Genomic DNA, 288,358 nt, shown 5'->3' with positions numbered 1-288,358 from the left:
TGAGAAAAAAAACAGTTTAATAGTACAGAGAAGGAAGGGCAAGTACTAAAAATAATTATAAAATAAATGGAGTATACAAAACAAGTGATGCACAATGCAATTCCTCACCATCTGCTGACTGCTGCCCAACCAGTTCCTGAGCAGGGCCTTGGGTCAGATTTATTCCAGTCTCTGTGCTGAGCATGAGGCAGAGCTGGATGAAGCACTCCAGCTGGGGTCTCACCAGCGCACAGGAGAGGGGCAGAATCATCTCCCTCAACCTGCTGGCCACACTGCCTTTGATGCAGCCCAGGTAGAAGAAAGGGCACATTTCTGGCTCATGTCCAGCTCTCCATCCACAAGAATATAGGAGAAAGCAAATTGTAACAGGATAAATTGGTGAAGGTTCATTTCTGGTTCAATCATTATAGCAAAGCATGTGTTTTGGAGCACAAGAAAACTGTTCAACAGCACTTAAAGCCAAATTAGAACAAGTACCTGCTCAGTCATGAAGTAAGAATGGATGAACAGAGGGGCATTGTACAGAGCTGAGGAAGAAACCTTCGTCCTGCCTATGGACTGGCCATGTCAGAGCTTTGGGGTAGTGCTGGTCTTGCTGAAGCCAGTGACAGCACTGGATTTCAGATATAACTTTTTGTTGGATCAATTACATGAAGAGAGGTGCTCATTCTAAGCAGGTCTGCATTAAGAGCTGGGAAGAAGACAACATTGAAAAGCTGCAGCAACTTGCAAGTATTTGTGCTAAACCTGTGTCAAGAAAGATAACATGCAATGTCCAAAGTGGGACTGTTATGAAATCTTTTCCAACCCAGTTAGCCTCTGGTTTAAATTCTTTTTGTTATAGCACAATTATATTTCATCCATGGTGCTTTCCTTTTATGCTTTTCAGTCTTCATGAAAAATTAGAAACCAAGTTCAGACATAAACTTTCTGATGAAGCAAAGCACTTTTCTCTCAAATTGCTCACAATAAAATAACAATACAAATGTCACAGCATATAATGAGATGGGAAACAGGATGATACATGTCCCTCATGTCTGGTCTAAGTCCTTTTTAATAACTCTTGGCTGGGCTGCATGGTTTATGGTAGGAAGCACCATCCTGCCAGCTGGTGCTTTGAGCTCCATTCACAGGCCCAGGGTCTCCTGTTAAACTAATAATGTTCCCTCATCTTGTCTTCCCTGTCTCTCCACATTTACCCCTACTCTAAATCTTTAGACAGTGCAATGCCCAGCGTGCTTTGGCAGAGCTGTCCTGAGGCAAAGAGAGAGGGGTTTTGTAACGTATGCAGGCAGTCCTGTGAGAAGTGTGACACAGCTCGTGTGTCCCCTGCTGACAGACATTGTCCGTCATTCAGCTGCAAAAAGCACCAGCAGTAGCTGGAAGGGGGAGAGCTGATGGACTGCACATGTTAGAAAGAGCAATCACCTGATGGCTCCTGCATTGACCTCTTTCTCAACTTGGAAAACTCCATGGACCCTCGAAAGAGTGGACTGGCAGTTTTTGAAGTCTTTTGTGCATACTGTTTCTTTTCTGATATGCCAGCATTCTTTCAAACCCTTTCAAACACACTTGAAACTTTAAATCAAAAGTGCTGTTGTGTTGGAAACCCCCAATGTGAGAAAGTTCATCAGACCCTCTCCCCTCCCTGCCTTAGTTATGCTCCTGGCTGTAAATGATGGCAGAGGAACGCAAGATTTAAAAAGCAAAAAGTTTCAAATACAATTCTGCTGCTTTTCTTATCATGCAACTCTTCAAAAATATCAGATGGGAAGCAAGCCAGTAAATTGCTTTCCTGCTGTAGATACAAGGAAGAAAGGAGAGCAGATTGACAGCAACCATCACTATTTGTGTCACCAAACAACCTCTGCATGAGATGCAGCCTTTCCTACCTTGACAGTTCAGAATTTCTCCTGACTAGGAGGTTCACAATTATTCTGTGATACAAAAACAGATCAGTCCATTGATACAGACTGATCATAATTAATGACTTCAGTATGTGCTGCTTTTGGCTGAGATAGAGTTAATTTTCTTACTGATAACTGGTATGGGGTTGTGTTTTGAATTTGTGAGCATCAGAGAGCTGATAGCACAGGTGTATGTTTTTTACTACTCACAGCTGAGCAGTGCTGACACGGGGTCAGGGCCCTTTCTGCCTCTCAGCCCGTCCCAACAGTGAGAGGGCTGAGGGTGCAGAGGATGCTGGGAGGGGACACAGCTGGAACAGCTGACCCCAACTGGACAACAGGATATCATCATAATCAGCATATCAAGCTGGGGTAAGAAGGAGAAAGGGGGAGGATGTTTGGATAGATGGCATTTTATTTCCCCAAATCACTATCACCCATGATGGAGCTCTGCTTTCCTAGAAATGGCAGGACACCTTCCTGGCCATGGGAAGTGGTGAATAAATTCCCTGTTTTGCTTTGCTTTCTTTTTTGGATTTTGCTTCACCTGTTAAACTGTCTCTATTTCAACCCACAGGTTTCCAGGCTTTTACTCTTCTGGTTCTCTCCCCCAGTCCACCGGGGGAGGTGTGAGCGAGTGGCAGCATCGTGCTCAGCTGCCAGCCAGGGTGAAATCATGACAGGAGAACCAAAACCTTTCCCTCCTTTTTCAGGGAGTCATCTCCGGCAGCACCCACAGGCTCTGCACTTCTGCAGTGCTAGGATGTAAAGGTTGTCCAAAGACAGGGAGCTCTTGTTGTACCCTTGGAGATGCCAAAGGGTATCACCGTCATATTTTCTGGAAAAATCCCTTCACCCAGGATTTTGCTCCTGGGAAGCTGAGAAGCCTCAGAGAAAAAGGAAAACAATATTATCTCATTGCTTCTCCTCTGTTTTGCTCATGTAGAATGTGTTTGGACATGGTTTCATTGGTTTCATGTGAGTTGTTTTGACTTAAAGACCAATCACAGTCAAACTGTGTCAAGGCTCTGGAAAGATTCACAAGTTTTCATTAGTATCTTTTTAGCCTTCTGTAAGTATCCTTTCTGTATTCTTTAGTATAGTTTAGTATAGTTTAGTATAGTGTTCGTTAATATGATATAGTATCATAAAATAATAAATTAGCCTTCTAAGAACACAGAGATTCATCATTCCTCCCTTTGTCCGGGAACCTCACAAATACACTAAAAGTGCTATGAGAGGTTTTAAAGTATAACATATATTTATATTCTGTTTACTCAAAACCAAATTATCCTCTCCTGTAACAACATAGACTCTTGAAAAAAAAACCAAACAAAAACTACCTTTTCTAGTCTAAAAACTTTTCACATATTTACATGTTTATAGAAAAATTCAACTGTTCACACCATAAAATTAATTATAAACTTCGGATGAAAACAAAATGTACAGTTGTGTTAAATTCCTTCACTCCTCTACTCCTCCTGGAGGAAGTTTGTGGACTATTCTACATGGTTTTAGTAAGGTGTATACAATGCCACGGTGTTTCTGCTTTCCCCTTTCAAGTCCCCAGGAAATAACCTACAGTTTTAGTACATCCAAAAAGCTTGGGAGAAGGAAAAACAGATGGGATGGGATTAGGATTGTTTATGAAATGAAGTGCTCAAAGATAAACCCTTGGCAGGGCAGAGCAATTTATGCTATTTATTGGGTGAGTAAACTTAAAATAAAATGCTATTCAGGTCCAGTCCACAGAATGGTCTTTCACAGAAATGCCAGCAAATATATTCATGCAAGGTTTTTAGCAGTCGATTTAAACTACACCACAGAGCAAGGGACATTTTAAGAGTTACTCTGAGTAATGTCATGCCTTGTACCTGCATACTTTCACCTAAGCTATTTCATTGGTGAGTTGATGGCATGAGATAATAGAAAACATGTAATATAGATCTTGCAATGTGTGCACTTGATGCTTTCTGAATGTGAATGCCACTGAAATTTGCAAAGTAGACAAATGCTTTAAATAAAAGTGTGAAGGTCAAAAAAGGCCAGAGAAGCAGAGCAATAACTTCAGTTGCTTCCCAAACCCTGAGGCAGAAATGGCTAAGGTTGTAAAAATGCATTTGCAGTTACTGCTGATTATACAGTAGGACAAACAACCCTGTAGACACTGCTTGTGCCAATAAAAAAGTGTCACTTCAGGGGAGGTCAGATCCTTGTGCTATTTCTAACACTGCACATTGCTGAGTCATCTTTGCAGTCCTGTCCTTCTCATTTGCCCCTTACCAGCTCTTAAAAGCTTTGCAGAATGCATTTCTTTCATCCAGTCAAAGGCTCTACTATGTCTACCTGTGCATCAGTACTTGTTTCTCACTTTTGATGAATTTACCAGCCCTCTCATTTGCACTTTCCTGCTGCCTTGCTCCAGCCTATGATGGCATGGGGTGAGGCTGAGCAATGGTCTAACGTGCTTCATTAGGGAGTCAGCCCTCCTACTTTGCTCCGTGTTCAGCAGCTATCTGCCTGTATCACTTTAGAGCTTGCATCCTAGATTTTAGTCACTTCTGTGATGTCTAGATAACGATACTTTAAATTTATTCGCAATAGCACTTGAGTCAAAACCACTTCGTCTCAAGTACAGCTGTCATTAGTTGCCTATGTTATGCAACAGCTTCAAACTATCTCATTGAGCAGGGAGAAATAAATGGAGCTATCTAATCAATATAGCAGGCTGAGCTTGAAGTACCCATCCTTTATTTAAGCTTCTTTGCTGAGAGTCAGTGTTTTATTAATCTTAATCCTGAGAGCTGTGGTAAGTTGAAAGAAAGTAATTATTGACATTCACTACACTTAGCCAGGAAAGTACTTCCCTGTTGGGAGTTCTGCAGGAATACAGACACAATCTGAGGAACAAAGGGTCACCATCAAAAGGTGTTTTTCATTTGAAAAAAACTAAAATATCAGCGATGAAAACCAACATCAGGCTGTAAATAACCATGGAGAACAAACCCCATGCTTGATGACTGTGTACAGCCACATCGCTGCTTCCATCCATACACATTTCCCTATTTGGGAAATATTTTCAGGATCACATAGTGCATGTGAAGAGAAAAATGCCAGGAGCTCAGATGTGTGACTTTTAGCCAGGTTTTATGGCAGTGCAAGTTTCTCTGGAAAGGTGTGAAACCACCACCCCCAGAGGGATGGGCAATCCTAGGAATAAGTATTTGTGCAGCAGTAATTGCAAAGCTTATGTTTGAAATTAAGAAGGCTTTGTATCACTTTTCTCCTTCTTCTCAACAGTGCAAAAACAGAATAAGATCCTTATCCTGACATTTCAGCCCATAGAAATACAGCCCACTCTGTTGTGGCTCAGCCTTGAACACGGTGTCTCTCATAACAACGTGGAGGGATTGCTGTGTGTGGGTACAAAACATAATAATTCTGCTAAGTATCTGTTTGCAGATCAAATCACACTATGATTTTTTTCATCCAGAATAATAGCCTAGAGTGGTGTAGCAGAAATGCTTCCAAAATAACCAGTTCCCTGCCATAGTAATTTCCACACCCAGAGTCTAGCTCAGACCCAGGGTTAGGAAAAAGCTGAAGCCTGCCTGACCAGTGGTATCTTTGCCATAAACAAATAAGATTAGGCTTTCTCTGAAATAGTGTCACAAACAGATGGCCACTGCTGTCACAGCACCCCACCTCTGGTGCTGTCTGTTTGGGATAGTTGGCTTTTTTCCTTAGTGTTTCAGGACACTGGTGCCAGACAATACCTTTCCCATCTGAGTGAAGGCTGAGCTTGCACTGGTTATGAATGTGTGGGGGTGGAATATAAACCAAATACCTTAAAAACTGCTTGAACCACCTTCAGTTGTGTTTGTCTCATGACTTTACAAATGACCTTTTTTACTTTCAGATACTGATTTTCCAGAGAAGCTGGAAGTCGGGTGAAAGAGGAAGAAATGGCCCATCTTTGCACATCCATAAGCACAAAGAAGCACTAGTGCCCGTTCCTCTTCATAGCAAAGACTGTGGTACACATTAAACTGTGGCTGATGACAGCCTGGACAGAAAAGGCGCCGGATGACTCACATTCCAAAAGAGTCTGGAAAGCTTCCTTTTTGTGTGGATGTGTAACAACAAGCTGTTATCCAAGTGCTTGTTTCTCAGATAGTACCAAAGGCCACAGCTTGGTGATCACCTAGATACCTGGGACTGGGGACCAGTTGATTTTGAGGAATTCAGTCCGAGCACCATGGCTGTCTCTGCAACACAGACAAGGATGGAAAACAGGGAACAAGATCAAAACTTAGACAAGCTCACCTTTATTTCATTTCACTAGGGAATTCCTGTTTATGCATTTGAATCTAATGGACCACTTGTGATCAGGCAGCACCTTGAATGACTAAGACTTTGGAAAGATTTCCACCACACTGCAGCCAGCAAGATTCATGGAATCATAACATAATTTGGGTTGGAAAAGACCTTTATGAACATCAAGTTAACCTAACACTGCCAAGACCACTAAACCATGTCCCCACATCTTTATCCATGTAGAAAGTAGTTCAGTCTACACCATTCATCTACATTTATCTAGACAGCAGGTTCTCATCTCATATCCCAAGACAGGTGGGATGTCTTCTCTCTGAAACTGCTCATCCCTGCCTTGGATTATGGAGGAGACTGAGAAAATTGGTAAAATGCAGTTCCCTGACCCTTATGTAGATCTGGCCAGCCAACTCAGGTCTTTACTTGTCGTTAAGTAGCTGAATGTTTCCCCAGCTGAATGTTCTGCTCTTCTTGGCCATGCTGTTTATTGCCAGCAGTATACAGGAGCACAGCTCGAGCTGCTGCAAACTGAGAAATACATGTTCATGCTGTGGGGTAGGACAGGGAGAGAGGAGGCTTGTTGCCATGTTGGAAATACAGTTATGAATGTTGATAAAAGCAGTTTGAATATTATCTTTGGCAATTATTATCAGTGTCCTGTTCCTCCTGCCAAAGGCTGACGAATAAACCTGAGGGCTGTGTTGAAGGCAGACTCACAAAGCCATACCCGCAAGGAGCGCATCCCACATGTGCCGTACAGCTCTGTTTGCAGAAAGCCAAATTCCTACCTTGTCTGTCTGCATGCAGGGCTAGGAAAATCCCTCCTGCATGGGATGCTGAAGGCACAATTTTCTTCCTCTCCCTGCTCCAGCTCTCCACATGCTCTCACTCACAAGTCACACGTTGTCTCTCTATCTCTTCTCATCTCACTGCCGCTGGCTCTCTCAGACCATTTCTAGTTTGCTGCCTGGTCACACCTGTAGGAAGAAGGAGTTAGGCTCTGTGCTAGCACTTCCTGAGGCCAGATCTATGTGTCATCATGGCTGTGAAGTGCCTCTTAGTTAGGATAACACATCTGTGATCCTGGAAGGATGAGAACAGCAGCAAAGACAGTTGTCAGGCCTGCAACCCCGTCCTTATGTCTGTAGCCTTCTGGACGCCAGAAATCCAACTCCAGAGCTGATCAGTATTTCCTTCACCCATTGCCTAGTCCCACAAGCTTCAAAGAGTAACAAGGCTCTCTCTCACTTTTGCTATGTTAATAATTCTGTTTCTCCATATGCTGAATGTTTCACACCCATTCTGGGATCCAGGAACTAAGAAATGTTACACATGTATAAAATTTCACCCAAAAAAGTTGGCATGCCACAGAAGCCAGAGCAAAAAAGTGCCCTGCTTTGGCTGTTGTGGGAGCCAGGAAGGAAATATGAAATCAATATTAAACTTTCCAAAGTCCCACATGGCACAAAGTGAGCCAGTTGCCACAGTTACAGTTACAGGGCAGCAAAGCTAAATTTAATGGCAAATTACATGACTTTCTGGAGGAGAATGCAATGATACTTCACGGTATCCACTGAATAAACTGCCTTGAAGCACCCAGCCTGATGCTTCATTCCAGCATCAAATGTTGCAGTTGAACTGGTTCCATGTTGCCAAACATCCTATATCCTAAGTCACAGGATTTACCAACTTCAATCTTATTTTCCTTATTTTAATGAGAATGCAAGGTGCAAATTCATTCCAGCAAGCCTAAGTCTTCTCAATTAGGTGGCTCATGGAAAGGCATGAGGTTCTTTAGAGAGCAATTCAGACCTCCACTGAAGTGAACTGCAGTCCTTAGAGGAGCAGAAATAGAACAAGTTTTCATAAAAACTCCTGCAACAGATTAAGGAGCTACTGTCTGCAAACGATCTAACAAATTCCCCACCAAGAATTGTTGTCAGCATGAGATAGAAATGTGATGATAAGAAAAGCTACAATAGCATGTGTATGTTTATTTTTTACATCCCCACTTTCTGATTTTGTTTTGCATTCTAAGTTACTCTTCTTTCCCTCACCCTCTTCCCCCCTTCCTGATACTCCTTTATTTCTGTCAGCAGATGCCTCTCCAATTTCTTGTGTTCTCAGACATGCCTCTCTCCTCCCCTCCTTTTTCCTTTTGCTGTGAAAGCTGAGGGTCTCAGCCTGGTCTGGTGTGCCTCTTCCTTAGCAGTGGTTTTTGGAGCAATTTGTGGAAATGTGCACTAGAGGATACACAGTCCCCTTTCATAAAGCCTTCCATGGAGGACTAGGAATGACAGGTAGAGTAGCAGGATGAGAGGGGAGAAAAATTTCTGCACAGCCATGACCCCTAATGTGCGGAAATTACAGATCCAATCTCCACAACAGTTCTTTTCACACACAAAAAGAATGAGTAACTGCATGGAGAGTATCAAAAGAAATCCAGAGAAATTCAATTTTTCTGTCATCCCATGAGGTCCAGAGCAGGGGACAAGGCTCTTAGGATTTTTTCCCACATTCCTGCCATCATGTTGATGCCCTCCTCATGGACAGCAGCAGGGGCCATTGTCCTATCCACTCACTGCCATTCACTCCCAAGCATGAGCCCTCCACAGAGCAGGATGAGTCAGCTTCTACATCTTTCTCTCATTCATGTACCACTTTTCTCATCTTCCTACTCAGACCATCACACTCCAAGACTTCCTGCCATGGCATTTACAGGCATGCATTTATGCAGGATCCATACAGAGTGCCACCATACACTGAATCCAGCTCTACTGTTCATCACCAGCACCTGGCCACTCTGTGGGGGTAGCATCATTGTGGCAGGCCTTGGACTTGTGTCAATACCATCAACTCCTGTTTCTGTGTGACCTATAAAACTAAATCAGATGGGAAAGGTCTTCAGCCTGAGGAATTTACAAGCCACTTCAAGAAGTTGAAAATGAAACAATGCATCTGAGCAACAGTGCAGCAGTGCTGTGGAAAGCAACATTTCTCATTTCAATTAGTGGTTTTTGATACACACAGGCATCCTGGCAGCAGATAGATCACACCAAAGGAGCTGAGACTGGAAAGTGCTCTCACCATTGTAAAGAAATGAGACCATGCCCCAGATAAATAAGAGAAGCAAGGCAAAAAGGCTGGTCATGTCAATGGTAAAAATGGACAGGAGTTAGGAGGACTAGGAAGAGGACAGAGAAGACAGAGACAGGCATATTGGTGGTGAAGCTCTCAGAATTGTGGCTCCCAACAAGATTTGGAAGGAAGAGGAACTCTAGACTAGGTCTATCCCACAGGAAAAAGGGTCCATCCACAACACCACTGTGTGTTTGTGTTAGTAGTTACTGCATCACCTCTCACAGAGTGGTGTGCCCTTCTGTCACCTTAATTACTACCCAGGTGCTACTGCTTCCAGTGCAACAGAGAGAAGAGACAGGGCTGGTGCCTGGTGGGGGATAGATGACTATTATCACTTGCCTCACAGCAAGAGAGCCACTGTGTTTGCCAGATGGACCAACACTTCTCTCTGCCCTCTCAGCTCGTAACAAGCCCATCCTGGGAAGAGGGCACAAAACCTCTCCTGGAAATGTCCATGAACTCACCAAGAGACCCGGCAGCAGCTTTGTGCCCTACATTCCTCAGGAAACTCCCTAATCCAAGCAGAAAGCAGAGGATAGGAGGCAGTACATCCCACACAGATGCAGCATACCCATGGATGTGCCTTCAGCAAGGAAAAGTTAGTCTGAGGAAGCATTGGCTGAGCTGGGTCCTTGCTGCCTCCACTGCAAAGCCTTACCATAGCATTTGCTGAGGCTAAAAGTCATCATGGAAATGATCAAAACAGAAAAGTTGGTGGAGCTAGCAGGGAATCATCTATCAGTACACATTAAGAATGAATGATCAGGAAAAAAGCTTCTCTCTTCCAATGAGAAAATAATGATGGATGGTCAAATGAAAGACAAGTAAGAAGACAAAAAAAAATTTTCAGTCCCTCCTGCAACTCAGCAGTCATAAGTCTTCCATTAATTTTAGTTACAGAGAAATGATGTATTAATTAGGTTTTGCCCAAGGCATGTCACTTTAATTAAATATCTATTCAAACTAGGAAAACAGGAAAATGGTTTATTTTCTTTCCTAATTCTTTATCAAGAGCTTAATATTTTTTTACATAATTTCAAAGAATAACAAACAAATTTTATTAGAAGTGAAGTCTGAAATCCTTAATGAGACACAGAAATTAAATCAAAGCACAGAGTTGTAGAATACATGGTTTACAAAGATTGGTCACATATTTAATTGAGAAACTATCAGCTTGTTTAAATAGTTGTATATTTTATATTTGACGTGAGCTGAAATCCCCCACAAATTCACAAATTCTGTGACCCTTCAATTCTGCAATTGAAGAATTCAATTGCAGAATTGCATAATGACTGTTGCCATATAAATGCTTCCAGGAGGATCTGACCTCCGTCAAAATAACAAGATAGCCTGTCAGGTAGAAACAGGGTTCAAATTGCCAGGATATGACTCAGCAGCTTCATTCCTACTGCCCTTGGCTATAAAATACAGAAATACAAAAGCAATGGGATGAGCCATTTCACATCTGGGTTGTAGGTGCTTGAGCCAGCCCCCCAGATCAGACGCCAGAGTTCCCTGCCCAGAGCACAGAGAAGGAGTGTGCCAGAGACAGGTGTCCTCAAGGGCCTTCGGAGGAAGAGGATGCTGCCTGTATACGTCTGTTTTATCACTGACATCAGAGAGAGGTAATATCCCTGTGGAGATCCTCAAATTAAAATACTATTTGACCTTTTGGGCTTCCCCAATCACTTTACAAGAGTACTTTGCTATTATCTCTGTTCAGCAGAGAGCAGAGTATCTCTGCCCAAAAAGGCTGTTCCTGCCTCCCTTGCCCAATATATCGTGAGATACTCTTAATCATCCAGAAATTATCCATAGGAAGAGGAGAGGAAGGCTCCTATTTAGAGGAATTTTATTGCTACTAAGGCAATATGTGTACAAGGTGCCCCAAAGCCAGACTGCATTATGAGCTGTTCATTGTGGGGGTGAGGGGGCTGTAAACTAATAAAACTATTTTATACAGAACCTTGTGTAATGGAGCCAGGAATCCTACAAAGACATCTACTTCAAAGTGATGAAGTCCTGAACCTGAACTTTTACAGAAACCTTCAGTTCACTTTTAACAGATTCCCACCAGCAGGAACATGAAAAAACTTTAAATAGAAAATAAATGTGATTTCTGGCTGTTCTGTTCTTAGAGAGGGAAAAAAAGGAGGGACAAAAAAAGAAAAACATATATTAAATGTAGAAAAATTACTGCCACAGGTTAGAATAAAACTTTTCAGAATGAAAGCTGAAGTGGGCCTATCCAAGGAGTCTGGTTACAATGCCTGTGATAAATTGCATCTAGTCATGCATTTATTTTTGCAGTCCAACGTCATTCATGCCTTTCAAAAAGCAGTTTGATTATTTGTGTTTATTCCTTAGTAGAGGGACTTCAGTAAAGTTCATGGAAAAGAAACTAATATAGTGATTTGATCTTTTTGGGTAACTTAATCAAATCTGTTCTTGAAAGTGGTGTGTGAAAAAAACTGACATCTCAAGGCTTATGAAGAAGATGAATACATTTTCCACAACACATCAACCACTGACACTTTTCCCATGCATTTATCAGAAGGGAAGTTGCATAAAATCTTGTTGTGTGTCAGTCTTATTAAACCAGCCATCAAAGAAGGTCACTTGCCAGCAAAGTTGAGCTCTGAAACACTCAGTGTCTTTCTCCAGCCATTGCAGTATTGTGAATTTGCGTGGGAAGCTTCCTCCTGAGGAATTTTGCATATATATATATGCTTGTTCTCAACAGGGCCAGCCATATGCTGTTGAGAAAAGAGAAGAGAAAATCAAGCAATGCATTTTCTCTCATGATTTTATTTTATAAAGACATGATTTTATATGTGTGTATGATACACCCAGCCAGCAAGTTATCCAGGGCTGCCCCTATTCCTTCTTGCTTTTGGTTTTCTCCTCTTTCCCTGAACTTCTGGCTTTTCAGATTGATAAGCAAGAAATCCACCTCATCTCCTCAATACTGCTCTTGTCTCCCTGACTGCAGGACTAACTGGCCTGACAGCAAGACCCTTCAGCTCTTCTTCACCCTTATTCTCTCAACTACACTGCAAAGCATCAGTGATGAAAAATAACATAAGACCTCAATAGCATTGCAATAGCTTCAAAGGAAGGAGGACAGCTGAGGCCAATGCCCATGTAGGATATGTTGTGCAGTCCTGACTAGGCAGGGACAGCCTTCAGTTTTCTCAGAGAAGGTTTGGAACCTGCTGGAGGGGCTTCTTAGAGAGCACCTAAGAGAAGAGGGGTTGTGGTCTGTCCTACAGGCAGCAAGCCAGGGAGGATGCACACACATGTACTCAGTGACACCAGGGATATTCCAAAGCAGATAAGGTTAGGTACCAATAAAAGCACCTGCAGAGTTCCTCACAGAAAACTGGGCTTTTGTGGGAAGGGGTGAGGTGGTTGTGTGACAGGTAGAAAATAAAGAGAGTTCTCAAATGGCCAAAGGTGGCAGAAAAAGGGATATTTGCTGTATGGTGCCCAGGTAAAAAGACTGGCAGCAAAACATGGCCATCTACTAGCATAAAACCAGCCACAAAGCACAAATCTAGAAAAGGATGATTAATATTTATGTATGCATCCCAAAGTGTCACTTTCTAAAATCTCTTGGTAGCATACATGCATGCAGATGCAATAAGTCACTGGAGTCAGAAGAGATTGTGCCTACCTGGGATCACAGTGGGAACTCACCTGTGTGGCTCTGCCCAAAGCACCTCAGTTTAAAAAACCTTCTGTACAACCACCATGGCTTTCCTGCTAGAGTGCAAACATCTTTTCAGAACTAGAAAGGACCTGGCCATCACAACAGGATGTCAGCTAAATGCAAATCCAGGAGATCTGTCCTGCACAGCAGGTCAATCCAGGGGCTGAAAATCAGCACCAGCAGCTGCACTCAGCTTCAGAGAGGATTTACTGACCTACTCACAAAAATCATTGTGTTTGTCCTCAGGTATAACTGTGTAGGTGATCATTGCCACTGAAAACCTGACAAGATACCATGAGCACTTGAAATGGACCCATCTCTGAGTGAAAAAAAAAGAGATTAGGCATCTTCATTTTAATTGCTTTAATCTTTGAACCTCAGCAGGTATGGTGAGAAAAGGGTAAACTGAGTGTTGGAAGGTTTTCTTTTTCAAAGCTGATTGATCAAAAGGTGTGGAATTGTCTTACATGGAGTTTCTTGCATTCTTTTTTGTTCTAAAGGGAACATCCTTAGGAAACAACTCTCTTGGCAATTATTTGGTGCAAGGAATTGCATAGTTAGGGATGTAATTGTGCTCTCTGAAAAAGTTACAGGAAAGGGGGAGAGAGAAAACTCTTTTCTTTTGCTTACAATATCTATTTTTAAAATTATCTACTACCTATAATGAAAAATCCCTAATACAGACTAGCACAGGAGTCCCAGATATAACAGTGCTTGCCTCTTAAGTTAATCAAGCCAGGAATGTTTCCTACTAAATGGAATATAGAATTGTGCAAAGGATTTTGTCAGATATTTGCAGAATTGTTAAGGTCATGTATTTGGACATGACCTCATTACAAAGATGTCTAAGAGTTAAGATAAGATAGATTCCTTGCTATAAACCACATAATGCTTCAAAACTGCTTTTTTTACTGGGCACTGCTGATAACCATATATAATCAAAGCTGCTTCTCCTCACTAGATGTACAAGAATCCTCCACTTCAGATGTATTATTTGTAAATAAATAGGGATCCAGAATTAGATCAGCTATTCTTGAAACAGGTACCATCTATACCTTTACTGGTAAGACACAGTTTTCCCTCCACTTACCTTCCACCTGTGAACACTCTGAACAAACAAAAGACCTGACAGAACCTGTAGGATTTTTCCTCTAGTAACTCAGAGGACAGGAGTTTTACTGTGGAGAGGTGCAAAAACTTTCAAGAGCATGCAATTATCGTGGCTCAGTTCTTTGTGGCCAAGTTCAGATATTTCTTACAACTCTGATGCAAATATTTTGCCTTAGAAGTCAGCCATCCAGAGGGTCACAGATAGAAAGCCTAACTCACACTATGGAAATAGCTGCTGAATGGCAATTGCTGCTGGCCCACTTGCTTGTCCACACTTATGCAGGGGAGATGACCAGGCTTGACCTGAACAAAAAATTCCTTTTGAAAAATAATCAGTGAGGGAAGAAAATCAAGAAAAAGCTAAATTGTATCTAACATGAAAGTGCTGACCATTCTGTGAGGAGTAAGTTGCACTAAATAACTCCAGAAGTCCCTTCCAGCCTGCATCATTCATGATCCTGTGCATAGTAGAGTGATACCTCTGCTCGACTCTCATGGTTACAAAATCAAGAAAATTCACCTCAAATCAGCTCAGAACAATAAGAATTGCTAGGCACAGTGTTTGCCAATGCAACTGAAGAACTGTAGGGAAATGTATGAGCCTAGTGAAGCCAAGTTGTGGGAAAGGACCTGGAGCTTCCATTACTCGGAACACATTCCCAAGGGTTAGGTCAGCTTGCAGCATGCGTGCCCTCACTGGCAAAAGGTCAGGGGAGGGACAGAAGAAAGACTGCTCTAGTGCTTCAAACTCTAACACTGGTTAGTGTTAAACACCCACCTCTAGATTTCCGAGTGAAGGCAGGTGCTGTGTCTTAATTTGGCACTGCTTAGTGATCTGCAGCGCTGACCTCGCCGAAGAGGGAGCTGCATTTCAGCTACAACTAGCTTATAAGAGAGAAAATAATGAAGCTGCTTTTTTTTGAGCACAAAATATCTTCCTGAACAACAAAAAAAGATGATTCCACAAAATTGGCATGGCTTTACTTTCACGCTGCTTTTCTACTTCAAGCTCTGTTGTACTTGTTAAAGTTTGATCCACTGGAGAGCAAATATGTGTTTTAAGTGAGGTGGAAATTAAAGTAATGATTCTTAAACAACAAAGTAGCTTCTGATTTGGTTCCAGGCAACCTGGAGAAAGATGAACACCTCTGTGAATACTGTTGTTGAGAAAGCTTTCAAAAGGTAATAACTGAAAACAATTGTTGTGATTTAATCCCACCTGGCAATTAAGTACCAAGCAGTACTTGGAGAGGAGAATCTGGTGGAGAGGAGAATCTGAAAGAAAAGGAAAACCCTGTGGATTGTGATGAGAACAATTTAATAACTGAAACAAAATATAATAATTATAGTAATAATTGTAATGATGAGGAGAAAGAGAGTAACAGAAGCAAAACAAGTAAAGCACAATACAATTGCTGACCACCCACTGACCAATGCCCCAAACTGAGCCTGGCCCCAAAACCCTTCAGGTGACTCTCCCAGTTTGTGTACTGGACATGATGTTCTGTGGTGTGGAATAGCCCTTCTGTCAGTTCAGGTCACCTGTCCTGGCCATATTCCCTCCCAGTTTCTTTTGCAGTTCCTCACTGGCAGAGCATGAGACGCTGGAAAGTCCTTGACTTGGGATAAGCACTACTTAGCAACAGCCAAAACATCAATATGTTATTGACATGATTCTCATACTGAATCAAAATCATAGTACTGCAGCAAGTCCTCAGAAGAAAATGAACTCTGGCCGGTCCCAAATCAGGGTAACAATCTAGCTAGTCTTGCTCACATATGCCACAGGTGGGCTGAGAAAAGCTTTGGATTCTTTTCTTGGAAATACTTCTATTGGAACGAGAATAGATTTTTTTTTAAATCAAAATTTTAATTACTTCTCTTATTTTAGTAAATCCACCTTTGTGTTGGTGCCTGTAAGAGACAGATGCTTTATGCTTTGCTATGCCAGGGAATGCAGAAGGAAATGTGAGCAGGTTCCAGGAGGAATGAAAACAAGCACACAAGGCTGGTGCCCACCAAGCAATGCAGGTGTCATGGGTCTGCAAAATGAAGAACTGATTTGCAATTCTGTAAGCCTTCCCAAAAATATGTTAAAAGAGCAGCACAGAAGATTAGAAAAATTTTAAGAAAAACTGAGATATCATAAAAATATATGCATGTTGGATTTCTCTTCTTTTTTCCTAATTTTCTTCCCAATCCCACCTCGCTTGAGGAACTGAGCAGCTGCCAACAACAAAAAGTTAAAGGTGTAAACTAAAGGGTTATCACAGGAACACAGCTGCAGTGGAAAGCCTGTTACACTTGCAAAACGTTTGCTGAATACCAGTTTAGACCATCAAACTCATTTGGATGCACACTGAGAAGCAGTGATGAATGCATCAACCCGTATGTTTTGTCACCACAGGCAACAGCAAGAAAGTTGGAAAAAGGTTTAGGTCTTGTATTTTCTTAGCTGCCTTGATTACTGTTCTTCTGAGTTATTATTAGAGTTATGTTAGGAAAGTCCAATTTAAGTGTGGGCTGCCTGGACAGTTCAATCTTCCCTTGCTCTGGTCTGGCAGCAATCAGTTTTCCTGTTTCTAGTGAAGTGGACACCCCACGAAGAGACTCTTCTGATATCTTTCTCCAGCATCTTCCTGAAAAGATGTTGATTTCAGAATGGTACCTGGGGTTCCAGTGTGTGCCTGAGGGGTCAGGCGCTGGTAGTGACATGTCCTGATCTGCTGGTGATGTCAAGGATGACTCAAATTCTCATCCCTCTGCTTACCCATAGATCGTGATTGCTTAGAGCCAGCTTGTTTCTGTCCTAGAACAAATTGAAACATATTCTTAAAGTGTTCCTTTGTTATTAGTAGTAGTATTCAAAATTCGGAATACTCCAGTAACATTTGAAAACAGCACTAAAAGTAGAAAGAATACTTGCAATTTTTTAACTAATCAAACTATGTCAGCATGTACTGTAGAGCATTGTTTTAAAATGACAGCAGCCTGTAAGGCCAGGGCAGAGGGTCTTGTGGACTCTTCCACTCCATCCCTATTCAGGGACAAATTATAACTGCAACAACGTCCTTTTTTTTCAACTTCGGCTAAAGACACTCTGTAAAAGTTTATTTCCTTCTCCTCTCTTCAGCAGTGTTTCAGAGTAAATTGTAGCATAGTGCAGCTATAGGACAGCAATTTCAGTGAGAAGCTTACAACAGATGGAAACCATGAGCTCTTTCCCCTTTTAATATCTTTATTAGGAGAATCAAGAGTCTTGCTTAAAATACAAAGAAAACAATAATCCAGAAGAAAGTAGTCTTGTGCCATCAGGGTGACTGGGAAAATGAAAGAGTAGCAAAATTGACCAAGGTAAAGAAATATAAAGTGGTTTTATTAAAAATAAAGAAAGAAACAAACAAACAAAACCCACCAAACAAACCTTTCTGAACAGTTTTAGGGGGAAAAGACTTCAGATGTAGATAGTCCAAAAAAACCCACAAGACAAATATACAGCCATGTGCCAGTCTGCTTGTAGTCATAAGAACCCAGATGAAGTGAACTCACAGTAAATAAACCCATAAACTAACTTCAGGACACACTTCAGTTCCTCAAGCACCTGTTGCTGCCCTAAGGGAGAGCAGCTAGGGAGCACACAGCAGCATCCTGGGAAAGATGCAGCAGATAACATAGGAAAGTTCATTTTACCCCTCCTGTTTGCCTTTGTCGTGTTAGTACTTAATCACGAAATTTTATGAGTTTGGTTCACCTTAGGACGCTCACCTCCCTCACCACAGACCCTGGAAGGTGCTCAGCTTATGAGCAGCAAGTCAACATGTTGGTCTCTTCCTGTTGCTCAGAGCTCAGCCCCTGACACACCATGCAGGGGCTTAAGCCCTGCCCTGGCCACCAAGATACTTGTATGGATCCATCATTATCACATTCATTTGTTCACACAAAGCCCCTTTGTGTCAAGGGAGCATTTTCCCATTTCAAAGGTGGAAGGAAAAGCCACAAGGGACATTTGCAGATTTCAAGTCCTTGCAGAGACCCAAAGTCAGACCTTTGAACGGTTGGTATTAAACAGCAATTTTCATGCAAGGTCTGAAAAAAATATCTCCCCCTGACCAAAGTTTCTGCTCTTAGCATGCTGGCTCTGACCCACAGTTCAGCTATCTAGAAAATAATGAGCAGGGAGCTTGACTGAAAAACATTCACATGTTGCATCTATGGCAGAGGCAGGGCCAGGATTCAGCTCTCCAAGGAAGCACTGGGGCTGTTGCTGGATGCTCCCTGTTTTGCCAAATGCACACCAGCCAACGTTTCCCACAAAATGCAGTTTATAATCCCAACTTTATGGGCTTTTCAGAAAGTATTGCAGAGATTTTGTCTTCAAGGATTTATATGAGAAATCCTAGAAAGTATGTATAAATCATTCCCTGCTGACTTTCAGTGAATGTAAACGTAGAGTTCCCTGGTAGAATTAAACTCTTAATGCACAGATAAAATGAAAATGGGGAAACACCTCTCATAATATTTGGAGAATGTGGGAATAACTTGGAATAATTCTACCTGGGTCACTCACAGTGCATTGGTCTCTACCACAGTTACACACAGGTGGTTTTTGCATCCCATCTGTATTGTTTTTCTGTGTTGGAGAAATATAAACATCTTCTTTCTTTCAGTGGTTGCTGCTCAGTTCTTACTGTGACATAATGTTCCCTTTTATAGAGATGGAATGGATCCTAATGTCCATCCTGAAGACACTTCAAAGGCCTCTCAGCAAACAGACATTTGGCACCTCTGTACCCAGCATCTATCAGTGCTTGAGTTAAAGAATCATGGCAAGTGACCACACTTCTGCAATAACCCAAAATTTTACTCTTGCCTTTGCAACTGCAGAGGAGTGGAGGCTTTGCCTGGACCTCAGTGTATTTTTAAGTTGTGCAGATATCCTGGGATTTGTGTGCTGTAGTAGATGGCTTCTTTGTTCATCCATTTGAGTGAATAATACATGAACGGAGGACACTTGAGGCTCCTTGTGCCATAATGAAAATATGTCCATTATAGCTTGCTGATTGATTCTTGAACTTCAGCCTGACAACCCAAACAGACAGGATAAACAGTGCAAAAACAAAACCAAAGCTGATCACTTGGCACTCCTCCACTGCCAGCCTCCCCAAAAGAGTACTGACATGTATTATTGCTGCAAGTCTCTCTCCAAGCCCAAATCCAAAGTTATTATGTAGACTTTGGAATGCTTTCAGTGATGCCCTATTATTCACAGAATTAACTACTGAATAGCATCCTCAAATGCCATTGTATGAGCTTTGCATCCAAAAGCATCTCATTATTCAGCCCAACAGCCCACTCAAGCACATAGCAACTCCTCTCTTCCAATGTTTGCAACAAGAGAGACACAGGAGAGTTACTTTGAACTGTCAGCCCTGGATTTCCACAGCTGCTTTAAAGTCCTAATGTGAAAGCAGGGAACTGTATATAATGCATGGCCATGAGCTGGCTCCATTTGGAATTTTCTCTCCGAGGACATTACTCAGACAACAATGAAAAAAGCAAAGCAGTTGCTGTTGCAAAAACTCATCTCCAGGCTGATTGAAGAAAGTGCTGATGTCTCTTCCACAAAGGAATGAACACAAAGAAGCTGGGAGTGCTCAGTTCCTTTGAGGAGCCACCCGCACCTTTGTCAAAAAAAAAAAGGAGACCCACTTCCTAGTCATGTGATTTTTGTAACTACTCCACACTGATTGTGGTTTTTGGCATGGTTGGTATCCAAAGCTGGATGCTGTAAATCAAGTCATGCTACGTGTCCAGTAAAAATGTCACTGATTAATGGGTCAGTGAGCCCACACAGCATGCTGTAAATTAGACTTAGGTTTATAATCCTTTTCAATTGCAATTGTGTCTCATGTCTCTGTTGTGAAGGTATGGTCATGCAAACCTTGATATTCATGCAAACTTTGAAGGTCAAGCAGAGGATGCTGATAAGCCATCCTCACTAGAGAAGTGAGTCATTAACTACACTCACTTTCCAATGGTAAATTTTCTGCCAGTGAAAATCAGACCAGGATATGACTGTATGATGTAGCACTTATTCCCTGTATTGCCCACAGCCAGGTTGCTGCTTTTCAGTCCAATATTCTTGCCACAGAATGTTCCTGGTGTTCTTTGCTTAGAGGGAGCTCAGTACCTTAGGAGGACAGGACTTGCCCTGTACACAGGAGCCTTGAGCAACCAGCAAAGGCCACAGGAGCTGCAAATGTGGGAGAACCTCCCAGCTCGTCCTTCTTCCTGACCCCACCAGGCAGAATCAATGCTTCCAAGCAGCTGTCAGCAGCATCTTCCTTCTGTGGAAGTGTCCAGCTTACAGTCAAAGCAACAGCTCCTGCTCAGGCCCACAACAGCTCCTGAGCCAAACCCTCCTTCCAGCAGTGCATCCTGTATCATATTTTGTGGCTTAATCATCCTGTTCTACCCCTCTAGAACTGAGAGCCACCAGGTTTCGGGTCAAATATCCTAATGGATGTAGATGTTGAAGAAGGTCTGCTCTTGGCTGATAATACAGTAGATCCCCTGAAGGCAGCTTCTGTCTCCTGCTGTCACAAGTTTCCATCTCTTGAAATCTCTTTATAGTTGCAACAGTATCAAAGTGCAGCCTTTGGAGACAGCTTTTCCGTGGGGTAAATGGATAGCTGTGAGTGGATGCTTTCTTCAGTCATTGTTGTCTGAAAGTTTTAGCAAAAATGAGAAAGGGGCAGTATAGGTTCAAGCCTTTACAGGTTGAAGAGGATGTAGAAAACCTGTCTCTTATTTCCTGACCAAGAGCTCAAAGAAACTTTACTAATATAATATTTTCTCACACCCTCTCTTCTGAAGAGCAGAAGAGAAGGCCCCGGTTTATGCAATCAAAGAGCAGGTATAAATACCACAGTAGCAGGTAGAGAGTTAATTCAGGAATAGTTCAGTTCTTTCTTATTTTCCCCACTCAGACCGATGAAGGATGCTAATCCCACTTTGAGGCACCCAGCTCTCCCTCCCTCACTGGTTAGGTGCCATTCAGCCTCATAAGTTCCCCTCCTGGAGACATCAGTTCTGTTCTGGGCACTGCAGCACTTGAATCTCACACCATGAAAGTCCTCTTTTCACACCTTTCTTCAGGCAGCCACAGGAAGAGAGTTTTATTTTTGATGCTAAAGATGCTCTAAAGTCTTCTGGCTTGAAGCATGTTGGCAAGGTCTACCAACCTTCATGCTAGAGAGACACCAGAATAGAATATAAAAATTCATGAAGTGGCTGAGAAATATAAAAGACTGCTTTACAAGGAAATAAAGAAGTTGGTCTAGAAGAATAACCCAAGCTCTTCTGAGTAAGTAGGTTCTTGCAGCATTTTTTTGAAAAGTGCACATTTTAAACATTATTTCCAGCTATCAGGAAAATAATATTGTAAATGCTAAGACTTCACCAAACAAAAAGGGGGCAGGTGGCCAAAGGATGTAGAAGAGGGAGGAATAAACAATAATCTTTGCATCAACAATACATTTTGTATTAAGAATAACCTCTAATAAACACAGCAATTAAGCAAGAGAGCTTCTAATATGCTTATATGAGCTGCCTTTCTCCCTTGTGCAGTGTCACAGCAATAGCTGCACATTTCCTGATGATTCCTTCCTTATGCCTTCTTTCTTGATAATGCTGTCTCTGTGCCATGGTTTCAGCTTTCATTAATTTCCTTCCTTTCTCCAAGGGAAGTTACATTCCCACTGCCTCTTTTCAAAGCATGCATTAGGTTATTGTGCCCATAATTTCATTTTGCAGTAGTTCTTTCAGACTGTGATCCACAGTCCCCTTGGAATGGAAGAGCTCTTTGAACCATGTTATTTAGCTCTTGCTTGGCTGGACTTAAATGAAAAAAAACCTGAAGGAGCACAGAGTCTCTCAGTCCTAACCTCATATTTCATGTAGTGCTTCACTGCATTATTCATAAATAAGGACCTCCTGCAGTGTGGTCAGGAGCAGAGCTGTGCAGATAATGCTGGGATGTGCCACGGTGGAGCAATGAGGCTTCAGCACCAAAACCTTTAGAAAAACCTTTATGAGGTGAACTAGAACTTTGCTCATGGACAGCAAAACTGATGGAGGGGAGAATAGTTGGGGTGCGAGAAAACAAGAGGAAAGGTAATGAATTAAAATTAATTCTTTAAATATATAGGAATGTAATCCTCCATGTTTGACTATTTCCTTCCATGAAACCAGGGACGTGGGACTTCTCATTTCTTTTACTGATTGGGGATCTTTTATCACTTGAGTGAAAATTACATTGACTTTATATACAGAACCTGAGAAACCCTGTGTGCCATGTAACTCTAGCAGAGCAGAGTAGAAATCCTCCACTAATACTAAAAGCATTAAAAATTGAATTTTTACTGAATAAAACATGACCATGAATAATGTAGTCTGCACAGTATTTCTTGTGTTATTAATTTGATGGTAAGTTTAATTAACTTAATGCTGGCCTAAATTTTAATTTTCCTTCTGCTGCAGAATCTCAAGCTGGAAATGCCAAAGGGCTTTACAGAAGTTTTAGAGAAAACACTGAGTATTGGTGAGAGTGAAAAGAGGACAGCTGGAATTGCTGGGGATGTAAGGCATGGGCAACTGTGCAGGGAAGTGGAGCACAAACTTTGGTACCTGGGTCTTCCAAAATCACCAGCAATTAAATAAAATGCAAGGCTAATGTTGGGAAGGCAGGAGGATGCACACCACAGAATTTATTTCTTACAGCAGCTGCAGCAAGCTGAGGTAGACTAGGAGGATGTGGAGTGCCTCATGAGCTGATGCTTAAGGAAGGTTGCCAACTGAGATGCAGTTTTGGAGTCACATGATGATTAATGTTCCAAGGAAAATTTACATTTTTGAGCCCAATTCAGTGGCAAATTCATCATGAACCCCACAGAGATGAGAGGTGTCAGCAGGCAGCATCGAGGGCCTTTCTTATGAGGAGAATCTCCAAAGGGAGGCAGGCTCTAGCAGCAGGGACTATCATTAATAAAATGGTCTCTTCTCAGTTGCTTGGATGTGAGTGTCCTGCTGAGGCAGCCCCGAGCTCTTGGCAATGCTGTGATCTGACAGGTTTTATTCCCCACGGGATTCACTCACAGGGCTGAAATCGTCCTCCTGTAACTCACACTAGTGTCTTTGGGTATGTACACCCACGCACTAAGGGTCTGCAGTGGAGAAGGTTTTTTCACTTGTTCTCTAGGCACTGAGATGTATCCCAGGAAGGAGCATTCAGAAAATTACTTTTTATCTATATGTTTGTTTGGTAGGGCTCCAGCTATGTCAGGCTAGAGCCAGTCTACCCTTACACAAAGGGCAAGAGTCTGACTGCTTTAAATCCAACGAGGCCCAAGGTGGTCCAAGAGCTGGCATTCAGAAGGGAAGGGTAAACACAGAGTTACTCTGTGTACTCTATTCTAACCATTAAATTTTATACTGTTCAGTAAATCTGAGTACACAAAATATATTTATGTGATCCTTCAAATCTTTCTTGGATTTTCTGTTGCAAGGAGAAACACAGCCTGCTGTATTGCAGACCTGCTTTCTAGTGAACTTCCCCCATTTCTTCAAAATTTTCATTGGTAAATTAAGTAGCTGTGCTGCTGGCTGGCTGCCCAAGCAGCTCTTTACATTCACAGTTACACAACAGAATCCTCCTAAAAAGGAGCTGCCACTGACAACCAAGAAATTACTTTTGTCTAGAAAACAGTACATTTGGCTTTTTGAAGAACCAACCCTTTTGCCCTGGTTTTCCAGGCCAGTGGAGCACAATTCCAGCATTCTCACACACATCTGTGTTGCTAGGTTTTGATTCCCAGCCTTCATCCTTCCAGCACCACATCAAAAATTCTTGGTCCCCATCTTCAGCCAGTTGGTGGGTCTCTCTCTTCCAGGTCCTCCCAGGACTGGAGTTTTACTGTGAGGGAGAAAAGCCACCACAGTTTTCTCCCTGTTCCCCTCTGTCATGGTACATATTCCTCTGACAGACATGGTCTGGTTGCTACTTCCATGAGCAAGGGGACGATCCACATGCCTGCTCTCAGCCAGAAAATAGTGAAAAACCTCTCATATGAATTCCTCATACCACATATGACTTACAGCTTGTACGGTAATAGGAAATATAAGGTTAAGAGCTTAAAAATGTTTCATTTTGCTATTTCCACTTTGCCTTTTCAGGGACAGAAGAGCCTTTCAGCTCTCAGTGGATTAATGATTTGTTTGTGATCTCACAGAGAACTTCAGAGATCGAAGCAGTGTGAGCTATTCCCATATGGACAAGGCATGCCCTTCCCCATGCTCAGAGATCCTTCGGGAGTGGGGGTGATAGAGGGACCTGGGGAAGATTAAAATCCAAAAGTGATCCCACAAAGACCTTAAAGAAGGATTTGAACACTAGCCTATTTAATCTGTCTTGGAATGTGAAGTGTGAGCTAGACAAGCAAGCACAGCCAAGTGCAGAGCAAGAAGGAAACACGATTTTGGAATAAATCAGCAAAATTTAGATTTCTCCTGTTTAAAATGTATTTTTATAAACCCATATGACAGATTTTTCGAGGTTAGGTCCACTAAATAGCTACTTTTATTTGCTTTAATTATAACCTGGCTTCACATTTAGGGAATTACATTTTCCACCAGCAGAGAGATTGACATTTTGAGGGTGCTCCTGCAAAGCTCCTGAGGTCTCTCCCAGACATGCAACCCCACTAAATCTCACCTGGACAGATGATCTGCAGGGTTTATCCCTGCTCCAGGTATTTGGTTTTCCCTACTCCCAGTAAGTACCATAGATGTCTCCAGTAAATGGATGGAGTTCACAATAAAACCAAAAAAAAGCAGAGGGCCTCCCTGTTAAAGACACTCATCTGCCCAAATAAGCTGCCAGGGACTGGTGGTTGCTGAAATCAAAGAGAAGCACTAAGTCTAATGCTGACAGTCTCTCATATCATCAATAGAGACAGACTTCTCTTAAGCACAGATTGAGAACAGGAGCCTTTTAGAAAACCCCAAAATGGGGCTGCTGCTCCCCTTGATCAAACTCAAATTTCCCTGCTGATTATCAGAACAGAACCAGGCACTGGCCTCCTGCTGCTGGCATCAGCTTTTAGCCTCTTGCTCGCCCCAGTATGGCATCTTGCAGGTACAGAGCTATGTGTCCACAGCTGCTCTGTGCAAACAGCCCTCACATCTTGAAAGCAGACTTTCAAAATCTGTAATGAATATGTTTTAACTCAATAACTTAAATTGGCCTTCATCCTTTAGCATCACTCCAGTGTGAGCAGGTTCCTTCCAGAGGAGATCTATCACTGCTTTGCTTTATGTATTTCAAGCCGTTCTGTTTACAGAGTTATAATAGCACTGGCTTTCCCTAAAGCTAATGACTGCTACTTCTTTTAAAATTTGTAATTTTCATTTAGTTCTTTTTTCATGAAGCTGGTGGATATTCCTTCTCCTCACCAGTTCCATGGGAAGGTGAATAGCTCCCTCAAGTGCCCCATTCAGTCCCTCATCTGATGGAAAACTAGAGCTGACACTTCCTTGGGAATCCTTCTCTCTGTTCTCCAATTCAAACTGCTTCTTATACTGCATCAGACAGAATATGAATCAAAACCATAGCCCATTTACCATTGCAATTACCATCCAAGCTGCAGCCTTTCCTTCTCTCCTGTTTACATGCTATAAAAATAGGGAAAATGCTCATCCAAAAACCTGGAATTTTGAAGAAGGAGAGTTGGAAGCAGGCAAAAAAGCCCAAAGCAAACCACTAAGGTAATATTTTAAATACTTTTTTCACTGTAAGTAATTTTTCTGTATCTCATTTTGCAAGCTTTCATCTTGTGAAAGCGACATTACAGGCATCAGTGGTGTGCAAATCCCACAGTTTAGGCTGAACATTCTTGGTTCAGTAGGAAATAGTGGTAAAATAGATATGACAAAAAATACCAGAAAAAAAATTTTTAAAAACTGTTTGGTTCATTGGGAAAGTATTTTTCATTTCAAGATGAATTTACCGGGATGTCAATAACTTTTTTACACAAAGATTCCTTTCACCCAACAATGTTATCACTCCCAGATTTACTCCATTTGCTCAGCATGTGCATGTGAACCTCTCTATGGATCAGATTTGGTATAATACCAAGTAAAGGCTGTTGCTGACAAAAATCTGACTCTGGAATGTGATCAGCAGCTCAGTCTTGAATTCAGTCAGGATTTCAGTTGTTTGAACAAGACAAAAAATGCAAAGGAGGCAAGTGTCAAAATTTCCTTCTGGCCTTAGTCAGTTTGAACACTCATATTTGCAAACATATTAAAAATTCATCTGAGCAGCATTGTCTTTTGAGTCACTCAGCATCATGTCATCTCAGCTCCTGCCTTGGGGTCAGAATCTCTCTCTTCACAGCTGTCATGGTTTCACCTCAAGGAAGCACCACACAGCTGCTCACTCACTCCCCCCATGTCAGGATGGGGAAGAGCTGGAAGAGTAAAAGTGCGAAAGCTCATGGGTTGAGATCAAGGCAGTTTAATCACTAAAGCAAGGGCCATGCATGCAAGCAAACCCAAACAAGGAATCCATTCACCACTTCCCAAGGGCTGGCAGGTGTTCAGCCATCTTTAGGAAAGCAGGGCTCCACCCTGTGCAATGGTGACTTTGGAAGGCAAACACCATGATTCTGAATGTCCCCCCTTCCATCTTCTTTCCCCAGCTTTATGTGCTGAGTATGATGGGATCCCTGTGCTCAGGTGGGATCCACTGTCCAGACTGTGTCCCCTCCCAGATCCTCGTGCAGCCCCAGCTCTGCTGCCAGGCATGCCACTGGAACAAGGGAAACCTGAGCCCAGCACCTGCTCTGTCCAGAGGGCTACAGGGACAGAGAGAACTGGGGGCAGAGCCCTCTGGAAGAGCCAGCTACCCTCAGACAGGGTCACAGCTTCCCACAATGAAGGACAAGGTGGGCTGGGAAAGCAGGAAAAAGATTCAGTAAAACATTTGGATAATGCAAGCTAAATATGATGCAGTTAAATCCAAGGGTCATGCAGCTGTAGTTCCAGCCCTCTCACCTCAATTTTTTCTGCATTATTTTCTTTCTATATCACAGTGGTTCTCTCTCCCTCTAAATCCTCTGTGATTGAGGAGTGCAGATTGGGTTTTTAAGAGCAGCAGTCTCAAGGGACTTGAAGGAATTTAATTTCTGCTGTCAAAGATGCTGAAAATTTGAGGGAGAAAATGAGCTTTCCTGCCTGCTAGAAATAAAGGAAGCAGAAGCATTTTTGAAGAAAGGGGAAGTGTGTCAAGGGAGAAGCAAGATCTAATGTATATCTGTTGTGCTAAACCAAGTCAAGTTGAGGACCTCTCATTGCCCACGCTGATTACTTTTTAGATCACTGCCTTTCTATTTTTGGCTGCTCTGACCAGCTTTCTCCAAGATGTATCTGCCGTGGAGGAAAGTAGCCCTAAGAAGGGTCAGTGCAAAACTATCCCTGACTTTAATAATGAGCACAGACACAAATATTTCAGCAATGCCCACTCTGAAAAACAAAGATAGTCTAGGATGAAATAAATGCAGTTTCATGAGGAGGTTGCTCAGAATCTCTCAGCCCTGAGCTACAGGCTTCATCTGGAGATGGATACAAATCCACCCCCACAGCTAAGAACATTCCATACATCCCATTAAAAAAGGAGGTAAGAGATGGTTGTCTTGTCAGCAAGGAAACAGTTCCTCACTGCAGTTAAACATAGAAAAACAGGATTAAAGGAAATTTGGCAAGATCTAACTCACCTCCCCTCTAATTGTTTCTATCGGTCTCTGCAAGAAAGACCCAGCAGTATCCCAGTCAAGCTGTCCTTACCAGGAAAAGCTCTTTCCAGTATCTACTCACAATCTGAGAGGTTAAGCTGTAAGCTTGGTGCTCCTCATCCCATCTACCACAAACATGGAGAACAGATTATTCCTTAACCCTCTTTCTAACAGCCTTCATAAACTGTGTTTGCTCTCAGACACTTCTTCTCTAGCCTCAACAATTTCAGCATTCTCTCCTCCCAGGTCAGGTTTGCCGGACCTTAGATCACTCATGTTGGTCTCCTCTTCACTCTCACTGAGCTACATCTTTCCATGTAAGTTAGAAATTGCCTATGTTACTTCACTGAAGATACTGAGAAGAGCAATACTTCTCTTTATTCATCCCTTTGAAATGTATTCCTTTTCCAAAATAATACACCTCAGCTGTCTAGCTCTCCTCCTTTTCTGCAGCTCTCATCTGGCCACTGGTTCCCTGGTGTTTGTTACCACTGTTCAGTTGAAACAGCTCATTTTGCCTGTCAAATTTCAGCCTTTAAAATAATTTTGAATTTTGCTCTCATCTTCAAATGCACATGTAGCCCCTCCCAGCTTTATGCCATGTATACATTTAATGTGAACATCCTCTCTTCACAAATGCAGCTAAAGCTAGACCCAGGCCAGACCACAGAATGACCATGCTCCCTCTTCAGCAGGGATACACAGGATACACACCACAACTACTTGGAGCAGTTACCCACCAGCAAGGGAGGCCAGGTGGGATTTTGGGTGAGACAGCACTTTAGAACCAAAGGGGAGTGACCTGGCTTTAGCTTTACCTTTATGAAAGGACAAGGAAGTGGTTGATAAACAAACAGAGGGTGGCTGGGAGATGCCTTGACTTGTGAAGATGAATTAAAAATTGAAGAAAAGCCATCTGCAATGAAATGTGAAGAGAGCAGGAACAGTTAAAAGAAGGTGGGTGGGAAGAAGGCACATGGTTCCTATTATTGTCCCCCATCACTCCATGGCATATGTATCTTTTGTTCCCCCTTTATTCTAGTTGAATTGGAAATAAATGAGCAGGAACGGTGCATTCCCATGTGTGTGCTATGGTTAAGTAATACAGAGCCCTGATTCCAAATAGGACACCCAAGCAACTTCATCACAAAGATATGAAAGAAATGAATACGTGATGGTGAGGCCAAGCATACGAGAAAGATGAGGGAAAACACTCCTGACACCACAGCATCTAGCACAAAACTCAAGCACACACTGAGAAGGACAGGTCATGTTCAAGTGTGGGTCAATTGCTATAGAAATAAGCAATTCAGATGTCAATGGCCCAGTCTGTACCAAGTCTTAGGTCAAGGGAGTTAAGTAATCATTTTCCCTTGAAACACAGCCTGTGACTTCAAAATGAATGGACAGCACTAGTGTCTAGCAGCTTAACCACTTACAAAAAGCTAGGTGGGAACCAGGCATCTTTCTTTTGACCTGAGGATCACACCAGCAGCTGCTGTGTAATCTAACAGTTAAAAAAAAAACCAAACAAAAAAAAAAAAAAAACAAAAAAACAAAAAAAAAACCAAAAAAACCAACCTAGGAACCTTTACCTTAAGGCACAACTGTACATATTTAGGAGAAAGCCTTTTTTAACTTAAATGGGTCTTCACAACCAACCTGTTCAAAGTGAGTTTTGAATAAACAGTCTTTCTGATGGGTAGAGCAACACACTTCAAGCAGGATCTTCCCACAGCGACACAAGCATCCAGACAGCTGCTCAGGCCCCTTCCCCAGTGGGAGGGGAGAAAGAGCAGGGTGAAGAAAAGCAAAAGATTCCATGAGTCAACATAGAGACAGTTTGATGAGTGCTGCAAAGGCAGCTACTCACCACCTCCCACAAGCAAACTGATGGCTAGTCATGGAACAACAGCCAGCTTGGAAGACAAAACCTTGACAGACAGATGTGGGGGGAAAGCCATCGATCAACAAAACAACACAGAGAATGCATAGGGGCAAGCTGCCAGAAAGCAGCAGGGAAGGCAAAGGAAAAGGACAAGTAAAGGAGAGTAGTGTGCTTTAAACACACAGAACATGCAGTGGAGCTTCTAAAAATGCCTTCTACAAATTCCTTCTATAAAGGAACTAACACCAGAAAATAATAATATGGGAGGGGTTGGGGTTAGAGAGGTTTTTCCTGGTTTTCTTTTTTAAAGTAGAATAGTATCAAGCTGTCACAGTGTCTGACAGAGAGCTGTGCTGTAGTGGCATTAGTTTCTTTACAAGAACCCCAAGAATGAGAGCTGCTTCAAATCCATTTTCTTGGATTTGCTCCAAGTGATTTTGTTTCAAGGACCCAGTCTGATTGGAGGTCATGACTGCAATTCTCTTGGAGGAAAGGAAATGTCAGGTGTCAGAGGTAATCATGTGTGGTGTGCAGACACTGCTCATGGGGCTGCTCCAAACTGCAATAGACCTGTCATGACAATGATAGGCTGAGGTCCTGCCTGGGAGACCAGGAGGGCAAAGGGCACATCAGTCTTGTGGCAGTAATGAGGGCACCATTCAGTATCCCACAGATAAATGTTTTACTAGATTTTGGTCCTTTCATTTTTTTTTTCCGTATTTTTCTTGCTTCTATTGCAAGGACACCACTGCACCACTTACCTTTGGGATCACAGTAAATTAAAGGGAATATAAGGAAAACGTTAAAAGCACACATGCTATTTTCCTGAACAAGTTACATTATTAGTTCAGAGAAAAGGGATAAGCAGCTAGTAAATACTGAAAATTGCTGCTGAAGTTTGGCAGCCAGGACACAGCTTTAGGCTTCTACCATCAGCCAGCTTTGCAAGGACCAGGAGTGCTGCCCACCTGCCCAGCCATAGTGGGTAGACCCAGCCAAGCAATCAGGTCACACCCCACACCTGGTGTGACTCCTTTTAGTGGAAAGATTTGATGTTGTCTTGTTCAGGAAAGGTCAACAGTGTAGAAAAAGAAGAGGAGAGCTCTCTTACTCATGGCACTGAGGACCCCCAAATCTATCTTTGTCTTTCACCTATGATGTTATTTTCCAGTGACCTCCATTCTCACTACAGCCTGAACTTCCCAAGTGCTGAGCACACTCAAAGCTACCAACACCTCTGCCAACCCACACCTGCTGCAAGCAGCACTTAATGGGGTAACAAAGTCAGCAGGAGCAGAGAGATACAGCATGCAAACGCATAAACTGTTCACAAATTCATGTGTATTAATCTCAGCACGTTTATACATACACATGCATAGATACATATGCACATATATGCACACACAGAGTTATGAAACTGTTGGTATGTTCTCACTCTCAGAATCTGGGTGAAGTATAAAATACAAATACAAACAGTAGTTACACATTATTTGTCGTGAAGTCTTTTATTCAGGCTGTACCCACTCAGATCCCTTCTCATTTCCCTCAAATGTCACAGAAACTGGCTACCACTGCAAAGAAAAGAACAGACTGGTGAAGACTTCAATCAGCAGCAGCAGAAGCTACAGCAGGAGAGAAACAGCAGGCAAAAAGGAACACAAATAAGGCCCCACAGTGGTTTTGAACTTGGGTGCAGATGGAGACCAAACAAGAACATTTAAGTGCAGAGCATGATACAAGTCCAGAAGAAAGTGAGAGTAAGGGGGAAAAAAAGGCCTGAACACAAAAAAAAAAAAAGAAAGAAAAACACAAAACAAAAAAATTCAATGCTGCGAATTTATTTCCCTTAAGGAAACTGAATTATCAGAAACTTTGGAAAGTCCAGCACACAGTGCCTTAGGCTCTCTTCCTGCACTCTGAATTTCTATTTTCCTAGAGCAAGGAGCCAATTACTGCCTGTGAAACCAAAGACACTGTCCTGAAATAACCTGCCCTGCAGACACATAAGACCACAAATCTTTATCAGGGTAAAACTATCCCCATTGCTGTGTATCTACTGCTTGCACACTTGCTCTGTCTCTTAGACAGCTGTAAAGTTTCTTCTTTTTTACACATGAAATTTGAAGTCAGGTAGAAACAAATAAACCAAAAACCCTTTGTCAGAAATTAATTCTCAGTAAGTTCTGTCCTTTAGATTTTATTCTTCTGAGTAAAATTTTCTACTGGCCTCATATCAGCCATCACATTTGAGCAACTTTACTCTTCTGTGCCCTATTCCTTATGGTAAAAACCACAATTACCTCAGGATTTCCTGCTCATGAAAGTAAGTTGCTCAGTTGTAAATGGAAGAGGGGAAAAATGTCACAAACCAAGCAAAAGAACTATGTGCATGGGCCCTTCACCAGGTACTTGCACTTTAATATATACTTGAAGAAAATCTTTCACTACATTTTAAGAATTGCTTCATTATGACATACCATATCTTGCAAAATTAATGATCCCAACTGACTTTTAAAAATGTAATTTGGTTTGAATAGCTGAAACACTATTCACCTGAAATGAAAATAAATGCACCTGATGTGCTAAATCTCACCTTCAGAATAGAAACTTCAGGGTGCAGCCACTGCCAGTTTTGAGTGATTTTTGCCTCATTTGTGTCTACCTCTCACAACACTCCAAACCCCAAATCACTGCTAACTAGGAGAGTGCATTTATGAGGTATCACTGTTACATATCTAGATCAAACACCTTTCTGAGGTATCCCCTTCTATGCCAGCATTTCATCTGACCCTTGAAGACAAGCCCTGTGATGCAGAACAGCAGTAACTGAATTGCAGTGATATTTATAGTTCACATTAAGTTTTGCAGTCAGTATGCACCAAGGCTGCCAGTGTCTATCCAGACTGGCTGAGCAGCCAGGCTTCAAATTAAATCTAGTGATGAACTCTTCCTTTCTCAGGTGTTTGGTACTCCAACTGCTAGGCAGCTTGCTGGGAAGAAGAGAACAGTTGATGTCTCCTCCTCCTCCCCCTTGGCCCCAAGCTTCTCTTCACTAGGGAGATCAAGCTGCACCTTTTTCTCTTCTCTACGTGCCCTCACAAGATGAAAACTGTATGACATATCTTTCTCCAGCCAGTACAGATGTTTTGTTATGCTGCAACTTCCCTCAGCTGGGGTACAGCAGGTGAAGACACCACCTGCAGTGATAGGCTCTGTTAGGCAAAGAGGTTCATCAGGCAGACTGAAATCAGGATTTAGCAGCAAGCCTTAGTACACTGAGGCAGAAGTTCCTCACTACAAAATAGCAGTAATTCACTGCCTTCTGCCTGCAGCCCCACACAGCTCAAACTTGAGCTGCTCCTTCATGCCACATCCTACATTGACCTTCTCCTTTGTTTCTATCAGCTTGACATTTGAATTTAGGTATTTACTTTCCAATAGTGTAGTCCTAGTTTGCAATTATGCCTCCATTAAATCCAGGGCTGCTCTTTACTCTGCAAATGGTAAGAAGCCAGCTAGCTACTTGAAGTTTAGCAGTTTCACTTCCATGAAATCAGATTTTTCCTCCTTGCTGCAGGGAGGCTTTTTCAAGGTGTTAATATAAAGGCCTTCCCCCACATCGGATGCATTAGACCCATTAGTAGTTTGAAACACAGCTTTATTCCCAACTCCTCCTGAGCTTCATTTTTTATACCTTTCTTCCCAGCTGTTCCACACTGGAATCTAGCATAATTGTTTCAACCAAATTTGACTACATCCCCCAACAGTATCTATATTACCACTACTTAAAATCCTACTGTTTTTCCATGAAAGTCAACTATTTCACCAAAGTATCTCAGGAGAAAGTGCATTAATACATTAAATAGAAATTGGTAGAGTAGACAGTATATTAAAAAAAATTCTACTTAATATTTTAGGGGGTAATTTAATACTTAATGTTTCGGAAGTAAGTTTGACCCTTAACTTTCACCAGAGCTGTCATCAAGCACATTGGCCACAAAAGTGCCCTGTGTCCATCACCTGGGGTTGAACTTGAGACAGGTAATTTCAGAATTTCAAGACTGTAGTGCTACATTATTCTTACAAAAACACATTTGCTTTCATAGTATTTCAAAAACAGTTACAAAAGTCAGCACTGGTAACAACTGTATCAAAAGACAGCAAATAATCTAATATAAACTACTGTCATTAAAATTCCTGCTCCTCTGAAGCTCTCATCTCTAAGTTGTTTACACATTTTTCATGTTTTGATTACATTGTTAGGAATTTTGCTTCTGGCTGTACAGACTAATTTCAGCAAATCTCCATTCCTACACACCTTTTGATTATCAACATTGCAATACAGTGTGGGTAAGGAGGTTGTCTGTAAGGCTTTAAATAGATTCTGATACATCAGCTTTGGGCCTTTAAATTATCAACTATGCACCAAATGAACTAACATTCCTTGGTTGCAACACGTTTGATTTAGGCAAAACAGTCTGCAGAATGTTTAAAACATACACATAATTAAAAGGTCCCATAGCACTCTTATACCTTAATTAAAGCAATCTCCATACACTTCAAGATACTTACTACAAATCAGTCAATCCCTAATTCTGTTTATTCACCATGTGGAATAAAAAAGAATGATTCCAGACCCATCACTGGAAAGAGCCATGCCTGACAACTACACATATACACCATCTATGCTGTCCTGGTCACAGTCCTTCCATATTACTGGTCACACACTTCCATGTCTACCATCCTGTAACACCATCTGCTGCCCCTCACCACCAATTCCAAAGGGAAATTCCACTTTTTCCACTTAGGGAGTATTTGGACTACAAATATCCCACACCTATTCCACATCCACTGTTACAGGAATACTACGGGCTTTAGAACCCTAATTGCAAAATACTACTTTGACAAGTCTGCTACTTGTAAATACATTACTGAGAATGTCAGTATTTCACATTCCTCTCAAAGATGGATATGACTTGGCCTTTCCTCCCTCTCCCCTACTCAACTACACTTAACAATTCAAACAGTGTACAAGCAAATCCTGGAACAACAGCAGGATGTAGTTTTGCCTCCATTCCACTACAGATTTGTGTGAAAAGATCATTTCCATTTAAAATCAGCAGCTCACAAAGATTTCAAAGTAAACAGAAAAAAGCTAGAAGCAAACACACATGCTAAAATTAATTATATTCTCTAAACTATTCAATGTTTAACAGATGTATTCAAACTACAATTTGAATTGCAGTCATCTCTGCAATTCAATTCAAGGCTACTGAATAAAAGCAACTCCAAGTATATCCACAAGCCAAATTCAGCATGCTGGATCAATAACACACAGTATTCAGTGAGAGAACAGCTAGGATCAAAAATAATGCAGTTTAAATTTGGAGAGAGTTTAACTTCTGCTGATTTTCTTTACTACTGCAAAAAAGACTACCGAAATACACCATGCTAGCAGAAAGTTTTTTCATTTAATATCCTACGTCTTCATAACAAAACATGATTTATTTTCCCACATTTCATATAATCCTTTTAAGTCCTTAGCTCGTAACTGTATGATTTCCCATTCTGAATTCCCACCACAGAGGTAGTGGCTTCATTATTTCCAGATAAAACTACACTATCATTAGCCAAGAAAAGAGTATTTCAAACAAAGAAGCCCACAAAATACAAACAAAAAATGAGTGCTCATTTGGAAACTAAACAGTAAATGGACCATCATCCAAGTTCAGTGTAATGTGAAAGTACAGTGACAAAAATTAACAGTTATTCATTAGTAGAAGCAGTATTTCCCCAAGAAGCAACAACTTCCTGCATATTTATTTGTGCAGAGACAAGTTATATTTTAGCAAGATATTACATGCATGATATCTGTCCAAGCTTTTCAACATGAGTTCGTGTGGTTTTAATCACACAGTGCACTTCAAGGAGGAAAACAATTAACAAATGTGGCACTACAACTTTCTTCCTAAAAATGTTTTAGTTTCTCTTAAATGATGGCTTAATCCCTGGCTATATGCAATTAATCAAAATGGCAACATAGAAAAAAGAAAGACAGTAAAAGTTTTGGGAGATATTTTATTAATGTACAATTTTATTAGCGATGTACAATAGACATTTTAATTCTCTATTTATCCTGTCTCCTTGAAGCTTGGTAAATGCTTGTTTGTATATAAAACTACACAATGCTTTTTCGTGAGGACCAGAAACTCTGAAAATATAAGTGCTACAGTATATTTTGTAGTGATTTAACACGTTGTCCAGAAGAGTTACCAGCCACTTCAATGAAGGACTTCTAAAAATATTTCTGATCAAGTTCAAATGCATCTGTTCATAAATAATGATTGGTTTGCTCATGTCCATTATACTGCTAAGTACAAATGTCTCCAACATAAAATACCGTTTCAATACATTTTTCCACGTGGACAGCTAGATAATCCAGTCATATTTACTTTTAAACAAGGCTAATAGAAATTTACAAGTAAAGTAACTTCAAAATTTATTCAGAATAATTATTTTTTCAACCAGAAGCTTTACTTTGGACAACGCAGAAGTATATTGCAAGTGACATTCTGCAGCAGAAGCTGGAGGCTTGAGAATAACAGCTAAGAAAGACTAAATATCAGCAATACACACTTTTACAAGAATTCTGACCATTCTGAATGTTAACATTAAAGATCAGATGCTTCAGTTTGTGCGCCTGTCAATCATAACCTCCACACAAAAGAAAAATTAAAAATTTCCCACAGAACACAGTATTTCAGAGAACATGTTAGACTCTGGCATGACATTTCCCAGATCAAATTGGCAACTGAAATTTAACATCCACATGAGCTTGTTTTGCTAAGCTTACTATTTCAGACAGCTTCACCACCTGAAAAATAGAAAATAAAAACTCAATTTCAGAACAATCCTAAGTTGACTGAGCTGGATCAATGTTTTTAAACAAAATAAAACCAGAGAATCATTAGTAAGATATCAGAGGGGGTTAGGGATGGGATTACTATTTAACTCAGTACTTCTTAATCACTTTTAATTTAAAGATAATCAAGTCTTCTAGAAAACATCTCATGGAGTTAAAAAAGTCTGCTTCTCATTTATAATGAAGTATTTTGATAAAATGCTAAGTTTTAAATTTTATGTGTCACCTTGTTATTTTGCAAGGTGTTGAGGTGGAAACTCACAAGAAATTCCATATACCTAGAAGCTATTTCTCCTCTGAGTTTTTGTTGCAAGCACTTCTAGATCTTATTTTGATACCTTAAGGAACCTCATCTTCTCCTGAATAATGACTCTAAATTTCTCTGAATTATTTCCTGCTTAGAATGACATGTTATAACAGAGCAAGTGGTTCTTTGGGAAAAAAAAATCTGTAAGTTTTCCCATGACACAAAATCCACCAGGTATCTTCTAATTTTTTTGCTATACATTTCTAGTACAACTTTCTTTTCCACAAACAAAGCAAAGCAACACACACATAAATCATTACATCTGAACATCTGAATATCTAATTATCTTATGAGGCCACATCATGATCAACTATAGTTTTAATCATGCACACTGAAATACAGTGGTCGATAAAAGGAAGTGTTACATTGCATTTTTCAGCCACCTCAATTCAAGTATTTTCTCCCAATTAATAAAGCTAAGCTCTCAGCCATTCCCCCACCAAGGGGAGTGGCTGACCTGATCATTCATCTGGTTTTGGTTTGTGGGGTTAAATAGCTTCTGACTGCATCTTTGCTCCCTGACAAATTATGCACTTAGTAACTTGTAAAATATTTGCTTCAGGCGCTGGGAGCAACTGGCACTGGGATTTATCCTAAGCTACCTGAAGTTGATTGAATGGAGTTTTGACTATTCAGTACTCTGCAACAGATGATATGTTCTGAAAAGAATATTCATAACCAGCTATCTTACCATTTTTGCAGCTTCATCCAAGTCATCACACGCAAGGATTTTGAGGCCACTAGCTGTTATCAAAGCTTTGGCATCATCAACTCGTGTACCTTCAGAAACAGATAAAATGCCACTCTTACTGAACAGGAGATTACTACTACCTACTAGTATCACATTTCTAGGAAGCCTGTTCCAGAAGTTAGTGAATAAATTTAGAAAACATTAGTAGTTAAAGAGCAGGAAGTCTCTTTTCATTAACTTTCCAATCCTCACCATCTAAATTCAAGGTTTGCTTTATTTCTCCATTGACTTCAACTCACAGGCAGCTTGCTACACAGTATATAAGCTCAATGACACCTGCCAATTAGAGAAAAATATATTTAAATATCTATGAAGCACACTCACCTTGCAACCGTACCACAATAGGAACTTTCAGCTCCAAATCCTTTACTGCCGTAACGATGCCTTGTGCTATGACATCACATCTCATAATGCCACCAAAAATATTTACCAGAATAGCCAGTACCTACAGAATCAATGACAATATTCACATTAAAAATGGCCAGAGACACATCAGATGAAAGCAGCACACAGCCTTCAGTCTAAGGATAATTCAAGGTCTTTAATTGTATTAAGGGACTCTGCAAGAGACAGAACATTTCTGTTCTACAGAACATCAGCAACCAAAGTACAGCTCTTTAGAGTCACATGTAACAGAACAGTTACTTCAGAAAACTGTATTTGTCAACTATTTATCTTTCCATTGCTAACAGTACTTCATCAGAGGTACCCCCCACCAGTAACTCCACATACTGAAAACAGGAATTTTTAAAAACTCATACAGAAGACCCTGTTTACACAGTTTACCTAAAAGCCAGTGTGCTTGGAGATAAGCTATTTGAAATACATTTTATTCAGGAGAATTATGCCAACAATTAAGGGAACTCAAGTGGTAGAAAGGAAGGGAAAAAAGAACCATGGTCAGAGATGAAAGATGAAACAAAGCAGGAATCAAAATGGGTAGACAGCCTTACATGACAAAAGAAAGTCAACAAGACAAAACATTCCTGTGCAACTGGTTCACGAGCAGTAACTTGGCTCCCATGATCTTGCACTTAGACTAGCTCATCTGTGTAGTGCTGTTCTTCCTCCTACCAATGGGCAACTCAGACTGGCACCTCAGAAGGCTGTTCCAAACAAGCCCTGAACTGAACCCTGAGCGCCGTCTGTGACACCAGTGGGCTGTACTGCTCTATGAGTTTCAGCAACAGGAATCCCAGCTGTAGTCAATGTTTTTTCATAAAATAGTGAGGAACTCAAGGAAAGCAGAAAGGAAAAGCTGTCTTAAAAAGTCTCTTTGGACACCCTCTGTCCACACATCAGCAGAGAATTTGCATTGCAAAAACTCTTCCCAAACCAGCAACCCTCAGATTCTTCCTTGTTTCTTCACTTCTCTCCTCCCTGTAATTCAGGTGCTCTGTGACTGTGTCCCTCATTGTTTCCTCAATTTGCTGGAAAAATCTGAAGAAAGGCTTATGAGGATGGGCTGATGGAGCTGGGGTGTCTAGCCTGGAGAAAAGGAGGCTCAGAGGGGACCTTATCATTCTTTACAACTGCCTGAAAGGATGTAGCAATGTGAGGTTCTCCCTCCTCCAAAGTAACAAGTAGTAAGATAAGAGGAAATGGCTTCAAGTTGCACCAGGGGAGTTTTATATTGAATATTGGGAAAAATTTCTTTCCCACAAAGGTTGTTAATCATTGGCACAGGCTGCCAAGGAAGTGGCTGAGTCACCAATCCTGAAGGTATTTAAGACTTGTAGATGTGGTGCTTGGAGATATGGTTTAAGTGCAGGACTGGGCAGTGTTAGATTTATGGTTGGACTCAATTTTAAATGTCTTTTCCAATCTAAATGATTAAATGATTCTGTAGCACTCTTGGAGCGTGTTACAGACCCTTTCTGTAAGTCTTTCCAATAAGAAAGAGAGTAAGCTCCTCTGAAATATCGCTCACTATTTGTTTCTAGCCCTTTCCAAAGATGAGCAAGTGGTACATAAAATTGTGGTGCAAAAGTAGCATATCATTAGCAGGTCTTGCAAGTCATTCCCACCTTTTATAGTTACCCCTTTTAAAATAGTTTTCTTTATTTTGAAAAAGCCTCAAACTGCCAAGCTCCCCCTGGAATAAGCATCTCTATGTAGACCATCAATCCAGCCTTCATATTATTTTTGTGGAAAAGCTCTTCCTCCAGTTTCAACCAATGTATTATTTTAATAATATTCAAGCACTTCTGATAAATTTCTAATAGGATAAACATTAACGCCCTTCCAAGCCCCTTAAAATTATTTTATCTTACATTATAACAAAATTATTTTATCTTACATTACATATAATCAGCACCTTAGAAACTAGTTTATGCACAGTACAGCAAATATTCAGCTCTACAACTCTACACAAAACACAGATGTAGCTGCAAAACTAGTCCAAAATAAAAATAAAACTGGAAAACCAACTGAATACCGCTTTCTGTTTAAACAGCAGACAGTGGGAGTTTCTGACTCCAAGATTTCTGGAAATATTCAAATACAGCTGTAACTTCAACCAGAAGACACAAAAATGTCTACTCAGTACGCAGCCAAAACCCCTATTATTTAAAAAGGTAAAAAAAATCCATAATTATTGGGCCTCCTTCATCTGCACCAAGATGAAGCTAAGATTTCCATCTTCTCTCTTTCTAGTGCTATAAAAACACGTTTTCTGGAGAATATGCACTAAGCATTGTCTTCCAAATCATAGCCTGTTTTACCACTGTGTAGGACCTTGATATGCCAACTCTTCCCTCACCTTTTTATCAGAGGTAATAAGCTTAAAGGCTTCTGTCACTTGCTGCACTGTAGCACCACCACCAACATCAAGGAAGTTTGCTGGAGTTCCGCCGTGAAGTTTAATTATATCCATTGTGGCCATAGCTAAACCAGCACCATTGACTACATGAGAATAAAGATAACATTTAGGAATTCAGTTTATAAATCCATTAGGTCATTTAAAATTCATTAAATAGTACATACCTAAGCAGCCTATGTTTCCATCCAACCCTATATAGTTGAGATCTGCTTTTGCAGCATCCTTGTCTCTTTGGTCTTCCTGCGTCCAATCCTGCATATCAAAGATCTTCTTCTGACGATAGGCTGAATTGCTGTCAAAGTTTATCTTTGCATCCATACACATCACTGAAAGGGAAAAAAATACACCATTACTTACCATCATTTAATATTATAGTAACAATTCAAATGCTACATGAATGTGTTAAAGTATATTAAGTCAAACCTGGCAGCTAGGTCATGCAGTCCAAACACAAAGTTTTGCTGCAAAGACACATGTACCACTGTCAGTAAATATAAGATTCTCTCCAGTTTCCCCATATAATCAGTTATGCACAAAAAGGGAAGATAACTATTTCTTCAGATGCTCTAAACCAAAAAAAGCTTACAACAAGCTGTTTGATAAATCTGAGTAAATTATGTTTTCTCTGATCACACTGCAGCCCAGAAAATAATGGGGGGAGTGCACCACAAGTAATTAGCATTAAATTAATCCTTACAGAAGGTCTCCGATTTGAAGGTTTTTTTCATCCATCTTAGTTTTAGCTTTTAGAATAAACATATATAATGTGTGCCTAACAGTAAGCACACAGAAACACGATGAGACAGTGCCTGAATTAGAAGAGAAAATGTTAGGAAAAAACACACAGAAGTAAATTTACTTAAGATTTAGCAAGCAGAAAACCGACAGTATTCTTTACATCAGAACTAACATTGTATGACTTCATTTCTATCCCTCAGTGAAAATGATATAAAAATAACAAGGCACAAGAAACAGATGGAAAAGACTGCTCTATATCAATCACTTAAGCATTATTTAAAAAAAACACACAAAAAACCACCCCAGTGACAGCAATAACACACTTTGATAAAAGAGCTACATTCACGTTTAAATTTCAAACTGTTGTATCTGAGTTCAAGCACAAATACTCTCTACAGGCTTATTTTTTATAGAGTGGAATTGGCTGTGATTGTACATTAAATAACTATTCTGCAACTAGATATGCTAAAAACGTCATAAGCATCAAGATATTACTTAAACCCCTACAGTCTTTCCATACATCACACTCCATCAGTTATTCTAATGCCTGAGTCATAAAGGCAGATTTCTCGTAGTTACTACTATTCTGGTTAACATCACAGTACCAATTTTGGATGCATGCAGTGGCTCAAGTTTCAATTTATGAATTTTGAAAAGACCTGATTTCCAGAAATGCCTTATCCTGGATAGATATGCTCTTTATTTAAAAATTTAAGAAGGAAGTTACTTACACTTAAGCTCATACTTAGCAATTAAGAGCAGATTCCTACTATATTTAGAGTCTCAAATTTATCTGCTTGATTAATTTTTTTTCAACATAGCATGTTAATACTAACTCCTCTTGCTGTATACAGCTGAAGTTTCATCAGTGTGAAGCAACCTAGATTTACAAAAATGCCAAGGTGTTACATGAAGAGTATCAATAAGAAACATTACCGACTCCTGATGCATCTTCCACCATAGGATTTATTTCTATCATGGTAGCATCATATTTCAGAAAGAGATTATATAATTTGATCATATTTTCAGCTGCTTCATCCACCAAATTAGGAGGAAATCCCATTTTCTGGGCAAGCTGAAAGTAAAAGAATGGTTATTGTTAACTCATGTTAGGGTGTCTCAGTTTAGCTAGTATTTCAGTGTCACTGGAATTTGTAGATGTAGAACCCGCCCTGTCCACTGGGGGGGGAAAAACAAACTCACTCTTTGGTTTGAACAGATTGTTTTCCATATAGAACACTGCACTTATCCTAAAAAAGAGGTAATAAATTTTTATCATGCTATGCCTTTGCACAGCTGTATAAAAGCTGTATAAATACTGCCATGCAGTTGGATTTACACTGATTCGCCTGAAAATACTTAAGTATCTAGTTCAAACCTGTTTCAAACAAGGATTTAAGACAACTCAGCAGGTTGAATGCACACACCCTTTATAAAAATTAGAAGCAACTTTCCCATCCTCACTAACGTGTACTTTCCCACATTAACAATTACCCTAACAGCTTGTTCCTTTTTTATGCCTTCTACTATATCAATGGGTTCCTTAATTATCGCCTCAGGATTCTCTGCAGCAACATCTTCAATATTAACACCACCCTGAGAACTGCCTATCAGCACAGGACCCTAGAACAAAAAGGAGAAAAAAAAAAGCATAAGTAATTTGATACCACACAATCAAAACTTAGTTCTTCCTATAAGATACTTAACAGCAATAAAACCTTTTTTGTGGAAAAAATTAATGTGCATCTACTCAATACCTCTATATAAACCTTTTAATAATACTTTTCAAATGTTAAAGTGCGTGTCAGGTCCACTTTCTTTTAATAAGGAAAAATTTCCTCTGTAAAGTAGCAGCAAAACAATTAACACCGACATACTATTTTTGAATTTTCATAGAAAGATTCAACTTCATAATCACATACATTTTATCTTTTAGGCATCACCAGAGAAGTGTAACTACCTTCTCACCTCCACCTTCTCCACTCATTCCTACACAAATACAGATCAAATGCCAGGCACTCATTTTTTCATTCTGCCATGCTGCAACTCCAAGGACAAATGGAGGTCTGCAGAACCTAGTGATAAATTACTGCAAACCATACCTGTTCACTAGGAACACAGTGTTCAGTAACTAAAGCCTTCACTGAAAGTAAGCCATAGCAAAACAAAACAGCACTCAATTATTCATTAATAAAAGAAATTAAGAAACCAGAACTGACAGCATTTGCAGCTGAGTTTGTTTTTAAAAAAGCCAAATCTCAACAAAAACATGAGGGACTCAGTACATGGAACCTAAAAATCTCTCCTCCAGTTCACAGTAAAGACATACCTTGATCCCTTCAACCAACCTTCTCTTATCACCACCCATGTATGGATTATGGCCATGGGTGTACTAAGGCAACATCTCCTATCAGCAGAACTCAAAGATTAAACAGCCTTATAACTGTTGACAATTAATTATAGAAAATGTGACCCTGGTTTAGAGAACACGTTTAATAACCACACCACTCCTCTCCCATTACCATCCTTCCAAATGGAAATACATGGCTTGCAAATGATTCTGCATCTAACAGCAAGATTCAACTCAATGAACATTTTTGGATATTCTTATCTTGAACTGTCAGTAAGCTACAAACTGATCATAAAATAACTCATCGTTCCATAGAATTGACCAAAGTGAACAGTTTTGCTTAAAACACAAACCCCTGCTGGCAAATAATATCCAAGTCATAAAGTTCCAGTTTCAGCTGGCTATTTTAATCATTTTTCCCCTCCTTAAAGGAAGAGGTTTACAACAACATCAAGAATAAACACTGTGTGCTATTCAACCTTCACACTTCCTTCTTTTGAAAGGCATTTCCTCATCCTAAGTATCCTATACAAGTTACAGTAATAATAAACACGTCTAAAAACATGACTTATAAAGTCAGCAGTAAAAACCAAGCACATCCCTATCAAAAGGCAACAACCCACACAGTATGATCAATATATACTAGTAAGACTTATCTTTTATACAAGACCAAGAACATGCCATGAAAATATGCTTCCCTTCTTTATCTAATTTGCTACAATCAGTTCCAGTAGATTTTATTTCCATAAGCATCATTGCTTATTGCTTACACGATTTTAGGAGTCTGAAATCTGTTCATTTACAGCATTTTAATGCCACCTTGTGGTGCATATGGTAACACTTGAATCTCCCTTGCTCTATTCCAGCACACATCTCAATGGAGGTGCCCAAGTCACATAATTCAACACAACTGATACTTTCCCATCAAAAAGAACACTATGAAGGAAGAAAAAGGAACAAATACTTAATTCCTAATATGGCTATGAAAAAAAAAATTAGAGTAAGACTAGTTTTCTCATTCCTCCACAGAAAATTATTTCATTCATACACAAATATCCCCTAATTATCAAAACCAGTGCCTCTGCAAAGCACCTGAACAGACAAAACTCAGTTTTTCTAAGCTTCAGCAAATAAAGTTCCAAGATCTGTTCCAAATTCTGGCTTCAATAAAGTTACTTACCAATTCATGTTCTATGCTCCAAATAGAACACTTGTCTGTCAGAAAACACTGACATACTTCAGCAACCACACTTGAATTGTAGTCTAAAAAACTACATACCCATATATACAGCCCATACACACAGAAAAAAATGGCTTTCATTTTCCTGAAAGATATGAAGACAGACCTCAAGGCCCAAAACTTCTTACCCATTTCCTGGAAAGCATTAGTATAAGAAAACTACTAGCACTCTCAAAATCAAGGGACACACCAGTGCACCTCTGGGAACCTTCACACACCGGAGAAAAAGGATGTTGGATTTATGCAGGACCATTTGCTCTTCCACAACACTGTCACTTATCTTGTTTCTGACACTTAAGGTGTAAATGCACATGCACACATATAGCTGTGTTTTTAAACTAAATTGCATAATCCAGTAGGCAAATGCAAATTAAAACCAAAATGGAAATTACCCCCTTATTCTACCCATCTCCCCTTTGACCATGTAACTCCGAACTTCAGTTGGGGCTACCAACACTCATTTATTATTCTGTAAATTCAAATTGTAGCATTACATCTTTACAGCATTTAAAAACAAAGTCAATCATATGTTTTTGTTTTCCAGATACACTGGAAAACAAAATTTAGCTTGTATACTTCTGATTTTCAAAAGCAAGTGAACAGTAAACAGTTCTGTTGAATTATTTTTTTTTATTCAGTTGTAACAAGTTAATTAGCTTACTTCTATTTCTAATATTACTCACTTGAAAAGACCTTTCCATTGTTATTGCAAAATAGTATTCTCTCCTGGGATATCTGCGTTCACAGATAAATACTTGATTGCATATCCTGCCCTTCTCTCCTGTCTGCTTGGTAAACAACTTCTTTCCGATCATTTGGGAGGAGACAGCTTTTGCTTCTTCTGGACTAGAATAAAAGAAGCTCAGAATGTGACAAAGAAACTGCTGTAAAAACAAAAGTAGCATTAAAAAAGTCTTATCTAATTTTCGTTATTTTAAGGTTAATAATTAAAACCCTGGTTTTAAAGAAAGCAATAGGTTCAATCCATAATGTGAAACCTTGAAATTTTTCCACTTGGTTGGATAATTTAGAAAGAACTTACGAAAAAACTATTTTCACTCCTCCTTTGAGGCCACCTTCAAATGTTCCTTTTCCTCTACCACCAGCTAAGACCTGTGCTTTTACCACAATATCCTTTGAACCTAGAACAAAAGAAAACACAAAAAATGTCATCTATGACTATAAAACAAATTGCTTCAGGTAAAATAACAAAGGCTGCTTTAATTTTATCCCCCTTTCTCCATGCCCACCATTCAAAACAACCATGTGAATCCAAAACTATATTGCAATTCACACAGATAGTTCCAAAAATCTCAAATAATCCACAATTTGCAGATTTAGGCTGTTCTGTGAGCAAACTTTGGTGAGTTAGTACCCAGAAATGCTGGTGTTCTGATCATCTTTAATACATGCTAGAGTCACATATGATTACGCACCCAGTAAGAAATAGTTAGCACCTCACAGATTATTAACAAGATGGAACTGAATCTCTGACACACTATATGCAAGGTTTTCTTCAAACAATTACAAATACCCTATACCTGTAAACCATTCCCTTCCCAGCAATGATATGTAACTATAGCACTTACCCAAGTCAGCTTACCAGGTACACTCTGGCTTCCACCCAGCACAGCACTAAGGCATAAGTTTGAGTGCTTTGCAGAAATCAGAGGCCTAAACAAACCCATTATTCTTCCAAGAGTAGGCAAAGTAAGCCCTTTAGTTGGCTTTAACTGTTTAAAAATCCTTTACAAAATATTCTTCTAGGAGGGGAAACTCGGTATTTGAGTTTAAAAAGTAAAGCGTGAGAATATAACAAAAATTAACTGGGATACTCTGAACTGTCATTGAGAGACAAAAAAGCAAAGAAAAATAGTTCAAAAAAATATGAATGCTGAGAGGACATGAGGAGTAATGGACTGTAGAAAATAGGGAGGCTAAGAATTGCCCTAAATAGGGCAATGTTCTTTTGTTCTTAGGCAGAGTCGTGGGCTATATGCACCACTACCCTGATCCCAGAAGATATTTTCTTAAAAATGTTGTTACCGTGATGCATTATAATATTTCGTCAACATATAGATATCCAAAAGAATGTGAGAAAAACAACTTTTAATTTTTCACAATCAGTTTTGGCTGTAACATCACTGGACTGATCCTTATGCAACAACTGAGTCATTAAATAAGCAGATTACTAATGATCTGTAAATTGTTTTCCTCTAGCACTGCAAACTAGCTGCTTGATTGCATAAACAAGTTCAAGGTTTATTTGAGCAGCTCTGTCTACAAGCAATTAAGCTGCACAGATGTACCTGAAACAAACTTAAGTCAGTACATCCCAAGAAAACCATAACCCATCATGCAGAAAGTTCACTGTTCAATAAACATTTTTTCCCACAGCTCCTATTGAAAATTACTCTAAAAAAAGAGGAAGCGCTTGGTCACACACCTCATCTGCAGGGTTCCAGCAGCAGCGCTGTCACACAATCTGACACAGCAAAGAACTGCTGATACACAGTAACCCAAGAAAAAAATCTGGAAACCAGCAGCTACCATAGTTTTCTACTCGGTATCAACAGTTGTGCCCTTGTTTTTTGCTTACGTGGCTTTGAAATACTGCTAGGCTTGTGTTTCAATGAAAAATAGCAGTTTCTGCCCTGGAGCAGATAAGCCAGCAGACACACCACCACAGAAGTTCCATGCTGCCTCCAGCCCTCAGCTTTTCACTCCAGCCTCGTTTCTCATGCCAGTAGAAGCACTTGTGCTATCATGCCTTCAAGCACATCAGAACAGTGATTCCCTGAAGGCAAAAGCTCATCCAGCAGACAGACAGTGCTTCTGCAGACTTGTGCACCATGTGACAGGCACACACACAGGAACTTCAGAGAGCAGGACTCCAGCTTTCAGCAGCAGTAACAAATTGTAAAGCCCTAATACAGGGCACTGGAACACCAGTACAACTCATGTGGACAAGCAAGCTAAAGGCCAATGCACAAATCTCTGCACAAGTATTTGGTAAGCATCACATTTCCATGTTAATGGCAGTCAGCCCTAAAAGCACAGATAAGTACAATAGCCTGAAAAACATAGGAAATGCTTAGAAAACTAAGAGTAGATACCAGTGAGAACAGGTGTCTGAAATCAGAACACTGATTTAGCATTCATCAGTTCAGGACAAGAAAAATCTATACATTTACTAACACTACAGTTATCACCTTCAACAATCAGTTATTAACGAGACAGTGAAAGAGTTACACAGTCAGCAAACAAAACCATCTTCACTTCTATCAATACTAATACCTGTTTTTTGGAAGGAATAATTTCTGATTCTATAATTTAAGCTTTCAAACTGGGAGAAAGATCAATGCATGCAGGGAAGCAGAAAGATATCCATGTAAAATGCAATCTTCTAATAAGCTTATTAAGAGGCAAGAAGGGTCATTGTTCACTGTATCTCTGCAGTTTCCTGTGCAAATGGAAAGTCCAATGATTACAGCACACAGGCCTGATTAAAATGTTCTGCTTTACAAGTTTTCATTCTGACTTTTGTCAAATCACATTAATTGCCACTTCTCTGCCCAATACTATCTGTAGCAGAGGTACTGCTTTCCACATATTACAGACACCTTCAGAACAACCATGCAAGCCTAATCTATTCTGACAAGACAGACAACAGTAAAGGGCAGTGACAGGTTAGTAACTCAACTGTCAATCAAGTTCTCAAGTACCATTCAACTGCAAACTTATCCTGGGAGAAACAGAGACCTGTAACTTTTGCTTCAGTCTGTATTTCAAAGTTCTTGCACCAGAAAAAGTAACCCTCCATTTATAACACAAGCTATTTTTTTCTTGTTGCACAGATACAAAAAACCTAAATTTAAACAATACAGGTGCATTTACTAGCATTAGGAAAAGAGGGGTTTGTAACTAACAACAGGAGTGTCAATATAATATTCTGACCATAATTCTGTCAACAGAGCAGAGAATCTCTTCAGAGTACACTGCATTTCATTAGTAAGTATAGTAACTGTGAATTTTAACTTCAAAATCACATTTTTTCAGCTTTTGAAACTTTTGGGTATTAGAATACTCATTGCATGCAAATCAAAAGTATAACTATTGAAATAATTATGTGCCAGGAATCATCATCCTTTCACTGAAAGGACCATACCAATCAGGAGACTGAACAAGATGTTTTGCTGTAATAAAATATTTTCTACACAAATACTTCCTGACTTTAATCAACTGCATCAAATTCATTATCAGCTCACAAGACAGGTTTGGTTTTGTCAACAGCTTAAGTCAAGCAATTAAAATACAGAGGTCAAAATTTGAATGTGCTGGTTATACAAGTCTATTTTAATTAGTGAATTATCATCAACAATATGTTTTGATATTTTAACTTCAAAGGAGTGAAGTGCTACAGAAGAAATGAAAGGCTGAAATAAAATTTAAGATTCAGATGCCAAAAAAAATAACATTTGTCAGAATGTAAGTAAATGTTTGGTTTCTCAACTACTACTGCTGTTTATCTAGAAATTTTGACCAGGTAAGTAGGAACATAATTGCATGATTTTTTTAACACCTGGGGGATTTCTGCTTAAGTTTGCCACCTTAGATCATCATCTATATCCTAGAGCAACTGAATAAACACTCTGGAATTTCAGACAGTCTAAAAGACATCAGGAACATAGACAGATAATTGACCAACAAGGAAAACTGATAATGGCAACCAAAAAATACCATATATAAAAGTATGACAGAGATGAGTTTTCACTATGACATAGACTAGAAAACTCCAAATACTTAAATCAGACAGCCAAGGTGGGTGTGGCGTACACTAAGGAGAAAACCATCCCAGCTTTTTGCCACAACGCCTGGAACATGTTTTTTGAAGAGCTAATAAAGAAAAAGCTAGCACTTTACCTAGAAAATAATTGCACGCATTGTACTAAGCTTTGATTTCTGACTAAATCAAGCCTAGGATCAAAAACCCTGTTTTTTAATCTAGCCAGGTTCACACATTACTTTTTAAAGTTTTTTTAACAGATACAAGTTGTATGTTTAGGCAACAGATGGAAAAATAAATAATACTGAAAAGTATTTAAAAGATGTTAGTAACATTGAAAAAAATCTAGAAGGTCTGAAAAAAATCATCTATTAATCACGTAACTGTCAGCAGGAATACAGCCAAAGCAATTACTGGAGCTATTCTGTAGAAAGCATACCAAAACAGAACATTCTTTATAAACCACATGGACATGGAGTTGCACTGGACCTCTTAAACTGCAACAGCAAAAGTAGCACACTCAATTCCAGGACCCTCAGTCTCCTTTTAAGATAGGTGAAATGTTTTGCACTCTCTCTCTCAACACCTCCTATTTTATACAGCTTTATATTTTACTAAAATTTCTCAGTCTGTCATGCACATAAAGCTGTGGGATTCATTACCTGAAAACCCAACAAAATCACCAGCACACAAAAGTGGCTTCAAGATATTAATGTCTTACAAAGTCTTACTTCTCAAGTCATCATGAATCGAAATATATGCTATTAAAAAACCCCAGACAAGGACACAATATGTCACTGCCTTTCACTCCACTGTTACCAGAGGAAAGGGATCAGGAAGCATCAAAACTTGAGTTACAACAATACATTGCACCTATGGAAGTGTCTCTTAACAAACAGCAATGTTCATTTCAAATAGTGTGTTCTCCTGAGCTACCTGCTGTCACACTGATCAAGCATCTGTTCACTAAACAGTCTTTAGGTTCATTAGTCATGTTCTTGATAACACACACATATCAGCTTCTCAATCAGAACTGGTCACAGTGCTAGCTGGAATGCACACATGGCTAAGAGCAAGCCATAAACTTCAAGGCAACCAAGTCATGCTGCAGTCTTATCAAAGCTGTGGAACAGAACTTACTCAGCTCATTTGTTTTCCAAAATTTAAGTGAGATGATTATGTAACACTGATTTAGCTACAGCCACAGCTAACCTATGATAATCTCTGTTAACAAGAAGTTCACATTTGCTATACATTGGGATAAAAATTTACCCATTTCTAAGTGAAGTATTTGCAAAAGGGAAGAAATCCAATGCCAAACTCAACCTTTAGTCAGAAATCTGCTCTGTGTAAATTTACCAGGAATATGTGGATAAGCACTAGGGAAACAGAGCAAGGAGTATTACCGACTGTCTTTGTAATGATCTAGACAAACATTTGATTAAACAGTTTAGCATATAAAAAGAAAAAAAAAATCCTATCTACTGGCAATTACTTCCACACAACAAAAATCAACAATGCGTGGGTGGACCAAAAATAGTGAATGTTTTCATTCTGATACAGTTTGGTTTGTGTTTTGTTGATTTTTTTTTAAGTACTAAATGAAAGCTAGCAGCTAAATGCCTACAAAAACAAATAAATCCAAAACACTGGAGCAAAGAATAATGTCACCACTCAGAATGAGTTCTGGACTTGTTTGAGCAATGCCTCAAAACTCCTTCAAGCTCCTTCAGTGTGTCTTCTCCTTTCAAGAAGATTTTCCCTTCCTCATCTCAAGTACAAAGAAAGTCACAGCATCGACTACACACCAACTCCAACAAATATTTGGCTGACAACCAGAAGTCCTGAATTCCATCCACTAAAGGATGCCAACTCACACACTTCACAACTTCATTCTTCTAATCCCCAAGAAATTGCCCAGAGTCCCACACTCCAGATAACAGGCATGCCTATGATGTCACAGGGATGACACAGAGCTATAAACCAGCAGCCAGATCCATACCCACACTGCTGGAGGAGCCCTCTCTGAGCAGGAACAAAACAAAGGAATCCTGACCTACGAGTTTCTGGGCTGTTGATTAAAGAGCCACAGACAAAGGTGCTCTCCTTTTCCTCCAGCAATATCTGTGCAAACATTAAAGTAGAGAAAAGGGGTATGCCTGATTTGGGAAGTTTTGATCCTGCTATAAACTCACCCTTAACAGAAGGTAAGGTTTTGAAGCTTAAATCATTCTCAGAAGTATATCAGCAACTTCCTTTCATATTAATGAAATTATTATAATTTTGTATCACTCACTCTCTAACAACAGGAACAAGATAAAGAAGGTATCTGACAATACCTGAATTTCTGGGATATCATGCCTGAAGGAAAAGCAGCCTTTCAATTCTTTTCTACATTACAAAGCAGCATAACTCACTCTAGAAGAAAAATTATCGGTTTTTTCAGATCTCATTTCTCACACTAAATCTCCATATGAAACTGAAATGAATCCAGCAAAATCTATAACCTCAGGAATCACTATGAATGTATCCCTTTGGAGGTGAATAGAGATTTGAGCATTTGCATAGGAGAAAGGAATATGACAACCAATGTCCTTCACTAAAACTTTGTGACAAGCCTAACATGTTTTTCCAGTGAGGAAAAAAAAATCCCAGACTTTAAACTTAGAAAACCCCCCCAACAAACAAATCAATCAACCAAAAAAATCCCTATCTTCTAATGTCTGACACAATAGAAGCTGACAATAGAAGCTGACAAATTAAATCCAAATTACACAAGATTTTATGAGGACAGATTGTAATTAAAGTGGTAAATTAATAGGCAAAGTCAAGTCCAAAATTAAAGCTCAATTCTAAATTAAGTATTTAAGTACACAGCAAATGAGACTGGATACTTTTTCATCAACAAGACAGGAATTTAGCATAGGAGCTACCAAAGTCCTCCCCTCCTGTGTGAAGTAGCTGCATTCTGCCAGAAAAGCACACCCACAAAGGAACAAGATTTTACTCTTCTTTTGTAGCCTAAAGAGAAGTATAGTTTGCATCTTCTGTTCTACATGAGATCTCATCACCACCACTGAAACTCTTCAAACAAGACTTCCTCTAACCTTGCTGAAAGTAGAAAGAAATCCAGGACTTGCACAAAGTAGAGTCTATTACTCATCTCAAACAGGTTTAAGTAGTTGTATTAGTCTAAGCTAATAAAATTTATACCTGACCTACTCCTTCTTAACAAGAAGGCTGCTTCACAGGGAAGGCTCTCCTAAAGGGAAGGTATATTCAGAACTCCAAGCAACATCTTACCAAGAAAGACAGAAAAAGTAGGTACACCTTGTATCAATCCCATGCCTATTAGTATATGTTCTCTTTAATATTATACCTATTTCTTTTGCTATTTTGTAAGCTTCATCTGGCGTATTGGCAACCACTCCATGTGGAACAGAAATGCCAGCCTCCTTCAACAGTCCCATGCTCAGGTACTCATGCAGTGATAGCCTCCTCTGTTGCTGTTGTTGCACTTGAAACCCATGATTGCTGAGTATTCCTGGACCTCCAGCAAGCACCTGAAGGAAAAGAATAAAAAGAAAAAAAAAAAGAAAACAAAAAGAAGAATGTGACTGTTGTGAATGACTACCCTCTTTGTTTAGGTTTAAAAACCAGTCTACATATTAAAGAAGTATACTTTAGTGTTCCAGTGCAAACACCTGAACATTTCATCCTACCCTTCCACATTAGTCATTCATATCAGGTCTGGTATTTGATTTTGGGAAGTTTTATTGGCCAGGGGGAAAGAGCTGGTGAAACTACTAGCACTGACAAGGACCGTAACACAAAGATCAACAACAACAACAAATGCAAAAAACATTTTTTGTATTTCACTACATGCAAATAAGACCTTAATTTTATACAAAAACAAAGCAAGAAACCTACTGAATTCAGCTAATCCATGAACACGGATGATCATCAAAAGACTCAAAGTAAAAATTTTACAAACAAAACTCACATACAAAACAAACCTTTGCTTTTATTTTTATTTTTTTAGTATGCACCACTGGCACAAGCACCATAAAAATCAGCCTGAACTAGGAAGTTTCTAACAAGCTAGATTTTTAAGGCTTCATTTCACTTCAAATAAAAGAAACAAGCAGACGACACATGAGCTTTACTACAGCATTCCAAGCTAGCGAACCGACAGGGCCTACGTAGCCTCCAGAGCGTTCCTTCTCCAAGCAGGACGTTCCCTCCTTGGCACGACCCCAGGGGAGAGGCGGCCCGGGAGGCTGCGTGTAACTCGAGAGGGGCACTCAGGGCGACCTTCCCCAGACGCGGCAGGAGGAAAAAGCGGCAGCGAGCGTCACACACCGTGTCACACACCGTGTCACACACCGTGTCACACACCGCAGCCTGCCGAGCTCCTCCGTGTCATCGCTTCCCACGGGTGCTGCAGCCAAAAACAAGCCCGCGCCCCCGAATGGCATCCAGAGGAGCCAAGAACAGAGGCTAGGAGGGGGGAGCTGCAAGAAGAGTTAAACTGGCACAGCCCGACACCTCCTAGCAGCAAGGTGACGGCGGACATGGAAACACGGGGATTTCCACCAAGATAGAGGACGGGAGCGCTGAAAAGGAAGGGAAAAGGAGCCACGCAGGGAAGACTTGCCACAAGCAAGACCAGCGGCTGCGGGGGCCCGTACACCAAACGTGAGCGCCGGGCTGCCAGCCCCGCCGCAGGGCAGGGCAGGGCAGGGCAGGAGGGCGGCGGGAGCGCGCCGAGACAGACGCTCCTCTCGCCGGCGCTCCGCACGGAGCGACCTCGACCGCGACCCCAGCCGACCCGACCCCGCTTCAGCCCCCCCAGCCCACCCCCGCTCCCGAGCGGCCGCTACCTTCCCCGCGGTGGAACCCAGCGAGGCGCGGAGGCCGCTACCCCTCAGCCCGGCCGCCACCCGGCTGCAGATCATGGAGGCCGCCATGGCCGAGCCCCTTCGCCCTCGGGTGCTCCCGGCAGCGCGCACGCGCCCCTCGCGGGCCGGGGCGGGGCCAGGAAGCGCCTCGCGCGGCCCCGCCCCCGCAGTGACGCCCGCCCGGCGCCGGGGAGGAGCGGCCTTGAGGGGCGCTTCCCGGCATCTCGTTCTTTCCGCCGTTCTGGTTTTAATAACGGTTATTTTTGCTTCGCAAGGATCCTAAATGGGTTGAAATCCATCCACAACCTTCCGACCGCGTCGGCCCCGGTTGGCACCGCCTGTGTTAAAAGGGAGGAAGGAAGCACAGCTCCCTTATGCCACGCCCACGCTCCCTCCCGCTTCAGCTTCCCAATAGCAGAACTTGCAGTGTTTTCACTGCAGAGAATTACTTGTTTCGGTTCCGTATTTCAGGGCGTTTCCGTGCAGCAACGTAAACACAACCATTCTTTCTTAAGACAACCATTCTTGCTTAAGACAAGGAGGAATGGTTTTAAAGTGAAAGAGGGCAGGTTTAGATTAGATGTCAGGAAGGAATTCTCTGTTGTGAGGGTGGAAGGCAGTGGAACAGGTATCTCAGAGAAGCTGTACATGCCCCATCCCTGAAAGTGTTCCAGGCCAGGCTGGATGGGGCTTTGAGCAACCTGGTCTAGTGGAAGGTGTCCCTGTCCATGTCAAGTGGGTTGGAATTAAATAATCCATAAGGTCCCTTCCAACCCAGACCATTCCGTGTTTCTAGTATTTCTAGATATTTTGCAGCCCCTTCCCCATGCCACAACCCCCATTTCTGCCTCACACAGCTCCACTCTGTGCCTCCCCCTCTGCAATTCAGTGTCTGTGCTTTTACTTGGGTGGCCTCGACTCAGGTCACTAAGGAACTGAAGCAGGGAACAGGTGTCCCTGCAGAAACTAGTGACCAGACCTTGTGACTCACCAGCAGGCAAAGCTTTTTCCTTTAAAACAAAATGGTAATTAGGAAAATAGCATTAGCCTGGGAAATTGGAACAAGAATGTCCTTTACCCATAATAAGGAAAAATGCAGTTACTTCCATACATTATGAACATCAAAGGAAGATCTGATGTGAAAGAAAACCGTGTCAGAGCTGTGATTCTTCTTGAGTTTTTTAACTTGAATTATCCAATAAATAACTGGATGAGTTGCTTATTTTTGTTCTGAAACTGAAAATGCATTTTCATAACTTCTCCTTGGGTGAGTATTGCAAAAGATGGAGTCATTCTGGTTCAGTTCTTTTGCTCCTGGTCCTCTGCTCACCTGGTGTTATTGTCACCTGTTAGCACTGCAGTGAGCTCTGCAGAGTGCTTAGCTCTGCACCTCTGTGTGCAGACACACAAGGTAGGAACACGTGTCATTGAACCTGTAAGCAGCTGCAAAATTTTGATAGACCATCCAAGATTCCCACCACAGCTGATAAAATATTTCTTCCAGTCAAGGGGAAGGGGAAAAAAAAGCACTTGAACTCTGTGCTTTTTCTGCCCTCTGTACACACAGTGGCTCTTCACTAGTCACAGGACCTGCTGCAGTTCCGTACTGCACAGGACAGTACATGGATGCCATTTCCACATACAAAGAAATCTCCTAACTCCAGGAGACTCCCAAAATTACCTCTGGAAAGGATTTGCAACAACGTTTACAAGAGGATGTAATGGATATTGGCAAAACTTTAACCTCAAAAGCCCAAAGCTACTGTTCAGAGATAAGTACTGTCTGCAGGTCAGGAAACAAGGCTTAAATCCTGATTCAGTTTCTTGCTACTGGAAGGAAATTGGACGACTGTCTCTGGGCTTATAATTAATTCTTGCCTTAGCAAATGGCTGTAAGACAGTCAGTTACAACTACTACTGTATCTTCTTCTCACTAGGAGTGACTTAGCCTTCCAGTTTCAAAATTAAGATGGTTTTACCTTATACATCAAAAGAAGAAATGTCACAGAAGCCACTTCTGACAATATTGAAGGGCTTGTAGAAAGGCTGACTGAGGCAGCTGCTGCTGTTATCTGGAGTCTGATACACAGCTGTATGGAGAACTTTAATTATCTGAATGTTTTATTTTCTGATCTCTTGGCTGTGAAAACGCGGTCTAACTGGGGTGGACTGTAAACATGCCTGGATTTCTGTCTGATCACCAGTGCCACCACCTGGCTCTGACTGTCAGCACAAAGTGGTTGTAAGCCCAACTCAAAATCTTAAAAACAATAGTTCTTGGAAATGACACATGCACCTTTTCTTTATTTTGTTAGACACACAAAAAAAGATAACATTCTTGGCTACAACCAAACAAATTCCTAGTGAGCCCAATATAAGCTCAGGTTTGTATAGACTCAGCCTCATTCAATATCTGACTTACAATTAAAGAGACTGCACAAGGAATGCACTGTAGGATTCCACCAGATATCCAGAGGTTTTGCTAAATCTCCAGAAGTAGATTCCATCCTATTCAAAGTTTAAAATTATGAGATTTCTTGCTAAAATCAGAATAAAATTTTTAACATAGGATCAAGGCCCTCTCTGAAAAGCTGTATTTAAAACTCTAAAGAAGCAGGGAAAAGGTACATTACAAATGAGATAGAAGGAGCCAGGAAGTTTTAATGGACAAACAGGACAAATAAAGCATCCTGTTTGAGGCCAAATATAGGATTCTGGAAGGCTCAGGCATTATGAATAGATATGAATTTGCTTTATTATAAATTTATCATATTCATGTAGTTAGAATGGTACAATCTGAATTATTTCCCAGACCTTGTAAGCTCCACTGGTTGATACTTTGTAGTTGAAAAACATCAGGAGAGAGGATCTTGCCAAGAACATCAGAGTCAGAAAGTGAAAGCCTCTGCCAAGGCCGTAAGTTCAGAGGGTAGGAAATTTCCAAGACGGAATTTATCAGGGATTTAAAAAGCATCCCAGTACCTGTGGAGAAAATCACCCTGAGCTTTCCAGAACACTTTCAGTTGAAGAGAGGAAGGAAGAGCCCACTTTTTTGGTATGGCAGGTGAGTAAAAAGGTTTAGCGGATGGTCAGAGCAAAAAAACTGACTTTGAAGCAGAGTGAGAATAATCCTTCAGTGGTGTCTACACTGCCTACATTGCATGTCTTACAGATGGTGAATTCTCTCTGCACCGCTTGTCTGCAGGAGTACCATCCTGGCTGTCTCTTGACAAACTGCAGGCTGCTAAGGGGACCCTCAGGCTTATCTAACATTAAACTGTTCACTGCACCCATTTGCAATATTAACAGGTTATTCCATCTCTTCTCCCAGTCATACAGAAAAGACAATCCAGGGTCCTTCCCTGAAGGTCCTCCGGTGTATTTCCTGCAAGGATTCTGACATCTGTCCTAGCAAATAGGCTTTTGATGTGTGCACTCTAAGGTCTGGATAGGTGTAAGTTTTCTACAGAATACAGTATGAACATTAATCACTAATGCACCATCTCTTCCCAACCAGTGAAGGCTGGTAGATGAAAGGCTCAATGAAAGCAAAAGGATTTGGTTTGCAAAAAATGATCTTTCACATAGCTAAGCTGTGGAGCACCTTGCCACAGATGCTGCAAATAATGAAAATTTATATGGGCTCAAAAGGAGTTTTGGTAGGTTAAAGAAGAGAAACAAGAAGAAGGTTAGTTAGTAAATACACAGAAGCCACCTCTGCCTTGAGAAGTCACTGAGCTACAGATGGCTGTAGAATAGTAGTCAAAATCCCTATCATGATTTATTTCCTACTGTATTCAAGACATCCATTCTGGACCTCCAGGTACTATCCTAGATGGATAAGGAACAGACACTTTTATATTCTTCTGATTCAGGGTCCCCTGGGATTGAGCACACACAGAAGTTTCATCAAAGCACAATCCATCTTCACCTGCCTATGAGTTGCCCAAGGTCACTTAAAGTGTTGATGACAAAGCTACAAATAAAGCAGAATTGTCTCAGCACCTTCACTCATTCCAATGACTCAGTCCTGTCTGGACACAGAAAAGAAATAATTAACAAGCAATGAAGACAGCACACCTGTAGAACAGCTCTAATTTGTCCTATTGCTCTTGCACACACCATTATTCTCTCCATATGTAAATGTGATCAGAAGTTATTAACATTTCAACATAAAAACTACATATCACACTTTGCCTAATTTCTACTAATAATGTTTATGAAGCCATAATATTACAGCAAGCAGTAATTTATGGTGAAATACAGCCATTTAATGGAAACATGTGGTGTCATGGAAATAATTCTGATAAAAATAAAAGTGAGGAAACAGCTAACAATGTTACATTTTCAATATCAGGGTTCCAAATAACAACCAGCTGCTTAAATGCAAGAGAAGAAAAATCTTTCAAGTTCAAGTTTCAGCCAGGTTGCTGGCAGAACTTTGGTGTCATGCACTGCTGTCACATTCCACCCAGCTTCTGAATGCCAGCTTTGCAATGTAAAATATTTAAATATAAATCTTATATCTCCTAGTTCATACTTCTGCTAAGAAAATGCAAATATATAGTAAATTCCACAGCCAGGGAGCCATGTGTATGAAATTCTCAGAAAGATGGATGTTTTCTGCTTGTGTAGCTGCTTTTCAATAAGCTGTTGTACACTGTGTGCTTTTCTAACCTGCTTTCCCTATGTGTGGTCTTCTTAGGGAACAGCTGTGTAATCATTTTAATCTGACATAAATCTGGCCTGTTTCTAATATGGTTAGTCCCACCATTCTTGTTCCCAGCTGCTCTGACTCGCTGCCTCCCTCACTTATGTACCTGAGCTGTAAATTGCATCAGGGATCACATCCTACTAAAAATGTAATCTCTCTCCCAGTTTGCTGAGTCAGGTTTAGCTTTGTGCTGTGTTTAATCTGATTGAACTCTGTCCTGTCCCCTCCTTGTGCCACCCACAGCATGCTAGAAAACAGATTAATTGTTTAAAAAATAGGGTTTTTTGATCCAGATCACCTCAGACATACAGTTCATTCAATAACACTTCAATCAATAAAAGTGCTAGCATAAAGAACAAGGAATTGGGCCTGAAAAATATCTGCCTCTTTTCCAGTAGCTGCTGGACACATGCTGGTTCAAATACACTGTTTTGGCTCACAGAAGTACTTTCTCAGATGAAATATTAATAAACAAATTTACAAGTATATATAAATCATAATATTTCAAGCTTTTCAAATTGTGGCGGAGGATTTTGCTACTTTCTCATTCTGTGAGATATTCCCATATCTTTCTTCAGTGGATGTCTGTTCACCATCAGACTCAGAAAACCAGCCTGTATTTACTTCATGATCTGCAATACCTGGCTGCATAGTTATGTCCTAAATAAATCCTAGAATGAAACCAATTAGAACAGATTCAGTCAACAAAATGCTTCTTTTCATACAGTATTCTTTATATTAATGATCACAAGTGTAAGGTGAAAAAATTGAAACAAGTCTGAACATCTGTATGCAATGAGATTTCAAAACCTTAACAAAAACTTAGCCATTTTAAAATTTTGTAAAAGGGTAATACTTCACATCTTTGTTGTGATCAAGAAGATGGTAGAGAGGAAGGGAAAATCTTAGCATACTGACAAATAAAAATATATTCCTTGTAAAAACATACTTTTTACATAATCATATAACATTTCTACATAATCATCTTCATATAACATTTTCATTTAATTGTATCCTGCTAATATAGTAAATAAGCATAATGACCGTATGGACTTTTTGTTTTTTTTAATTTAAAAATAAATCAATGGGTCACCCTCAAGACTTGTCACTAAATGCTGTTTGGTAAAAGGTACAGGAAAATGGTGTACATAGAAAGTAGAATGTTTTCACTGTTCAGGTAAAAAACTTTGTGGTGTTTTAATGTATTGGACCAAAATGAGCTTTGTGGGTGAGGAGGAATCTTTGATATGGCTTTTGTAAAATTGTTGTCTTAAAATGTAAATACAGACGTGATATAACTGATATGTCTGGTGTTTCATCTGGAGATTAGGATACTCCTAATGGATATCCTCATGGATTAGGATACTTAGGATACTCAGCTGTACTGGGGTGACAGATACAAATGAATGAGCTTGGTTTACAAAAAGTCTTGTTAGCTTGGCAATTTGCTCAAGATTATTTATTGTTATTGCTGTTATTTACCAATGTCAGTAATTCAGGGTATTATCACTGAAGGGGTATCAGGGAGAGCCAAATGTGATACAGACACTCCATCATCAGAAGGCATGAAAAGGCACTTTATTATTATAAATCCACAGTTCTTATCGAAACAATGGGGGACCTGATTGGCCTTTAGGAATCTTCTCTCACCTATTGGTCAAGAAGGGACAAATCCTTGTAAACATCTTTGACAAACAGAGATTGCCTGCCAGGTGCAGAGGTTGAGATAATAATTTTTATTCTTTCTCTGAGCTTTCTCACAGCTTCCCAGGAAAATCCTGGGAGAGCTGTGTCTCTCTCTGTTCAGAGGATATGTGATTGCCACAGGATATGGGCTGACATCACAGTTAAGCAGCGGGGCCAAATACTGCCAAAGGGCAGCCTTGCTTCTAGCACACCCAGACATTTGCTCCTGACATGCCCTTTATGCCAACAGTGGGACACATCTGATGCTGCATTGAGCCACTTCAGGCAGTTAAACCCCAGAAAACTAATCGCAGAAAATGTGATTAAGCTTCAGCCAGTTTGGCCCTGTGACTTTCATATGTAAATAAAAACATCTGTACATAAATATTTTAGAACCTTACCAAAAAAAATCCCCAAAACCAAACAAACAAAAACCCAAAACCACTTTGAAAGGTCCGCAAATAAAAAACCTCTTTCTCTGTTGTGATCAATAGGCTGAAGAAGGGGAAACTCTGACAAACTTTGCAGTTGTTTATAAAGAAAACGAAAGCTTGTATCTTGTATTCTACATATCTCTGTAATTTATAAAAATGTGAGAATGAAGGTAAGTATTTGCCAGCAGAAACTTTTATTTCTTATCAGTCAGGAACTTTTATTCTGCCTGTGGAGCTCTGCTCAGCTAAGTTTGTAGCTTCCTTTTTAAATAATTCCAATGTGACTCTTGAGAGTCAGACTCTTCACATACCAGAAACAGTGGGCTAACCAAAGAAGGGCCACTTTTTAAATCCTGAACAAATCAAAAACAATCCTGACTGGCTCCTTGACCTTCAAAAACCGAGTCGCATCTTGCTTGTTTTCAGCTGCCCCTCGTTTGCACAAACGCCTTTTCTATTCCCGGTGAGCTCACAAGTCCCTGCGGGTTGAGAGGCAAGGATCCCAGGCAAATAGCAGGACAGGGCACCTCTCCCTTCCACCCTGCCTTGGAACCTCGCCCCCTTTCTCACCAGCGACGTCACCACCGGGCGTAATCGCGCTCTCCAGACACACCCCCGGCCAAGGGCCTGCCAAAACCCGTGATCCCGAGCCGCGATTGGCGGATCCGCCCCCGCCTGCCCCGACGGGACCGAGCCTCGCCGAGCGCCCGGGGCAGCCATGGGCGAGCAGGCGGCTCAGCCGCGGCGGCCCGGGGTCGGCGTGGGGGTGGTGGTCACCAGCGCCGCGCACCCCGGCTGCGTCCTCCTGGGCAAGCGGAAAGGCGCGCTGGGCGCCGGCACCTACCAGCTCCCCGGAGGCCACCTGGAGTTCGGGTAGGAGCCCCGCGCCCTCCCTCCCCGCCCTGCCCTTCCCTTGCCCGCCGTGCCCTGAGGCGGCCGTGCGGTGCCGTGCCGTGCTTTCCCTTGCCTGCCCGCCCGCAGGGAGAGCCTGGCGGAGTGCGCGGCGCGGGAGACGCTGGAGGAGGCGGCGCTGCCGCTGCGCCACGTGCGGTTCGCGTCGGCCGTGAACGCGGCGTGCCTGTCCCAGCGCTACCACTATGTCACCGTGCTCATGAAGGGCGAGGCCGAGCCGGGCGCCGAGCCGCGCAACCTGGAGCCCGACAAGAACGAGGGTGAGTAAGCATCTTGTTCCAAGCGCCGTGCCGCGGGCAGGGATACCTCCCACTAGGTCAGGTGGCTCCCAGATTCATCCAGCCTGGCCTTGAACGCTCCCAGGGATGCGGCATCCACAGCTTCTCTGGGAAATGAAAAAGCTGCTCAGGCAAAATGACTCTGTCACTTGTCTTTGTATTGGTAGTTTCTATATGATCCATCTATACTTGAAAAGGAAGAATTGTTATATCACAGAAACAAAGAATATCCTGAGTTGGAAGGGACCCCCAAGCATCATTAAATCCCATTCCTGGCCCTGCACGGGGCAACCTCAGCAATCCGCCGCTTTGTGCCTGAGTTGTCCAAACACTCCTTGAGCTCTGTCAGGCTGCACTATGGAGCCTATTCCAGTGCCCCACCACCTTTTCCTAACATCCAGCCTAAACCTCTCCTGCCACAGCTTCATGCTGTTTTCTTGGGTCCCGTCTTAACTCTTTACTCAGATTTTTCTTCCTTTTTTTTTTTTCTTTTTTTTTTTTTTTCCCTACAGGCTGGGAATGGGTCAAATGGGATGAATTTCCTCCAGCAGATCAACTGTTCTGGGCCTTACGCTGTTTAAGAGAGCAAGGTTACAATCCTTTTACAGAAGAGCTCGATCATCTAAAGGGATACACGGGAAGTCACCAATTAGAGTAAAAACAAATTGTTTGTTATGTAACAAACTAAAGGACAGACCTGCTTTTTTGGTGTAAAAGAAAAAAATACAAAGTGCTCACCCTGCCCATGTGAAAATATCTTTCCCAAAGAACATGCCAACTGTTTCAGTGCTTTTCCCATATTTCACATGACAGTTGTCTCTCATTCCAGACCCACTTCTAGGTTTAGTAGCTAATAATTAACTTTTTCTTCTACTGAAAACTCAGTGTTTAATCTAGTTAGTCTTTACATGGATGACCAGCCATTTGGAAATCAGCACTAGCCAGGGAAGCTTACTCACTTAAAAGCAGTTGCAGCAAAACTTACTCATTTAAATCTGCTTTCCTGTAATTATTGGACCAATTTTAAAACTTGGCCTTATCTCTTAGCTTCACTTTTGAAGCTACTGTCATGAGCAAAAGTTACATTTAATAGACAAAGCCTTTTTTCCCCTGCAGACAGCAGTATACACTTGAAAATCAGAAGAGTATTATAAATGTGAAAAGATTGTCATGACTTATTGCAGGGAATGAAAATTCCCTGACCCTTCTTGCCAGTTGTTATCATAACAGAGTTCTGTTTAGATCCTCAATTGCATTGAATTTATCTGCAGAAATCAGATCTCTGCAACTGGTCTGAATTTGCTACTGAACTCTTGGAATGGAGAGGTGCCTACTCTACTAGGCTGACACAAATCTCATTTATAAGTGTAGCTCCATGGCAAAAATCATACTTAGTGGCTAAAAAGAGTTGTCAGTATTAAACTGCACACATGGGTGTAGTTCTGTATGGCTGGCTATTGAGATTTGGTAAAATTGTGAATTTTCAGTTTGACTGATTAAATGACTAAGTTGTTAGTGAATGAAATTACAGTACCAACAGTACATACAAAACCAAGAAGTTAATATTTTAAATTTTTCTAGAATCTGTAACTAATTTTGATTCTTTTCCAGCTGTTGGAAAGACATCAGCAATTAATTTTAAGATGTAACTTTCAAATCACTAGTTGGCTCATTTTTTTTTCTTGTCAGGGTTCTTTTATACCATAACTCTTGTCTATTCCCTTTAGATATACTCATTGTACAAAAATGTTGTAAGGTATTTTTAATTTCTTTTGAATGAAGTACAGGCACAATACTGAGAGATTAAAATTGCCTGAATTATGAATTGACTTCTCAGTTCTTAAAAGAAATCAGCTTGAGGGATTTAAGGCTCTTCCTTACTTTGAACATACATTTTTTTAAATGGAGATGGCTCTTCTTGCTGAGAAACAGAGTGATGAGGCATAAGGATGCTACTGCCCCTGGCAATCCTCCTAATTAGAGTCTGAAGTATTAATTACGTGCAACTTCCCTTAGGACAGACACCCGTTCTCTGAAGTGAAGAAAGAAGTAACATTACACAGCAGTCTTGAAATGGGAAATTTCACCAAAAATTCCTTTGCTACTGTAACTTTGTAAAAATCTTATTTTTCTATTCAAAAGTGGAGATTTGCTTCCTGCAAGCAACCTTATGTACACTGAAAATTATTCCATTCAGCTGTCAACAAAGAAGCTGTAGGAAGAGTTGACAGATGTCCTGTCCATCTGTCACAAAGAATAACGAAGAAAAAAAAATTAAATTATTTAGTACAATTTTTTATTTTAGAAAACATCTAGGTCCTGATGAGAGAACAGGGACCACTGTAAAATGGTCTGTTCATGCAATAAATACTTTCTTGGCATATTTTGTTAATGGTTATATACATTCTATTTCTTGTAAATACACAAGTAGACACTGAAATGAGGACACAACAGTATCTCCATATGTCAGCATTTCTGTATCTCTTCAAAACGGACAGATTACTGCAACCAGCTGTCAGCATTCCCCAACTTAAATAAGTTTGTATGTATCACACATTTATATTTCCCACCCCTCCAGAAAATGTGGTTCTCAGTCGATTTTAGCTGCCAAGACTCAGTCCTTTCAACTAAGTCTTTACTTTGATTTTTGGTACTTTTGCTAAATAGGAAAATGTATTATGTACATATATAAGCCACTGAATAACAGAACACTCAGTTATGATATCATGGTTCACTAAACTGCTTGTAACTGACAGAATTCACCTAAAATGACATTATACTTAGGCAGCACTGAGAAGCATACTCCTGAACTGCACATAGTTTGCAGCACTGATGCAAAGGAACTGATTAGAATGCATCTAATACCCAGAGTTTGAATTTATGCTAAGTGAACAGTGGGCAGTGCTGTTGCCCTACCTATTTATTAGATGTAATATATTGGTTCCATTTAATCCCATAACAGAGTAACTAACAAGCCAGAAAAAGAAGTGGTCATTGCTTCAGTTCCCTCTTATGTCTGAAAACAATCACCCACCTCCACAATATTTCAGTTGGTGAATTACATAGATACAGCCATAGAAGAGTTTTGAGTAGACTGTAATACTACACTTCCCATGAGTTTTAATTACATGCGTTTGTATTTTGTTTCAACAATGTCCTTGTAAGTTAGAATACAAAAGAGGCTGGTGAACTGTGTCTGTGTGCTGTGTTAAGAGATGAAAGAAAATACCAATCCCATTATACAAAGCATTAAGAAACTCCATTTTGTAATATTGTGTACGATTCTGATCACTAATGTGAGCTAGAAAAGGGGTAGGCAAGGTTAACTAGAATGACTGAGACAGGGCACATGTATTTGGATTAATGTGAATGAAACAGGAAAGACATTGGAGACAAGCACCCAAGAGGAGAACATGATACTGAATAAAGGTTACAGTATGTACGTATATTAATAACTTCAAGCTGTGAAAGAGGTGACAGTTTAATAACTCTGAAAATACTTCTAAAAGGAACAGCTGAAACAAAACCAAATTCCCCATTTCTCTGAAAACAAAACCCACTTCCCCATATAATGTGATTGAATGTGACTGAAGTCCTTCTTTCTACAGCCTGATGGGATTTGTACAGATTGGTCACAGGTGGCAGCATTACTGGCAGCAGTGTTTGAAAGATTACTTGAGCAGAGGCGGAATTACCTGATTCATCAGATACTTCCTTTGAGGAATCTACAAAATGGAAAAGGGAAGAGAATTGTGATCTGTGCTGCAGGACAGAAACCTTTAACTGCCAGGAGCAACAGTTCACATGAGTTTTGAAATTCTATCAGAGGGTTACATAAGAGAAAAGCAGCTGTCATAAAATGACTCCTTAAGCAAAACAGAACAAGGAAAGGAAAGCCAAGGGAAGTGCCTTTGGAAAAACAAAATATCATTGCAGCTGATGCAGGAAATGTAGTTGTGAAAGTAAACAAATTAGCAGGTTCAAAGAACTGAAAAAATTATAGATGACAAGGACAAAAAAATCCTTGAGCGCTTTGATCTGAAAGGAGCTAAACCTGCAGCATGCCCCACAGTGTGTCACCTCCAGGGTCCCAGGACACTTAACCAAGTATTTGGGGCAGCCTTGTGGGTGGGCACTCACTGCTTCAGGGTCTGCCCAGCTTTGTGTGCACCTGGCAGGGCTCACCTGAAAAGGAAGGACAGGCTTTCCACTTCTGACTCCTCCTCAGCTGCTTCTAATGCTGACTGGGCATTTTGCATAGGGAAAAATGGAGTACAAACTTCTGAAACTCAGTCAGAATTCAACCACATACTAGGATAAAATGTGCTGAGTATTGAAGTTACATGGCAACTCATGTAAGATTCAAGTTTGGAAAATTGAAGTTAGATCAAAGCTGAGTTTATTTATGACAAATCATTCATTATATATTACAGTAATTACAAACTCTTTTATTACACCTTATTGCCATATTTTTGTCCTTGATACACAGATGATCAAGAACACAGATCTAGGCAGTAACAAAAAAAAGATACATTACAAACTTCATGTTTCATTTCTGTGGCATAGAAAAGGCTATCATCAAAAAAGTAAAGTTACTAACAAACATACAAGGGGATTCCCCTTACACATTTTTTCCCAGGAACTTATGTCATCTAATGTATAGTAAATACATATATATAAATATATATTTACACATCTCTTGCAAACATACATTTACACAATCACTGAAAATCTGACATCTCTCCCCCAGCAGACAGCTCCCAGACATTTCTCCCAGCTCCCAGAACATCTAACAGGAAAAAAACAAGTTTGTAGTCCATGGTTTTAAATTAGTCACCCTATTTCTGAGCCAGCTGTTATCTTCTCCCTGCACAGGGCTGCTGGTGTAACAAAAAAAAGGATATTGCAGTTTGTGACAAACAGCATCTAACCTACCTTCACCACAGGAAAGGTCTACTAGGGGTACTGTCCCCCTTGTACCTAGTCTGAGTCACTGCTGCTGCTTGAGGAGTCTGTTGACATAACTTCTACATCATCTTCATTCTCTTTATTGTGTCCTGGAGGCTCCAGCATGAAGTCATTACTATGATTAGGAGGTAGCATGTTCATTGACATATCACTTGACTGCCAAGGATACTGAGGAGCAAGCACATCTGGAAAAACAGAGGCATCATCAAGAAAACTTTCAGTTTTGTATATTGACAAATTCAACATGACAGCTCAACCAGAACTTCAATATAAAATCAAAACAAATCTTGAAATCCTTTCTAAATTTTGGACAGATTAAACCCTCCAGAAACAGCTGGAAAACATCTCATGATGGAGCAATTCTATAATTGTAAAAGTCTGCTCTGCCAGAGAGGCCCATTTATGTAGTGGCTCTTGATAACTCATACTCAATACAGAGCTTTTCATCTTCAAAGCACAGTTTGAACTGATTCAGCATTCACAACTACTGGGAGTAATGAAAATTATCACAGTCTGTCAGTATGCAAAAATAGATTAAAATATTACATTAAAAAAAATCAGGCAGAACATAAAAATTCAGAGAAAAAGGCTTTATCCAAATATGCCTAAAAAGCAGCTCAGAATGGAAGCTAGTGTTTTACATTGTGTGGCCATGCTTCAATGCTAGAAGCAGTCTGCTATTAAACCAGGCTGAATGGGTGTGCTAAGCAGCCTCAAAGTTTGGAGGCTACTGAGCAGTCCAGAAACTGGTCTGCACATTCACTAAGGACTCAGTAACTGGATATCTCTGCAGGAGTCTCCAAAAGGACTAGATCCCATAATTAGCATTCTCAGGACATGCCTCCACACACCAACAGATTCAGCATCCCTACACAAAATGCCCAGGCAGCTTCAACTTTCTTGTAAATCAATGTTTCCCTCTTACCTTGACAGTCTCTGTGAGTGTTTAACCTGACAGAGGAGCCCAAGACTCAATTAAGAATTTTACTGGAGGAGTTTAAATCACACATTTTCCAGTTTCTCAAGGAAAATTCCTAAAATTCCTGGAAATTCCTTTCAGTTCTTATAGAGACAGCACTCAAAGTAAATGGATCAAGTCTGCATCCTCTAAGGCAAAGGAGCCAGCCAGAATGGGCTCTACTAAAACATACATCAAAAATATGCAACTTCTAATTACCTTTCTTTACTAGGTGTTCACTGCTAGGGAACAACATTAACCACAATTTTCATTGCTTTACCTCTGATTTGCCTTTGCTAAGGGAAATGTATAACTGCTATGAATCTATAAGCAATAAAGAAAAAACAAAACTGAGTTTCACTTACCTGGCAGTCTGCCTGCTGCAAGTGCATCCCCTGGTAAGTGTCCATTGACTCCATTGGTGGGTGGGTTGTTCATCTGACCCAAGAGACCACTTCTCATTTCCAGATCTGTAGGATATGGCCTACGTGGGTCCCCTTTAAGAAAAAAAGGGAAAAGAATGCCTTGAAATATTTAACAATTGTCTTGCAGCATTAGCGTTAGCTTCAGAGCCTAGCTGAATGACCAAAAAACCCCATACTCTGGTTGCTTGGACGAGTAATGAGCATCACACCTCTTCTATTAAAATCCAAGTCTGTCTTTCACTCAGACTTTGTTTGTTCACTCAAACTTGGCAGAAAAAGCATATTAAAAAACCCCCAAACAACCCAAAGCAACTCAAACAACAAAAAAAACCCAAACAAATCCATCATGTTTAAAAGATATCTTTGCTCACCCTGCTACTTCACAGCTAAACAGCAAGGACAGGAATTGGATGAAACACATTTTCATTTTGGGCAAGGAGGGTACTACCCAAAATTGAAACATGTCATAGTAAAAGTTCTGCTTCTGGCTCCACTGTTTACTAACACTGTCTGAAAGGATATTGTAAGGGGCAAGAGGGAACACAACCAAACACATAGAAAAGCCTTTAGCATACTTGGCTTTGACTTATTATCAGGGTAAATATTCAGGGGAAAAAGGCAAACAAGGAAGAACAGAGGCCAGTCTGTTAATGAAAGCAGACAGTTTCATAACCTTTTGGAGGTGTATGTGAAGTCCACAGGATTTTGGATATTCATTTTAGATAAAACTAAATATTTTGAATTAAATATTAGATATAACAGCTGAAAACAATTCTAGTCTAATAGACCCTGGTGTTTATCGCTGTATAAAAACATTTTAAGAGCAGATATTAACCATGATTTATTATTAAGAAAAAAAATCTAGTGTCATAAACACAACAGTTACCTGGTACCCACGTCAGAGGGGCACAAACAGCATTGCTAGCACTGATCCTATGGGCATATTTAATTATTTCTTCAGAGGAAATGGCACCTGGAAGAATGGAAAAAAAAAATGTTGCTGCATTCTCAAGAGATTGTGTCATTTAATTATTTCAGAATATTGACCACCAATATCTAAAAGGCTGGGAATATGATTTTGACAAACATTAAGAGCCTGGTTCAAAAGCAATGACTGTTTAGAAGATTCTCAATCTATGCAAAGATGAGCTTTGCAGTGAACTGATTTTACACACAGAAGTACAAAAAACCTTCAATATCAATGGTTCTTCAACCTCATGAAAACCACAAACAATCTCTTAAACAAGTGTACTTGACAAGCACAAAAAAAGTCTAAAACTGCAGCTCCTGCTTACTATAGAACTTTCTGTAGCAAAGTTTTATTTATTTGTTTAGTAACTATAGACTGTAGCCAGAAGAGTCCTTCCAAATATGTGCTTGTATTAGATTAATAGAAACTTTATTCAATTCCTTGATTTTCTACATGAAAGAGGCATAACAAAATGATAGAAGACACCATAAAAAAAAACCAAAAAACCCAGAAACAAAACAAAAAAAAACCCCAAACAAACAAAAAAACCCCACAAAAACAAAAACCAAAAAAACCCCCCAAAAAAACAAAAAAACCCACACCTAAGCAAAACAACCTGAAGAAGATGCCTTCTCCCCTCCCAAAAAAAGTTAGTTTGGTAAGTGCCACAGAATGGCAGGAATTGCTACAATTACAATCTAGTATCACCTATCACCAGCTCACCAGCTAGTCAGGGTGTGCATATACACACAAACATTCTCTTCCTTTCCTTAGCAAACCTCCTGAGGAAGTTTGGTAAGGTACTTAAGTAATCAGACATACTATTATCAGTCCAAGAAGACTGCTGAGACACTTTCATATTAAAATATGTTTGCCACAAAAAAAAAAAAAAAAATAAAATTCAATGCTGCCTTTATTCTGAGAAAATGGTTACAGTTTCATAATGAAATGGAAATTTGTTTACACACAAAGCATCTGAAATCTGTGATGGGAGAATTAAAAAAAAATTTAAAAGGCCCAATTTGAGCTCACTAACAGCTTTCTTTAGAATTGCATTTACTTAGTATGTACAATTATGGATACTCACCTTTTCGTGCTTTTTCAATTGATTTCAGTTTTTCCTTTGCTTGATAAACAGCTGTTGCCTAGTTGTAAAAAATAAAAACCCACAAAGGAAACCAAACCTTCAACGCATCTTTAATTTATAAACATCTAAAGTCAGCTTTGTGAATAAACCCTACCATTTAATTGCATTTTAGAAGAGAAACTTCTGTGAACATTTTCCAAATACACTGAAATAATGTAGATTTAGAAGCAAATTAGTATTTTAAAAAAACCTTAATACCATGATAACTAAACAGTGTTTGACTACTGCAAAAAAACCCAAACCACTAAGCTCTTATGAAGTTTTAAATATTTAAATCTTCTCAAATTAACACAACATCACTTTGCCCAGACCACCTTTTTTACAAGAAGATGCTCAAAAGCAAACACATCATTATGAACTTACCAGTATGTGCTCTGCTTCTTTAAGCTGTTTCTGCAGCTGCTGAATATCATTATCCCGCTTTTCTACTACCTTTTCTAAGAGCTGCATTTCATGATGGATTTTTCCCTGATCAACTGCCAACTTCATTAGCTCTTGAAACTCTCCATCTCTCTGAATCAGCAGTTCCAGGATCTATTGAACAACAGTTTTGTACAACTTTTAATTTGGCTAGAGTAACAACACACCCTCAGTCATGCTACAAAGAAGAGCAAATGGCATCCATAGGAGTATTTTTGTTTGAATGAAAAATGAAACAAAATTTCTTTCTGTTTGCAGAAACAGCCTATGAAGCACATAAAAAATGAATAAAAAGCAGGAGAACCAATAAGCCTTTGCAGCAGGGCCAAAGCCCCATTGTGACCATTAACTTGAATATAGGCATGAACAAAGGGAAAAAGTAAGAACAAACAAAAGAATGGAAAAAAGTTAGAAGTAAAGCATTATGCTTACCCAAAGAAACACAACTCAGAAAATCAGCTTACCTGGCTCTCCTCTCCTGCTTGTGGAAGCTTTTGGTTTCTTGAAATTGCCAAAATTTCAATTAGCTCCCTGAAAGGAAAACTCAGTTTGAACAACTTTCTAAGGCATTCTCACATCAAGTCATCCCAAAATTACCTAGAGGATTGGTATCATTACAAAAGTATTCATGGACCTGAGTATTTTATATTTTATAGTACAGTGTGGACAGGGATTTTTCAACCAAGAAAGCACACTTTGTTCCTTGTTATTTGAGCTCATGAAGCCCCCATGTATTTAAACTCAAGAAATGTGCTAAGTTCCTGTTAAACCATAAAAGACATGAGCAGAATCTGAGAGAAGTAACAGCATAATGGAGTGCCCTCAGACCCTTCTTCTACTACCTTTATTTGTTGCAAGAGGGTCTTCACTGTTTTACTTCTCTACTTTTCTCCATTTTTTCCCCAATATACTTGTTATTTAGATCAACTAAGTCTACATTTTCAAATATCAACAGAGTCTGTTATGGAACTACTTTTACAACAAGTATTTCCACAATGGTATATTAGCTGTGCATCAAGCATACAAAAAATATAAAAGAACCCTGGTAATATTCTGGTGCTAGAAGTGCTTCTCAAACAGACCTCTTGATCACTCTCCCAGATATCCAGATACTCTGCCACTGTTCTGAAGAACCTCTGGGTATCACAATGCAAAGAGGCATTTTCTGTAAACTGAGCAGTTATCTGACTTCTAAGACTCTGAATGGCAGTTCAACCCTAAGCACGGAGACACTGCCCTTGGAAGTACTGATTATTTGCTTGGTCCAGTGTGGATTATTTGCTTGGTCCAGCTCAGTGTGGTGTGTGAGTAATACAGCAGTGGAGCCAGAAATGTCTCAAAAAAAACCCCAGTAAAGCTCTGATCTTGGTCTGTGTCTCTTGGTCGCTCCTGAACACTACTATGATTTGAAACAATTAGAGAATAAAAAAAACTTGTCACTGTCACTAAAGCTTTATTCCATCTGACCAACACTGAGCAGTAGCAAATCCATTTTAAGTAGGTCAGGTACCACCATCGAGGGTGATGTCACAGGGCTGTAATTCTGCCCTGTGTCAGCCAGGTAATGCACAGATGTAGATTAAAAACTACAGAAAGGTTCCAGATTAGACATGTGGCTTAATTTCTGCCCCTACCACCAAACCAGTACTGTGACAGAGAAAGGCCTACCCCCAGGGTGCTGCAACACTTTGCTGGATCAATAGGAAGATTCTCTAAATGCTGCTGAGCGTTGCTGTGGCTTCATTGTGGCAGAACGCTAGTTCCAGTGCTCCAAAAAAAATTAGTAATTTAGGTAAGGAACAAGTTTGTTTTCATTTTTCCATAAACACATGCTCTCCAGCCACTCTTATGTCAGAATAAAATCTGTGACTGAGAATAAAGCTTAACCAGACACAAGGAGAGCAACTCACCAATAGCTTATCCTCCTCTTGAGGATCATTGAGCGAGTGAGCCACACGGACAGCACAGGTTATTCCCTCTGAAAATGCTTTCCTAAGATCCTACTCTCCTTGAGGTGTGGAAAATAATTAGGAACTATCTGAACTTCACTGCCAGCTGTGTCTCCACGACATGGTTGACAACTTGGATGGGGATTACCAGCCAGGACTCAAGACCCTGGAATACGTATCTGAGCATTTCTATCACTCTGAAGAGGAGCTCTGCAGCCTACGTGGAATGAATGTACCACTAATATAGGCAGTGACCAGAACAGCTGATGTCATGCAACACCATCTATGTATTTCTGACTTAAGCATATTTTTTAGTGACTCATAAAATGCCTAAAATCGGCGTGTAAGTGTGCACTTCACAGAAAACCAGGTGTCAACCAAGTGACAAAGGCAAGTGGGAGAAAAAGGGAGCTGCTCCTTCTCTCTGCAAACCACCGATGCTTCCCCACTGGGACGAGCGCCGGGAAGCGCTGCGCAGGGCCGGGCCGAGCCCCGCTGCAGCACCAGCCCCTCACCCGCAGAGCCGGCCTGAGAACGGCCAGAGAGCAGGAAAAGGCGAACCCGAGCGGCTCGGCCAGCGCTGGCTCCAGTCGCGCCGGGCCCCTCCCATGCCACCCTCAGGGGCTGCCGCTCCGCCCGCCGCCCCCGCCGCCGGCTCCGCGCACGCACCGCGCCGGAAGCCCTCACCCCGCCCCCGGCGCCCCGCCGCCACGCGGGGCCGACGGGGGCCCGAGCGCGGTACCTGGCCAAGAGCTCGAGATCCTCCAGCGCCGCCAGGAGCCGGTCCCGGGTGCTGCTCCGGTCCCCGCCTCCCCCGCCCGCCGCCGCCCCGGCCCCGACCCCGGCTCCTGCCGCCGCTGCCGCCATCGCCATCCGGGAGCGGACCCGCGCGGGAACCGCCCCCGGCCGGCGCAGGGACGGGCTGCAGCCGCGAGGCGGCGCGCGCATGCGCGGGGCGGGCGGGCGGATCCTTTCCCGCGGGGCTCGTCCCGGGAACCGGGGTGTGAGGGGAGGGGAGGGGAGGGGAGGCCATTTCTGCCTCGTCCGGACCGCATGTGCGTCTGTCACCCGCCCGCCTTGAGGCGGGGTCGCTTTGCGGGGATCTGCGCTTGTTGCTCTTTGAATCACAGGATCATTTAGGTTGGAAAAGAGTTCTGAGATCATGGAGTCTGAATAGCATCATGTCAACCAGGCCACGTCCAGTCTCTCCTTAAGCACCTCCAGGAGTGGTGACACCACCACCTCCCTGGGCAGTCCATTCCAACGTTTAACCACCCTTTCTGTGAGGAAAGTCTTCCTGATGTGTAACTTAAACATTGCCTGGTGCAGCTGAAGACTTGACTGTGACCTCTCGTTGTCCTGTTGGTAGTCATTGGGGAGGAGAGGTCAGCCCCCACCTGGCTACAACCATCCCAGCTGGAATGCATTTGTGGAGTCTCCACAAAGAGCCTCCAGATGACACTGATTTATGCTAAAGACACAGAAAACGGGTGAAGTGTGTGCAACTGAATTACATCTTCAGGGGTTTAACTCAATTTTTGAGAGTCTTGGTGTCCAAAAATCCCTCAGGTGCCTTTGATCAGATGGAGGATGAAATCACAGAATCACAGAAAGGGTCAGGTTGGGACCACAGGGGGTCATCTGGTCCAACCTCCCTGCTCAAGCAGGTCTGTCCTAGAGCACACTACACAGGATTGCATCCAGAGGGTTCTTGATATCTCCAGTGAGGGAGACTCCACAACCTCTCTAGGCAATCTGTTCTAGCACATGGTCACCCCCACAGTAAAGAAGTTCTTCCTCATGTTCAGGTGGAGCTTCCTGTGCATCAGTTTCTGCCCATTGCCTCTTGTCCTATTGCCTGACACCACTGAGAAGCACCAGGCTCTGTCCTGACACATCTCCTTTAGACCTATATATATCTGGTGTTTTACTGACAATCAAAGAAAGTTAAGTGCATGATACAGAAAGCACAACAAAAACCTGAGCTTTAAATCAGACCAAGACCAGGGTTTTACCTGGGCTGGCTGCCCCACACATGACTGGAGGCGACACTGCCTGTGCACACCCGCGTGTCCATGAAGGCAGTTGGTGTCCATCATGGACCTCTGCACACAATGGTTGGGGCAGGTAATAGGCACAAATCCTGCCCCCAGCCCTAGAAGAAGTTGAATTATAATTAAAAAGTACTGCTGTGTTGTGGGGGTTTTCTAATTATAGGTGCTCTATATGGGCTGGTGAAATGGGCTGCTCGATCTGGGTGGAGCCAGTGGAATTTTTTTATATTAACGAAATTTTCAGTAATGTGGAAAGACCCTGAGAGGGCAGGGTGGAGGGAAGATGAGGGAGTACAGAGTGAGAGCTAATCTGGGGCCATGGTTTATTAACCAGGGCAAGCACTGCCACAGAACAACAGGGAGCCCCAACAGACCTCGTGTCCTTCTGCTGTCAGCAGGCAGCTGCCTGTAAACAGCAATTTTCTTCTCCCCTGACTAGAGAAAGGCCTGAAAGGCCTACATGAACAATACTACCCTACTTGAACAATAACATCTCTGACTGCTCTGGTATTTACTCCGATTACCTGTTACCTTCTGCAATAAGTGTGTTCCTGAGAAATTTACATTTATTTAAAGAAGAAAAAAATGGCAAGAAACTCCTTAGTAATTCTTTGGATTGTGATTTAAATAAGCAATTCAACATTATGAGATTTGTGATAAAGCAATGAGATTTGGCAACTCTGAGAAAAAAACTTTGCCAACAGGAGTTATTTAAAATTCCTTTGCAATGCCCAACAACCCTCAACATTCTGATTGTAAATCGTTTGGGAATTCTGTTTAAACTACATAGCAGATAAAATCTCATCAAATAAATAAGTTTTGCTTGCTTTTTTTTTCCCTCCTCTATTTCCTTGCTTTTGTTCAGGGAAAGATGTAATCAGTGATGGTGTCTGCTTGTGCATCCAGTTCACTGATTTGTTAGTGTCTGTATGGGTGCATAAATAGAAAGAAATAGTGACATCAAAAACAAAGCAGTCCTTCCACTAAATCATTTTCTTCCTCATACTCATTTTGACATCTGAATTATTTAGACTTGAAGCACTTGTGCTGTATTTCAGGGCAATAATGCTGCTTTCACTTGAGCTAAAAGCTTGCAGCATTAACAGGACCCCAAAGTTGACAGGTGTGAATATCTGTTATAGGTGATTTCTGTAGCATGATCTTTCATTCTCCTTGTGCCTTGGAGCTTGTTCCTTCCCTTCCTCTTCACAGCAGCACTACTCCCATCCATCCAGGCCAATACCACCCATCTTTCCCTGGAGCAGCCCCCCTTCTCTCCCTGCTTCTCAAATTTCTGTCCCTCTTCCAGGCAACATGGACAACTGTCTGCTTTCTGCTGCCCAGTTCTTTCCTTCTCCTTGCCCTGGCCATGCAGCCATGGCTGGAGAGTACAGTGGAATAGGCAGGGAGTTTATTGTGCTTGTGCCTCTGTGTGGGAGCACAGGGTGAGACCAGAGGTATCAGGGAATGCCTGCCTGTGCCAAGACACAGAAAGTCATTCAGACCATGCCAGAGGGGTCATCTCCTTCAGGACAAAGGGAAAGCCTGGGTGAAATGGGCTCATGCCCCAAACTTGTCCCATGGGCTGATTTCTTTAAGACTGAGTGAATAATTTGCTGAATAGACTTCTGAAACATTTGCCTTTAAAAACAACAGAGCCTCTGTTCCCCCAGTGTTGGTTCCTCTGTTACCTCAGTTCTTCAGTGCTTTTCTCCTACTTTCCCCGGGTAAACTTTTTTCATAGTTGTGTTGGTTTTGAGCCAGACCTGCTTCTTTAAAGATCATGCCCCTCCTGAATAACTAAGCATTGTTCCCAAATTTTTCCAGCAGTCTGAGAACATTTTATTTTCTGTGGCCATACATGGATCTTTGCACAGTGAGTTTATTAGACATTTCAGAGGTCTTTCATTTCAGATTGTCTATTCAATGGCATGCTGAATGTATTGTTAAGAACCTGCTTGCATAAGCAAAAATAGCTTATTTTATCTTGTTCAGTTGAGTCTTTTCTCTTCCAGAATGGGCCTTGAAGTGATGATCTGCAGAGCAAACTGATTCCTCTAGACAAGTCTAGGAGCAGCTGATCTGATCTAATAGTTCACCAAGGGCAAGAAGCTGAGATGTTGCTAACTTCTCATGTCCCAACTGCAGATTTTCACCCACCCTTAGCTCCTCCTTGGTGTTTGACATATGGTCCATGAGCCACTTCAACTCAATAACCAGACTGAAGAATATTTAATTTGGGAGAGGGTGTTCATTTCCTTCTGTTTTAGAGAGTGAACTCTAACCTCATCATATGGAACCATGCCTTCAGAGTGTGGCTTTAGTTACAACTAATTTCATGGGACTGTGGGCTACTGCTGAAAAGTGAAGTCTTCCCCTTCTCTTATTCATAATTCAGTGCAATTCAGATCTAGGATTCCTCTAGTGCAAAGCCTTTTCTTCCAACATAATACTGTGATTTCTTAACTTCAGGTATTCCTACTTTTTTTTTTTTTTTCCTGAACTAGAGGATTACTTTAGAGCATGGAAGTTGAGCTGTAGAGAATCTCACCTAAGAAGCCCCAAGCAGGTCTGCGGTTCAGTTGAAATCTGTGTTTTTCTGGGCTACAATGTTTTTCAGCTGTCTTCTAATTTATACATTCCAGACACTAGACATCAAGTGTTCAGTTGGCAACAGCTGGGTTTACCACACCTTAAAATATTAAGGGAAAATACTGACTACAGAAGATACATAACTCCTGATGGCTCTCAGGACCATGTGTAATAAAGCATTGCAATCACTACAAATAAAAGGGCAGGAGGATAAGCAAGGAGAGCAAGGAAGAAAAAGGACAGAACAAATACTCATTTCCACTTCCCCTAAAAAATGTAAAAATAAAATCCTTTCTGTCAAATATCAACTAAAATAGAAATCAAACATCTTGAGCACTGTTTGGAAAGATTTCACAGCTGTACTTTGGTCTGGGAAGATGAGAATAATCATCCCTCATTTATCAACATGTCTTTACACCATTAATATTTTGAAATGTGTCTGATAAATCATCCATTTCTTATTTCTATTTAACAAGAAATCTATGTTTTCCTGCTCACTTATTTTCGATAGCAATTTTAGACCAATGAGATAAGACAGGAAATTAAAAAGGTGGCTTTGCTTAACTGGTGTAATTTTAGAATAGGTTACAGATGAGATAAAAATAGATAATACTATGAGCCAAAACTTATTTTTTGGGGGGAAAGACTGTGAAACACTAGTACATATGGTCAAAACCAGAGTTTGGTATGCCATTCCAGACTGTTTCAGCACAGAATTAGCTCTGCTTTGAGCTATATTAAACTTGAGTTACGCTGATTTCTTCTGGTGTAAATTTGGGCACAGAGCCCCTCAAGACAGGAAGTCACCCAGGCAGAAAGGAGTCCTTGCTTTCAGTCTGCTGGAGGGCTTGTGGGGACCAGTGCTGCCTATGAAGTAGGAGGTGTTGAGTGGGAAAGAGGACCAAAATTGGCCCTGGATAGTGAGGGGAGGGAAAATAAGGAAAGAAAGAAAGAAAAAAGAATGTCCTTTGAAAAGGAAAAGCCTGTTTGACAGCTTGGCCACTAGGGATATTTACAATCCTGCCAAGTCTTCCCAGGAATAAAGGAAAATTTTGAGGCAATTAAATATGAGATTTTTTCCTCACCAAGCTAAAAGTTAATGCTGACTACTTCGTGAAATAAAACATCCAATTAGAGATAATGAGACTCCTGGGGTAACCCCCCAACACATAGTAATTTTGAGCCTTCATTAAGTTAAACTTGTTTATTTGGAAAAAAAAATCTCATTTTCCTGGTGGCTCCTGCTGTAAACTGTTTACCAAAAACTACTGGGACAACCACACAAGCTTCTGTAGAAGCCAGGCTGAAATTTAGAGTTGTTTACTTCCCCTCACAAAAAATCCAAGGGCAATGATGACAGCTGCAGTCCCTGCTCTCCCACATGCTGAATTCCAGCTAGGCTGATAGGAGTTGTAATTTACTTAGAATGAATCTCTTCCCACATCTCCCTCATCCTTTTATTGTGCCCCATTGCCTGCTAAAGATAAAGCTGTCATCTCTTCACATTTAGACTAGGTCACCTGTCTTTTAACTGGGTGAGTTCGTCTTCTAATCTCCAAGATGTTACTCAGATTTTCACCTGCTTAAGGCAACTTCCAGACAGGTTTTCAAATACCTGCAGCTGACATCAGCATCAGCTTCTGTCCTGAGATTCATAAAGAGCAGAACACCCACCAGAAATAGAGGAACCTGGCTTAAATTAGTTGTGAGGACTGAGTTCTAGGATAAAGATAAAATGGAAGATTTATTTAGAAACTTACATGAGCAAAATATAAAAAAGTGGTTTCTCTCCAAGCAGTTGGAGATGGACAGAGGTAAAACTCCTTATGAAAGAAAAGTCTTGGGAGAACTGAGGAAAGTTTTTACTGGCAGCTGAGAAAACAGTATGATGCACTATTCCAAAAGCAATTACAGAATTATTTATGCTCAGCAGCCAAATAAGATCCCACGGGACATTCTGAAATCTAACAAACTACTAACAGTGCTGGTTCCATGTGAATTGAGGGGAGAGTTCATAGCTATTAAGCCTGGGAAAGAATACAATCAGTAGTGGTCTGTCCTTTGTGAATCAGGCCTTGCATGGATCTCTACTTCAGGGCTCTGCCATTTATTTGGATATTAACATATCACGCAGAAAGAAACTCTGCTGTCATTTAAGTGCTGGCAGAGTTACTGTGTCTGTAGATGAGTTGTTTAAGGGTTAGTGGTAGGCCAAGTGAAGAGTTGTTTCTGAAGTTTTGATCATCCACCAGCATAGGTACTAAAAGCCCATTGAAAAGCCATTCCTCAGTAGTGACTCATGTGGATGCTTTCAGGTAGCCAACGGGAGCTCTTTAGAGAGCCACCTTACCTGTTTCCAAAAGGGATGAAGCCACTCAACAGCATTGTCATTGAAGAACCAGAGACAATGTCTCAAAGGCCAGGTTGGGTGGGGCCCCTGAGCCACCTGATCCAGTTGAGCGTATCCCTGCCCATAGCCGGGGGTTGGAACTGGAGGGTCTCTAAGGTCCTCACCAGCTCGAACCATTCTGATTTCTAAGGTGATTTCTATGTTAAATTCACACCAAAGTCCCCTCTAGTGGGAAAACCTTAACTACAGTTCATATCATGTCTCCTTTTTATATCATGTCTCCTTTTAACTCAAACTGCAACATAGTACTGACATGAGATCATCAAAAGCTACGCAGTCTTACCATGACACCTTATGCTAGATAGGTGGCAGTCAGTGAAAGTAATCTGACAAGAGTTCATGATTTAGATAAATGTATCCCTGATATCCAGGGTATTTCGAAATTATTCTGGGGTTTTTACCTGTTTAATATAAACTTCTTGTGCTAGAACTTGTTTCTTGGGCCTTGTAAAGGCACAGAACCTTGCCCAGCTCCACTCTGCCTGTCAAAATTTCATATGTTATGCAAATGACAATTGGCATTGCTTCGTTGAAAGCCGCTCTGTAGGCATGAACTTGAGCACATAAGGCATATATGCTAAAAGCACATTGGAATGCAGAATATGAAAAGCAACCAGTACAATCTGTCGCATCTTTACAGACCTCACAAAGTGTCATGACAGGAGAATAATTTACATGTTTTCATTTCTCTTAATCTCACCAAATTTGTTTCATACTGCCTGCTTTGCCCTGCCCCATCCCAGGAAGAGCTGTGTAGTCACTACAGGAGGAGGGAATGTGGCCAGGCTGGGATCGCATGTATTTCTTGTCCCCAGGTACTTTGTAAATGACCCTTAGGTTATCTGGTAATAAAGGTGGCAATAAAAAGAATGCCATTGGAGTGAGTTATAAGCATTTGCAGGTAGTGTGGCAAGGAGTTCACCTCAGGGAACCCTCTTACTCAGTCACTCGCTTCTTCCCCCACAGTATCCCTTGTGCTTCTAATTCTCACTTGTGTCTGATTTTGTTCTGGTTACTCAGGGCCTGAGTCATACACCCTGAAATAACAGTCACCCTCATTTCCAAATCGAGGCTCAAAGACACATGAACAATTATGCTACTTCAAGAAATCAAGGTCCAATTTTGCTAAGGGTTGACCTTGTGAAGTGCTGGGGGTTCTTTCCCTCAGTTCAATAGCATGGCTCTCCCTGTGTTTAACTTTGGGCTTTGGGCTTGTTGCTTGCAATTAAAAACATATTTAAGCTGTTTGGTACATTATGGCCTGAGTATACAGAACCTGGCAGATTCCTCTGTCTTGCAGGACAGAGTACCCGAGAACACATTTGTGCTAGGAATGCTCAAATACGTTTCTTCTAGATGCTGATAACTCTGCCAAGTGCTTCTGCCTTCCAAGCTGTGACACTTTGTCCTTTAAAACACAGTGCAGTTCTATTGTTCTTTGAGTATTTTCACAAGAATGGAAGTGCATTCAGCATGGATGCAGGCAAGATGTTTATAGAATTGTAGGCAGTTGTATGCACTATTTGGGTTGCTTCTGGTACGACCATTCCACTGGCACTGTAGGGTGTCCTTCTGCAGTCACCCAACAGCTCCAACTCCCTACCTGGCCAGTGTAGGTGACAAGTTAGTGTGGAGAGGGCACTGTGCTGTGCTTTTCCTCACAGCACTAGCTGCACCTTTCTGTTACATGCCAGCAAAATCAAGCAATCTCACGGGGTAAACACCAGAACACAGGAGTGCCTCTGCAGCAGTCCCAAGTCCAAATATATATCTGGTATGTCAGGGTGAGCCTTGGGTGTGCACCAGTCTGTCCTTCTGCCTCACCCACTTCTTTGCACCTTTGATTCCTGGGAAATATACTCAGGCCAAAAGACAACCATGACACATTCCTCCAGACCCCCAAGCAAAGAACATAATGTTAGTGTTCCAGACATGCATTCTGCATGTAGTCACATGTCTTGTGTTGGTTTAGGGACATTAGGTCTTCTTTCTCTGTTAACTCACAGTACCTATCTTTATATATTGTATAAATATCTATAATTTTAAAACAAGTTTTAAAATGTATTTTTTTCAGGAAACATATTTCATAAACAGGCTTGCTTTTGTCTCTGTGAAAAGACTATCCTATCTCTATGAGATTTCTACTTCTCTCAGGCTATCTGATTCCTGAAAAATTGTCCCTTGCCTATGAGAGACCCACACAAAGCTCCTGGCTTGTGAATTCACATGTACTATTGGTTCTGTCATCTTCCTAGAAAAAAAGTTGCCTCTCTCTCACCAAAACAGACAATCCAGGTACCAAAGTGCAGTCTCAAAACAAAAGACCATGCCAGAGTCTGCAGAGATAAAATCCTAAATCCATAATCCTCCATCCAAAATCCTCCCTTCCCACCAAGTTCCTCTTCCTGACCTGAACACAGGTGCCGAGAAAAAAAAAGAAATGACAAATTAAATCATGCCTACAGAACTTTAATATACATTAAATAATGCTACAGAACTTTGTGAACAAGAGGAGGACTCAACACAGATTTTTAAAATTGTTTATGCAAGGAAATGATATTGAAATTCTGTTCCAACACAAGCACTTAGAAAAGGTTTCAGAGTTTGATAAATTCTGCCATTAAAACTTAGAAATCTTAAACCTTAAATTTCTCACAGAGACTGTAGTTTTGCCCTTTTTAAACTATGATTTTAGTGTCTCTTTGTTGCAGTCCTTATTACAAGTGTTTGCTGTCAATGAAAAAAAAATGCTGTGGTTTGTTTTGACATCTGAACACCAGCAGTAGGTTAGCTGGAGAAGCCATGCAATGTCCCTGGTTTCAGACTGACCTCTGGCAATTCTACCTCCTGCTGAAACAGCCTCATGTGTTCACATCCAAACATCTGATTTTCCAGAAGTAACAGTAGGTAGGAAGGGAATCTAACTCTCAGTCACACCCCATTTCCTCTATCTTCTGAAAAGATGACAAGCTTCCATTAAGAGAAGGAGAATTGAAACAAGTCCTTTCCAATTTGAAATTTCACACATGTAGAAAAATATGCTAACCAAAGTTTTCTGAAAATAAAATGGAAAGTGATGCGGAAACTGAAGTAACTGCACGTGCTATATTCAAAGCCAGACTGTGAATGGATTTCTTGAAATATCAAATTTTAACTGTAGAAAAGCTGTCAGAATGCATCACATATGAACGTAGGAAGACATTACAGTCTGTAGACAGATGAATATCAGTGATGAGAAAAACAACCCAACTGGCATGTAGAGAAATGCTTGAAGCTTCCTTTGTTATGACTACAGTAAAAATACACATCCATTTTCCTAGAATAACATAGCATTCATTCTCTCTCCTGCTTGGAGCTGTTGGGCATTTGCAGCATGTTATTAACAACTGTACAAATGCCTTGTGCTTTAAAAAAATCAAATAATTTAGTAAGTAAGGAGAATTAGTACCTTGCCTATAGCCCTGCCCCTGGAATTATGTGTTTTGCTTTAAGGAGTCAGTAGATTAAAAAACTGTAATCTATGCTAAAAGCAAGTACTGGTACCAAAGACCTCCATTTCTCAGGGGAGCACCTCTATAATTAAGGTACAGAGTTGGGCTCCCTAATATTGCTTGTGCTTTTCCTGGCTTTGCGATTCTTCCCTGTTGTTTTTTTTTTTTTTTTTTTTTTGTCTGGAAGTCTCTGCTGTAGGTGGGGATAGTCATGCACCTTAGCCTCCTGGCTCTGGCTTAAGAAAGTCTCTTTTTGGGAAGGGAACTGCAGGTTTGAGGAAAACTCTCTTTTTTCTTTGGGTTATTGGGTCTGACTGAGATAGAGTTCATGTTTTCCTTAGCAGCCCTCATAGTGCTGTGCTTTGCATTGGTTGCTGGCCAGGTGTTGATCCCTCACCAGTGTTTTGGCCACTGCTGAGCTGTGCTCTCCCTCTAACATTCCTTCCCCGATCAAGGGGCTGGGAGTGGGAAAGATCCTGGGAGGGGACACAACCAGGCCAGCTGACCCAAATTAACCAAAGGGATATTCCATACCACAGGACAGTAACTCAGATAAAAAAGCTAAGGGAGAGAGGAAGAAGTGGGTCCATTTGTTATTTCAGAATGTTTGCCTTCCAGAAAAACCACTATATGTGCTGAAGCAAAAACTTTCACTTGTTTGGTTCTCCTTTGCTTTAGTAAATTGCCTTATCTCAACCTATGAGATGTTTTCCATCCTTTTCTCTCATTTGTCTCACTAGGAAGGGGAGTGATAGAGCAGTTTCGTGGGTACCTGCCACCCAGCCAAGACCTAAACACTACATCATTATATTTCCTTTCCTATCTATTCCTTTACCTTCATATCTTGATGTCTCATTTGATTTCCTTTCCTTTTCCTTTTTTTTCATGAAAGGAAATGAAATCTTAAGGTTTCAGTGAAAATCATGTAATGAAGTTTCCACTCATTTCAATGCACTTCCTTTCTTTCAATACCTTTTAATTCGTTTTGCTTCCTTTTTTCCATTCCTTTTCATTAGTTTAACTGCATTTCAGAATTTTTTGTTTTCCCAGTTTCATTTCATGTCATTATACTTCCTTCCCTGTCCTTCTATTACACTTCCTTCCCTAATTTATCATTTAATTACCTTTCATGAAATGAAGAATTTCATTTCATGCAAGGAAATAAAATATTGAAATCAGAGAAGAAAGTGAAACAAACAAACTAGAAAGGTTATATGATGAAATCAAAAGCAAGTGTAAAAAAGAAGAAACTGAGTGAATACAACGGATGGGTTGGGAATGAAATGAGGGGCAGTGAAAAGGACAGAACCTTGCCAAAATTATACACATTGAACTCTTGAAATCAGAGAACAAATTGAAATGAAGAGACTGGAGAAGAGATTGATGAAATGAAATGCTAAAAAAAAATCTGAATGAAAGGGAAAACTTCTAAAGCAAAGGAGATAACATTAACTGCGATGAAATGGTCCCAAACTTGCTGAATTGATCCTCATTGAAATCGTGAGACGTTATTTCCCTTCATGAATGAATGAAGAATTTAATGTCTTGAAGGGAAATGAAATCTTGAAATCAGAGAATGAAATGAAATGGAAATACAGGGAAGGAAATATAATGACATGAAATGAAACTGGAAAACCAGAAAATCCTGAAATGAAGTGAAACCAATGAAAAGCAATGGAAAGATAGGAAGTGCATCAAAATGAGTGAAAACTTTATGACATGGTTTTCAATGAAATCTTGAGGTGTCATTTCATGAAAGGAAATCAAAAATCAAGGAATGAATGGAAATGAGAAGACAGGAAAGGTAATATGACGACAAGAAATGAAATCGGAAAACATGAAAATTCTAAATGGAAATGAAATCTTGAGGTTTCTTTGACAATAATTTCTTGAAGTTTCAGATTAATTAATTTGTCTTCCTTTCTCTTCAATTCCATTTTGTTGTTTTGACTTTACTTCAGAATTTTCAATGTTTGACGTTTCATTTAATGTCATTTGTATTGGTTTTGCATGGCAGAGTTTTTGGTATGGAGGGGCCACATTGGTAGCTTTTGTGAGAAGCTGCCAGAAGCTCTAACCATGTCCTGAAGATCCAATCCCTGCTGGCTCCAAAAATGGACTGGTGTTCAAATCTGGGCCAATTAGAAATGGGGGTAACACCTCTGTGATAACATGTTTAAGAAGAAATCTAAACAAAAGCGGTTGCACAGTTTTGATTATGACTAGAGAAGAGTGGAGTAAGAACATGTGAGAGGACAACTCTGCAAACACCAACATCAGTGAGGGAGCGGGAGGAGGTGCTCCAGGTGCCAGTGGAGATTCCCCTGCAGCCCCTGGTGCAGCCCATGGTGAGGCAGCTGTGTCCCTGTAGCCCTTGGAGGATCCATGGGGGGATGCAGAGATCCACCTGCAGCTTGTGGAGGAGCCCACACCGGGGCAGGTGGATGCCTGGGAGGAGGCTGTGGTCCAGTGGGAGACCTGGTGGAAAGAGACACACAGCTCCATGCTGCAGCAGCCTGTCCTTGGAGGACTGCACCCTGGAAGAGTGACCCATGCCACAGCAGGTTGAGGGGGACTGGTGCATGTGGGAAGGACTCACATTGCAGCAGGTCACAGGGAGCTGCTGCTGGTGAGATGGAGTCATGTCAGAGAAGTTCACAGAGAACTGGCTCCTGTGGGAGGGACCCCACGATGCAGCAGGGACCACCTCCTCTCCCTGAGAGGTGAGAGAAAAACCACAGGTGATGAATTGACCAAACCCCCATTCCCTATCTCCCTGCACAGTTGGTGGGAAAGAGGGAGGGATTGGGGCAACTAAGGTGTTTTTTACCTGTCATTATCCCGCTCTGATTTTATTAGTAACAAATTTACCTTATACCTCTAAGTCGAGCCTGTTTATAGCCTGTTTACCTTATACCTCTAAGTCAAGCCTGTTTTGCCCTTGACGGTGTTTGATGAGTGACCTCTCATGGTCCTTATCTCAACTCATGAAGCCTTGGTTAAATTTTCTCCCCTCTATCCAGCTGCAGAGGGCAGTAAGTGAGCAGCATCCAGCCAGTGTCAACCCACAAAAACTGGATATTTAAGTCATTGCCTATTTTTCCTTGGAGGCCACTTTTCAGCAGGACACATTTATTTCCCAGGGCAGAGCTAGTTACCTAAAACTAGAAACAAATGAAAGGAAGGAGAGATCAAAAAATGTTCCAATCTTACACACAGAGAATTCTAAATATGAGAAGAAGAATCTCAGCTCTTCACTGCCTTGTCTTTCCCTCTAGCTGGTTTTAAAAGACGCTGCTCTCTCACATTCATAGGTTTTGTTGGTAGACAAAGGATGCATCACTACCTAACTTCCTCAGTTCCTGGAAGGGGAGAGAGACCTAAATCACTCTCATGAACTAAAGTCTTTGAGATTAAATATTCTATCTTTAGTCCTTTGAGAATCTTCCCTGTTTGTTCTTTGTGCCTAAGTTTTAAAACTCACCTACCATGCATGTTAAAAAACTAACAGGCTGTTAAAAATACAGAGTAGCTTTCTTCCTTTGTTTACATCATCAGCTAAATGTTTGTACCCCATCCCTTTAATGAGATGGACTTGTACAGTGGTCTGATGCAGAAAACAGATTCCCAAGGGAAAAACTCTCAGGACAGGTTTAGATTTTAATTAGGTCAGCTCCCTGAACATAGTTTGTCTTCTGGTTCTACTGGCACCAATGCTATGGAAAACATAAGACCAAAACATGTAGGAAAAGAAGAAATGTGTGAGTAAGGAGGGAGGGGAATCAGGCAGCAGAAGCCCAAATTTAGAGCAGCTTCTGCTGTGCTGGAATCATCCTCCAAAGTACAGTTTGGCCTGTTATCTGCCCAGTGGGTTGCCATCATCCATACCTCCTGTAAAATAAATCTGTTTGAAATGCACACTGAGTCCCAAAATAAATTAGATATCACCCACTGTAGGGTTTTGGAATTAAAAAAAAAAAAAAAAAAGGACTTGGAAATGAGCAAGGCCCAAAGGTGGGGGTTCATGTGATACTGAATGCAATGTAACAGTTTGCTGCTGCTGGAAGGGGGCTGCTCCTCTTTTTTTGTCCTGTATTTCCTCCCACACAGGCACATGCCATTAACACTTGCCTTGCACCAATGCCAGCGTTGTCCAGCACTCAGTTTTAAGAGTGGGTCAGTTTATCTCACTATTCACATCAGAAAACAAAGCCAGCAAAAAAGTGAGTGATCTCCTGAGCTTAGGAGCTGGGTCAGCTTTCTTGGTCACTTGGCATGTTCGGCTGAGTTCCACACCCAGCAATTCCATGGAAGGTGCAGGAGGCTCTGATGGGAGCAGAAGGGTGAGGGGGAAGATGGGAATAAGATCACAGCCTGTTGGCAGCACCAAGCTGTTAGGTTGGTCCAGTTTCCTGCCAAATTGCAGCCCAGATCTTTTTGGGCTCTGCTATCCAAAACATATTATTAAATACATGCAAGTCCTATGTAAGAGCCTTGCCAGACTTTTACTGCTATGCAATCTGGGCCAGCCGAGTTTGCAGATCCTTGTGGATTCAAGAACCAGCCATCTCCTTGGCTCTTGCTGGCAGCCTGGGCAAGTCGTGGAACAGTGCTGCAATGTGCTTCCCCTCCAGGAAATTCTGCTTACTAAGGGAGCAATCTAATTATGTGCTTGAAACTTCTGGAGAAGTATCACCAGCCCCTGGAGGGGAGCAGCAGGAATCCAAATGCCAGGCAACAATAGTAGGAAATGCTGCACTGAAGTCTGCATTCAGCAGGGAAGAGTGTCACTTAAATGACAAAATACCTACTTGAGAACTTCCTCTCTTTGAGCAGTAGTCTGGTGATTCCTTTGTTAAGAGGACTTGACATTTTGTTCACTGTCAGCTCACAGGTTTTACAGGCAGCTGTCCTAAGGGGCCAGCCTCTCTGTGCTGGGATTTACAAACCAAGAGATTCACAGATCTGTTTCATAGGTCAAGATCTGGCCTTATCCTGCTCCCTAAACCAAAGTGATTTCAGTTGGCCAATAGTCAAGCAGAGGGGAGAGGTCTTTTTCCCTTGAGGAGCAGCAGTTTGAGTAATTATAATCTACAAAGTCATACACATTCTTTTGAGAGAACAACTAACTCTCCCAGACAGCCAGTTAATAGTATTCACTCAGAGCGACTGAGACCCACTGGGACTTTGTGGAAGCTGTGGTGGAGACATAGGAACCTTTCCTCTCCTCCCACACATGAGCTTTCCAACATCCTTCACAGCAAAGGCAATTCTCTTCAGTGAAAATGCCTGTGTGCAGTACATACACTGAGTTCCTACCAGCAGCATCTGTTGCTGAGCTATTGTGGAGTGTGTAACAGAGCCATAAGAAGCTGAGACCCCAGATTATTCCTCACAGAATCATTCAATTTATGCTGCCAAGATCTTGGAAGAGGATGTGTGCACTTTCTGACAGAATTTGGAAAGTGCAGGTATTTCAGTAACATGGCCAGGGATTTCTGAAGAGGATGTGTCCTGAATTTCTTGGCAGGGGTGAAAGAAGCAGGTCTGAGTCACTGGTGGTGCAGCAGAGCTTCCATATTTTCATTTGTGAGGGCGGTTTTATTTTCTTCTTCCCACACTTATGCTGCAGTGTGCATGGTCTTTTACACCCTGTTTCAGGATCTAGATGTGCAAAGGAAGATGATTTGTTGTGGCTGCATTCAATGCCTGGTGTGGAGCCTACTTTCTGAGAACACACTTGCCTTAGGCTTGCAGCATGAGTCTTCAGATATGCTTAGCATTAAAATGTGGTTATTTTGGTTTCTAGCCCAGCTGAACTTTGACAATTAAGAAAGACATTGTGCAGCAAAATCAGACTGCTGTGTTTATTTCTTTTTAGATCCTATGGAAATTATGATGATGCAGTCTCGCTCTGAGCATATGTGTGCTCTTGTATGTTTGTCTGTCCTCTCTCTGCAAACAACTTCTGGCCACTCTGGTCCCAGCTTTATTCAGAAACAGCAGTTTCAAACATACTGGGTCCATAGATCTATCAGGAAAACTGTTGAAGATAGCAGAGGGAAAGCCTACTGCCTTATATGGAAGAAAAGTATACCATCAACCCAAGCCATATCTACACAAGAGAGCCATATTTTGTATCCCAACCTCATAAAGAGTTTTAATCAGAGGTCACACAATTATCAGATGGTGGGAGATCCACCACAGATGAAAATTAGTTGGAAACCTAGTTTCAATTGCTGTATGGCATATGGAAATACTTGATTACTTAGGTGAGTAAAAAATAAATACTAATTTTGTCTTCCACTCTTTCCTGCTCTGTTGCTTTGCTTCTTTTGCTGCAGGCCTGTAATCTAGAACCAGATCCTGTGTGACCAGGAAGTGGAGGTTGATAACTATGCATACAAGGTTTATTCTAAGAGAGTGCTCATGAAGCTTATAAAATTGAACAAGGAATCTTTTACTTCCCATTGTCTTGTACATCTCACCTTTTATCCTGTATTGGTTAGGTCTGAGCAAGTCACTGCATGTGTGGTATGTCCTTTGCCAAAACTATAAAATATATTATCCACATATTATTTCCTATAGGTGAATCCAAAGGCTCTGTTGGAGAAAAACACAATAAAACTCTGCTAGCTTTGAAATTCTGGTAGGATTCTAATTACTTTCAACTATTCATGCATCTCCTGTCTTGTGGTGAGGGCCTTGCCTTCCCCAAATCAAATAATTTACAATACCAATTTTCTGAATCAGGACATAGTGAAGAACTAACAGAAGTGTGATATAGAGTTCAGTTGCCAAGAGAAATAAACTGAACATTGTAAAGTGTGTTCACAGTGGGTTTTACTGTCACTGTCTTGACCACAGTGTGTCAAACCCTGAAGTATGCAACTTGGGGCATATAAATAGCCACCAGATCTTCAGAGGTCTGTGGCTTCACAGAATAAATGCATATGATAATTCCTAATCATATTGTAGTTTTACATCAATGATACAACATACTAGATCTATGCCTTCCTCAGTATGAGTTATTCTGATGACTTCAGCACATTTATTCATGTTATTAGCCAAATGCACTGCTCTCTCTGTAGTGGTGAAGGAGATAGTAAATGTCCCTTGGAACTAGAATTTGAGCATCCGGACTATTAAGCTGGAAGAGGGATCCCAGCAAGAGCTGCTGTGGGAAGGCTCTCCTGACACTTGTGCCAGGATGTGCAGCCCTTCCCCAGACAGCCCCTGGATGCTGTGTGGCAATCAGTCACGGACCATTCCATTTGGATGCAGCCACCCTGTTCAGGGAGATAAGAGACTTTAACACAATGGGTAGGCACAGTGGCCCTCAGTGGGATCATAAGCATATTTAATTTGCTAGCATAGGCATAGCCTTAACATCCTTCAATTGATAAAATGGATACAGCTAATGTAAATTAGTGAGTATAGAAAGAAGCTCTTTTAAAGCCTGGCTATTTGCTACCCTTGCTTATCCATTTTGTTCTTTGAAAGATGATTTTAACATCAGCTTCTTCGTCACCTTTGAGGCCCAGCCGTCAGCATTTCCCATTTCTACAGCTCACCCTTAAATTAAGGTAGACTCCTTATGCTCCCCTAAGCAGCAGCAGTGTCAGCAAGTACTGCAGAAGCAATGCAGAGCCAGAAAGAGAGTTCTCATCTTTGGCAGATTTAAAAGCCTGTCATCCTTCAGTGAAAGAACAACCCTCTGTAAGTGAGGATTATCTCAGAATGCATTTTACATTAAAATTCAAACAGTGTCATAGAAGGAATATGCTTTTCTTCTTTTTTTTTTTTTTTTTCTGAAAGGAAAACATTCTAGTGCATATTTTGATTGCTGTTCATTCTGCCTCTGATAAAAATCTGTGGAGGGAGACTCAAAATAACAACATACTGTTTAAATGGAGCAAAACTTGAGTAATTTAGAAGTCAAAAGATGCTTTCTATTAGTCAAGGATGTATTAATCAACAGTTTTAAAAATGTTAAAACCTGCTGTTTAGTCCTCAATTATTTTTCACTCCCTTTCCTTGTTGCTTTTGTTATATTGTCAAAGCCTAGAGGCCCAGCCCTGACTGAGGACTAGGGTCCTCATTGGGCTCACACTTGGAACTTATGGTCAATGGGTTTATCTTTCTTTCAAAATGTTTGCTCAACTATGGTTATTACTCAAATGATGCAAAACTATGACTATATACTTAGGATTATCCTGGACAGATGGTCTTGAATCAGTTCACTGTGTTTTGTTGTTTTAATAAATTACATGTTTTAATTAACTAAAATGTCACACAGAGGTTTCCCTATCAATTTTACATAGGCTTCCTTAGCCTTTTTAATTGTAACAGCAGCCATTTCACATTCAGACATTCAGAATATATATATTAACAGCATTTTTCATGAATAATTTTGAAGCCACATGCAAATCAAGTGCTAATAGACAAATAATTATTCTCCTGGCGCACTTATCCGATTATGGAAAAAAAGCTGACTTTGGCAGCATTTCTTGCTTTGCTGTAAAATATTATTACTGTTTTAGAGTGAAAAGCAGTAAGAAACACAGTTTAATGTTTGAAATCTGGTATCAGGCAACATGTGCCTTCCAGGTGTGTCTAAAACTGTGGGGCCAGAGACATCAGTTGCCAAAATGTATCTTTCCCACATTTTAAATACATATGAGGATAAGGTTCAGATGTACAATTTTCTCCCCCTTTCTGCATCCTGTTTTTCACTGGAAGAAAATTCAGGTGTATGGAAAAAGAAGGCTCTACAGTGTGCTCCAGTTGGTCTCCATCTGAACAGGCACAGGATCACAACAGCAGCAAGGATAGGGATGGGAAAGACAGAGGAGGTACACACTCTGAAACGCTGCACATTGCCTCTTACTAGTGACAATAGATAACCAGAGTGATAAACTTCCATTAGCACTGGGGTCTAGATAAAGGAATTTGCTGGCAAGTATGGGACTAGGGAATTTTTCTATTTTTATTCAGGGTTATGGTCTTACTCCAGCATCATTCTTTGCCTCATTACTGTTTGATTGCTGCTACAGAACTACCCTGGATACTATGATATTTATATTACAGTTGCAAAAAAGTACTCTATGTAATTTCAACTTTCATTTTTAGAAAGCACCTTGTGATAGATATTAAATGTAAGAAACCAACAAATTTCCTTCCTATGATCAGTTCATCTGTAACCTCTCTGTACAGCCACATTTTCACTGTACCTGATAGTCACCTATAGATTACCTTTTTTTCAGACTGTATTTTCATTATTAATCTTCCTTTCTGAGAAATATTTCAGTTTCTCTGCAGCAGACTGGCATTTTTTCTGGGATGTTTCAAGGGAAGCTAATTTACATCAGGAAATTGCTTCAAGGTGATCTATCTGGGACAGTCAAAAAGTCTTCATACTCTGTATTTGCTTTGTAGACATATTTTCTAGTTTAACTCATCACCTCTGGCTCACAAGCATCTCACCTCTATGACCAGTCTTTGCCTTTTTCCTTGAAAATGGGCAATAAATTTGTGATTGCCAATTGTGGCATCCAAGAAAAATGGGAGGGAAAAGCCTGTGCAAACAACAGCTGGAGACTAAAGGGGACTCCCATGGGCCAAGGGTGGCTTACAGCTCTAAAGGAAGAAGTGCTAAGGGACAAAACCAGGTCCTTTCTTTGCCTGCAGATACTGCAAAAGGACTGCTCAGAATGCCCTTCTTTCCTGAAAAAGGTCAGTCTTTTACTAAGTAGAAAACCTGTTTATTATCTGCCATGTCCCAAGCTGGACATGCAAAATACTTCATTTACCACAGAGGCACTCAGCATCAAGTCAAGGGGCAAAACCATGCAAAACTTGAAGTGGATTGAACAGAAGCAGTACCAACAAGGAATTTACTGACACATCCTACTGAGACATCCTACTTTGTTGACTGACACACAGATCCAGAGCTAGATATGTGCCTGGTCACAAGACAGACAAAACACTGCATTTCTGCAAAGGTCCACTTCTCCCTTCCCATCCAGCCTTGACCTCAGGCAGAGATTTAGAAAACAGGACTGCATAAAAGTGGGGAGTAGCATGTGCTTGAAATGATGTCACATTTCCACTCAGCCTAGGGCATGGCTCTCAATACATAGTAGATGTGGCTTTTCTTCTTTCTCTTTCCTCTCTCTTCCCTCTATCCAATGACTTTTTGATCATTTGGACAGATTAGGCCAACAAACAGGCAGTTCAAGTGTTCTACACAGCCATGTCAAACATATGCACTGAATCTGCTAATGCTGTAGCTCAGTTAAAGATTTCCAAACTTCCTTCCCCCACATCTCTCTCAGAGGAAGGCTTTCCATAAACATCAGTAAGCTTATCATTTTACACTGTCCCTCAAGTACTTCATTACACTCCTCAAAACTATCCTTGTTGGAGAAGAGCTGTCAACAGTGAGGAGCTGCCATGCAGGTCTGTTGGGATGGCTGAGTTGTTATCCTGTCTTGATTTGTCTGTTTTGGTCTGTTGTCTTTGATTTAAAACTTAACTGCTGGGTCCCAAGAGGTGGAGACCGTGTGTCCTGTGTCTGTACACCACACAGCACTTCGGTGTCCTGTGTCCATTGTTTCAAGTTTCTAAAAATGGATGCACTGATTGATGCTAATTGCTCTTCTCCATTTCTAATGGTTTATCATATTTTGTGTAATCCTACTCTCCCTGCTTGAGTATGAAATTATACTCAGAGCAGCAAAATCAGCAGGGATGGAGAACAAAAAACTATTTCCTTCACTTCTCATTAATTTTTGGGAATAGAGCGTGTTTCCTCAAGGGCTCCTACAGAAGACTTTGGTGCCCTAGGTCTCTGAAAGTGCTATATGCACATTGTAACAGGCCACTCAAACTCATCACTCCCAAGGATTTCTGCTGCTTCACCCCAAAATGGGCAGCCTCTGTCTGTAGCACATATTGGCAGGAGAAGTTCCCAGCCAGGTCTGCCTTTCCTGTACCTGTTCCCAAACACAAGATAGACAGCTTGGGATGATACTGAGAGCATAGTCTTGCTCCAGTGCTGGTGCCTCCTGAGGCAGACATGAACCTGTCAGATGAAGTCAACTACAACCACAGTGTTAAAAAAAGTTCCTGTGCTGCTATTTGGTAGCAGCTTTGTGGTGGAGAGAAAGCTGTCTGAAGCTGTGCAGTTCTGGATGTGTTTTAGTAAGAATGCAAGTATATACCCAAACTGAAAGTGTCAGATTAGAAAAAAAATGCAAGCTGTTATGTAACAATAATGCAAAAGAATCTTGGAAATATACTAATACCTCTATGTTTCCAGAGAGAGAAAAATGGGACGTACATGGGGAATGAGTGGACAGGCCATATGTGCAGGGTCACAGTTTTGTGGAGAAATGAGAAATTGTTCCCTGTAAACTGTCTCTTCAGCACCTGTTCATTCTGTTGTTGCATGAAGGCACTCCCAAAGTGCTGGGCAGACTGAACACAACTTGCCATTACTCATTAAAAAATTGCTGTCCAGGCCATGACGATGTGCTGCTCTAGCAGAGTGTACCCTTGGTCACCCTGCTCCAAAGTGACACATGGCTCCCCGGAGAAGATGGACAGCCAGGAGGCAAGTATACTTTTGTGGTGGCTGTAGAAGTGTCAAGGGTTAACATTCTCACATGAGAGCCTGCCTGGCAACTCTTTCCACCCCAGTGGCTGAAGAGTCCTTTGAGGACAGCAGGTTCCTGTCTCCAGTCTCCTTAAGGCAATGTGGGGGAATTTATGCAAAGGGACTCCAGAGGAACCGATTCCTGAACACCCAGCTTAACTTGAATCCTCATTTGTCTTGCCTCACTCTGTGAATCTTTTTCCCTTTTAAAGTCACCTTTCTTACTGTATACAAAACACTCCCCTGCATGACACCTCCTGTTTCAGGGCTCCCTCAAGCCTCTGTTTCATACCTAAGGCACCATGTGGTCAATATTTTACTTCTCAGTGGCTCAGTGTCCCTCTTCACCTGCTCCCCACTGAAAAGATACTGTAAACACTCCCACCTTGAGACATGCATACCAATGTACCCCAAATTTTCTGCCAGGATCTCAATTCTTTTCACATGCCAAATGCTCTCTGCCCATATAATTTTTCCTGGCCACCAACCTTCCTACCCAGTGCAAGGATTTTGTCTTCCTCTCATTTGTCCCACTCTTAGGTTAGTTGGCCCCAATTTCCTTATGCTAAGGACTTTATGCCCTTTCTATCTGTACAATGGTCTTGATGCTGTTTTTTGCTTTACAATTCAGGCTCCCCCCACTCCCTTCCCTCCCTAGTTCCATGGCTGGGTTCACATTCATTCCCCCACTACTGTTATGAGATTTTATTTCTGAGAGAGAAATTATTTAAAGTGTGGATGTGTCCCAGCTGCGTGGACAGAACAAACAAAGAGGATGGATGGGCACTGTTATCCCGGAAGGTATTAATGGATTTTTGGTTCACTATACATTTAGAAAAATGCCTGGGACTGTAGTTCTGATAAACATAAGGAAAAGGTCTTCTATCCTCTTAATTTTTTGTTCCTCCTTCATTATTAAATATTTACTAAAGGCAAGAGAGTTCTGCCCACTTGTGCCAGGGACACACCTTGAAACTTGAGAAATAAGTAGAAACTGTGTTCAGAAGTTGTTGCTTTAGATAAGACACACGTATCTCACTGAATTGAGTGTAGTGCTCTCAACTCAGCCTGTGACTTGTACAAAGCAGAGGAGAAAACACAGTCTAGCAAATATGATAATGTGAGTTATTCAAAGATGTTTTCACACTGAAAGACATCTCTTTAGGTCTCCTAAACTAAAATAAGCTGATAGCCCCCGTACATACTGAGAAAAGAATGATATACCAAAACATGACTACACCATTTTTTAATAAAATACTTATCACCTTCTTAATTTGGGTTTAAAACTAGCATGAAAATTGTCTTAATCTCCACACTCCCAGTCTCATTAAACTGTCTATTCCTCTTGCTCTTTTTTCTCTGAATATTTATTTTTGGCTCTTCTGTCATTCCTGGTTCATATTTAGTTGTATTTGTTCTTATTTTTCAAACATGAGACCTGCTTCTATTGTCTTTACTCAGGCAGTTATTTACTGAAAACAAATGGTAATCTTACTGGGGAAAAGGCAATGGAAATGACCCATGGTTTTCATATTAGGATTGTTGTGGCTTCTCTGACAAGCTGCATGATGGTAGGAATATTCACCAATACAAGTAGTCTCAGATTCCACCACAAATGACTGCTTAAATATTATGTTTCCATTAAAAATCTATTTAAAGAATCTATTGTTCATAAAATATACTACTTTTAACCTATTTTAAAATGCTTTCTATTCAGAAGGGGCAGTATCATTTAGGAATATGATTCTTGTGCTATGTATAATTGAAGACTGAAGGAAAACAAACTGATTTGCTGAGAAGGTACATATGTTTTTACAGATTTTACATATTTTTGTGTAAAAACTTTGACTGATGATGTCTTCTTGTCGATCATTTGAGTGATGCAATTTCTGCAAAAAACCGTATTCTTCATTGTTGCTTCCAGAAATGGCCAGATGTTTCTTGGTATATACATTTTATTAATCCTGAAAGGGGATTGTAAACTCCTTTTTTAGCAGAGTGAAGATGTATTATTTACCTCTAAGGCAGTCAAGACTCATAATTACACATCTTCACTTAATGGGAATATTGCTCTCGACTTCAGTAACTACAGAACAAAGTCACAGGCAGGAACACAGATTTCTTTTCAGGTGTCTAAGCCTCCCCAGAGGACATAGTTGAGAATTCTTAGATTGAGACTACAGTTTTCTCTTTGAATCTTGATTTTTCCTCACAAATTACTATTACCTTTATCTTTCCTGCACAATTTATCTCCCCAGGGCAGAGTCTGAGTCACCCTGCACAGGTCCGTAGTCACCTCACCACAGCTTGTTCTACCCTGTGCTGGTGCCATCAGTGCTGTGTTATGGCAGATAGAGGAGATTTTCCTGAGAAACTAAGAAATATCTCTTTCATTTCTTTCAGTTCTCATCCTTGTAATCATATCATTACCCCATTAATCTATCTCCAAAATATAAAGGAAACTTGATTTGTTAGCTCTATAGTTTTAAATAATCCTGAAAAGTGTTGGACAGAGATTGCATGTTATTTAATTTTTTGTCTCTATAATAAGGCAAACATTGAGGCTTTCTGGGGAGTAAACATATTTTCTCAAATCCATTCAGGATTTGAGAAGGTGGTCCCTTATAAAATTTTCCTGAAGGAAATTTTAAAACAGGTTTAAATTATTGACAGATATCTCTCTTTGGCCCAAGGACAACACTTAACAAACAGTATGCTGCAACCTACTCCAAATCCTGCTGTCATTATAACCCATGGTTTTAAATTTCTCTTCTCTTCTCTTCTCTTCTCTTCTCTTCTCTTCTCTTCTCTTCTCTTCTCTTCTCTTCTCTTCTCTTCTCTTCTCTTCTCTTCTCTTCTCTTCTCTTCTCTTTCTTTTTTTTCTCTTCTTGAAATTGTGAGCAGTACTGAAAAGTCTGGGCTGCATGATGTGAATGAGTCGTAGTCTGGGGATGTACGCTTACAGCTCTGCTTTACTAGAATTAAAGTATCATAAAGGAAACCTCCCTCATGCTGAGCATTCCTGAGGAAATCTTTCCATGGTCACATTAAGCTAAGTGACCTTATTGAACTAACAGTTGCTTTAAAAAATATATATAAAATGGGGTGGGGTATTTTACAAGTTTGGAAACTTGGTAGAAAGTCTTAAAACTTAACACGTCTTGCACTAAAAAGTCTTAAAACATCTTAAAAACTTATCTCAAATGCAGAAGTAAAGACACCTCTGATTATTGTCATGGGACAAGTGATGGATCCCATCCTCTGTTAACAGTATTCTCTTGCATCTTCTCATAATTCATGTTCCTGTTCCTTCTGTCTTGCCAGAAGAAACAAAAACAAAACCCCCAAACTGCTGTACACAGAGACCCCAGCATCAGGGCCATTTTTGCACGCAGACACACACACACACACACATGTGCCCCCAGCAGCTTCATTGCCAGACTGAGGATGTCAGTTGCAATAAGAATGAGGTTTTGTATTACATCCAAAGTGAAGGGACTGTTGCCTGCCAGGAGCCCTTCCACCCCCACCAGCCACCTCTGGCTGCTTCCCTGGAGGCAACTCCAGGGACAGCGCAGCTGAGCAGTGAGAGCCTCAGAGCTGATTCAGTGAGAGCTCATCCACCAATAATAGTAATAAATTAGTAATAAAAAATAGTAATAAAAAAGCAGCATCTTGCTCTTGGATCCAGTTTATCTCTGATCACACCAGGGCCTAACATAGGAAGCAATGGGGCTGTCACTGTAGTAGATAGATGCAGTTGTCCAAAATTTGGCATAACATGAAATTCCTCCTGAGGATACCAGGTGATGTTTTAAGCAGGCAGATCTGGGTGCAGCCTATGACTCCTGCTATTTGAGAAGGTTTGTCTGAGATGTGGCAGAGCAGCCAGCAGAGAAATTAACCCTCTGACACAAGCCATGGTTTACTGTTCTCTGAGTAGCACCCAGAGCCAACCACATTGAAACCTGTTTAAACAGGACAGAGTTGTTCATGCTTTGCAGTGTGCAATTTATGCAGCTTTGCAGAAGTTTATCCTAAAAACCACCAGTTGCAAGGTAGAATTAGTCTTACATCATCAGGCTGGAAAAGTCAGTTCTTCCCTTCTTTGCAGAATGCTGGCAAACACAGAAGAGATTTGAAAATCATCAAGGCAAACAAAAGCTGGAGGGAACAAAAAACCCCAACCCAAACCAAAAAAGAACAACAAAACCCCAAAATCAATTTTAAAAAGACCTTGGCTAATAGAAATTTTTGACAAAATTGGTCAATGAGAATTTTTTTCCAACCCCACACCACTGACATTCCACCCCCCTGCTTACTTCAAATGAATAGCAAGGATGCTATCAGAATGGTTTGTACTACAGGAGTGCCCAGGGCGAGTTAGCTAGTGTCAAAAAGCACTGTGTGCATGCTCACACTTCCACAGGGTCTATGAAAAGACAACCACAGGTCCAGAAAAGCCAGGGGAATGTAGTGATACACAGCAAAAGTGGAGAAAGGGATGAAAGCAAGAGTGCAGAGCAATGATAGGATCAGGTCGGGTCAATGACTCGTCAGGTGAGCAGCTTATCACTTCACCTCAGCAGGGCTGTCATTTCACCTGCACATGCATGCACAGGAGGCTGTATCCTCACCCCTGGGACTGCAGAGGAACAGTAGCAGCAGGGTCTCACAGTGTGTGAGTCCATCCAGCAGACTTGGGGCTTCAGGTGTAGCTTCATGTTCTCCCCTGTAAAGCCACTGTTTGCCCAAGGGAGAGCAATGCTACATTGCATTAAATGCAAGCCTGTGAGATCCTGGTGATCTGGTTGGGAAGTATGAGACATGGGCAACTTTACAAATCTGTGGTGACCCAGCTGCCACAGAAGTGGCTCTTCTGTTGGGCTGTGAATACATAGTTTTAGCAGTGCTGTGGGCTTTGATGGAAAGGACAGCTTCTTCCTTGTATGGGTGAGCCAAGGTCAAAGAAAAGAAAGGTTTGCACCAGTAGTGCAGTGTAGGACCTGCCACAAGAACTAACAGCCAATATGGACAGGGCCACGTGCCAGCCAGGGAAAGCCTGGAAGCCAAGTGAGGAAGTTTGCATTTGATGCAGCAGAAAAGGAGACAAAAAGACAGGTACAAAAAAATCCCCGAGGCTTAAATAGAAATTTGAGACTACGACATTGTCTTCTAGGATATACTGTAATGGACCAAGCTGGATTTGTCTTTCATTTCCTAAAGATGCTGTCCTAGGGTAAATTAGTGATGTGCACCCAACAGTTCTGGAAGTCTTGGGTGCTAATGGACAAAGCAAAAAGGAGCAATAGGATCAGCTCAATAAAGCTTAAAAGACAAAAGATATTTGCAGCATACATTTAATGTATTAAAAAGGGGGAAATAGCATTGCTAGGCTGGTAAGGAGAAGGAAGCAACTGCTAGAATGCTAGAGGACAAGGGCTTGCACACAGTTTTAATTTCTGTGAACAGAAATGAGAGAAGGAGAAGAGCTTAAGGGAAGAGAGAGCGAAGCCTTCAAAGTTATTTCATGACTTTAGCTTCCCTGAGAATGTTTTCTTTCTGTATCTGATTTAGATTATAAAGTCCCTAGGGCAGCAGTGGTCTTTAATTTGAGTCTTCTTCAGTACTGGCCAAATCATGATGCTTAATGAGCAAATAAAGTGTTGATAAATTAATATAAAGGTTTCTTGTCAGCAGTCTGGCATTTAATAGATGACACCAGTTAAGACTGACAGGATCAGCTTCAAGGGAAGAGCATGAGAGCCCTTCCACTGCCTTCAAACAAGGGAGGTTCTGGTTCATGTTGCAAACAATTCTTTGAAATTAAGAGCATGCAATTGGGTACGGTACACACAGGGACATTTCTGCATATTGCATATGGCAATTTCACACCAGACAAACTGCAGACACAGTCAGGCAAGCTGCTGCATCTTGGTGGACCCCAGGGCTCCACGTGGGTGCAGAAGCTGGCCATGCAAAGCAGCTTGCTGGATTAAGGCATAATTCATTGCTGTGGTACAGCTTACTCACTCTAAAGGGCTTTATTCACAGCAGGGATGATTGAGGTGCCGGGAGGCACAAGCCAAGTTGAAATAGATTTGTCAGGCTTATTTCATGCTTTGTTGTGGAGGCTGCATTTTAGATAGATTGTGAAAATTATGTTATTTCTAAGGTTCAGATTAGAGTCTTGCCTAGAGATTAATAAAAATTGGAGATTTGGTTGTAAATGTTGGGTCCAAAATTCTGTGAAAACACCAACAGTCTGCAATCCCAATCATCTGCAAAGATTTGGGATGGCAAAGATTTGTGCAGCATTTGGTTTGCCAACTTCAGCAGGCTCTGGCATATTTAGAAGAATATAGAGGCTGAGTAACAGACTTGCTCATGTGGCTTTTGGTATGTTCTCCTTCTTATCCTATTCTGTTTAAAATAGTAAGTGCCATCTTTTCCTTTCTGCTTTAGCCTTCAGGAATTTAGATTGTTCTTTTTGTTTTGAGTTGTTAAAGAAAAGGTAGACTTGTGGGTGGTAGCAGATTTACCTTGTGACAAAGCTAAAAAAATGCTGCCATACTCCCATCTAACAAAAACAAACAATCTGGAAAAGAATTCCCATACCAATACATTAAGAAATGAAAAAAAAAAAAAAAAACAAAAAACCAACCCTAATTTTGCTGATAAAAATGGCATTCCTATTTTGTAATTGGAATTATACAAATAAAACCAGTAGTCTTACCTATGTTCTAACGTATCTAGGATTAAGTACAAGTTCTTGTGAATTAATTCAGGGATTGCACAAAAGGAACACTGTGACAGCAGGATTGTTGTGGGCCATTTGGGTAAGTATCTGGTAGATGAGACTTCTCTCAGATGAAGCTGAGGGGGCTGTGCAGAGAAGATGGGGAGGTGGAAGGGAGAATAAGGCAGACAGGAAGAGCCAGCCACGGTGTGAAAAGCCTTGAAACAGTGCAAATGGATTTGAACTTCTGGCTAAGAAAGAAATCTGAATAAATGTCTGTCACAGGACCAACTTCTGCTTGTCTTGTCCCTCCCCCAAGAAATGAGAATGATATGCATATTTAGACAGAGATAGATAAATGGATATATAGAGAGAGAGACATAAAATTGGGAAGAGTGGTTGAGGGAAAAGTAAGACACACCATATCACAATGTTATGCAGTTAACAAGAAACAAGGAGTAGCAGAAACAATTACAAATACAATGACATGATATGGAACTTTCAATTTTCTGTTGCATTTAAAAGCTTTATAAAAGAAATTTTAAATTAAACAACTACATTCTCTTCACCACAGTGTTCTTTGTTGGCAGACAATATCAATATTTAACACCACTGCCCCTACCCTCCCAGTTTTACATGCTTGAATCTACAGATGTCTAATACAGGCATTAGGAATTAATAACCCTGGTGTAAGAGATAGCAAGTAGGCTGATTTTGAATTGTAGATGGGTAAGCAGAGGTACTGCTTGAAGCATTGTGACATTTTACGAGGGACATCAGAAAGAGAAAGCAGCTTCCAGTCCTGATAGATGTAACAGCCATTTTCCACTCAGGGTAAACAAGAAATCAATGAGTTCCCCCCCTTTTAGTGTCAGCTGAAACAATGGAAAGCATGTGCCCAAGGACACAGCCAGATCTAAACAGTGTCATCTGTTCCTGGGAGGGGTCTTGATATCTGATACATGAATGAGGTAGGGGAAGGAAATAAAGACTTGTATGTGAAAGGAAAGGGGCAGAAACATGAGAGAGAATGAGACAGTCATCTGGATATAAACCTACTTGTCTGAGAAAAAACAACATTGTAGTTTTGAGAGATGTGATGGGCTGATTTACTACTTGGATCTATTGCCCTTTCTTCCTCATTCTTAGTCTCACAGGTTCACTGTTCATGCTGGTGCTGGTCCTGGTATCTCTCTGAAGTGATGTAATTCACCAACTCAGCAGAAAACTAATGCAGAAAAACGTAGGTATGGATGGGTCATATATCTAGCACAGGCACTGGGAAGAACTGCTGGTGAAAGGAGGGATGTATGAAGAGTACATGAGGTAGATGATGAAGGACAAAAGAAAGAAGAGTTGAGGCAAGACTTCCATTTGGAGGAATGGAGCCATCCTACAGCTCAGCTGCTCGTGAAACCACAGCCTGAAAGCACATAGAAGTGTAGTACAGTCGGGAAGTAAGTTGGGAGATTCTCCTCATGCTTTATCCTTACTTTGGTCTCTAATAGAAATAATCCTAATATCCTAAATTCTCACTAATAAAAAGGTCAGAATTGGCAACACATAAAGGTGCTGCTCTAATCCAGCTGCAGTCAGCCGCCATGGTTTGTAAACATGATTCAAGAGGCAGACAGAGTATATTTGATCTGGAAAGATAAGAGTGTATGCTGCCTGGGGAAAGAGTTAGATGTACTTTGACACAGATAATAAGATGCCATGCCTTAGCCTTGACTGTCTTTTGCATACCCATCTCCCTGTGAGGAATATCTGAAGATGTCATTAAGGAGAACAAAGCAAAGCAAAACTCTGAACTACAGCCTTTGCATGCTAAATATTGTCCTGAATACACAGTGCGCCTGCACAGATTCCCTTTGAAATGGGAGCAGAGGTGTCACCTGGTGCTTTTCTCTAGTCTAGGAGTGAGAAAATGAAGTCCCACTTGTAAGGAAAAAAATTAAAAATCCATAGTAGTAGCTTGGGAAACTGTAGCTTATGATAGCTTTATTAAAGTACTTTATCGTCTTCATGAAGAATGCTCAAATACTTTTAATGAAAGTTCCTACTAAAGTAAAACCTCCAGGGTCATACCAAATATGGTCAGAAATTGCCTAGGGAAATCTCTGTATTTTGTCTTCCTTAGAGTCCATGACGTTTTCTACTTCAGTGAAGGATCTGCAAATAATTCAGTCAACCTCTGTTGAATTTTAAGGTAGTTAGATTGAATTCTTGTAATATCTGGGCAATTTACAGACTTGGGTGCAAGCTGTGCCATCAGCTGTTTTATCTTTAGAGCATATAAAATTACTATGATTTGCTTTGTGAATTTCATATCTTCATTAAAAAAAAAATCCTTAAATTATCTGTAGATCTTGAAATACTTTAGGATGATAGGATGAAGCAGGTTAAGTTAGCTTTTCTGTTAGTTATTTTAGGTGAACAGTTTTAAAGGATGCTGATGATGAGGTACAAGGACAATTCAGTCCTGGTGCCATCTAATGCTCTAGGGAGAAAGACCGGATATTGACTAAGCAGCAGAGCACCCACTGAACTGAAGGACAGCATTTTGCTTGCCTGGTGTCTCACAGAGAGTGACAGAAGCACCACACTGCCAAGCTCTAACCAGGAAATCAATTCTACCCAGATGAGTCACCAAAATTAACTTCTTGGAGCAGACTACAACCATATCCCCAGTGCAAATTCGAATATATGCATCACAGAGTTTTACTGGACAGCACCCTACTGGGATGGTGTGCCGAGTTCACTGAGTTCTTACCCCACTGCACCGGAGAGGAAGGGGGAAGGTCACACTTCCACTTTCTCCGGTGCTCCTCGCATCCTTCCATCCCCAAGGGTATAAAAACTGGTGGATTTCACCTCCACGCTGCCTATAAAGGATTTTGGGGATTTTCTTCACGAACATAAGGCCCAAACATTTTCTTTTCGCAAAGCACCCCAAATTAAAATGGCAACCAGGGAAATGCTGGCACTGCACGGGGCGAGCCGAACCGCTTATGCCAGCCGTGCCCCAGGGAAGCGCAGCGCCAGCAGTGTCTCAGCCCGGGGCTCCTCCATGCGCAGGAGCCGAGGCCCGGGCGGGGGGACACGGACCCCCGAGGGTCTCTGCCCTGAGGACAGGGCCACACCGCCCGGGGCACGGCCAGGCACACACTGAGCCACGGCCCCTCGGCTACCGAGCCCAGAGCAGGGACTGCCCGCCCGGCCGCAGCCCCCTCTCCTGCCGGAGCCCCCCGCCCGCCGCGCCGGGGCAGGCAGTGGGCGGAGGGCGAGGCCCTGCAGCCACCACCTCCCCTCTTTCCGCCCGCCCTGTCGGGCACCGCCTCCTCCTGCTCCTCCTCCTCCTCCTCCTCCTCAGCCGCCTGACAAGGGGACGGGGGCGGCAGCCGCGGCGAGGCAGCAGCGGGGGGTGGCAAGGTAGGGGACAGCCCGCGAAGCTCTGCCGGTGCGGGCTGCTTCTCGTCCTCGTTCTCCTGCGTGCGGGGTGCTGAGGACCGACCATGGTGAAGGTGTCGTTCAACTCCGCGTTGGCGCAGAAGGAGGCGGCGAAGAAGGAGGAGGAGAACTGCCAGGTGCTGATCCTGCCGCCGGACGCCAAGGTGAGGGCGGCGGGGGGACCGACCCTCCGGGGCCCGGCAGCGCCGGGCGCTCCGCTCTGCTCCACTCCGCTCCGCGTGGAGCCCGGGGAGGGGAGCGCGGCGGGGACGCTGCCGAGCTTTGTACGCCCCTTGCCCGCGGCGATGGCCCCCGGGCGGGCCGGGGGAAGGCTGCACGGCGGTGCGCCCCGCCGCCCCATCGGCTCACGCTTCTAAAATGGCTGACAGGGCGAGCTTCTCGGCTCCTCTTCTCCTGACTCCGGGGATCTCTGTGCTGGTTCCGTTTTTCTGTTTGTTTGGTTGGGGGTTTTTGCTGGGGTTGTGTTTTGGAGGTTTTTTTTTTGTTAGCCGCTGCAGCGCGTGCACCGCGGCCACCCCGGCTTTCGGGGCCGCCTGCGCTCCCGCAGAGCCCTGGCTGTGTCGGGCCGGCGGTGGGAGCTGGTTTGTGGGGAGAGGGCGGGTCGTGCCCGCTGCTCCCCCCGCTGCCATTCCCTCCGGCCGGCTGCTGGCGAGCTCCCGGACCCCGGATGCTGCAGGGCAAGGGAGCGCTCGGAGGGTGAAGTTAGGGGTTCGGCCGCGCTTGTGCCGCAGCAGCGTGTTCGCAGAGCCTGGTGGTGGTTGTGTGGTGCGGAGAACTTCGCCTCGGAACTTAAATAAAGGAACAAAGAGCTGCCTCCCCCCGCCCCAAAACAGCACCCAAACTCCGGGCGCTGCTGTCGCCTCCCCTCTGCAAACAGCAACGAAGAAAAAACACCGGCGGCTTTTTAAGTTTTTTAAGTGCAAAACTGCTTAGAATATAAAGGTTTTTGGTTGCAATTTCTATGCTCCCGTAATCAAAACCAGTTTTTAATTCGGAGCACTGTAATTTGCTCTAAGCTCTTTCAGAAGGGAACCAAAACTTGAAAAATGGCCAACTGCACATAAACAGTGTCTTGCTGTTTTCATTTGCTTTCACAGTCTCTTGTTCATCAGCCCTCTGAGTTACCAGATTGGCTCTTCAAAAGTGATAGTGTTTATTAATTTCCTAAATCTTTGTGGTGAATTTCTGCATAGGAGGACAGTATCTGTTCAGTTTGTGGTGTGAAGTCCTGCCCTGGTGCAGGTTTTGCCGTGATTTTGATGGGACCAGGTTCTTCACCTGCAGAATCCGCTGTCATTTCACAGCCGAGGAGAACCAGAAAGGTGCTTCTGGTGACATCTCCCTGATACAGCAAGTGGTTAAATGTCATACTTCCGCTGAGCATACTGCACTTTCAGATAAAACTGTGACCAGAGTGTTTAAGTCTCTAGAACAGTGTGCCACAACAGATGAGACAGTATTGTTGCTCAGATTGCCTGCAATTATATGAGATCCATTAGGTGCTGGTATTCCTAGAGGAGTGCTATTCTCTAGGAAGTAGTGGCTTCCCTGAGCCCAGATTAAGCTGTAGAATTCCTTCCCTAACCCCAGATTTGGTGGTTAGTGTGACACCAAGCACATTAGCAAGACACAAGCTACATGTTCCAGAAAATGGGTTTTTCTTATTACCTCGGAATCCAGACCTGCCCTGGATGATGTTTGTTTCCAGATAGCCTACCAAATTGGGCTTGTTTTTCTGCTACTAAACAAACAAAATACATCTGGCTAATTGTACACTGGGGAACAAATCCTCCCGACCCTGTCCAGATACTGATGGAAGCATGTCATTTGGCTATGATTTCCTTAATGTGGAGCTGCAAATTCTAGCAGCTGAGGATGACATACAAGATCTGCCTTAACTTTGGTTTCCTTGCCTAGAAATGAGACTTGTAAACACCTATTAACCAGGTCAAAAGGCGGTCTGATCTCACAGTAGCTACTTAAAAGTTCTTGCACTGCTGTCAGGGGATGAACACGCCTGAACGAAGCTTGAAACACTCCCAAAATAGCTTGCTGGGAGGGGATGCTCAGTACAGATGAAAATTCCAAAAACAAATGAGCGCTCTTGAGGGATGAGTCTTTGACATTCTCCTTGACACATTTCTATCTTTTGTCTGCAGAACTGCAGACCTGCACCTAACAGTGTGCAAAATTCTTGAGTAGGCTGGTTTTTTTTGAGCTTTTGTGTTTTAAAGCATCAATAAAAGCAGATCTGGTACAGTAGCATTGTCTGTAGTTTTTGTAGAACAGGCCATGCAATCCATGCAGGATTAACAGTAGTGAAACAAGCACTGCTATGCAGCTCTGGAGGTGTTGTGATTCTTCAAGTCTGGGAGCTTATTCTCAGATCTTTGGGTGGGGGGAGCGGGTGGAAAGGAACTGAGGGCCCTTGTAAAACTTGATACGTTTGAGGTAAGTGCAAGATCCACTCTTTGAACTTTGCCTTCTTGAATACAAGTGCATTAGAAACAGATCTTCCCCCACCCATCCACAACTTCAGCTGCCTATGCAGCTCTTTGGAGGAAAGGGGAGAAAATAAACCACATCTGACAAATGCATTATTCACATCACGTCGCTGCTGGAAAACCCTTTGCTTCAAGTGAGGTTTGGAGGCAGTGTGGGAATGTATATTGGAAGAGAGAATTCTGGTCGACTGAAAAAGGTCACATTTCCAAAACAGCATATATGGGACATTTTTTTTCCCTTCTCCTACATTGTTTCTGTAGGAAAATAATTAGATCTGGATCACAAGTGTAAACATGAAAAATATTGCAACATTTTATGAAGCTTTCTTTTATGAGCAAAGTCCTGGAAGGCATTCTGGACTGAAGTAAAGAGAAAACCCTAAGAAGAGACTCAACAGAACTGCACTCTCACAATTTTATTACCAAGAACTTAAAAATACTTGAGCCAGAGATACTAGTAAACTAGTTGAGATTAATGAATAAAGCCAAATGCTCTGAAATGTCAAGAAAATAAAAATTCATGGAATGAGCTTTTGGGCTAATTCTTTGACAGTCTCATTCTGCGGCTTTTCCCAGCACAGTGCCTTGAAGACTGCCTCTCTGCCATTGCAGGATTACTCTCAAATACATAATCTTCCAAGGACTTAGCAAAGAGCATTTGCAGCTAAAATATGCTGATGACAGACCATAGAAATACTCTGATTTTGCCAGAAATTTCCCAATAACCTCTGATGCAGATACTAGTCGGAAATTAATCAGGGAAGGTAAGACAGGAAGAGGCAAGAAGAGTAGGGGATATATCACAGAAACAACATCTTCAAAAAAAGGTTTTGCAGAAAGCAGTGGTCTTATGCTTTGGAGTATGTTACTTTAAAAGGAGTTGAAAAATCTAAAGTGCTAATCCTGTCTCTGCATAAATCACTGCTCGGTATTATGGCATGTAGTGAAAGTGTCTCCATAATTACTGTAGGCAGCCATTACAACTCTGTTTTTGTTGTTGGGGTGGTACTTCTATGCCATAATTCTTGGCCAAAATACAGCATACTCCTAGTGAAGGGTCTTAGGCCACATTTCATTTTCCATTTTGCTCATTGTCTTTACAATGGGGTGTTTTATGACCCAGTTTCCCAACAAACAAACAATGTGTGGTCTTTTAACATTTTTCCCTACAATAGATCTCTGGAGAGCCAAAGATGGTTCTGAGCATAGCTGAAGTCTTCAGACATTTTATAAAGGCCTTTCAGTAGATTAAGCCTTCCCAAAAATCTTTGTGCCCTCAGTGACTTGGGCTGTTGCTCCTTTCTGCCAGGTTCAGTGGCAACCTTTTAAAACTATTTTTCTATTTTTGGGTTACTCAACATGGTGCATATTTACCATATCCAGCTTTATGCACAGAAGCTGTGGATTCACAGATATGTATTGTGGCTGACCATTGGATAACTGCATATGCAGAGAGTTCAATGTGAAAGAGTAAATGTTAAGAATTTTAAAAGCAGCAGCTTTCTGCATTTATTCCTTATAAGAACGTTATTACTCTGACCTTTAAAATTAACCTTCTTTTTTTCACTTTAGCTTAATCATTCACTTCACTTTAGCTAAAGCATACTAAAATAGACATTTTTTTAACACAGAGTGAAGGGATCCACCTAGGAAGTACTGTTGAGCAACAACTAGTGAACACTATTTTGCTGTGTAGAAAAAGCCTCAGATTTTGTGTAATTGGTGTTGAATATATATATATATATATATATATATATATATATATATGCAAAAGTTACTGTATCCACTAAAAAATAGTCATTTGGTTATTTGCTGTCAGAAAAGCAGGTTTTCCCACTTCATGGAACGTCCCTGTAGCTGGGTGGTTTAGGATTGTTTTGTTTGGTTTTCATTTCTTTTTTTTCTTTCAGGAGTTTCCATATTCCCATTAAAGGCTTTCTCCAGCCAAATTTCTATAGGCCTTACACCAGATGCCATTGGGGAAAGAGCAGTCTTTGTATTTTCCTCTATTTTCTGTGATGCAACTAGGTCATTAAACCAACCAGCTTCTGCTATCTGTCAGAGCATGTGGAGATTAAGACATGATTATTTAAAAGAGGCCCAGGAGTAAAAAATCCTAACAGAGCAAATTCTCTCCCTCTTCTCCCAGATGTTGCTAAAATTTTAATGAAAATCCACCAAACTATAGATGAAAACCCTTCAGTTTCAAGCACAAAGAGTACCCAGGGCTCGTTCTATTATTTTATTTGACTTAATGGGTACCCAAAAAGATAAATTAGGGTAAATTGAGTTTTATTGAACAAAATTTGTGTTGTTAATGAGGGACTTCTCCTAAGAAAAGAAGCCTTGTGGCTGATACCTTCCCCTGCATTTTTTTTACATTACGAATTTGTTCTACTGGTTAAGTAGTGCAGCTTCCTGAACATAAGGTAACTGTGGCCTTGAGACTTTTGGCTCCTAAAGCTGTTCCTTAAAGGCTTGCCAGCATTTGAGACAATACTAAAAAACCAAGATCTCTAAAAATTTGTGCTGCTCTTTTGATAATCTCTTGCTATTTTTAAGTGAGTTTAGGGATTTGGAATTACAAAATCCAAAATGTGATCTGGAGGAGATGGTGTCAACCCCCAGCAATGGGCACGAACCTGTGGGACAGAGGAGCTCTGTCAGTTCTCTGTATCTCACTTCCTTTTCTGTCTCTCATAACCTCCCGACCTGAATAACAAGCACAGAGCCTTGGTTGAGAAATAGAACCATTTCCCAGGAGAATTATATTTAATGTTTCAAACAGGATGTATTCTGCCAGACCTTTGTGATAACTGCTTTGTCAGTTCTTTGCATCATTCACGTTTTTGGCTGACTGAGCAAGAGAGCTGATGGCTGTACCATACAGCTCGTGTGAACTCAGTGCAGGGATGACTAGAGAGACAATGGGAATACTTTCTGCAGTTCTAAATAGTTTCTCTTCAGTTTCCCAAACTTTCACTTGGCTGAAACCCCTTGCCCTAAAAATGTATTCGGAGAACTTTTTTTCTCCTTAATATCATCGTATGGAACAGTCTGTAATTAGATGATGCTTTATTTAGTGCAGTATCTAGAAAAACTATCCTGCACTGTAATGTATCTTTACAGTAAATGTCAGAAGTACTTCTCTTATGTTCACTCCTGTCTTTCTGTGCTGCAATACTCTTTTTGATAAGCCTCAAGAAACTAGTTTAGACATTAACATTGTGTAGCAGTATGAAGAATACCACGTAAACAGAGGCTGTTGAAATGAAAGTTCTGTTCAATGGAAAAGATCAAGTTAAATTAGTTAATTTCTGAAGATGTGGATCAAAACAAAAAGCTGAGCTTTCCTATAAAAATCATTTGAAAGAAAATTTTCTTGGAATCAGCAGTATTTTCAAGGGAAATGGTTTCGACTCATTCCATTATAATGAATATTTAATCCAACATGTGAACATCTATTTCAAGGAAAGTTTAATTTTAAATTGTAATGTGTATCTATGTTTTTCTTCTGTTAAGTATTTTAATGAAATGTTTGCAGTTGCAAATGTAACCTAACAGTTGTGGTTTTATAGACTATTTTCTATTTTCAAATCTATTTTCTTTGTTATTTATGTAGGTTTTTCCCTGATTTTTTCTTTTTCTTACCAGCATTTTAGTAAATATTGATGCTAATAGTCTTTGGGGTGGGGGTATGTAAGAATGGTAAGCATACTTACCTCCAGTAATGTTTTCAGGTAACTGTTCTGCAGTTGTGGTTTTGGAATATTTGTCAGCTTTATATGTATTTTCTAGCCAGTAGCCAGTAGCTACAGGCATCCGATAGCTCTTCATAAAAAGAAAATAGCCCTCTCTGTGACCCTCAGGAAATACCTTCAAACACAAACACTGCCTTTTTAAGTCCTAGCAATTTTAAATATTCTTTATTCTGTACTTCTAAAAACATTATGACATTTTAAAAATGTAACTACAGCTGTGATAAGTGATTATGTGTTTTGTTACTTATTGCACAGATTCCTTTTTCTTTTCCCTATTTTTTTCTCCCCTTTCTCCCCTTGTGCCGTGATTGACAAAGGTTAGCATTATCTGCTTTTAGTCTCCTGATCTGTATGAATAATACAACATTCATTTTCTTACTATTTATGTACTGCTTTTTATCCTCAGTGGAAATTACTTTGAATCTACAGATGAAAAGCATGCTAATTTATAAAATTCGGGTATCTGTCCTAATTTTACAGATGTGGTAAACCAAAGGAATGAGATAATTAATAAGATTGAGCTCTGCAATGAAGTCAGAAATGGTTTTGTGGCAGACATCATGTGATCTAGGTAGGGTTTGGACCACAAGGGACTTAGAGAAAAGGACTAGGTCCTTCCTGAGTGATCCATGTGTCATCTGCAAGCAAGGGTCCTCTGTGCAACAGCTGTACAAAATTCATCATGACAAAATGCCAAAGTCATATTTGCCCAACAGTTAGATATAGATCCTGAAAAAAAAAAATTGGTATCTTGTTTGTCCTTTCCATGTAGTGTCAGTGTGTGTGTGTGTGTGCGTGTACACAAATATTTTTCTAAATTTTTCTGAAGTTGATATATTATTAAGTATGCAATACATATAATTTCGTATATATAAACACATAAAAATAAAACCCACAGGCATTTTAAGAGTAGAGTTCCTTGAATGCAAGTCCTTGGTTAATTTGTGGTTGTCTTTATCCTAGTGTTCAGCAAACTCCTGCTTTGATGGCAACTTTCTGCTCTTTAGTGGGTAGAATGAGATGGTGGAATGACTGTGGAAAAAGAGGAGGCTGGAGAGATCATAACTGGGAGGGATCAGTGATCTCTGGGGTGGATCTCACATAGTTGCTGAATCACTAAGGCCTGTTTATTTATTTATTTATTTTAAAAGATAAAGCCTACACAGAAATAGAAAACCCTTGCACTTACATATTTGAAAATGCAGCAGCCTTTGCAAGGTTGTGAGGCCAGACACGACTCAGAGGCTGCTGCACAGTGCAGTGAGCAGTTTTGGGAAGCTCTTGGTGAGGTGTTTGAACGCTGGCCAGGTCTGTGGTCCTGCAGGGTGTGGTGCCTCCAGGTGCTGGGCACTGGAGTGTGTGCTCCACTTCAGACTTGGAATAGTCTAATTGCACTGAAGCCCTTCAGTTTGTTACAACAGTTTTGTCTAGAAAGAGAGCATAATTAAGCGTACCCTTCCAAGGTCAGCTCTCCTGTGCTGATACTCATAACTGCTACAATTAAATGCTATTTTGTATTTGCATATAGAATGGTTTCCACTCAGAGAACTGTGCTTGCTGTTCAGGTACTATGCATTCTAATTCACTAATACATGTATTAGCAGAGTGTATGTGTTTGAGGACAGGGTTGCCATTCACAAGAGCCTCAACAGACTACAGTAATGGGCTGAACAAAATCTCATGAGTTTCAGAAATTGCAAATGCCAAGTCCTGTACCTGGAACAGACTCGTCCCAGCTATCAAGATATACTGGGCACCACCTGGCTGGGAAGCTGCTCTGCTTGAAAAAGACCCAGGGCTTCTGATGGACATTCAGCTGGATGCTAGTCACTGGCATCACTGAAGGCTGAGAGCTCTCTGATCCAAAAAAAGACAGCAACAAACTGGTGTGAGTCCAGCAGGGGCCACCACAATAGTCAGAGGCTGGAGGTTACGCCCTGTGAGGAGCGGCCAAGGGAGTGGGGCTTGTTCAACCCAGAGATGAAACTGCTGCAAGGAGGACTTAACAGCAGCCTCCCAGTGCCTGGGGAGGTGACTGAAAATACAGTGGTCATAAATTTAAAAAAGAGAGCTTCTGACTGATAAAAGCAAAATATTTTTCAGTCTTGAGGAGAACTGAATGCTGCTGAGGAAATTACCCAGAGAAGCTTTGAAGTGTAAGTCTTAGCGGTTTTCAAACCTTGACTGGTCAAGAGCCCTGAGCAACCTAGACAGGCTTCAGAATCTACCCTCCTTTGAAGCAGGACTGCAGACCTCATAAGAGGGTTTTGTGGTGCTGGATTCTGCTTTTGAGAGAAACTGAGACACAGCCTTTGTAACTTGCTTGAGATGACATACCATCTGTGGCTGAACTGGGAATAGAGTTATTAAATTCCGAGGCTCAGTGGTGCATATGTGCATGCTAATGAGATCTCTTGGGTGAAAGAGCCAACGCCACTTGGGAAAATAGCCTTGAGAGAAATCTAGGTTAAATTCACATAGCGTTCCATCATTATGATATCTGAGAAGCAGGCAGTCATAGAAAAAAATAAATTTCAGATATAAGAATTGAGCAGGGTAAGGGAGAAACAGGGACTGGAACAATCAAGGTCAAAGAGATAATTTAGTATTGATTAAAGTGGAATAGGAACCTTCTAAGTTCCTGTTTTCAAACACTGATCTCATTCAGGATAAAGATGAAAGAAACACTTCATTAAAGTTATAGATTGATTTAGTGTAGTTTTTGAGAGTATGGTAGAATGTAAGTCAGTTGTAGGTCAAAAAGTGCAGATAGGTAAAGGGTTTATTTTGGCAATGTTTGAAAATGAAGCATTTTTCAAAATTGGACAGTTTATTGAAATGCCATGTTCAGTATTCGGTAACTATAAAGGGTGTGGTAATTTTGTTTTCTGAAAGCAAATCCATTCTGAAGAATGTCCCATATGACTTCTTAGGCTTGAGGGGTTTTGTTTAAAAAATTATTCCCTCTTGCCAGATTCCTCTGCAAGCTTTCCACCTGCATGTTTTGGTCTATCACTTGCAAACTTGCACCAGAACGTTTCTCTTTCCTTTAAATATGTGAGAAAACTAAGTGTGAAATGCAGAACAAGTTTCCATCATTCCAGTTTATGAAAATATGTAGAAAAATTCAGCAACATTAATATATTTTCTTAATAAACCTGATTTCCACACTGAGTATCCAGACATTTAGAGGCAAGACATTTTCCAAATGTTGTAGGTTTTGTTGAAGTTTTTATAGCAGGGAGTGGGGAGAAGGCAGAAGAATCATAAAACTCCAAAGTGAAGTAAAGGATGTGTGGATCTTTATTACTTGTCTAGCACAGACCCAGCACCCCTGGAAGTCTGATTTTTTTTTCCTTAAATTAAGCAAGTGGTTAGAGTTATTTGTTAATCCTCATCCTCTATCCTATTAGTGTTACTTAAAAACTGTAGATGTGTATCACAGAATGGCTGGCATTGGAGGTCATCTGGGCCAACTCCCCTGCTCTAGCAGCTGGTTGCTTGGTATCACCTCTGTCAGCTTCTGAGTATCTCCAAGCATGGAAGGCTTCACAATCTCACTGGGCAAGTTGTCCCAGTGTTTGGGGTCAGGCAGTAAAAGAAGTGTTTCATCACCTTCAGTAGGAGTATAAGATGATATTAAGGTCCTGTGGTGCTAATAGCTGTACAGAAGAAGACCCAGGAGGGCAGTCCTTGCCCTGACTGCAGTGAAAGCACAGGCCAAGTGGCACAGGAGTGCTGTGCTGGTTGATGTGGCAGACCAAAGTCCTGTGGCCATAGCCCAGCTCCTCTTCACCAGACTGAGGTGATGAATGGTTTATCTTGGTGCAACGGTGAAGGGAGGAAATGGAGATAAGGTGTGCCCAGTTACTCTGCGTGTGGCAGATACCAGAGAGCTCTGCTTTGGGTGGGGAAAGATGCAGGGAACATAGACATAGGATAAGTGCACAGAGAAGGCAGCTGGTAGAGCTTGAAATTGGACAGAGAAGAGGAACAATCTGGGGAACACAGTTTGAAGAAAACATCAGATACAGTGTGTGGTTAGTTGTTACACTTGCTGTAGACAGCCTGGGATGAGGATATAGCCAAAAGTGCAGGTGAATCACCTGAAAAGAAGTCTTTGCCTGGTCTAAAAATACAACTTTCAGGCCATTTAAGTACCCTGTCACTTTCTAGTCCATGTAAGACCAAAGCTGACAACTACTCATCTTAATGCTACTCCAAAATTTAACCAAAACAGCAATTTGAATAGTTACAGGCTTTTTCCTTCCTTACCCATCCTCTTTAATTGTTGACTGCCATCAGGGTTTGCAGTCTCTTATCTCAGAAATGAAGGCAGTGTTTAGGTAAATCAGGATTACTCATGTTGGTTGGGAGTTGCTGGATTACTCTTCAGGACATGCTGCTTTTGTTGTCCCCCTATCACATAGCTGTGAATGAACTGCTGATTCCTGTCCTTAACATTGACTTTACAGTTGTAATTTTCCTTTACTTCTTGCAGAAAATTTGAACTCTTCATGTTCTAACATGTTTCTGAGTTTTATTTCTTGCTCCCCTACTCTTTCTTGCCTGTTTCCCAGTTTTTGTTCTCTCTTCACCTCTGTCTCTCCCAATACATGCAGCTGCAGCTACCTTCCTGCCCACCAGCTCATTCCCCTTTTAAGATGATCTTGAGCTGGCTGCTTATACTGATGTTTTTATTCTGTTATAGTTACCATGTTTGAACAATGAAATGAGTCATTTGACAGACACTGTATGTTTTAATAAAACTCCCCCATTATTTCGTCAAAGATAACGTTCAACCAATTAAAACAACCTTGGACTTTGAACTTGTAAAGCTCCTGGAATTTAATTTCTTCTTACTTCTGGATTTCCTAGTGCTGTCTAAAAGATTTTGTTTTTTACAATACTATTTCAAAGACCATATACAGATAAAGGAAATAGAAGAAGAGGTTAATAGTACCAACAGCCTAATGGATAATTCTAATTGATTTATCTCCTTGGTTATCCAGGATATGTGACTACAGCGAACAGCAGCACAACTTAGGTCATGTTTTCATGTTGTTCTTTAGGCAGAGAGCCTTTGGTCAAATGGACAAGTCCCTGTCTGTCGTGACTGAAGAACTGGCACTGCTGGCACTGAGGGGTTGCAATGTTCAGATATCAACTGCATATAAACAGCCATAGCTTGTTTTCTGGATAAGCGAGAAATTTCTGAAGCATCTATTGTATATAGAGTGGTTTTATCCAACTAGCAAGTTGAAAGATGATTGTACTTGAAATTTAAATTTAATTTTGTTAGTAAGCATAGAATTGCTGTTTTAGAGGCAGATCAGTATGATCGCCTTCCAGATTCGCAGCATCTGCCAAGTGAGGAGTCTTGCAAAAGCCTGCCTTAATTTCCCATCTGCAACAAGTAATAAATAGAATACTAGGCTTGAAGCAGTATTCAGGCAGGAATACCATCGAAGGAATGCAGAGCTCTTTCTAAATTAAGTTCATTTTAAATTGACTTTCTTTTGTGAGGATTTTCTACAGATGTCGTATTTACAAGTCAGAGCAGGCGAGCCTGACCAACAGAGTTCAGTTTGTACAGCCATTGGTCAGTATTTTATTTAGAGACTTTTTAGCTTCTCTCATTAAAAAACACTTCTAGGGAGTGTCATTAACTTCCCTTCTTCCCACTCCACTAATTACAGCTGCAGTTGGTCAATATTTGCCTTCAGGAAACTCAGTCTGTCCCACTGTGTTCTGTCCATCCATGTGAGCTAAGTGGCACACAGAGGACCTTGGAGGAAAAACTGTTCTGAATAACTTCCAGCCAGTTTTACCCACATTAACTGTAAGCTTTTATATATGTGTTAGTGTATATGTAATAGATGTTATTCTCACATGCATAATTATGGATGTTTTGTGTATTATGCTGCAGACATTTTTAGTAATGTTTGTAATACTCAGTAATGCTCTGCATCTGGTTTCTCTGTGGATCAAAGACTGTTCATTCCAAAAGACATTTCCCCCTGCCATAATTATTTTTATTGCTATCTTATCTATTTTTAAATTTGGGACATAATCTTTTGCGTAGCTGTCCAGCAGTCATACAGTATTGTGGACTTCTCACAGCATGTTGTTCATCATATCTGGTTTAGATAGATGTGTCCTTAATTTCTGCAAAGGAACAAGGTCTGATATCTTCTCACTCATTTTAATATGAGCTAGACATATGTCTTGTAAGTTTATAGACTGCTTTACTTTTATAATGTTAAAGCAATTATATTCCACTATGTACAAAAAGCCACAAGGGGAAAATCTAAGTAATTATCAAGTCTAATTATACACAGTTGTGGCTCAGCATTGGAGCTTCTTAGAATACATTTGTGATATTACCCCAAACATGCATTTGGCCATTCTAAAATACAGCATATATTAAAGAAAAAAAAAGTAGCATTGAAATTGAACTGAAAAGAGCAAGAGAATATATGGCCACTAGCCATTAATAACTGCTAGTGTTTGCAGGTTTATGGGGTTATTAACTTTTACTTTTTTTAATTTACTAGTATTTTCTTTTTTTAATTAACTAGCAGAACAGTTAATGCTAATTGTCATAAAGACGTTCTTGTGCACATCTCTCTGTAGTTGAGAGTGTTCTGATAAATAGTTTGTGGTATCACTCCCATCTGAGAAGTGTTTCATGGTTTTAGTAAGAAGGCAGAGAGCAGTTTTACATTCACTGCTGTGGTCACCAATGAAGGGACCTGTTCTGAAAACCGCAGTCAACTTGTCACTTCTTTGTGAGAAGACTCTAGATTTGAATATTGCTAGTCTCAAATAATAGAGAATTTAATACTTCTTTTCTATCTGAAAGGAAATTGTTACTGCAGAGCTTAAAGCTATTCAGGTTGAGAAGTCCTGAACCATTTAATTTCAACACTGTAGGATTTAGTGTACAAGGGGCAGAGAGATGCTTCTGTTTCATGTCTTATCCATGGGAAATAGGCTAATCAAATGTTTTCCAATTAGAACAATTAGCTCATCAAGGGAAACAAGCCAGTTTTGGGCCTGCATCCAGTTCCTCTTAAGGCATTTTGCATCAGAGATGAATTTTGTGGCATCACCTTAAGGCTGAGGATTCGCAAGGGAGCTGAAAGTACATGGGGCAGGGATGAAGCAGAAGAGAGGAAAGAAAGGGACCAGGACAGTAATTATTTATTACTGCTCAGAGAAGTAGAGAGGCGTATTTTTAGAGGTCAGTCTTCACCTCAAGTACATGATGCTTTCTTTTGTGAGATACCTCTGGCAGTGGAAAGCTGGCCTAGAGAAAAATTAGTCATTGAGGCTGCAGTCTCATGTTGTGCTCTGGCTTCAGAAGTCAGCGCTGCTGCCGGGGAACAAAGTGCAGTTGTAACCATGTGGGGAGAAGCGCTAATTCAGCACTGTCCCTCTTAGTGGGGATCTGCTTTCACTTAATGGGTTTTTTTTCAGAACATGAGTCACCTGGAAGGAGGGTAAGCATCCATTGCACTTCCTTCTTTTGCAGTGCAGAGGGTCAGATTTTTATAGCAAGGGACAAATTATTCTTTTGGGTCAATACAGCCCAAACGAAGCTGTTATGGCAGCAGTGCAAAAGCTTAGAGAGCGTAGCCATGGGTCAGTTACCTATTTGGCTTCAGTAAATTATTTATAATATTTTTAATTTAAGCTGGTTTTAAACTGCTTGATAATGTATGTATGTAATGTAGTTTTCAGGCTAGGAAGTGAATTCTTTGTTCTCTTTCAGTAGCATAAAATCTTTTCAGTGTTGTCAGTTTCAGGTTCTACCCGTGCTAAGGTGCTGTGCTTTCATTCATTCTCCTAAGCAGGAGCCTAAACTGGGCTTGAACTCTTGCTGTGAATTTAATGGGCTGTTTTTGGTAGGCTGGGGACAAATCAATGATAGGCAACTACAAATACAAAGTAGCTTAACGTGCCACCACAAGGGATACCTTCAGAAATAATAATGATAGCCTTTAGCTGGTGGTAAAGGATAAAAGAGTTGTATTAAACCCATTGTTTACATCTCATATATCAAAGAAAAATTATTTAAGGTAGAATACTGAGAAACTTGTCTTTCAGGTTCCTCCTAGCGTGGTTAAAGAGTAAAAGTTACTTTCTTTTTTTCTGATTATTTTTGGTGGCTTGGGGAAAATTGATCTGACATTAACCCCCATTTCCAGGTAGATGTTCATACTCTGTGTGCCTTCTTCACCATTTCCCAGGTGCATGTTTTCTTTGTCTTTCTGGACTCTACAAAATAATGAAAAAAAAAATGGAAGAGGCAGTTATTCCATTAATGGATAATTCTGGTTGAAGTTAAAAAGGTGTGGGGGATGAAAGCAGGTCTAGGAAAGACTAAAGATACTGTTTATACTCTTCACTAGGGAATATTTTGATACTGTATCACAAAGGCAGTTTGCTATCCCTTTTTCTGGCATTAACTTGGAATGGCGTAAGTGATGGCTGTTACAAAAAGTTTCAATCAGGTGTCCTGTATGCTTTGAAATATCTAGGGAAATAGTTACCTAATGATACAGGGCAACATAAAAATAAAAATCCTTGGTTTACCTGGTTTAGATTTATAATTGAGATGATTTATAGAAGAATCCACAGTGACTCTCAACGTGACCTGAGAGTTAATTGGATTAGCATGGGTATTATATCCTATTCTCAGTCTTTGCAAAGAGCCAGGTTAAAAATCAGGCATCCAGTAATCCTGTAATTTTTTACACTGAATTCCTTAAATAATTGGTATTCTAAAAGTGTTAAAAAGTTGTTTCTTGTCTTTACATTGTGTATTTTCAGTCCACAGCAAATGTTATTTTGCTGATTTCACTTTGCCTTGTGATGTATCCCAGAAATGTTGGTTTGAAGGGGCCTCTGGAAGTCATCTGCTGCAGCCTCCCTTTAGAAACAGGATGGTTGCCAAAGCAAGATTAGCCATGGCTTTCTCTAGTTGAGTCTTGAAAACCTCCAAAGATGGAGATTTCACAATCTGATTTACTATGGTATTTAGCAAGGTAGAGTAAAATAAAATGTGTGAAATATCTTCAGTTTGACTCTAAATATTACTGAATCAGATTTTGGCAGCTGTTGCCTGGGAAAGAAGCTGCATTGCCACTTCTGTATGAAAGGTAATTGCAGTGCACTGTAAAGGTGGGTTTCACATCACTTAATTTTAGCTGCATATGAATTAGGTACCTACTTTGTTAACCAAGGAATTTCCCTCTGTAATCAATGAAAAGAAGTAAGTCCCTCCAAAATGCTACTTACCCTTCTCTGGAACAGCTGAGTCATTTCCAGGAAGTGCCACTTTCTCCCACCATTTATAGGGAGGGTCCCTTTTCCATTTGGTGTCAGACTTGCTTCAGCCACATAAGGGGAATTCCTTCCTAACTGGGCCAAGGCAGCTGGGTACTGTACCTGAACCTTTGTTCAAGTGGGGTATCATCTTAATTAGCAAATGCAGCAAAAAGACCCAGCACATCAGGCAGAACACTGACTAACAACTATGCCTGTCAAAGCCTTCTCAAGCAGTTCTGTCCTGCTCTTCCTCAGTTTTCTGGTTTGGTGGTTTTTTGTTCATTCATTCATAGTGATTTTTGCCCCATCGTTCTTCTACATTATTGTTTTGTGGTTGCAAAGGGGTAATGAATTTCTTTGTGTTTATTTGAATTCAGATGTTTTCCCAGGATTATCCTGGCTTGGAACAGGGTAGCTCAAAGTTGGATTTTTTTATTTTATTAATATATTGTAATTATTGTTATTGTTATCATTATTGTTGTTACTATTTTCTTTTTTACTTCCTATATGAGTTACACAAACACTTAGGGGAGGAGAGAGCATTGTAATGTGGCTGATAGAGGAAAGATTTTGCAAGCAGCAGTTTATTGCTTAGGATGCCCGTGGGGACTGCCTGGTTATGCAAACTAGTGCCCTAAAGGGGAAACATCCTGTCATTCCTTCAGTATTACACGAACAGCAGATAGAGCAGAAAGCTTCCTTAACAACAACTTACAAAGCATCTTTATATTTTTTTCATTCCCACCGTGGCTATTCTGCCAGCCAAGTTGTGGTAAGGGCTGTTTTGTTCTGATGGAACAACATAGGAAAGGATATATTTTGCTGCTCCTTATTACCTTTGATCTTTTGTTCGTTCTTTGGGTTCACTTACATTGCATATACTAAGGTAAAACAGAATCTGACCTTTCTTAGTTGACTTCCTTGCTCTGCTGTTGTTGCATGGAGGTTGCCTGAGAATGAATATTTTTCTGTCTGCAACCTGGGAAGTGGCTCACTGTTTATTATTTGTTATCTCAGGAGATTTTGTTACATTTTTCTCTTAAGTCTCCTGATTTAGTCAGTGATGATGGCATTAAAAGTACAAGTTTTACTAAAGCTCAACTTAAATAGACTTGTTTTAAATTTTACCAAATAAGCTAAGTTTCTAAACACTTGTGCTAATGTGCATACAGGCTTTTCTGGTGGATGCAGTGATTGTATTTGCTGAGCCTGAAGTATGTACTCTATTACCTGGGAACAATGTGTTGAAGATCCCTCTCTGATGCCTTGCAGGACCCTGAGGATGCTGTGCCTGTTGGACAGAGAAGGGCCTGGTGCTGGTGCATGTGCTTTGGATTGGCCTTTATGCTGGCTGGTGTGTTCCTGGGTGGTGCCTATCTGTACAAATATTTTGCATTCCAGGTAAGTCACATACTCATTATGAGAGGGCTGTTTTTCACTGTGGGAAGAGGAGCAACAGACTGTTCTTTCTGTGTTAACATTTAGAAGAGGAGGAACAGACTAAACCAAAGGAAGTAAACTATTTTTTCTTTCCAAAATTTCATGTTTTCTAAAGGCTAGAGTTTTACCTTCTCTGAAGTTACCTATCAGCAGAGGAGGGCAGAAGTGAAGCTGGCAAATAGAAGAGAGCAACAGTTTTGAAAGCCTCACTTTGCAGAGAAAAGATTGTATCTAAATAGGACTTGGGTTTAGGAGCCCCAGTGGTGTCCCAGATTTTTATCTACTCTCTTTTCTCTTTTGCAGTGCCAAATATTGGAGGTGGATTAACCCCTTGAAAGCCTCCTTGTTTGATCCCAGGTTTCCTAACACATGAGGCACTGCTAATGTACAGGAAAGGAGCTGCTTGTGAGAGCACCATGGCGACTCCCTCCTTCCCTAGCCTCCACGTGGATAAGAAATATGGGCCCTGCAGGGGACTTGGGAAAAGCACAGTCACTGTGGTTTAAACATGCCCTGTCAAGTCTAATCCACACTGACAAGATTAGACCTCTAACAAAATGTATTTTCAGTCTTTTAACAAATAGCACTGCTGCAAGAGGAGCTCTCTGAAGGCAGCAGTGCCAGGGAAATGGAGCATTTACCTGAAACATGGGAGATCTGAGTTAAATACTGTCTCCCTTGGGGGGAGTTGTCCTGGGCAGTGCTGGATGTGCTAGGCTTTTGCCCAAGTGGTGGGAGCACACACTCCCTGCTTCAGAAACTGCTGGGGTTGCAAGATCACAGAGCCAGAAAGGGAGAGGGTAAGCAAAACATGAATCTCTCTAGCCCACTGGTTAGAGCACCTAATTATAAGGTAAAAAAATCACGTTCTTATCCCTGATAGCAGGACTGTTGCTTTTCCCCCATTTTAGTAGCTGCTAATGTGGAAAGCCAAGTCATTAAACTTGAGAAATTCTAGCTGAACTTGCAGTTTGTAGTCTATTTGGCTATCACATTAACCAAATTTACAGGGGATAAGTAAGTGTTGCAAACGATGATGCTTAAGCAGCACAGCTTATTCGGGTGGGTGGATTAACGAGCTGAAGACCTGAAGGCCGGCTGCATTTCTAATGCACATTTCACCCGTGCTTAGCACTGGATGCTCCACCTTTCACCTGCTGGTGAGATGAAACTGAAAGTGCCATTTAATTAAACCTGTGCTGCTTGTTTAGGAGTCAGATCTGCGTTAAAGGAAACATTCAGGAATTGAGCTGACATTGCACTGAAGGCACATTTTCAATGTAAAATTTTAAATTGATTGCATGTGCATATGCAGAGTTCTATATTTCTAAAACTATTTGGTGTGTAAATTTGGTACATGACTTCCTCTGACTCAGAACTGTATTTTACACTTAACTTAGGTAGCCTGCCACCTGTTCTGTGGCAGAAGGACACAAGTTAGTTATTCCAATTTCTCTTTTTACCTTTTTGTCTCTTAAAACTGTTCAAAAATTATTTTAGAAATTGACTTTCCAGACTCTTGAAGTCTTGTAAAACTAAGCAACTTCACAGAATAATTGACTTTGGAAGGGAAGTCTTGATGTCATCTAGTCCAACACGCTGCTGCAAGCAAGACCAAATTCAGAGTTAGACTTGCTTTTTGAAGGTGATTTGGATGACCAGTTTTAATGGTTTTATTAATAATTTTGACTTTTAATAATTTAACAGTTAGATTTAACTGTTTAGATTTGAATTAAAATGTAATAATTTTACAGTGAGATAATAATAATAATAATAATAATAATAATAATAATAATAATAATAATAATAATACACATGCATATAGATGTAGGAACTTCATGGTCTTTCTAAAAATACATGGAAGACTGGATTTTAAGAATCTTCTTTATGGGATCCTTGAATTTAAACGAAGAACTCCATCTCGGTTGAGTGTAATTGAGGTTTTAGCCATGGTCCTGTTGTTGATAGCAACTGGCTGCTGCTTTGGTGTATGAATCAAATTAAAGGCAAAAAATTTCATTTAGTCTGACAAGTTTTTCTTCAGAGAATATTACTTTTAAACTTCTGCGTTACTGATATTGTTGTTGCTGGGTTGTTTACTGTTTTTAGCAGGGTGGCGTGTATTTCTGTGGAATAAAGTACATTGAAGATGGCTTAAGTTTACCTGAGCCAGGGGCAGAGGCTCAGACTGCTCGCTACCACACAATTGAGCAAAATATTCAGATCCTGGAGGAGGAAGATGTTGAGTTTATCAGTGTGCCAGTCCCTGATTTTGCTGATAGTGATCCTGCTGATATCGTCCATGACTTCCATCGGGTAAGAAATATGTCTGAAGAAGTTGATTGAAAGCATTTAAAACTTGAAAAATGTTCCCCCTCAGTCATCCTGATAAATATACTCATTTATTATGGTGGGGGGAAGCAGAGGGGTGAAGGAGGCAGCAGAAATGTTTTGATCAGCAGCAGGCTGCAAGCAGTTATTAACTGGGCATAAAGTACAGCACGATAGAGTCATCATCAGGTAGTGTGTAAACCACCTTTTACAAACACAGTTCTGTTTTTAGAAAGGGAAAAATCTTGGATCTGTTTGCTCTCCTTAGTATAAGAAACGGAAAAGAATATTGTTCTTGCTCTGCTGAGTCCACTGAGCCAGAATTTGACCAACTGCTGTGGTGCCAAGGGAAATTTGGAAAGGGCTGAGGTAGCTTTGACATCCTTGGAGGGGCTGATTGGATCTGATGTCACTGGGTGTGTTCTCCTAGAGGTGCTCTCCTAGCATGGCTCAAACCCCCAAAGCAGCAGCAGAAGGAGAAGGACCGTGGAAAACAGCTCATTTTCCAGATGCCACAGGAAGCCGAAGTTTAATTTCTTTGTGCACCACAGGCTACTATGATTCCTAGAGACACTGAACTAAGGTTTCAAAGCTATCTTCCTTTTTTGGAGAAATAACCTTGATTGATAGGAATCATGGTAATAAATTTCTGTTAAGGGAGTTGACAGGCCTACAGCTCTCAGTGTTAAGAGCAGCTGCAGAACAATTAGAAGCCTTCCTCTTCTGTATCAGCATGGTTGGAGCTGTCTGATGGTAATGAAATGTTGTACAGCTGGTTTTCAGGAAGCTAAATCTCTGTGAACATTTGAAGACTTCGCTGAACAGCTTTTTTTAAGCTAAGCTGAAAAAGAATAGGGAAGTGTCCTATTTTTTTATGCAAACTTCAGAGTTTAAAGTGCTATCTATCAAATATTCATAGCCAGATTTGGAAGAAAACATTGCTTGCTCAAGCTATGTAATTCAAGTAGTATTTCAGAATATATTTAGGGACCTTCTGTTAAGAGTTAGAATAAAGACTCTAAAGAGGGAAAACTAGAAAATGAAAAGAGAAAGCAGCATCTAAGAAGCAAGGAAGAACAATATAATATTAAAAATTTACTTTTGGATGTAAGAAGTTCAAGGCTTTGCTCTAAAGATCAGTGCAAGGGTCATTTGCCATAGATACAGCACTTGCTCCATGTAATGAGATTAGCTGCACTGATGATTGCTGTCCTGGCATTATTTTGACTGCTGGGCTCCTGGTGCTCAGTATTTTATATACATACACAGCCTCCGAGCTTTCAGCAGCTAGAGATAACATCTTCTTTAGCAAGAACAGGTGCAGTAAAACACAGCTCAGTGAACAGAGCTGCAGGATTCATCAGGGTAATTCCCTGAGCTTTTTATCAAATAATGGCAAATACTGCAGTTCAGGTACTGTATAAAGATAATAATTCAACTATGAATAATCATTAACCTTGCAAGTCAGTCATATTTTTGAATCTAAAACCACTTTTGTTGCATTATCTGTAGAAATTTTTTTCTTTCTGTGTTTTGTTCTTACAGCAGCATTTCCTCTTTAGACTATAACAAAATATAAATGCATGAAGATTAGAGCCAGGTTTTTGTCCTGTTGTTTCACAGTGAAGGCACTAAGCATAAATGAACACTGTTCTTGTTTCCATAACAGCTCAGGTACCTTTGTAGTTTCCTTGCATGGTGCATTTGAGCTCCTCATCGCCTGCTGCCTTGCCCAAATCCCTGTTGAAAATATAAACTCTCATCAAGGCTGCAATTTGGTTGTACTTTTACTTGCCCTTAGATTGGAGTTTCTTGGACAGACTTTACAGTGAACAAAAGAATAATTTGAAGAACAGCACAAGGCAATAGCAGTTCAGCAACATCTGTTTGTCACTTTTCTGATCTTCTTGTTTTTTGATTAAAATAAATGTTTTCTCAATAGAGACTCACTGCCTATCTTGACCTTAGCCTGGATAAGTGCTATGTGATTCCTCTGAACACTTCAGTTGTTATGCCACCAAAAAATTTCCTGGAGCTGCTCATCAATATCAAGGTATGATTAAATCATAAGTAATTTGTTCTTAAGACAGGAACAAGTAGAAGTTTTTTTGGTTTTTCTCCCTTCTGCAGAACTCTGACATTCACAAAAGGCACATGATCACTAGAGGTCTTTGCAAAGAGAAAAAATTCTGTAACCTACTTAGACAATGATCTACAATCATGAAGGAATCATTAATTCAGAGGAAGGAAAAAATGTGATTTTCTTTAGTGCTATAAATTTGGCTGACAAAACCATGTAAATGTGGTGTAGCTGGACTCTCTGATAGTAGTCTGTGTTTTTTAATTTGTAATCCATTGTGACTGAGGTTTCTATAAAGCATGTGTGCACTGGACTAAGACTGGTTAGCTGAAAGGCATGGAGTAGATAAGACTGGGAAATGGTTTTTACAGGGGCATTGTTTAAAGCCTGGGGTTGGCCCCCACTTCGATCCAGGGCTTGAGGGTGATGCACACGAGACGCGTTGGATCTGCTGTGCACTGCACATAATGTATGCTTTCAATTGCTGATTTAGGTAGTATTTACCTTGGGTTCTGGCCTTCTGGTTTCTTCACAGAACAGCAAAATAGTCCAGTGGGGGAGAGGTGATGAAATGTGGCTAAGATTTGGGGAGAATGTTTTAATATTTTACTGGGCTTTTGTAACTTTAGAACAGTTACATCATATTTGGGTTTGCATCTTTCAAAAAAGGCTTTGGAATTAGGACTCCAGGAAACATTTTAGCCATTTCTGAGTGGTTTGTATGTATAAATAAATTTCATGTGAAAATTTACCACAAGTAAGTCCTTTGCTGCTTTTTTGCTTCCTATTTTGAGACTGGCTATTTAACCACATTTTCATTTCCTGTACATAAGGATGATGTGGTGTCTGTAAAACTCAGTGACCCCATTTTTTTAACTTGTCTGTGCTGTTTTCTTTCCATTTTTAGATCACACAAATTCCACTATTAAAATCTGTTAATTTCCTAGTTTGTCATTAGTACAGAATCAAATATGCATGGTTTACAAGTAAGAGGATAACCAGGCATCACACATTTAACTGAAAATCCGTGCAAAAGCAAACAGTTTTGATCATTGTCCCCAACAGTGGATGCCCTAATTTTATGAGACATGTGCTTAATTCTCATTGTATTAACAAATGCTGTGGGCATTTGATGTCACAGAAAATCAGGCTAAATATTTGTAACTGGAATTTGGAAAACTATGCTGCAGATACATAAAGTGAGTAAATACTGACCTGCAGTCACACTGGTTACACCAGCAAAAAAATGTATGAAATGAATGTGTTAGTTTCTTTAAAATGAGCTCTGAATACATGCAGAGGGCATTTTATGTACATGGTGGAGTTCTGGGCTGTTCTGGTGTTTAAGAAACACCATAATTTTAGCCTAAAGTTCCACATTTCTATATATTGATACAGTTTGCTTCAGTGTACAGACATGAAAGGCCTCCTTTGTTTCTTGGGGAAACAAAACTGAAACCCAGATATATTTGCTCATCCACCTCATTCCTGCTGCTGAGCCAACTGGCTAATTTTAACTGGACACAGTGCACAGGATGTCTCAAAAATGATGATGTTTGTGGCTATGCTGGATCCCAGTGCTGGGTAATTGCTCCTGCAGCAACTGGGCCGAGGAGATTCCTGTGCTGAGTTTCCTCTCCTCCTGTCCCACCCAGGGAGAACTGAGAAGGCTGGGTCTGGGGTGGGCTGGGAGGTCCTGTGGTTTGGAGGGCATGAGCCCAGGAGTGCCCTTGCAGGCTGCCCCCAAAACCCTCAGCACTGCTGCTCACCCTGCCAGTGCCCTGCACTGCTGCTGTGCTCTGGCACTCCCCCGGGACTCCTTCCTGAGGTTCGAGAGACCAGGAGTTAAGATGCGGTGATTTGCAGAGATTTAATTACAAAATAATGAGCAGGATAATTTGGGAGAGTGATGTTTGCTAAGCTGTTACTTAGAAAAAAAGAAGTTGCTGTTGTTTTCCTCACAATATATAGTGAAGAAAATATTCATAGTTTATTCATTCATGCAAAATTTAAAGTGAATTTTTATGCAGTCCTTTCTTTCTTTACTGGGAATAATAGCATTTAATCAGCTTCTCAACATGTCACTGGAGCTGAAAAGATGATCTTGTTTCACAGCGGAAATTTCAAGTTGTTTATTGTCACTAAAAAATACAGAGATCTTTCACAACAGAATCTGAATTTGTTTTCACAATAGCTGATCATTTTATTTTTAAAAGCAAGGAACACCCTCTTTACACTGCTATAAATTAGAACCACTCTTAACAAGATTTCTTAGTATTTTTAAAAATGGATGATTATTTAATAGCAGTGTTAGAAAACTGGCTGTCAGCTAAGTCTGTGCATCTTCAGCCATGTACAATGAGGTGTGCACAGAGCCAGATTGCTCCATCATTTCCTCTGTGGCAGAATAATACTGGAGGGTCTAGAGAGGGATTGGAAAGCCTTTGTATGTCATTGTGGCTCTCCCCTTTTTCAGTGTATTGCCTTGAAACACCTGATGTCCCACTTTGGCTTCGCCATAATAACTTACATAACTTACAAGTCACCATAAAGACTTACAGGGATAGAGGGTCTTGTCTTGGCTTTGGTTTGAGAGCAGTGACCCATGCTGTGAATAAGTTCAAGGCTTCCCAACCCCATGGACTGCAGCTGGACTGTTCTGCAGCTGGCCTGCTTCATCAGCAGGAGTATCTCCATGTGGATCATGGTTCTGCCAGCTCCTGCTTGGGAGTTGTTCCCATTGAGGTCTAGTGGGCTGTTACTAATTAAGTGAAAACTTTGGATGATAATTTCAGGACTGGCCTGTGACAGTGGGTACACCTAGGAAAAAAAACCTGCTGAAGGCTGATGTTACTGTAGCAGGACGGCAGTGGATGTTAGCATCAATGGAAGTTCTGTGACCTTTTTGCATGTAATTGTTACATGTTTCTGTACTGTAGTGAAGTTTGCACAATTAGAATGAAAGTCACTGGATAATACATATTTTTAAATAATACAAAGATATATTGAAAAAAAACACTGCAAAGCATTTCTTGTGTACTCAGACCACGAAGAGATGGTTTTTGACAGAGCTGTTACGTTTTTGTTCAACAGGCTGGAACATACTTGCCTCAGTCCTATTTGATTCATGAGCAGATGATTGTTACTGATCGCATTGAAAACGTGGATCAGCTGGGATTCTTTATTTACCGCCTCTGCCGCGGCAAGGAAACCTACAAGCTACAGCGCAAGGAAGCCATGAAAGGTAAACGCTCCTCCCGTGGTCTGCTGCGTTAACAGAGGCTTCAGTGATGCCTGAGAGTGTTCAGAGAAGACTCTAATGAAAGCAAGGCTTGCTTATTGCACTAACCAGCTCTGTGGGCCTCAGTGTGTCTGATATTTTCTTGTGTAGGTGTGCAAATAGGTCGTGTCATGGTGCAAAAGTGCTCGAGGCCCCAGTGACCTAGGAGTGCCAAAATGCCTGTGTCTGTGTGTGAGTGGGTGTGTGCATGGATGTGTTTTCTGGAGCTCGGGCTTTCATTGATGCTGTTCTTCAGTCTTGAGCCCTAAACCACACACCCCACCTCAAAACAAAGAAAAATCTTTCATACAGGAGAAGTTTTAGCTTTGTAGTCCACATACAGAATTGCAGCTTTTTTTTGTCATTAAAGCCATCTCTACATTGTTACATGTCTTCCTATTTGTGTCAGTGAAATGTCAATAAGAGCTTGTCTTCACAGGAAAATTATAGTCCTTGGTACTTTTTTATGGAAAAATGGCTGAAAAACATTATTTGGAAAAGTCTTGAAGAGCTGTTAAATACTGCCTTAAAATTTGCATTCAGATGTTACTTGGATTTGCTTTTTGGTGGTTTGTTTTTTTTGCTTTTTGGTTGTTTGATTTCTTGTTGTGTAATCTGCACATGGTGTGCAAGTGCACACCAAAGTAGTTTAATTGCTTCTGTCATATTGTGAGACCTGACTGCTTGGGAAAACAAAGAGAAGAAATACAATTTATAAAAGCAATTTAGATTGATGTTTGAAAATGAAAAAGTTTTAATAGCAAAATCCAATTAAAAATTCAGTATGTTTATCCTGTAGTAATAAACGTCCCCACAAGCATTTTTACAGATGCACAGAGAGGGAGATTGGGAACTGATCTGAGTTAAAAACTAGCCAGTGGGGGGGTTTTGGCAGGTTGGTTTTCACTAAACCAGTACTGGGATTTGGTTCACCACACTTTCAGGATCATTCCCTGCTAATTGATTTTCTACATCTGAATGTGTGCCTGTGTGTGTTTTGTTGGAGGGGAGGGTTGGAGAGGGGTAGTTCTGATTTCTCATGGCATCTTATCATAGCAAACATAAAACTTCTGCCTCTCATGTACCTCAGCCCTTCTTCTCTTGACATTCTGTTGTTCTTTGCCAATACAACAGGAATTCAGAAGCGTGAAGCCATCAATTGCCGAAAGATTCGACACTTTGAGAACAAGTTTGCTATGGAAACACTCATCTGTGAACAGTAATGAGGAATACTACTGTTACAGGAGATTTAAAAAGTACAATATGACCCCACCCTTTGTATTGTGTGCAGTGATTATTTTTTAAAATCTTCTTTTATGTAAGTAGTGGACAGGGCTTTCTTGCTGAACACACCTTCCATACTTCTCATCTCATGATACATGTAAAATCACTATGTTTTAGTTTTCTCCTTATTTTCAGGTGTGGTGTTCTTCTTATATTTGAATAGGAATTGTATAAAGACTTAGTTGCTAGTGCATTTCATGTGACTCTCGAATACTAGGAAGAAGAAGAAATCTTTGAAATATTCACCAGTTTTTAAATAAGTAAAATTGAAAAAAATTATTAGTGTACAAATGGACTGCAAGAGCTACTTCTAACTGTAATATTACCTGCTATATAGTTTGTTACAGCATATAGACAAACCTGTATTTGACTCTCCTAACTAAGTGCAATTTGTTTTGTTCTTAAAATATTGTCATATTTACCTTTTTGAGATTGATTTCTGACTTGATGTTTTAAAATGGCAAGTGTTTGCTGTAACAATCTTCTAGAAAATTAAGAAGTAACTTATGTTACTAACTTGTATATAATCCATGTATGTGCAATGGACAATAAACCTTATAAACCTGTTTGTCTAAAAGTCTTGTGTTTTCTTCTGGATTCCAGTTTACTATTGGATTATTTTTAAGAAGAGGGGACTACAGTTTAAATTAATGCATTTTACTTGAAGTGGTGTTTCTAAAGATAGAATAGATGGCTGAGAAGTTAAATACGAACAGAAAAACCTGCTTTTCTGTCCCTTTTCAATTAAAGGCAATACTATGGTGCTTGCTGAAACTCTAAATGGGCATTTCCACAATACATATGATCAGAGTGGAGACCCAAAGGTGATCTAACATGTTGTTAATGTCTGAAATCCCTGTCCTGCATATTTGTCAAATGATGGGCATCATCCAACATATGCCATGAGTCAGGCTGACCCAGCTGAGGGCCAGGAGGGTTCACTACCTGCAGGACTTTGCCATTCCCTTTGCTCCCCATCGTGGTGCTCCTGCCAGCCTGTGCCACTGAGCTTTGCCAGGTAATCTGGGGCTCACTCAAATATCACCAATACCATTCTGTATCGTGCCATTTACACTTAAAACTGCTATTCTTAAAGCAAGATTGATTTTATTCTTTTGTAATACAATTTGGATCCTTGTAATGCCAGCTTTTCTAGGGGAGGGTGCAGAATTGGGTGTATAAGATAAGTAAGATGTACTTGCTCTTTTGAAGCAGTGTGCAAGAAAAAATACAGGACAGAAAAAAAAGGGAGTAACATAGAAAAACAAGGCTGAAAAATCTCCCCCTAGATCACCTTGAGAGTTTCCGTTGTCTTCTGGCCAAATTTTGAGCATTGATTCATCAGAAAAGTAGAAATGTTTATAGAATAATTTCATGTCTGAAAAAAAACCCCAAAACACTGTTTAATCTGTTTTTAAATAATATACACCATATGTGTCCAAATAATTTGTCTTAGGTTAATTCAGTCAAGAGACTTTGTACTAATCTTATTTTTCATCTTTTAAAGGCTCTTTTCTTAATACAGTGGGAGGATGCTTTAGTGTTTTTGGAGCTATTATACAACTGTAAACATGCTATGATCCAGCTTCCTGCTATTGTGAATGTTTGGACTGAGATAAAACAATTTGTTTTAAAGGAAGTTTCCTAAATACACAATACTTTTTTTTTCTTCATCTGCATGTGGCTTAATTTACGGATTGGTCCTGGTGTAAGTAAAATGAAAAGTACAACTGCTTTATTCCAAAGCTGGACTTTTTAAATCCATGTTTGATGGTGCATGGCAATCATGAACATCAAATGAGGCCTCACATGCATACAGGCTAGATGTTAATGTATAAATTATATTTACACTGCTGCTCAGTATATGTGCAATCAAGCTGGAAAACCTGCTGGGAAAACTTTAGCTACAGACATTCAGGATGTTGCAATTGTGTGCTTGCAGCAAAGGTCAAGTGTATGTCAGCACAAGGTTGCTGGTGTGTTCTTTGGAGCCCTGTATGACGCAAGATTTATGCTGAAGTACTTTTAAGGATGTTTCCTACCTTTTCAGGAGCATTCTGTTCTTATTTTCCCCAAGTTAAACATGAAACTTGTTAATCTATAAGCAAGCTTCGTCAGGTCTTTAACTTGTTTTCAAAACAAAACTGAGTAGCCAAACTTGGTGATCTGTGGTGTGCCCTTTAAGGAAGACACCAGCAAATAAGGCTGCTGAAGGCATGGTGAAGCAGGGGGAGAAATATATTTGTTCTTACACACAGGAGGTTTCTATGATCATGCTGTATGCCTGTCTCCAATAGCTGTTGAACCTGTTGGAAGGAAATTTACTTCGATCAGCAGTGTAAAAATAAGTGTGGGGAAGGAGGGAGAAACTCATGTGCACTGAGGAAAAGCTCCCAGCCTTATTAAATGCCAAACAGTTTGTGTAGGAAGACAACCTAAAACACCCAGAGTGCAGCAAAAGCTCATGTTGGAACTTCTGCCCTCTTAGACCAAGTCGAAGAAGCATGGGACACAAATCCATGGAAAGAAATAGCTCTTGGAGATGCTTGGGCTTTTTTCCTTTTTAAAGAATAAACGTATAATAAATACAAGTATAGTAATAGTTAAGAGTCTAATAAACAAAGATGGCTGTGCTGCACTGAAGAAACCACATTTCCAGCCCAGAAAATTCCAGAAAAGGGTTAGTGTAAAAATGACCTCACTGGACAATTATCTTTGGAAATAGTTTTAAAACGCCTCATAAAAAACAAAATCAATCCTAATGCTGAGGTACATTTGCTTTATTAATGAAGCAGCAAAATCAGTATCCTGTGCCACCATGTTTAGTTGGTGGAGGGGGCTGTGTTGCTCTCTCATGGTCCCAAAGAGCCTCTGATGTTCAGCCGGTGTTCGCATGAGTAAAGTAGTTGTGACCAGTCAATGTGATCGATGTAATCTGGTCTTGCAAGCACAATAAAAGCTCCAAGTCTCTCTCCTCCTGCTGAAGTGTTGCAGCTTTAGTAAAGAGACACAGGGCAAGTTTTGGCATGAAGAAAATCCTTTGGGCCTGCAAGACTGAAAATGCAAGAGTTTGGTTACCTGCTGCCTGTCAAGGTGCGTACGTGTGTTTGTTCATATGGGTTGGGTGGGAGGATGGAGATCTGACACATCAGTGTTAGCAAAAGCTTGTGGTTTAGAGACATCAGCAGAGCTGCACTCTCACTTACACTGCTTGTTCCAGTGGTAGGAGAAGATTTTATTGCTACGGAGGAAGCAACATAGAAGAGCCTACAGTGCTGTTGTCACACAAGGAGTTTTTCTGGAATGCTATACACAAATGTTTTCACCTAATTAGGGTATTTCACCACCATGGATTAGTAAAGAATGCCTTTCTCTTAGACTCACTTGTAGCAAAAAGAAATAAGATCACGGGTTGGTTTAGTTCAGAGAAATGCCAACGCTCACTTACTACAGGCTATGGTTGCTAACTTTCAGTTGGTTTTCAGGTTGTTGGTTAAGGTTAATTTGATTCCTAAGAACTACTTCCAGGAGAGTGCATTCTGCTTCTTGTGGCCTCAGGAAATCTTGAAAGTGAAGGCATGGGAAACATCCATGGGGAGATGGCCAGCAGCAGGACAGGGTGCTGCCTGTGCCAGAGCATACTTTGTCATGTGGTGAAAGGAAGCAGAACTTGGGACTGAGGTCAGGAAGGGAGGGATTGCAGCAGGGTCCTTAATGTGGCTGTGTAATTGCAACAAGAAGGCTGTGGTTTGCTTCCTGATCTTTATTTCATTACCAGTTGGCAGTACCAGCTGAAATGAACTGCCCTGCAGAGGGGACACAGGATGCCCTCCCGGCACCCTCCTGGGGCACAGTGTACCCAGGGTTTGAAGTGCTTTGCCTGCCAAGGACATAGGGTGGCACCTGTGTGACAAAGCACAGGGTGTGATGCAGCTGTGCATGCAAGGGCAAGATGTACACTGATATCCAGGAACCTTTGTAAGCAAGGAAAGTCATACCAGGAATGATCATTTTTGGCTGATGTAATTGCACAGTCACTAGGGCTTAATCTGATAAATTGCATTAGTCAGGGATTTTATTTTTTAGTACCCTGGTTCTCAGTACTACTGCAAATCTGTTAAAACAGACACAGCTCTGACAGCCATTCTCACAGGGAACAAGAAATGTGGAAGATCTGTATAAGTAGTTATGATTCTTCTATAAACAAATACAACTGAGTAAAAAGAGAAAAAAGTGACACTCAAGTCCAAAAGCTTGATCAATACAAAACCTCTCTGATGTTCAAGAAAAAATAACTGGGAGTATTTGTGAAGGACTGAGGTTTTGCACATAGGCATCATTTACATATAGCCATTTGCCCATTCAGTAGCAGGGATGCCCTTTCAGATCCCACTGGCAGTTTGGTCAAATGCTTTATTGGTAGAATTCCTGCCTTAAACTCATCACTGTAGTCCTGGGAGTCCAGCAGTGCCCTGTGTAGTGCTCTGAGAAGAGCAAGCCACCGATGTGTGTAACTGTGGAGTGAAAAATATTCTTTTTATTAATGATGTCAATATATATAGAGAGGATTTGAATTGTTGGAAGTTAACATCTGACAGATACCTCTCATCTGAAAGAGAAATGGGCAGATGTTTCTTACGGTCCCTATGGACTTTACATCACTGTAGAAATATTCACTAACAGAAATGATTTTTATTCTTCACATCTTAAGCTGTGGATTTGTGTAGGAAACAATGGCATAGGGGCCAGGCTCATCACCATCAAGAGGCACAAGCAGTCAGTTTCACCCCACCACCTCAGGAAACCCTTTCCAGCTTCCAAGGCAGAACTGATGCCAAGACAATCACAGCTTTACCTGAGGAGGTGATGCTGGGGAGTGCAAAGGGCCTGCTCAAGCCTGAGTGTCCCTGAGGCTCTCCTGCAGCAAGACTGTCACTTGGGTCTGCCTGCTGCACCAGGTGCTTCTCCAGCAAGGCTCTTCTTAAGGCCTGGGGTCTGTAGGCAGCAGCTGGTGAAAAGCTGGCCTGCAAGTCTGTCACCTCCTTGCTCCTGTTAGCACTCATGCTGGGGCTGGAGAGGGACAGCTGGGCTCCAGGTGACACTGATGGCAGAGGCCTGGGGGCTGCTACACAGTGCAAGGAATGTGAATGCACAGAAAAGGCTGGCCAGGAAAGGCTCTGTCCCCCCCGGTTAATTCTGCCTGTTACATGCAGGAAAATGGGTGTGATACATGCAGACATCTTCATGATCCTTGAGTTTTACAGCCTATGGGATTTATTCAAGTAGAAATTCTGCCAATATTTAGTATTTGGACTAATATCCAGAAGCTCTCAATTTAGTGGGTTTTTAAATGCATACGTTTTGGTCATGCAGCTTCAGAAAACTGATTTTACTATAATTGAAATAATGGCTTTAATTCCCACTGGCAATTACCATGAAACTACAGCAATACTTTTAAGTGAAAAAATTAGGATAATAAAATTACCTAAGGTTGTGTAGCAGCTGGAAACAATGAGTCAGGACTGCCTGACTGGACAATGTTTCACATATGTCGATGACCTATACTCTAAAAGAAGTTATAGCAAGATGTTTAAAATTAAGATTTTGTCAGGTCAGATGCAAAAATTATCACGAATACTTTATTTGACATTGCAGTGTTTCCTTTGCTTCTTTTGTTTTTCCCCAGTAGGAGCTGTTTTTTTTCTTTCCTTTGTAATTTTATTGAAATTACAAAGGAAAGAGTCTAAAGGCTTCATTTAGAAGATGTTTTAGAATACATTAAAACATTCAAATCAGTACATCTTAAAAGGAGAAGGGGGAAAAGGTGCAGCAACTTAAATATGGTTTTACCCAAGGATGTGCATTTCTTTGGAAGTACATACATGTTAACTCTTTCTACAGTTTAGATGTAGTTACTATATCCAAGGCTTTGGGATGGATTACTAAAGGTTATTGTTGCTTCATTCATCTGCTCCTCCCTTTGTCTCCCTCCAGCTGTAACTTGAAGCACTCTGAACTACATTTTGGTTATTTATGGAGGGGAGTCCTAAGAGCCTTGTTTGATGAAAAAGTGCATAAAATCTGACTTGAGAAGGTGCTTGGTGCACTACAATTTTTTAAAAAATCCCATAGTATTTACACTGAGGCTGGTTTGTGAACTTTTTAAAAGGAGCAATGCACTGAGGGCCATGAGACAAATTCTTTGCCTGCCATCTGGACAGTGCAGGGCCTGGCTACAACAACATGTTAAAGCAGCTGTGAGGAAAGCAACCCAGGAGGGTGTGTTTGTTTCCTTCTCGCTGACAGCTGGCATGGTCTCCACTGGCTGCGACCAAGTCTTCTGAGATGCTTTGCTCTCATTTTAAATTCTTTTGTGCTCTTAAAGCCAGTTGTGAGGAGAAGGCAATGGACTCAGCTGTGATTTAAGGGTTCAGCTTACATTTCCAAGCTGGTCTGTCTACTTATCTGTGGTTCAGTGGTTGATGACAGACAGTCCTAAACCCCAAACCTTCCACAGCATTTGGTACCATCTGAATACAAGAAGTATTTAAATGTGTGTAGAAGAAGGGTAAAATTACTGCCACAGTTTTACTAGAATCATAATCAGGAATGTCCAAATCCCACTACAGTCTACAACTCAAACATTTAATTTGGAGTTTATGTACTTTGATTTGTTCTGTATTCACTTTTCTGTAATTGGTTTAATTCTAATTATAAAGCAGAAAGCCAGTCACTGTTCTCCTGTTTTAAGTTAAAGAATCTAAAGGATAAGCCAAATTACTAGAATGTATGAATGTAAAAATACTAGGGAATTTTAATTGTGCAACATATCAATGCTCATGCTGATTTTTGGGTTTTTCTCAAATCCAGAGTTTTGACAGCAGTCTCACTAAAAGTAGTTGCTTTACAGGTGAATGACAGATATGTGCAGGTAGTAAGAATCCTTACATATAAATACTTTTCCTTTTCTAAGAAGTTGTCATCATGTAAGTCTGAAAACAAATGTTCTTGTTTGCAGCAGAGATTGGCCTTCTAAATGTGAGTATGCAACTGCAGACAACAAAGCAGACTTTTAAGATCTTTGAATCACAGCACTGGCAATTTGAATCTCATTGACTTAAAATCCAGGAGATGCCCACAGCCTGAACTTCTTACATTAAATATAATTTTACCACACAGTGTTAAAAATAACATTTCAGTTAGGACTTGGACGAGTGTCAGATTGAGAGGTCACTGAATCACTGAATCATTTAGGTTGGAGAAGACCTCTGAGATCATCAAGTCCAACCTTTGACTGGTTGCCCACTACCTTGCCAATGAGACTGTGGCACCAAATGCCATCATGTTAGTTGTTTCTTGAACACCTCCTGGATGGTGACTCCACTGCTACCCATGGGGCAGCCCATTCCAGTGTTTAACAACCCTTTCCATGATGAAATTCCTCTTGATGTCCAAACTAAACCTCCCCTGGTGCAGTCTGAGGCCACGTCCTCTTGTCCTGTCACTTGTTACCTGGGAGAAGATGCCAACCCTCGCCTCGTGACAGCCTTTGCTCAGGCAGTTGCAGAGAGCAGGAAGGTCTCCCAAGCCTCCTTTTTCCAGGTTAAACACCCCCAGCTCCCTCAGCTGCTCCTCACAGGACTTGTGCTCCAGACCCTTCCCCAACTCCCTGCCCTTCTCTGGACTTTCTTCTCATGAGTAATTGGACACAGTTGAGTTATAACTCCACCAGTGCTGAGTATGAAGGCACGATCCCTGCCCTCCTGCTGTCCACATTGCTGACACAGGCCAGGATGCCACAGGCCTTCTTGGCCCCCTGGGCACACTCTGGCTCACGACCAGCACGCCCAGGCCCTTTCCCCCTGAGCCACCTTCCAGCCACTCTGCCCCCAGCCTGTAGGTGTTTTGGCCAAATTGTAGGACATGGCACTTGGTCTGGCTGAACCAGCACAACCTAAAGGATCTGCACTTCCTGCCCTGCTCTGCATCTGTGCAGTCATTCTGTACAGTTTATTCTTATACACAGATCTGCGTTCCTTCCCATCTCACGGAAAAGATGTATCGGCTGTATCCGCTGAGTACCTGAAGCGCCAGGCACGGCGGGGCCGCGGGACCCGGGCGGGACCCGGGCGGCTCCCTGAGGCGAGGCCGGGCCGCGGTGCCGCCTTTGCCGCTCGGTCCCGCCCCGCGTCCGGGGCCGCGGGCGGGGCGGGGCGCGGCTGCCGGCGCGGAAGTGACGGAGAGAGTGGCGCTGACGCCGTTTTCCCGCGGTTCGGGCGGCGGGCGGGGGCCGGGAGCGGGAGCCGGCGGCCCCTGGTCAGTGCCGCCCGCGGCGGGCGCTCCCGGCAGCCGCTCCCGCCATGCCGCCCAAGCCCCCGCGCAGGGCGGGCTCCGCCAGGACTCAGCGCCCCAGCCCCGACGGCGGCGGCTCCGCGCCGCCCGCCGCCCCCCGGTAAGCGGCGCCCGGGCCGGGAGCGGGCTGGGGGCGGGCGGGCCGGGCCGGGGCTCTCGGCGCCCGGCGGTCCGGGCTGTGGGGCGGTGTCACCCGGGGCGGCTCCGGCAGCGGGTGGTGTGGGTTCCGTGGTCGCCCCGCGGTCCCGTGTCCCCGCTGGCGATGTGCGATGCTTTTCCCAGGGTCGAGGTGGGCGAAGCGGACTTCGTCGTGCTCTGTGATGCGCTGAAGGTATCGGAGAGCGTGAGGGAGAAAGCGTGGAAGACGTACGAGAACTTGTCGGCAGCGGATGGAGCTCTGGTGAGTATTGCTGCTCGTAGCATCGCTCGGCAGATGAGTTCTGTGCCCCAGCTCAGATACTGAGCCGTAACTTCGCTGCAGCGGCCGCCGAGGGTCTCACCGCCAAAGCTCATGTACTGTGACTTAGCTTTTTCCAAGTGAAGGTACACTTGGAAAGAAGTGGGGTGTTGCCATGTTCATGTCTGTGTAAACTAGCTTCTGTAGATTGCCCTTTTTGGTTAATATTTTGTGATAAAAGTACGTGCTCAGGAGTCTTTGTAGGTTACTAACAAGTGGCAGTAGAAAACAGCACCATGCGATCAGCTAATTCTTCGAACTGTACGTTATTTCAAATATGTCTTATTCAGCTTTATGCAGGTAGTCTTACTGCGTGTTTCTGTGTACTTCTTCCCCTCTGCATCCTTTATGAGGCTGCAGAAAGGGTATGGAGATGACTATTGCAGAGAAAGGAACGTTTTCTTTTTTTGTTGCATAATGTTAAACCTGTGCTTATCGTTGAGGCATTTCCGTTCAAAGTTAGTCATTGGGCATGTGTAAACAGATTCATAAAGTGTTAGAGCCTTTCTTGATTTTTACTTTTCCTTCTCCTCAGTATGACTGCTGTGTCAACAAGCTGGCTCAGAGAACAGCTATAATACAGCTAAATCATGGCAGAAGCTCTGTTAAAAAGTCCAGATGCAGTTTTCTAATACCCAGCTGGGGTATTATTCCTGCTGTGGGCACTTGCATTGATGTACATGTTCTGACTTCTGCTTACCCTTCTGCAGCTTCAGCTGACCTGTCACAGCTATGCTGTCACTACTAATAGTTTGTAATCTGTGGTTTTTAAACTGCAATGTGGTTATATCAGGTCTTGATACATTCACATCACGGAGTAATAATAGCATGGAAGAGAGACTGTGCACAGCTCTTTCAGTAACAGATACAATTTCTGGTCACGGGTGTTCTTGGAAGCATTTGCCTAAAAGCATAGTTGAGTTCCCCTGTAAGAATGAAAACAGGAGTGGTCAGGTCCCTTGACTGAAAAAAAAGCAGGGCAGGTTGCAGTATAATCCTGCAAATTTCATTTACAGGTAAAGTTTTGTTTTCACTGATTATTACTTAGCAGTGGCCAGATAAGATACATGGTGTTTGAAACCTTACAGCATCTGATTGCTTCCTTTACCTATTCAGAACCAGATCTTCATTATGATATATAACTAATATTTGTTGTCTTGAAAGTAAAATTGATTGTTGAGAGCCTTTCAATGTACAGGGGGAAAAAAATCTACATTATATTTCAGTCCAAGGCCTTTCCCTCAAACTTAGGGATGTACCTGTAGGGTGTTGAATTGAGTAAGCTGTCAAGTGTGTGCCTCCATGGGGATCTGGAAGGTGCTGGAGTTGCTACTTCTAGCTGAGGGCAGGCTTCATCTGACTCTGAAGTAAAGCAAGTTTACAGCATGGCTAATTGCTGCTTCTTTTCCCAAGTCAAGCTGCTGTGGTGAGCCTGGCTTCTCAGGATGACTCTCTAGTTCAAGTTGCAGGGATTCAGGAGGAGGCTGCTCTTTTCTTCCTTCTAGTAAAGGTGTTATGTTGGAGGGGCTGTCCCAGGGCTTGTCCTGCAAGCACCAGCTGTAGGTGTTTTAATCAGTGAGGTTCAGTAGTAACCTGTTCAATTCTGAACTGGAGCAGAAGCTGTGTAGCAGCTTTCTCTTCTCAAGCAAAAAGTTAAACAGCAGACCACCAGCTGAGACAAATACCAGAACACTTCTGTTTTGCAATGTAGTTGGTTTGACTTGAGGAAACTTAAATTAAAAGGCTGCTGATGGAAATAGAGGTGGCATCTAAAAGTCCCCCTCTCAAGCCATTTACAAAGTACAAAGACCTGAAACCTTGCCTTTCTTGGCTCACTGGCCTTATTTTATTGTGGTTGATGTTAGAATTGTGCCTGCCAAATCTCTGAGGATGTGAAGAGCACTTGTAGTGGTAACTGGGAAGCAGTGTGGCCCAGACTTTAGGTAATGTGGTAACTGGCAGATACTCAGGGTGCAGTTGTGGTTTGGATGCAGTCTGAACATCTGCTGTATCCTTGCTCAGTGAATGTTTAGTGACTTGAAATAAAAACATCGTGTAGTGCTGTCCTTTTTGAATTGCTCAGGGTGCGTGTGCAGAGACTCCATAAACTGGGTACATGTGGCTTAAAAGTATAAAGCAATTATTTTTGGCAGGCATATACACAAAAAATTGCTAGAATGTAGTGACCTACCAGCCTAAATGTGCCTGTGCTTCAGTGAGATATTTTACTGACCAGGTAGGCATCAGCCAGGAGGAGAGAACTTATCTGCTGCTCCCTGGAATGAATGCTAATGCCTACTGGAGCCACTGCTTTTTTTCCTTCAGGATATCACACCTTTCCACTCTGATATTTTTTCTTTTGAGCATTTGAGCTACTAGTGATGATACTTTGAAATTTCAGCTTTCTTATCTTGCACTTCCTTTCCATGCTCTGTAACTTTCCTTGCAGTGCTCTCCAGTTATCTGTGTCCACAGCATGTGAGTCAAGGATATACAGATGCACCCTATTGCAGCTGGGCTGTGAGTCCTTGAAACAGCTGAACCCCTTTGAGAGGTGTGGAGGAGGAGGAAGGTGACAAGAGAGAGATGGTAACACAACTTTTCTGGAAACTGTGGCTGACCTGTAGTTGTGAAAACCAGGTCTGCAGAGGGGGATTGTTCAAAAGCACCACAGCTGTCTGTTAAATGTGTTGTTAAATATGGTGGTGTTTTCCTTCATAGTAGGAGAACATTAAAGCTTCCCTCTGTGACAGCCAAGTTTAATGACATTCTTCTACAATAAAATGGTAACTCAAAATGTCTTAGAACCCCAAATGCTGAATCAGCACTCTTGGTGTGCAGGCTGAAGGAAGGTATCTGATGTGTAATCAGAAAGATGTTTCTTTTTAAATTCTTTTGCTATCTGGTGAACTTCTACACAAGCTTATTGTGAACATTGGAGTGTTTATATAAACAAGAGCTTTTCATTGGTGTCATACAAATATTTTTGCTCTCTCTATCATTTCTTTTCTTTATCAAACCAAGCTACCTAGATGAACAGAATCTTTTAGAGTTGTAGTTTTTACAGTCTTAGTTTCAAAACTTCTACACACTGATTGTTGTTGGCTTAACATTGGCTCTGATCCTTGCTTCTCTTGTACTCTTAATTTTTTGTAACTCTCCTGAAATCTGTATTATGAACCAAAATGCTTGCAAATTCTAGATGGAATGAATAGATTTAGTGGAATTACTAATGTACCTTGGTGAGCAGCAGGTGATTGTTGGTGTTAAGGGATATTAGAAGTAGTCCAGGAAGCCATACTAATACTGCTGTGAAGAAGCTCAGGGCGTTTGTTATGTTCTGCTACTGTTTGTTTTGGTAGAGAGCAGCAAAATGAGAATCTCAAGTAGAATATGGGGTGATACAAGCAGGAAAGAAAAGCTTGAGCAAATTGTTGCTGAATGTATTGGAAAGAACCCATGTGAGGAACAGGATGATTTGGTGACTAAATTGGAACCAAACTTCTCCAAAGAAAATTGAAGTGGTTTAAGAAGTTGATAGAATTTGGAGTCTGCCGAGGACGTTAAGGCATTAGGATCTGGTATGCTTCGAGCTCATCAGCTTAGTTAGCTCTAATATGTGGTGCGTGGGTAGGAGCTCCATTCTTTTGTTGGCTGTTCATAGCACTGTTTGGGAAATGTGGCTCACTGTTCTGCTGCAGCTCAGCTGTTCAGAGTCAGGAATTCCTGAGCCATTTTTATCAAGTATTTGTCTAACCCGCTATTAAAAAATTGTCGTGGTGAAAGATCTGCACTCTGCATAGTTAGGTTTTCCTAGTTTAGCTTTATTTGCCCATTTATTTTTTCCCCCAAGTACTGTACTAATTTGTTTCTGTTGTAATTCAAGCCAGTGGTGTAAAATTCTGTACTTCATGAGAGAGTTATTGTTGCTGCCTTTTCCTTCAGAAAGTCTCTAGCATATGAAGACATTCTAGGCATTTTTTCTTGTCTCTAATTACTTTTCTTACATCCTGAAATTCTCCCCAACTGGTTACTTACACTGGTATGCAGATACTGCAGAGCACTTGATTTGTGCAGGAGTTGAACTGCTTTCTTAGTGAAGAAAATGTACCAGGTAAACTGTTGCTTAAGTTGAGGCATTAATGAAGTAAAGACTACTTAAATATGGAAGGTTGGTCTGCATAGACCAAAGAGTTCATGTTCAGGAGGCCAAGTGTCCCCAGTCCATAAAATTTCACTTTTAAATTGAAAAAATTCCTTTTGTTTGTTGTTTCTTATTAAATAGAGAATATTTTAATTGGTAAGCCACCTCATCCTCATGTTAAAAGACAAAGAGGCCTATTGCTTTTGATAAAAGCATGAAACACATGAGCTAATAAAGTATTTTCTGTCTAGACTTTGTCTCTAATTTATAGAACTGCAGCTGAACTGAACCTGAATCCATTGAAACTTTGGATGGATGAGCAAAATTACAGATATTTTAGGATCCTCTGTTATTAAAAAAAGAACTACTACTGCAAGTCCCAAAACAAACAAATCATCTCCATGGCCTCTTGCTGATGATATTCAGTATCTTAGCAGCAGATGCGCTGCTTGTATGTGCCCTTGGACTTTAAAAGATCAAGCAACTGGTATAGAGTTTCTTTTTTTACTCATCTTCTGCCTATCCTGAGGAGAGATTGATGACCTCTCCAGTCTTGCCGCATGTAAAAGTGTAATGGGAACTTTGCATATCAGATGAACTATTTTTACTACTTCACTACTTTCCGTTGACTTCATTACTTTCAGCTAGTATTTTGTTTGAATTTGATCTCCTCTGTTGTGAACTAATAATAATCTTCTATCCCAGACAATGTTCAATAGAAAATTTAAACCTGGTATTGTTGAAAAAATGAAGGATCTGTCTTTACACGGAACTTCTTATATGTAGACAGGGCTTATAATGGTCACAGATTTTTTTTTTTCCCCTGGGGTATTCTTCCTGCAGGTTTTTATTCTGAACAGTTTTCTATTGTGAGACTTCTTGAGTCTACTCTCCAGTCATCTTCCACCCACTGTAATCATAAAGATGTAAAGTCAGAATGGTTTGGGTTGGAAGGAACCTTTAAAGGTCATCTCATTCCAACCCCCTGCCATGGGCAGGGACAACTTCCACTAGAGCAGATTGCTCAGGGCCCAAGTTGATTGTTCAATGTGGCCTTGAACACTTCCAGGGATAGGGCATCCACAGCTTCTCTGGTCAGCCTGTCCTGGTGTCTCACCACCCTCACAGTAGAGAATTTCTTCCTAATCCTGATCTAAACCTGCTTTCTTTCAGTTTGAAGCCATTTCCCTTTGTCCTATCGCTACATGTCCTTATAAAAAGTCCCTCTTCAGCTCTCTTAGAGCTCCCTTGAGGTACTGGAACATGCTGTAAGATCTCCCTGAAGCCTCTTCTTCTCCAGGCTGAACAGCCCCAACTCTCCCCAGCCCCCTGATCATCTCTGTAACCTCCTTAGGACTATCTCTAACAAATGTCTGTGTTTTTCTACCATCAAGCTAGTTCTCCATGTTGATTGGAATGTAGTAACTGAGATTTTATGTTAGGAAGCCAAGTTCCATATCTTCGTCTTCAAAAATCAGGTGCTTGATATTTGCAGTGAGACATCCTATATCCCATTTGGTTCAAGTATCTGTGTTTGCATATTTTTCATGTGCATTTCCTTTGACCTTCTTTTACACAACAGCATTTGAAGTTTCTATTCCTGGATCACTTTTGTAGGCTGTCACCAAAATTGTTATCAGTGTTGGCAGAAGAGTAAATGTCTCTAACTGTATACTAGAGCTGAGACTTCCTGTGACCATCTCCTCCTTGGGACTGATTAACACTGGAGAACCTCTGGAGGCAGGGAACAGAAGTTATTCCTGTTAGTGCCTTTAACACCTTTCAGCTACATTTGGAAAGAAGAGAGGCAAGAATCCCATTTTACAATAATTAAATGTTGGATGGGCATTTTAAGCTAATGACTTCTCCCAGGTGGTTTTCAGTAGATTTAAATAAACTAGTCATCTGGTAAAAATCAGATTGAATAAAAGTAGTGGTAAGTCTAGAATGAGAAATATTTTGTAAGAGTTTTAGATCTTTTTCTTACAGAAAACTATATTGATTCTACAGAACATTGCCCAAAGTTCCTTGGAATTGCACGGGTTCCTTGGAATCCTAAATAAAAGATGATAAAAAGAGAAAGAAATCTATGTGGGCTCCTACATGTTAAATAATCTTAGGGCTAGTGATTGGTAGGTATGCTTTGTTTCATGATGAGTTGAATTAAGATCACTGCAAGTCATCTTACTTAAACTGAAGGACAGCCAAGGGCAGATGTTGAGCTGTTGTCCTGCCCATTTTCTGTAGTGATGCCATATCAACAAAGATCTTGAGTCAGACTGGTGAAGAAGAAAACCCTCAGAAATTAATTTCTGGCTATGAATTTGTCTTCATTTCATTCCCTTCATTTCATTTAATTTCTTCAGTGCATTCCCATGCATCCAAATCCCTCTGAGATGAATCATCTGCTTTGGCTGTAAACAAAGCAAAATAGTTGGAAGAAGTGATGCTGCTGTGTTTTTTGTTCAGCAGTCAATTTAACTCATAGGAAAGAAGAGAACTTTGGGAGGGAGGGGGTGTGAAGAGGAGAGTTCTTATGAGTGTGACTTGCCAGGAAGATATCTCCTTATTTCTTCTCCCCTTCCCCTGCCCCATGATGTTTATATTTGTTCTGGTTTCAGCTGGAATAAAGCTGATTTTGTTCCCAGTAGCTGGTATAGCGCTATGTTTTGGATTTAGCATATGAGAATGTTGACAATGCTGATACTTTAGTTCTTGCTAAGTAGTACTCGCACTTTCAGGTTCCCATGCTCTGCCAGTGGGCATGCACCCAAAAATCTGGAGCGAGCATGACCAGGACAGGTGTCCTGAATTGGCCAAAGGGGTACTCCATACCAAAGAACGTCATGCCCACTATATAAATTGCATTGGAGTTGTGCTGGGAGTTGCTTGCTGCTCAGGAATGGGCTGGGTGTGGTGAGCAAATTTATTGAGCATCACTTGTTTCTGTTGGGTTTTATGTCTCTCTCTGTCTTTCATTTCCATTGCAATTATTACAACTGTTGTTATTATTATTGCTGCATTTTATTTTGTTCCAGTTATTAAACTGTTCTTTTCTCAAGCTGCGATGGTTGGTTTCTGACACGCCTCCTCACTGTGGGGATGAGAAGTGAGCAAGCAGCTGTGTGGTACTTAGTTGCTAGCTGGGGTTAAACCATGACAATATTTATGGATTTAAATCACTGGAATTTTAGTAGGTAAAACAAGGTATCTGCCATAGCCAATGCATGGCTATGGCAGATACCTTGTTTTACCTTTGTTATAAGGCAGGCATGCTCAGGTGCTGCTCACCTTTTCTTTGCTACTAGGAAAAAAACCCCAATCCATAATCTATTTATCTTGGGTTGTGTGTAATTTTTCTTGTTAGGCCAGCAGTCAGCCAACATCTTGTGTTGAGAAGTTGTCCAAAGCATCCTGTACCTTCAGCAATGGGTGTGGGAGTAGTCCTGATACTGGAGTTTGGCCATCTGTAATGGTTTCAATCTCATGGATGGCTAGGTTGCCTTGAGACTGCTTTCCTGTTTAATGCTAGAAACAAATAAGTTATTACCCCCAACCATACTGCACAAGGAGTTTAAAGGTTGTTCTTGATAAACGAGACCTCTCTCCTATCAAATAAAGCATTGCTGTAGCCTTCTAGCACTCATCCTGCCAGAGCTGAGCTAGGCTGCCCAGGAAAGCTGGGCTTGTTTGGATAGGCAACAAACCAGGAACAATTTCATCACTTGGTGGCACTCAGTCCTCCTGCCCTACAAGATATTGTATTTACAGGTCAACATCATGGCCTGAGTTTGCAGGAGCATGGAGTGAAAGGAACTTATTTAATAAACAAGGTCAGCTGACTCCAGGGGCAGGGGTATGCTCAGTGTGAGTAGTCTTCCCTCTTGGTAGTTCACTAGCTAGCATTAACCTGCATAATTTGTTATATCCCTTTGTGTATCAACAAATGCATCTCAGTCTGCTTATTTCAAAGTAATTTTCTCTTGTGCAAGGAGTCATGATTTGTAGAAACACTCAAATAGGAATGCAGGAAGAAAATAGTGACTTAAATAATTGTCAGTTGTCACACTGTTGAGGGTGGCTGGTTAGTTTTGCATTGAAGCCTGTTCTATAACTATTAACAATTGCACAAGCCAGTCAAAGTTTTTCTTCTTTGGAGAAAGACCCCAGCCACTCTTCCCTGATGTATAAATACTGTTACCAAGAAAGACACAGAGCAACTATCACCAAAACAAAACAAAATGTTGGCAGTATTAGTGAAATTGTATCATTTATGGGCACGGTGGGTTATTGGTCATGGTTACACTGCTGAATAAGCAAGGACATGAGTGGATGCTGACAGTGCAGAGGATTTTGGAGCAGGTTTGGAAGACTGCATAACATGGAGTGAGCTTGGTCTGGTGCAGTCTTACTCCTACTGCCATTGGGGAACATTTTCTAGAGTGAGCAGGCCCCTGCAACTCGCATTGGTGTTGTTTAGGAGGCAACTCGGTGGAATGATCAGGGCAAGGATAAAAAAGTAGGCGGGGGAGTGGGCTAAAGCTAGGCAGTGTGGAAGAGCAGGAATGCAGTGTTTCCATTCCCTTGCTCCTAGTGCTCCATTTCACTTCTGTCCTCCAAGAGATGACATGTCCAACCTAGAGCTGTGGATAATGCATTCAGATCCTGCTCCCTTGCTGTGAGCCTGAGTGGTGTTGCAGTTTTATTTACAAGGATGCTGGATTTCCAAAAAATATTTTACAAGTTTGCTGTTTCTGCAGTTTTGGCCTGCACCCATGCCTAGTTCTGTCTTCAAAATAGCTTTGTTTCCAAAACTTGGGATATACGTGCTTAAGGGGCTTTTTTCCATGATTCTACAAGTCATTGTTCTTTAGGGGTTTTCCACTGAGTTGCTGTTTTGGTGGAAGGGTATTGGAGTCTTTAGTGATACCTGTCTGGCTTCAAGTGAATGGCTTGTGAACCATCATTAGGAGTTCTACTCCATGTGGATTCCATGTCGGTCATTGTGGGTAGGCTTCTTTTGATGAAGGATGATTGGTTATAACTTGCACTTTCTAAATAGCACAAAGCAGACGTTAAATGTAGATGTATGGTAGGAAAATGGCTGGAAGTGCTTGTTACTATCAAACTTTACTAAGCAGAGATGGATTTGTGGTTCAGCAAACCACGGTGATGAGTGGTTGACACAGCTGTACTCATTTATGAGTGTTTATTGCCTGTCATTGTAAAGATTTCAATTATGTTTTTATGACTTGGCTTCTTATTCCTTAACTTTCAGTGTTTTGTTATGATCAAATATGGTAATTTAGGAAAAAAAAAAAAGAAATCATTACTTCTGCTCTGCAAAAACATTCCATGGAACTGAAGCTTGTATTTTGAAGCTTTGCTGAATTGTATGGGTAAAATTGATCCTGTACTGTAGGAATAAAAGTTGAAATGCTCAGTCTTTTACCTGTATTGTAAAACCTGGAATGGTTTTCTGTTATAAAATAATTGGCTGTTATAGTCAAATGCTTGTTTGAGGATGTTTCGTTTAACCATTTCTAATAATGTTTGGACAAATTATTGCCTTCCATGCATTACCCATTTTTGTTGATTAATAAAAACTCTTTCTTCTCTTTTTTCAAAAAGGCTTGCAACACAAAGAAAAAGGAAACATGGGGTGTATGTATCTTTATTGTAGCAATTGATCTGGATGAAGTGACATTTACTTTCACTGAGCTTTTGAAAAGTATAAAAATGAGGTAAGTGAGTTTAAGTGTCTGAATTTAGATTTTAACAATTAACTTGTCAACATTTTTATAAAGGTAATGTTTTTAAGGCATAGTGAATCTTTCTACATATCAGACTAGTTGATTTTACTATGAAAGTTAGTTACAGAAATTATGAATATACTGGTAAACTAGAAGTTGAGGGAGCAGTGATGTTGTTTGATTCATCTGTGGTTGGCTTTGGTTGTATCACTCATCTCATTGTTGTTCTTGATCTTCCTAAAGTATTCATTGGTTCAGGTTGGTGCAAATTGCACTTAAAATATTTCTTTCTTTCTTTCCCTCTATGATGATTTTCCATAAAACCTTTTTCCCAGCATTAGGCTTAGGCTAAATCAAGAAGTGGGGAAAAGAAACATTACTCTTCAAACAGTTTACCAGCATGCTGCTCATTCTCAAACATTTTAATGCCAGGCTAAACTTTGTACTTACATACACTCTTTTTGCTGGGGGTGTGTTACTGTTATATTGTATATTAATTAAGTTGATAATACAAAAATTAAGACTATAGTATCTGCTTTTAAGGTAAATTTAGGTGGGAACAGCAACCTTGTGTTACATTCATCTAAGGAAAGGATTCCAGTGCCATCTGCCTAGGAACTGTGCCATGTGTGGAAAGCATGTGCAGGAGCAGAGCCTCTCAATGCTCTAGGGCAGAAGGCCAAGTCCTGGCAATAACCTCAGACTTGGGCCAGAATATCCTTTTCCTTGAAGTCATCTATTATGGTTAGACTTCTCCATGCCCTCTTCTACCTTGCATCATCTCCCAGAGCAGGGTCAGGTCCAATGTTTTGACTTACTCTCTTCATTGTTGACTGCCTTGGAACTGTGTGAAATCCAATTGCATTTGTGCAGTGACGTCCAGCGTGTTCCACCCTAGTTCCACAGACAAATTGTGCTGAAAAGTGACTTTTTACCTTAGGGTTTCAAAGAGTAAGCTGTTACTCTGCTTATTGTGATGCAATATTCAATTGCTTGTTAGCCCTGGGCTTTTTCTCAGCTATAAGGTCAAACTGGCAGAGATTTCTACTAGTCATCCTCTAGAGCCTTCAGATATATTGGAAAGATCTTTTATTCCATCATAAGCGTTCTTAAATGAGCTTTTGACTGGTTTTGTGTCTTGTATCTTTAATCTGACAAAGATCAAAAAAATCTCTGAGAATATTATATTCTGATAAAGGATCAAAATATATTTGATACAGTTGAAATAGTTGAAAATATTTGATACCTTCCTCCTCTTTAATTTTTAGCAATCTGCTCATTTTAGTTATGAATGTGACAAAATGCTTCCTTGGTGGCCATAATACTACATGGATGAATAGGGAGAACTTTGATCCCTTGTGTAATATTTCCAAAGGGTGGAGATGTCCTGTTGAAAGACTTGAAATTCTGTATAATTCAATGCATTTATCTCAGTTTTCATTCCTAGGTCTTTCTTTAGCATGCATGGAGCCAAGGTTCATGTTCTTAGAGTAGTAGGAGCGTTTCTAAAGTAGAACAGGAGAGCTGAGAGGTGTGTGCTGGATACTTGTGGTACTACCAGCACTGCAAGAACAAAGGTGTGTCTAGTTAGCAAATTCTGACTTCCAGAGATAATATCTGTGCTAGGCAGGAAAACCTTTCTTCTGTGGTAGAGCCTGTATCGTGAGATAGCTCTGAACAGTATTCCTACTGTCTGGAAAATGTGAAGGTGAGGCTCAAGGTAAACAAGTAATGTTTCCCAAGGCAAGGGTTCAGTCACTGGTAATAGTAGTAAGAACATGCTGGAGTCTAGTGAAATAAGGCAATGGGTTTTCACGGAGACGTGTTTTTATTTTCTCTTTTGTAAGAGCTATTTCAGAATACTTGTTTTCACAAGTTATGATAATGTGTCATCTTTTTTTCCCTTTTTTCAGTGTATGCACATTTTTTCAGTTTCTGAAAGAGGTGGATGTTAACATAGATACTGTAAGCACTAAAGTTGATAGCACTGTATCAAGGCTGAAAAAGAAATACGATGTATTATTTGCACTATACCACAAGTTTGAAAGGTAGTGTATGCTTTTTTCATTTTGAAATTGATTTCTTTGTCTATCAACATTTAAGTATTTGAATTTTTCAAACTGTGTGTTATAGGAGCCCATTTAAACTGTGTGGGCTAATATTTGCAGAACAGTGAAATTGAGCTGTTTACATGCATTAAATAAACACCTCTTACATTTACTCCATAACTATCACAATGCTGTGTTAAACAACCTCCTTGTTGCAGTACAAACAGTAGTAAGAGTAGCATGACAAGTGATTACTACTCACTTTAAACTTTTTACAGATATAAAGAGGATTGGTTTACTATCTAAATATTTTTTTTTTACTTAACATTTTGCCTTCCAAATCACAAAAGACTCTCAAATATCTCTTAACCTTTGAAAGGGGTAGGAGATCACTCTTTGGTAGTTAATAGAATGAAGGCATATATATCCTAGTTTGTTTTTGCATAAACTAAATTATTTTCTTGAAATGCTATGTACCTAGAATAATTGGGAAGCAACATTACACCACGAGGCTTGCAATGACACTGAAGAAATACTAAAGATTTTTAAATGCCCTTTTATAGTGTGTTTTGTGCAGCTGTAGCACACTTTGCTGTGTTGTACAAAACACTGAGTAACAATGTATGTACAAATCTTGTCTTTCTGGAAGAAGGCAATTTTATTATACCAAGTTAAAATTGTTTTGCTGTCTAAGCTTTGACATAAATATGCAAACAACAACATTATTTCAGGCTTGGCAGGGCTATAGTTGATCTGTTGTTAACTGTTGAGTCAGCTTTTTTTTTAAGTTAGAAAAATGTTTTGTGAACTGATGTCTTTTTTAACTACAGTCGAGTCAACGATACTGCATAGTTTGCTTACAGAAGCATGTTCAAAAATAAGAATTTTTTTATTTTCTAGGACTTGTGGCCTTATTTATCTGGAACAACCTAGTAGTGAGTAAGTTTGATTTTCCTAAATTGTGTTTGTCAAGATAAGATGTAAAAGATGATGGCATGTTATCTTTTAACCCTTCAGCACTGGCCTAAGTTGTAGTATGCTGTGTGTTTACTTTAGATTTAGTGTGGACTTGGAATTTCAATGAGATGATGGGAAATGCAGAAATTATACATATTTTACATATATATCTCTATATATGTGATCTATACACATTATGCATATTATATAAGTATATTCTTATAAAAACATATAGTGTATGTGTATGTATATATCAGTAGATATGTACCATATTGTATTTACATATATTTTTTATATATCTATCCCTCATCCATGAAGTATTGCCACCCAATGGCATATGTCTCAGCCTGGTGGAAATGAACATTGGGATGGAGAGTGAGCTTCCTAATCACAGCAGCAAATGAGTGTACTAAATGATGCCTTAACAGCTTCCCAATGAGCTTGAGTTCATGCTCATTGGGGCTGTAGAGTAGGGCATTAGTCAAAGACATAAGAGAGGACAGCTCAGAGCAGTTGAATTGTCTACATTCAGTTTCTTTTCCGAGGATGGTACAGATATTTCCTGATTCTTGAATGGCTTTACAGGGACCTAAGGTTTTCAAACATTGTACTCATAATTACAGAGGGAATGGGTTGAGATTTTTAGTAAACTTCAGTCCATGGGAAATGTTGCATGTTGTTAAATAGTTCTATAGACAGAAGCATGTTTTCAAACATTGTCGTTTAAATTATTACAGAGCTATCAATGCAAAGTATTTTTGTTTCCCTGCAGGATTTCTGCTGAACTCAGTTCTGTATTAGTCCTAAAAAATTACTGGATTACTTTTTTGCTGGCAAAAGGTGAGTTTTGGTTAAAACACAATAATTTTGATGAATATTTTTGAAGTGAGGGTATTTATTTTACATGTCCAACATGAGACTAGTATCCTTATTACAAATAAGTATTGTACAGACCCAGCCTGGCTTTTGTAACTGCTCAATAATATTTCTTTATATACAGTTTGGCTGTTCTTCTCACTGATACACTCTCTGTATATAAACACATACTTAAGCTTTCTAAAATTTCTATGATTTTTTTTCCTTTAAAGCTTGCTGTTCTTAAGTCTTCTTACTGTATTTAAGTCTATTCTGAGGTGCTGGTGCTTCGTAGTCTGCCAGCATTTTAATAATGGATAGTTACCTTAAAAAACTGGCATATTTTCAAAAATAAGCCTATATATATTATAAATTATGTTTAATAAAACAAATTTAATTACAAGGTATTATAGTAAGTCTCTGAAAGCATGTCCTTTGAATGCTACAAATCTTTCTTGAAAAGTTGTAAGTTACAGTTAATGTTGAGTGATGAAATGTTTATAGTGGTCCATGGAGTTCCTGTCTCATTGTACTCCTACTAAAAGGAGTGAATCATGTCTCTCAATTGCTGCTTACTGCAGGTGTGTGTGATCAGTGAAGTGTATGCATCTCTGATATCAAAGTCAGATTTGGATCAGCTGAGTTTTTTGGAACTTTGTCACTAGAATTCTCCAAGCGTAAGCATAAAGCAAAACCCACAAAAGGTTTTTTAGCCCACCTTTTCTTGAGAACAAAAAAGCTGAAATTTACTAGAAAATAGTTGGAGTTTCAGAAGAGCCTGGGTGATGCTTGCTACGTCTGATAAAAAAGAAATACAAAAATTGCACATGTAAATAGAGCACAGGTAGATCTGTACCTGTTCAAAACCACTCTCGACTTCCTGATTTTTTTGTGGCAATGCACGCTATCTTGGGACAGCTCTGTAGATCTTCTCTGGCATATGAGTCATAATTTGGGAAAAACTGGAATTATGCAGCTCTGAAAGTGCTCTTCATGCTATTACTTGGTTGACTTTTAAGTAATTTCATAAAAATTTGACAGGCTGAGCCTACATTGTGATAGCATGTTTTGAATTTCTCTTCACTGTATACTAGCAGCTCCTGCTTTCTGAATATTTAGCAGCTTTCAAAAAGCTTGCATGAGACCACAGAAAAGGAAAGCGGGGAGGAATTACATGGAAGTAAGAGGTTATTCTTTTACAGTAAAAAGAAGAATCAAGATTGAGCACTGAGGGCAGGGTTTTGTACACAGTAATTTTGTTTGTATGCTGTCTCTAAAGCCATGAACTGAAGTGCCATGAGTTACAAAGTCAATAAATAACCTTTAAAAAGCACTGGCCTCCTCTATGATGCTTTCTCAATTCTATTTTTTTTCTGTTTTACTATATGAACTTCCAAATCTTTGTTTTGCAAAATTACTTCTAGAATTAAGTCAGCCATTGTCAAAAAGGTTTTCTTTACCCTTTTAAATATTTGCAGGTAAAGTGTTGCAAGTAGAAGACGACCTGGTGATTTCTTTCCAGTTGTTGCTGTGTGTCTTAGATTATTTTATCAAACTGTCACCTCCTGCTATGCTCAAGGAACCATACAGTAAGAATTTTTTTGTATTTCTCATTCAAGTAGAAAGTAAATTTATTATATTTCTATTAGCCATGCTAATATTCATAATTAACATAATTAAACTTCTTAAGCTTATTGAAATGCATTTCTTTTTTTGTTTTAGTCAATTTACATGATAGTGAACTTGAATTCAATTACCTGAATGTGGCAGTATATTTAATATAATTTTTGCTATGTCCTCCCCCCATAGTAGTTGTTTAGGGACTTGTTAAAACAGCAAGTCTAATTTAGTAAAAGAATTCAGGTTCTGGGTAGATTATAACTGAGAACTATTATTTATGTTTGTCTTGAGACAGAAAAGGGAAATGTGGTGGTATCTTACTTTATTGGTGTAGTGGACTCTTACTTTATTGATGTTTAACAGTATGACAGCAGCAGAAATGTACAAGATACTGGACTGTACAGATATTTAAAACAAAAACACAGTAGAAAGCAGCTCAAAATAAAAGAGTAGAGGTAAAATATAGACAGCTTTGCTTTTATTACATCCTGTTTGCTATTGCAAGTGTCACTATTTTAAATAAAAATATAATGAGTCTTCTCTATAAAAACTTCTATTCAACAGTAAGCTTTTACCCATTAAGTTTTTATATCTAAAACCTGGAAAACCTCACAAAAAAGTTAAAGTAAATATTTATAAAAACTTTCAAAGATAGAATTCTGTTTGAGTTAACTATTTTCTTCAGCAAGCTATGGAATTAATCTACTGAAATACTTGGAGCCACAGGATGTGACTCAGTTTTTTAGTAATTAGTTTATCCTCTGGAGGGTTAAGATGCAACCCTAGTATATTTAGCTTAAATCTATTCTTTGGTAGCATCTACCTAGGTTGTAATGTCATACAATAGATAAGGTATTCACTACTATATTCTTTAAATTCTGTATTTTGGAGATATTTATCTGACCCAGTGATTATTTGTTGCAGATAAGGAAAAATAACCTTGATCTTATTCTAATGTGAATAAAGGATGGACTTGGGACAAGCAGATCCCTGCTTTCCTCCAGTACTATTTTGAATTTAAATTTGTCATTCCTAGTAGGACAGACATATACGCTGCTGCTTATTTCAGGTGTTATAAAGCAGATCCTTTTCAAAAACCACTGAATTAAAGCTACCTGGTTTTGAATTCTGTGTTCACACTGATTTATTTTTTCATAGTAAAACTATGCAGAATAGGAGCTCATTTTTAGAAACAGTTTGCTTCTGTGCATCATACCTTGAAAAAAAATTCTGCCACTTGAGACTGAATTGCAGATACGAGTGTCACTGTCCTAAGGGCAAAGCACTGGGTTTCTGATGTGAAGCTGTGTATGAACTGTCAAACAGCTCTGCATTCTTTGAGAAAATAACACAATGTATTGTTCAAACCTTTGTGACCAAGAGGCTTCATGTTGTGATAAATGATGCCAGGCTTTATGATCTGATTAAGACAGGGGATTATGATGCAGCCACCTCTGCAGTGTAGTTTGTCAGGGTTTCTCAGATCAGTTGTCAAATGCAGATGAAGTTACAAGTGAGAACAGCATGCTGATTACAGTGTCAGGTTTAAAACAACAATATTTAATCATATTAATGTATGTTATTAATATAATTCACATATTTAAGCCATCTGTTTTGAGTTTAACAAAATAAAATATTTCTACCTCACAGTATTAAGGTTTTTTGATACTTTCTTCTAGGTGGACCTGTTTGTTTCTGCTTGTGTGTCTGGGGGTATTTGGGGAAAGGAGGAATTCCCTCCAGGACCATATTTCAGGTTCCCAACATCACTTAAGTCCTGCATTGATTTATTGACCTTCAGCTTCTTGTTTTATACTTCTTTAAAAATAGAAAAATAGCTACTCATCTGTGAAAAGATAAGGCTTTCCTAGCTTTGCAAAGCAGATTCTCAGTTAAAGCTACTTGGAGAAAGTGCTGTTACATTCTGTGTAGAGTAGCTTCTTAAAAACAAAATGTCCAAATACTGATACAGGATTTTAAAAATTAACTTTCTTTTTGTATACATTTTCTGTAATGAAGGTTTCTTACCTAGCTGAACGGATGAGACAGAAAGTATATTTAAGGGGAAGACCTGAAAAAAGTAAATAAGAAGTAGCATCTTCTAGGATTAATAACTTGAATTTCTTCTTTCTTAAGATGGCTCTAACCTTGTGATGGTTCTGAATCTCTCTGCAGAGTCTTCTGTGCCTGCAGTGACTGTAAATGGTTCAGCTCGCACTCCAAGAAGAGGTCAGAGCAGGAGTTCACGCACTGCCAAGCAGCTTGATACTGACACAAAAATTATTGAAATCCTTTGTAAAGAACATGATTGTAATTTAGATGAGGTAATGCCTGCACTTCAAAGTCTGATAGATCTTGCTGCTAGACTCCATCTGGAATATGTATTTATTTAAATGGTCTTTTTTTTAAGTGTCATTATTTGGGCCAGCTTAACTATTCTGTCAAGTAGTTACCTTCAGTAGTGAAGGTATTTTACCATTTTATAGCTTCTCTACTCAGTAGTGTAAAAAACAAACAAAAACCACCCAAAACAAACCCTTTGGTATGGGTGATAATTTTGCCAGGGTAACTGATTTGTGAAGAATACAATATGAAGTTACAGGCTGATCACAGCATGTAGCATATGGATGAAGGGCTGCTCTGACGGAGTTTCACAGCTGCATCCCATGATGAGAAAATGTATGCAAAAAGCACATTGCTTCTGTGAAAGATCTTAAAAGACCCCCATTTGCCTTTCCCTATGCTCTTAAATCTATTTCTGTGTAAAAAGGACTGATTTTTTGAATATCCAAATGGATGATGGAAGCAGAAATGTGAGAGGGCTGGGAAGAGTGCAGTTCTTTTCCAATTTAATCACTTAGTATTCCAGCAAAGAGTTGTATTTGCTTGCTTACATATCAGTGTGTTTTGAATGTATGGCAAGTTTTGTTCTTGCTTTATTGAAAACAAGCCACAGCGCATTACAGAACTGTCTCAGTTTCTTGATTTAAAGATGTGCAAGCAGTGTACACATGGCTGACTCTCTACGTTGCTAATACTACATTTTTTCCTTTTTTTTTTTTTAGGTCAAAAATGTGTATTTCACAAGCTTCATTCCTTTCTTGAATTCTGCTGGTATTGTAGCTTCCAATGGACTGCCAGAGGTAAGTAGAAGAATTTAAGACGTTGTGGTGGGCAGACCCCGACTGGGTGCCAGGAACCCACCAAAGCCCCTTTTAACTCCTCTCTGCTGCAGAATGGGGAGAGAAAATATAACAAAAGGTTCATGGGTTAGATTGCTCACCACATACCATCACTGGCAAAAAAGATTCAGCTGAGGGATATTAGTTGAATTTATTGCCAGCAAAATCAGAGCAGGATAATAAGAAGTAAAATAAATGTTAAAAACACCTTCCCCCCACCCCTGCCTCCTTCCCAGGCTCGACCTGCTCCCCATCAGCAGTGCCAGGAGATGGGGAGTCACTTTATCACATGTTCCTGCCACTGCACAGGGAGTGGAGTCCTTCCCCTGCTCCAGTGGGGGGGTCCTTCCTACAGGAGAACATCCTTCGTGAACTTTTCCAACATGAGTCCATTCCACAGGCAACAGTTCTTCACAAACTAGACCAGTGTGGGTCCCCCCAGGGGTCACAAGTCCTACCAGGAAACCTGCTCCAGTGTGGGCTCCCTCTCCACAGGTCTGCAAATTCCTGTTAGGACCCTGCTCCAGCATGGGCCTCCCATGGGGTCAGAGCCTCTCTCAGGCACCCACCTCCTCCCAGGCTGTGCATGGATCTCTGAATCCCCATGGACCTCCCTGGGCTGCAGGGGCCATCCTGCATCACCATGGTCTACACCAGGGGCTGCAGGGGAATCTCAGCTCTGGCACCTGAAGCACTCCTGCCCCTCATGGTCCACTGACCCTGGTGTCTGCAGAGTTGCTCCTTTTACATACTTTCACACCTCTTTTCTCAACAGAAGTTGTTTCTGTGTAGTAACTTTTACCCTTCATAAATATGTTATCACAGAGGCACTACTAATAATTCCTGATTGGCCCAGACTTGACCAATAGAAACGGTGAGTCCTGGAGCCATCAGGATTGGCCCTGGTGGACATGGGCAAAGCTTCTAGCAGCTTCTCACAGAAGCTGCCCCTGTGGCCCCCCTGGTTACCAAAACCTTCCCATGCAAACACAGTACAGACAGTTCAACAACTGTGTTTTACTCCATGCCAAATTGCTTAAGATACCCTTTACCTATTGGTGGAGTTCTAATAGATTTTTCTAAAATCACATAGCAAAATGAACTGCTTTTTAGGAATGTGGGCTAGCAGGGAATCCAGTATTCATAAAGCATATTTAGCTTTACTTTTGAATTTAATAAATTAATCTCCTGAGGCTAAACCAGGCTTTGCTCAAAGGAGAAAGCTTTTACTCCAAGCGAAACGTAAGAGTTGCATATCCATGACCTTGGTAAGGCCATTCGTCTGAAATACAACAATTACAATACTAGGTCTCTGAAGTCACTCTATAAATGCTTAAAGTCTTAAATTACACACCTTAATTTAAATATAAATGAGACATGTTATTGTAGTGTTGTTGGAAAGGTATCCAGAAGGTTAGTCTCAGTTTCACAACTTGGCAGTGTTTGGACTGCTGTGTCTGTGCAGAATTGCTTTCATCTTGCTGAGCTGTTGCCTGGATGCAGCAGACTCTCTCTTTGTGCAATTGCATCCAGAGTGTATTTTAATAGGTAACTTCTTGCAGTGTGTTTACATTCATCATTACTAAAAGTGTAAGTTTAGCTGTGTGTCACCAATAGATGTGGTAACCTGAAAATAAGCAGCTCTGAAGCTGATCAGAGCAATGAGTCTGCAGGGTTCAATCAAATGTATCTTCTGTTCACTGTCATAGTGTGTTGGGTGGGGAACAAAGTACAGGACTCAATGAAGATCTTAATCTCTTCCTAAATTAATTCCAGGGTATCAGTAGCCTGTTTAGACTTTTTAATTTATGTGTGTATGTATAGTTGGGAAACCCTATATGAACGTCCAGGCAAAGGTCATTATACAGCATATTCTCAAATCAGAGGGTTTTCATCCAAGACTGCTCCACTTAAGCGCAATATCAAAATATTAGCATAAGACTTGCTGGTGAAACTTTTACAAAAGGATGCATTTGAAGAAAAATTGAGTCACATGATCTTTGCACCTTAACCTTGAGTGCCAGATCAGAAAGTTAGAGCTGTATTTCAGAGGTAGTCGGTTCATACATATAATCAGCTAACCAAAAATCATGGATGAGATCATCAGTACAATAGGTAGTAATGTGGTACATTTAAATTGACTTTCATAAAAAACCACTGTGCTTTTGAAAAATTTTAGTGTTCCTTCCAGAGCAAGAAAAGCTTTATGAGGCTTAATGTTGGTATGTTGTTTGTCTTTCCCATGTGTTTGCTGGTAAGGCTTTATGCACTAATGAATAGGTTGATACAGAGCTCTTGTTTTTTGACTGAAGGTTTCTTCCAAGTTAGCCCAGTATAGCCATCTTGTCTGAGAGCTGCTGGTTTTTTTAGAAATTTATGAAATACTGAAATATTTTAGATTAAAAGAACATAATCCATTAAGAAGATAATAAAAGATGAAAATATAATTAAGTTTTTAAGTAAAAAGAATAGTGATAATAGGAATTGAAATATAATCTTTGGTTTAATAGGTAGACCTAATCTCAAAGTTTTAATTGTAAGATCAGTTTGGAGCAAATCCATTTGGCAGAGGTAAATGAGAGGGTAAGGAGCAAAGCTGTGTAGGAGGTATTTGCAGCTTTCTCTATCTTAAGACTGAGAGTGGACTAATTTGGGTTCATGTGCATTGTTGTCTGTTTTCCTAGCAGGAGTTTGCCAGAGCACAGCATCATTTAATAAGTTCAAGGGCTCAGGGATCAGATAATTGAGGTGGCTGCATACTTCTACATGAGCACAGCAGAAGATTTGGAGGGCCAGATAAAAAAATTGCAGACTTCCAGTTAATGTTAGTCATTAAAAGTAAAAAGAAGTAATTAAAAAAACATTCAAAAAAATTCAATAAATTTCTCCATGCAAAATGAAGTCATAGCATTCTGGGATTTTGTCAATTAAAAAACTGTTAACAGTTGGTAAAGAAACTACAGTGTGGCTATGAAATAACAAGTCTATTTTTGTAGCAATAGATGTGTCTCTTAAGAACTACTCCAGTGTAAATATATTAATATAAAATGAGGAAGCTCCTATTGAGGTAAAAAGTTTTTGGGTTTAGGCCGTGTTGTCCAAACCAGCAGAGACAGGGACTGAGTGAGTTGCCCAGCAGCTGTTCTAAGAGCAAGCATTTTACATTTCCTGCTCTTGGAGCCACTCCTTTTTCTAGAAGGAAAGATTTAAAAATATGGAAATGTTAGTTTGATTTGCAAGTCTGTTTCCTGACCTAGCTATTTTTACGGTGTCAAGATCTACGTTTCATCAAAAAAATTCTTATGATCTTGGATTGTTTTCTCTTATAAACAGTAATTTTCCTCTGGGTATATTTCAGCTGTTGTATAAGAAGTAACTTCGTGAGGTCCAAGGTCATTCTTTTAGCATTTCAGCATTGCAATCATGAAGTAGGAATAACTTATGTTATTCAGTAGGTTGTCAAACTTGTTCCTGTATAATGAATTCTGTGTATTTTCAATGTCTTTTTGAGGTTGAAGTTATCTTGAAACAGTATGACGAGCTCTATCTCAAGAACAAAGATATAGATGCGAGACTATTTCTGAATCAGGACGAGACTCTGCAGCCTGCTGTCATTGCATGGTAATATTTCCATTTACTGCTTTCATTCCCTAACAGAGTGCAAACTCGTGTTGCTCTCTGCCCCCTTGTGTTATAAATGGAGATCTCTCTATCCTGTTGACCTACTAGTTTTGTAGTTCAGATAAGGAATTCCTGGCATCACCAGCCTTGCTTTGCATCATCATTTAAATAATTAGGGAACATATGACTGTGACTGCCTGATTTGGAAGCTCTGCTCTAACTCTTCCTCTGTGCAAGGCCCTTTTCATCCAGGAAAAGCTGAGGAATCATGAGGAGAGGCATGGCATACTAGCTGATTAGATGTGCCAGAGGTGGTGTTATGGCTTTGAGCCAGCTGGCACTGAATGGTTTGAGTGGTAGATGCTCCATCCCTGGAAACATTCAGGGTTAGGCTGGGCAGGGCTCTGAGGACCCCCATTTAGTTGAAGATGTCCTTGGTCATTGAAGGTGTATGGGACTAGATGACCTTCAAAGGTCCCCTTCCAACCCAAACCATTTTATGATTGTTTGATTTAATTTGTTTTTCAGTCCTACACTTATATGCTAGCAATTGCTGACAATTCAACATCTCTATAATTTAATGTGAGCTCACCATGTGAGTCTGAATTTATTTATGCTATGAAAATACATGAACTTTAAAATGGGATTAAAATGCAACTAATGCCATCTCTACATATAAATTAAGCTGTTTGTAAATGGAATTTTAGAAAAGAAGAAAAGTTTGGAAGGAAACTTTACAGCTTGTCTAGTCCAACATCCTGCTCAAAGCAGATCTACTTGGGAATTTAAACAACTCAAGTAATTGGGCTTCTAGATATTCTAAGAATATGTTACACATTTTTCTCTTCAGATTAAGTCTTGATAGAAAACATTGTCTTTTGAATTGTATTAGTCTTTGATAAGTTTGTTTTCCATTTCTGTAGCTCACAGTTGGAGAGGACACCACTAAAAAACAGTGCAGATGAGGAAATCAATACTATACTTCCACAGACTCCTGTTCGGTATGAGTTTTTCTCTTGAATGTGTTCTTTTGTTTAATATCATAGCTAAAAATATTTATCTTTCGCGTAGTCTTTTTTTAATTTTTAAGGAAATGTGGCCTTGGTTTTGTTGGTTTTTTCCCACAAACTATACTGTAGTTCTGATCACTGATACTTTTTATTTATAGTAGATATAAAAATGGCAAAGATGCTTCCTTAGAGTCCTTGACATTAGAAAAGTTCTGGAGTATGAAGTTTCTGCATTGCTAAAAATTTGAAATGTTCTAAACCAACTTTGTTCTTGAGAGAGAGTCTAGTGATGTTTAGATTCTTTCCATTCATACTTGGGCTTTGCTCTGATTTTTCCAAAACTGATGCTATTTAAGGAAAATCATGTGAAGGCCTATTCGCCAGCACTGAATTTGGGCTGTAGTAACTTTTTCATGAAGCCACAGAAGTGTCAGTAGATGGCAGCAAAGGTTTGATCACCATCTTAGAGTGGAAAGTGTATCCTTATCTCTCCCTGATTAAATATTGTATTAAGTACCCTGTATAGTATAAGCTGAAAGCACCATGCTGATTCCTTTGAGTTACCTTACAGTATCGTATTTCTGAACCTAGATTCATAGAATCTGCTTTAAGGCCCCCTGAAACTGGAGAGAATGTAATAATTTTTATCGGTGGATTTGCATCTGGTCATTTATGTAAAAATTATTCTATAAAAAGAGTGTAAGTACTAGTTATGAGCATAATGAGACTGGATTGTATGTTTTCATTTTATGTTTTTTCAGTGTTCTTATGCTTTTCCTTATCATTAGGAGAGTTGTGGCAGAAGTGATTTTTACCAGTACTTTGTAAAAAGTAGATTAAAGAAAAATGCATTAAGTTGCAATGACTGAACATATTTTTGTTGGGTTTGCAGTTACTTGACTGATGATATGAACCAAATTGAGGTTGAATGATACAGAGATTTGAAACAGACAAACTGTAGTGGGCCGGCCAAACACCAGTGCACCCACTAGAATTATTTGCTCATGTTCTGCTAATACAGAAAGATAAGGATTAGGAGGAGAGTAAAGCAGGCTTAAAACCCTAAAGGGTATACAGAAAACTTTATTAACAGAACTAAAAAAAAAAAAAAGAAATCTGAATAAGCCTTCATAAACCTTCAGAACACTTGTCCTTTCCCACTAACAATGTAAAGAGACAAAACCAGGAACTTTCAGTCAATTTACTGCCTAGTCTTTTTTTTTTCAGTTCACTTTTATCTCTCTTGGTTCAAGCTTCTCATTGGAACACAGCTACTTCAACATTTGCTTGGGTGCTCATGGTTAGAATGCTACATTCTCCCCATGCATTCCATGAGTTACAGGGGAAAAAAAAAGTCTGGTGTATCAATTATATCTTCACCATACCCTTACAAGACAATTTCAGCCCGAGACTGAGGCATCTCCTCATTCTCCCCCCACCTGGGATTTGATTCCTTCTTCACTGACCTTGGTGTCTCCATGTTGTTTTCTCTACGTGTTGTTTTCTCTTCACTCTTTCCTTTTTTTGTCACTTGAGAGAGGATTGATGCCTGCAAGTTTCATCTGTGAGAGAGTCAATATCTCGCCCGGGCCCGTGGATGGTGATGTGCTCTCTGCTGGGGGTGGCCGCTCGGGCTGCGTGGCTGTTTTCCAGCCCCTGCCATGCTCAATTCCAGCCACGGGGCTGCAGGGCTACCTCTGTTCTCTTTTCTGCTGTTTCTTTTTCAGCAGGATGGCTGGGCAGCTCACGGCCAGAGCAGGGCCTGGCTTGGCTCCACCTGAAGCTGGGCAGAGCCAGCCTGGCCCTCCAGCCATGGTTGGAACTCGGCAGCAGCAAAGCGGGGCCTGGCCCAGCCACTGTCCCATCCCCTGTTCAAAGCTGGAAGCAAGAGAGCTTTTCCCGGGTGTTGTTCATCTTTAAATGTGATTTCACAGGGTGTATTCAGCTCACTCGTTTAACAGAGTGTCAATATTCAGAACTAGCCAGCTGATTGGTTCTGTCAGGTCCAGAGGAAGCTGCCAAGGTCCTTACAGGGAATCGCTTCTGTAACTCCTGGATTTTTTTCCTTAACTAAAAGCTAAACTACGTTAAACCATGACACAAACACAAAAAATTCTACTTAAAACCAAAATCAGCAATGAAGAATTCAGAAAGTAACAATACCATAGAAGAATCAAGCTATTTCTTAGTTGTTAAGCCATTCTTTTGGTTATTAAAATTATCACAATCCACGTGTAAGTAATTAGATAAATTGCATTGTTAGAACTCATAGTCATTACCACAGTAGATTTTCTCGAACAGTTTGTTTGATAACTGGAGTGAGAACTGGAATCATAATTTTTTTGGTGTGTGGATTTGCTGTTCATTTTCTGGAAACTGACAAGCCAACCTTAATGCTTATTATGCATTTTATTGTGTTTTTCCAGAGCGGCAATGAATAACATTCAACAGTTGATTATGATTTTAAACTCAGCAACTGATAAACCATCAGATACTCTCATCAAGTACTTCAATGTAAGTGACTACAAAGAAGATTTGTGTAGGATTCTTGGAATTACCACTCAAGCAAGATATACACCTGTAGATTTGGTGCACATTATTTGAGAAAGTACATTTTATTTGGGCTGGTTTAAATGTCATCAGTCATTTTAGAAAGCACTTCTCTCTAACTGTTGTGTAGTGGAACCTTTTAAGTGCTTAAATACTTCATTTACTCAGCAACATATTAAAATTCTTTTATGTGTGTATTGAATGGAAAAGCGAGTTGGTATAGAAGGGAAACAAAAAAGAGAAAAAGATGTACAGCACTCTTTAAAATACTCCATTTTTATTTATGCTGATGACCTTATATTGAAAGGTGTTACAAAGGGAAGCAGGACTTCTAATCATTTAAATGATTGAAATGTTTCTGAAGTAAAATGTCTTTTCTTTGTCTTTCCTTCCCCTAATTTGTTCCCTGTACTTTTTTAGAATTGCACAGTGAATCCTAAGGATAGTATCCTGAAAAGAGTGGAAAGTTTTGAACACATCTTCAAAAAGAAATTTGCTGAAGCAGTTGGACAGGGATGGGCTGAAATTGGCTCACAGGTAAGTATTTGGGTTTGAATATCACTCACTTGAGCTCTGTTAGCTCTAGCTTGTGTGAGACCTGACTTACTGACTGTCCTCATTTAGTGTAGGTCAGTAAAGGTAAAAAGTAACAGTATGCTTTTGAAATTGAGGAAGCACTGTAAAGATAACATGTAGGAAATTCCTCTTAATATGTAAAGAGCAATAATAATTGGGTGGAAATATATTGGAAGTACTTTACTGAAGAATGGAAATTTTTTTTGGGCAAAATACATTAAGTGAAACATATATTTGCATTCATTAGGCTAATTTGGCCTAAAACTGCCAAAGGTGACTCACTTCCTTATAAAGTCAAGAGAGCAGCTGTGCTTTCAACAAGGATTTTAGAAAATAAACCCAACCAAGTTTGTACTCGACAGTCTCCTTCCTGTCTGTCAGCCCTGCTTTTTTATCCTGTTAGCTGTGAATCAGTGTGAACAGAATTCAGGTTGTTACACTTGGTTAAATCTTCACGTGGCTGGGGTAGCCGCACACCTTAGTAGCCCTTGAGGCCTCTCCAGTGTTACTGGCCAGTGGAACTGGGGACAGTAACTTGTTTATAGTGGCTCTGTCAAAAACTGGAATGTTCTGGATTGTTAAAACACAAGAGTCTTGCTGTTGTATTCTGTCAAAACTTCTTGTAATATTCCCGAATTTCTCATTCTGACAGAGGTACAAGCTTGGAGTGCGTCTCTATTACAGAGTAATGGAGTCCATGCTGAAGTCGGTAAGTTTAGTGCTGCTATCTCAGTACTGGCAGTACCTCTGGAATTACCAAGAATATTCACAAGTTTGATTTATTTCTTTCAGGAGGAAGAGCGCCTCTCAGTGCAAAATTTCAGGTACTTGCCCCTAACTTGTTATTGAAGTCTGCTATTTGAAGTCTTGGGTCAAGTACTAATAACTTCCTTTCTCTTCAGCAAACTTCTGAATGATAACATCTTCCACACATCTCTTCTGGCCTGTGCTGTTGAGGTTGTCATGGCTACATATGGCAGTAAGTTAAATCTAAAGTCCTTAATTGCATTGTTACTTATTGGTAGTTATTACTATCTATTCTAATATAAATAGCAAAAATCTGCCCAATACACAAAAAGCGACTCACTGAAATGTCTGAGCTAGAATAATTCAATAAATACAAAAAGGAAAAAACATCAAAAGTGAAAGAATGTAGAATATGTGATAATTTTAGTCTATTTTCTCTTCAGGAAATGCTTCACAAAGTGACAGTATCAGTGCTGAAACAGACTTGTCTTTCCCATGGATTCTCAATGTATTTGATTTAAAAGCTTTTGACTTCTACAAGGTGATTGAAAGCTTTATTAGAGCAGAACCCACCCTAACACGGGAAATGATAAAGCATCTAGAACACTGTGAACATCGAATTATGGAGTCTCTCGCTTGGCAATCTGTAAGTGACACTTTAAAGTAGAATTTGCCCTTGTGTAGTGTGCTTGCCTAGGAAAAACGTCACACCCAACTCTATAAAATAAGTTGTGGTCTTGCTGAGCTTTGGTTCTAGAAAAAATTAAAAGAGCAAAACAGGATTAGTTTTGTCATGTCTTCTGGTTTTAGAAAAAGGGAGCATATCAGAGGAAGAAGTCAACATAGGTCTGCTGATTTACATGACTGTAAGCCAGCATAATTTTACTAGTCTGGCAAAAATCATAAGGGTAATACCCTTTAACTGTGTTTTAGAACCAAAGTCAGCAATAAATTCAATGTTTTTATTTGAAAGTTAATTTTTATCCAGTTGGTATTCCTACTTGGCAATAGGGCCTCTGTTCTGGGCATCTGATATATTTGCTAATAGTACTTAAAATATTGTTTCGCATTGTCCTTTGCATTCCAGTCACTTTGGTATTTTTGGATGCTGTTAAAATAAAGTGCTGGAAGGTTGGGTTGTTTTTTTAGGCTGTATTTCAGTAAATCAAACATTTGTTTCTTTTCATTGTTCATTACTTATAAACCAGAAATGGCTGTTTATGCCACAAAGCAGGAGACTGTAGAGGCTGGTAATTTTGACCAGACATAAAGGAACCATTTTAGAACCAATCCCATATCTTTTAGTTCTGGAGAGGAAGGGGTATTTTAAGAGGCAGACACTATTTCAGGAAACTTGCAAGCAAAAGGTGTTTAGGAATTTTAACCTTAAGAGGACAAAAGATACCTGGGTTTGACTCTACAAGCAAGAAGTGGCTCCTGCTACCTTCTACAAACCAGCTTGAAGCCAGCTTGCTGATCAGCAGTACACCAAATCCACCAGTTTTTACCCAATAAGTCAAACAAGGAATGCAAGATAATCTAATTTAGACCTGGACTTTCAGGCTGGAAAATCCAGAGAGCTTTGTTTTCAAAAATTATGGGTGTTGCAGGCTTTTGTGAAACAAATGATAATGTCATCAACAAGCACAGAATTATTCCAGGTTTTTTTTGAGTGCTCTGCTTGAATGTGTTTTAATGTTTTGACTCTCTGTCCTTGAGTTTCTAGAGGGGCATTTGGTACTAGTGTGGGGTGGCTGATTTTTCAGTTGGAAGGGGCCTGCAAAGATCACCTAGTGCCAGAGAAGGATGTGGAGTGAAGCCCAGTGGAGGGGATGTAAAGAAATGTGCATGACATGTATCCAGGGGCCCTGCTACTTCACTGATCTCGATATCCCCTGGTCTGGGTTGCTCCAGGCTCCAGACAGTCAGTGTCTCCTGTTGTTGGAACCTTGGCACCAAGAGGCCACAGCAGGTTTCCTTTGAAAGCTGAGGGCAGCTGTGGCAGCCAGGATAGGCACCCCAAGATTCTGTGCTGGCCTCCATTGCCCCCTCTGGCTGCCCACAAGGGGAGGAAGGGCTGTGAGCTGTAAATGGCAGAGTGCTCAGGAGAGGAGGAGGCGGAGCAGTGAAATATTATCTGTGCCAGAATGTCTTGGTGAGTCTTCGGGTCACTGCAGCAGAGCACCTGAAGCCCCACATAGAAATGTAAAGCAAGAGTCCTCTAGTGCAGAAAATCTACCCCTTTCTCACCTCTGAATGTTGGCTGGTTTTGCCTGAAAAGTTTAACTTACTAGAAACAGAAGAAAATACTTAGATGGCTGACTCGGGATGCTGTTGAGGTATCCCAGAAAGGCTTAACTGGTGAACAAAAGAATGGTTTACTGTATTCTTCTGCAGTTCCTTATCTGGGTATTGCCTCCATGCAATGGTGTACAAGGTTTGCAAGTGTCTGCTTAATTAGCAATTCCCTCGAGAATGGGCAGGCAATTAGGGAAGCGTAGTTCATACCAGTAAATACCTCTGAACCTCCAAACACTTGATAAAGGAGTAGAGAAAAGCCAGATGCCTTCTTCTTACTCCTAAAGAATGTCTTACCATAAGTGGTTTCTTTGGGTCAATTGTAAACAGTCCAAGAAAGATGGAATCTTGAGAAAGTTCAAGTGTCCACGTATGGTTAGAGAGTGGGTTTGTTTTTTTGTTTTTTGTTTTTTTTTTTAATTGTTTCCCTCCCCAAGAAAGTCTTTAAATGAAGAAGAAAAGCATGGAATGAGTAAAGCTTATGCAAAAAATCCCCAAAAAATCTTGCTTAGTAAATAAGAATATAAACTTCTGAGAAACATTTATTTACAAATATTTGCTTAATGCAACTTTGATTTCCCCAGTTACTTGCTGTCTATTTTTGTTAAGTTCTTGTGTCCTCCACCCTCCCAGGTAGTGCATTTCATTACAAGGCTTGTCTGCTTCAGTTCTTCTCCTGACTGCTTTAAAAAGGAAGATTTGATGAGAGATTTAAAAGGATTGAGCAATTTAATACCAAATAGCTTGAATTTATTGCAGCTTTACTTGTCACTGAGCTTTTGTGAGGAAAAATGCCATCTATAATTTCTCTGGGAAAAAAGTCTCAAATTCATCTGACCTTTACCTGACTTGGGAAGCTGCATCAAGTGAATGTAAAAGATTCTGTTTCTTACTGTTTTCTGAAGATAATATATTACTCCTTAGCTACTCATTGTGAATATGTTTATGGCTTTTGCATAGCTAGCTGATTTAGTCATCTGTGTTTTAGGAAGGAAATGAAACTTTTCTAGGTCATCCTTTCTTTTAACAACAACAAAAAAAGCATAGCTAGACAAAATAAAGGGTGGAAACCAGTTAAAGGTTTTTCTCAATAATTCTTGATTTTTAAAAGGGGCAAATCCATACTGACTAAATCATGTGAAAAGTACTTCCTTTATCTTAAATCTTTATCAAACCCTGAGAGAAGAAGTCCTATTTAACCACTCAAATATTTACCAGTGAGGTTATGATGCTTCCAGATAAAGATTTTGTAGAGATCAGTTTAGAATATATTAATATATGCTGCATAATTTTTATTTGCAAAATAGAAGTACACTTTACAATATTCTTTACATTGAATTTGTGCTCACTTACACTATTTTGAGCACTGTTTTGATTTTGTAACTTTAAAGGGAACTGAAATTACTTTAGACTCAAAATGCCGAATAGCCTTTGTTTCATTTTTATCATACTTATAGAAATTTGATTTAAACCCTTCCACAGTTAATATCTGTTTCCTCTGAAAGGGATAGTTTGTTACCTGCCAGCCTGGGAGTTCATGCTCAGCCTTTTCCATAATTCTATCAATTTGACCTCCCTTGTGGCCACCCAAAAAAGTAATTGTTTTGAATATCTCAAGTGAAGGTTATGTGAACAAATTCCAGAATATCTGAATTTCCCTTGCAGAAAGCCCTGTCAACTGCCATGTCACATCTTTGACTGAAGTATTGTTGCTGCTTGCTGCAGTTTGTTAGGAATAAACAAGGAAGAGCAGGTTTTCTGGCAAGCACATCAAACACAAAGTCTCTCAGTTTTCAATCTATTTTGAGTGAAATACCTGTGAGGTGGTTTTGGTTTTGCCGTTCATGGAAGTAGATGCCTGTGGAGTATGTTTGCTGTATCTGAAGAGCAATCCAGCTGTATTTCCCTGCCTCTCAGCTTCCATTCTGCTCAATGCTCTGAATGGGGAGGTACAAGTAAGGTCCTGTGTTTTTCATGCTGCTGCTTAGAGAATGTGCTCCTTGCAAATGCCCTTTCACATGTGCAGTGTTGGGGTAGTGAAAGGGTCTTGTTCTTCTGCACTGGAGCCAACCTCAGCCTTGTGTGAAGGTAAAGCAAGTTAGAGACAGAAGCTCTCCACACTTTCCTGGTTAGCTCTACAGACCACAGTGTTCTGTTAACTTGTTAACTCCTCCATGTGAGCAGTAGGAATATTCCAAGTGGTATTTCTTGTAGGACTGGAGTTTGAGAAGGTCGCGTGGTAGCTCTTGCTGTTAACAGAGATGAGGGTCAGCTGCATCACCACCTGCAACCCTCCAACAGCTCAAAACAGAAAGTGAGGGTTCATTGTGGCAGGCTAAAGGGAATTCGATTCTCAGCCTGCTTTGGTCTGGTAACTTCAGATGTAGTTTTCATGTTTGTTTTTGTGTGAACAACAAACAGATGGGAAACTAAAGCAGTGCATTGCATTGCACTGCAGCTTTTGACACTGTAGCCTTCTTTGGTTGTACTGCTTTTTAATATGTGCTGTCCTAATTAGTGTTTTAATTTTTATAAGGAGGGAGGAACACCAGTATTGATGTATGTTGTGATTTGGAATTGTAGTATGTTTTGGAGTTTTAATGACTGATGCAAGAAAAACACGGCTTCATGAAGTTACTTCTCTTAATGGTTAAAATATGAGTAGAAGTAGACAAGTGTGCTTTGCTTTATTTATAATGTCTTTCATCTAGCATTGCCTAAACTGTGCTCCATAATGCTTCTCCTTGTGCAGCTTCTCCTTTTCGGTGGTTTCTATTGTCAATTCAACATTTGCAACAAAATCTACAGTATTGTTTTATCACGCAGTGTTGATTTAAAATAACTCGATGTTTGCAATAAGTATTTGTCATCTGTGTAGTCAGTGTTTATACTTAAATACCTCATCCCACACCAAAGACTTCTGTTGGTTTTAAATTATGCAGCTCACTGCAGCAGAGTGCCTTCGTGCTCAAAACCATGTATTCCCAAAGAATATATTATTGCATTAATATGGTGAACTTGCTGAGCTGGAATAACAGCAGACCTACTTTGATCATGCATTAAGGGAAAAAAAAAATTAAATAATGTGTTTAAGATTTGCATAAAAAGCGTTAGACAAATCCAGGTCAGGGTAAAGCTGTGAGCAGTTACAGGTCAGCAAGTGCTCCTTAGTACTTTGGAATAGTACAGGCTTAGCTATGCAACCTTCTGGTCTTTGTGCAAGGACACAGTTATTGTGGAGTTCACTGTTCTCAAGTGTTTAGTACCTGTTTCCTTGGATGTACAATTTCAAATTAGGTTTCTGTGCTCCTTGTAAGGAGGAATTGAGCTAGAAAGGGGAGTTAATACATTTTCTTGTGGGTTGAATCCTTCTCAGTAGGGATTTCTGTTAGGTGTGTCTGAAGTCCTACAGCTTCTCTGGAGGTAAGTGTCTACATGCAGTTTAAAACCCTCTTTCATTTTGACATCTTAAGTGATTCCCTTTAAATCAGGAAGTAGGAATGGTCACACTGTTAACATTTGATACATTAGGTTGCTGGATAAGTGGTTTGCTGTTGTGTTAAAAGAATGAATCTAAAATCTTCCGATAGGCAGCCAAGTAAGGCCAGGCAGCAAGGGCTGGGTATTTGGGGCTGAGTTTGTACTACTGGCCTCAAAGGGACAATAGTTTGGGCTTAAGTATTGCTCCACAGTCATCAGGGCTGTTTCCTTGGTAACGTATTCCCTGGCCTGTTCTGGCATTTGTCAGCTCTCCTCAGAACAATGCCTAGGCAAGATCTGGGGCATGATGCAGCTCAGGGACTATTTTCAGCTGCTGGTATGGATTAGCAGTGGAGAATGTGTAGTTGCGTTGGGTGCAAGCTGTGCTTTGCCGCTTGCCCGTGAGGCCTGAGGACAGGCTGTGGCTCGTTGTGCTGCCAAGCCCAGATGCAGTCGCGGGTTCAGCCACGAGTGACTCCAATGGCAAATGGAGCTGGCAAATGAGTCACGTGTTCCTGGGCTGCCTTCCCTCTGGGCTGAGGGACTCGTGCCCGCTTCTGCACAGCAGCTGGCTTCTCTTGGGGAAGCTACTCTGTGTCAGGCACACTCCTTCCATGCCTGCTAATATTTGCCTTTCCTCAGATACAGGAGTGGGGGACAACAGCCTTAGGCACAAAAAACTGCTGAGCATGTCCAGAACGACAACATCTGCAAGCGTGCTCACTGGCGGGATGCAATCTAGCAAGGGAGCTTCACCAGTGTAAAGATAGGCACCTCAGGAATTGCAGGCATCAGATTGCTCATGCAGGCATCACTCATGTCTTGTGGGTTTCTGGATTTTAGGCACCTAGGATCTTGTCTCAGCTTGGAAGTTGCAATGGGCAATGATTTGTAATGTGAAATTTTCTAGGGTTTTTCTTGCAGGGGACAAAACATGCTAAGGGGTCACCAAAGGATGGCTTGGCATGTGCTCACCACGCTCCTTTTGACAAAGTTACATTAGGAGTATGTAGCTTTAACCTTCAGAAAGGAACTGAGAACATATTTGAGGTTTTCTGTCTGTACATACTAAATATATTTCTGCTTGCATCATGAGTGTGTTCCAGAAGCATGTGGGATGAGAGAGGTCACGACCACCACTGCTCCTCAGCGTGATAGTGCCAAAGGCTCATACTGATTCTGCTGAATGTGCTCTAAATTTTTTCAAGGCTATGACATTTCAGTTGTCACAGCTGTGGCTGGAAAACCTTCTATGATTTTGCCTTCATCATACAGGGCACAGTTTTAGGACTCTGTAAGATGATTGCTTTTTGGGTATTTGTGAAAATAGCACATGGTGTAATAGAAATATGTGAATATATTTATGTTTATATGCTTTTTTATTTTGGCTATATATATATATATATATATATATATATATACATACATACACATGCACTCTTTAATAAATGCTTGCCTTTTTAGTACTCCTTAAGAGTTTCCTTTAATGAATACCATGCTGTGCTTTTTGAGAGTTAAAACTTTTATTTGCCTTAACAGCTGAAGGCAAATTGAAAAACCAGGAAGAATAGCGAATTATAGTCTTCACTGTCTCTCCCATCGCTTTGAAAATCTTCCCTGCCACTCCTATTTATCGTGAGGATGACTCAAGCTGTTATTCATGCTTGGGTGTTACCATTTGAGCAAATCCTCCAGGCTACTGGAAGAGAAGCCAGAACATTTAAAGCTGAGGTCCTGTGTTTCCTGCTTTTGTCTGTGTTGACAGTGTGTTCACTTCTTGGTAGGCACTCACAAAGTGCATAAAGCACTCACTAGGACTGAAGGATTTTGGTTATGTTAGCAGTGTTAACAGGTTTATCTGTTGTAGGTATACCAAGTCAGCCCAACCCTTAAGATGCTCTTGCTTCAAGTACAGACATGACCAAAGGGATTACCTAAGACACAGCAGCTATGCAGAGTTTTCATTCCCTGACATTTAGATGCCATTCTTGATTAAGAATGTTAAGTTTTTTTCCTGCTGATTTAAGGTATAGAGTTTCTCTAATTAAGAGAATATGAATCCTGCTTCTATAATTTAGATATTTAGGTTTCCTCTGCACTTGAGACAGATCTGTACTTCCAGGAAGCAGTTAATTCTATTTATTTTAAACAGGTATTTTACAGTGGGATTATTCACTTTCCGCTGTCATCTGCCTCAATGACAAACCTAAACTAGATTTATAGTTTTGTCTGTTAAGGTTAGGAGTCATATGCTTAATTCTACTTTAGCAAGTTAGCAAGTCATATGCTTAATTCTACTTTTTGTAACTTTTCATGACTGACAGGGAGCTGGGACTTATAGGCTGTGCTCAGTGGAGCTGCCAGCTCTCTTGGTGCCCCATAAAGATATCTTGTCTGTACACCAGTACTAAGCACAGATTTAGTCACAGAAAGGTCTGCATTAGCATGGCAGACTTTTCTTTAGTCTGTTTTTCTTTAAGGTTGGCTGATTAAAAGTAACAAGGAATAGTGCAATAGTTTTCTGGGAATCCTTGCTTTTCAAGTTGTTGGGGTTTAAAAAATTTTTTTAAGTTTATTTTAATACTATTCAATGTTTTGGTAGTCATATTTCAGCTGTAGGAATTTGATTTTAGTCCTACTATGTTTCTACGTAGTTTGAACTTTTCATCCTGCAACACTGCTATATCTGCATTGTAAATACTCTGCAGGAATGTTTAAAGGTTGTCCATGAGGGAAAAATGTATTAGAATTCAGGGAGGTATCTTGGCAGTTCTTCAGTTTTGTAAAATCTTGCTGACTTGTGGCAAATTTGATGTAACTGTCGCCTTAAATACAAAAATAAATAAAGCTTGAGTTAAGTTCTGTGACTTGTATCCCTTTTGCTCCTTCCTTGGATGGCACTATGCTCTCCAACTTTGTAGTTTTAGGAATCTCTGTAGTGAAATAGGTAAAATTATTGAAATGAAGTTTTGGTTTGATTTTTGGGATTTTGTTGTTGTTGTTAGGTTGGTTTTGTTTTGGTTTTGGTCTGGCTTATTTTATCTGAGCCAAAGTCCTGAACAATTGCCACAACCTTTTATTACTCTTTCTTTCCTTACTGCTGTGTCATTTGACTCACTCTTGCTAACTTTTCTATGGAAGGTAAAATTAGTTTATGTTAAGAAGCAAAGTGGGTGCCAAACAAACATTCTAATATGGAGGTTTGGGGTTTTTTTTCCAGCTGTGTGCTCAATTTTCAAGCTCTTAAGGTGATACTAGTATCGTGTCAAACTGTCAAATTATGTATTATTGGAAAATGTTTTTGTTTCTTTTCTTGCTGCACTTTAAGTTATTGCATGCATAAAAGCATGGGGTTTTAGATGCTTTCTTTGTAGGCCAAATAAGTGCTTTTGTGCCTGCTTTTATACTGTATAAATAGATAGTACTTCAGTTGTGTTTGTATCACTATCTTACAGTAGCTTTCCAGTAACAAAAAGCCCTTGTGGGGGATGTGGATGCCCCTGTTCACAGCTGTTGAGCAGGCATAGTGTTCAGCACCCTCCAGAAGGGTAATCCCTCTAGGTTTGCTGGAAGCTTTTCCTTTGGGTTGGGTTTGCCTGTCAGAATGGGGTAGGTGCAGGCTGGAAGGTGCCCATGGTACAGCTGAGTGTGGAGCCTCTGCAGCTGCATCCTTGGTGTTGTCCTGAGCAGAGGCTGGAGGCTCACCCACGTAGACTCTGCCTGGTCTGAACTTGGCTCAGGTTCCTTCCTGGACTGCCAGCAGCCTGTGCTTTCCCTTTGGGAGCCACCCTGCCTGCAGCAGAGCCTGTGCTTGGCACGCTCTCTGCGTGCCTGTTGCACCTTCCAGCAGCTACGAGGAACTCGAGATCTTATCTGGACAGCAGTCCATAGTGATTTTTTTTTCTTTTTCATTTGCTGCCTAGGGGAGTGTGTGAAATACAATAACATGCAGTATAGGTGGTAAACTGTCTTTCACATGTAAGAAGTGTGAAATAACTTAAGTAGACCAGCAGTTTTTGGATTTGATTTCATTAATGAAACATTTTTTGTTAGGCTGAAAAGGTAGATATTTTGGTACTTGCTTCACTGTCAGTATTCTCATTTTTGTCCATGTTTTGCTGTGTACTTAATAAAATTTTCCAATTGACTTCCTTTCATAAAGCAGCAGGATTTGCAGAATTCTTCTGAAAAGCAGAGTTAACCTAGCCTAAGTTGTTTTCATGTGAGGTAGAGTTAATATTATTCACAAGATGGTTGCATTAATTTTGGGTGCCTCCTGTTGCTAGCATTGTTGTTTAAGAATTTTGTTCTTTAAGGCAGGAACTCCTTGTTTAAAAAAGATAGAGTTAGGGGAAATATTAAAACTATGTGTGTGCAAAAATATCCTTTTTATCTCATCATAAAAGAACTTCTTTCTAGTGGCCTTCCTTTGCCATTGCTTGTGGTTTGAGCCTCAGGTTTAAATTACAGAAAATTTCCCCCTTCTTATTGCTGGACAGCTTTTAGTTCTGACAGAACTAGAGTGGGCAGGCTGCTTCTTCAGTAGAAAAAAAAAAAAAAATATTTAAAATCTACATTCTCAGCTCTGGAATTTTTAGTTCTCCAACAATGTGATAGGTTTTATAAAAGACCGGAAAATGTGTGAAGAGTTCTTTTTGTTTTAATTTTGTAGTAAGTTCAGTTCTCTTGCGGGAAGAGCTGGGCTTGCTTTTACAAGCAGCTGTTTGACAGGAACTGGATGGGGGTGCAGTGATAAATGTGAAAAGCTTCAGTATCAAACCAGAATTGTGAAAGCAAAACTTCTCCATGCAGCTTCTTGCAGAAGTGTTAGACTTAGCAAGCTTGGCTTTCTGAATTTGGCTTCTCTTAAATGAACCCTACTGAGTATGTTCTGTCAATGTGCTAATGCAGTGATAGTTGTGTTTATACAATGCTTTCAATATTATGGTAATTGGATAGCAAATGCAGCCCAGGCATTTCTGTCTTCTAGATTTAGAATCATTCTGATTTACATTTTGCCTTAGCTTTTGAAATGTATCTTGTCATTTTGTCAGTGGTGCTTAAATGCCAGAAACCCTGAGGTCTAAATGATGATAGTCTAGTAAAAAAAGGAACTTGTCAGGATTCACAGGTCTCTCTAGATGCAAGAACCTTGTAATATTATATTTACTGCTGGAAAAGTATGAACAAATTACTTTTCATGGATAAAACTCTTAGAAAATGAGAGAATAAATAAGGCTAGAGGATACTGTGCTCAGGTGTGATTTTCAAAATTACCAGTCTTAAAGTGAACCTCACTGGGTTCTCTAATTTTAGCTGAGTTCTTAATGTAATTCTAGAAATCTCATCTTTGGTTATGATGGTGCTTGAAATTGCAAGTGAAAATCTCTTTCTCATTTGCAAGAGATGATGGAAGCCTGTTGGATCAGAAGTGATATGGAAAGATTGAATGACAGTCTAGTGCTCCCTGCCTCTTTCCAAAGAAATGAGAGGGGCACTTAGGAAACTAGGAGATTTGAAACAAAAGGATGTTTGGGTTTCTTAGTTTTGTTCCCCCTATGCGCAGACACAATGTGAACTTTTTACTACTGTGAACGTTAAAACTTTACACACATTTACAGGAAGACGGAACAAGCTCACAGAAGAAAAATTTCTCCTGAACACACAAATATATCTGACCCAGAAAATCCTGACATATGACTGATGAAGTGGGACAGCACTTGAGAAAGCCTTGTGTGCTTCTGCTACTGTTATCTTGTTCCCCAGGCATCCAGCCTTGTCTGCTGTTGGAGTCAGGATTGTAGATTAGCTGCATGTTTGGGGTCGGATCAGCTATCCTTATCTTTTACCTGGTCTCAAGAGCTCTTTTTCAATTTTTGCAATTCTGTGACTGAGGTTACTTCCTTAAGAAACCAAAGCTTGGAGGTTGATTTCATTTAAGGATTCCTTACCTGCCTGAAGTATTTTCTATAGCGTTTTTTTACACACTTAAAAAAATATAAAGACATATTTGACTTGGTATTGGTGTTTCTTCAAATGTAAAATATTTGCATACTGAGGTGAAAAAAATATCGCCTGGCAATTAAAAAATTAAAACTTCAAGCTGAATACAGAGAGTATAAAATAGGACATCTTTTGATTTTGGTGTTGAAGTAATGATATGTTGAAGTAAGTTTAAGGTATTTATAGCAAATATTTTTTCCTTGTCTTTTAAAACTGCTGGTTAATTAACTAGTTATCAGTATTTACCTCCCTTTAGATCTAAAACTTTCTTGGAATCAATTAAATTTGCCCTGCTTTTATTTTTATAGGAAGGGTGCATTTTCTGCACTCTGTAGATGAAGAAACCACACTACAAAGAAGAGTTTTTAAAGTTTTTATCCTAAAACTGAACTCCTAGCTCTCCCTGGGTAGGCATATGAGTAAAAATAATGCACTTTTAGGAAGTACTGGTTGCAACACATTCAGATCCTCAGGAGCTCTGACAATGTAAGCCTTTTTTTCTTTGAAATGTCTTGGCATGACTTAGGAATGTAACTTCTTATCTAGATTTTACATTTAAATTTTGTCATAAGACCTTACCAGAGAGAAGAGTCAGTATCAAAGTCAAGAGCAGAGGGAGGGAGTGCATCTGTTGAGGAATTGCTCTATCCACAGCTCTCCAGGATAATTTTGTTGCAAAACCAGAAAAGGCAGAGAAAACCTCATCCAGTCCTGAATATCTGGTACCCTGTCTTGATATCACCTTGTTGTGGGAGGTACAGTTTTACTCCCCCTCTTCTGAATCAGTCAGATCAGGAATTTTTCAAGTAATGATCTGATTCTCAGCATTACAGATGATGCTTTTTGACTGTGTTGGATTTTTTGTTAGGATATTTATTGTGTGGGGTTTTTTTTCCTCTCCTGTGAAAAAGTGAAAACGTTTAATAATAAAAAATACAAAGTTTCCTCAGATAGCTTCTGGACATCAAGCTATTAGCTGATCAGAAAGCTGTTGTACTGTATTGCACTGTGCTCTTTCAAAACACAGAAGCTGCTGCCCTGGAGAGTGAGTGCGAAGCAGAGCTGCTGTGCTTCTGCAGACTACTTGAGGTAACATACCAAGGAAAGTTTGGTTTAAAAGGGAAGTACTCATATATGTGGCTTTGTCTGCTTGTTCTGCTTTTAAGTCAGTGATGGGTTTTTATTTTTCCCCTGCAGTTTTTTAATCTCAGAAAGAGTAGGTTCTGTTCATCAGGGTGAGGCTCTGGGGTGCTCACTGCTGTAAGGCAGAGGGGGTGCTGCTGAACAAGTTGTCACTCAATTGAGTAACAGCTATGAGAAGCTCAGGGGAGTAGTACCCTGGAAACGCAGCCCAGCAGTGACATTAGGGGCTCTTGTCTCACACTTCTTGGAGGGAGTCTAATAGTAACACAGCCCTTAGAGAGAGAGAGTCATTGAGACTTTAGAGATGCATATCTAGTTTTGGACTTTGGATTTGTCAGCAGCATATGGAAAACAGACTAACTCATGCCAAGAGTTTCATGCACATTTTTGAATTTGGTATGTATCAGAAGAGTTTAGGATTCCCAACAAAGATAATTGTTTATTTCAGATGTCATGCAGACATTTATATCTATGCTGTCTTTGTAGCTTAAGCCCTTCCTTTCATAAATTATGTGGATAAAGATTGAAAATGCTGTTAAATTTAAAATTCAATCAGCACTATCTCCTAGCAGTCATTGAGTAACTCACTTTCCCAGTAGTAGGAGGCAATGTATGGTTGATTTATAACAATTAAACAGAAGCTTTGCATAGGGAAATAGACTCATTCAGATAACAACATATCATATAGTTTGATGGCTCAATATGCATTTTTTCCTACATTGATTCACTCCTCTGTATACAGCCCTGGTGCAAAAATGTCTCAGTGCTGTATGTGTGTTGCAGTTGTCTGCCCTAAATCTTAAGTGCAAAGTTGTTTAGACTCAGTTCTTATTCTTGACTCCATTGTTTTTGGGGAGGAAAAAACAACACTTATTTTACCTTTTAAATTTTATTTTATTTTACAGTGATGTTAAATTAATTCTGAGGAAAACACAGTGTTCTAGTAGCTGGGAAACATATATAGCAGGATGTTTTAAAGCAATTTTGTCTATGTATTCCTGTTTGTGACAGTAATATATGTAGATTTCTCCTTTTATGTGTTTCTGACTTTTCCAAGTGTCTTGATTAATTTTGCCAGCACGTAGCCCCGAGTACTTTATACTTTTTAAAGTTTGAAAGAAAGTAGCATTTGAAATTTTAAATGCTCATGTTCAAATGATTTCTAGGACGCAAAAATTGAGATGAAGTTGAACTCCAAAATTACAGCATCTTGAATTTCTTTATGGGACACCAAATAGTTTCCTGGAAGAAATAATCAACTTGATGCACATGTATATTTCTAGTTAGAAAAGGTCTTGTTTTACTAAGAAACTGTACTTTGAGATCAAATTAACTTATTCAAAGGATGTTATTTTCCTCAAAAGTCATGCTTAGTTAAAGAACTCTTCACAAAAGAGTTTAATCAAGTGGTACTGTACCTAGAGCATCAACTTCAGTCATCACAAGTTACTTTGTTTTAATCACACAGACTTGTGAGAGAGAGAGGTGAGAAGAAAAACCAGTTTGTCTGAGACATTTCCAAATGCTCTAAACTACCAGGAGACATAATTGCTTTATGGGGGCCAGGCTTGTGGAGAGAGCATGTATTTTTATCAGATAAACCTAGGAGAAACAAAGTTCTTGTAACTCACTGATTGAAGCCTCCTGTGAACATAATGGTCCCTAAGAAGGGAAGTGCAGGGAAAAAGACAGTAGGGGAGAGGAGTAAGAGAAGCAAGAGGAAACTGGGGAAGACCCAGTAGCTGAAGTGATATGACAATATGGGGCAATTTTCCTGCAGTGTGTCACCGCTGTCCTCAGCAACTTGGAAACTGATATCATTATTAAATTGAACAACTGTTTTAACTTCAGGAAGGAAAACAACCTACTTTTTCATTTGTGTTTGACTTGAGAAACAATCCTTGGACTTTGGTTAACGTCTAAACTCAAAAGTTCATTTCTAACATACAATCTGTCAGCGCAAACCTTTGACATAGATTTTAAAAATACTTTTTCTGTGTGCTATTATGCTTAACACTTTTACAGCCCTGTAATAAATTTTTCAGATGTGAAGGAAGCACAGCCTATATATTACATATATATGTCCACAGCTGAAGAAATGTGCAGGCTTCTAATTCCAGTTTAGTCCCAATAGTCTCTCAATGTAGTTTATATTGTAGAGTCACTGTCAAATATTTTCATTTTTATGGTCTGAAGGCTGTGTTGAATGAAGCTTTCTGAAACTGGCCTTTCAGAGAATCTGACATCCCGTGGTCTGGTGGACCGGTTCTTTTTTATGGAATTTTGAATGGTATCTGATGTGAAGTAATAGACAATGGGGTCAAAACAGCAGTTTGAAACAGCGATGCACAGAGTTATGGGGTACATAGTCCTGACTGCAGTCACCACTGAGCAATTGACCCAGGTCTGTGTTCTCATAAGGGAGTAAAGTATTAAGGTAATGTTATAAGGCACAAAGCAGAAGCAGAATATCACCAAATGGACAAAAATCATTTTGAGTACCTTTTTCTTGCTTACTTTATTCCGGCTTAGCGTAAGCGGTTTATTCAAGGTCCGTAGGACCATGGTGGAGCAGGTCACGTTCAGGATGAGCGGGATGAAAAACCCAACAGTTTCAATGAAGATAACAATCCGGGACAGGTAGGTTTTCCACGTGTCCTCTGAAAAGTTTTCGAAGCACATCCTTTGCTCCGTGTTGTTGCGGCGGTTTGTGGACTGGAAGAAGCTTGCTGGTGTGCTGCCTGCCAGCACGGTTATCCATACTGCAGCACAGACAATCTTTGCGTTCCGTTTGGTCCGCAGAGTCTTGGATCGGAAGGGGTGCACTATGGCTAGAAAGCGATCCACGCTGATGCAAGTCAGAAACAAAATGCTCCCGTACATATTCGTGTAAAAGAGGGTGACAGAAATCTTGCAGAGAATGTCTCCAAATGGCCAGTTTCTGGTTACAAAGTAATAAATCCTGAAGGGTAATGTAAACACGAAAAGCAGATCTGATATAGCTAAATTAAGCATGTAAGTTGTAGTTTCGTTTCGCACTTTTAAAGTACAAGTGAAAATGTAGATCGCTACACAGTTTGCTATGAGGCCAAGAACAAACACCATGCTAAAGATACACCCATACAGAGTATATTTAAAGGAGTCCTCAGTGGAACAATTAGAGCTTACCATTATAATGGTATGTTAAAAATTCCTGTGATTTGACGTCTTCTCTGGTATTTTTATTGCAACTTTTTTGAAATTCCAGAAGAACTTGCAGGTCAGATGTATTTGAACGGTGTGCTTTGGTAGGTTTGTTATGCTGGGAAGCTTCAGGGAAGGAAGGTGAGCTCTCTGGCAGGAGAGTACATCTCCAGCAGAAATCACCAGGAAGTCTCTCTTCTCTGCCGAGTGCTATTTGTAATCACATAGCCAGTCTGCAAAAGTCAGAAAGCGCATCGTTTGTGGCAGATGAGATCACCCCAAAGCTTGCTTAGTTCCATTTCCCACCTCGATTCAATGAAGCCATTGTAGGACTTTCTGCCTTACTCTTGGCTGCAGACTGTGCCGGCAAAGCCTCGTCCATCCGAATTTACTGGGAGAGTGTGCTTTAGGAAACGATTTCCTGGACGCTGCGAAGTGTCGGCGCTTGCATTTCCCCCTCTCCCTTCTTTCCATGCAACAAGTTAGTCGGCTTGCTGGCTGGCCCCATGGGGCGGGAGGCAGGAGCAAAGGGAGCTGCCTGCCGGGGCAGAGACCAAATTCCAGAGCGTGTTTGTTCCTGCAGCCCTCGGCTGCTCTTGCCAGCTCAGCTCCTTGTGGAGAGCGGAGCAGAGCGCCCGGGCAATTTGTAGCATGACATCACAGGAAGAAGAGGCTGGGCGCGGAAGAATGGTTTCAGTTTGGTTTGTTTGCCTTCCCCTGTCTCTGCTGTACCTTGCAGATGCAGCTTGTAGAGTGCAGCAGCTGCTTCTTAACTCTTTCCATGCCCCCTGAGAGGTCCTTTGTCAGTGTTGCTGGGGTTTGGAAACCTTTCTCTTCAGTTATGATGAGACTTTGCAATGTCTAAACTCTCTAAAGTTCCTATTTTTCTTTGGCAATAGCAGTAATTGTGAGATTTTATATAGGATTTAACTAACATTGTGCCTTTTGTTAATAGCTTTGCTTGTAATAGAGAACACTAGATTAATCACCAGAAATCAGCTGAGTGGTTCACGCTAAATTCCCCCAATACACCAGTACAAACCTCAAGAGGGACAAAGTAACATTGATAGGTAATTAAATAATCGCACCAAATAATTACTGAAAAAGAGAGGGTTACTCTTGGATATTCACAGGACTGAGATGTGTTGCAATGGGAGGAGAGATTTTTTTTTAACTTGTTCCATATTAGAATGCACACCCCAAACTTTATTTCTAATCAGAAAGGTGTCTCTTTTGTTAAAAAAAATTGACTCCAGTGGTTTTTTGAAATGTTGTGATACAGAAACATTTTCTTGAATATGTAAGCACAGAATTAATACAAGAAAATGCATATAGTGTGCTGTGCAATTGGTTCTGGTAATTTCAAGGGGGACAGTTACCACATATGCACAAAATACTCCCATTAGTCACTAATAATTGAAACAAAAACATGTTGTAACTAATTACACTGTTAAGTAAATATTAAAAAAAAGCAGCTCTTACTGGCTTTAGGGGCAGATATGAGATAAATCTCAGTTTAGACAGACTCATTTATTAAACAACAACTTGGATAGACTCACTTCTGGCATCAAACCCAGTCTATTTCTAAGTCTTAGAATAACAAATCTCTTCATATCTGGCTGGGTGGTATGGTTCTTTTGAACTGTATTTTAATCAGTTGCACCTAAGCAAGGCTCTGGGGAAAACCTTTCTAGTCTGCTGTGAAGGAGAGTAAATAATAGTGCTTCACAGGATTTTGGCTCAGTTTCTTAGCGTAAGGTATGTCAGATGAAATTCAGAAACATGCAAAAGTGGATCTTGCTTATTTTATTTCAAGTTTTCTTTATAATCTTCTGTGAAACATTTTCACCTTGATTTTTGAGGTGAAATCAAGCAGTTTAACTTCAATAGGCTTATAACCACAAGAAACCTTTTTGACTATTGAAATTCATGCTTAAATGTAAAGCATAGTGCATCTGAGACTTCTAAGTCAGTTGGAAATGAAAATGTGAGCTTGGCAGAGTCTCTCCTGTCCCACTTAACATGTACCTTAGCATAAAGGCTTTCCTGGCTTTTCTCACAAAAGCAATCATTGCACAGTAAATTTTGTTTCTGTTCCTGGCAACCTTGCATGGTAAAAGGGTTTTTCTGCAAATGTTCTGCATCAGGTCACAGGAGCTCTGCTCAGTTTTACTGCTCCAACTTTGTTTGCACAGGAAGACTCTGTGGGGCAGGCTCGGTTACTAGAATAAAAATCCCTGCAGTACAGAAATTTGGTGTCACAGGTCAAAGCCTCAAGCAATAATTCATGTTTAGGAAGAGAAACTAATGGCAATGAGTGTGTATCTCACTGGTTAGAACTTATTTTGGCGTTTTGACGAAGGTGTGGGTGCACAGAGGCAGGGTGGGATGTCTGGTCCATTTTACCACTGTAAATGTGCTTTAAAGTAGTGGTCAGGGTGCATCCTCAGCCTTGTCTCTATCTGTCAGAGCTCCTGCCTTGCTGTGGGTCCTAGTTGTTGCTCTTATTACAAGCATGGATACTACTCAGAGCCTATTTTAGGGCTTTATGTCTACGGTTGTTTTGTCATTAGGACTCTGTTGCCCCTGAACCCTTCTGGTGCAGTACAGTACATGCACTTTGTGCTAATTGATGACCTAAGTGATATTTGTGTATGTCCAGAAACAGCATTCAGCTGCAGGGTTTCCCCACCTGCAGATGAAAATGCGAAACCCCTGAATTGGCAGGTTTTTCCTTCCCTTCTTGTTTCAGCAAGGAGAGTTACCACTGAGCAGGCAGGCTGAGTCGTTTTTAGTGTTAAAGTGTGAATGGCAAAGGTGAATTGCATATCCACTTGCTTAATTTAGATGTAGCTGGTTGTTACCAAGCAGTGTTTTAATTTCTGTGAGCTTGTCCAAGCTGAAGAACCTGTGTTAGCGCAGTGGGAGCAGCTGGGAGTCAGGACTGGCTTCCCTTCTGGCCAGGCTCCAGCATGAGCAAGGGGGAAGCCTCATTTTGCTCTCTCCTTTTGTTGGATCATGTTTTAAGATGTCGGCCTTTGTGCTGACAGGTTCAGAAAATACTTCAGTAGCCCCCAACCCCTTAAATTTTAAGAAGTTTAACAGTTATGGAAGAAGAATTGACAGGGTAATGGCCTTGCTTATGCTCCTTCACCACAGGCTATTTTCCTTTAGGATGGGAAGGAGGGGGTAGGCAGGAGGAAGCAGCTGCAGGGCGGGCCTTGTACACTGAGGGGTTTTTTGTCTCCAAAGGAAACAATGCTATTGCTGCAGGGAAATGCATATGTGAGTCTGTCTGCCTTTCTGCACGGGAGATGGGAATGAGTTAGGACCTGTCATTTGTTGCTAGTGCTATATGAGCAAAGCCTGAATTTCCATCAACAGGCTTCCTGTGGCTCTTGAAAGGGCACCAAAGGCAGAGTAAGAATGGGCTCCTTAAAGCCAGGAGCTGATGAGATGTTTGAAATCATCTCTCACTTCAGCAGCGAGCAAGTTTTTTGTACTGCTTCAGGCGGTTACCACATAACTCTGCTTCTATGAGTTTAGATACCTATTTAAGTGATTTTGGATTTGTATGGCAAGCCTGTTCCACCTCAAGGAGAAGGAAAAGTGCTTATAACCTTAGCAGTGTCCTAGGAGAGTGGCTGTAGGACAGTCCTTCCTCCCCAGGATGCCACAGAGTTGATTACTTGCTGTCATTTAGGACATGGGGCAGGATCCCTTAAATTGAGAAGCCTAAGTTGAGTGGCAAAAACCATTTCACTGAAATAAAACAAGTATTTGAAGGCTTTCCAAGCTTTTGGAGTTATGCTGACCAGTGTTGTATGTTCCTCTGGTGGTACTCTCACCTTCAGAGCTGGAATTAAACCAAAGTTGTGGTCAAAGGTGAAATGCATTTGAACTTGTCTAATGTACCGCATTCAGTCTGTGCCGATGCTAATACTGAAAGTTATTTAGAGGGGGGAAAAAAGCAACCTCAACATCAATAGCGTTGTAATAAATTCTTACAGTGTTTCCAAGGCCAGAGTATGCACTGTTAAATGAGGTTGTCAGGTGCACAAAATGGTCTGTGTAAGACCATTATTCAATAACTACTGTCACTGCTTTTAGAGGCACACCTCTGTCATGGTACAGGCATTTGTTCTCACTTGGGTTAAGCAGTTTTATGCAGAAGAACTTGTGCTGTCTGGTGCAGGGAAGACAAGCCCTGGCAGGATAATATTTTCTTTGACTAAGTATTGTTATTTATCTAGTTATTTTAATGGATTTTAGCTTTTTTTTGCGGGTATATTTACTGGAGTTTCTCTTTGAACATGTGTATGTGCTGGAAAGAATTTGTTATGGTTGAGAAGCAGGGCTGAGAGCCAGGAAATCTTTTTGGCTGTGCCACAGACCTTCTGTTCCAATCCTGGCAGTTTTCTATGACTTGGTTCTCAAGCTTCCCTCCACATAAGAGCTCATTTGCTTCCACACTGGGATGATGTGAGACTGTCTTGATTTCTGTAGTTTGAAGTCCTGGGATGGAGAACCCTCTATTAAATATAATCTTGAGATAATTACAGTGGCTACTGAATGTGACAAAAATACTGACATTAAAAATTTGTATTTTTAGATTAGATTCCAGCCAAGCAAAAGGATCCATTAAGAGACTTCATTAGTTTCACCTCCATAAGTCTCTGGAAAAATAGATATAGAGGAAGCAGGGCTGGGTATTTTGACCTTCTCAGCTGTCTGTTGGGCTCCCTGCTCAGCCACCCTGAAGTCACTCTAGGACTGCTGAGAAGTGGCTCACTGCCATCTTAAAATGCAGTGGTGGTCTCCACCTGTGAAGATAGAGTGAAGCTGTTATGGCACTGAAAACTTCCTATTTTGTGTTGGTGTGGCAGAAAAGTCTTCAAATGAGCATTATAAAACTTAGGATGAACAGAGTATTTTTATCTAGCCAGCCTAATCCCTTGCAACTGTTGCAGAAGTAGTTAAAGGCTCCTCCATGTCAGCAAACTTGTTAGCATAATGCATATGAAATCCATACAAATTACAAGTAAAAGTTGATTGTGTAATTGCTTAAAAAGGGAAAAGGAAGCTCAGAATAAAAATCCAGACTTCTTTCTTCTCATGCATTTCAAATGCTTCTCTTCCCTCTTTGAAATTGTTTCAGTTTCCTTTACAAGAGACACAGCTATTCCTCTCCTGCTTGTAGATAGAGTAAACAATTTCTCTCTTTTTGAATGTTTTTAGGCTACTATAGTACTTTTTTTCCCCCCTGTACTCTTGGGTTGATGCTGTAAGTCTAGTTGATCTCATGGTAGGCTAGTAGAGGTTAGATCAAAGATGAAATCTTTCCAAGCTTTAATCAATGGATTGATTGGTTTAAAAGGGATGGACTAAACAGTGAAGGAAAGGATCATAGAGTTCAAAAGCTTGAAAAGTGGATGTTGATGTTCTTCAGAGGGAAGAAAAATGGAAAAAGGACTATAAACAATCTTAACAGCATGTTTTTCAGTGGATAGGAATAGAATGAAAGGAATCTCTAAAATGTCAGGTAGGAAGAGAAATGCCTTAACTAGAAAAAAATACCTGAGTTCCTAAATTTTCATTTGCATTTTTTTCTAACTTAAAAAAAGTATGTTTTCAGTTACTCTGCAAACATGGTTGAAATAACATCAATACTTGAAATTTCTGTCTGCTGTAGATGCAGGAAATAAGTTAAATGCCTTTCCCAAACAGTGCAGCAAGTTCTGGCTCTTCTCATTCTTATACTTTCTAAGTCCCAGGATTAAAAACTCAACGTTTGAGTTGGCAGAAATTTGCCAGATGTTCCGTGGCTAAATTTTTTTACTCAAAATACTTTTCAAGTGCAGAACATGATTGTTTTAAGAAAACTTAAAAAAAATTTAAAAATCACTTGCTATAGTAAGCAAACATTAGAAATTATAGGAAAGAAGAAGCCTTATCTATTATTTTGGAGACTCTTCCAAGCATAGGTGGTGAGATGATCAGGGTAACAGAAGTTGTAGAAGAACACCTGTAATTTGTGTTGTTCTAAAGCAATTGCTTGCTATTTTTTGTATCTTTAGTGTAAGGTTTTGCCCAACATGTTCTCTGGGCAGGATTAAGGTAGTCTGGTTCTGTGTCAGGATTACTGGTGTTACTGCACTGGTGCTTGAGGACATGTTTTATTTTCATGTCAAATTACTTGCAAATACTGCATCCAGTGTTTACAGCCTCTTTCAGTTTTGGCCAAATGGAGGCCTCTGACTTTATACACAGAGGATTTTAACCTCTCTTTGTCAGAGGCAGCAGGAAGCCCACAGTCACATTCCTATACTGCTTTTTATAAAGTATAACATTATTAAGTTGTTGAAAGAATTTGCCATAGTCATTCAATAAGATCTGTGTGAGTTCATACTGTTTAAAAAAAAAACCCAAACCCCATGATATTAATTTGGTTTCCTTCACAAAACTGGAACATAAGAAGTTGAGGGGGGAAGAAAAGTTTCATAAGAATTATTCAAGCTGGTAAGCTAATTAGTTTAGATAAATACTGACATGAAAATGCTTGTCAGGGGAAAACTCCTGCCAAAAAGCAGAACTTGGGCTTGATTAATGTGAAGAACTATTACTTTCTAAATGTGTAAGTCAGCAAATAACCTCTTCAAATTCTGCATGATAAGATCACTTAAATGATTATTTAGCATATCATTAGTACTGGTAAACAGCAATTACAAATACTTCAGCTGACTTTCCCTTACAACTGCTCTTTCCTTCCAGCCCATATCCTGAAGTTTTATGGAACCAATTTGGTACTTTATGAACCATTTTACTGCACTGTTCACCACATTTAGCAGTTGCTTTTTCAATGTGGCAATCAGCTAATACCTAGAACATAACAAAGGAAATGTCAAAACTTTGGAGGATGGACAAAGGTCATGCTTCTCAAGTGATAATTAACACTTTTTCTGCTACAGTCTTGGAGAAATGGAGTGATGTTCTCAAATGCAAAATGATCCATTTTCATTGAATCTCTGTTAATAACCTTCCTGGAAGTGGCAAGGTGTTTTTCTGGGAGACATCTGCCATTTGACCCTAGGAGGAGAGGGGAGACTGGAACCCACATCTCATGCACTGAGCAAGTGCTCTTGTTATGAGGGATTTTTATCCTTTGCTGTCAGGGGGTGGGTCCTCTCGAGGAAAGGTGCTCCATCTGTGGAAGTGTTCAAGCCCACGGGGGGATGGGGCTTTGAGCCTCCTGGTCTAGGCAAAGGTGTCCCTGCCTCTAGTGAAAGTTTTGGAGCTAGATGATCTTTAAAATCCTTTTCAACCCAAACCATTCTGTGATAATGTATTTAGCTTCAGAAAAAGGCACTACACTGAGAACAGAAGCTTTGTGCTGTGTTTCCTTGTGAGATATCCTTGCAATAGTATTTTGCTCCTCCAATGAAGGTGGTAGAGGAAGTTCCAAGTAGTGTTGTGCAGCCAACAATGTCCTGTTCACCCCTTGCTCGAGCCTCTGGGTTTTGCCAAACTTCTTCAGCTGTTGTCCATGGTGGTTTAGTAGGTATGAGGTACCTGTTGTTTGTGAAAGGATCACGAGGGTCCTACTTCTGCTCACAAATATTCCCTTAACTTTCTCTGTACTTCTTGGACTCCTTGGGTTCTGATACAGTTTTTTATGGTTGATTTAAACAGTTTAAATGTGGGCTGTTGCTCAAAGTAATCCTGCTGCTGTTCATTTAAGCCTCTCTGCTTCTTCCCTTGTGCAGTGTGTACATATGCAGTCAGCAAATGAGGACAACTATTTGGTTTAAAACTAATGCTAACAAATACATAATTTGCAGTCAGAGCGGTGCTAATGCTGAAGCAAGGGATGAAGTACAAAGTGCAGATGTGTAACTTGGAGAAGCACCATTGTGCTTACACTGATTTAAGGCAGTGGTGAAACTGTGCTGGAAGTGTTGTGGCAATGTTCAACTTTGAGGCTTTCAAATCTGTATTGTTTTGACTCTTGGCCAGACATTAGCCTGGTGTTGGGCGGTGTGAGGTTTAAAAGCCTCAGCTAAACTCAAGAGTGAGATCTGTGCTCTTGATTTACTACCCTCTAATTTATTTTCATGTAAACTGTTTGGAATGATGATACTTATAATGTATTAAAAGAGAGCCATGTATGCCTAACTGATTTTTGACAAAGTAGGATAAAAATGAGCAGTAATGCAGACAGGGTATGTATAGTCATGCTTTCTTACATAAGATTGATGGAGTTATAAAAGATGACAGCTTTCTAGGCAAATATCTGATCCAGAGTGCATTGAAGATGCTGTAATTTTTTTACTGACTTAAGAGTGTTGCATACTTTGGACCAACTGTCTTCACTCTTGATATTTGATTTTTGTTTTCATTGTCTCAGGCCAACCAGTCTAGAGAGTTAGAAAATCACAGACAAATAAATATGCTACAGGTACCTCATATCACCTGAAGTTATAAAGTGGACAAAATAGAGAGTCAGGTAGCAGGGAGATGGATTCAGGTTGAGATTGTAATTTGTGGGTCTAACCTCAGAAATGCATTAATTTGCAGCCTCTTATTTCCTTGGAAGTAAATTATAAAACCTGTTTTGTTTTTGAGCGGTAGCTCAGACATTGGTTTCTATGCTTCAGAGTAGCTATAGAAAATTCCCACTGAATGACAAATAAAGAACCTGTTGGATACTTGGGCTTTGGTTTCTTGATGAGTTTGACACCATTGTGTTTGTGGTGAAGGCAGTGGAGCTGCCCACACTGACCAAAAGCATTTTCCTTACAGTGAAAGTAAAGACAGCAGAGTAAAAGTGCATTCAAATCAAAGTAACTCCTTTAAATTTGGCAACTGTTTCCATGTGTTCTTTGTCCATCTTTCTCTGAAATACCAGGAGTGTATATATAGGTGCACAGATAAACTTAAGTGTATATACCTAAGCCAGTGTGAAAATGGTCTGTTTCTTTACCAGAAGCAATGTGGTGAAATCTCAAGGTCAGCTTGTGTTTTTAAGTCTTCCTTTTATTCTTTATACTTTCTGAGGCAGGCAGGTTATCCTGAATAAAGTGCAACCTAGATCTTTGAGAGTTATGACTTCTTAATCTCATGTGGAAGTATGTGAGAAGCAAGTTTGGGAGAAATGGCTGAGCTCAGTTCAGGTTTGTTTTTTCTAGAGCAAATATGAGAAGCTGTAAAATTCAACAGAACTTGGAATTGCATTATTGTCTGCGTAATGTAAGACCTTTACACACTCTGGAGCTTGAGAGCTAAAGGGAAACATCTTGGGGGGGGCATTCTGTAAGCTCAGCACTTGAAAATCCCTTGTCAGGAGACTCGGATATCTTCCCAGTCATCACAACCTTCCTGCATCTGCTTACCCCACAGGAAGTAAACAGTAACAAGTTCAATGTGGCTGTTTGTAACTTTAGTAAAACAGAGGTGAAATACTTTGATTAAGTCATGCACAATGACAGTTCATGGGGGATTTCACATTTTTCATTTGTGTTTTCTTGCAGGATATTTGTAGTTTCATGAGATCGGGGAAGCAAGTTTTGATCATTTAGTAATTGAATGCACCTTATCATCCTAGTCAGTTTTACTGCTTTATTGATATGTACTCTTCATGTATTGCCTAATGTCATTGATTTATTGCTTCAGGGAGAGTCTCATAAGTTCTTTCTATGTTCGTGGTGCAGTTTTTAATTGTATGCCAAAGTAATACAATTAAAAGGAGCAAGTGTTATACAGAGGAAGGAGAGAGCAGAGGGCATAAAATTTTCTTGATTTTAAATCCACTCTCTGCTCAGGAGAATCTGAGCACCAAAAAGGGGCATCAGAAGTCTTGACAGTCTTTCAAATCCTTTCTTTTGAAATGTTATTTTAAAAGGAGGCTTGGCTTCCTCATTATCTTTATGAAGGCCCAAGACCCAGATGCCTGTGCCTTGGCAAGATTTGGCTTTTTAGTCCCCAGCTGGGTGTGTACTTCTCAGCATGGCTTTTGTAGAGCCCCTCTGAGGCAACTGGTTGCCCTCATGGGTCCTGCACAAAGCCTCCAGCCCAAGTTCTGCCTTCAGGTTCCACAGTGGGTGGGCAAGGGGCTGCAGGTGGGATGCTGAGTCTGGGTCCTTCACTGCATAGATGTGGAGCACAAAGGTTTCCTGTGGGGAGGGGGCTTTCTGCATTGGTGCTGCTCAAATGTGAAGGGGCTGGTGGATCTGGTTTGTGGTGTTTTGGAAAAAACCCAACCAAATACGATCATTATCTTTTTATAGCTCTAGATTTTAAACCTTGAAGAAGATGTTTTCCTAGATCCCTGTGAATGCATCCAAATAGGAATGCACTGGGCTTTAAACACCCTGCTGGAATAGGGAGGTTGGATCAGATGCCCCACTGTGTTCCCTTCCAACCTTAACCATTCTATGGTTCTCTAATATGCCACATAATTTTGCTCTAAATACCCAAGGGGGAAATGTTGCACCTTCCAGTGTATTTTTCCAGGGCCTGAGCTGGCCATCACTGATCAGTCTTCATAAAAGATTCTTGTGTGGCCATGAGAAAAGGCACTGAATATCACGTCTTACATTATTTTCTGAAAAATAGTACTGGCCTAGTTTGCAGAAATGTGAGCTCAAACTTCTTGTAGATGTTGATGTGGTCCAAGTGTGGTCTGCGTTTACCACATCCACACACTCATTTAGACCTTAGATAAATTGTTTAGATTTTTTTGCACCTTTTTATTGGTTCTGCCTTTCTTTGTCAGCTACATTTGTTGGTCTTAGAAAAAAATTAAAGCTGGTATATTGCATTGTTTTAAGGTTTATTTAGGCTGCTTTTTAAGGATGCTAGAGTAACTTCATGTATATACATGAATATATATATATATACACATTCCATGTATATGGATGTTCCAGATATTCCACATTTTAGTGTAAGATATTTTTGATATTTTTTGACTCCTATCATTTGCTAAAGGATACTCTTACATATAATAATAATAATTAACAATTGTTTCTCTGCTTCAGATATATGTGAAGCTAATGATGACCTAGTAATTCTGCTGACGTAGTAATTCTTGCATTATTTCTCCTATGGTTATCCAAATTTACAGTTTGTAGTTATGGAAGCCACCTAATGCTGTAGTTCAGTGAAATTACCCGTGAGGTGAGTGGTGGGAAGTGAAGGAATAACCAGAAAAAAGCTGGGGTGGTAAGGAGATCAGCACTTTTTCTTTCTTTTATTTTAGTAGAAAGCTCTGTAGTATCTTTTATTCCTTTTGACAAGGACATGTAGTGACAGGACAAGTGAAATGGCTTTGAACTGAAAGAGGCTGGGTTTAGATTAGATATTAGTAGGCAATTCTTTAGTGTGAGGATGGGAGGCACTGGCACAGGTTGCTCAGAGAAGCTGTGAATATCCCATCCTTGGAAGTGTTAAGGTCAGGCTGGATGGGGCTCTGAGAAACCTGCTAAGTGGAAGGTGTCCCTGCCCATGGCAGGGGGTTGGACCCCTACATGACCTTTAAGGTCCCTTCCAACCCCAACTCATTCTGTGATCTCCCTCAGAATCAGCTGCAACACTTTGAGAGAAAGCAGAGGGGAAAAACACTTAGTAATTGATAAAATCATCAATGTATACAATTACTAAGAAGTGAGTATGAAACAGGTGTAACATTAAAAAAGATATAGATATCAGTGCTTTCTGATAAGACAAGTTATTGAAAAGTTCAGGGTGTTTCTAGTGATTTTTATACTATTTTGTATCACATTGTCAAATTCAATTATTTATTTTCAATTTGGGAAGAATGTTTTGTTTTGTTTTTTAATGAACTATAATTAATATCCCAAGACCTTTTTTAATATTCTCTTGTTAATTTGATTTCCAGTGCAGTCTTCCTTACCTCTGTTATGCTACATTTTGACTGATTGTCAAATAACTGCTTGTAAGGCAGAAATGCTTAATTGGAAATGTCTTCTTAAATTCTGCCAACTGAGCACTCAGAAGCTCTGTATATGCTTCTGCTTCAAAAGCCAAGCACAGCAGGGTGGCTGCCAGGTCTTGTCTGCCTTGAGCTCATACCAGGGTATAGACAACTGAGCTTGAGATATCTCATCATGATAGTCATACAAGTATTGGCTTAAATTGGAATCAAAACTCTTCTCAGAGGGTGAGCTTCTACCCAGAATGTTGTGACATGGATAGTTTTGTTACAGCTTCAGGTTTTTCTTCTTTGTCACATCTAATTTTCTTCATGTTGAAATGTTTTCCAGAATTGGTTGATAAATCCATGACATAAAATGGTTTCCATGCTCATGTTGGCATGTTTTCTTAAAAAACATGGCATATTGTTTATGGAACTCCAATTTGTGCCATTTTTCTCTTCTAGATTATATGAAGTACAATGCAAGATATTTATAGTCCTTTTTATCTTTTAAATATCACAAGCAGTCTGCTCTTAATGGTTTGAAGACATGTAACAACCCCTACCTAGTATTAACTTTTCTGGGGAATTGCTCTTTCTGTGCATGCAGCTTGGTCACATCCTCTGCAGGTTATCTGCTACGTCTTCTTTTGCTCAGTCTGTAATTGGTTGACTCCTTGGTTACATTGCTAAAAGATATTCTCCTGCTCTTTCAAAAACTGCTGTCTACAAAGTTTCTTGGCACACTTACCGCTTCTATGTTGTTAAGAGAATTGTTTATGGTACATTGTAACTAAATCTGTCCAGCTAATGAGAAATTGGAAAGAGCACTAAACTTGAAACTGAATCTTGGGCTTTAACCGCAAGTCTCAGAGCTGGCACTTCACTGTCACGGTTCCACTTGTACTTGTGAAAATATTTCCCAGAACTGCTCTTAATGGTTTTTCTGGGGACTGAGACTGTGTAAATGAAACCAATAGAAAATGTGAGGCAACACTATGACAATTTGATTGTTACAATAGTAATTATGTAAATAAGTTGTCTTTACCAAGATAGGCATTTTGTAACCCAGAAGTTCCTCTGAAGAAAGTCTGTGCTTGAGTGCTATTTTGCTCCCCAGTGTAAGAATTTTTCCTGCATAGAAATAACTATAAAACTGTTATTTCTAGTACTGCCTGATGTTTGTTAACATAATGGTCCCTTAAAGCATCTCTCCTCTACTTCCTGTGCTGAAAATCATTACACCCTGTAGCTTTTTCACAGCTTAAAGCTGTTGGAAAAATTTTCAACCTCAAGATTTTTTCTCTTGATATATTGTCATTTCCAGCAGTCAAGTGGGTCACATCAGGTGGGCTTTGGTTTATTGCACACAACTTCCTGTGCGGATAGTGGGGGGAAACTGGTATTAATTCAGTTGTCCTTGAGACCTCTGGCTCTTGCCCAAAAATCTTGAGATTTGTCCAAGAATTAGTCATACTGAAGCCTGGCTGTCCTGGGAGCTAGATGATAAACTTGCTAATTACTTCAGATACAGATTGTTTCTGCAGCAGCACTGCCAGTGCAGTACTGGAAGCATGAGCATCCCTATGGAAGATGCTCATAGCAATTGTTTTGGGGAAAAAATGTGGCAAATGAGCCTAAAATTATATTTTCTTGGATAATGTTCAGCAAAAAAAGGCAAGGATTGCTGTATTTTGTAGTGCTTTGTGTACCTGCATGTGCACTTCTGTGAATTGAGCAGAAAAACTGCTGAAGAAAGTGGTGCAAGAGCTGCAAACCCTGTAGTAGCAACCTGCCCAGGGTCATCCTGAGCAGTGTAAACAAAACAGTTGTATAAAAGCATAGTTCTGCTTATAGACTGTCTTTCAAAATTCCTTTCAAAGTGATTTTTGAAAGGTTAGCCTCACAGGCTTGGCAAACAGGAGCAGTCCTAATGACCCGGGTTGTTTTTTTCCCTTCAATATTGAGCTGGTGATTGGTTGCAGAGCCACAAACCAGTAACTGTGTCCCTATTTGAAGTTCCCTATTTGCCAAGCATTATCACTGCTTTGTGTAATATTTTTGAACATAACCAATTGTTTTAGTCACTATGTTGACAGAAGGTCTATCTTCTTTATGGCTAAAAAGTGTTGTCACATAATTCCTTCTGCATTGATAGGAAGGGTGTTTTCATGATGCTCCTGTACTGCTCTTTTAGCGTGAGGTGAATCCCATGGACCTTTGCTAAGAGATGCTCTAAATCATAGAGAATTGGTTAATTGGCGTTCATTTGGTGAAGAATAATTTTAGGAGCACAGGGGCTGAAAAGTATGGCATTGATTATTCTGAAATAAAGTCTGATTTCTAACAAGATTTGCCAGGTCTTTCCAGAGACTTCCAAGGAAGAGTAGATTATTGCAAAGCTGTGAGGAGAATGGATTTGCAGCATCATTTAAAGCAATGAAGTGTAAGATGTATATTCAGGCTGTGGCAGCCTGGCTTTCCTTCTCTGAGGAGATTTGAACTGCTTTATCACTAGATAAAAGGAGATCCTCACAAAGCTGGATGACTCCTAAATGCTCAAGTTGAGTCGGATAGGAATAGGACATGTATTAAACATACACACACTGTTTGGAGTAAAAAGCAGATCTGCCAGTATTCTTAAATGAATTAAACTATTAACACTGTAGTTTTTAATATTTTTCTTTATAAATTTCATAAAAACAAGCCCCAGTACGAACATAATTTATATAACACAACTCTTGTGTGAAATTAGGACACAATCCTTAATTTTGTTGATTTTTTTAATGATCAGTACTATTTCAGTTTAGACTGTGACATCTACTTTGTTTTAGCAGGTCTGAATTATTTCAGAATTCTGGTAACTAATTGTCACGTGAAACTTCTGAAAACACAGTTGCAAACAAAAGCCAACTTTCTGGGCATGCAGTTTTCCCTTGGGAAAGAGGGTTGGAAATACCTGGTACTGATCCAGTCCTTGCACTTCCATTCCAAAGCTGTCAGTTCTAAACTGGCTCTGTTTTGCCTTACAAAATCACTTCCATCTTTTATGACATTATGATGAAGAACATGTCTTAGCATTATGTGTTGTATTGACTGGTTTAATAATCTGAAAACAAGCAAAAGAAAAAAAGAAAGCCTGAGGCAAAAAAAAAAAAACCCAGCACCCAAGGGACCTTGGCATTGAGATATATACACAGTTAAGTGCTAAACACTGCATTAAAATTTAATGTGAACAGATGACTAAAACCTGAAAATATATTAGGAAATTATTACCAAAACAAAAAACATAAAGCATACAGAAAACAAAGACAAAAGCAGATTTTTTTTTTTTAGTAGTGAACTACTAATAGCACTATTTAGAGTAAAGCTGCTCAGGGCTTTTCCTCTGTGGTCAGTGGATACACCCAAATCCCCGGGGGGTTCTTCCCCATATATAAGGATTTAGAGTTTTTAAAAATATTTTCATGGAAACCAAAGTCCAATTAAACATGTAGTTGGGATAAAGCCAATATACAAAGATTGTAAAGCAGGGAAGCACCTGTGTGTCCTGTAGTTTAACTGTAGCCAAATAAAGAGTAGCAAATAAGAAATTCTGCCTGTTTTTTCCATAAAAGGAGCTTTCAGATGGGGAAAAATCACTGCAGAAGCTTGTGATGTAAGTGTTGCTGCAGGGAAGCATCCTGCAAAGCCACTCTTAACAAAGCCCCACTTAAAGCACAGAGTTTAGCCTTGGAGAGTTAGTTAGCCCTGAGTATTTTGAGAGGGAACTGAGTCAAACTTCAGCCTTATTCTTCATGCTGATTCCAGCAGCCTTTTGACCCTGAGAAATTTTAACTCTTCATTTCTTGCTTTCTCACTTTTTGCACTAATAAAATGGGGTTTCTGTAGCCATCCCAGGGAAGGTCTTGAATGAAAATCAACATTTTGCTTAATTACTGAAATTCATTCTGTGGCTGCATCTGGTAACATTAATCACTTACTGAGCATTAAATTAACACACAAATTGCAAATCTCCTTTCATGTTAAAGCAGTGCATTGGAGGTGACCTGTTCACCTTAAGTGCTGCTTAAAAGCTTTAAAAAGCAATATGAAATTTGTAAAGGTAGCGTGAATAACACGGCTTTAGAAACGAGTTCCTGATAAATATTCCTGTTCGATTAAGCTGGACCTGGGGGTTAAAGTTCTTTTGTGATTATTACATAGAGGACTGGTAATTGCTTGGTAAATGATGTTATATTTCTTTCATTTGAGTCTTGAATACCAAATTGTGAACTGAAGCTGAAATTTGCCCTGATAAGCTTGGAAACGCCCTGCAAGCTGCAGAATGCACTTTGAATTCATGGAATAGAAGCGTTTTTCATGTTCAAGTATAAAGAAAGGAGACACAGCTGTAATTAAATCCATCAGTTTTACAGCATGGGGGTAGTTGCACTTGAGAAAACCCTGAAACCCCTCTCTGTGTTCCTGCATTGTGGCACACACAGGTTTTTGTGAGGCATCAGTCTTGTCAGTATAGCACCTACTTCTCCAACTACGTGGCCATGCACTTGGAAAGGTACCCATGAGAGTGGTGGGGGTCCCTGGGGAAAGAGCAGAGAGGGCTGCATCTAAAGTCTGAGAGGAAGGTGGAAATGGTGATCAGCAAAACACCTACTTCAAATGTCACTAGGTCTGAAAGCTAAATAACCTATTTCTGCTTGTGCAGCTGCAGGACTGATAAGTTTGTGCAGCCAGCGTAGGTGACAAGGCTGTGGTTTGCTCAGGGACATACATTGAATGGGCTTTCTCACACCCTGCCATTGTTGGTGCTGGTAGCTCTGCACTGCTGGGCCCAGGTGGCTTGCAGCACCCTCTTTGTCTTGCCAGCTTTTTAACCACAGCATCAATTAGTATTTGTGGGAACCAAAAGAGATGTATGGGACTCACTACATCTTACTCTATGGGTAGATGTTTCTGCACAAAAATATCCTCTTGCTGAAGGTAGCCCATCTAACTAACTGATGGAAAGCAGCAGTCAGTTCTCTTACATTCCTGTCAGATAAAATTCCACATGCTAATCAGGTTGTGGAATAGGTTGTTGTCAATAAATGCACAGCATCTTGTACTTTGTATTCTGCTCTGCTCCCAGCCTTTGTGGTGTGGCTGCCCTGTCTGTTCTTAGTGCTTGTTCTGGCTCTGTGATTCTCTGCAGAGCAGATTTAAATCTGTGTTAGCTTTCTCTGTTAGCTTTCTGATGGTTTAGTTGACTTATGTGGGGGTTGTCTGGTTGTTGAGGTTGGCAGGTAGAAGAGGAGTGGAAATGATGCAGAAATAGGCAGATCCTTCTGTGTGTAGCAAACTGCTGTGTCCCCATACCTTATCTAGTGGAATCACACTCCGAATAATGTGAGCAAAATTGGAGCAGGGGTGACAGAGGACCTGGAACTGCTGGTCTCAAGTGCTAACTCAAGAATAGTAACTTTTGCTTCTCTTTCTAGACCTACCTCTCATTCCCTTTCATCAAGCCCTTTTCCTCCTTCATTAAAACAATACTTTTCCAGTCACTAATCACTAAAATGTGATGTGAATGAAGCAGGGTTCACTCTTAGTCAAGATATCTCAGCAATGATTGCTCTGGGAAAGAAATTTGGGTTCCTCAGAGCAAAGTGAAGTGCTGGTGGGAATAATAAAAAAGGAAGAGGCCAAGTGGCCAGAAGAATGAGAAATGGAGGTCATATGCCTGTGTTTCCTGCAAGGGCAGCACTGAGAGACACAAGTGAGAAGTGCGTGCACTCCTAAGTGAAGGGAAAAATGATGCAAACCAGCCCAAGAGCTGAACTGGTTGAGAAATGATGGAGAAACAACTATGTGGTTATGAATCACTAACTGATGGTTTTTTCTGCTATGGATGAAACAGCTCCAGTATTGCCAAAATCATAATTTAAAAATTGCAGTGTGAAAAATTGTAAATCTTGTCACTCTCACCTTGTTACTCTGAATTTCTATTTGATCCACTTAAAAAAAGGTGGGTTTTTTTTAGGAATAAGTCTAAATAAGGAATGTCTTACTGCTAGTTTCAATTCTAGTAAATGTAGTCTAATTTTACTAGGCTATTTCTTATTGCCTTAGCCAGGTGATGCTGCATGCTTTACCTGCATGCTGTGCTCCTGTTCATAGCTATAGATTTGTCATCTGTGCCAGTGCATTTTAATATCTAAAATATGCATTTGGAAGATCAAACTATACCAGGAACCACGAGACAGTGCATTGTGTACAGAGCAATGCGCTGACAGATGTTGCTGCTGTCTTTTGGGAAGATCATTTGAGGAGAATGCCGCATGTCTGGTTTTGCCCACTTAATCCTGAGTTTTATGGACACTGCTTCCCCCACCTCTCATTCTCAAGAAGGCACGTATTTGCTACCCAAATGTTCCTCTGTTGCTTCAGGAGTTCTGATGCTGCACTGGTGAGAGGCAACATTGTACTCAAGGATGAGTCTCCTGTTTAAAGAAAATAAAACAAACAGAAACCATCAACCCTGTGCTTTCAAATTTATTTATAAATATGGTGTCAAAATACTTTCCCATGTGGTCTTGCTGTCTCAGCATAATTCTACTGTGTGTGACATGCAGGCAGGCTGACACTTTGTTTCTGCAGAACTGCTGTTTATTACTAACATCAGCAGAAGGGCTGATGTGGTTTCAGCCAGAACCTCCTTCATTCCCCTTATATTCTCTCTGCTCCTCTCTCACCTCCTACCTCAAGCTTTTTGTTTCTGATGTATTCCAGAGGACTTGGTTAAAGTACTGGTAGTTTGCCTCAAATCAAAATTAGGGTATTAGGATTTGCTTTGGGCCATGAGGGCAGAGACTTAATGTATCCAGAGTCACTCTAACTCTTTCCAGAGGTGGCTCTGGAACATGATACTACAGAGACTGAATAGTCCCCAGTGCAGTTAAGTGACTATGATTTATATATTATTTATATATTATATATTATATATTGTTGAATGTAAAATATTGGGTAAATGTTGTAGCAAAAATGGATTGACAGTAGGTACAGCACTTTCAGTCACCAATGGACTGAGATTTCCTTCAGCTGTTTTTTGGTGGGATTTTTTGGGTGTTGGTTGTTTGGTTGGTTTGGTTTTGGATTTTTTGGGGTGGTTAGGAGGATTTTTTGTTAATATTGTTCTGTGTTCCTTGAAATGTGATATTTTGTCTGTTTTGTTGTATTGATTATTCCTCTTTTCAGCAATAGCTTTAATAGGAAGTAGTAAGGGACTCTAGAATACAGCTAATACAACTGTCTCAAATCTGCAGTTAACCTATATCTAATGGACTGCTGTTGAAACAGGAAAAACAGCATTTGATGTATTTAATAACTCAAAGTTAAATGGTTAAAATTAATCTTTCAAAGTATGAGTGTTCTGAAGTATTTCAAAGCTTTAACCTTCTGTTGAGGTTCACATTTTGGTAGTTGGTTTTAGAGAAGGACCTAAATCCATTCAGAGTTGTTGTCTGTTCTTAGTGTGATGCAGGATTCCTGTCATTTTTCCAGGGGTCGCCTCTGTTTGATCTTATCAAGCAGTCGAAAGAGCGAGAAGGCCAAGCTGATCAGCCTGAACCCACTTCTACTCCCAATACACCTTTCCAGCATAACCACACTGCTGCAGACCTGTAAGTGAATGAATGCCTGAGGTCTAGGGAAATGTGAAATTGATATTACCCTTAATATTAATATAATTGATATTACCCCTAATATTCAAGTCCACCTGTATTCTGTTTTCCTACTTCTTAGGCTTGGTACTTAAGTTTTGTTAAACCATTGTATTTGCAGATATTTATTATACATTGAAAGTTAAATCAACTGTTGAAATATTTTTCCCCACCCCTATAAAATATGTAATTGTAAACTGTTACATCACTTGCCTAGGAATAAACAAGCCCCTTTATCAGGTGTTGGGGATAACAGGTCACAATAGCAATTTATTTCTTCTGATGGGGAAAAGGGAAGAGTTCCTGCAAGTATTATTCATGTAGAGTTGCATAATGAAAATTCTTCATCCTATGGTGTTAAATGCTTAATATATGTTGAACCTCTAGCTATCTTTCTCCTGTGAAATCTCCTAAGAAGAAGGCATCTGGACCTCCTCTAAGTGCTACTTCCCCTCCAGATGTTCCACCTGCTGTGACCCCCCAAACACCGCAGAAACCGCAGAAATCTACCTCCCTCTCTCTATTCTACAAGAAAGGTTTGTTCCTCCTGCATGTGCTGACATTGCAAAGTTATCTCTTGCTCTTTATCATTTTTGGGTTTTGGCACTCAGCATTTCTGAAAAGTTTGTTGTAGAATCTGTACTGAACACCAGGCAAACCTCTGGAAGAACGAGCAAAATGGTGCCAGCCGGTGGTTCCTGTGTGCACTCTGCAAGTTAGAAGTGAAAACTTCCCTCTCCTGGCTGGAAGAATGTCCATAGGGGCTCTGCTGTTGTAGCATCCTTTTCCCAGCAGTGACCATGAAGAGATGTCATGTGAAGGAGGACAACCGGGCAGACATGGCTGGTGCTTTCCCAGGCTTGGTCTTCATCCCACCTGGGGGGTTTGCTGAACCTTTTGTGCTGTGTCTGCATAGTAACTCTCAGCAGATGCATGTTCCAGGTGCTTGTTCAAATTGACATAGACATACATGTGCAGTGGTGTTTGCTGGGGCCTTCCACGTTGTCTGCTGTCTCTTGTATGAAAACCTTCTCCATTTATTTTGAGCCTGGCTTCTACTACCTTCACTTGATGTCTGGTAGCTTTTTTCCTTGCAGACAGTGAGCAGCACAATGCTGTCCCTCCTTCATTACATTCCTTTCATTTTGGATGCTCCTGTTACAACAATTGCAGTTTATTTTTCTTTGTTTCTGAAGTGTATCTACTGGCCTATCGTCGACTCCATACCCTGTTCCTTCACCTTCTCTCCGACCATCCTGACCTGGAACCCTTGATCTGGACTCTCTTCCAGCACACACTGCAAAATGAGTATGAACTAATGAGAGACAGGCACCTGGACCAGGTAACAAGGACAAAAAAAGTTTTAAAAAGTTAAAAAGACTCTCCTGAACAAAATGTTCTTTGTATGTTCTTAGCCATTAGAAATTGTACTCTGGGGTTTTTATTAATCTCTTGATCACTGAAAGGAGGACTTAGTTTAGACTGAAGTCTGTAATCTCAGTTTTTTAAGCACTGGCAATTACTTGATATGGCACCTAATAATACAATTTTGAGCTTTTTACAAAATAACAAAGACAGACCACAATTTCTAATAATTTGCATAAAAATATAGTGATTTTCTTTGCGAAGACAATATGTGTGGCTGATAAATTTTTTTGTTATTATACTCTAAAATTGCAGCATATGGTAGGAGTTTGAGAAGGTACCATCAGCTCCAATTAGTTGTTTGTCTTTTAGGAATGGAGGTAGCATTATGTTAACTTATGTTCTAGAAGTTCTTTTTAAGTTGAGTTGTCTGCTAGTTTATAGAGCACAATCAGTAAAAGAAAGTTATTTCTTAACTTGAAATGAAGAAGCTGAATTAATTTGCAGTTGTCTTGTTTCTTTAATAGATCATGATGTGTTCCATGTATGGCATATGCAAAGTAAAGAATGTAGATCTTCGATTTAAAATGATAGTTTCAGCATACAAGGAGCTTTGCAACACAAATCAAGAGGTATGGAAGTTTTTAAATGTTATTCCTCCATAAAAAACCCAGAAAACTCCTGCTTCACTGCATCTCCACTTTGTGGAGGAGAAAGCTGACTCTAACATTAAATATCTGCTTAACATCTTGCATAAATAGTTTGGTAACTCTCCTCAGAAAACAAATTTCATTCCATCTTTTGAAAAATATGTAACAATGGTTTATGACTGTATTTCGAGTCTAGATGAAAAATTTATGTCTAGAGCTAATAAGATTTTCAAAAGTAACACAAGTTTCTTTATGAGTTGTCTAACTTCCTTGGAACATTAAGGGAAGAGAAGCAGATTACTTTCTATAGAAGCTTTCAACAGAAACACGGTTTGATAGCAAATAGAGATGTATGGCTATGTATCAAACAGCTTTGTATGTATTAAAGTTGCAGGCTTAATTCTAACATGAAGAAGTTCCTTCCTTCACAGGAACTTCAAAGTACTGAAATTTTTGCACAGCACAGTAATGAAATCTATAGAAAAACCCTCACCAGTTAATGGAACTGTAGCATCCCCTCAGTAGCAAAATTTCTCATAGTGTATTTGTGGATCTTGGCTAAACTCCAGACTTCTGTCTCCAAGCCTATAGAACTATTTTATCCCCATCAGGTCAGTAATGAGTTTTTTAGCCTTCCAAGGCATGCACAGTAGTCTAGACTTTTTGACACATGGGTGTGAAAGCAAATTGTACTTAAATTTGGAAAATGTTAGAACTGTGTTCACACCAAGGGGCTGTGCCAGTTAATGAAGTAGGTGCTGGTGTCCAAACACATTTGAAAAAATCTCCAGCAGTTTAGCGAAGTTACAATGGCTTGCATACAACTCATGTGCCATCCTAGCTCTTAATCTAACACGGACTTTGAGTGACTTTATGAGTTTGTCAAATGTAAAATTTTCATTCCTTGTATTTTTTTTAATCTGTGTATGATTTTATCACTCTGTGCAGACTTTCAAACGTGTTCTTATCCGAGAAGAACAATATGACTCCATCATAGTCTTTTACAACTTAGTGTTTATGCAGAAGCTGAAAACAAACATTTTGCAGTATGCTTCCAGCAGGGTAAGCCATTATCTCTGTTCATTATTCAATAGACTAGAAATATATAGGCAATAAAACCTTATGATTATTTTATTATTTTTATAGCCTCCCACTCTGTCACCAATCCCACACATTCCTCGCAGTCCTTACCAGTTCTCCAACTCTCCTCGGCGTGTCCCTGCTGGCAATAACATCTACATCTCACCTCTGAAGAGCCCATACAAATTCTCTGATGGGTTTCAGTCACCCACAAAGATGACTCCAAGGTCTAGGTACGTTGTTGACAAGCATTTTTGGACTAAATTTAAGGTATTTGGGGGATATTAATCTAAGCAAATTGAAAAACTGCAGTCTAGTTTGTCAGTAGTCTGTGGCTATCATATAATTTCTGATTAATAGTTTTTATCCTGTATTTGGAATCTTTATTCATCATTCAATGCTTTTCTGTTGTGCTCAAGGAAGTTTTTTGTTGGTTTTTTCCTCTTTTTTTTTTTTTACCCCCTACCAAAGAAGAGTTTCCTGACCTGGTTGCTATAAATGTTCTTGGCTTTGACCCTGCTTCACACTCCTGAAAAACACAGATTAGCTTTGTCAGCTTCTTTAAAGAGAAAATACTTTTTTGCAACAAAATGTTTGTTTAGCTGGCTGAACAGAACATTTCAAACTGTTGGTTACTGGTTCTTAGCAGATGAGGATGACAGTAAATGTACCAGCTTCCAGTGGCTTTTCAGACTTGGATCAAGTGAGTCCCACTGTGCACAAAAGTTTAAATGTTATTGTGTATTTAGGTTGAAGTCCTGCATGACTTTGATTAGCAGACACCTGAAGGTGGAGATGAGAGGATGATTGTCTGGGTACCCAGCACTGAAGGCTCTTCTTTCTGATACAGGACAGACTATGGGGGCCTCTGATTCTTTCAAGCCACAATTTCATATCTATCTGTGTGATTCAGTTTGTTTGGTGATGGAGCATGCAGTGGCTCAAAGAGAAATGTCTTAACACAGTAAAGCACAGTATGGATTTGCACTGTTAATGCAGAGAGAGAGGAAGAGACCTTGTTAATACCTTGTGTTAACCTGTGCAAATTAGTCATTGCTTCTGTCATTGTTAAGTGGTGCTTAAACTTCTCTTCTTCATTTGGCAGAATTTTGGTGTCCATTGGAGAATCATTTGGGGTGAGTTTTAACATCTTGATGTCTGGTATTAAATGCATGTAACTTTTGGAGGAATGTGGTAGCCTGCTCACATCTCTAGGGCAGGCCAATGAGTGTACCTGATTTACTAAAGTAATTATAGGGAAGTCCTGTTAACTCCTTTCAAATATCTAGACTTCACCTTCAAAATGTGTTGCATTTTATTTTAGTTGCTTTGGCACAAGATAAGGGTTCTTAAAACTCCAGAGTTTTAAGGACTCCTAATTTTTTTGGATAATCTGGAAAGTTGGAGTGGTTTCAGGATTTATTGGCAATTCTTACCCTATATTCTTGTCACTTCAGACTTCTGAAAAGTTTCAAAAAATAAACCAGATGTTGTGCAACAGTGAGGGCCAGCTGAAGCGCAGTGCAGACGTGGGAGCTGCTGCCCCGAAGCCACTGAAGAGGCTGCGCTTCGATATAGAGGGGACAGACGAGGCAGATGGAAGGTGAGAGATTGCCCTGGGCTTTTCAGAGATCTGGCATATATTGGGCTCTCGGGGCCTTCATCCTAACTTCCTCCTGATAACCCTGTCTTGTGTTAATTTTTGGGCTTTAGCAGCTGTATCAAATGAGAAATGGAAGCATGAAGCTCTTCATTTACATGCTTTGGTGTAAAAAAGCGACTCCCATGATTTAAAGTTTAGGTAATGAAGGTAAAAAGTTATTTTTATTAACTTAACCTTATGCTTTCTTTCTGTAGCAAACACCTACCCCAGGAGTCCAAGTTCCAACAAAAGCTTGCAGAAATGAGTGAGTATAATAAAAAGGATATAATACTTTTCTCATAATCTGTGTGCACTGAGTGCCTTGGATAAGAGTGCTTGGGCCCACTCAGATGAAAACATTGTTCAACACTGATGTGATTTGGGTAATTTGCTTAGCTTTTGTACTTCCTGCATATAATCTTGAAAATGCAGGTTACAAAATGGAAATTTATGTACACAGGAAAACCGTATGTATGTTTTTTGTTGCTTTGCATTTATAGGGAAATGTCTGAGACTGCTTTTTCTTCTACTGTGGGTCAGCATTTTTTCAGATCTTATGGCATCACTTTTCTGTTTTGAAATGAAATTCAAATCTAGCTCATAAAAAGCAAAACAGCCCCACCCCCATGTCTGAGTTGTATTTTCCACTTGTGAGAAGGAGCACACTTGGCCTGGCCAGGCATTCTCACTCTCTGAGAACCTGAGCTCTGCAGCTGAGCAGATTTGGCCATTAAAAACCTCTTACATTGCTCATCAAGATAGGTATGAGTGTGGATCCAGGCACCTCTATTTTAAGGTATGGAAAATGTTTCAGTGTTGACTTATGGCAGGGGTTAAGAAGGAGATCTCTGTCTGTTGTGCAGTGGTGTTGGTGTCTGCCACTGAGGGGAAAAGGCATTCCTGGGCAGGCTTTCTCTGGGATGTGGGCACTGCTCAGCCCACAGCCTCTGCCTGGCGAGATTCCTGATGTGACACGGAGCATCTGCCCACCTGGAGGGTGGAAATGGACACAATGAGGGGACAGAGACAATGAGAACTGGAGTGAACAGGTGGAAGGGATTTCATAAGATCTGTAAGACTGAGCAAGAATGGCTGAAACAGTGCAAAATTAGGTGTTCATCCTATAATGAGGGATTCAATTTGTTTACAATAGAATAATGTACTTCTATTCCTTGTGTCATTACAAATTTTTCCAATAATCAGTCCAAAGTAATTATGAAAAAAATATTTCATTCTTTTTCTTTGTTGGGTTTTCTCGTAGCATCTACTCGAACAAGAATGCAGAAGCAGAAGCTGAATGATGGAAATGATACCTCAGCCACTGAAGATAAGTGAGATTCTTCTCAGGACCAGGGGCTGCACTGCCAGCCCTCTTAAAATTGTTTTTGTTTTACAGCCTTCATTAATAGAGTTGCTTTTTAGTTGCTTTCTATTCCAAACTGCTAGTTGAAAACATTTGTACTTTTTAAATTGTTTAATGTTTTCCCATTATACTTTGCCTTATGATGTAGCATATATACAATGTAAGCCACTGAATTTAATTTATATATTTTTTGAGGATTTTTAAAAAGTCTTGGAAAGTGTCTGAATTTCCTGTTGCAGCATTACTGATTTAAGCCAGTTCAGGCTCGTTGGATTGAATTTTTTATGTCTAAAGGTGAAATGTTAGCTAGAATGATTTGAAATGCACTAATTTTGTTTCTTAGATTTGATTATTAGATTTTCATTACTTGCAAATTTTGAAAATGGTGGGCCAATTACTGCAAAGACTTTTTGTCTCTGTTCATAATTAGCACATCAAATTCCCATTAAATTAAATGGGACAGCAGCTGGGGGCCTTGCAGAGAAGGGGCCTCACCTCAGGAGTACAACCCGAATTTGAAGTGAACTCATTTCATAGCCTTACTACTGAAACCAACACTTGGCATTTTGTAGTTTTGCTTCCCCAGCTCCCACTCCAGTGTCATTTTGGAAGGCAGTTACACTGGCACTCAGTTTGAATTTCATGGAGTATGAATCCCATAGAGATTCATCCCAGAATCCCACATTGAAACTTCCCAGAAGCTGAAGCTTCTTTCCCATATGCGGAGTAATTGATGTGCCCTTTCTTATCTTGGGAAATCTCAAGTATTAGAAGAAAAAACAAAACAAAAACCCCAGAGAAACCCCCAAAAACCAGAAAACCTAAACCATACCTGGGACACACAAGATGTCAAAATTCTAATGATGCAGAATTTCCTTGATTTCTTCAGATTTTCACCTAATTGTAGCCAAGCCAAAGAGCCTGAGGAACAGCTGGAAGGTGAGGGTCTCCAGCTGGGTGCCAGGTAAGAGCAGCCTGGTCTCTAAAAGCACAGGCCATCCCCAATTGGCCTTACTGCAGCACCTGTAAAAACCTGAACGTGGTGAACCCACGTTGGGAAAATCCATCTGCCTTTACTGAAAAGGCAGATAATTGGGCAACTTGTCAATGGTTGCAACTAGCAAAAAAACCCAAACAAAACCATCCAATACTTTTTTCATATTTTGTATTTGTAAGTTACTGATTCAGATACTGGAACTTTTCTTGCAACAAGAAAGTTTTGTTAAAAGAGCCAATTAACAAAAGCACATGTTTTATTTCCAGTGGATTAAAATATAAGCAAATCAATTGTCCTGCTTCAAAATTACCCATTTTTATGACTTTTAGCTTTTGCAGCTTCTTAAGTCAAGAACAGGTACAGTAAAAAAGCATGCTATTAATGGCACAAACATTTTAAACCAATGTCTTCCAGGGAGCTTATTTACAGATTGTTTAGCTGATTCTAGAGTATTTAGAGTAGGAAGTTTTTTAAAGTTCTTGTGTTGATTCAAAGCTAACCCTAGAACTACTAAAATTCTATGAGCAGCAAAACCTGTAAATTAATTTAAAAATAATATTGAGGGGTGTTTTAGACTCAGTATGGCTTCAACTTCCTTACTGAAAAACGTACAGAACGTTCTGGAGTACCTTATGTTTATTTTCTCACTTTTTGCAGTTTTACAGACAGGATATATGTTAACATTGGGGTGCACTGACTGTAAGCTCTGTTACAGCAGTCCTTTGGCTAGAGGGATGATACAGAGTCCAGTATCTACACAGATTCATTCTTTCTTTACTGTGACAATGTATTTTTTTTGTCAAACAGACTGAAGGCTTTACATCAAATGTACAATATTATTTTATACAACTAATCAGTTTCTTGCCTTTCAAGATAAATAAAATAGCTTTTAAAGGATTTACAGTCAGTGATTTCCTTATATTAGGTGATTTCATATGGTACCTATCCAAATAAATACATATTGAAACTAATGGCTTTTTATTAGATATGGAAATCTTACTATGTTTGACAGCACTTTTCTTAGAGTGAGGCCTTGCTGTACTAAAAATGGCCTGGAATATTGAAACTGTTCCAGGAAAAAAGAAAATTTGGAATCACAGCAGAAACTGGGCACAAAATGTGATGGCCATTTTAGGTGCTTAACACCAAGCATCAGTTTCTGTAGAAAGCTGAAGCTGCCCTGGGTGTAAGATGAGGTCAGGTAAATTGTATCCTTTAAAGGCCCATTTCTGTCCATTGGTGCTTAAGGGAATGGAATCTATCAGCCTGGCTCTGTAGCCATGTGAAGGTGGATGAGCTGGCTCCCAGGCTCTTCATTTGATGTTTTATACCTTAATCTCTTCCTGCTGTCCACTGTTTCCAAATGCTGTTTGTTCTTACATGTCATAGAAGCTTATTTCTTCTTCCCTGCTACAAGCGGAAATATTTTAAATGTAACAAGCTTGTCATAATATACATTTGCTTAAGAAACAATGATTAGTCTTCTGAGGACCATTTTATTAATCACAGTTTAAGTCACCAGGGCATTGATTTCTTTTAAAGATGGAAATACACTTGAAGACATTCTCCACCTTACAAATGTGTTATCTGGTGACAGTGATTTCCTAAGAACACAAATAGCTTTCAAGGTACCTCTGTGAAATATTATCTGCTTTACTTCCCCCCCCCCCCACAGTCAATTCAGTCTGCAAGCATCAAACTTTCTTCATTTTTACGGAAAAGAAAGGAAAAAAGTCCCATTCAAACTGTTTTAAATATTATGGCATTTTTATTAATGGTTTATTAAACCAGGTAAGCTTATATAGAGCAAAAAAATCATTTATGTAAAATCAGGCTGTAAACTTTCTACATCATTGGGTGGTGGCCAAAGAATCCGGCCTCTCTGGGGCAAATAAATGCTCTGTTTTACAAGGAAAGTCCATGGACAGTGTTCAGATAATGTAAAAACAGCAGTTTACATAGTTACCAAGCATTGTAACAGAACTCTACAGGTGGATACTAGATGACAAGGCAGTGCTGGCTTTTAGCTTCAGTTAGGAGAACCTTCAAATGATCCTACCCATGTAATGTCTTTTTTCTTTTCAGACTCCTTTCTTGAAAACAGAACATTGCTTTTTATTTAAACCCCAGACGTTTGCTTGACCAAATTTTCACTTTTTAATAAATAACTTTTTTTCTGTGGTATTCTAAAACAGAACAATACTTTATTAAATATTTAGTCTGCAAGATACACAAACACTAGGTTGTTGCAGTCTATCTCACCACAGTAAAACACATCCCTAGTTTCTTCTGAAATGTCCCACAGTTGGGTTTCAATATTTACATACATGCACCCACATTTAACCACCTAAGCCAGTAAGGGTGGTTTTTATTTGAACACATGCAATGAAAATTTTAAAAAATTAAATAAATAAATGTTTCTATGAATGTAACACTATCACATCCAGGTCAGATGATACAAAATAAAAGCCAACACTGACACATTGGACCTTTAGCATCACCCTCATTCAGTCCAGAGATGCTTTTTCTCAAAATTACAGGCTTTGTCAATTATTCTGAAATTGCAAGTAGGCTTTAATGTGTATGGTTGGCTGGAAATAATGAGCAGGAAGGAAGTAAATTGGAAAAAAATGACACTTTGTTCAATTAAGCCAAAAATGTCTTGTTCCAAGCAGCATGCCATTTCAGCTGCAATCCCTGTTCACCTACTTTGTTATGAACTTGAGCTAATGGAGGAGAGTGGTGTCCCTCTCCCATGCTATCATTCCATGGACTAGTGTCCCCAGAGAGCCAGGGAAGGTTTCTGATCAGATGCTGAGTCAGAAAAACCCCCATCATTTAATGTTTATAGTTTTTTGGGGACTGGATGTGTGCCAGTGTGATGCCACGGGGGTGGGTGGGACAGGGGCTGGTGCCAGCTGCTGCCCCAAGGCTGGGATGTGGCTGTACACCCTCGTTCCGTGCACTGCTACCCTGAAGAAAGTGCTGGCAGGTGAAGCTGGCATCTCAGGCTTACCCAAGGATCTGGAGCCGTGGCTTACGTGGAATCCCTTGTGCCCACACTGGTATGATCAGTGCTGGCCTACAGCACACAGGGTCGGCAGCAAAACTGTGCCCTACAGTGACACTGTTTCACTGTCTGCAGGAACCTCTGGCTGTGTGCTCGTGCCAAGTGCTTCTCAACACAACTTTAACAAAAGTGATTCCTACCCCCCCAGCAAACCTGTGTTTTTGATGAATTGGCATTATGTCTTGGAAAGGTTTTTACCACTTCTGTTTGAATACAAAATACTGACACAGCTGCTAAGAACAGACTTAATGCTGCTGGAGGAAGTCATACTCATCACAGAGGGGGTGGAAGAATGTGCTTGTTAGCAGTAGATAATCCAATGTATTTCTAGGGAGGGTCTGAGGCAAATGTCAAAACCACAATTAAATATTTACCACAACATTTTCTAAAATATTTGCTCATCACCCTCTTCCTAAGTAAATTCTGCTACCTCTGTGCTTCACCTTTCCACTCACACACAGAGGGCTTGGAGGGAAGGGGGTACTACTCACTACTCCTCTTCCTCTTTTTCCTCCTACTGTTCTTCAAAGAACAGAATTGTTTGAGAAATAAGCTTCCAATATAGTAAAGAACAGCTATTTCCACCTTAGACATAAAGATGTGATAACTTAAGGGAATTAAGTTCTTAGAAACCACATTTGAGGATTAGAAAACATCATCAAAGGATGCTGTGGCACAGCAGGGACCTGCAGGAAGGCTGCATGACTACTTACATAATTATATTTGTGTACTGAGCCTGGTCATCCAGCTTTTTTCTTCTCCATTTGTAAAATACTGCAAAAGGCACTTGAAGTCACTACACTCAGTCAAAATCTGAAATTCTCAGGGTTAGTTCACGGTTACCTGTTAGAAAATTCAAGTAAATGCTCCATAAACTCCACATCTTTTGCAATGGGGCAAACCTCACTCTGTGCAGCACTGGGTGGGTTTTGCACCTTAACTCACTTCGGCCAGTTAGGAATGAAGCATCTCCTCTACCTCAGCCACCGATGAGCAGTGGTGGGAGAGAGGCATGGCCAGAGGGCATCTCCTCTCTCCTGAACAGCCCTGAAAGGAAAGTGGAGTGGTCACCTCACAGCTCTGACCACAGGAGAATCTGAAGTGCCCTATTTGGACAAGTTACCTTTATCACCTTTTGGAATATAATGTCAGTTCACTCTTAAAATTTAATTAATTTGAAGTTACCACTTCAAAATCACCTTTTTCTCCATTTTTCTGAAGTTGATCTGTCTGAGGAGAGATAGTAAAACAGGAATAAATAAGCCTCAAGCAAAACTTGAAGAAAACTTGTTTGGGTTTGTAACTAGGTGGTTTTCTTAGTAGGTAAACTTGCAGCATGATAATTCACACCCAGACAAACTTGACGAGTGCTTCCATTGGAGTGCCAGGGACATGGCCTGGTGTAATGGAAAGGGAGATCTTTTGCATTCTGGCTAAACAATGAGACAAGAACTCAAAATTGTAATATCCTGCTAAAGATCCTCATAAATTAACTCCCAAATAAACACCAAGTGAGACATACCCTCCTACAAACCAGAAAGCCTCTCATCCTAAAGAATTTATGGTACTTTACCATATGTCCAGAAAAACAAGTTTGTGTCTTCACTGGATTATAAAAAGAAGCCCATTATGGCATATTAACTGAATTTTGAGACAAAAATACACTATGAAAGTTTTAGCAGCAAAGAGGTCACTGTGCCATAAAATCCAAACACAGACTGTTTAAAAAAAATTAAAATTAGACAGACTAGATAATGACAAGCTTAGTTTGCTTGACTTTGGGTGGGAAAGGGCAGTTACTACATTAGATTTTTGTGTTAAATTCTGGCTGTTGGCAATGAACAGTCACCACACACCTACACTGTAGCCATCCTTACAACAAAGCCTACATGTTAGTGGACTTCTACACACTCCCTAAGCTGATGGACACCAAGACTTTCCTTCCAAACCATTGCACATTCTGACCACGGAGGAGTTCTCCAAAGGAAAAGTATTTCCAGAAGGGAAGAGGATGTGCTCTTCAGCTTGGTAGTAGCCAGACCTCAATTTCGGAATGCTCCCACTCTGCTGGCTTTGCTAATGAAGTTTTTCAGGAGGTCATGGTCCATGTCTGCAAAGCCTTGAGTTTGTGTAACAACAGTCAAATGGTTTATGCAAAATCTGAAGCAAAATTCTTCCAAGTCCTAGGAATAAATTTGAGTAATTTGTATTATGAATGACTGATAAAATTATTAACATTGTTACTTTGTTTCAAATCTGTCATTTAATTAGGAGAAAATACACCAGATTGCTGCCATTCTCAATCCCTTTTCCAATCCTTTTGATGAGATCACAAATGATTGGATGAAGATTTTTCATACAAACTATTCAATAAACCCACTTTGAGAAAACAGGAGTAGCCATCTAAATCAACTCTAGAACTCAACTCCATCACATTTACTAGAATTTACAACACATTCATTAGAAAAGTTACCAACAAGTGAAGCCATCAAATTGCACCAAACAGAACTATTAGAGCATCAATAACTCATTTTCTTGTCCTCCCTGCACTGCATTCAGTAGTGAATGTCCGGTGAAAAACAGCAGATCTGCTAGTCATGCTGGAAATAAAAGCAAAATATGATAAAAAAGGGGATGAGGCTTGCTGGACACAAACTGCATATTAGGATACATGTTAGGCAAACTAGGAATTTAATCCCTCTGTCTAATGGGATTCCCAGATAGCACAAAAGGTTGTGTCTTGTCCTGGTCTCACTGTAAGAGGATGCTCAGCAGATCAGCACAGGATGGGTACAAGCCATCAAGCCAAACAACCAGGATTGCATGCAGCAAATTCTTCCCACTCAAACTCCTCACAACAGTGGCAATCCTTCTCTCCATGCACTGGCTCACTCTCCTTTAGTTGGCTCCTATGCAACAACTTGCTGTGAAGAAAAATTAATTAACTTCTGCAGCCAGAGCTGGAGCCAGCAGCAAGGAAGTCAGAATTAAACCATAAACTATAAAACTCGTCAAGGGTTACAGCAAAAAGAGTAACCCATGCCAATTTGATTCTATGTTAACTACACAAACATTGCAGCCTGGGATTAATAGCAGCAAGATACTGAGCAGACTACCTGTGCATTTCCTTTTGAAAACTTCTCCTTAGATTCCATGTTTCAAGATGTAACTAAAGCATCAACTGAAGCACAAAATATCCTTAAAGAAGAAATATGGTATAGCAAGTATCTTTTATCAACAACTACTGGGAAAGTAAAAAAAGAATGAGAATAGAAGCAGCAAAAAAACAGAGGAAATCAAAAATGTAGACAACCAAAGACAGTGACACCTTAAGTTCCAGCAGACTTCTGAAATGGTACTTTTAGAACCTTAGCTGCTTTACAGTCAATGTGTGAACTTTTACGCTACCTAAAACTATCAGCAGCTAATTTATCTGATGCTGTAACGAATAGGACCATAGATTATAGAGAATCCTGGTCACTCATTTTGCAGTTTCAAGAAATACTGTCTTTTAAAATTCTGTTTTATAGAAGATGATTAGCCTAAACTTTGCTACAGTGTATATGAGTATATATACAGTATATGAGAAATATACTTAAATAACTTGTAGCAGAAACTCTTTGTATTTTCTGAGGATAAGAAAAAATATTTTTGTACCTCTTAAATCCTAACAGATGTATACAGTAGTCAAGTTAGTCTTCATTTAATTTGCAATGTGAATGGCATGCCACACACCACTGTAATCTTTCACTTGCAGTGTTCACATTTAATGACAAAAAATAGAATTCTATCTCTTCAAGCTTCCAAAACATGAGGCTTCTTTCATAATTCTTCTTTTGGCAGTTTTCTACTGAGGTCCTGACACTGCACATGGTTCTCAATGTAGTACACTAGAAGATCCTGGTTTCTTCCATGATTCCTTAGAGGTTATCCCCATGTTTTTGAAATCTTTTTTTAAAGAAATCTTTGCTGCACTTCCACCCCTTTCTGAGCTGTGGATGTAGGGAGGAGGGCAACAACACACTCCTGAGTTTGGCACATGCTGCAGCCAGGGCAAGTGAACCAATTCCTCATCTGACAATTGTACAAAACTGTTACAAAGTGTTTTGAAAGAGCAAAACACTGAATCATAGAAGGAAGAGGAGGATAACATGTATTTAGTTATCCAGCAATCCCTTTTATTGTGCTTCAGGCCTTATGAACTCTGGTACTTTGTTCAGGCTAGTTTTACTACTTCACAACACACCTGAACAGATCTTTACCTCCTTCACCAGATACAGACCAACCAAAAATACTTCTGCTTTGAAGATGTTCAAAAATTTTGGAAAGTTTGTAAGAGGAGAAACTAAAGAATAAAATTTTAATGAAAAATTTGCTGTTAAGAACCAAACCATTGGGTCATGCCTTCCTGTAGAGTTTTCCCTGCTATGCTGGGCTTGTAGCAGCATAGCACACTGAAAGCACAAGTCCTTTTGGACCCAGCCATCCATGCCCTCTGTTTCTGCTACCTGGGTTACAAATGCCTTGTAACTGGCAGCTTGCACTCTTACTATCTACTGATCTCTTCTTATCCTCTCTCTCAATGCACAAAACTCACTGACTTCCAGTCTCCTCTTTGCAACTCCTACACAAATCCATCCCTGTAGTTTGCTGTCTCCATACAGCACTGACTACTGCAACGTTTTAAATTCAGTGTTTGTTTCAGTCTCTTCTACTTGCCTCCCATACCTGAAAGGTATTTATAACAATGTCCCCTACATCTGAAATACATAAGCAGACTTTTTGAATAATAAAACCCACCACACAGTTATTTCCACAATCATCACAGCACTAGGAAGATGAGAAAAGGAAAATCTCTTTGAAAGTATTTCTTTACCAAAAAAGCATGCATAACAGGTTGAGTGCTAGTGACTCATTCCAGAACCAAGGGCAGAGCAGATGACAGGATACGGGGGGAGTATTAACAATAGGTAATTTATTGTATGTCAGCATAATTCATTGTAAACAGTACTGCTAAAGTGGATTTTTTTTTCAAAAGCACAAGTGTAAATATGCAGGGACTTTACAGCTGACTCCTTCCACTGCCTGTAAAAGTCAGCACCAGAATAATTGTACCAGATACTGGCAGACAAAATGATCAGGTGGAGAACTCTGGATTTTGCCCTTTCACTTCCTAAGGCAGAGATGTAAATGGCAGTGAGAAATTTGTATGCCAAGCCCTGCAATGCCACATGACAAGGAAGGAAGCAGATTAAGAACCTTGACTCACAGGGGCAAGCCAAAAGGGCAGGAAAAAACCACTAAAATGGGAGTTTTAAAATTTTTATTTAACAGCTTAAAAAGGGGAAAAAAAAACATTTGTTAAGCCAGAAAGGGAAATTACAGTAATCATGCCTCATCAGTTAAAGACAGTCATGTTTACATTAGGCAGCTTCATTTCTCAGAAAACATCTGCTTACCTGAGGAGAAGTTCTTACCTGAGCTTCGTACTTGACAGCAGCAGAGAGGAGAGCGATGGCATTCTCTTCACAAATGCCTTGTTTGATTGTTTGCTGGCAAAGCTTTTTCAGTCTGTTTTCTCTATACAGTGTTGCCAAATCTAGCAGCCCTGTGAAAATTTATACAGCTTTAACTATTCTGGTGCAAAATCTACTAGTGGCTTTTCAAATTAATCAATCATCCTTTTGTTTTAGGCTGAATTAATCAAAGACTTGCTCTGGTTTTTTTCTCTAGATGATGTGTGCATTTTTAAGGTCCTCTACAGACCTATCAAAAAAGGAACCATTTTATTACTATGGAAGTGTTCTGTTCTCTTGTTCTCATTCTGGACATCAATTACTGGCATACATCCTCTTAAGTTCATGCAGGGAAGAGCTGCCTTTTCAGTCAGGATCAAAAATTGCTACAGCTACTCAAACAAGTAAACTTTCAGGATAGAATAAGTGCCTTTCTAAATAAAAGAAAGTTCTTAATAAGAGCAACAATGAGTTCTTTCTGAAAACTTTTCACCTTTGATCTCATTGCATGCCCACCACTCATTCTCCTTGGGCATGTTTCCTGCTACTGCATCCTTTCTTCCTGACACCTGCCAAATTCAAGATTAAAGTGCTGAAACTAAAACCAACAAGCCCTGCTTTCCTTACTCTGTAATGACAACATAGATTGAACTTTTCAAAAACAAATCATCTGAAGTAATTTACATTTATGGCAAATACCTATTGCATCTTCAGGAGGGAGCCTAATGTTGTCTGTATACAGATATTCCAGGAAGGCTCGGTAAACAGGGTAAGAAAATTCACTCATTTCTATAATTTCATCATCATTATTGAGTACGGAGCGGAAATGTTCACACCTACAAAACATGAACAAAAATTGTACATGGCAAAGAGTTACGCTTGAAAGATGAGCTGCAGCAAGAAGTTGGTGAAAAAAAAAAGTCAGTCCTACAGACTAAATACAAAAGCAGAACCTCTAGCTACATTATTTCTTGCTTTGAACATGTTCATTTCTTTAAGTCTTACAAGCCTGATATATATAATTCAGAATTTTATTTCTGTTGTTAATATTTTATGGCAGAATCCATTTTCACTTACAATATCTACAAGGATTATCCATCTGGTTTTGGTGCCATTTTTAAAAATACATTATACATTAACAACCAATTTTATTACCTGTCTTGTGGCACATAAAGTTTACAATTAACTTAGACATTTCTGAGATTTGACCTGATTTCTCTAGCATTTCCCAAAGAAGAGGGAAATGATTTATGATTTTAGATATCATTTACTCCAGTGTCAGAGTCCATACACAATCTAGCATTAATCATGACATTCAAGGATTAAATTACTGAAAGTGAAGACACTCTCACTCAGATCTTTCATCATCTTTTCCTTATAAGTCTGAATACTTTTGTGACAGATACAAACAAGGACAAAGCACTGCCTTTGGTAGCTGTAATCTGCAACAATGCACTGTAACTTATTGTTCCCTAAAAAGCCTCCTAACATGCACATTGTTTTCAAGTTTTTTATTGATAAAAATGAACATCTCCACTTCTGATAACTTCTCCTACAACAACCACAATTTAATCATACTTCTTTGTACTACACTAATGTGTAACTTTGTAATACACTAATTTGTAGCTCTCCCACATCTGAGCTCTCTTCTTTTACTCAAACTTTCCTGTAAAAAGTAAGATGGTTTCCTTTTAATGTCTCTGAGACAAAACTACAACTTAAAGACAGTATCATTTAAATCCAAATGAAAAAATATTTAACTAATGACTTTTTAAAATTCTTATTATTTTGGGGATTTTAATAAAATAATGGAACCTCTTGTCTAATTCATAAAGAAATAAAGTCATTATCTAGGCTCTGCCACATCTTCTACCACATTCTGGCATTGGGAGAGGCAGACAAAACCTCATTGTTTTGCTTCCCAGAGCCCCATGTTAAGTAGTGGTGACCATGCTATCTATCTAGCATGGATCAGACCTTGGGAATGGTCTGTGCTCCAACAGTACCACACAAAAGTCAGAGAGAAGGTGGTACACATTGATCCCTGAAAAATTAAGCCAATGACAATAAAAATTGGTTAGCACACATCCTCCAGTTTGCAATTATCTTGGAGTGACTGATCCCTTGGAGTGTCTCTCTCGCTGTCACTATCCCTGAGCAGACCCAGCTGCACCCAGTGCAGCTCTGGCTGGCTGAATGCAGGGCTGGTAAATCCCACTCCTGCACTGGGATGTGCCTGCTCCTGCAGGCAGCGCTGGCCTTGGGCTGCTCTCACTGACATTCCTCCACCACTGCCAGCCAGTAACCACCAACAATGGGACCCAGCTCAAGAACAGGAGTGGAACAAGATGGAAAGAAGTCCTCATAAGCAGTGAAGAAATGACTAAACAATAAAAAGGAGCTTTTAGCAGCACAGCTTCCATGACAATGCTTCAGGCCAAATGTTGCAAAACACCTTTTTAAATACTTTGATCCAGTTGCACTATGAGAGTAAAGAAAATAATTTTACAGACTGTGCCTGTGCTTTATTATTCCCTCACAGTATTTTGGTAACACCATATATGTAAAACCATTTTAGAATTGGACGTTTCCTTCACAGAAGGCCATATAATCTGAGAAAAATAAAGCAAGAAAAAGGAAATATGGGAAAGCTACATATAGGCTGATTATCAGGAAAACAAACATCAGGAACTGTTGTCATCTTATTGCAGGGGTTCCATACTGTTGTCTCCTGATTGCAAAAGTTTATTGTGGGCAGCTCCCCAGAGCACTGACTCTTTCTTCTTCACAAAGCAGCCAGCTGACTCCAGCTCCCTTCTCAACCAGCCAACCACTCTTTTATAGCCCTCTTGTCATTGGTTACAGCTGTGGCCTATTACTAATCTTTGGTAATTGGCCCAGCTGCAACTCCTTGGGGGTAAGATTACTTTCTACACTATCTTTATTTTCTTATATTCTATCCACCTACAATTCCCCATTTTTCTTTTAATTATGGAATTGCAGCATTTCTAGAAGGATGTGTTCAAATAAATTAACATTATGACACATACATATATTTCATTTAGAACTAATAGTTATACAAATGTTCAGACAACATATTACACTATGAATATAAATATATTTCTAAGTGTTAGTTCAGTTTTGCAGCTTCTCAGTTTACAAAGTACTTATCTTCAAAATCTTCTATACTCATGCTTAACAAACATTAATAGCTGCAATTGATATACTCCACTAATCAGTAAACACATTGTACTAAATAATAGAACTATTCTTTTTCCAGTTCTTACAGTTGCTTTAATAAATTCTCCCCTTCTTCTTTCAGTTTTGTTGCTTTTCCTCATGCAGTTCTCTACCCAGATCACCACAGGATCACGTTGCTTAATGTTTAAGTATTCTTTCCTGAATTGCCACGGGATCTCATTGGTTGATCTACCCAGATCACCACAGGATCACGTTGCTTAATGTTTAAGTATTCTTTCCTGAATTGCCATGGGATCTCATTGGGTTCAGTCCCTTTTCCTGAATCCATGGGGTCATACAGTTTAGTATTTAAGTCCTTTTCCTGAATCATGTCAGGGTCACCAATCGTTATAATCTTATTGCAGGGGCTCCATACTGTTGTCTCCTTATCACAAAAGCTCCATACCTTCTTGGTGTTTCTCATGGGCAGCTCCTCAGAGCACTGACTCTTTCTTCTTCACAAAGCAGCCAACTGACTCCAGCTCCCTTCTCAACCAGCCACCCCACTCTTTTATAGCCCTCTTCTTCTCACTGGTTACAGCTGTGGCCTGTTAAAGTCAGGCCTGTTCCTAATCTTTGATAATTAGATTATCAAAGATAATCTAGCTGCAACGCCTTAGGGGTAAGGCTACTTTCTACACTATCTTTATTTTCTTATATTCTGTCCCCACACATACAAGGAACATTTTGGGCATACACAAGATTTGGTGTGGTATCTGATGGAGAACACGTGGCATTCCAAATGAAGAGGGTGGACTACAGGCATGAATGTAATGAATAAGCAATGAAAACATAAAGGGAAGATGAAAGTAATACAGGTAATCAAAGTAGTAAGATGATAGAAAAAAAACCCAAACAACAAAACAAGGACAGGCAAGAATTAACAGGTAATTTTAATTTCACACGGTAATATACAAGAAATCACTAAGAGGACTCAGGAGCAAAAGTAGGAAGATGAAAGTGGTGATAAGCTGAGTGAGATGGCCAAACATCTTGAGAAAAAAAATAGCAAAGAGAGAAAAATATTATAACTATGAGGAGGATGAAGCAGAAGCAGTTAGCAAGGCAGAAGAGACCTAAAGCAGTGTCTCTAGGATATCACAGGAGAAAGCACATTAGCAGTAACAAATTAATCTCTCTGCATGTTAATAACAATGAGATCATTCTGTAGATCTGCTTACGTAAAATCTCACCATAAAGTGGTCATAGCTTGCAAAAAGTTGTAAAAACAGAAAAAAAAAGCCAGCTTAAAAGTCAAACTCACTGGTTAGAATGTTTAAAACACATAGAACAAGAAATCTGTCATAAAAGGAGGAAAAGGTCATCTGGATTGCACCTACAGATGTTGCTGAAGCAACTGAAGGGTCCTGTGGTAGGAAAGAGTGCCAAGAATAAACACAACCCCCTCAAATCATTCTGGTGGAAGAAGCCAAGCATTTAAAGGAGGAAAGAACTGATTCTAACTACTGACAAGACAGCAGAAGGAAGTGAGCATTTTCCTCAGCAGCAAAAGGTTATTGGAAATCAAGGTCAAGGCCATTTAGGAGCACAAAGGAGGATAAATGTCAGATGGAGGGAAGTGTAGGCAGGTAGTAGAGCAAAATGTTTGATAATTACAAAGAGAGTAACAGTGAAGAATAGCAGATGAGTCCCTGACTCAGGGAAAAGGGAATTTATAAGAGTAAGTCAAGAATTTTTAAGAATTTTTCTGCAGTGATGACTCAGCACAGTGGACTACACTACACAGTTTAGTTTATACAATTTATACTGTTTGTTTCTTACCTAATTTTAAGAAGAACTTTATGAACATGAATGTATTTTCCATCCACTAGGAACTTCAGGTCTGCAGTTTCAGGGTTGTCAAATTCCTTCTTTAGTGACTGGGCAACTGTTAGATGGTCATCAGGCTCTAGAATAAATAGGGGACTTATATAAAGTAGTAAACAATACAAATATCTCCCACTACAACATTCTGGGTATCTGTCAGCAATTAAGACTCTTAATAAATACATCTTAAAGCTAGTAAACCCCCCCAGCAGCCTATGTGTTCTGTCTGGGCCAGAAAAGCAAAGAAAGGACAGCTTTCTTCAGTCCTTTCTAGTTTCCTGCTCCAAGCAAATATCTCCATTTAAAAAGCTGTGAATTCCACTCCTCTAACTCATCTATATAAGGCCAGAAAAAAAAAAGTTAAGTCTCAGAAGTTTACTTCTCCAAATGATGGAAAATGCTATCAACCATTAGTCAGTAAATTATATCAAATTGAAACTGTTAGTTATTATAAGAGCCTCAAAAGATCAAAAAAAAAAAAACCATAATAAAATTATGAAATGCTTCCATAAGGAGGCATTATATTACAGCAAAAATGAATCTATTACAGAAACAACATATTGGTTGCCAGTGAAACTGCCCAGTGCAATATCCCTAAAAGTAAATACCAACACTTACAAGTTTATTCTAAAAGAACTGCTTTCTCTAGACTTAATGGTGTTAGAAGGACAGTGTGTCAAGGTCTGCATACTTGGTGCATATGTTGGTGTCGTATGTTTGCATATCCAACAGTGCACATGATATTTGCATTATAAAGTTACCAAACAGCTTTGAAAAGTCCTCCATTATTTGCATACAAAATTTTTACCACTGAACTGATCCAAATCTCCATCACACAGCCTCAGAGAACCATCTTCTTTAATATTGCTAAAAATATCAACAACCCACTCTACCACCAACTCTTATTCTTAACTGTGACAACATTTTGCCTTCTTACCATATAAATACATGTTATGGGTTTAGACAGATCTTGTGGGTCAGTAATTAGCTGCTCTCTACAGAAAATTACATAAATGCTAGGTCCTGTAACCTATCAAGCTAGAAATTAGAATAGTATTCTGCTGGAAATGGAAAGACCTCCACAAGCTCTAAAAAAGCTTAACACACACACACACACACACACACACACACACACACACACACACACACACACACACACACGCACACCTTGATACTGTTACACTTTGTTTAGCACAGTCATTTTGCACTTCATTTAGAGAATATCAGGTATGCACAATCTGAGTAGGTACAGGTAAAATGGATGGGGGAAAGAAACACAATATAGTGATGATAAAAAAGAGAAATATTTCTGAAACAATGATACAATAAAGTACTTTGTTAATTCTTATTTCGTACAATGTGTGGTTTATTTATTCAGACTTCTGCTTCAAAGTTAACTGGCAATCCAGGTGTCTACCAAGACACATCTCCAGTTGACTTCTTACAGCCATCAGAGGAAAACTGAATATAGTGGGGTTCAGCTTTGAAACTCTTAGAGAGAAACCAGCTGCTTTTATTTGTTACAGCAGTGAAAGGGGAGCCTGAGGAAGGAAATGAAGAGGCACTTCCCACTGACAAGGCACAAAGCCAAGAAAACTCCTCAGCAGCCAGTGCTAAGAATTGTATTAGAAATGTTAAAACTGCCACAAACATGGAGAGAATGGGAATGCCTGGGTATGGAAGCACCCCAATAAAAGGGACAGAGCAGGGCTGTAAGCATGGCAGATGTCCATGGCATACAGGTCAGCAGATGTAAGATGCCAGGACACAGCTGCCTGAGGATTCTCACCACACATACATCAGATGACAAACAGCAGTGAGTCAGTCCTGAGAGCTTGCCAGGGTGGGACAGGATGAAGAGGCCAGTCACCCTCAGCTCCTGGAGTGTGCAAAAAGGCACAACTGACACCAGCACAGTCACCTAACTAAAAACAAGCCAGAAGACATGACAAGGGCCTGATATCCAGCATCCTTTTTCCTGTGTCATCACAAGGAACCCTGTTCAGACCTCCTGAATAGTGCCAGGATGCTGGAGAGATTACTTGGCGCATATGAAAAAGTGGCTTTGAAAGTGCATCTGAAACTTGTTTTATTTAAAAATAAAGTAACCTTTCCTCCTGTAAGGCTTTACCTTATGCTTTGGTACAACATTGCTGCAGTGTTGCAGCTCTATTTCCAAAGGGACCCAGAAGTCAGGGTCAAAAAATGCCAAACTCCCCAAAAACCCACACAATAAACAAATATACAAACCCCCCAAGAACAACAACAAACAAAACCCCAAAACCCACAACAGGCCAAAACAAACACACAAAAAAACCACCACAACAAATAAAAAACCAAAACCCCAAGAAACCAAACAAAAAATCCAACAACACCACAGCAACTTCATTAGAAATCATTATGGGATTAAATTGTAGCTAAAGAATGAGCTCTCTGGTAGCCAATGCTGTATACTGAACTCTTTCTACTCAAGGCCATCAAGACAGATCTTTATGCTAATCAAACACCTGAGATCCAGCAACTTGTCTCTTCAGAAGACCAGGTCACAATCACTTGTGATGAGACTGAGTGCTTGTGGCCAATTCAGAACATGGGAATTTGGATCCCTCAATTCTTAGTAGTCTACTTAAGGGCATCAAAGAAAGCTTCAGAGTTCCTCAACTCAAATCTCCAAATTCAAATTCAGATTTTTCCACCCAGAGCCACTGGACAGTCACACACAGAGGTGACACAAAAAACCCCTCCCCACAGATGAGGCACTTCCCCATAGAAATGAGCTCTCAGGATCTCTAGCTGGTCAGAGTAACCCCAAGATACGTTAGAAATTCTCTTTTCCCAGCCCGGGGGTCGAAGAAGGAGTCAGAGCTCTTCAGATCTCGGTCTCAAGGTTGTTTATTGTATCTTATCTATAAAATTCTTTCTCCTGACCTGTCGAGGTCCATCCAGCAAGACAGTCCAGGCACTCTGCCTGCCCCCAGGGCAGTGTTATCTTTTATACTAAAAACTACGTGTACAATATTTACAATTACTGTCCAATACCCATCACCTATGTTAGACAGTGAGCTTCTACCCTAAACCAATCTAAAAGTGCCAACATCACAGCAGAAGATGGAGGCTACAAAGAAGAAGGAGAAAGGCTGGACACGCCCAGATTCCTCCTCTTGTCCCCTGAACCCCCATTCTAAAACCCCAAAAATCTATTTTTCACCCCGTGATAAATTCACTATCTTTCTACTTAAACTGCTGTGGCTTGCAGATCTTCATATAAGGTTGGTAATTTTTTTTCCCAAGGGCTAAATTAAAGGCAAAGGGGTCTTGGGCTCTGTGCCAAGGTCTCTGAGCCCTCCAGGGCAGGGGCTTGAGTCCTTCAGGGCAGCCAGAGGAATTTCCTGGGTTCCAACAATGAGCCACATCAATAAAACAGACAATTGTCTAGCCCTGCCATCAGGCTTTACCAATTTTTTACCATTCCACATTACCACTTACACATACATAACATGTCATTATGACTATGCTTCCTGGTGTAAGTTTTTGTGAGAAACTATGTTTAGGCTTCAAATACACGCAACTGTTGTATGAGCTACCGGTTCTATTTGGAAGGTGTCAGAATAAAGAACGTTTTGGCTCACCTACGGAGAGCAGGCGCCACATGACGGCGGGGGTGGCAAAGCAGGCGAACACATCGTCGGTGCAGGCGAAGTGGGTGAGGTGCGGGAAGGTGACGGACTGGCCCCGGCACTGCCCCCACATGTACACCTGGCCGCTCTGCGTCTTGGCCGCCGACGTGTGCGCCGAGTGGCAGGCGGCGATCTCCACCACCCTGAATTTGCAAGCAAACAAAAGGAGAAAAGCGAGTCACTCCCATTAAGAACAAAATGCAGTAAATGAGCTCACTGCCTCCTGTCTTTCTCTAGTGCAAGACATGCTTTTAAGCGTGCATGTAAGCAAGAATGCTTTCTGGTCACACACAGCAAAATTAAAAGGGCTGGCAGTGTTTCTGCAAACAGTGGGTGCTCCAAGTTTCTCTTGGGAAAGCATCTTGGGAGAGAGCAGCCAGAGTGGCAGCAGAGCCCTGTATCTGCTGCAGCACATACTCTGCTGACCCATCAGCTCTCTCAAGCAAAGCTATGATGAGTTTCAAGTCTCTGAATGTCCTTGGTGGTGCTGGGCAGTGGGGGGGGTAGCTGTATTAAGCTGTAGAGAACAAATACTTGGAGAAGTTGAAGGAGGAAATAAGGATGCATTAAAAAAGAATTAAAATTGTATTTTGGCTTATAATTGAAAGACAATGGAAGTCTTTTTTCTGTTTGCTTATTGGCAACAATTATAAGCCAACAAGTTAAATATACTTCTTCTTACTCATGTAATTATTATAACTTATGTTTAAAGGACTTCCATTCTGAAAACTAAAATTTAGAACCAAACAGCACTTAAAGCTGTTTCTAAGTGTCCTTTAGCTAGGCTATGTCTCTAATCCCAAGACTGATTTAGGACTTCAAAACTCCCACTGTGTAAAGCATTACACAATCCACTGTTTTGCAGTCTGAACTACTGCTTGTTTACTTGTGTTCTCAGCTGCCTCAGGATAATGGCAGGGAAACAACTTGTTTAAAGCTGTATGCACAAATCTTGCAGGCTTTAGTGAGGCAGTATTTTCACTGACACCAAGAATTCATATTCTGACCGACAAAAGCCAAAGGTAGCATGCAACATTAAAACTTGTATTAAATTCTTACTGTAACATTTTAAAAGTGTCTGGGAAAAAAAAAATCAGTAACATTTGAAACAAGTACACACACAGAAATAGCAATGCTCATGATCAGGCCATGTCTCATCACCAGAGCAGAGATGCCACTTCCTCACAATGATGTACTCAGACACGGGGTTAAGAGGGACATCTCACTTTCCTTCTTACTCACAACAGGAGCCCAAAATTAAGATTTCTGATCATATACATATTTGGCTTTACAACAGAAACAACTGCCCCACTGTCCCTCAAGGACCTAGAGGAAAATATTTAACTTGCAAAAATTGAAGCTTTATTTTTAGGCCACAATACCAAGAAAGAACTCCTCCCTTTCTCTCTCTCCTGGATTATGAGCCAGATTTAATAGCAGAAATAACACAAATTGCAGATGTCCACCCTTCACTTTTTCTGAGTACACTTCTTGTCAAAAGTAGCATATTAAAATACAATTTATATTCACAGACAATAAAGCCTTTATTGTTGATTTCAAGCAATGAAACTACACCACTGAAGGGAAACTGCAATTAAGGCCTTTAAAGTATAGTGTGAGCTGAAGCAGAAAATAGCATATTCAGGCTCAGACTGTTCAGTTTCTCTTTCACAGGGATGGTTATGGGACAGATTCAAGCAGTTTTAGTGAAAATTCTCTTCACATTTAGCAGATTAACCATTGCAAAAAATTTTAGCCTCCTTCTCCCAAAAAAAAAAAAAAGATTAAAAATACCATAATTTTATGTAGTTCTTCTGTGAGTATGTCAACCAATGTCTGATTGCAAGACTGTAAGGATTACCTGTCCTTATCCACAATAACTGTTGTAGGGTAAGACTGGTTACTTTTATTCCCAGTACCTAACTGGCCATATGAATTGGCTCCCCAGGCATATATCTGACCTTCATCTGTTAGCACTAATGTATGTGCATAGCCACAGGCAACCTGTAAGGAATAATAAAAAGAAGAAAACCTCATTTTTATGCAATAGTAAGTTAATACAGATAGATACATCTTATGCTATTGGTTAATGCCATTGATTCTAGGCTAGTGTAAAAATTAAAAATACAGATAAGTTTATTAAAAATGGAAGGAAAGTAGATGAAGTGACTCTGGGGAAAAAATTTACCAATGAGAAACCCTGACAGTAAGAGCAGAGCAAAAAGAATAGTTGAAAACTGAGAAAGAAGGAAAGCTATATGACAAATTTGAACAATACGCAGAAGAGTGAAGATTGTCTTGCATTGACTTTGCTCCATGAAAAACTGCTCCAATATGAATAGCTTCACCACTGGAAAAACAGCTAAGGTCTCCATGTCTGATCCTCTCATCCCTGACAGCCACACAAAACTGCCCCCTCCCTGTGCCAGAGGATCAGAGGACCCTCTGCTGAGAAAAGTCGCCATGCCTGGAAGTGTTCAAGGCCAGGTTTATTGGGGCTCTGAGGAACTCAGTCTAGTGGAAGGTGTCCCTGCCCATGGCAGGGGATGGAACTGGATGGTTTTTAGGGTCCCTTATAGACCATTCTGTAATTCTCTAAACTTACATCACTGGAAGAAAACTCTCACGGTACAGTCTGAGAACCACACAAGACAAGCAAAAAGAACAATCAACCAGGAAAGAGAGAGAAGAGACAAAACTATCCATTTTGATGGCAGCCCACGACTGTATCAACTCATAACTTCATGGAATCTCCCTTGGTCCTGCTGAGCTGCCTCCTCACATCAGATTGTCCAAAAAATCCACTTCATATATGCAGCACATGCCCCACATACAGATAGACAGTGGCAACATTACCAGGAGCAGTCCTGCTCTGCAGGAGTTTGTGTAACTTAGTAGACAGCTACCAAAAACCAATTTACATTGTTCATAACCAGCTCACCTGTCTTTATATGATCTGCAAAGACACACCATAAACACATATACTCCACTGACATCCATGAAGCATGTGATGTACTTTAAGTGAAATAAACCATCAAGTTATTTACTGAGTGGAGATCTACAACATGGTATTAATCGGTATCAAGTAAAGGAAGTGGATGCAAACAGAATCTAATCCAAACTTGCTGGAGCATTCACTCTCTAAACAGAAGAATAAGTACAGGGGAACATAATACTCACTTTATTATGTTACTATCCAACAGTAGTTGCTACCAGCAAAGCTACTGTCTACATCCTAGGCACTGAATATAAAATGATGTCATTAAATAAGTTTCTTTTAAAATACTTAAAAAATTCATAGCTTTCCTGAGTAAACACAATAAATAGGATCCAAAGTTCAAAATGCTCTTGCAAATTTTCACTAGTTACAAAACCAATGTTTTCTAACAGTTTGTATCATTTTCCTGTCAGTATCCTCTATTTTGCATGGATCAATTAAAAACTTCCAGAATCGGTCCTGCAGTAACTTTAAATATTTATTGTATAAAAGAATTTATCAGTTTGCTAGTTACACTGGTGGCAGCCCCACTACTTGGTAAAGTGCAATAATCTCCAAAGGTCAAGACTAACTGTGGAATCATACCAAATGTTAGCCAAATGCAGTGGGAGGCAATTTATCAGATTTCAAACACCAGTTAGTCACTGTGGCTGGAGTGCATTCTGATATGAAATTCAGTCCACAAGACAGACAAAATGCTAAACTGCAGCATTTTTCCAGAAAAAAAAGGCAGAGGTTAATGAAGAATGGAATATCCTAGAAAGACTCTGTTACTTACTAAAATAACAGCAATATTTTTAATTAACTTTCACAGCAAAAAAGAAGAAAACAAAACAAACATTTTTAACAGTCTAGTCATCTAAGTAAAATCCTGACCTCACTTAAGTCAATGGCAGAATTTCCACCGAACTCCACAGGGTTACAGTTTCTCCTCTGTTGGGAGAGGTCCACTTTAGGACATGTGTTTTATTCTGATGTCACTTTTTAAACAAAGGACTATCTCCTTCAAAGGCAGCATATGCTGTCTATGGGGCTCTTGCAGAGGCTCCTGGAGGGTTTGAAGTGAAGCAGCACAGACCTACCCGCTGCACACGAATGCCCTGCAGGGCTGCGATCCGGCACGGCGTGGGCTGGTTGCCGCTGCTGCCCAGCCCCAGCTGGCCATTCCCATTGTACCCCCAGACATAGACCTTGAAACAGAGACAGGGACTGTTAGCTGCTTGCTACTATTCACTTCTTTTTGTTGTTTTAGGTAAACACAAACATATTCACACACATACCTTCCTATATAAACACATATATATACACACGTTTTTCTTTAAAATGCCGGTTACGTACTCATCTAGAATTCTTAACTTCCACATTCATGCTCTTTAGGAGTTAGATTATGTAGGACTACAATATTTTAATAGGAAGAACAGAAAATCAGTGACTCATACAGCTGCCTGCCAGCACAGAGTAAATCCTGCACAATACTTCCCTTCTTCAAAGAGCTGATTTCTCATTCCAAAATCTTCTAACAGAAAACACACTAGAACAATTATAAAATGGAAGCTGTGCACAGTTTGAGTAGGCAGCTTCATGAAAAACATAAGAAAAAGGGAAAACACTGAGCTCGATAATTTCAGTGACATTATGTTTTACTGCAGTCCATACCTACTTAGTTCTAAACTCAAGTGTTTGGAGAAATAGAGCTAGCAAGATGTATACTGCCCAACATCATCAGCTCATATGAACAAAATCTAGAACTCTACAACCTACTTGTATCTTTGCAAAGAGGATAAAAAAGTATGAGAGAGATTCAAGAGGTACTTCAGTACAAAAAAATATATGCAATGTACTTTTGTTCTCTTAAGATATGTGAATATGAGCACTGAAAATTAAAATATCATTCAGTGATTATTCTCACATTCACTGACTACTCTCCCATACAATACTTTAGATTCTAGTATAGACAATAATTTATTTGTCTATGAATGCTAAAGACAGCAGTTGGTATAATAACAAAGGTTGTTATGAGCAGTATAAGCAGCTAGACTCAAGGGCGTTTGCAAAGGTAAACTTCCTTTCTGAGTAATAGCTCATTACTACTGAGTTTGAAATTATCTACATGCCAAGTAATTACATGAAGTAAAACTCAGTCCAAATATTCACTTGAAATTTCTTACCTCTCCGTTTTCCACCACAGCCATAGAGCACATCTGCCCACAAGCTATATTAACAACTATTTTATTTTGTAGGCAGCTGGTAACTCTTCGAGGAATTGGCTGATTTGCTGTTGAACCAGATCCAACCTGGCCCGAGTTATTATAACCCCATGTGTATACCTGTTGCAAAAGAATTGTCATCAAAGATGGCTTTATAATATACAGTTCAAAGTATACATTCAAGAGAGGAAAAAGCCGTAAGAATAAAAAAATTTCTTTTTTTATGTGAAAATGGATGTAGTGTTTTCAGACCAAGGAAGACACACAGGTTTACAAGTGAACTGTTTCTAACAAAAATATGCCAATCTAAGCATTTATATATTCCATTCTTTTCTGTTCCTCCATTCGAAGGTAAGAGGAAACATGATGGCTGCAGTTAATGCTGAAAGAATCCATTGCTACTTTTCCAGAATCCAAACTAGAATATGTAAGTGGCACAAATGCCACCTCAAGGTAAATTCCAGGAAACTTTTTACTTTGGCAGGTAAAATTCCTTACAGTGAATGTGATTTACATTAACATCAGCTGTAATGCCACTAAGCATTTAAAGTAGAGTATAGCATAGGAAGGAACTGGCTGCGTAATTTGTTATTACAAGAAGTGGCAAAAAATCAACGTTCTGCACACACTTCAAAACAGCTATACCCTCACAAGTTTCAATTTTTTGAAACATTTGTGTTACATCAGCACTGCGAGGATTGGAGGAAGCAAGGTCTAATGCTAGAGGTGCAAAGTGTTTCCTCTTTCTCACGTATGTGGGTTTCATTAAGAGAAAACAAACACTGGTTCCCACTCTACTCACCTCTCCATCAGAGGTTAACACCATGGAGTGGTGAGAGCCACAGGCAACCTCAATGACTTTCTTGTTCACCAAGTTAGTAGAGACTTGACAGGGAATGAAGCCATGATTTGTTGTACCATTGCCCAGCTGACTGTAAGCATTATGACCCCATGTATACACTTCTCCTTCTACAAGAAAAATGTAAAGAGCTGCTTGAAAAATCTCTACTTTTCCAATGAGTACACAACATAAAATTACAAACTAAAAAGTCAAATTCAGTAACAATATGCATACTTAAGTGCATAAATACATATATGACCTATGGGACTGTTCAGCCCATGGATGTACCAATGCTACCAGGCTCACACAGTGTTGGCCACAAATCCAAATAGATAGTATCAGCATAATCATAGCAAAAGAAAATATACTGCTGCAAGAAAAGGGATGGTATAACACAGAAGAGAAAAGGATGAAATTACAGTCAGAGTCCCCATTTCAATTTCTATGTTACTGACAACTAATCAGAATTTCTTGTCCATGCCCTGGCACTGTTTCCCATTTTGGAAAATTCAAAAAATAACTTTCATTCCCTTACAATACGCATATTGCCTAAGGAGGATTCCTCAGAACTACAAAGGCAAAATATGATACACTAAACCAATACCTCACTACGATAACTGGTTAAATCCAATTATTTTATCCTATACAAATTTCAGTAAACATGTGGCACAGAAACATACAGCAAAGTGGCAATGACAATAATTAACAGAATTAAGAATTGTGTAACATATAACAGCCCTCTAAAAGGTAAGTTAAAAAAAGTTGTGCTGAAGAAAAGCTATTAATGCAAATGGAGTTATGAGTAAAAATCATCAAGGATCAGTTCTTGACCTGCTCTTTGGCAGTACTTCATCATCAGGGTAAAGAGTGTGAGTGTGTCAGTGGGATCTGCCAGTAACAAAACTCAGAGGAATACAGATGCATACATAAAAAAAAGTGTGCAGAATGGTCTGCCATGAAGACTGGAGGAAATGATGGAACACAACTGAATGTAAAAGAACACATTTACAACATAATTCTCCTCACCTAATTTTTGTCATAATCTAGAATACTGAAAAACATTTCCTCTCATTAACAGAGACAGATAAGTGTGAATATCATCAATTAGGCTCTAACAGAACCTCACTGGGAACACAATATTAATAATTTTTCCCCAAGTGTAATATACTTAATTATGAACATAAAAGCCACTACCACAATGTGGATAATAGAGTGTCAGTATAAGAAGCATGAAGGCTGGAAGGCAACATAATGGGTCTTTAAAGCACATCCAAAAGTAGGTACTGGAGGGAAAAGATGCATTTTAGCTGAAGGACAGTATTGGCACAAGAACACAGGGGCATAATGTAGCCACTAATGCATTTCAAGAGCTATCGGAAGTTTTGAACTTAACTGAGAAGGGAAAGAAAAAACCCTTCCAAAAGTAGTACCAAGATCGAAGTAGGGCTTGAAAAACTCCTGAAAATAACAAGCTAGCTGACATGCCATATTTGCCAACTAAAATACTTTTGATTTAACAGCCCCGAATACTCTACTCTCTCTCTTATGTTACCAGCCCAGACCGTTCACACCTGCTGGATTAATTTAAGTGGACTCTCTGAAGAAGCAATATTCAGATCATACTTTACCTTCTGTAGCAAGAACAACATGAGGGCCACTTCCATAACTCAGGCAGGCTATCTTTTTGCCACACAGGGAATCTAACCTCCTTGGTTCTATAGTGCTCTGCATGTCTCCTGTTCCCAAACAACCACTGCAGTTCATGCCAAGCACAAAAACCTGTTATAAAAGAATCACAGACTCATAACATAGGTTGCAACAGAGAGCCTCCTCCAAAGGTCAGCTAGTCCACCCCTGTGCTCACCAAAGATCTAAACAGAACGGTTGACTCAAGGCCGTGTTCAAAAGATTCTTGTACATGTCCAAGGAAAACAAATCTCACAACTGCTTCAGGATTTAACCCCTCTTATGGCATTTTTTTCCTAGTACTGAATCAGAAAATGCCATCTCGCAGTTTGTATCCACTGTCTTTCATCCTGTCACTATGCATTTGCAGCAAATGTCTAACTCCATCTTCTCTTTGTTCTATGATTGTGGTAAGAAGCCTTTAATTTAAACCAAACATGTTTCCGTAGCAAATAAAACAATCAGACATTTTTGCATGCAACTTTCTCTAGGTGTACTACTATATTACTGTCCTTCAGAATAACTTGATACATGACTGATTAAACATGTCCCATTCATACACGCTCTTGGACAATTACCTCATCATTTTCAGTTGCATACAACACTTCATTACCAGCACTGCCAAATACACAGGCTTGACGAATTAACTTGATCTCTTCTGGGGAGCAGAGAGAAAAAATCGGCCATTTCCCAACATCCAGCATCTTCAGGGCTGAGAAGAGTGTTGCCTCCAAGGCCTGGTATTACAAAAAATGCTATCAAATATCTGCACAAAAAAAACCATATGCCTTTGCATAGCAAAAAATTATATAAACACCACCATCTCCTTTTTCACTCACAAACCAGTATATTAATTCTACAATACTTGAAAGGAAGGACATTAAATAAACATATAAAATATATCATGATCTAGAAATAAAGGATCAACATTAATGGAGAAAAGTACCATGTAGGAGGTTAAAAGTTGAAGTCATATATTCACTATATTCGTGCAACATAAGTGCTGTCTTACAGAATTCAATATACATTGAATTCTGTAAGACAGCATTCCAATATAAAGTGTAACGTGTATATTCAAAATTTGAAATCTGTGTATTTTCCCTTGGTGCTAAAATTGCTGTTAAAAAAAGAAACCATAAAAGAACTCTGCTCAAGAATACACTTATCTTTGAGAAATATGTATATTTGTTTTCATGTATGTATTTTTTCTACCTCCAAATTATACAAAGATGTGAATAAATTCTAGTTTGGAGTCTGAAGCATGTTATATCAGCCATAAGAATATTGCTTTTTTAATTAGTATCACTGACTATGAAAAAATATACACAGGAATATACATAACATTAGTAAATCAAAACCAACACCCTAAATTAATCCTAAATTATATTCTTTTGAATAATACCAGCTAATCACACATTTCTTTCTCTATTATTTATTTCAGAGGAGGGGAAAGAAGGACTGGCCATCTTCACAGGAAAAAATGTTGCGGTTTTGATCACACCAGTTCTTTCCCCATCTCCTAGCAGCAAATAACTGACCAACTTCAGCCAAATTTGCAAGTGAAAGGGAAGTAAGATTCTGCTGACACAATCAGCTTGGCAGCAGGCAGCTGGACAAACAGACATTATGTTATGAAATAAGTCAGTGAGCAAGTAGGTCCAAGCTAATCCTAGCAGACATTGTTCCTTGTGACAGGTAGCAGGGTTATCAGGGATGAAGGACCAGAATCCATATGGAATCAGTCTTCGTTCATCTGCTGCTTGCAGAATAATTTCTTTTATGTCAAGAGGTTACTATTCATTCTACAGAGAATTTTAGGCCCTCTTAAGATATGATAATAAATACTGAAAGCATCACAGACTATTCTTCCAACCGCATCAACAAAACTGCATCCCACTTTTGTGCAAGACTGAAGAAGCCTGAAATTCAAAAGGACAGTCAGGGTGTCCTTCAATTTTACAGATTCCTTTACTGGAATAACATATTGGTTTCTTTATAATGTGGGCTCTAAATTCCAAGTGCTCAGTGGGTCAGAACCCATTCATCTTATACAGAAAAGTTGGTTTTTTCTGTAACCTTGTTCTACAAAGCACTCGTGTCATACCCTCATAATTAACTGATGTTAAAAAACCCCTCAAACTGTAGCATTTCTTAACACTAAAATAATACACTGAAAGAAAAAACTCCCCAACTACTCTTATAAAAAGCACCCAAGGAAATACTTATGATACTGATTAAAAAAAAAAAAAACACCAAAACTTTATCAGACAAAAAATCCATAATCTAAATCCTGTCTCTGGAATTGTTACACTCAGTAAGAGATATTCTTCCACTTTTCAAGACTTTCTCCCCTCACACAGTTCCACATTATATTTTGTTTCAAAAATATGAAAACCAGCTTCAACTCTTAGCCTATCAATATTCATATCCCATAAGTGATCAGTTCCCTCATTATATTGCATGAAGTCATGAAAGGCAGACTTAGACACCAATCTCTAATGTTATATGAACATATTGTTCTTCTAATATTTTGTGGATGACTTAAGATTTCTTCAGCTAGTATAATTTCTTCTAACCATAGCTTTTGTTTTCTGTCTATCTTGAAAAGTACTTGCATGTACTAAGCTATTGCTAAATGGAACCTTTCGAGCAGGGCAGTACAGAATTCCCAATACAAATCAACACTCTGACCTTGGCACTGACTCCTTGAGGAGGAGGTTCATCCTCCATATGGATTTGTGCTTGTGTCCCCCTGCAGAGAGAGAGCTGTGGTTAAAATCATCATATCATATTGCTGCAACAATACTTTCTGAAACCACATGCACTTAATATTAAGCCAGTTAAGATAGTTATCTTCTTCTGTGGGGTGAGAAAACAAGAAATGCAAAGCCCTCAGTTTTGCTGTTACATACAACTATACAATGATCAGTTAGGCAGACTCTGCTCTTCTGTAGTCTTACCTAAAATATTAATTCTTGGACAAAACATTTTTTTAAAACAAATAGGAAAATTAATCAGATTGTGATTGGAAAGAAAGATGTTTTATGAGCACCATACTCCAATGTCCTTTCATTGCAGTAGAAATAAATTGAGAACCTTCCTGACATAATGCTTTAAGACATTTCTTTCAGCAAAGAAAAAGCACACTGCTCAGAGAATTCAATTTCTGCTTAAGCCTTCAAATTTACTTATTCCAGTTCCATTCTGAAACCAATGCTAGAAAAACACTTGTGTCTTTTCAGGTTTACTGAGAGCTGCTAAAAAATTCATTCTGTTTCAGAAAATATTGTCAGCCCCGTAAATTACCTGTATCATTTCTATGACATACATTATCAATAGAAACAGATCTTCAGACCAGATGTTTGTTCACAAATATGCACAACTCTACTATCCTAAAATTATTTCCTAATTTTCCCATGCAACACGGTTTTCAGTAAAACTACAAAAATGAGAAGCAGCTCTGAAGCTGTATAGGTCTCTTTCACAGTGATGAAAATTGTACACATCATTTTCTTTGAGGTACATTGGTTCAGACATAGCTAAAATCTGTTTATTTCTCCCATAAAATCACATGTGTCTAAAATTCTGACTACAGGCAGAATGACATCCAACAAACAAGTCACCATTTTACTGAATTAATTTTCAGACTAATACCACATTAAAACAAGTATCGAATGTAACTGCATAAAATACCTTTCTTACTATTAAACATGTCTTATGAAAGACTTCATGCCCTAAGACCTAATCCAATTACACAAAATACATGAAATTAGTATGACTTAAGTATGATAAATGTTAATGATTCAACATGTAATCTACTGAATAAACAAACAAAAATTATTTTCTTGAAACAAATAAAAACCTGAACAACTCTGCAGCTTGACCATACTGAATATGCACAACTGTTAAGCTTTAGCTTTGACAAAACCCACAAATCTACACACAGAGAGTGTATTTTATACACCTAGTTTGAGACATTGCATGAAGAATTTAGCTCATGTGTGAAAGTCCATGGTGATTTTGAGCTTAAGGCTCAAACACACAACCAAACTGAAACAACCAGAAGCCAAGTTATATTCCCCTTCAACTAGAACAGACTGAAGAGCTGACTCAGTCACCTACAAATCAGCACCTACTGGTATTTGAGATGACCTTGGGGATCCCTGACACCCTACAGGGCTGGCAGATATGATACAGGACCCACGGGATATCCACACATCCATGCCAAGCTGGAGCAGCAGCCAAGAACTAAATGGCACCAGACAGTTCTGCCTGTGCAGCTGAGCAGAGCCCTGAATAAGCACACACAGCCTTTTATCAAGATTTATGCCTTCATGGAAAGGGGGGAACTTGCTGAGCTCTTGCAGTTAAGCAATTGCTTATTTTCTCCAACATACTTGTTCAAACAATCAGAATGCAACAATTGATTTTGTGTACATTATCTCTATTTAAAGTAGAAACAACTCCCCTAATCAAGGCCTTTGCCTGTACTACTGAACTGTTCTGAAACATTTAATTTCAAGTATGCTAGTAGTCCTCCTGTGAAACTGACTATCAAGGCTATCCAGTATTTTGCAGCACCATTTGATACAAAACTGATATCCATGATTCTTCAGGTTCCAGTATTTCACTTCAATTGCACCAGTTCAGACAAAAGCATAGTTTCACTTAAAAGCAGTTGATTTGTTAGCATAAAGATACACTAGGATCTAACCACCCCAGTTAATTAATAAAAAGTGCTCCACTTCATTACTTTTCAGACTCCCGACGGTTTTGCCTTGACTTTTCTATAACAAAGATCAGTTACATGCCCTCCCAACTCAAAAGTTAGAACATGTTTTATCTTCTGTATAACATGATAAAATTACCAATTTGGCAACTCAATTTTCAGTTTGCTCTGCAAACACAGACACCTTATTTCTGAGCAACCCCACAGGAGTACACAGGGTGACTCAAATTATGCCAGTTTATTCTGTTACTCAAATTCATGTCTTCTAATAAAAGTACATACTGAGTGCCACATATCTGTATCTGCAAAGCTGTCCTTTCTAAAAACCTGTAATTGATTTAGGAGTATATATCCACCTGGGGATCCCAAAAATTAAGACAGAAAAAAATTAAACCTGTTTAAGAACCATTCTTATCCATATACGTTTAAAATATTAGCAATTATTCATATATTTTCCTACTTGCATGAGTTTTTCTCCAGAAAAATAACCATTGTGAAGACAGTCAAGCAAAGAAAAAACAGTATTTTTATCAAAAATGAAAAGACAAAAACCTCTATATTTGAGTAAATCAGGTACAGGAGAAAAACATATCCTAGCTATTTCAGACAAGTTACTGGGATTGTTTGTCTACTAAATCTTATAATATGTGCACAACTGCTAAAACCCATTACTTTAAAATAGCTAGCTACAACATTTAAAAAGAATGCAATACTTATTTTAGAAAGTAAAAAGGTGAGCCAGAAACATTTCTCATGCCTGAAAACTTTTTATAACTTTCACTACCTGTATTTCCCAAAAAAAAAAATTTTGAAGTGCAAATCTAAAGGAGAAAATATCATTATTGTAAACATTCATTTCTTGAGGCCATGCACAGTCTTTTGATATAAAAATATTTATATTAAACTTCCACAAATCTCTTATCTGGAATCCAAGTACAATTAAGAATCTGGACAGCATACTCTGGCAGTCTGAGTTTAGGTCTTGGAAACTGGAAGCTTTGACCATTGTTTTGGTCCAGCCACAATAGGTCTTTGGGTAAGACACAGACGCTTCTTCAGTACACATAAGATTGAGTTAAAGAACATAAATACTAAATCTGGTAGCCAAGCTTCATTAACAGCCTCAGACCATTTAATCCTAAATATTTAAACAGGTTCACTGACTCATCTGAATGTAAACATTCTTGTAGAGTCTCTCTCTAGGAACTTGGCAAGCAAACAAAAAATTTCAGAACTCCACTTAGTATTTTCTCCCACTTAACCTGAGCATTTATGAACCTCATCTGCTGATTCAGAGGTCTGCAGCTTCTTCCCCAAGGACTCTAACCACAGGCTTAGGAAAGATTACAAAGCAAAAGTCACAGAGAAAAGTGACTTGATAAGACTTTTAGAAAAGGCACCTAACCTTCTCTGGTATTCCTGATTTCTCAGCAGTTTCCTACAAGAGTAGTCATTACATGATGCTAACTTGTCCAAGCAATTTTGCAGGAGAGATCAGATCACCAATACTGCCAACATGCACTCCTTTAACAGGTCACATTTCTTTCTAGGAAGACTATTTCCAAAATTATCTTCTTTCTTCATGTACAGTGAAATGCCAGTACTACACCCAGTGCTGACAATAAATTGACAGAACTCAGTTCATAATTTATTCTTCCACTGATGTGGCATTTTCCATTACCAAAAAATTGCAGACCTTAACAGTGAGTGGTTGTTTGGAAAACCTCAAACTCCAACTAAAGTATAATCTTCTCTCCTTCCTTTCTTGCTCCATGACACCAGATTGTGAATTCTTTGCTCCTGATGCAAGTTCCACTGTGTGCCTACTCACTACACAACGCACAGTTCAGAGGCTAGATCCAAGAAACTCTTTACTGGTTCCATCTCCAGAAGCAAAACTTCAGCCAAGCATCTTGTCAGACACCACCTGCGTTTTGGCATGACATCCAGCTCCACCTGTTGGCTCCAGGGATGGACATCCAGCATGACCCCACTGAAGTTTCCTGAGGTTCACATGCAAAATCCACATACTAAGTGATGGTAAGACAAGTGCTCATATTAAGTCTCTTCATTGTTCTCATTCCCATTCCAGTTACTTTTTCCCCTTTAGAAAAGTCTATCACCATCGCTGCTGTAGAATGATGGATTGTTGACCAGCCAGCAACAAGAGAGGAAGCAACTGGAAAAAATCATCATCACCCACCAGAAAGAAAATATTTAAAGCAGAAATAAAAAAATAATCCCAAATTCTTTTCTCATTCTACAAACCCTATAGTCAATCTGGAAAAATAATACTACACCTTTGGCTAGCTATCTACTTGACTTTAAAAAAAGAAGATTTGAAGAAAGAAGCTGGCAACTACTAAGAAAGAGAAGCTATATAACAAACAAATAAAAGACAGAAATACAAAGACAAGAAAACAGTAGTGTTTATTTAAAATTAAGCCTCCAGTAGACTTACTGAAATGTCAAAGTCAGCAGCTAAAAAAGCCTGATAAAATGTCAATCAAAACACATTTTCACTTAGAAGTATTTACACTTCTTTCTACACATGCAAAACTACCTTTTGAAGGCAAACAAGTGTTTCAGATCATGGAAACAATGCAAGAACTACTTTAAGTGCTGAAAAATATTATAGGAAGATGCTGGAGTCACTTTCACTGGTTTTAATTACTGGTTTACTTCTCCAGTAAAAGGAAAAAAAACATAATGAGCATTATCTCTAGACCTTGAGATGTGTTAAAATAATCAAACCTTTTGGGAATCCCAGTCTCTTGGGAACAAGATGCCATTCCTGCATCAAAATCTAACCTCATGTAATCTAATGTAACCTAAATCTAACCTGAGGTGCTAAGGAAAAACATCTGTTGACAATTTTGATATGGCTAATCCAGGATTTTCCAAAAAATTAACTTGAAAAGTTCCTTCTCTTTGCTGAATTGTTACCCAAACTGAATACACTTCAGTTCCTGTAATCCATACAGAAACACAAACACAATAAAATACAACTGATGCAATTGTTGGCTCTTACTTACTTTATATTCTACATAGAACTTCATTTACTACACAACTGATTTGGTAGAATTGATAACTTATCTTAATTCTGACCTTCCAACATGAGAGGTCAATGAACCAGCTTTAGGGAAACAAAATTAATCCATAATTAATCCAAAATTAATCCATTTGTTAATACTCTTAATGCTGTCTGCCTAAGAAGATGCTGCATGTTATAGGAGAGAGAAAAAACAGTAAATAGAATGTGCATGAGAAAGAAAAGTTAACCCACTTCCTTCACCAATAAATGATACTGTTAAATACCCAAATGTACTGTTCCAGTCTTCTGATACTGGAACTGCTGGACATCAAGTGGCAAGAGCATAACAGCATGAGACATAACAAGCAGAGGTTTCTCAACCCTTAAAAAATAATTAAGAGACAAAATGTTATTCTTTCAAGGCAAAAGTTGGAGTATCTAACATTAAGTATATTCACTGCAGTACCCTCCTCCAAACTGCAACAGATGATATGCATCATGATGCCAAGGCCATTTTACCTCAAATTTATCAATCAGTGGTCTTACTTCTATTATTGTTTTCACTTACATGATTAAAGAAACTTAAAAAAACAATTCTCTGTAACCAACTAAGAATTACTTTTGCTATTCCTTTGCAATTCTTACTATCGAACCGGCACTTTACCTCTTCACTTTCACTTTGCTTGACTATTCTTTTTCTAGTCTTTATTTCTAAAATCCTTTTAGATGGTTAGCAGTTGTTTTCAACAGACCTATTTAATTTTTTTTTGGACATAAATTCCAGATGGATTCTACCTTTGGCATAAAACAGCTTTCTACCTTCTTTACTTTATAGGGCCCTCAGGACTCCTGTACAAACTACATCACTAATTAATCCTCTTGATTGTTCCAAGTTTCTAAAACAAAGAATTTCAAACCTGTTTAGTCACCTATTTTATTTCTATTTATTTAATCTAATTAGAAAAGTGATCCAAGATCACAAGCTGACTAATGAACCACCTTCTCCCAGAACTTTCACACTGCTTATCTGAGAGCCAGTCTAAGGCAATTCAGTGCTTATTGGGCAAGCTGTATATAAGATCATCTGGATCACTGTGTGTCTAAATGATGCCATCACCTGCATCTCTTGGCTGTTCAGCCTGGAGAAGAAGAGGCTCCAGGCCACCTCACTGTGGCCTTTCAGTATTTAAAGGGCGCTTATAAAAAGCCCCCTTTAAGTACTGAAAGGAGGAAGGAGTGTAAAAAGGAGGGAGAGTAACTTTTTACACAGGCAGATAGTGATTGAACAAGGGCGAATGGATTTAAACTACAAGAGGACAGAATCAGATCACATCCCAGGAAGAAATTGTTTACTCAGATAGTGGTGAGGGCACAGTTTGCTGAGAAAAGTTGTGGATGACTCATCCCTGGCAGTGTTCAAGGCCACTGGATGTGGTCAGGGGCAACCTGGTCTAGTGAATGGTATTCCTGCCCATGGCAGGGAGGCTGGAACCAGATGATCTTTAAGGTCCCTTCCAATACAAACCATTCTGTGATTCTACAGTCTAAGAAAGAAATCCATCTGTGACATAATTCCTGACAGTATCTCTCTCAGTAAGCAATATTCTTATACAAATCCAACTCTGTGGTCTATAGCAGACACCATCAAAAGCTCTTATAATTTTCTTGTCTCAAAGCAATTATACACTTGACTGTTTTCCTTTATACACAGTCTCTTCCTGCTACTTTACAGTCCATCACTTCATTCACATCCTACATAATTGTGTCACATTTATTTCCTATATCTGGATGGTATTATCTCTTCTATCAACACTAAGCAGGACAATTACTTCTAAACATTTCCTTTACCTTGTGTTTGCTTTCACATCCTCCAACGTGGAATCATAGAATGATTTGGCTTGGAAGGGACCACACACATAATTTTGTTTCAGCCCTTGCCATGGGCAGGGACACCTTCCACTAGACCAGGTTGCTCAGAGCCCCATCGAAATCGGCCTTGAACACCTCCAGGGATGGAACATCCACAGCTCTCTGGGCAACCTGTTCCAATACCTCACCAACGACAGTGAAGATTTTTTCCTAACATCTAATCTAAATATTGAAACTCCTTTTCAATTTGAACCTGTTCCCCCTTGTCCTCTCACGACATTCTCTTATAAATAGGATTGCCCCATCTTTCCTGTAAGTTCCCTTAATGGACTGGAAAGCACATCGTTCATCAGCCCAAATAGTTTCTGATGGCACACAAGCATCACTCCTACAGACCTCACCCCATTCGTAACCTGAGTAAAACCTCTTTGCTGACTGTGCCTGATATTAGCAATTTCACTTGCCAAGGAAACGCCACGAAATCCTCCCATCTCCGACACAATAAACAAACGGTGACTGCTTTCCAAAGTATCCCTCCTTTTCCTTAAAACCACAACCGGGCCGGCAAGCTCAGCTCGCCTGTAGTGCCACCATCGCCACACCTCTGCGCACCTGCGGGCAGCGCGCACCGGCACCACACACACGGGACTCCTGACGGAGCACACGCAGACAGACTCACAGACACGCACACAGACACACCGCCATCCCCGTGATCGGCCATTTACACACCAGGTGCCTGAGAAACGAGGCCCCGCGGAGCGCAGCCGCAGCCCCAGCCCGGCCCAGCACACGCAGCACGGGCAGGCAGGCGGGCGGGCGGCCGCACCCGGCCTCGCTACCGCTCCCGCTCCCCACCGCCGGCCGCCCAGGGAGGGAAAGCACAGGGAAGGGGGGGAGCCAAGCCCCTTCCCTTCCCTCCCCTTCCCACCCCCGTGCTCCGCAGCTTACCTTCCTTCTCCGAGGCGGCGGCGGCGGCTCCTCCCCCCGGCCCGGCGAGCCAAGGGAAGATGCTGCCGCGCTCAGGCGCCTCCTCAGCGCCGAGCCCGCAGGGAGAGGGGAAGCGGAGGGAAGCGGCTGGCGCCTCCCAGGATCCACCCACTGCAGCAGGAGCCGGGAGCGGCCGCCGCGTCCTGGGAGTCCCGGGGAAGGGCCCCGCGGCTGAGGGGCAGTGCTGGCTGCCGGGGAGAGCTGCGGGAGAGGCTGGAGCTCTCCCAGGGCCTGGCCCCGGGATGACATGGCTGCTTTGGGAAGAGTCATGCCCGGAGCGAGCTCGGCGTCGCGGGTGACACCACCCCTTCCCGGCTCCGAATCACAGAATCAATCGGCTTGGGAAAGACCTCTGAGGTGCTGAGCCCAGCCTGTGACCCGGCACCACCGTGACAGCTAGACCGGACACTGAGTGCCACATCCCGGCTTTCCTTCAACACCTCCAGGGACGGTGCTTCCAGCAGGTCCCTGGGCAGCCCGCTCCAGGCTGTTGCCTGGGCCAAAATACGCGTGTCAACCACACACATGGTCAAAGGGGAATGTCAAATATTGCTATGCCGTTCCAACCTGCAATCGTTTAATTTTTTTTTTTTTCTCAAAGGAAGTGAGGAGATATTAAGTATTCTGTATCTCCTATGCCTTATGCTTGAAGTTAAGCACCCCCAAAGAAGATACACTTGATAAGTTTTCCTAAAAGCAACAATCTGGCTCTTATGCCTGGTTGTGTCTCTTGCCTTGAGTGTGACAATTGCCTCCTGTTTGGCTGTGGGAAATTCTCAGAGACCCTTGCTGCCATACCCAATGATATTGTTACATTATTGTTGTGGAAACCTTATTCAGAAGGAGAAAGTTTGCTCTGGAGCTAAGGAACTCCCATCAAAAATTAAATTCTTTTTATGCCCTAGGGAAGGTGTCACGTTTTTTTGTGGGAATGACAGCTTCATAAGGATGTTTTGACATTTTAAAGATTTGTGTACTCAGATGCAAGCCTCTGGCTGTCCAAAAATGAGGTTTGTGTAAGTACCTAAAGTTGCAAAACCCCTGTCCTTAGAGTTACCAAAGGAGCAGAGGTTCCACACATGTATGTTCTCCATATTTGCTCTGTTGCATGGCAGTCTCAATCCATGGCCTACACGTGCCTTTCATCCCATTCTTCACCTATATCTTGCATGGAGTGCCTGCAGTGCTGTGCCGACCACCAGTGCTCTTCCCTGATCTGCCGCCCAGTGCATGGAATCAAAGAATCACAGAATGGTTTAGGCTGGAAGCTGAAGCTATTAATATTTAGATTGGCAGTAAAGCAAAGAGTAATTGTCCCCTAAAACAATTGTGTGTATCAGTTCTACAGTGCATATTTTAAGACAATATTGGGTATTTTTCTAGGAGTTATGCTTAATGTGACTCATGGAAGGTCACACTTAGAAGCAGTGGAGCAGGTGGTGTATTTGATCCTCTGAAACAAAATGCAGTTTGATACGGTGGTGTCCCTAAATCTACAAGCAATAGATGTAGATCTACAAGCAGACAAACTGCATTCTGAAACACGTAGCTAAAGGATTGAGTTTGGTGAACAACAGCTGAATGACAGAGGATGTAAAAGTGAAAAAGGCTGATTTCATTCATTAATGTGCCCAGACGGGAATCAACAGTAATTGAAAAGTAATTTGCATCCAGTAATTAGTATTTTAGGTCAGTTATTAGGATGCTGCATTTAATGCTACTATACATTTGGATAGGGATGTTAAAAGTGGGATAGGCTGCATGAAGATGATCAATGGCTTGAAAATTAGCCATAGATAAAGGAATTATTTGTTTAGCTTATCGAAAAGAGTTTAAAGGTAATTGCAGTTTTTAGCTTCCTTACAATGAGAAAATATTAGGTACTGAGTGGCATTTTAATTTAATGGAAAAGAAAAAAACATAATAAAAAGCAGTGGAGATGTATTAAAGCCTCAGGAGTTCAAACGAGAAATGGTGCACAAATTTCTGACAGGGAAAGTGGGAAGTGGCCTCCATTATTTATGCCTTCAAGTAAAAACCTGATCCAGTTATTTCTGCCTTTCCTTACTTGCCATTTTTTGAACTCCTGATTCATTTTCTTCCTTTCATCTGAACTATCCCTGGGTTGTTTTTCTTCTTTCCTAAATGTAATGCCACATTTAGAACTCAGCAGCAATGAAAGGAAGGGAATTGGAATGGAAAGGAATGCTCATTGCAGGGAGGTTAGTCTAGATGACCTTTAAAGGTCCCTTCCAACCCAAAACTATGCTATGATTGTATGATTCTAATATGTGCCTGTCTCTGCTTACAAGCAACTTGTAGATCCTTCCAATATTTCACTTAATGACTAGGATGATGCTCATTCCATTTCTGTTTGACATGAAGCCAGGAAGGACTGATGGTGCACTGCAAGGCAGTCCAATTTTACCTTGTACAGTAGCATCACATCAAAACAGGTAAACCTTGTACTGGGATGTCCAAAACAGTATCTTAGGGCAGAAAAGAAACATTGCCAGGTTGTGAGAAAATGCTACTGCAAAGAGCAAGGAGAATTTTTGATCACTGCATGATCAGGAAAAATATTGAAGCCAAGGAGATTCAGCTTTGGCAATAGAGGAAACTGCTCTCACAGTGGTAATAAGGAATTTGGGAATTGATTACCCAGTGAAGTTGCAGTTTCCATGATTTGAGATTGTAGATAAAAATTAAAGTAACTTTTGTTGATCCTAATTCAGGTCATGAAAATTGATCAGATGACCTGCTGAAGTTCTTTCCACTTTTAGGATTCTATCATTAGTTCCATTGTACAAGAAATTAGCTCCATTGTAGTTTCCATGTACAGGAAAAAAGAATGCAATAAGAGGTATAGAACCTGCAGTTAAAATAGGAAAAAATAACAGTTTTTAATCGAAGCAAAATGTCTTTTGTTTAAGTGTTGATTAATAAACAGATTATTTCACAATAACCTAATTTTTCCAAATACTCAAGCAGTTTTAGTGGCTGAATTCCCTTTAAAAAGCCATTAAATTTCACTGCTCTTTTTTGGGAGGATGGACTATTTTAAGAATGGAATAACAGACTACAAGTTAGATATCATATGGCTGATAGAACAAACCTAGGAAGAATTGTCTATCATGCTTCTATTTTCAGTAAAGTCTTATAGGTTGATCCTGACAAGTATTTGCTTATATTCAAATGCAAGCTCTGTTGTGATTTTGTGATACTACCCATAATGCTTTCAACCAATCAGCATTTTCCTAGTTTTGAAAAGTCATGATTATGGAAATATAATTCTTCATGATTTTTGAGTAAGCATTTCAACAGATAATTTCTGGCTCCCCTTCCCCTTGAGTATCATCTTTTGATGCTTTCAATAGTACTGTTTTTCAGCCTAATTAATCTCTTTTGATCTTTTCAGATATTTTAATAGAAATACTGTTTCAGTGTCAGTCTCAGGGAGCAAAGGCTCAAGTTTCCACTACCTCCATGTTTAGATATTACCTATGAAAAATTTGCTTTGAATTATTTTTAAATCTGTGATGTATAAGCTTTACTGATGCCTATGTAACTTCCGAAAACAGTTTTCTTTCTGAGTTACATCATACTATGTACAAAGAAGAAAACAGGAAAGAAGCTAGATCTGTGACTATTACCATTTTCTATAAGCACTGTCATTTAATTCCTTGCAAAGACTCTATTTCTAGCACCACAGATATTCTTCTTCCCACAAAGAAAGGTTACAGACAGGAAATGTTTTGGATAGTGTAAAAACATTTCCTGATAAACATTTTATCACAGCTTGATAACCATTTCCTGTTGGTAGGATTTGTTTTAAATATTGACATTTTGTTTGCTTTCTTGCCATAATTAACACACATATGGGATCTGGCTAAGTGTGCTCATCCTGTTAAACAAAGATTTTGACAAGTCACAGATTTAATTATAATGTCATGCAAGAGTTTATATTGTCCATTTCCCTTCATTTCAACTTTTCTTGAAGCACTAAATGAAGGAGCAATACACAAGCAGTATTCTGGGAACGGGAATTCCCAGAAGGGTGGAGGTTCCTCAATATTCCAACTAGAGCATTGTCTGCTGTGAGCCCAGTGCTTTCAGTGAGCTTCCAAAGTAACTTTAGATAGTTCCATAGATAGTAACTTTAGTTACTTCCAAAGTAACTTTAGAGAAGGTGGGACTTCACATAGGATCTTGTTGTTTAATACAGACTTGGACTTGAATTGACCTGAAGAATACCAGAAGAAATTTGTCACTTTTAAGTGACAAAAATGTCACTTTAATTTTAACTTTTAAGCAGTTTTGAAGCATTGTCCTTGCAAAGGAGACTTCATTCAAGAATTGTGAAATTAATCAAATTTTTTAGCTATCAAAATATCTTTTCAGGCAGCAAATCTGCTTTTGCCATTTTTGTACCTACCCACTTACTTTGTAAGTGGTGAGAGCATCGCTATCATACAGCTCAGTCTGGTTCTCAGTCACACAAAGATCACAGGCATATTTTAGCTATGCCTCTGCTAAACTGTAGATGGCCAGGACACAGCCTCTCTCCTGCCTGGAGGCATAGCCTAGCTCATGTCCATATTATTTAGGGCTGTATTCCCCTTAAGATCAGATTGGCCAATGAGCACTACATCTCAAATGGCCCTGGAGCTCCCCTGTGCTGTTTGTCATTCTGTGGCCTTCAAGCATAACTTGCTTATGTCTGCAGGGCTTTTTATCCAGTTCATTGTATTTGAAAGTGGCTGTTTATTGCCTTTTGTTTAAAAGTTTCACTTCCACAGCTTTCTTTCCCCCAGTTTAAAAAAAAATATAAAAATTAGGTCACTTAAATGAAAGCATGTAGTATTTGAGGGTGCAACACCTGCTGAGATAGCATTGAGGGAGCAGACTTGGAGTAGAGCTATCCATAGAGCTCGCTGGAAATGGTGTTTAACGTGCACTACTCTTGAACTGTTCTAGTTGGCACAGGCCAAGTCTGCTGGGAAATCAGCTAAGGAGCAGCCTGGGCGATCAGAGGTCAAGTGGTCAGGCATGGGGAGTTTATGGAGTCTAAATAACACTTTGCCTTAAGCTTTATGTCTGTCGGAAAGCCCTGAGGAAACAGGAATCTGGAGGTCAAGCCTTTGGGAAAAGCCTACATGCATAGGGTTGAATTTGAAAAAAGAAATTAAAATTATTGGTGTGTTGTGGATAACTATATTTTGCATGCACATCCTGAATGTATTCTTGGGAAAATATCCAAGGAAACAGAATCTGGTGGTGTCTTTTGGGGGTTTGTTTGTTTGCTGTTAATTAGACTGGAAGAGAGTAAATAAAGTATTTTTACAAAGAGTTGGTCCCAGTCATGCAACCCAGTGCTGACTGCACAATCTATTAAGGCATCTGAAAGAAGGTGACATTGATGTAATCATACATGCCACTCACTGAGGTTGAGTGTAAAAATATGAAGTGTTTGTGGAACAGGAAAATGAACTCACAACCTTGATTTATGTAATTCCAAAAGGAAACAAAATTGGTCGCACTGAATCCAGTAATGGTGAGGCTAAAGTAGATTGATTTTCTATTATTGGACTCCAGCAATAAGTAATAAGTAAGGCAAAGTGAATGCTATTTATGGATAGTATATTGTATCCATTATCATCATCTGCTTTCTGTGGAGCAGACACCTTAGCAGACATTGCCTGCTAAGGAATAAAGCAATTTCCTGTGCTAAAAATGTAAAATTTATGGCAGCATGTGTTTGATGAGGTGTAACATTTTTCACCAAATTGCCTTTAGTTGTGTAACTGTGTTATTGAAAGACAAGGTAATTGCTAATTTTAAGCAAATGCTTTAGTATTGCTCTCAGATATCTTTCTGGAAAGGAATATACACAGTAACCTTATAAGAGGTAATGACTTATATCTCAGGATTTTTGGGATTTCTGTTATTTGGTGCAAACAATTTAAAAACAGTCTGGATTTTTTTCCATTGGAAATAATTTGCAAGTCACTCTCTGGGTTGTTGAAAAGCTAAATAAAATCAAGCAATTACTTTTTGGATGTGTATTAGTAAGAATGTTAAAGATGATAGAGGCATCCCATTTTATCAGAAGCCAAGAGCAATGTTACATTATTTATGGTTGCTATCAAAATGTGAACTTATAAATATAATTGTCAGAAGTAGCCTTTTTTCCTTTTTTTTTTTTCAATGTACAGAATTGAAAAGAGTTAAAAAAAAGTAGTGTTTCTCCTGCAATTAAATTTTCAGAACTCTCCATTTTAAGATTCTGTAAGTGCTAAAACTTTGCATGAACAAGTCGAGGGAGAGCACTCAAGATTGCTCACGGTCCTGCTGAGAAACCTCTGAGCTATGAATGTTCAAAGCCTAGGATAATATTTAGAGGAAGTTTTGTATTTACTTACCCTGCTCTTTTCTAACTCACTGCCAGAGAACAGATTTTGTTAGAAGGCCTGACCCTTTTTGGCACTTTTCCCATTTTGTGTCCTTTTGGAGAGGATGTTGAAGTATGTGTCTAACTTTTGATGCTGCATAACACTGATATGCACTTTTTATTTCCTTTGAGGAAATGCTCAATGCTTTCTGGGATTGGAGTATTTTTTATGTTTTGTTTTTAAGGAACCATTGTTGCTGTTCGTTGATGTAAGGATTATTCTCTGTTAAGGTCAGAGGGACTGAAGATTTTGGACAAGTTGGAAATTCCCTGTAAGACCAGCTGGGCAGCCAGGCATGCCCCAACCCACACTGAATCTAACATTGAAGGTGTCTTATATACTAGTATATTAAAGCATACAGAAATTAATAAGTTTGAAAAGAAAACATACTATATGTTCTGTATAAATGTATTTTATTGCCATTAGCAGCATTATAGTATTCTACCATATGCTCATTATGAAATCTACTCCGTATATAGATCTTGATACACTTAAAATGCTACACTAATCTGTGATATAGCAGCTGTACAGATGATTTACAGAGCACCACACATAAGGGAAATAGATGGTCGTGTTTATTAAACAGCAACATCAAAAAATAAAGTGAGAATTTGAAATTAATATTAATCAATTAAGCAACAAATCTGGGTCTACTTGAGGAAGTAGATCATGTTTCGTTTTCCCCAAAGTGATGTGTAACCATTAGTTCTTGAAATACATGGGGAAAGGAAAATAAACAAGTTGCTCAGGGGAAACAGCTGGAGCTATAAACTGGACACAGACAATTTGAGTTCTCAGCTTCATTTGAAATATTCCTGAAACCCTTAATCTTTCCCAGTGACAGGAGTCTTTGGATCACCACAAGGTTTCAATGTTCTTTTTTTGTAGCCTAGGAAATCACTCACACTGTGCTTCACAGCTTTTTCATATGTTTCTCTAAGTGCAAGTCATGGTGTGTGACAATTCATCAGTCACCCTGTCAGTCTCTCTTCCCATGGAAAAATGAAGGTGGTTCTAAAAAACTTGATGGAAATTCCGCCGTTCAGGGGAGCTTTTGTTTTTGTGAGAGAAACTGGAAGAATAAAGAGGCCTTGCCAAAATGATAATTTTCTCCAAATTCTAATGTCAAAAAACTTTAATCTAAGTAAAATAAATTTATTGGAGTCATAGATACAAATCATGCTTTACAGTTTAGCAATGGAACAGAATAGTTGATCTCAAATTCTTGATTTACATGGAAAGTGAATTACATATCTTTTTTGTTCCACTTAACTTTTTTGTCTTTAAGGGATATGTTTTTTCTCTTTTATTACTCCTGCTCATTTATACACCACATGTTCAACAGTTTTCCTTCGCTTCTCTTTCCTCAACACCCCTACCTTTCCTTTGTCTTTTTGAAAATCTCACAAATGGGGTGAAACTGCTTCGATTGAATCTTGCCTCTGGCCTAGTCATTGAATGGCCAAAGCAGAGCTCTGACTGCCCGGCTATAATACAGAACCCACTTGTGCCACCAGTGCCACCAGGCTTTTCTGGGCACCATCCCTGTAGCAGATGGAAAGGATTTGAGGAGAAAGGCTCCTTTGGACAATGACCACCAGCCAGGAGAGGCTGGCTCCTTGTGTATTCAGCTAGAGAAACTCTCTAATGAGACCAGTTTCCTCCCTGAGGAGCCTTCTCTTTCCCCAGGCAAGGAGAAGAATGAATATTTGAATTTCCATAACTTCTGAAAATGCACAAAGACCCAGTTTCTCAAGGACTTGACTGTATTTCCCAACCTGAGTCCAAATGCCTTTTCCAGATCTGTATGCCTGTATATCCAGTGGCTTTCTCTCAACTGACATCTGGGCCAATGCAGATTCCAGACCTGACTGTCATGGACATATTTTATGAAAAATCCTTTTGCTAGGATTTTTTCTCCTGAGAAGCTGAGAGGCCTCAGAAATGAAATGTAGACAATAATTATCTGCTGCTGTGGAATGCAACAGGTGCATCTTTGATTGGTCTCATGTGGTTGTTTTTAATTAATGGCCAATCACAGTCCAGCTGTCTCAGACTCTCTGGTCAGTCACAAGATTTTATTATTCATTCCTTTCTATTCTTTGCAAGCCTTCTAATGAAATCCTATCTTCTATTCTTTAGTGTAGTTTTAATATATAATTTTCTTTTACTATAATATATATATAATAAAATAATAAATCAGCCTTCTGAAACATGGAGTCAACATTCTCATCTCTTCCCTTGTCCTGGGACCCCTGTGAACACCACCACACCTGACCTGTGTGATTGCACCTGAGAGAAGGAGGTCTGACTGTGAGCACTGCAGGGCAGTGCAGGCTGGAGACCTCTTTTCTGATGTCAGGGAGCCAGATTTCATTCATCTTTCATGTCCATTGCTACTACCCTTTTGGGATAAGATGGACCAAGAAAACCCAAAGAATCCCTGAAATGACCATATGGAATTGTGCCCAGCACACCAGACTCTCCTTGTCCCTGTGAGTGCTGGTCAGTATGAAAAAACAAATGAGAACCCAGGCCTTTCAACAGGGCCAGTATCCAGCTGTGCTCACTTCCCCAGGACATTCATGTCTGAGGCTGGGCAATGGCTTTTTGGCAGGTTTCATAACCATTTGGAATCAGGAACTGACATTCCATCCATGTCCCAGCTTCAGTACCTAAGGCCTCTGAGGTTCTCCAGGTGAAGTGCTTGTCACTCCTTCCCATGCATCATTAATGGAAGCTCTACAGTTTTATGTTTCTGCCACGATAGTTTAACTAGCCAAGAGAATAGAGATTACATCAGCATTGCAGGATTTGCTAAGTAAACAAAAACATAGTAAAATGCCATCTGTTTTGCTAGACAGATTTAAGGGAGTGCATCAGTAACTAGAGAATAGACTTGCCCTTAGCACATTTTCAAAAAATTTTTGTTTGTTTTGGAACTGCCCCATATACACCTTCCCAAAAAATCCCCCATCTGAATTCAGAAAAAGAAATGTGCTGTTATGGACAAACACAGTAACATTGCCAGCTGTGATTGGTATTGTTGCTGAAAGAGAAGTTTGCACTGGAATATCACATATTAAGTATTATTACAACCACTTAAAATTTTCAAGTAAAAAGCTTCTCTAAATAACTAATCAGATCCCTGGGTAAGATGTTGGGTGCCATTTGTTGCCAGATAGTAAGTTCTGATCTCCTCAGAGTTGTGGCCCGTAACATTTTAGGGAACATAGGTAGAATATTGTTCAAGAATAAATTTGGATTAAGAGGCTTAAGCACAATGCATTTCTGGTACTTAATGCTCAAGGTTCAGGGGTGCACACCAAACCACAGCCTCTCAGTCTTAAGAAACCCTCCAAAGATCTCTTTATGTTTCTGCTGCAAACCCAAAGCTTAAAGCATTTCTTAAACCTCTCCCTGAACATCTACACTTCTCTCATCCCAATTTAAGGCTGCTTATACTTCCCATCTACCCTGGCTGACAGCAGGGCCAGTGTTCCTCCAGGAAAGAATACGGAGTGGTTTGTCACTCATGTCACACATGTCAGCCATGTGATCCAAAATGGTTTGGAGAGGTCAGGCACAGCTGGGCTGGTCTGTAGGGATGGAAAACACTTGGAGAACCCCCTGACAAAGTGGTAAGTTTTTCTCTGGACATACAGTTTAGACTGTCTCAGAAGACTTCCACAGGTTTTTTTTGTGACCAAGCAGCACATCTGGTCCCAAAGTAGTTCAAGTTTGCTTTTGCAGACCTGAATAATGTTGAATAATGAGGTAGAATGCAACTCCCCTCATTATTTTGGTGGTTCTCACACTGGACTCCAGAGTGTCTTGCTACTTCTCTCCCTGCATCCATCATGTTTAACACCGCTTTGAATGACCCCAGTGCTTATCAGTTTCAATACAAATGCAATTGCATGAGTGCTGCTGGAGTTATGTGGCTGCAGCAGCACATCTGAAACATGAGGGTACTTAGGTCAAATACTGAAGATTGTTTTAGTGCTTTGTGTTCAGACCACAAGTGGGATTGTATAACCTGACTGCCAACATTTTCAAGATGATTTAGTGACCAAGTACTTTAGGGCTTCCATTCTGTGGTTCTAGGATCACCTAATTCAGGCATGACTGTGACATGAAGGGTGGCCATTCTGCAGCTGCTGGTGGTGCTCCAGTGTCCCATCCTACACACTGTACACGGACACCACGGAGCAGCCAGCCAAGAGGAACAGTGCTGAATGTGGCTCAGTCTTACTTAATTACATTCCTTATCATCCTCACCTGTGTGTTATTTCTTCCAGATGGAGCTGGTCATGCTGCTTCAGCCATGAAAAAGCAACAATAACAATCAGGAGAATCTCAAAAGACAGAAGTTATCATGAGCAAATTGCACTGAATAAACAAAGAAAACACCAGTTTTACTTAGAACGTGTAACCTGGTGTCTGTGTTTGTCTTGTCTCTACCACAGCCTACTTTTCAGTACTTTTAAGTACTTCCACAAAGGCAGTTTCCAAAAAAACCGCTTAGGCCAGTGGAACCATGTGCAGTTTTCTCTAAAGGCAGGCAGGCAGGTAGGCAGGGAAGGAAGGGAGGAAGGAAGGGAGGAAGGAAGGGAGGAAGGAAGGAAGGAAGGAAGGAAGGAAGGAAGGAAGGAAGGAAGGAAGGAAGGAAGGAAGGAAGGAAGGAAGGAAGGAAGGAAGGAAGGAAGGAAGGAAGGAAGGAAGGAAGGAAGGAAAAGATGAAGCCCAGTGGTCTCTTTTACCTGATAATGACAGCAAATCAACCATAAAATATAGTCCATATATCTCAGTCCCTGGTAGCCCTTCCTGGTAACCACCATTTAGCATCTGTTTGAAAGTCCCCCATGTTCCTTCCCTTACAGAAATTGTTCAGGGGAAGGAAAATTTGCCCTCTGGTTCAATGCTTTGGTGTTGCCAGGACACAGGTCCATGCAAACAAACTTTAAGTTCTTTAGGGCTAAGCAGCAATTATCCAGCTTTGCCAGCTGAGTGGTTGACTTGCTGCCAGGGGACTGAAGCAAGGCTGGAGACTTCTAAGCATATTGCCTGACCAGTGACAGAACATGCAGGGTACAGATTAGCTTGGTTCAGTGGATAGAAAAAGAAGCTAAATGAGGCTAAATGGGGTTTGGTCAAAATAGGTATTTTTTTCATTGGGTGCAAGCTTCATATAGAGAATCCTGGGATGGAACTATTCAAAATTTCAAGAGAAGTTTCTCCCAGCTCCAGTTTATCAAAAGTATTCCTTTAGTGCAATTTTGTCTCCCACAGGGGCTTCATGTATAGGGAATTGTTCTTCAGAATCTCTTTCTTTGGCTTTTATTCCCCTTTAGTGGAATTTCTTTCTAAGGGAGACCTATGGTTACAATCCTATCTAAAACGTTCTCTTCTGTCCTCTACCCAATCTTCTAAAAGCAACCTTTAACTTCTTCTGCTTGTTTCTTTTTATCCAAATGGCTAATCAAACCTGAAATTTAACTGGGAAAAATCAGTTACAGTGAAGCAAATAACCGAACTAATACTGGTTTGCCTTTGTGAGTACTAAATTAGGGATGCAGCTTAACTTCAGTATCACAGCCTAAATTAAGGAAGCTTTAAATTATATTTGAAGCTTCTGTTTGTTCATTGCTCTGCTTGAGTAACAGGAATCTTGATGGGATAGAGTTTTATGAAGCAAGGTAATTAGGAATTAAAATATGAACCAAAAAGTGATGTTCAAGTTGTACCTTTATCTTCCCAGCACATGCAGACTTTGCCATCCATTCTATGGGAAAATGTTTCAGAGACAGGCAAAAAATACATAAGCAAATAAATAGGGATAGAAAATAATCTATGTGAAGAATGCCAGGCTAAAAGTGAGTCTTTTTATTATGTGGGATATCAAGAGGAATCTGGTTGGATTCTCCAAAAATAAGAGGCCTCACAGAAGTGTAAATGACTTCCCTTGTTAATGAATCTAAAGTATTCCTTCCTTCATGCTGTGAAATGCCATGATCTCTTAAGCAGGGACTGGAGTTGATGGTGACATGAGCTGAGAGCAATGTTTGTGTTCCTCAGTGAGGCCAGATCCAGCCCCCACACAAGCAGGCATCTCAGGCAGGAGCATCTTTCCTACCTTTAGATATCCACAGGGTAGGCTATACAATCACCCATGGATCCCTTCTAATCAGTGAAGAACAATCCCAATTTTGAGGGGTGATTTACTTTATTTTAGATGTCTCCTGTAGGACAAGGTGAATTAAATCCTGGCAGTGGCCCTTTCTCTCTGCTAAAATAGTTGGAATTTGGGATGGTGACTGGCAAGAAGTCCTTGTTTGATGGGGTAAATCCATCACTGGCTACTAGGCTTCATGGGAACATGGCTGTTTACAAGGTAACAGCATGACAACCTGCTGAAATGCACTGAGATTTTGGAAAATCTTCTGATATTTAGAACTAGAAGTTGTGTCTTTGACAGTGTGTGCAACACTGTAGTGAACTACAAATGATAGCTGATGCTTTAAGTCACACTTTTTTTACTCTGATGCAAAAAAATAAAAATATCTGTTCTCTCACTCCATCAGGAACAGCTGAAAATAATCTTTGAACCCCCAGGCTTAATTTTAAATTGATAACTTCTCTGGGTATTTAAATTGCAATGAAGATATTAAACAACATAATTTCAAAAAAATCTTAATACCTCTTTAGAACAGTGACATAAAAAATATTAGATATTGGATATTATTAGTTTCACTATGTACTGGGTTACTTAAAATACAAACTGCTTCCTGAAAATTCCTAAACCTGAAGGTTTAATTATTGAAATCTATTCTTGTCACTGACTAGCTCTCTCTTTTTTGGTCATGCTAATAATAATCCTGGTACTATTTCTCTCTCTTCCTATTTTGTGAGTGTTCTTCACTGTCTAAATTTTTCCTGGAGTTTTAAACCAGCTTTACTAAAAAAATAAAAGTCCATATGACCACTTCATTTGCTGTCCTCCCCCCATCCCATCCCCTCGACAAATGACTTTTACATTTCTTGTCCTCTTTCAACCAAATGAAACAGAGGGAGAGAGGTTTTCAGAATAATTACATTCCTACCAGATCTGTGAAGACTGACAGCTCAGAAGAGGAAAGAGCTGGACAAAGGGCTCTGCTGGTGGACAAACAAGCAGACCTAGGTCGTGGCACTGCTTTGGCCCCAGTATGCAATTATTTTTGTGGTCCTTAGAGATTCCAAGGGGACCTGGGGAGAAGTTGGGCTACTGTGGTAGCACTTAAGAGCACATAAAAGGAAGGGACCCAAATCAAGAAATCTGATTTATGTATTACTTGTGTCTTGCATGAATCAGGTTCTTTGAAGGGGCCTTTTTTTGCCCTCTGGTTTGTTTTTCTTTACTTTACCCTGTTTAAATGAACTGATAAGAGCTTTCTAAACTTGTGCAAATATGCAAACAGACTGAAAACAGAGTCCATTTGACCTTGGTTCACTGTCTCAGAATAAGCTTTTCAGCGTGTTTTCAAGAAAAGTAAGTAAAATTCCAGGAAAAGTGATGTGTGATCTCAAAGTTTTAATGTGAACTCCTTGAACTCAGAATCAGGGCTGCTATTTCTGTGCCAGAGAATGACATACCCTGTGGATACACTGCAATTAGTGTTACATTTACTCACTACTTGTAGAAGCCTCACATGGGATTGTGGCCTCTGAGCTTGATGTATTACAAGTGCATATGTGCAAGAAGCAGAATGAGATACAAACAGAAGCAAAGAACATTCAATGAAGTTTTTTCTGTGGATTAGACATGGCCAAGAACTTTTCACCAAGGCAACTGTGTGTACAAAATGCCAGTTATCTGAAATGAAAACTCCTTTTTGTACAAATGCATTTGTTTCAGTTTCATTATTTGCATGTGATAGGAAGAGGTCCTGGGCTTGGTCTGCCCTGTGCAGAAATCTGTTGCTGTCTGAAGGAAAAAAACCTCTCTGGAAGTTCACATACTGGATGATGAAGCTCAGTCCTGGAACTCTTATCACAACTCCCTCCCTGGATGTCCTTCTGATGGAAGGATCCATGTGAGCCTGGTCATGGGAGCTTCTCCTTGACAAAGCATGGGGTGAGCTACCCACAGCCCTAAAAGGGGCCGAGAGCACCTCCACTGTGGGCTCTAACTCCAGCTGGGATCTCATTGTAAGAGGGAATTATCACTTTGTAAGGAGGAGGTCATGGTGCATCTGGCACTCAGGTGATTTTGTACCAACTGGGTAAAACCCTTAACCCTGTAAAGTTTTTAACACTCCACCACAGAACAGATTTTAACCTACCTTGGCCGTGAAAATGAGGTATTTTGAAATTCCTACTTTGTGACACCTTGAGGCAACTGAAAGAGAAAAATAATATTAATAATTAATATGGTTTTTTACTCCTTATTGCATATAGGCCCTGAAACCTATCTCTTAAAAGTTCATGATCTGGTATGGTGATTGGGTAATTTGCTGAGTAGCATAGAATCAAAGAATCATAGAATTGTTTAGGTTGGAAAAGACCTCTGAGAACATTGAGTCCAGCCATTAACACAGCACTGCCAAGTCCACTCTAAACCCTATCCCTATGTGCCACACCTACACACCTTTTAAATACCTCCAGTGATGGTGGCTGGGGCTGGTAGGATCAACACAATCTTCCAGTAAAGTGGTGCTGGATTATGAAGCCTAAATACCCTTTTCCTATTGTTCATTTCTGGGAGTACTTACAGTACTTTTAAAACTTTCCTTTTCCCCCCAAAAAATGGAAATAAGCTTTTTTTTTTTTTTTTTTTCCGGGCAGTTTCATAGATTATAATTACTTCAGCAATCACAGACTTATGTTTTGAACCACACATAGTAAGGCAGATTTTTGGACTGATGGACACCCAGACTTGCAGTGAACCAAGGCAGACAGTGTGATTAATGAGTTTCTGACCTCAAAATTTACATCTGGATTGGAAAAGAAAGTTTGAGGCAAAATTTGGAGAGAGAGTTAGTGTGGATTAGCCTGTTTAAACAGAGGGAAGATTATGGAGAAAGCTTCCTAATTCAACTCCTCTTTGTGCTGGCAGTTTTATTTCAAGGAGTGGCAGAATTATGTCCCACTCCTGCAATGTACAGCTGACATTGGCTGATTACTGCAAATTAAGACAATCTGCAGACTAATTTTAGATGTGTTGGAAGTGAAGCAAAGAATCAGGAAGTTGTTGCTTTCAATTTTGTTGTGAGCCTTTTCTCTCTTAGGGATAATCACATGATATGTATGCATTTAACCATAACAAAGTACATCAGACACATGGTATTTCATCATCTCTGGTCTCACAGGCCACATGCCAGTGAAAAATAATTACAAACATTGGCTTTGGTGGCATTTATGCCCAAGGTGCTAGGCCCAGCACCTGTGTTTCTGAACAAACGGGCAGGGAGGGATGGAAAAGCACAATTTCTAAGCAACTGTGGGACATAGGAGAAAAGAGGGAGTCATCGCGTCCTTGCAGTCAGGAGCAGTTCTGCTGACAGCAACCCATTCCTGTCCCTTGGGCTCTGCACCTACACTCTACCTGTGCTCTCAGCAGGTTGCATAAGCACAATCAAGCTCTTATTTTCATGCAGGTGTAAGCTTTTGATATACTGACTTTTTAAGTTAAAGCTTTTGTGTAGGATCCTTCTGAGCAAATTGGACTCTATTTGTCAATGCCTGTGTCTGAGCTGGTTGTGAGTCATTAGAGAGGGGCAGTGGTGTTGGGGCCTGATTCCTTTTTAAATGTCTGAACTGAAATGAATGCACTGCCTCAGATATGCCTGCTCACTTCTTTTTACTGTAAAGAAAGCATCGGATACAGGTAAAACTACACAGATTGTAACTTGTGTACAATTTGGCACTAATAGGAATTCTACTTCAGAAATAGTGGCACCTTAAAACCAAATTTTAATTTTTCATATTACTATAATAGTGTCTTCCAGCTTGCTTGGAATTTACAGTAAGACAGTGTTTAGATTGGAATTGCCACTCAGAATTAAAAGGCACATTAAACATTTCCTGTCACCCTAGCCAATGCTGCATGAATTGAATCAGATCATGGATGTAATAAGGTATTCAGTCTGAAATAACTGAAAACAAGAGAGCAGTGCCAACACTTAGAGCTACTGCAGAGGGAGAAATTACTGAGTTGAAGCAAAATGGTTTCAAAGTTTGACTCCTGGCCACAAATCAGCCAGTAATTAGACCATGGAGAAAAATTCTGACAGACCATAGATGGATGTAGATTCAGAAAATAAGTAAAGAAAGAGGTCACCCTTTGTTTTACTGAGGTCTATAATTGGTTCTAGATTTTATTCTGGATTGCCTGTAATTTGATAATTCCCACTGTGCTCCTGGAAGAGCACAAGAAGGAGCAGGCCAGGTAGATTGCATAACACCATGCAGCTATGTTTGCTTTGTGAAGCACAGCACTGTTTGCTGTACCAGCCTGTGCGTGCTGCCATGTGTCAATAGCTATAACTTGTCACTCTGTTTGCTTATATCTGATGGGACATGTTGGAAATGGAAGTAAAGTCTCCTTTCCTAAAATATCTTTTATTCCTGTGAAACTTCACCAAAGTAGTTTGCTATAACATGGCTGTTTTCCTAACATGACAGTAGTAACCAAAGGTTTAACTCAAATATTCCTACTCAAGTGTGTAAATCATTGCAGTAGCTAATTCCCTTAGTAGGGAGAAATACAGGAAGAATGATACTGTATGCAATTCTACCCAAAGACAGTGCTGCTTACATAATCATACTCTATAAATAATGTTTCCATATACAATTGGGTATGTTCCAGGTATGCAGTGATGTGGCTTTTCCACCCAGAGCTGCAGGAAAAGGGGAAGATGAGAAGTGGCAGCTCACCAGCAGTTCTGGCCAAAGGCATTTTGCTGGTGGTGCTGCTGCAGGCTGAAATTTTCTGTGGCTCCTGGGAAAGCTCCCTTTAAAGCTGCTCAACACTGCTTTTTAGAAATGAACTCTGTATCCTCTCTGGAAACATCTGTACTTGAATTAGGGCACTTGTTTGTAACCTCTTTCTCAGCCTCACAAAGGGAGTATCTCAGCTGCCTTTAACACAGGTACTGAAGAGGGGGCTGTCAAAGCCACGTTTCTTCCTCTCACAAAAAACTAAGGAAAACCAGAATCCAGTCATCACTGAGATATTGTTATTTTCTCTAAAAAAATCCTCTTCATTCAGGCATGTTTTTATTGCCTAATGCTACTCCTAAATATACTGTGTATTATAATATACCTCAGCATATTGTGTTTAAAATAAGAGATTGCGTGATCTAAAACCCAGCTCACATATTCACAGAGCAATGCTGAAGTTTAAATAAATCCTGCATCCAACTGAAAACTGAAAATTAAAAGGTAACAAGAAGGAAAAAGGCCGAGTATTTTGACTGGTCTTTGGTTGCCATTTTGGTCAGTAAGTTGAGACTGATGTATTTAGATCTGGCAACAAGAGACAGCCTGAATACATGAGAGGTACCTGCACATCTGGCACACCAAGCTGTGCTAAAAGAGCATGAATGCTTTGGACCCAATCTCTAAAATGTTAGGAAATGCCAGGGAAAAAAATGCACAGGCAGCCTTAATTTCCCCCCTTTGTACAGACATGTTATAATATGGGCTTTAGCTGTTACTTTTCCTCCAAAGAATTTCTGCCTTGATCTGCACAAAGAGGAAGAGTGCTGATTATTCAAGAGCTGCTCCTCAGTTTGTTTTATCCTGCTTTAGCCTTCAGCCTTTGACCTAGTTTACTGGCAATGAAAGTAGAGGACAGTTGTCCAAAGCTCCCTCTGGAGTCAGTGGAGACACATTAGTGCTTCCTCAGAGTTTTTCAGTTCAGCATAGGTTTTGAGTTACTTTCTGGAAGCATTTCTTTCTCACCTTTCTGCAGCAGAGCTTAAGGTGAATAAGTGCTTGTATCATGCACTTTAAATGAGCATTTATTTAGGTGAAAAAAACCTGTTCCATAAGCCTTGTTTACAGAAAATGTTCTGTTCCTTTTCTCCAAACAATGGTTAATTTCCCTTTGTGATTTGCCATGATACATATTGGTTCAGTATCTCAGTGCTTTACAAATTATAACATTTTTTCAAGGTCCTGTAAAATGAGGGGATGACACAACTCCCATTTATCTGTTGAGAGCTGATATTCTGAATAACAATAAAAAACCCTGTTAATTTTGGCTTCCATGTACTAAGCATTATATATAAATTAAGAGGGAGTTGCCTTTGGCTGTAGCTCTGTGTTGATACATGAAGTCCAGATCACCTCACAGGATTCAGGGCAAGCCCAGAAAAATGCACTTTGTGAGCCACTGTGAATGGCCTTGAGCAGACAATCTGCTCAGCATCATTCAGGATCCTGGAAACAGAGCTTTCTTCTCCATACCATCTTTCTGTCAGCTGAACTGCACAGCTTTCTCCTCCTTCCCTTACCTTATTCATCAGTTCTCTTACAATTTCTGTTAGATCGGGTCTTCCTGCTCCAGGTCTGCCTTCCTCTTGGCCCCCTTCACTTCTCCAGCTACCTCAGTCTGGGCTTTCATTCCCCTGAGCCACATCAGGAAACTTCCTCAGCTACCTCAGTACAGTGGAAGGGTCTCCCAGGAATAGCTCTTTACAAGAACCTTCTTTAAAAAATTGTCTTGGCATTAAGTAACCACCTTGGCTCTGGTTTAAAGCTACATCTGAAATACAGAATATCTAGCAGTCCATAGGTCAGCTCCAGCACTGAGTTAAGACTCTGGTTCAGATAAATTATCTTCCACTCACAGTAGTTTTTCTTGTCACATTTTGGCTTTGCTTGTAGGTTTCTTATCCAAAGAAAAGCCTGACCTCATTAAAATATTGGCCCTATGGACTTTGTGCCATGTCATGACTGCTATTACTTTAGGCTTACCACAGGGGAAAAGAGCTTGCCAGCCTTCAAAGTTCAGAGGCTGAATCAAACATGACTGACAACTTTCCTACATTTCAAGTTTTCCATATCAACATCTTGATCCAAGTCTGAATGTTTTGAAAATTCAGAGACCGGAAAGTCTGGAGTCCACTTTTGGATTTTAATTTAATCTCAGTTTTCTTGGAATTAAACACACAGAAGTACATCTGATTAAATTGAGTTTGGACATAGTGCCAACAGAGCTTATTTTAGCTGGGAATGATTTGGATAACTCATTCCAAGAGTGTAACACTGAAGTCAGAAGCTTAGTTAAACAGAAATCAGGAGGTAGAGTTAACATCTACAATTGTTACAATATATTAAAACAAAATCACAAAGAATAACTTCATATTAGCTTATTATGCTTTTCATGCTCACAAGCTGCTTTTCAGGCCAGAAGAAGAGAAAGAGCAGATGTAAGGGCAATGAGCTTGGAGGGCATTTCCAAAAGCATTCCTGAGCCTTTGCCCAAATCATGCAATTTTCTGGCTATTTTGTGGCCGTTTCCCATAGGTCAAGCTTCAGTTAATTTATGTCTATGTCACTATGGCTATATTAGGATCTTGAATGCTCTCAGTGACCTTACACATGTCTCATGAGAGCTGCTGCTTCAAAGACAGATGGTTGATACTTCCCTTAGAGCACCTCAAGCAGGGTCTCAGCCCCCTCGGCCTCTCGAGCAGCCCTGCAGCAGTGACCAGCTGACCTGGTCAGCAGTGTGCAGCTCAGAACCACAGCCCTGTCCAGCCACTTGTCTGGCAGCCACAGAGGCACATGCATCATACCCACATGCCTTCATTCAGCTACTCCTAAGATGCTGGTGAAACTGTCCCTGGTGTTTCTAGTGCTGCCTCTGTGAACCTCTGTGACCCAGTAATATGACCCTTGTTAATGGCTTCTGCCCTGGGTTTTGCTGAGGGAATGAATGCATGAGGCACATAAATCACATATAAATCTTCTGGTAAATGGGCATTTACAGCTCTCCTTGTTTGGTACCATCTTGTCTAAATGTTCTGTTTTGGAACCACAGATTATAATATTTTATGTTTTCTTTCTCCTTTTTTTTAGCTAATTTATGGATTGAGTACACTCTCTGAGCAGCATGGGTGTATAGGCAGGTTTTGAACTCAGAAATTATGGCCTGTCTAGTCTCATGGAAACATGCTAGAGACTTTGTACCACAGTTATGAAACTTGTTGACTCAAGCACACAAAAGAAACAGAATCAAACCGAAAGTCATTTGAACCCAGGTGGACATCAGATGGAATTTAAACCTGAAAGAGGGTATGTGCTAAGGCCTTTGATTTGTCCTTTATAAGTGAAAGGACAGAACAGTTTCTTCATGGCAAATGGGACTAAGAAGAGCAGTCAGTTCTTCTCTTTAGTACAACAGCACATGAAGAAGAAGACAAGATTGCAAAATTAGGGATGTGTGTGTAAAAACACAGCACAGGTAGATGCTTTCAAGACATGGCAGTTGCAGATGGGAATTCCCAGTTAATGGGATATCTTGGATAGCTGATCCTCTGGTTCCTGGTGATCAATTTGTGTGACTGTGGTCACAAGGGTTTTCAGGATGAAGAAGAGACGAGAATGTTGACTCTATCATCAGAAGGCTTGATTTATTATTTTATGATATATGTTACATTAAGACTATACTAAAAAGCAATAGAAAGGAAAAGGTTTCTTCAGAAGCTAGCTAAGCTAAGAATAGAAAAGAAGAATAACAAAGATCTGTGTCTCAGACAGAGCAAGAGCCAGCTCTGCCATGAGTGGTCAAGAAATCTAAATACCCACAGGAGACCAATCATGGGTCTACCTGTTGCATTCCACAGCAGCAGATAACCATTGTTTACTTTGGTTGCTGAAACTGCAGCTTCTCATAAGGAAAAATCCTAAGAAAGGATTTTTCATGAAAGATGTCTGCGACAAGTTTGAGCTGTGCTATGGCTCATTGGGTCTGGTCTTTCTCCCGTATGGATCTACTAGCAGAGAGGACAAGTTGTATCTGCTGTATCTCCTTGTTGCAGGAATGTTGCCCAATATCTCCCTCATAAAAGGAGGGGAGAGACTCCACATATCCATTCTATATCTGAGTAGTGACTCTTGTGTCACAAGGTTCAATAATGTCCAAAATATTTGTGAACACCAGAGTTCAATAAGGACAGCACAAAGAGTTGATTTTCAACACACCAGCAAAACCAATTCTGTTTCCCACCTTTGCTCTCCCATCTGGAAATGGTTCCTTATCTGTTCTAAACTGTTGTGGCAATGAAAGAAAAAAGCCGTCATTCCTTCCCTCACTCCTCCCTCAGCTTCCCCAGCAGCAAGCCACAGTCACACAGACCACTGCAATTCACAGTGCTTCTCTCAGCCTTGCTGTGGCCCTCCCAGTGACAGGAAAAGTGGGGGCAGGAGCTGACCAAGAATTCCCTAAAAATTCGTGCTTCATGGGGCAGAAACATCCAGGGTCTAAGTCAAATGAAAAATATGCATAAAAACAGGATTAATACACTTTAAAGTATTTTTTAGAGTCACTGAGAGTTAGAAAAGAGGAGAACACTTTTCACTGAAATGTGTCCTTCTCATTCATAAAAATACTGTGGGTGGGAAATGCCTTTTATACTCCATAAACCAGGCTGAGCTGCTTTTTATGCTCCACTTCACTTTTTTTGGGTGTGTGTTTTATTCCTCTTCTAGATGGCGCCAGTGTCTCATTACTGAGATGGCTCCTTGCTCCCCATGCGTCTTATTTTTATGTTTTTATTTTAATGACTGCTTATGTAAATGACTGAAATAGGTATTTGCCAAGACCCAGGTTTGCATCCTGTTCTGCTAACTTTTGCCGGTGGCTGTTATTTTTCACACAGTCTTGACTTTATGGCACGGAACATTTTCTGCAGGTGTTCATGATTTTAGTATTTCTTTTACACCTGTTTTATGCCTTATTAAATGGAACATGCCAGTTAACAAATATGAAAGAAGATTAAAGATATTAGTCCAATTTTTCCATGCTCCTGGGCCCTCAAGAGAGCAGCCCCATAGGAACAGACATTCTCTAAGAGCAGAATGGAGCCTGTTTGTGCTGAGACATCACAGTTCATGTATAAGGAAGAAATCAGGGGGTTTGTGGTATCCTTGCACATGTAACTGATGCAGTTCAGTTTGTATTCTTTATATTACTGTAGTTTTAAATGCTTTACCACCTAATTGGTGGTAAAGCATTTAAATTGGTTCTTCCTGCAGGATGCATGTCTCTGATTACAAAGAAATGTGATTTTCCACACTTACTTGTTTCAAGAGAAGATGATGTCTTTTACTTTCAGATGAATCATACAAAGACCCAAGAAAAGGAGCAGTTAGGTATAAAGAGCTATTCCTTAAAGTAATGGTTTTTTTTTTTACAAGGGTGTTGTTGCTTTCTGAAGTCTGGACCAACTTTTTCTTTGTCTACCCACCCTGCCTAACAGATTTTTTATTATATTGCTCTGCTAGTCAAAATCCACACCTGTCACTCACAAGGTTTTCTACAGCATGTATCATCCAAAACCCCAAATGTCCTCGGTGGAACTGGGATTTTCTGGCTTTTCTAGTAGGAATGTTGAAAGAAGAAGGAGGATTTTGTGGCATACCTGAAGGTTAAAACCAGTTTTTATCGTTTTGATTTCCTTCAGGATTTCATTCCCCCTTGGAAATCTTGAACTGAAAACATCTGTCTGTGACTCACAGCTTTGATGCTGAGATTTGTTTCAGCAGCCAGCAGCTGCCTGGGTGGCACAGGGAAGAGAGAGCCCTGCTGTAGCAGGTGTCTGTGCCTGGACCTGGTGCTTTTCTGCCCAGCTCCCAGGATGGGTGCTGCTCTGCACCTTCAATACCTCAGTCCCACTGCCTTGGTAGTGCTGAGTGGCTGCTGTTTGCAGCCCTGCATCCTGCATTTTACTCCCAGCTCTACAGCCTCTCACCACAGCTGTTGTGGTAGCAGATTTCAGAGCTTCTGAAGAGGTGCCTTTACCTTGTTGGGCTCATCCTTATGTGGTTTTTCATGCTCTTTTCATGGTTTTGTACCTGCAAATCCAAGCATGGTTATAATGTATTTTCACAGGGGACAATTACCACTGGCAGTAGTCTGCCAGCTTATTTCCCCTTTTTCCTTATATCTCATTTTGTAGTTTGAATCAGAGAAATCTAAAACATATTTTTAGTAAAGTAGATGGAAGTAGTTTACACACTTAATGAGTATTGTCCAGTAATTTACATGCTTCCACCTAAGGGGCTACCAAAGGACGATTCTCATCTGGATCCCCATCACTGCTCTTCCTGCTCTGACTATTCACTCAGACACTTCTCGCTTTCTCCCTTCTCTTTCCTGTGGTATTTTTTTGTTTCTTCCAGAAACAAACTTTCAGTATTAGAGTGGATGTCAGCCATCAGCTGCAGAACCTGCAAGCAGAACTGCCTGTGCACCTCTTGGAACATTCTCTGTGCATCATAAGCACAAAGATGACAGTCCTCTGCCATGCTGCAGTGACACTGTGCTGTTCCTAAAAATAGCCCTCATGCTTCAACCATAGAAAGAACAAAACTCCCTGGTCTCTCTTTTGATATACATGGGAGAGAAAATACAAGTGTATATAAAAGCAAGTTTGGAGTTCAGACTGAAAAAGGCTTAATTGAGGAATTTTAATTCCAAAGCCACTTCAGTAAAAAAAATCACTGTTTTTAATCCAGATGATTGCAAAGTGTCATATGAACCACTCTACACGTAAGAACTTGCTTTCTTCCTTTAACAGGAACTGGCAGGGACTTTTGCTAACTCTGTAGATATAAATGGAGATCAAAGAATGCTCACACCCACGGATCACACATAATTCAGCAGATTACTGGAAAAGTTAAAAACCCCTTAATCAAATAGCAAATGGCAAAATTATATGACAAATAGGCATCCATTAAGAGACTGCAAGAACCAGCATGCCTGAAATTCTGCTCTCCCTATTCACACCAATTCTTCCTATTCAGACAAATTCACTTAGCGAGCAGATTGACACCTCTTTGAGAATTAATTCCAAGTCAGTTTTTAGGTATTTTTAGTTCTTCTATAACACAATTGTTCCTTTTTCCAAGCATGCAAGTGAGAAGTCTGACCTTTTCAAAGATGAACTGAAGCTTCACTGTGAACAGCTTTGGCTAATAGAGGCTTTGCCATCCCATGTCTTGAATCACATCAAATCTGTTAGGAGAGGCTAATAAAGTCAGGCACAAGAAGAGGCAAGAGGCTTGTGGCTAACAAATTATCCAATTTTGTGTGAGGTATTTAAGCCTGTGGGCACTGTGGCTGCATGTGCTGGCATTCTGCCTGTATTTACACTGGTACCACCCTGTCAGCAGCACCCCAGACCAAATCCTGCATCACTCCAGCACTGCTGTCCAAGTGCTGTCACACTCCAGAATAACCGAGCTCCTCTCTTCTGCTGTCAAGGACAGACTTGCCCAGTACACAGCTGGCACATCTGGCCTTGCTCAGACCTTGCACCACCCCTCAATGGCATCTCCTGCCTCAGTGCTGCCCCACGGCCAAGGGACTCAAATTTACCTCACAACAGGTATGTGCCTGAAGAGATTTTATGCTTGAGTAGCTGCTGTTTGCAGCCACAGCCTGTCCTGGCTTGAACGTGTGTCATCACCCTCCTAACATTTTGACAGACACAGCACAGATTGACAGGCCTTCAGGGCTCAGAGCATTGCAGCACATGGCCTGATTTATAAAACAGATGGAGATGGAAAACCCAAACAACAGAGCTGACACCCTGATTTTGCCTTGATGGCTTCCCCTGAAGTGTGGGTTGAGGGTACATGTGTCTGACTTCTCCCACAGGTTCTACTTGGGCACACAGGGAATTGTGCATCTTTCTCAGGGGAGCCTCACTGTGCTGCAGACTAGGGGTGCAGTGAGAGCTGTGGGGCTGTGGCCATCAGGAGTTCTCTTGCTGCTGCCTGTCTCCTGCCTGAGTGCCCTGGGCAGGCTCCCCTGGGCACGCAGTGTGTCAGGCTGCAGACCCAGGCTCATGTGACTTCTGCAGGGCTTCCTCAGGACACTGCCCCTGAGAGCCCTGCAGTGTCTGCAGTGAGGAAGGAAAACAAACAAACGTGTTAAGCCTAGCAGTGGAAGTGGAAATGAAATGTGTACTGCTTGACTGTGTGTGCCTTGCATCCTGACTTGTTGCATTAAAGCTCCCAAATCCCACACCACTCCTTCATCACACCCAAGAATAAATCCCTGAGGACAGTTGTCCCCCCTCTCCCATGGCCTAGGCATGTGGTCGGCCATGTCCATGGGTGCTCCCGAGGTGTGCTGCATTTGTCTGAGGCTTGTAAGCTTCTTCTGTGGAAGAAGGCCTTCAGGACCTTACCCCACGCCAGAAGAAGGCCTCAGTGTGCTGGTGGTTTATCTGTGTGTTATCTCATGGCCACCTGATCTTGTTCTCCCTTGTTCTGTGGCAGGAGGAAGCCAGCTTGGTGAAAACAATGTTTTCATATGCTGAGGCACAATAGGAGCTAATAGGAATGAAGTAAATCCTTCCCAGCACTTCCAAAATAAGTTAGGGCTTAGAATTTTACACAGAAACTATCTACAATGTTGTTAGTAGATGCTGGCCAAGAGGCACATTTGGCTTCTAGATATAGCATGGACTGCTTGGACTAAATTTACTTTCAAACATTAACATTAAATTTCTTCAGAAAGTGCATGGTGGTAACAATCCATTCCTAAAACTAAGAAAGTGACAAGTGGCAAGGTGAGGGAGGTTTGTATCCTCCAAGGCAACATCTTTTCTGAGATATAAACATGACAAATAATAGCTTCTAGGAAATAACACACTTATTAACCTGCTCAGAAAAACGAGAGTTTGAAGATTGTCTGAGTAATCTAAAATCATTTTAGTCTTCTTGTTAAATTTTGTCAGAATTAGCTACAGGTATAAATTACTTTCTTTTTCATTTCTGGTTCCTGTAGAGGGTGTTGAAGTACTTCTTAATGCAGTGTCTGCCTGTACTTGTTTTGGTGGTTCATAAAACTGCAGATACTTTAAAATATGTCTTCTGAGATCACAACTTTGCCTTCAGTTCTTTGCTCAGGCTTGTTTTTCAGATTTTTTTCCTCTATCTACATGGAGATATTATTGAACGGGACACCTAATGCAAGGAGCACCATGTTGAGGAGGTGACCATCCACATTTTGGCCCTTTAATATGTAACTCCCACTGTCTAGTTTCTTTGGAGATCTGGCTCTGCTGGGGTATTCAGTTCAGGGGCTGCAGTACCCCTGGGATCCTTGAAGACACTGTCCCTTCTGACAGTCAGGGATTTGTCACCTCTCAGATCGTTCTTGACATATCATCTCTCATCCACAATAAACCCAGCAAAGCCCATCACTCTTCATTGGCACTTGGCAAGGAAAGAGATCAAGCACAAAATGAACTTGGTGCACTTTATGACATTGTCCTCAAGCCTTGGCTTGGGAGCTGACGTGCTAGGCACAGTACAACCATTACTTGCAATAGAACAGTACCAGAGGGACTATTTTAGGTGCCATATAATTTACCCATAGCTAGTAACAGGAACACATACAAAGAAAATACTGCATTTGAGAATTAATGTCACTGTACATTAAGTAACACTTCTGTATTTTGCAATCTTCATCTTCCTGGACACTTCAGGTAGGCAATGCAGTTGCCAATACACCAGAGTGTGGGAAGGAAGAGCTCTAAGTAAAATCTCTTACAGATATTTCCCTAAATAGATACAATTTAGCTGTTCCTTGGTATTTTCTAGACTTATTTTCTGTACCTTTATGAAGATGGTTTCTTAGAATGACTTCCTTCTACAGGTAGGCTGGAAAGGCAAGATCTACAAAGTGCCTTGAACATTACTTTCTTCTGGCATACAATGATAATGAGACAACAGCCCAAACTTATTTCAAAATTAATAGCCTTTCCTTTTATTCACTGTCATGATTTTCTCACTGATGAAGCCATAATTTTAATGTGTATCAGAAATGAATGCATATTGATTCACTTCAAAGAATCTTTCTTGCTGCATAGGTAAGTAATTTTGCTGTAAAAAAGACTTTCCTATTCGTCCATACATGCACTAGACATTTGTAGTTTTAGACTACTGACTGCTTAGATCAAAGTCCTTAAGCCATTTTCTGAAAGCTTTTTGTTGCTTTTGCTAATAAGTTGCCAAGAACAACCAGTCTTAAAACAGAAATATATCCAAGTGAATTTCAGTAGAGAAAGATTTGGTTTAGCATAGGTAGTCCAGCTCCTCAGTCAGATGCACTCTAGAATAACTCAGGCTGTTCCTTCAGCTTATTTTGGGAGTTTTACAATAGTTTATATAAGAAAGCCATCTGCATCAAGTAAACTTTGTGCACATACCCTGCTTAGTGAAATATCACTGCATCACCTGTCAGAGGTGCAGTCATAAAGATGAGACATCAAAGCATCAGTTCAAGACTTGCTTTGGAGTCAAGGTCACATTAATAGAACACCTGCTCTTTGGACAGAAGAGACACAGATGGGTGGGTTGTAAGACTAGTCATCATTTTCCTTTTTGCACATTTTGCTCGTACTTCTGCAAGGCTTTGCACACCCCAGCTCCATGGATTACCTTTGCTCAGGCAAATAATTCTTTAACCAGACTTCTAGCAGCACCCTATGCCAATAGACAAGTGTTTGTGCATCAACAGAAACAAAGTAAAAACAGGTACCCTTTAAATTAACTGGAATATTGTCTATCCTTACTCTAATACTGTTTTCTCTGCTGCAGTGGAATCAAAAATTTCATAGCCCCAGTGTTCTCTGCAGGCTTGTTGCACTGAGGGAAAGGGGAATAAGGGCTCACAGGCTAATTCATTCATCATTGTGGATCTGAGGTACAATTTAGTAATGTCTCCCAAAAAAGCAACTCCTCTGGCAAAGTCTCTCTTCTTCTTGACATCTCCACGTAGGTTTTTCTCTCTTTTGCCTTTAATGGGAAATATTTCAATGCTGAATCAGTATGTATGCCTGCCAAGTGGCAGTGGTTTTGTAAAATCTCCTGGTAATCTACTCCATGGACAAGATATTATATTGAAAGTAGGAATGCTCATTTCATTACAATTAGTGTTCGTGCCTTTGCATGGTAGGCAATTGTTAATATATTTTTCAATGTCTTTTCCCTGCTTTGGGAGCCACTCTAAATTGTTTTTGCAGCCAAGGATCCTCTCCCTCAATTCAAATCTGTCTGTTTTCTTATAAAGTCATATTTTATTTACTCAGAAACCTCCTGTTTCCCAACAAGATCATGCCTCAATTCTTGTCCTGAATCTCTGAATTACAGAGGAGTCTGCTCTGATACACTATAGTCATTCCTATTTTTCATCTCACTTCCCAGACCTATTGCAATTCCCATGACTCTGGCTAAACTAATTAGTGTGCTGAACCATCCTCTAACACTGAGCTGAATGACCTACACACACATTGCAAAACTGGCTGCTTCAGACTTTATGACCCTGTGTTTTCCAAATGACCCATCGCAGTGACCCCGGTAACTTCCAAAACATACACGGAAATTGGAAGACCCCAGGCTGGCATTCCCAGTACCAGATTGTTTTAACCATTTAGCACTATCTGGGAACACTTCTGACATCTGAGGACATCTCTGGGCATGTATCATTTCATTCTTCTCATTTTAGCCTGCATGTGTTAAAATAGCTGTTCCACAGATTCACGGTCTTCCTAGAAATATCCATTTATGAGATTTCCCAGTGGGGGGTTTTCCAGAAATAACATCTAAGGTTAGCATTTTTTTCTACTGCAAATGTTCACTGTTCATCTCAAATCTTAGATACATAGAGTTGTTGGTAATTTCTGCCAGATCCTCCTCATCTGTGTTTGAGGAGATCCCAGGGACAGCTTTCAGTGGACAAAGTACACCGGTGACCCTGGTGACAGTCTTCCCCTGCCTCAGAAGCTGAGAATATTTCTTTTCTGAGTCTATTCTCCTAGTGTGCCCAGCCATATCTATCTGTTGCAGACTCTGATATCCTTCCTACAACTGGATGAAGTCTGTTAACAAAACTATTCTTTCCTTTGTTTCTTGATTTAGAAAGTCACCCTCAACAAATTGCATACCTTGGGTCTTGTCCTCCTGGTGGACTGAATTTTAGCCATGCAGCAATTGGATGCTCAAGCCCAAAACAGCCTTCAAAGGACCTGACTTGTGCTCCTAATGAATGTCTGGGCACCAAAGGCCTCAGTTTCTCCCAGCACTATTTTGAATGATAGTATTCAAGGTTCCTTCAAACCCAGCTTTGCCAGCCCAGTTCCTGGGAGAGAAACAAGCATTTGCGTTATCAATACTCTTTCACAGCTGTGTTAGCAACAATCCACCTCATTCTGTTGCTGTCCCCATTTTATTAATACTTTTCCAAGTATAAACAGGCATCATGGATATGAACAAACTGGAATTCCCATAAGACAATTCCTTGTCTCTGTCAGTTCAGGTCTTAGTGTTGATCTGTGTGTTTTGCTCTTCAGCCTGTCTTTATCTATTGATTAGTGATGCCACAGGGAGAGATGGAGACATCTCTGCCCATCTTCTGAGGCCTTCCAGTGACGGTCTGACAAGTACTAAACATGTCTGAATCTGTCATCTTGTGCTATAAAAATGAAAAAAAAAAACCAAACCCACCATTTTCCCTTGATTCCTTTTAGCTCTTCCTGTGCTTCAAGAAGCCCCCTTACAGCCTTTCAGTTAAATCTTCAGTCTTAAAACCTTCCCCTCTTTTGCTGCAGAGTTTTACTGTCACTTAGGAAGGCATTTAATTTCCAGTATGACCCAAGTGTGGCCTACTAGCTGGCCTACTGGCTTCAATAAAAACAGATTCTCCTGCATCAGACATATTATTATCAGGCTAAAATTAATCCCCTGATCTTTAATTTGAGAAATTAAGTCCTTTATTAAGTCCTTAAATAACTGTTTCAGGAGTAACTTAATACTGACATATTTCTACCTTACAGTGGAAACCACAAGTAGATGAATTTTTTCCCAGGGGTGCCCTGATATTGCTGTATTTCCCTTACTAATCAGAATGAAGTAGCTGCCATCACTCCCTTCCCTCCCCCATGTCTTATATATCAGAATTAAGCTGCTTGCATAAGGTTAACCCTCAGGAGGCAGAGATGCCCATTGAAGGGAGGAAAAGCTGTAGCAGTGGCCAGTTTGATCATCACCCACATAAATAACTGAACTCATAGCAGTGGCTTCCTTGCCAAGTGAACCTCAAAGTGCATCTGAACCAGCTTCTAGGAAATACTGGAGAGGTGTTGCTACTTGTGACCTGTGCTCAGCAGAAAGCTGAGTATCAGGATCTCTCTGGCTGTGCTGTCCAAAAGGCTCCTGGCACATTGTGCAAGCCCAAGAAGAGACAGAGATGTAATTCCAGCTGGGGGGAGAGAGTAGGGGCCAATGGCCACACAGGGCAACACTTGGGCATTGGCCAATGGGCAGTAAGTAAATGTATTCTGCATTATTTTCTCTCATTTTTTGCCATCTCTCTTTTCATTACAATTGCTATTAGTAGTAGCACTATATTTAACTTTATTTCAATTATTGTACTGTTCTTAGCCAAGAAAATCATGGTTAAATCACCATATTACATTATTTTTGGGTATATTATTGTTAATCAATAATATTACTTAATAATGTCACAGATATTGTAATAATATCACAGTTGTAGGCACCTCTGGATATTGTCTAGTCCAGTCACTCTGCCTCAGCTGGAGTAGATTACCTGGGACTTCACAAAGGAACAATATTAGCATTTAGCCACTTACTGTGGAAGAGCCCTTTGGTCATCATGTACCAAAGGACCCTGATGTACATGAATTCACAGCATTTTCAGGATCAAAAGAAGCAACAACACTCAAAGAAGCAACAAACACCTTACAGCTTTTAAATTTTGCAAGAGGGAGCTATATAAAGGAGAGTGTGTTTATTAAGTGTTTACAAGGGCATTGAATCTCTGCACACAACTTTAGTACCAGGTAAGAGTTCTACAGCAGAGGAAGAAAACAAATACTTTCTGTTAATCAAAATAGATTTGATAAAGCACAGAAGGAGGGCAGCATACACGGATACCATTGAAGGGAATGCTGTTACAGACAAGAAGACTTCCTTTGAGCAGCTGAAATTGTGCCCAAACAATTGTGCCCAAACAAGAAGATCTGTTTGCTGTAATTAAGATCAAAAGTGTGGCAAGGCAGTCCAAAAAACTTCCTCCTAAATCTCCCTTCCAAATTCAAATAATCCAGTTATTTACTAAAATCAATTAATAAATCCTAAAACCATGTCAGAAAGCCTGACAGGGGTTTGTTTCAGTAGCTCAATGACTGGAGTGTGAAAGACGCAGGGAAGAAAAAGCCACAGACAGAAAAAAAAAAAAAGTATTCATGCTTTTTGGATCTATCCACTGAAGAAGAGTCTGGATACCTCTTCTTGCAGAGAACATATCAGTAGACATCTCAATTTTAACTAAAAGTGTCTTGGAACAAGCAGAAATTATTAACCTTAATGAGTCCCCATTACTTGATGGTTTTTATCCAAAGTGCACCCAAGAAGCTCCAGGCAGAAAGTGCTGCATTTCTCACTGTAATGTATAACACTGCACTTAGAGCTGTATTACTACCAAATGAATGGAAGAGAGTTAATGTGAAAAATTAGGCCACTAATTTGGAAACGTGGCATGTGTACCGGGCAAATGACTAGTAATGCTCTTAAAGAACCATAGAGAATTAGTGGATACATGCATAAACCAGACAGTGTGGGGAAGAACTTTTTTCTATTGAGGAAGAAATTTTACAGTGGTAAATTGTATCACTAAGAGCATATTGGGTTCCTCTAAATGAAAAGTTATGAGAATGAAGGAGGTCTGGATTCAGCATATCTGATGATGTTTAAACAATAAACGTAAACCTTTCAAACAATTGAGCAGCTGGTGCCTAGAAGGGAAGGTCCTTATATTAATAATTAGGAGAAAGTGTAGAGGAAAATAATTTTTTTAAGGGCAAAAAGGGGTTGCTACCTGTGTGCTCTAGAAGCCTTTACTGGGACTTAGCTGTTCCACATAATAAAACAGTCTAGAAAGGAAGGTAAAAAGTGAGGTGATAAAATTTGAAGATGATATGCAGAATACTTTGCCATTCTGCAAAACAGCAAAGATGAGGATTGACTTTGAAGAGCTGCAAAAGCACCATGTGAGTATGAATAACAGTAATTAAATGACACATGAAATTTAGCAGAGATGTATGCAAAATGATGTGCATCAGAAGACTCTGTATTTGGCAGTTTTACCTTCATCCCTAAGATGGGGCCCTCTGAGCTCACAGCTGCCTCTCAAACACAAAAGTTCATTGTATGAAGACCTAGGAGTTCAGGAGAAGACAAAAACCCCAAGTTACTGCACCACTGGGTAAACCCAGAGCTTTTTACATTCTGTGTGACTTTGAGGGGCCCTGCTCAGTGGTTATTAATTCCAATAAGATTTACAGCTAAAAATGAGCAAGGTGAGCAACCTGGCTTCCATACATGGATTGAATGTGGAGGCTGGGACCCTCTAACCTGCCAGAAATGACCTGGAGTTGTGTCAAAGGTCTACAGCCTGGAAGGGGTGATTACAAATTGATTGTACTCACACCAAGTTTGGAAATCAAAGAAAATCTTTCACCAATGTAAATGCCAGAAAGATGCATACTTTCTGTCATGTGCACCGTGATTTTCTGTTCTGGCTCAAGGGGCCAAAAATAATTTAGAATAAGCAAACAAAATTGTCCATGCTAAAAATAATTGCAAGGTGGCAGAATACTAAAGGAAGTAGTATGTAAGTTTGCCTTGTTCCCGTATTTTGTCACGCACACAGAAGACTGGATGCTGCTCTAGGTACATCCTCATTCTGAACCAGACAATGTTTTCTTCAAATATAGGAAGGAACAACTTTTTCCTCTCCTTTTTCAGTAGAAGAAGCAAGGAGTCTCAAAGAAAGGTGACAGTCAGCAGGTTCAATAAAGATGAAAGGATATGATTTTTCACACAGGTGGTTCTAATGTATCTGTGCCTAATGTACGTGATCTAATTCTGCAGCATTTTTTTCCATGATGTGTACTCATTTCAAGGAATTCTGCTGTGCGAGATGTTGTGTTGCCAAAGGCTGACATTCACTGAAGGAAAACCCATCAAGGGTTATTAAATCTCCAGACTTTTCTCCTGCAGCAAATCTTTAAGCAAGAATTGTAGACAGCTGAAAGACTATTATAGGAAAACATCACTACATACTTGTTTTTTATTGAACTGCTCCACAGGCATCCTTGATTTGTCCCCTGTTACAATCAGGGTGCCAGGCAAAGTGAGCATCTTGACTGATTTTGTGTGGCCTTTCTTGACATTTGACTTGCTCTTGCAGTGATGTGAATAATGTGTACATCCATAGGTTTGATCTCCCAAAACCTGATCTTCACGATAAAGCTTGTTTTTTTTTTTAACAGTCAGCTGGCAGCAGTATTTTGGATATATCATCTCGTTTGTTTTAATCACTGACACCAGAAAGAGCTTTTTCCCAGGCTCACACAAATGGTGGAGATACAAGGCTAATTATTATTGTATAGCTTATAATTCTGAATTGTTTAAAGAAGGTCACTATTGTGCACCATCAAAGGCAGTCCCTGCTTTCTAGCTACAGTCTCTCCTGTTGCTGGTGAACACAAGCATGGCCTGATGGTCACCCAGAAGTGAGTTCGTACATATACACCAGCTCTTCATCACTAGTTTGATTTCTTTTTTCCTTCCATTGAATAGTTGCATAAAAGGGAAGCAAAATATTTATGTTTCTATGGCTATGGCCTGCAGACATTGTATATTGTATCTCAAGAAAGAGCCAAACGTAATTTGGAAGGTATCTTTATTGATGAGACTCTTAGCTATGGCTAAGATTTCTTGTGCTGAAGCAAAGGAAGTTCTCATTTTAGAATATTTAAAATTGTGTTAGGTTTACTACAGTTTGCCATTTCAAATAGCAAAGAGCTTCTATCACCCATTTGCAAACTCTTGACATAGCAAAATTGTGCTTTCGTCTTTTGGATAATTCCAGCACTTTAGTGTTACAATTCCTGTTCTAATATGTGTCAGCAATACAAGTGATAGATCTATGCACTAGAGAGATGAAAAATGAATAGGAAACATTCCTAAAGTGGGAGCATGCAGTTTCCTCAGCCAATTTGCTTACACCAGCAGATGTTTTCAGTATTGCTTGTCAAAGGGAAGCAGAATTTTCCAGTGTTATATCTGGTGGATATTGTACATAATGCTGCTTTGCAGAGATGCAAGCAGAGGATATTGGACCTAGGAATTTTGCTTGACAAAAGGCAATGTTGCTGATATGTAGAAGCTACTCTATTACCTGCAGAGGCTATAGTGACCATGCTTAATTATGAAAAAAAGAAAGTAAGACATGAATCTAGGCAAATTAGAAGATTTGGTTTATATGCAAAAATTGTCTTTGATTAGTGGTGAAATGAAAAGTTTAAATTATAATGTAATGATGCTAATACAATCTAAGTGCTGATACAAATTTGTTAGAAGTAATTTAGCTAGCTCATAGGAATTATACTTACTATCCCACTGAATGCACTTAGGCGATGCTTAGGAAATTAAAATGTAGAATGAAGCAAATGAAGTGCAAAAGACATAATAAAGGTCTTGTTCTGTGGAACTTTCCTCAGTGATGTTTTTTAGTCTGCATCATGTAGTTCTCTCAAGTCATTATCAGATACAAAAGGTAAGCTGCTGCCTTGATTTTAAAGCATATTAACTTCATCTTGTTTCTTCTTTACATAAGCCTTTGACTTTCTGTAATAACTTTAGCATCACAAAATAACCTTGCAAAGTTTAAGCATCTCAACCAGATGTGATGGGCCTCAGTCCCACTCTTGTCCTGTGGATGGGTACTGGTGATTGTAGCAAGAAAGAAAAATTACATTAGTCAACACTGAGCGATGCAAAACATCAGTTTGTTGGTCAGACACATAATTTTCACTGATAAGAGCTTTCCTTTTCCCAGCGCTGATGTTCTGATCCTAGGAAAATTGGTTGAGCTCATGAGAGATTCCTGTGGCAGCAGTGGTTGTCTGATGCACATGAGGGTCTCATTGGGACAAAGCACAAAATCTGTGTGACAAAAGCCATGAGATTTCATCTGAACTGGAAATCTACTGACAGCCTGCTGTGTGTTTTGCCTCTTGTCTCTCAGGCAGGCAAGATGTTGTTAAAACCAGTCTAGCATGTGGAAAGCAAGAACAGTGATAAATATGCTAGGCAAACACAGCCTTCACCTGGGAATCCAGGATCAGCCTTGTTGCCAGCAGAGTACAGCATGGTGCCCTGGAAAAGGGATGGCTACTGAAGATGTCACCATAAGGGCAGACTACACAGACCTTTCCCATGGAACCATTTCATCTGCCTGGGGATATGGCTTTTATGGTGTTGCAACACAGATTCAAACCCTGGGGGAGTTGAGTGGACAGATGTTTTGGCCAATGTCCACACTTCAGAGTGGCTTCTGCTCTGCAGCCATGAAAGTGTGCTCAGCTTACAAGATGCCTGAGTAGAGAGGAGAACACTGTGTATAAACTGTATTAAAACTTAGGCCCTTTGTGGGGGCTCCTTGTCCTAGAATTAGCTAGACCAAAGCTTCATGTACCTGGTCCTGTGAAGAGCCAAGAAGAGCTAATTGTGGCATAGACAGCAAGTCCTGCTGCAGCTAACTAGGGCTAGAAAGAGTACATTTTCATTGTGTCATTCTCTGTAATGAGAAATAGAATATGAGCTAATGCAGGAGATCCTGGGCAAGAGAAAGCTTTATTACATATAAAAACTTCTCCACTTTCCACCCAGTCTATTATGTGAAAAATGAGTCATATTTTTGAATGTGGTTGATAAGAAAAGTTGTGACTGAGGGACTGTAAGTACAAAAGGAAGCAGATGGATGTGTGTTGGAACATGCTGAACAAACAGCTGACTTAATTTTGTTTATTCTCTTCAAAATGATCAGTCCCTGGCTGTTGAGAAAGTTGTGTAAAACTAAAACCATTGAGCTAATTATTCTCTGGTGGCATGCTCTGTATTTCCAGAGAATTACAGTGCTGTCTTGTAGCAACAGCAACAAAGTGGAAGAAACATTCTGCCAAACAAAACAGAACAAAATTGTGTATTTCTCTTTAGTTTCTTCCTCCAGCAAAAGACCAATCAGCCTCTGCCCAGCTTCTCCACATTGCACTGAGGACTCTGAAAGCAGAACATGAGGTAGTTTAGTCATAACTGTAAAACCCTATGCAAGATTGACTGTCTGTCACTCGGTTCTGTAGCCAGCCCATGTCAGGCAGCTCAGAGCTGCCCAGACTGGTCCCCAGCACTACTTGAACTAGTGAACAAGGTCACCTGATGACAACTAACCACAAAGATTGGTGCTGATATTGGGAATGATATAGCTTTCCCAACTAATTTTAAATTAGTTGTTTAATTATTCATAAGCAATGCCCACTTGTAGCCAGCACAAATTCAGTTTCTTTTTCACAGACTCTTATTGTTACTTTGATCATTAAATCACCAAAACCTGAAGTTTGCTAAACTTACCATGGTAAGCTTCAATAAACAAAGCTTGAGGGAGTCAAAGATTAGGTATCTGGGATCTTAAATTTATGTCCCTTCCAGGATATGATGGAGTAATCAGAAGATACAGAGGAGATTACAGCCTGGAGAGTTGGAGATTCCCTGTCTGAAAAAAAGATGAAAAGAGGGATAAAAAAACATGTGGACTCATTACCATGAGGAGTGAGAGATCATGTCACAAAAATATGTAGCCTGTGACAAAGAAGAGATCAAATGAATTCTCGTTTTTATCTGGGGGACACTAGTTGCAAACTAATTATGAAAAAAAAAATATAATCCTAGCAATTTTCATGGCTAGAAATTTAATTTATAAATGAACATTTTTTTCCAATCCATTTATGGCCCATCACAGACATATGGATATTGTCCTGAAATTCTGAGAAAAAAAAAGGGACAAAAGGTGACGTTATGATCACTTTCAAAATCTCATCTGTAGATAACTTTATATGGACTTATAAAATACAGTTTAAAAAATATCAAACAGCACACAATAAACCATTTCCCAAAGTCAGTAGAATAGAAAATGTGTCTACCGAGATCTAATTCCATCTGAGTTTTATCTGAAGGAACATCATTAAAATCCAGACTGAGGACAAAAATTTAAAATTGCTTTGTGTTGGCAGCAGCCAATGCCTGGAGGAACAATTTCCCACATGCCCCAGAGAGAGGGACCTCTGGCAGGTGGGACCCATCAGCCTCAGATGAAAAGATTGGGGGACTTATGTCCCACATTGTGCAGAGAGGGACATTGTGGTCTCTCATGAAATTTTTGGTGACTGTCATTAATGAGTACATTGATATGAAAGTGGACTTGGTGATAGTGGGCTATGTGGAAGGACTTGGAGGTTGTATCTTACAGTGGTGTTTGATCATTGGATGGAAGAAGCAGAGCATCTACATCTGGTCATTCTGATTTTAGAATGTTGTGGTTGGATTTTATCCAGCTCTTGGGTCAGGGATATTGTGAGAAAAAGAGAAAAAAAGAAAAAAGGTAGCTTGTTTTGCTTTGAGTTTCTATATCTGTGAGGAAAGAGAGTTTAGCAGAATTCTCAGGATTCACAGAACATTTAATATGTGGTAAACACAGACCAAAACAAAGCACTGTGTACATGCATGCATACATGTGCCAACATATACAAATAGCAAGACTTTGGGAGACATAGGTAACTAGATTCATTGTCAAATCCTTCAAATTCCACACTTTCATTATCGTGCCAGTTTGTAATCCTGCAATGTCTCACATGCAAACCAGAAATAATAACACAAGCAGAAAGTAACTTCAGCACCATGGTGATTGAAGGTAGAGAAATGGCTGCAAAAAGGTTTTGAGGGGTACATTACATGGAGAAGACATGCTGACAAGCTTGCACATGTTAGATCTGAAATGCTTTTAGCTAGCTGGAGAAAAAACAAAAAAAGAGTTGGTTTTCAGTCACAGTTTCTGAGAGTTTCTGAGTCTGTCTTACTTAGGTTTGAAGCCCAAAAGACACTATTCTTTCCAGTGACTTCAATGGGTTTTAGATGAAGGCCTTGGAAGGTGTTTGGTGTTTTGTCCTGCTCCAGTTCAGTCTTTTCAGAATCAAGAATTGGATCGATTATTCTCTGGGAAGAGCATTAATGCTCCCAGCTGCCATCAGCTCCACAGCTTTTGGAGACAAATTTTTTTTGGAGACAATTTTTCCCAAGGCCCATAGCCACCTTTGAAGGAGCTGGCAAAAACATTACCAGTTTTAGTGCTTCATAGTTAAAAAAGAACAGTTTATTTTACTTAAAGACAGCATTAGATGTCTTTTTCCATTCCAGCTATATATTAATGCTCCTCCACTCTCAACAGTATTTTAATGAGGAACTGCAAACAAATAAGAAAGGACCACAGGCAATTAAAAAAGATGTCATTACTAATGTTGCAAAAGAAACAGCTTGAAAACCGTCTGTGCTTTTCCTTTCTGTAAAATTCCTTTTAAAATTGCCCCTGCTTCTTCCCCTTTCTTCATGCAGCTGTCACTTTTGTCTTCCCATCCATCCAGCCTTATGGCTGACAGCAGATTAGCTACAAACATTGGATGCTGTTTTTTTCTGGATTGCACAGAAAATGAATGTAGGCTTGTAATTTTGGTCTCTGGAAATAGATATGTGTTAGTAGGCTAAGCTGCCGTGTTGAAGTCATGCAGTACTAAAATCTTCAATGGAGGTAATCCCTTCTGGTTTTTTGACAGATCCATTTTTACCAAGAATCTTTTGGCATGAAAAAAAGTGAAACTCTGCCACTAGAATTTTGTGCTTCCAGACAGCAAAACATTGACTGAGCAACTGGAAATATATGCAGGCTCCTTCACCTGGGTTGCCTGGGAGACCTGGTATGTCACCCAGCTCTCCTGGTGCTGGGGATTGCTGTGTCTCCCATGCACAGCCCTTGTGTCTGTGGGAGGCTGAGACACTGGAGCTGCTACGCAGGGCTGTCCATGCTCTGTGAGCTGATGAGCTTTCAGGACTCTGCTGGGCTCTGTGCATCCAGCAAGCCCACATGGGTTTCAGGTGCTCTCAGCACCTCCGCTGAGGTGTGACTCTGGTGACCACTGCCCAGAGAGACTGTAGAGCTGGAGGGATGCACCAGAAAAGGGGGCAGGGGTGACCATTCTGAGATAGCCCCTCACCTGACTTTAGGGTGCCTGGAGGGGGAGGCCTGGCCCATGGAGCACATGATGGCCTGATGTGTATTTGGGATGCCCAAGGTGTCCTGTACAGGCAATGTGGTAGAACAGATCCTTGACTGGCATCCCCAGCAGATCGTGCTCAGCCCACAAGGACACTTGAATTAGCCTATAGGAAACATTGAAAAGGTGAAGGAGAATCCAAATTTTTGCTTCTACTTAGCCTGGAGTACTTATTTCAGATTCAAAAACTGGCTTCTTCACACATTTGTGGCCCTCCCCTGCGGGCAGTACCTCTGTGCAGGGCTGGAGGGAATGTGTTTTTTATGACCAAGGGGAAGGAATAGGATGAGTAACACCCTCCTGCGTTTCTGTCTCGAAACGGGGCTGTTGTGGAGCCAGAAATGCAAAAGGAAACAGAGACAGAGGCAGGATGGAGACTGCAGCCCAGAGGGATGGTTTACACTTTGCTGTGTCTTCAAACATCTATGCATTTTAGGGACTCAAAATTCAGAAATAGTCTAGGCTCTTAACTGTTAAATATGTGATATGCACGCAGTATCTTGTTATGAAAGTCTTTGATTCTTCATGATATGCTGAGATGTCTTCTCCAGAATTACTGAAGTTTTTATTAGTAAGAAATGTAATAAACTCCCCTCGGAAGCTGAGTCATACAGTGAATGTGTCTAAAAAATTCCAAGCAGTCACTCCGGATCTAGCTCATCAGGTGCAGGGTGAGTTGGCAGCCAACCTCATTTATTCAAAGCCAGGCTTAAAGCAAAACATAGAATTACTTTATAAAAGGGAGGAAGCAGTACTCTCCAGAAAGCAGGGCATTTAAGAAGGTGAATGTGGGAAATTACCCAGGCAATGAAGATAGTCATATCACATGGTGAAAAAGATGTTCTCAAAATGTCTCAGGAAAATAAAATGTGATCAATGTCTTAACTTTTCTGCCTGTTTCAGTCTCTGATTCTGTATCTGAGAACAGCCTGCTTATCAGTCCCAAAGTGATTATTGCCACATGCCTTGTGATGGGGATGTCATCAGACTGCTACTGCAATGCCTAAATTAGTCTCTGCCAGTTGCAGAAAAGATGCAGTCTGAGTTACTGGGGCATTGCCCAAGTGAAGACTGAGGCCAGAGCTGCCTTTTGGCAGTGGTCTCACTGGCTGATGTGGCCTCAGTCCCTGATGCATGTCATGTCTCTTTCCCAAAGGACTCTGTCCATAGAGATGCTCAGGGGATCATTTCCATCCCTCTTTAGTCCATGGGACCTGGGTGAGAAGACACATCCAGTTTCAGGTGTCTACAGAACCTGCCTCAGTGACTCGGTGGGGTTAGGGAGCACCCAGGAGCCACTCTGCAGGCAAACCTTGGCAGACAGAGAAACAGCTGGGACAGCCACCAAAGCAGCCAGCAAAACCACAGCTGGAAGAGGAGTCTTATCCATGGGCTTAGGTGCCACAAGAGTTGGCAAACAGTGGTTTCAAGAGGGTCCTAATTCATTGTTGTGCTGCACCTTGAAAATTCACTTGATCTGGATCTCTATTGGGGAGCTTTCTAAGTTGACTTTGCTCTGTCAACTCAAATGCAGAAAAGTGTCAAAACCCACTTTTTGTGCCCACCTTGGAGACTAAAAGAGTTAGACTAGTTCTTAGCTAAGCTGGTTTTCTATGTTGTTTTTCATCTCCATGCTAAAAAAGAAGACCCACAGAGCTGTTTGTGGATCTAGGGATTTGTGAGCTCTGGTGACACAAGTCTTTGCAGCCACTGCACATTGCTACCATGACCCCACATGAGGAGCACTAAGGGCTATTTTGGCTATTCTCAAGTTGACATGTACATGTAGTAAATAGAGGAGAGATTACAATCTTTATCCAAAGCACTTTGGGGTATAGGTAACTACAAGTGTGGGTGGCAAGAAGGTTGGGTTGTTTTGGAGACTCTTCATCTGCTGTGCTAAGCAGCCGTGTGTGGACTCCTGACCTGCTGCCAATATGAAATACAGCACAGCAGAAAAACCAACCAGAAAGCACTTAGATATGTCTGGTCCACCTG

The 288,358-nt window shown here is 40.2% G+C and overlaps 7 protein-coding genes across 12 annotated transcripts; 3 read left to right on the top strand and 4 right to left on the bottom strand.

Annotated features, from left to right (window-relative positions):
* Window positions 1-36,000: 36,000 nt before the first annotated feature.
* On the bottom strand, window positions 36,001-54,870 carry SUCLA2 (succinate-CoA ligase ADP-forming subunit beta). The gene is made up of 11 exons (XM_066545000.1): window positions 54,739-54,870; window positions 53,235-53,418; window positions 46,112-46,211; window positions 45,753-45,915; window positions 42,974-43,102; window positions 42,416-42,554; window positions 40,906-41,067; window positions 40,682-40,824; window positions 38,245-38,365; window positions 37,861-37,949; window positions 36,001-36,814 (listed from the first exon to the last, which is right to left on the bottom strand). The coding sequence occupies exons 1-11, from the start codon at window positions 54,823-54,825 to the stop codon at window positions 36,740-36,742; spliced, it is 1,392 nt and encodes a 463-aa protein (XP_066401097.1). The 5' UTR covers window positions 54,826-54,870; the 3' UTR covers window positions 36,001-36,739.
* A 7,298-nt stretch (window positions 54,871-62,168) lies between these two features.
* Window positions 62,169-65,161, top strand: NUDT15 (nudix hydrolase 15). Its single transcript, XM_066544999.1, has 3 exons — window positions 62,169-62,463; window positions 62,572-62,762; window positions 63,293-65,161. The coding sequence occupies exons 1-3, from the start codon at window positions 62,309-62,311 to the stop codon at window positions 63,436-63,438; spliced, it is 492 nt and encodes a 163-aa protein (XP_066401096.1). The 5' UTR covers window positions 62,169-62,308; the 3' UTR covers window positions 63,439-65,161.
* A 2,001-nt stretch (window positions 65,162-67,162) lies between these two features.
* Window positions 67,163-74,490, bottom strand: MED4 (mediator complex subunit 4). Its single transcript, XM_066544998.1, has 7 exons — window positions 74,360-74,490; window positions 72,133-72,199; window positions 71,612-71,782; window positions 71,189-71,246; window positions 70,018-70,104; window positions 69,072-69,203; window positions 67,163-67,933 (listed from the first exon to the last, which is right to left on the bottom strand). Exons 1-7 carry the CDS (start codon window positions 74,488-74,490, stop codon window positions 67,761-67,763), a joined length of 819 nt encoding a protein of 272 aa, XP_066401095.1. The 3' UTR covers window positions 67,163-67,760.
* Window positions 74,491-105,933: 31,443 nt separating this feature from the next.
* Window positions 105,934-132,626, top strand: ITM2B (integral membrane protein 2B). Its single transcript, XM_066544997.1, has 6 exons — window positions 105,934-106,176; window positions 122,907-123,035; window positions 125,184-125,390; window positions 127,348-127,458; window positions 130,579-130,729; window positions 131,900-132,626. The coding sequence occupies exons 1-6, from the start codon at window positions 106,078-106,080 to the stop codon at window positions 131,986-131,988; spliced, it is 786 nt and encodes a 261-aa protein (XP_066401094.1). The 5' UTR covers window positions 105,934-106,077; the 3' UTR covers window positions 131,989-132,626.
* A 7,783-nt stretch (window positions 132,627-140,409) lies between these two features.
* RB1 (RB transcriptional corepressor 1) lies at window positions 140,410-211,725 on the top strand. Its single transcript, XM_066544992.1, has 27 exons — window positions 140,410-140,501; window positions 140,684-140,801; window positions 150,634-150,746; window positions 152,669-152,803; window positions 153,704-153,742; window positions 154,533-154,600; window positions 156,094-156,204; window positions 158,411-158,559; window positions 159,301-159,378; window positions 162,929-163,038; window positions 163,962-164,039; window positions 166,475-166,562; window positions 167,019-167,135; window positions 167,827-167,883; window positions 167,967-167,998; window positions 168,077-168,153; window positions 168,365-168,567; window positions 203,500-203,618; window positions 204,045-204,193; window positions 204,854-204,999; window positions 205,550-205,654; window positions 206,621-206,734; window positions 206,819-206,985; window positions 207,858-207,888; window positions 208,210-208,355; window positions 208,610-208,659; window positions 209,656-211,725. Exons 1-27 carry the CDS (start codon window positions 140,410-140,412, stop codon window positions 209,727-209,729), a joined length of 2,766 nt encoding a protein of 921 aa, XP_066401089.1. The 3' UTR covers window positions 209,730-211,725.
* On the bottom strand, window positions 181,714-184,613 carry LPAR6 (lysophosphatidic acid receptor 6). Its single transcript, XM_066571248.1, is given in 2 exon segments — window positions 181,714-183,134; window positions 183,137-184,613. Coding segments are annotated over 2 exon segments (939 nt in total). The 5' UTR covers window positions 184,017-184,613; the 3' UTR covers window positions 181,714-183,075.
* Window positions 210,906-246,491, bottom strand: LOC136553450 (RCC1 and BTB domain-containing protein 2). Of its 6 annotated transcripts, none has more exons than XR_010783155.1 (14): window positions 246,397-246,491; window positions 238,508-238,568; window positions 236,395-236,553; window positions 235,759-235,909; window positions 234,092-234,258; window positions 233,251-233,409; window positions 232,165-232,272; window positions 229,946-230,088; window positions 228,037-228,227; window positions 224,363-224,489; window positions 220,040-220,176; window positions 219,302-219,432; window positions 214,538-216,007; window positions 210,906-212,164 (listed from the first exon to the last, which is right to left on the bottom strand). XR_010783155.1 is itself a non-coding variant. In XM_066544995.1 (13 exons), the coding sequence occupies exons 2-13, from the start codon at window positions 238,544-238,546 to the stop codon at window positions 212,138-212,140; spliced, it is 1,539 nt and encodes a 512-aa protein (XP_066401092.1). In that variant the 5' UTR covers window positions 238,547-238,568; window positions 246,397-246,491; the 3' UTR covers window positions 210,906-212,137. The 6 variants fall into 6 exon arrangements, 3 of the variants coding, with proteins under 3 accessions (XP_066401092.1, XP_066401090.1, XP_066401091.1); XR_010783156.1 differs by having other exon boundaries at window positions 214,668-216,007; XM_066544995.1 differs by lacking the exon at window positions 214,538-216,007.
* Between the last annotated feature and the right edge of the window lie 41,867 nt (window positions 246,492-288,358).

The sequence above is a fragment of the Molothrus aeneus genome, chromosome 2 (genome assembly GCF_037042795.1).
Source record: "Molothrus aeneus isolate 106 chromosome 2, BPBGC_Maene_1.0, whole genome shotgun sequence".
NCBI lineage: Eukaryota > Metazoa > Chordata > Aves > Passeriformes > Icteridae > Molothrus > Molothrus aeneus.
Note: the sequence above shows the minus strand (reverse complement) of the source record. Positions and strands in the feature narration are given on the sequence as shown.

Coding starts and splice junctions, on each gene's coding strand:
- RB1 (XM_066544992.1), top strand. CDS start 140,410: ATGCCGCCCAAGCCCCCGCGCAGGGCGGGCTCCGCCAGGACTCAGCGC. Junction 150,747..152,668: donor TTGAAAAGTATAAAAATGAG/GTAAGTGAGTTT, acceptor CCCTTTTTTCAG/TGTATGCACATTTTTTCAGT. Junction 167,136..167,826: donor GGGCTGAAATTGGCTCACAG/GTAAGTATTTGG, acceptor TCATTCTGACAG/AGGTACAAGCTTGGAGTGCG.
- ITM2B (XM_066544997.1), top strand. CDS start 106,078: ATGGTGAAGGTGTCGTTCAACTCCGCGTTGGCGCAGAAGGAGGCGGCG. Junction 125,391..127,347: donor TCGTCCATGACTTCCATCGG/GTAAGAAATATG, acceptor TTTTCTCAATAG/AGACTCACTGCCTATCTTGA. Junction 130,730..131,899: donor GCGCAAGGAAGCCATGAAAG/GTAAACGCTCCT, acceptor CCAATACAACAG/GAATTCAGAAGCGTGAAGCC.
- NUDT15 (XM_066544999.1), top strand. CDS start 62,309: ATGGGCGAGCAGGCGGCTCAGCCGCGGCGGCCCGGGGTCGGCGTGGGG. Junction 62,464..62,571: donor GGAGGCCACCTGGAGTTCGG/GTAGGAGCCCCG, acceptor GCCCGCCCGCAG/GGAGAGCCTGGCGGAGTGCG. Junction 62,763..63,292: donor GGAGCCCGACAAGAACGAGG/GTGAGTAAGCAT, acceptor TTTTCCCTACAG/GCTGGGAATGGGTCAAATGG.
- MED4 (XM_066544998.1), bottom strand. CDS start 74,490: ATGGCGATGGCGGCAGCGGCGGCAGGAGCCGGGGTCGGGGCCGGGGCG. Junction 71,783..72,132: donor AAGCAGGAGAGGAGAGCCAG/GTAAGCTGATTT, acceptor GTTGTTCAATAG/ATCCTGGAACTGCTGATTCA. Junction 69,204..70,017: donor CCCTCTGACGTGGGTACCAG/GTAACTGTTGTG, acceptor TTTTTCTTAAAG/GGGACCCACGTAGGCCATAT.
- LOC136553450 (XM_066544993.1), bottom strand. CDS start 238,546: ATGGAGGATGAACCTCCTCCTCAAGGAGTCAGTGCCAAG. Junction 234,259..235,758: donor TGTTGTTCTTGCTACAGAAG/GTAAAGTATGAT, acceptor TTTTTCTTGTAG/AAGGAGAAGTGTATACATGG. Junction 220,177..224,362: donor AAAGTTCTTCTTAAAATTAG/GTAAGAAACAAA, acceptor CATGTTTTGTAG/GTGTGAACATTTCCGCTCCG.
- SUCLA2 (XM_066545000.1), bottom strand. CDS start 54,825: ATGGCGGCCTCCATGATCTGCAGCCGGGTGGCGGCCGGGCTGAGGGGT. Junction 40,825..40,905: donor TGGAAACATAGGCTGCTTAG/GTATGTACTATT, acceptor ATTCTCATGTAG/TCAATGGTGCTGGTTTAGCT. Junction 38,366..40,681: donor TTATTACCTCTGATAAAAAG/GTGAGGGAAGAG, acceptor TTGATTCTGTAG/GTACTGGCTATTCTGGTAAA.